General features: G+C 38.4%; 5 protein-coding genes, 1 non-coding gene and 1 pseudogene across 23 annotated transcripts; 2 read left to right on the top strand and 5 right to left on the bottom strand.

Annotated features, from left to right (window-relative positions):
* Nucleotides 1–15,679: 15,679 nt before the first annotated feature.
* LOC118144577 (U6 spliceosomal RNA) lies at nt 15,680–15,786 on the bottom strand. The gene has a single exon (XR_004729345.1). It is a non-coding gene; the product is annotated as a U6 spliceosomal RNA (small nuclear RNA).
* Nucleotides 15,787–65,040: 49,254 nt separating this feature from the next.
* IRAG2 (inositol 1,4,5-triphosphate receptor associated 2) lies at nt 65,041–122,920 on the top strand. 8 transcript variants are annotated; one of them, XM_054238261.2, is made up of 22 exons: nt 65,041–65,518; nt 74,174–74,235; nt 76,876–76,956; nt 77,738–77,834; nt 80,601–80,748; nt 83,562–83,643; nt 92,447–92,493; nt 92,601–92,665; nt 92,821–92,916; nt 95,920–95,990; nt 100,465–100,519; nt 102,494–102,557; nt 102,643–102,670; nt 103,205–103,345; nt 110,143–110,277; nt 115,310–115,457; nt 116,654–116,697; nt 118,276–118,338; nt 118,445–118,494; nt 118,782–118,883; nt 121,187–121,294; nt 122,410–122,920. In XM_054238261.2, the coding sequence occupies exons 5-22, from the start codon at nt 80,699–80,701 to the stop codon at nt 122,651–122,653; spliced, it is 1,593 nt and encodes a 530-aa protein (XP_054094236.2). In that variant the 5' UTR covers nt 65,041–65,518; nt 74,174–74,235; nt 76,876–76,956; nt 77,738–77,834; nt 80,601–80,698; the 3' UTR covers nt 122,654–122,920. The 8 variants fall into 8 exon arrangements, with proteins under 8 accessions (XP_054094236.2, XP_054094239.2, XP_054094238.2 ...); XM_054238262.2 differs by having other exon boundaries at nt 65,486–65,518; nt 77,741–77,834; XM_054238264.2 differs by lacking the exon at nt 74,174–74,235.
* LOC118144422 (centromere protein U pseudogene) lies at nt 105,873–109,725 on the bottom strand (annotated as a pseudogene).
* Nucleotides 122,921–123,000: 80 nt separating the features above from the next.
* On the bottom strand, nt 123,001–206,110 carry DNAI7 (dynein axonemal intermediate chain 7). Its single transcript, XM_035256047.3, is given in 16 exon segments — nt 123,001–123,401; nt 124,419–124,532; nt 126,031–126,198; nt 128,799–129,013; nt 133,633–133,789; nt 135,935–136,095; nt 137,263–137,338; nt 158,174–158,486; nt 160,500–160,603; nt 163,443–163,589; nt 167,741–167,878; nt 168,710–168,811; nt 171,734–171,825; nt 173,372–173,456; nt 205,955–205,986; nt 205,989–206,110. Coding segments are annotated over 16 exon segments (2,238 nt in total). The 5' UTR covers nt 206,047–206,110; the 3' UTR covers nt 123,001–123,125.
* LOC144577814 (uncharacterized) lies at nt 203,603–211,713 on the bottom strand. Its single transcript, XM_078338155.1, has 3 exons — nt 211,673–211,713; nt 206,060–206,520; nt 203,603–203,733 (listed from the first exon to the last, which is right to left on the bottom strand). Exons 1-2 carry the CDS (start codon nt 211,711–211,713, stop codon nt 206,088–206,090), a joined length of 474 nt encoding a protein of 157 aa, XP_078194281.1. The 3' UTR covers nt 203,603–203,733; nt 206,060–206,087.
* Nucleotides 206,245–213,328, top strand: ETFRF1 (electron transfer flavoprotein regulatory factor 1). Of its 3 annotated transcripts, none has more exons than XM_035256062.3 (3): nt 206,245–206,320; nt 212,255–212,342; nt 212,426–213,328. In XM_035256062.3, exons 2-3 carry the CDS (start codon nt 212,292–212,294, stop codon nt 212,645–212,647), a joined length of 273 nt encoding a protein of 90 aa, XP_035111953.1. In that variant the 5' UTR covers nt 206,245–206,320; nt 212,255–212,291; the 3' UTR covers nt 212,648–213,328. The 3 variants fall into 3 exon arrangements, with proteins under 3 accessions (XP_035111953.1, XP_035111956.1, XP_035111954.1); XM_035256065.3 differs by having other exon boundaries at nt 206,245–206,324; XM_035256063.3 differs by having other exon boundaries at nt 206,245–206,378.
* A 234-nt stretch (nt 213,329–213,562) lies between these two features.
* Nucleotides 213,563–265,665, bottom strand: KRAS (KRAS proto-oncogene, GTPase). 9 transcript variants are annotated; one of them, XM_035256061.3, is made up of 7 exons: nt 263,108–263,273; nt 257,683–257,804; nt 236,205–236,383; nt 234,195–234,354; nt 224,322–224,437; nt 220,665; nt 213,569–218,174 (listed from the first exon to the last, which is right to left on the bottom strand). In XM_035256061.3, the coding sequence occupies exons 2-7, from the start codon at nt 257,791–257,793 to the stop codon at nt 218,058–218,060; spliced, it is 684 nt and encodes a 227-aa protein (XP_035111952.1). In that variant the 5' UTR covers nt 257,794–257,804; nt 263,108–263,273; the 3' UTR covers nt 213,569–218,057. The 9 variants fall into 9 exon arrangements, 8 of the variants coding, with proteins under 8 accessions (XP_078195207.1, XP_035111947.1, XP_078195208.1 ...); XM_035256059.3 differs by lacking the exons at nt 220,665; nt 263,108–263,273 and adding an exon at nt 265,539–265,665 and having other exon boundaries at nt 217,703–218,174; nt 224,314–224,437; XM_078339080.1 differs by lacking the exon at nt 220,665 and having other exon boundaries at nt 217,703–218,174; nt 224,314–224,437; nt 263,095–263,273.
* Between the last annotated feature and the right edge of the window lie 22,693 nt (nt 265,666–288,358).

Below are 288,358 nucleotides of genomic sequence, written 5' to 3'. Positions count from 1 at the left end.
CCTTTTTTAAAAAAGGGAGGCTGCAAAGAGTTTCAATTCCTGAAGGTGTGGGCAGGGTTAAGGGAAACAGCATGGGGTGGTGGGCACCCTCAGGTGCTGCCATCTGGCTTTAGGAAGCCATTACCCTCCCTGGCAAGAGGCAATGGAGGAAACACTTACAGAACCAAGTGAGCACAATCACTTTGGGAGAGGCCACCCGACAGGAGCTGAGGAAAAGCGTGAGCCACTGTCAGACGGAGGCCTGGCAGAGTGGGAGCCAGGAGAACAAATGCTGCAGGCCCTTCCTGCTCTTGGCCTTCCATCTGCTGGGGCCTCCCACTGGCCACATTCAGTGGGAAATCAGAGGGCAAAGGAGCCAGACTGACGCTGTCAGTAGAGGCTGGTCTCCTGGGACGCTGAAGAAAGATGGGTCGCTCTTGCTCTGCATCCATGGGGTAGATCTGGAAGGGCAACAGATTATTTCATTCAGTGTAATATGTATCTTGGTAATATATTCAGGACCTTGCTTCATTTCCATATTTCTCCAATAAATTATTACCAATTTTTCTTTCAAAGTAATTACTTCTGTGATACTCCTTTTTGGAATGGAATCTGTAGGTCACTGAAATTCCCAATCCCTTTCTTTCTGAGACAGCATCTTTATAAAATTGTCAAAGCATGATGTAGGCTGATAAAAAAAAAAAGAGAATAAAAGGCTTTCTGAAGACACTGAATTTACTCATTAAAGTCCAATTAAAAGGCCAGGTACGAGCACTTTGGGAGGCCAAGGTGGGCAGATCACTTGAGGCCAGAAGTTCGAGACTAGCCTGGGCAACATAGTAAAACCCTGTCTCTACTAAAAATACAAAAATTAGCTGGGCATGGTAGCGCACGCCTACCTGTTAGCGCATGGTAGCCTGTTGTCCCAGCTACTTGGGAAGCTGAGCCACAAGAATTGCCTGAACCAGGAAGGCAGAGGTTACAGTGAGCCAAGTTCACACCACTGCACTCCAGCCTGGGCGACAGAGCCAGAATCTGCCTCAAAAAAATAATAATTATGATTAAAAAATCCGTTAAAAAAGCAATAAAAAAAAAGACACCTAGAATATTAGCACATTAAATAGTATATTATGAGAAACAAATAGTGCGTTTTATATAGAATGGGTTTTGAAAAATAAAAGTTATGTTTGGCCATGCATATTCTGGATAAGGATTCTATTAACATTTTCTTCTTTTCTTTCCTTTTTTGTTTGTTTGTTTGTTGTTGTTGTTTTTGGGACAGGGTCTTGCTCTGTCACCTAGGCTGGAGTGCAGTGTTGCAATCTTGATTCACTGCAGTCTGGACTTCTCAGGCTCAAGCCGGATCCTCCCGCCTTAGACTGCCGAGCTGCTGGGACTACAGGCGTGTGCCACCATGCCTGACTAATTTATTTTTTACTATTGCATTGCATTGCATTGTATTTGAGAGGAGTTTTGCTCTTGTTACCCTGACTGGAGTGCAATGGCTCAGCTCACTGCAACCTCCGCCTCCCAGGTTCAAGCGATTCTGCTGCCTTGGCCTCCTGAGTAGCTGGGATTACAGGTGCGCACTACCACGCCTGGTTTATTTTGTATTTTTGGTGGAGATGGGGTTTCGCTATGTTGCCCAGATTGGTCTCAAACTCGTGGACTCAAGCGATCCGCCTGCCTGGACCTCTCAAAGTGCTGAAATTACAGGCATGAGCCACTGCACCTGGCCCCTTTCTTCTAATAGTGCCTCTCAACCATACTTCTAAACGTGCCTCCCACCTCATTTCTATTTGTTGACCTCCTCGGATCAACCAGAGATTAATCCCAGAACTCCAACACGTATTTAAAACTACTGGCTTGATAGCCTAACAACATTGTAGATTACCTAGAAAGAAGAGGATATGTTGTTTAAACGAATTTCTTGACCTATTTACAAGATACGATTTAATTTCCAAACGAATTTCTTGACCTATTTACAAGATACGATTTAATTTCCAAACGAATTTCTTGACCTATTTACAAGATACGATTTAATTTCCTTGAAACGCCATTTTGAACACTGGGACTGGCATCCCTTACAGGTTCTCTAATTAGTTGCTTTCCAATTATTTGGCAAGTAAACAGCTATGTTGTTATGAACCCTACCTACAGTGTATCCCGAACATGAATCTCCATCTTGGGTTTCTTTGTGTAAACTCTGCATTTGACCCCTTTGCACTCTTTTCCGTGTTCACTAAACATGCTCAGGGTTGGAAAAGCTGATTCAGTAGAGACGGCATATTTCCGGCAGCCTTCAGGGGCAGGTACGGGAGTTGCAGGCAACCGATGTACGCTGCCCAGCGTCTGCATGTTCCCTTGTTCGCTCCCAGTGGGCAGAAAACCCGGCATTGTGGGTACCTTATGAGAACCGCCAGAGGTAATATGACATAAATAATGAAATAACATGTTAACGCCATTCATTACAGATCCATTGTAATTTATCGTTCAGGTTATTCCTTTCACTGCTCTGAGAAACACCTTGTATAATAGACTCATCTGAAGCAGGAAGTAAGAGTACAATTTGTCAGGCGATATAGTCTAGTGGATTCAGAATTTGAATATTATTTCTGGCTCTGCTACTGGATTCCTTTATGACTAGGAGGGAAATGTCTCTGGGTGTTGCTAGTTTCGGTATCTGTGGATTGATAAGCACATCATGAGCATGAATGTTATAGTAGGTTATTTCATGGGAAATTAAACACAGCAAGTCTAATGAGAGGAACGGGTTAATTGGTCATTTCTTTCTACGTGCTATTTGATGCTTTAAGAGGACATCTGGAATTGGAATAAGTTAAAGGAATCTCAGAAAGTGCATCATAACACCTAACACTACGGAGAGCTCAGAATGTGCTACATGGTTCTGAAGGCTGTCCGTGTATTACCTCATTTAATCCCTGCAGCATGCCCAGGAGGTCATTGCATGATATTGATGCAATTTTACAGATGAAGAAACTGAGGCACATATAGTTAAATAATTTGTTCAAGGTCACAAAGCTAGTAAGCAGTAGAACTGGGATTTGAACTCAGGTTATTTAAATTCAGAGCCCCAGTTCTTATTCTCAGCATTTGACTCCTCTTCCCTCTCACCTGGTGATAGAAGTGATGATGACCAGGCTGGGCACAGTGGCTAACACCTGTAATCCCATCGCCTTGGGAGACTGAGGTACGTATATCGCTTGAGCTCAGGAGTTTGAGACCAGCCTGGGCAAGATGGCAAAACCCCATCTCTACGAAAAATGCAAGAATTAGCCCGCTGTGGTGGTGTACCCCGTCATCCCAGTTACTTGGGAGGCTGAGAGGGGGAAGTGGCTTGAGCCCAGTAGGCAGAGGTTGCAGTGAGCTGACATTGTGCCACTGCACTCCAGCCTGGGGAACAAAGCAAGACTCCATTTCAAAAAAAAAACTTATGAGATTTAATTTAAAAATAACTTTTCCTTCATCCGATTAGAGAGCGTTTACTCAGGGTAAGCTTTAATGTGTTGTTTTTTGTAAGACAGAGGTCTTACTGTGTTGCCCAGGCTGCTCTTGAACTCCTGGGCTCAAGTGATCCTCCCACCTCAGCCTCCCAAAGTGCTGGGATTACAGGTGAGAGACACTGGGCCCAGACTTTATTTCTGTTATTGCTATGGTGGGATGCACACCAAAATGGTGCCTGTCAGCCTCATTCTTCCTACACATCTCTTTCCCAGCACTGCTGCTGTGATTAGTATCTTAATTCCAACCTAGGCAGGTGCAGTGCATCAGTGGCTCCCTGCTCCAGCTTCTTTTACCTCAGCCCAAGCCACTCTATAAAAATGGGCTCCACCCACATCATCTGACTCGCAGATCTCCGCGCTTTCTTCCCAGAGCTCAGACGGTTCTTGGAGTGCTGGTAAAGTCAAGCAAAAATAAGGCGGTGAGTTTTTCCCAAACTAAATAATTAAACTTTGGCTGATGCTGGCCTTTAGTCATCTAAGGCCAAGAAAGTACTGCCTAACCAGGGAAAAGCAGTATCAGATAAGCTGTTCTGCTGTCCCTCAACCTCAACATGCTTGTAGCAAAAGGGATAAACCTCCAGTCAGTCTTTATTAGAGGTTCAACAGAGTTCATTGAAAACCTGAAACAAATCTAGAAAAGAAAAACACAAAAGATGGGTAGGTGAGAGTGATAAAATGAGATTCCCCAGATATGTTGCTGTCACCACAGGCAAATCTCAAATTGTTTTCAATGGAGTTTTTGGAAATTTAACGCTAACCGTCATGTGCAGGCTTGGTCGTTTGGAATGTGTGCTAGAGAAAAGTGGTAATGTAGTTTTGTAGACCATAAGAACTTGAAGGCAGCAGTTGAATTCTTGACGTTAGAGATTTATTGTAGGTCTTCTCCTGTTCTCTGAGAAGAAAACCAGATTTCATGTAATAAGAAGTGAGATAAAAGAACACAGTTTTCAGAAGCATGTGTCACTCTGCTATTTTAGGAATTGTTCCAATAAGAGATGTTTATAATAAGCTTGGTGTGACCTAGCCAAGAAGCTTAATATAACAAGGTTAACTGGTGGGAGGAAAGGTTCTAGTCTACACCAGCTTGCATTTATTAATAATCAGAAAGGTTGCACACGGCAGACTTGCTGAGCATTTACTAAATCTGGTACTTGTGGTTTGCAAATGATTTTGACTAACAGCTGCTATCATCTATCCTAGAAGGGGCAGGAAAAGTGTTATTATTTTATCATATAAAATAGTAGTCACAAAGAGAGTGAAAACAGTTTAATCTGGCAGATAGGAAATTCACTGGTTAGGCAGAAAACCATACTCTGCCTTCCTACTGAGCTTGCTAAAGATAGATTTGGGAAACATCTCGTTGAACAGATGTTTCTTCTTAGGCTTTGATGAAGAGTTTAGTGGCATCTAATCATTAGTGAAGGGTTGTTTTGGCAAAAGGAATCTCTTGTCTATCTACATACATACTTAATTTTTTTTGCATATATTAAGGGTTTTGCATTAATTAACTACCAACGGGATCTCACGTAGATGAGTCATGAACTCTTGACCAGCTTTCATAATCAAGTTTTGAATGATTTTGAAAATCAGCCTGCCTTAACCAGGCACGGTGGCTCACGCCTATAATCCCAGCACTTTGGAAGGCTGAGGCGGGTGGATCACGAGATCAAGAGATGGAGACCATCCTGGTCAACATGGTGAAACCCTGTCTCTACTAAAAATACAAAAAAATTAGCTGGGCATGGTGATGCGCACCTGTAGTCCCAGCTACTCAGGAGGCTGAGGCAGGAGAATTGCTTGAACCCAGGAGGCAGAGGTTGCGGTGAGCTGAGATCGCGCCATTGCACTCCAGCCTGGGTAACAAGAGAGAAACTCCGTCTCAAGAAAAAAGATTTACTCTAACTCACTGAAGTCAGAACAAATGTAGCTTTCCATAAGTCCCAAAGAGTATGATGTCTTAGAGGTTGATGTTGAAGACCGCAGTTACACCAGTGGTGAAAATCAAATATATAACGAGTAACTTTAGGTAAGAACCAAATCAGACTTGTTTTACAGATGATGCCACGTGTTAGAGGATTTTACTTGTTTTATAGTTTTGGATCAGGCAGATGGTTGAAAAGTGTTGATTCAAGAGCTTTGACTGTATAGAACAAGGAAATTGAGGCAATCACAATAATGGGGCTCAGAATCTATAAGCCAGAGTAATGAAGCATAGTTCAATCAATAGGAGGAATAAAAAAGATTAGCAACGTAAGCGGTATGGATAATCTCTAACATCATTTTACATTACATTTAGCTCACATGAATCCAAGTGGAAATTCCTATAACAGATTTATAGTCCCACTTCTTAATTTTCTGTTTATAACCCTAGAAATAGCAAACAATATGTATAACATTCTGTGCAGTGCATAAAATAGCCGCATAATAGGTGTCCCTAAATTGTTTCCTAGCCTCACTCCCAAACTGGGATAATCTATTGTAGGTTCTCATGGCTCCTGACTATGTAATTATTTATTTGACATTGTTCAGGTTGTCAAATTTAGCTAAAAAAAAACTTCAAGAGACCCAGTGAAATTCAAATTTCAAATAAACAACACATAATTTCCCAGTATAACTATGTATTGTGCAACAGTTTAGGTCATACACTAAAAAATTAGTCATTATTTATCTGAGATTAAAATTTCACTGGGCTTCCTGGATTTAACCTGGCAGCTCTAGTGGCTTACTTGTTCATAGCTGTATCTTTCACAGACTACTAGTTTTCGGAGACGGGATACTGTTTTCCTCATCATTGTATCCCCAGTATTTGCACAGGGCTTAGCACTTAGCAGGAATTCAATAAATATTGGTTGGCTGCCTAAAGGGATGGATATTAAAACTACTTTAATGCACCAGATGTGTTGGCTCCTGCCAGTAATCCCAGCACTTTGGGAGGCTGGGGTGGGTGGATTACTTTAGCTCAGGAGTTCCAGACCATCCTGGACAACACGGTGAAATCCTGTCTCTACCAAAAATAAAAAAAGTTAGCTGAGTGTGGTGGCACGAGCTTGTGATCCTAGTTATTCAGGAAGCTGAGGTGGGATGATCAATTGAACCTAGGAGGTGGAGGTTGCAGTGAGCTGAGATTGTGCCACTGCATTCCAACCTGGGTGACAGGGAGACACCATCTAAAAAAATGTATTTTAATTAAAACTATACAAAGCCAGGTGTGGTAATCCCGGCTACTTCGGAGGTTGAGGCAGGAGGATCACTTGAACCTAGTTTGAGGCTGTGCTGTGCTGTGATCACACCTGTGAATAGCCATGGCACTACAGCCTGGGCAACAGAGACCCAGTCTCTAAAACATTAAAAAGAATTAAAAAAAAAAAAAAAAGCAAGCATGGAAAATGCAACTGAGGTTTGTAGAACTTGAAAGCAGAAGAAGCAGTTCTTGCTGTTGGAAAGTGTACCATCTTTATGTAGTAGATGATCACTAAGGGGTAAATTCCTTTTAAATGATAGACTCCAAGCAACTGACTCTCCTAGTACAATTCACTTTCAGTTCCTAATTTTCACTTAATGCCTTTTCAAAGGCAGGTACTTTACCAAGCAAGTTAGGCTTGTATTTTTAAGTTTTCTGGCAGATTGCAGCTAATCCTTTCTACCAGGATCTAAAATTTAAAAAAGAGGTTAAGAGGTTTAGACAGAAGAGATAGGAGATATTTCCAAGCTGCATATGGAGAAGATGACACAAACTTTGAAATCTTTATCATCCCATCTTACTTATTAAACTCCCACCCATGTTCTGCTCTATATTAGAAAAAGCAAAACAAGTTAATCTTGTGCAGCTTTGGTAGCTCATGAAGAGCCACTGTTTTAAGTGCACCCTTAATAGGGTTTAGCTTATCAACCCACCAAGCAGGGCTCACTTAGGCAAGTCAGGAGAGTTGAGAAAACAGTAGAAGAAAGCCTGGGCAATATGGTGAAAGCTTGTCTCCACTAAAAGTACAAAAAAATAGCTGGGCATGGTGGTGCATGCCTGTGGTCCCAGCTGCTCCAGAGGCTTAGGTAGGAGGACTGCTTGAGCCTGGGGAGTTGGAGGTTGCAGTGAGGCATGATTGTGCCACTGCACTCCAACCTGGGTGACAGACCAAGACCCAAAAATAATGAAAACAGATGGTAAAAGTAGAAAAACTGCCTTGGAAATGCAAGTGGAAACGTGTCTTATATGCTAGGAACATTAATCTAGGTCGGTTACAAATGCTTACAAAGCGAGACTGTTGTGGCTTAGACAACATACCACATCGTTGTTCAGTGACATGAGTAGACAGGATTTGGGAGCCAGAGGTTCCAGTTCTGGGGCTTCTTTTAGCCTCATGCCCAACCTGTGCCTCAATTATCTGGCTCTAGAAGGAAGAAACAGTCAACTCACATTGAGAACACTGACAGATACTTAACTATTGTTTTGTTTTGTTTTGAGACAGAGTCTCACTCTGTCACCCAGGCTGGAGTGCAGTGGTAAAATCTTGGCTCACTACAACCTCCGCCTCCCAGGTTCAAGCGATTCTCCTGTCTCAGCCTCTTGAGTAGCTGGGATTACAGGTGTGCACCACCACAGCTGCCTAATTTTTTATTTTTAGTAGAGATAAGGTTTCACCATGTTGGTCAGGCTGGTCTTGAACTCCTGACCTCATGACCCACCTGCTTCGGCCTCACAAAGTGCTAGGATTGCAGATGTGAGCCACCAAGCCCTGCCTTAACTACTGTTTTATAAGGCTCTTTGCTTGACATAGGGAAGTGAGATGTGTTCCTGCGAAGTCAGTCAACTGTAGATTTGGAATGCTTTGTATTCAAGGGTGAAGTCTCTTCTCTCATTACTACTGCTGCACTTCTACCTTTCCCTGGAGCAATTGAGCAGCTCTTATATATTCAAGGCGGGAAGTTCTCCAGAAAAGCTAGTCCTGAAAGTAGTTGGGAGCCAACAATCACAGCAGCTGGGGGATAAGTCCATAAGCCCAGTAATTATATAAGTTATATATAATTGTAGATTATCAGTTGTGCCAACAATACTGTATTGAGTATCTGGAATACAGTATTGTTGGCACAACTGATAATCTACAATTATGGTTTTAAGTACAAGAATTAAAAAGTATTTTTGAGCAGAAAGCATGCACACACTTTGGAAACAATCCAAGAATAGAAGACAACATTTAATAAAACAACAAAATGTGTGTTACAGTTATAAATCCTAGGAGAGATCAGAAAGAATGGAGTCCCATGTTAAAAAACTAATTCTAGGCCAGCCGCGGTGGCTCACGCCCATAATCCCAGCACTTTGGGAGGCCGAGGTGGGTGGATCATGAGGTTAAGAGATCAAGACCATCCTGGTCAACAAGGTGAAACCCTGTCTCTACTAAAAATACAAAAATTAGCTGGGCACGGCGGTGCATGCCTGTAGTCTCAGCTACTTGGGAGGCTGAGGCAGGAGAATTGCTTGAACCCAGAAGGCAGATGTTGCAGTGAGCCAAGATCGTGCCATTGCACTCCAGTCTGGGTAACAACAGCAAAACTCCATCTCAAAAAAAAAAAAACCCGATTCTAGAATTTCAAGAGAAGAATGTGCTTTAGGCTTCACATTGTTGTTCTTCATCTTTTTTTTTTTTTTTTTTTTTTTTTGAGATGAAGTCTTGCTCTGTGGCCCAGGCTGGAGTGCCATGGCACGATCTCAGTGCACTGCCTCCCGGGTTCAAGCAATTCTCCTGCCTCAGCCTCCCGTGTAGCTGGGATTACAGGCACACATCACCACACCCGTCTAATTTTTGTATTTTTAGTAGAGACGGGGTTTCACCACGTTGGCCAGGCTGGTCTTGAACTTCTGACCTCAGGTGACCCACCCACCTTAGCCTCCCACAGTGCTGGGATTACCAGCTGAGCCATCATGCCTGACCAAGAGATCATTCTTGAATAGAGGAAAAGAAGGTTATTGTCAGGGAACAATGTAGGATTGAGAGCTGATCATTACCTTAAGTGGTAACGGATTCTGTTGGTGGAAACTACACTGGCTAGAACTGGTGGTCATCATATGAAGGAAGATCAAGTCAGATTCAGAGGATTTTGAGTATCATCTTCCTCCCAGTAATTCTAGATATCCTTTGCAATTATAGCACTTTTTAAATTGCTGTACTATTTTCTTTTCTTTTTTTTTTTTTTTTTGGTAATCAACGAGAGCTTGTTATGTTGCTCAGGTTGGCCTTGAACTCATAGCCTTGCCTCCTCAAGTGCCAGGACAACTGGCTGGAGCCACTGCGGCTCCCCGCCCCCCCTTTTTTTTGTTAATTAAATTGCTGTACTATTTTCATTTTTTATTTGGGGATTTTTTTAAAAAAGATTCCTGGAAATTTTTGTTAATGTCCTAAAAGATCATAGTTTTCTAAATCAGTAATTGCATAATTATTCAACTATTTTTTGTAACTGTTCAAACTATTTAACCTAGAGTATTTTAAAAATATCTCTCTAATCTATCTATCCATTCATCCATCCCTCTGTTGCCCACGTGGAGTGCATGTGGTGATACCTTCATGGCTCACTGCGGACTGGACCTCACCCAAGTGACCCTCCCACTCCCACCTCCTGAATAGCTGGAACTACAGATGTGCACCACCACACCCAGCCTAGATTATTTTAAATCTTAATAGTTTAGGCAACACTCTGCATGTTTTTCCAAATTTCTGAGTTACTATAATAAGTGAAATTATGCTTTTTTTTAAGGTCATATATCTATGCAATGAAACTACACCGGAGTCAGACGTTCTTTGACTCAAATCTTAGAGACGTCACTGTTAAAAGAAGGATATTTTCACACAACTGACAGGGTTTATATGAAGTTTAGACATAACACACTAAAACACCTAATATGGGCCATATTTAAGTTCTGAATAGAGGACAACCAGTACAGTACCAATGATAGGTACTCAAATGAGAGTTGTTAGTGTCATTGTCACCTGCTATATTATAAATAAAAAACAATATAGTTATCTAGCCTCTGGAGTTGGACTGCCTGGGTTAGAATCTGGGCTGTGGCACTTATTGGGGTGACTTGGGATGTGTTGCTTATTCTCTTTTTGCCAGAGAATGGAGAAAGTAGTAACGTTTATCTCAGAGTTGTTTTGAGGATGAAATGAGTTGATGGGTATGGAGAGCTTAGTATCAGTCCTGGCACTTAACAAATACTTTATATGTTAGCTGTTATTTTCCTGACGTCTGGGGGCCAAAGCTAGGTGCACAGAAAATTGCTTAGAGCAACTGAACATCTTGTCATGCTCCCTCCAAAGCTGATTTGGGAATAAATTGCCTATTACTAAATTATTGTTAGGAAAATCCTGACTTTTAAATATGTATCTACTTTTGCCTATATTTAGCTACTTTATCCGTATGCCTGGGGGAAGGTCAACAATGGCCTCCGCAAGGAAGGTAACTGAGAAGCGGCATAACCCAGTGGAAAGCATTTGTAGAAAGATCAGAGCTATCCACAAGAGAGAAGCGATTTCGAATCCAATTCAGCAGATTATCAAATACCAATCTAGCAGTTTTGATAGCCCACAGACCAACACCAAGAAAGATTTTGAAGAGATACTGAGGAAAATGACTGCTGCTTGTGTTCTTACGCCTGACTCTCATTTGTCAAGTTCTGAGGAAGTCGATGCCTTTATTTCATCTCCTCAAATAATGTCTCCAAAAACCCCATCCACTTCTCACCTCAGCTCTCCTGAGACTGCATACTCTGTTATTCTCACAAGTTCTGAAAACGCCTCAAAGCCGAAGTCACAGAGCAACAAGAATTGCACATCTTTGATGTCCCAGATCAGAAAAGGGGAGTTATTCTTTAACAAGGATTTAAATAACTATTGTAGGGAAAATAATTTCAGTACCTTAACACTTGACTTTAATTCCACCTTTGGTCAAAGCTCAGAGTGTTTTGATCCTGAGGATTCAGTGGTAAAAAAGTTATCTCTGAATGAAGATGGTAAATATTCATCTTTTAATGTTTGTCCTTCCAATAGAGCAGTAAGCATGTCTACTTTTAGAATACCTGAACTAAAAAATAAAATCCACATTATTAAAGTGTGGATGGAATCATCCATCTTTCCCTTTCTGTTTTATGTTTGTTTCCAGAACAAAATAGAATGTCATGATGGGAATACTTAGATATAGGGGAGTATTTCCCTATATGTAAGGGAGGGTGTTTATTATGATAGGTTTTCTTTGTTAAAATTAAACCAAAAAAGGAAAATTAATATTGCAGCACAGAAAGCATCAGAATTTACAAACTTTTTCTTCTGATAGAATGGAAACAAGGAGCTGATCATGGTAAAGAAGATGTAAGATACAGCATCAACAGGGCCTGTGAAGAAGAGGCACTCACAAGTATTTTTAATGCATGTGACAGAAAACAGAAAGGTAAGCTGAAAATTCTCTGTGCACTTGTTTGGTAGGACTCACCAAGTCATCTGAACTTTCTATTGTGAGAGAAAGGAAAATGATTTGTCTGTGGGGCTCACTGTCTGTGTCTACACATGTGATGGATGTCACCTAATTTGGGAATAAGGTTTGCTCTGTAAGGCTTGGTTATTTTCTTATAATTTCTCTATGCCCGTTTTGCATCAGCTTATTTTAACAGTGACTTGAATGGTTCTTTTTGAACTTATCAGCTGACTTACCATCTTTACTTATTGAAACTACTTACATGTCATAGGTGATGCCCCACAGGAAATATTCTTTTCAAATATGTAAAACTATACAAGTTTAACTCAAAATTTTTAGGTAATTTTGGACTTTCACTTCTGTTTTTCTTTAACTTTTGTTTTGGAGATGTGTTCTTTTTAAAATTTCCGAACCTGAAACTACAAAAACCCTAGGAAATACCATTCTGGACATTGGCCTTGGCAAATTATTTATTTATTTATTTTGATTTTTAATTTTTTTAATTGCATTTTAGGTTTTGGAGTACATGTGAAGAAAATGTAAGATTGTTGCATAGGTACACATGTGGCAGTGTGATTTGCTGCCTTCCTCCCCATCAGCTGTATCTGGCATTTCTCCCCATGCTATCCCTGCCCAACTCCCCACCCCCTGCTGTCCCTCCCTTATTTCCCCCCAACAGACCCCAGTGTGTAGTGCTCCCCTCCCCGTCTCCATGTGTTCTCATTGTTCAACCCCCGCCTATGAGTGAGAACATGCAGTGTTTGATTTTCTGTTCTTGTGTCAGTTTGCTGAGCATGGTGGTTTCCAGGTTCATCCATGTTCCTACAAAGGACACAAACTCATCATTTTTGATGGCTGCATAGTATTCCATGGTGTATATGTGCCACATTTTCCCTGTCCAGTCTATCATTGATGGGCATTTGGGCTGGTTCAAAGTCTTTGCTATTGTAAACAGTGCTGCAATGAACATTCGTGTACATGTGTCCTTATAGTAGAACGACTTACAGTCCTTTGGATATATACCCAGTGATGGGATTGCTGGGTCAAATGGAATTCTATTTCTAGGTCCTTGAGGAATTGCCACACTGTCTTCCACAATGGTTGAACTAATTTACACTCCCATCAACAGTGTAAAAGTGTTCCTATTTCTCCACATCCTCTCCAGCATAGCATCTTTTGTCTCCATATTTTTTTTTTTTTTTTGAGATGGAGTTTCGCTCTTGTTACCCAGGCTGGAGTGCAATGGCATGATCTCGGCTCACCGCAACCTCCGCCTCCTGGGTTCAAGCAATTCTCCCGCCTCAGCCTCCTGAGTAGCTGGAATTACTGGCATGTGCCACCATGCCCAGCTAATTTTTTGTGTTTTTAGTAGTGACGGGGTTTCACCATGTTGACCAGGATGGTCTTGATCTCTTGACCTCATGATCCACCTGCCTTAGCCTCCCAAAGTGCTGGGATTACAGGCTTGAGCCACCGTGCCCGGCCCATATTTTTTTTTATTGCATTTTAGGTCTTGGGGTACATGTGAAGAACATACAAGATAGTTGTATAAGTACAGACATGGCAGTGTGATTTGCTGCCTTCCTCCCCATCAGCTATATCTGGCATTTCTCCCCATGCTATCCCTCCCCAACTCCCTACCCCCTGCTGTCCCTCCCCTATTCCCTCCAACAGACCCCAGTGTGTAGTGCTCCCCTCCCTGTCTCCACGTGTTCTCATTGTTCAACCCCCGCCTATGAGTGAGAACATGTGGTATTTCATTTTCTGTTCTTGTGTTAGTTTGCTGAGCATGATGGTTTCCAGGTTCATCCATGTCCCTACCAAGGACACGAACTCATCATTTTTGATTGCTGTGTAATATTCCATGGTGTATATGTGCCACATTTTCCCTGTCCAGTCTATCATCAATGGGCATTTGGGTTGGTTCCAGGTCTTTGCTATTGTAAACAGTGCTGCAGTGAACATTCGTGTGCATGTGTCCTTATAGTAGAACGACTTACAGTCCTTTGGATATATACCCAGTAATGGGATTGCTGGGTCAAATGGAATTTCTGGTTCTAGGTCCTTGAGGAGTTGCCACACTGTCTTCCACAATGGTTGAACTAATTTACACTCCCACCAAGAGTGTAAAAGTGTTCCTATTTTTCCACATCCTCTCCAGCATCTATTGTCTCAAGATTTTTTAATGATCACCATTCTAACTGGCGTGAGATGGTATCTCAATGTAGTGTTTTTTTTTTTTGAGACAGAGTTTTGCTCTTGTTACCCAGGCTTGGAGTGCAACAGCGCAATCTTGGCTCACCACAACCTCCGCCTCCTGGGTTCAGGCAATTCTCCTGTCTCAGCCTCCTGAGTAGCTGGGATTACAGGCATGCGCCACCATGCCCAGCTAATTTTTTGTATTTTCAGTACAAAATGGAGATGGGATTTCACCATGTTGACCAGGATGGTCTCGATCTCTTGACCTCGTGATCCACCCCCCTCGGCTTCCCAAAGTGCTGGGATTACAGGCTTGAGCCACCTCACCCTGCCCTCAATGTAGTTTTGATTTGCATTTCTCTAATGACCAGTGATGATAAGCATTTTTTCATATGTTTGTTGGCCTCATATATGTCTTCTTTTATAAAGTGTCTGTTTGTCTCCTCCACTCACTTTAGAATGGGCTTGTTTTTTTCTTGTAAATCTGTTTTAGTTCTTTGTAAATTCTGGATATTAGCCCTTTGTCAGATGGGAAGATTGCAAAAATTTTTTCCCATTCTGTTGGTTGCTGATTCACTCTAATGACCGTTTCTGTTGCTGTGCAGAAGCTGTGGAGTTTGATTAGGTCCCGTTTGTCTATTTTCGCTTTTGTTGCCAATGCTTTTGGTGTTTTGGTCATGAAGTCCTTGCCTATGCCTATGTCCTGAATAGTTTTGCCTAGATTTTCTTCTAGGGTTTTTATGGTGTTAGGTCTTAATGTTTAAGTCTTTAATCCATCTGGAGTTAATTTTAGTGTAAGGTGTCAGGAAGGGGTGCAGTTTCTGCTTTCTGCACATGGCTAGCCAGTTTTCCCAACACCATTTATTAAACAGGGAATCCTTTCCCCATTGCTTGTTTTTGTCAGGTTTGTCAAAGATCAGATGGTTGTAGATCTGTGGCGTTGCCTCTGAGGCCACTGTTCTGTTCCATTGGTCTATATCTCTGTTTTGGTACCAGTTTTGGTACAGTTTTGATTACTGTAGCCTTGTAGTATAGTTTGAAGTCCAGTAGTGTGATGCCTCCTGCTTTGTTCTTTTTTGCTTAGAATTGACTTGGCTATGCAGGCTCTCTTTTGGTTGCATATGAAGTTTAAGGTGGTTTTTTCCAGTTTTGTGATGAAGGTCATTGGTAGCTTGATGGGGATAGCATTGAATCTGTAAATTACTTTGGGCAGTATGGCCATTTTTATGATATTGATTCTTCCTAACCATTAGCGTGGAATGTTTCTCCATCTGATTGTGTCCTCTCTTATTTCATTGAGCAATGGTTTGTAGTTCTCTTTGAAGAGGTCCTTTACATTCTTTGTTAGTTGTATTCCTAGGTATTTTATTCTCTTTGTAGCAATTGTGAATGGCAGTTTGCTCATGATTCGGCTCTCTGTTAGTCTGTTATTAGTGTATAGGAATGCTTGTGATTTTTGCACATTGATTTTGTATCCTGAGACTTTGCTGAAGTTGCTTATCAGTTTCAGGAGATTTAAAAATATGGAACGCTTGACAAATTTGCATGTCATCCTTGTGCAGGGACCATGCTAATCTTCTCTGTATTGTTCCAGTTTTAGTGTATGTGCTGCCAAAGCGAGCATGGCAAAGAATTTATTAATAAGTTCCCAAAAGCAATTGCAGCAAAACAAAAATTGACAAGTGGGACCTAATTAAAGAACTTCTGCACAGCAAAAGAAACTGTCAACAGAGTAAACAGACAATCTAAAGAGAGGGAAAAGATATTCACAAACCATTCTGACAAAAGTCTAACATCTAGACTCTATAAGAAACTTAAACAATTCAACAGAAAGAAAAACCCCGTTAAAAAGTGGGCAAAGGACATGAACAGACATTTCTCAATAGAAGACATACTGCAGCCAACAAATATATGAAAAAAATGCTCATCATTACTAATCATTAGTGAAATGCAAATCAAAACTGCATGAGATACTGTCTCACACCAGTCAAAATGGCTTCTCTTAAAAAGTCAAAAAACATGGCCAGGTGTGGTGGCTCACGCCTAAAATCCCAGCACTTTGGGAGGCTGAGGTGGGTGGATCATGAGATCAAGAGATCGAGACCATCCTGGTCAACAAGGTGATACCCAATCTCTACTAAAAATACAAAAATTAGCTGGGCATGGTGGTGCATGCCTGTAGTCCCAGCTACTTGGGAGGCTGGGGCAGGAGAATTGCTTAGACCCAGAAGGCAGAGGTTTCGGTGAGCCAAGGTCGCACCATTGCACTCCAGTCTGGGTAACAACAGCGAAACTCCGTCTGAAAAAAAAAAAAAAAAAAAGTCAAAAAACAGATGTCGGTGAGGTTATGGAGAAAAGAGAACACTTACACATTGCTGGTGGGAATATAAATTAGTTCAGCCACTGTGTACAGCAGTGTGGAGATTCCTCAAAGAATTTAGAGCTATCATCTGAGCCAGCGATCTGTCTACTAGATATGTACACAAAGGAATATAAATCATTCTACCTGAAAGACACATGCACTGGTATGTTCATTGCAGCACTATTCACAATAGAAAATGCCCATCAACAAAAGATTGGATAAATCACCCAAATGCCCATCAGCAAAAGACTGAGTAAATCAAATACGGTACCTACACACCATGAAATACTATGCAGCCAAAAAAAGAAACAAATCATGTCCTTGCAGCTGGAGGCTATTATCCTAAGCAAACTAATGCAGGAACAGGCATGTTATCCCTCCAAATACTGAATATTCTCAATTTTAAGTGGAAGCTAGACATCGTCTATACATGAAAACAAAGACAGGAACACCAGATCCTGGGGACTACTTGAGCAGGGAGACATGGGCTGAAAAACTACCAATCGGGTATTATGCTCAGTACCTGGATTATGGGATCATTTGTACATTAAACTTTGGCAACATGCAATTTACTCCTGTAGCAAACCTGCACATATACCCCTGAACCTAACAGTTGAGAGAAAAACATTTTCTACAAGTAATTTTAAGTATATACGTGATTCATGCTCATTGTAATAAAATTAGTAATATACTGACAAGCAGAAAGAAGGACAAAAATTAGTAATCCTGTTTCCCTGAGTAACCACTGTTAGTGATTTGTTGTATATCTTTCCACAATTCCTGTCAGTGTGGTTTTGTTTTATTTGAATTTAAAATTTTTTGTTGTAGAACATTTAAAACATATACAGAAGTAGGATAATATGAACCCTTTTATATATGTCATAACCAATTCTGTTTCATTTCTAACCCTGCTCATTTCCTCTCCTCTACTCCGGATGATTTTCAGGCAAATTCCAGAGATCACAGTATTTCATCCACAAGTATTTCAGTACATATTTCTAAAAGATAATTGACTAATTTTAAATACAACTACAATGCCATTAACATGATTTTAAAAGTAATATACTCGTGATCCACCCGCCTTGGCCTCCCAAAGTGCTGGGATTACAGGCTTGAGCCACCGCGCCCGGCCGAGTTTTACTTTTTAAAAAAAATATTGCATTTTAGGTTTTGGGGTACATGTGAAGAACATACAGGATTGTTGCATAGGTACATACATGGCAATGTGGTTTGCTGCCTTCCTCCCCATCACCTATATCTGGCATTTCTCCCCATGTTATCCCTCCTCAACTCCCGACCCCCCTCAAAAAAAGAAGTTTTACTGTTCAAGCCAATATCCAAGAAAAGTTTGTTAATTGAAGTTGATTGTCTTCCTTATCTCTGCGTTTCGCTTTCCGTCTGCTTTTTGCATTTTGTTACCTGTTAAAGAAACCCATTCTTTTATTTATTTATTTGCTTAGTTAGTTAGTTAGTTTTTTGAGACAGAGTTACCCAGGCCGGAGTGCAGTGGTGCGATCTTGGCTCTTGTTACCCAGGCTGGAGTGCAGTGGTACAATCTTGGCTCACTGCAACCTCCACCACCTGGGTTCAAGTGATTCTCCTGCCTCAGCCTCTCAAGTAGCTGGGATTACAGGCACCTGCCACCACACCCAGCTAATTTTTGTATTTTTAGTAGAGACAGAGTTTCATCATGTTGGCCAGCCGGTCTTGAACTCTGGCCTCAAGTGATCCACCCACCTCAGCCTCCCAAAATGTTGGAATTACAGGCGTGAGCCACTGCACCCAGCCTGTTCTTTTATTTCATAGTTTACAACAATCTGAAATTTGGTGATTGTGTATCTGTAGGAATGCAACCTGTTTCTCTGTCTCCTATATTTAGAAGTATAATCAGATAAAAGTCTGAGGGTTTTTGTTTGTTTCTTGGTTTTGAGGCAAGAATTCTATTAGGTTGGTACTAATGAGATTGCAGTGCAAAAACTGCAATTACTTTTGCATCAACCTAAATACATAGCTCGTGTTATGTGTTTTCAACAGAAGGCAGCTACTGATGATGAAGGCCTAGATTTGTGTTTTCATTAGATATTGAAAATGGTGATATTCCATCATTCCTTCCTAATGTATCACCTGAAATACATCTATAATGAGAAACTCTGCTTTATCAACTATTTTGCTATCCCGAGTCTTGTGTTCTAAAGGAGAGGCAGGATAAAAGCTTGATTGATTCTCTATCTACCAGTTTTCAAAATAATAAATTGGGACTGGGTGGGGTGTCTCATACCTATAATCCCAGCACTTTGGGAGGTAGAGGTTTCACTTGAGGCCAGTAGTTCGAGACCACCCTGGGAAACATGATGAAACCATGTCTCTACTAAAAATAGAAAAATTTAGGCTGGGTGTGGTGCTTCAAGCCTGTAATCCCAGCATTTTGGTAGGCCAAGGTAGGTGGATCACTTGAAGCCAGAAGTTTGAGACCAGCCTAGCCAACATGACAAAACCCCATCTCTGCTAAAAATACAAAAAATTAGCCAGGCATGATGGCACACACTTGTAATCCCAGCTACTAAGGAGGTTGAGGCACAAACAGTATTTGAACCTAAGAGGTAGAGGCTGCAGTGAGCCAAGATGCTACCACTGCATTCCAGCCTGGGAGACAAAGGGAGACTCCATCACAAAATAAAAGAAAAATTAGCCGAGCAACATAATTGCTAAAGATGGTTTAAGCTGTTTTCTTGGTCATCCTTTTTTTAAAAAATGATATACTAATGTATTCTCGAGTATGTGTAGAATATTTTCAAACTTGTTTTATAATCTGCTTTTCTTCATTTAATAATTTGAGTACCTCTCTACATCAAAAAATAATCTTCATATCCTATACCATTTTTTGATGTAACATGTTTAGCCAATCCATCTCAATTGCATATTATTTCTTTCTGTTATAAAAATTAAAATATACCAGGCATGAGAGTTCATGCCTGTAATCCCAGCAGTTTTGGAGGCCAAGGCAGGGAGATCACCTGAGGCCAGGAACTCAAGACCAGCCTGAACAAAATAGCAAGATCCTGTCTCTTAAAAAAAAAATTTTTTTTTTTAATTAGCTAGTCTTGGTGGCACATGCCTATAATCCCAGCTACTCAGGAGGCTGAGGTGGGAGGATGCCTTGAGCCTGGAAGACTGATGCTGCAGTGAGCCTTGACCATGCCACTGCATTTTAGCCTGGGCAACAGAGTGAGACCCTGTCTCAAAAAATCCCAAAACTGTAAGAAATATTTTACATATAAAAATACTGTGTTGAACACTTGTAGCAAAATATTTGCATGTACCCTAATTTATTTCCTTAGGATGAGTGGGGATTATTTGTTCCCGGAGAGCTTCTCTGCTTGGACAGGATTTAAGAAATTAATTCTCCGAAGAAAATAAGGGAGCTTCACTGAAGGGAAACGGATGTGTATTAGCCTGGGCTCTCTGGTGGGAAGATATATTTGTATCTATCTATTTAGCTAGCTAAAGGGACTTATTATAAGGAATTGGGTCATGTGATCATGGAGACGGGCAAGTCCCAAGATCTGCAGGGTGTCAGCAAGCCAGGGATTCAGGACATTTAACGGTTTAGTCCCATTTCAAGTCCACAGGCCTAAGAACCAGGAGAGCTGCCGATATAGTTTCCATCCAAAAGCCAGCAGGCTTGAGGGAAGGAAGAGCCAACATTTCAGTTCAAGTACGGAAGCAGAAAAAATAATCCATGATCCAGTTTGAAGGTAGGCAGGCAAGGGAAGTTCTCTGTTACCTGGGAGAAGGTCAGCCTTTTTATTTCTTTTAGGCCTTCAGCTGACTGGATGAGGCCCACTGGCATTAGGTGGACAATCTGCCTTATTCAGACTATAGATTTAAATGTTAATGTCATCCAAAAATAACCTCACAGACACACCCAAAATAATATTTGGTATAACTAAATATCTAGGTACCCCGTGGCTCAGGTTGACACATAAAATTAACCATCACAGGATGTCTTTCTAGTTTTTTTTTTTTTTTTTTTTTGAGTTGGAGTCTGTTCTGTCGCCTAGGCTGGAGTGCAGTGGCCCCATCTCAGTTTACTGCATCCTCTTCCTCCCATGTTGAAGCAATGCTCCTGCCTCAGCCAAGTAGCTGGGATTACAAGTGTACGCCAACTTACCTGGCTAATTTTTGTATTTTTAGTAAAGACGGGATTTCTCCATGTTGGTTAGGCTGGTCTCAAACTCCTGACCTCATGATCCACCTGCCTCAGCCTCCCAAAGTGCTGGGATTACAGGCATGAGCTACCAAGTCCATCCATCTTTCTAGTTTTTATATGATAGAGGCCTTAGCGTTTTAGTGGAGAAAAATGTGTTAAATGGATTCTTGCTGGCTTTCCAGCTTGCTTCCCAGTTCTTCTACGAATAAAAAATGGAATTCTCTGTTGGGCATAGTGGCTCACACCTGTAAATCTCAGCACTTTGGGAGACCTAGGCAGGTGGGTCCCTTAAGTCCAGGAGTTCAAGATCAGCCTGGGAAACATGGCAAAATCCCATCTATACAAAAATTACAAACATTAGCTGGGTGTGGTTGTGCATGCCTATAATCCCAGCCACTAGGGAGGCTGAAGTGGGCTTGAACCCGAGAGATTGAAGCTGCAGTGAGTCATGAGCATTCCAGCTGAGCAACCGAGCAAGACTCTGTCTCAAAAAAAAATACAATTCACTCTCTAAATAATTGTATTAGTCATTTTATTTCTCTTTCTATCACATCTAACGACTTGTTGAAGTTGAAATAACTTCAAAGTTATTAGTAACTTTGAAGTTGTTCAGTCTCCTTTATGAGTATCTCCTCCTTCTAATTGAGACTTTTTTTTTCTGATGTCATGGTCTATCTATATTTCCTTCAGGAAAGAACCTTCACTCTGGCATGTGCTCTGTCAAACTTCTACTTAATTTTTCCCTCTCTCTTGCAAGTAGCCAGCACAAGGCAGGTCTTAGATGGGAGCAAAAGAAAAGTCTTTTTTTTTTTTTTTTTTTTTGGAGACGGAATTTCGCTCTTGTTTCCCAGGCTGGCGTGCAATGGCACGATCTCGGCTCACCGCAACCTCCGCCTCCTGGGTTCAGGCAATTCTCCTGCCTCAGCCTCCTGAGTAGCTGGGATTACAGGCAGGCGCTACCATGCCCAGCTAATTTTTTGTATTTTTAGTAGAGACAGGGTTTCACCACGTTGACCAGGATGGTCTCGATATCTTGACCTCGTGATCCACCCGCCTCGGCCTCCCAAAGTGCTGGGATTACAGGCATGAGCCACCACGCCCGGCCAAGAAAAGTCTTATGTTTAAAAAAGATTGGTGTGTCAATTACGTAGTTTGGATGATTTTATTTTCTGAATGTGGTATTAGAGATGACTGTCTCAGAATGCCTCCTCCATCCCCCATAAGTAGAAATTTTCACTTGAGACTGAAATTTTAACTAAGGCAGAGAAAAAACTTCATTTAATGCTTTTTAAGGAAAAACTGAAAGAAAAAAATGTAATGTCATTTTGGTTACCTCCCATGAGAAATTATTGATTACATGTATTATCAGTATTTAAACCTCACAGTTCTGTGTGATAGGTATCATCATCCCCATCTCAGATAAAGGAACGGGTTCAGAGAGGTTAAGTAATATTGCCAAAGCTATATAGCTGGTAATCTTCAGAGCCAAGATTTGACACTAGGTACGTTAGAGTCTAGCCCAAGGCCAGTGTTCTTTATACCATGCCAGGGTTATATGGCATGTTTCTAGGATCCATGAGACAAATAAGAGAAAAGTACTTCACTTATTAAAATTATAACTTTCTCCATCTTTCAAATCTGACCTGCCCTTCTTTTTCCAAAGGCTCAGTAGGAGTGGCCAAAATAATCAATTTACTGAGACAAACAACTAGCCAAAATTCTGAAGACAGCAGCCTTGAGCAGTTGTGGAACATGCTTGATCCTGAGAAGAGAGACCCACATGTGGACCTGGAAACTTTCCAGGCCATAGTGAAAGAGTGGATGGCTTACTGTGGGAACAAATGGTAATCAGAGTCCTAGTGGGATGCGGTTTAACGTTCTATTTTAACAATTGATTATAATTATGCTAATCACTGTTTTCTGTGTTGATGGCAATACTGTCGTCTGGTGCTTTAGCATGCATTAGAATCACCTGAATGATGTTAAACCTGCTTGCTCAGGCCCCACCACCATGATTCAGTAGATCTGGGGTGAATCCTGATAATTTACATTGTAACAAGTTTCTGGTGATATGCTGAGCAGGGACTGGACATGCTTTGGAACCACTGCTGTCATTCATTTCTTGTGATTAGAGAGGAGCACATGTTATGTTCTCTCAGAGAACTGAACTGACATACAAGTCAGGTGAATTATTGATACTCTCAAATCTCCAAATATATTTAAATTTAATAATAGACTCCCTTTTAAGCCCAGAGGGGCTAGTCAGTGAATGTAACTTGGAATCCTAGAATATAGGGAGTCTAAAGGGAAAAAGAAAGAATAGTAGAAAAGAAAAAAGAAAAAGATAAAGAAGGAGAATGGCACCCACAGTCTTCTCAGGTGCCCTTGGCAGATGCTGGAGATGTGTGTCTTCTTCCACAGAAAGCCTAATTCCATTTTTTTTAAGATGGAGTTTCACTCTGTTGCCCAGTCTGGAGTGCAGTGGTGCAATCTCGGCTCACTACAACCACCACCTCTCAGGTTCAAGCGATTCTCCTGCCACAGCCTCCAAAGTAGCTGGAAACAGGTGTGTGCCACCATGCCTAGCTAATTTTTGTATTTGTAGTAAAGATGGGATTTCATCATGTTGGCCAGGCTTGTCAAGAACTCCTGACCTCAGCTGATCTGCCCATTTCAGCCTCCCAGAGCGCTGGGATTACAGGCGTGAGCCACCCACTACACCTGGCCAGGAAGCCTAATTCCTGTGCCTCCTATTCAGCCACCAGTCTTCAGCTAATGCATGCTAGGATTTGCTTAAAGAAAATATTGACTGGGCATGGTGGCTCACACCTGTAATCCCAGCATTTTGGGAGGCCAAGATGGGCCAGTCAGCTGAGGTTGGAGACCAGCTGGGCCGACATGGTGAAACCCCATCTCTACTAAAAATACAAAAATTAGCTGGGTGTGGTGGTACACACCTGTGATCCCAGTCACTTGGGAGGCTGAGGTGGAGAATTGCTTGAACGCAGGAGGTGGAGGTTGAAGTGAGCCTAGATCATGCCACACTCTTGCCTGGGCAACAGTGTGAGACTCAAAAAAAGAGAAAATGTCAAGAGCAAGAAATGGAAAAACTTACCAGATTTCTGGTAGTATTATGATGTATAGATGATTTAAGAAAATATAACTGAAATGTTACAGGTTAATCATGAAGGCAAGATAAATATATAGAAATAAGTAATGTTATGTATGTAATCAGGAACTGCAAATATAGATAATATACCATTTTACCCATTAGTTTAACAAAGATTTTAAAAAGTGACTCTATCCCATGTTGTGAGCTGGGGAAAGGGTGGAGAAATAAGCCCTCCCATCTACTATTGGTAGTAATGCAAGTTGGCATCGTTTTTTTTAAGAGCAATTTAGAAATGTGTATTAGGCCCTTCAAAATATGCAGTCTTGGCCAGGTGTAGTGGCTCATGCCTATAATCCCAGCACTTTGGAAGGCCAAGGCGGGAGGATCACCTGAGGTCAGGAGTTTGAGACCAGTCTGGGCAACTTAGCAAGATCCTGTCTCTACAAAAAATTAAAAAATTAGCCAGGTATGGTGGTATGTTCCTATAGTCCTGGCTACTTGGGAGGCTGAGGTGAGGGGATTGCTTGAGCCTGGGAGTTTGAGGCTGCAGTGGGTTGTGATAGAAGCACTACACTTCAGCCTGGGCAAGGGAACAAGGCCCTGTCTCCCAATAAAAAGCAGTCTCTTTGAGAAGTAATGTAACTTTAAGAAAGATAATTAATTATAAACACCAATATAGAAGGTAGAAGGTAGTTTATAACAGTGATAAATATAAGCAATTTCGATATCTAAAAAGAGACAGTTGGACAAATAAATGATATTACTTTCATACACTGTAATCCTAGTCATTCAAGGTAATAATATTTGATAAAAGAAATTCATATGTAATTATTTGCAATAAATAGGTCATAAATCTGTACATGTATAATCCCATTTTTGGAAAAAAAAATATGCATAGGAAAAAGTTGGAAAGAATTTATGCCAAAGTGATTATTTTTACATAATGCTTTTAATTTTTTGTTTTCTTATGAATTTAATATTTCTAAAACATGCAAGTTTGATTGTATAATAAAAATATTAATAATTATAAAACAGCATGAAGACAAAAGAAAAACATTTATAATACATATAAAGGAAAAAACGTGGGAGGTGGAAATACAGAAGATAAGAGCAGAAACTCAGAAATGGGGATGGGTATGAACACAGCAATAGTCAGGACGCTCTGAGTTTTTTTGTTCCCCCAACTTGTGACAGACATCTCACAATGACAGACAATGAGATGTAAACATATATTTGTGGAATCTTGTGGCTGCTCCAGAGAGAAACTTGAGTATTTGGTGCTTAGGTTAAGTAACCAAACTTAAATTATAAAGACTCTGAAAGGAAATGGTTGAAATGTCAATGTTTTTATTTTGCAGTTCAAGCTAGAGTGTGTGTGCTGCACAGCCTGTACACAGGGTTTCCCAGACTTCAGGAGTAAAATGCCCAAAGTAAAATTAGTCCAGGTGCTATTTGGTTCTCCACGAGAAAGGGAAAATACATATCTGTCAGCGTATCCCAAAGTATTCGTTGTTCCCGCATTTCCTTCATAATCCCTTAAGGCCCATGTACTTAGTCTCCACTTACCACTCCAACCTATGTCTACTTCCTAATCCAGCAAGACCCCACATCTGCTAATCATATGCTGCCTATGTGTTTTCTTTTTCATTTCAGGTAAAAGTTTATGGATGGCAGAGGTAATGCCTAATGTACCACCTACATCAGAAGCAGTTTCACTAGTAACACAAATTCTTTTCTAGCACTCTAAGTACCTAGTATTGCGCTCCAAATAGTTGTTGAATGAATATATATATATATTCTAACTCAGAGCATAAATCTAAAAAACAAAACAAACAAACGAAAAAACAAAACCAAAACTGTCATCTGGCAAAGAGTCCTAGTTCACTGGTTTTGCTTTTTTTGGCTACAGGAATGGAGTGAATCATAGATTAAGCGGCACCATTGATGATTCTGCTTTTGAACAGGATAGCATAATATCAGATGGAACAAGTATGTATGTGTTTCTTCAGGATTGTTCTGCCGCTTCCTTATGTATTGGAGAAAATGATTTTGTTTTTCATAAAACTCTTGTATGTATTTCAGTGAAGATGAGCACAGATGTAACAGATTCTACGTCGGGGAGTTTCGAGGCTTTCGGTGGAGATACATCTAGAGGAGTCTTGTAAGCCTTGTTTACTCTGTGATACTTTTGTATGTGTTTCAACTTCATTTTTCTTGTTTATTTCATAAATCTACATATTTCAGTTATGATAAAGTCACTTTGCTTTTTTATTGCAGTAGAGCTAACATAACTGATTTTAAATTCTTAACCTGATTCTAGTACTGCCTATATTAGAAACAGTTTCACTATGAACAGAAATTCTCGTATGACTAGTAAATCCAAAATCACTTGCTTTCTCGTGAAACGCTTTTCCTTCATTAACTTCATGTGTTTTCTGTAGGAAAAAAGTTCCTCTTGAAGTCTGGTTATGATATTGACCTTAAGCTCTTTTGGAGATTATTTTAAGGCACTTCTTTAGTAGAATCTTTTAGGTATAAATGAGAAAAGCTGTTTTCCATGACATGTGTAAGTTTTAGATATTAAGGAGAACGATTCTGCCTCTCCCTTATTTTATCTTTGCCACTTCAGGTTTATTCATGAAAAGTGGAGTGGGCTGGGCACGGTGGCTCATGCCTGTAATTCCAGCCCTTTGGGAGGCCGAGGTGGGTGGATCACTTGTAGCTGGTCCGGAGTTGAGACCAGCCTCACCTGCATAGCGAAACCCCATCTCTACTAAAAATACAAAAACTAGCTGGGCATGGTGGCACATGCCTGCAGGCTCAGCTACTCAGGAGGCTGAGGCATGAGAATGGCTTGAACCTGGAAAGTGGATGTTGCAGTGAGACGAGATGGCGCCATTGCACTGCAGCCTGGTGACAGAGCAAGACTCCATCTCCACAAAAAAAGAAAAGTGAAGTGGGAACTATGTTCTTGATCTGAGCTAGGCCCTGGGGTGAGATTGCAAAAAAGAAAAGGAGGCCTGGAACTCCGTGAAACACACAGTCCAGACTCTTAAATTAAGATTCATGAACTGATGTCATGGCAAATGATGCTCGTAAACACTGGCAAGCTATACATAACATTAGGAAAGATGAATACTGAATTATGAGCCACATACTACAATGATAAGACTCTAGGATTTGTTTCCAAGGTAACCCTGCTGAGATCCCTTCACTGAAAGAATATAGGCTGGGCATGATGGCTCATGCCTGTAATCCCAGCACTTTGGGAGGCTGAAGGAGGTAGATCACTTCAGGTCAGGCGTTCAAGACCAGCCTGGCCAACATGGTGGAACCCCACCTCTACTAAAAATACAAAAATTAGCCAGGTGTGGTGATACATGCCTGTAGTCCCAGCTACTCTGGAGGCTGAGGCAGGAGAGTTGCCTGAATCTGGAAGGCAGAGGATTGTGCCACTGCTCTCCAGCCTGGGCAACAGAGCGAGACTGTCTCAAAAAATGAAAAAAAAAATTGTGTCCATTTATTTCAGGATCTCTCATGTTCCAGGCAGAAATAGGAACTCTTCAGTTTAGAAGACAAATGTTGAGAGTGAAGTGGAAACGAATCAACAAAAACTGTAGAAGTTGATTTTACAACTGGCAAATGATGGCTACTTGGAAATTTTGGAAAACATCTTTGATGCTATTGTAATAAATATTTGAATAGCTATTTATTATATAAATATGTTTATGATGACAGATGAGGGTAAAGTAAAAAAAAAATTCCAGAATATTTAAGTCTGGTTTGTTTATCCTTATACCTTATTTTAATTAGAAGGAATTAGTGATGTGAAGGTTATTCTCATCTATTCTTTCACTTGCAGAGAGGTGTCTGATTTGATTGCCTATGCAGCAGACCTCCATTGCAACAAGCAAAAACTGGAAGAGGAAAATAATAACTTTAAATTGGCTTTAGAAACTTTGGAAGAAACAAACAGCCAGTTATCAGAGGACTGTACTGAACTGCGCCGTCAGGTTAAAAGGTGAGCCACGTGGGGTCCCATGTGCTGGGAACTTTCAGTTCTTTTTTCTTTTTTAAAAAAAAACCTCTTTAAAATTGAGATTCATATAGCATAAAATTCGTTCTCTTAAAGTATACAATACAGTGTTTTTAGAGTATATTCTCTGGCTGGGCATGGTGGCTCATGCCTATAATCTCAGCACTTTGGGAGACTGAGGCAAGTGGATCACCTGAGGTCAGGAGTTTGAGACCAGCCTGGCAAACATGGCGATACCCCATCTCTACTAAAAATACAAAAATTTGCTAAGCATGGTGGCACAAACCTATAATTCCAGCTACTCTGGAGTCTGAGACAAGAGAATCTCTTAAAGCCACGAGGTGGAGGTTGCGGTGAGCCAAGATCATGCCACTGCACTTCAGACAGCAAGACTCTGTCTCAGAAAAAAACAACAACAAAAAAATCCCAAAATAGAGAATATTCTCAAGGCTGTACAATCATCACCATTACCAATTCCAGGATATTTTCATCACTCCAAAAAGAAACTCCAGACTTCTCAGCAGTCACTCTCCATTTCCTCTCTCCTTAGCCTCTGGCAACCTCTATTCTACTTTCTGTCTCTACAGATTAACCTATTCTAGACATTACATATAAAGCGAATCATACAAAATGTGACCCTTTTTGTATGGCTTATTTCACTCAGCATAATGTTTTTAAGTTTCATCCATGTTGTAGCATGTATTGCTACCTCATTTCTTTTCATGGCTGAATAATATTCCATTGTATAGATATATCAGATTTTGTTTATCCGTTCTTCAGATGATGGACATTTGGGTTGTATCTACTTTTTGGCTATTAGAAATAATGCTGCTATGAAGATTTGTGCATGAGTTTTTGAGTGGATTTGTTTCTCTCTTTCTTTCTTCCTTTCTTCTTTCCTTTTTTTGAGACAGGGCCTCACTTTGTCATCCAGGCCGGAGTGCAGCAGCATGATCACCGCTCACTGCATGCAACCTCCGTCTCCTGGGCTCAAGTGATCTTCTGGCCTCACTGTCCCAAGTAGCTGGGACTACTGGAGCACGCCACCATGCCTGGCTAATTTTTGTGTTTTTCTAGGGCCAAGATCTCGCCATGTTTCCTAAGGTGGTATTGAACTCCTGGTCTCAAGTAATCTGCTCATGTCAGCCTCCCAAAGTGCTGGGATTACAGGAGTGAGCCCCTATGCCCAGCCATATGTTTCACTAAAGCATTCTCATCCTCAAAATCTTTGACCTTGTTCAGTCCAGTCTCTAATCTTTAAAAGAATTGTTTACCTCAAGTCCTTTTCATTTCACAGTTGGCTTATTATTTAACTGAAATACAAAAATTCAAAGTTTATTTAACAAAACTGCTTTGGATGAATATATTGGTCAGGATTTTTGGTTGCAAGCGCTGAAATCTAACTCTGGTTAAATGAGCAGTCATATCAGAAAGGAATTAAGTAACTCACATAATGGACAGAAGAGCTGAAGAATCCAGATGGGCAGTCAGAATGCCACTGTCAACAAAATTAAGCCACGTGTCTTTCTCTTTTCTCCTTCTCCTAATACTTTCTGAAGTCTCTGTTTCCTTTGGGTTCCTATACCTATTTTTGATATTGTACAGTTGTCCCATCATAGTGTAATTTGACTTCTGTATTAACTGTTGAGGAAGAAGAGTTCCCTTGAACCTCTCCTGGGACTTGCATTAGGGGTGTCTTGTTTCCTCAACTGCCATGCTCAAACCCCTGGCAGAAGGGAGAGCATGCAGGTAAGCAGGTGTAGGAGCTGTGTGAGTGCCTTTGGATGCCAGCAAGAGCAAACCCTATACCAGCCTGTGTCAGCATCTAGGAGTTGCCTACAACCTCTGGAGCCCCAGAGGGCATGTGTTAAAAGCAATGCTCTTTTAGCATCTGCCATCTGTGGATGGCTAAATGTTAAACCAGCTCAGTGGAGGGTCAGGGTGACAGACTTTTATACCCTGCCCTCTTGGTACCCGGGTTCTTGTCCAGACTCCAGGAAGAATCAGCTCACATGGACTTGAAGGATGGTGAATGTGGAGATTGTATCAAGTGGTGGAAGTGGCTCTCAGTGGGATGGGGAGCTGGAAAGGGATGGAGTAGAAAGATAATCTTCCCCAGGAGTTCAGCTGTCCCAGCCCTCCTCTCTGACATTAGTCTCTGAGGTCCAGCTGCCTCCTCTTCTCTTGATGTTCAGAGCATCTTCTCTGCCACACTGTTCTGCTCCTCTGCCAGTGGAGCTTGGGGTGTTTACAGGCACAGGATAGGGGACGCAGCAGGCCAAAAGGCAACATTCAGGTGGGAAAACGGGGATGTGAAGTTCTTATTTAGGGCTGTGGATCCAGGCTTGAGGGTGGAACCCTTGCCAGGGACCCTGCCCTCTTCTACCTAGTATTCCCCTGCCTCTTGTTCATATCACTGTGACCTCCTTGATGGGAGGAACTAGTCAAACACATCCTATTTCGCCTAAGGCTTAGTAGAATATCTACCATAGGACAGCACTACCTTCCTTCCAGTTGCCTAAAACCCAAAAACCCTTATCTCTTTTGATTCTTAGCATACTGTGTTGTCATTATGCTTGTCTATTTATCCCACTAGGCTATAAACTTCAGGTGAATACAGTTCTCTGGATTCAGTCATTTTTGCCTTCTTCAATGCCTAGCATAGTGCCTGGGGCAGGTTTAGTGCTCAACTAGTATTTATTGAATGATCAATGTAATTTCTTAGTAAGGAGAAAATTTTATCTGCTTTGAAGCCTTTGTTCCTAAGGGAACAGTCTATAATCTAATGGGAGCTACAGATAGTTAATTTCATGATATGGATTACCACACTTCATTTAATCAGTTCCCTATTGGTGGATGTTTAGGTTTTCTTCCAATGCTCTGTTATAATCAACTATGATAAACTTCTTTAAAGAATATGTCATATAGAGACTTGGTAATTATTTCTTTGTTTAGTTGTCATCTCCCTCGATAGTATGTAAGCTCTATAAAACCAAGGACCATGTCCCTTTTGTTCACCATTGTAACCTACATTGTAGAGAACCTAGAACATTAGGTATTATTCAATAAATACTTACGGAACTGCATTAACTAACATTACATCTTCTTAGTAGGGAGAAAGAACTAGGTGATTCAACCAGTGATGGATTTTTAAAGGGATACTCTAAATCTTAGCTTCAGGAATATATTTGTCTGTTTTCCCTCTAGTCTCCATTCCCCACTCCCCACTTGATCCAAATTCCTTCCTTTTCCAAGGACTGAAAGATCTTGGTTATATTTTTACTATTGCGGGCATCTGGTTTAAGCCTTCAGTGGTTTTCAACTTGAGTCCAATAATAGTCCTTGGCTGTTCTTAGTATCTTTGACGGTTATATTTGAGGTTTTGCTCATGGCCTTCTCCCCAACCTCCACAGTGCCCACCAGGCTATTATGAGAACAAATCTGTTAAAAGAAGAACTGGAGGAACTGAAACTTAGTATGAGTGCTTCAGAAGAGCAGAAGAGCATGATTGTAGCCCAGAGCAGACAATTAGTAAGTCATCTATTATAGTACTTTGACGTATGGTTTACATAACTGAAATCTGTGAGAGGACTTATCTTACGGCAAACATCAGAAGTCAATAGGCTGATGAATGAATTGGTAACACTTTAAAAAAGTAAAGGCAGGTAGGATTTTTTTAAAATCTGTGTTTTTCTTTTCTTTCTTTTCCTTTTCCTTTGTTTCTTTACCATTTTTTTTTTTTTTTTGACACAGGATCTTGCTCTGTTGCCCTGCAGTGGCAGGATCATGCCTTATTGCAGCCTTGACCTCCCAGGCTCAAGCAGTCCTCCCACTTCAGCCTCCCAAAGTGTTGGGATTATCGGCATGACCCACTGTGCTTGGCCTCCTTTTCAATCAAGATTTAAATTTTTTACGTTTCTCAGTCACTTTCACAATAGTTTGTGAAAATCCAGAAAATATCTGGAATGCCTCCTAAAGTTGATAGAATTCAAAAATATCTGATATTAAAACCACCTGAATTTTAAAAAATTATCTGTGAGACTTTCACCTTTTTTTGATTTTTCTTTTTTTTTGAGACAGAGTCTTGCTCTGTTGCCAGGCTGGAGTGCAGTGGCATGATCTTGGCTCACTGTAACTTCTGCCTCCCAGGTTCAAGTGATTCTCCTGCCTCACCCTCCCAAGTTGCTGGGACTACAGGCACACGCCATCATGCCCAGCTAATTTTTTTGTATTTTTAGTAGAGACAGGGTTTTACCATGTTGGCCAGGGTGGTCTCCATCTCTTGACCTCATGATCTGCCCACCTTGGCCTCCCAAAGTGCTGGGATTACATGCGTGAGCCATTGCGCCTAGCACCTTAACCTTTTCTCTTAGGTTAAAATAAAATCCATTCTCTCAGTACTTACAGGTTACAGAGAATCCCCATAAATCATTCCTTACACTAAATAATTTCAGAGTAAAAGAGTCATTTAGACTAAACTTTAACTCAGGTGCCAGAGAATTGATCATTTTTATTAAGAAGCTTCAACTGTTGTCTAGAGCATTAGTAATAATCTTCAAAATCCTGCTAGATTCCAGCAGTATTCTAGCATTGTTAACTATGGTAAGGAGTGGCTGAAAGTCATTCCGACTAAGTTGTTTCAGGAGTCTCTAAATCATGGAGAAACTTGGTTCCAGGCCTGTGCCAGTCCCTTATGACTTCCCACAAACAAAACAGCTTCGTTTAGCTTAGCTCTTGCCTCAGTAGTAGTAAAATGTGAAGACTAGACCATTGAATGCCAGGTCTTTTGTGACCCTGCAAGTCTCCATATATGCATTAGAGGAAAGACTCAATCTAGGACCACTGAGAGCTTCTAACTGAAGGCAATGGAGAGAACTGATCAAGAGCCCATGCTTGGGAGTCAGACTACCTGCTTTCAAGTTCTGGCTCCAAGGGCTGTGTGACTTTAGCCCTGCCACATAATCACTCTAACCCTCTGGGTCCTCCTAGATAAAATGCAGATAACAATACTACCCGCCCTAGGGTTGGGAGGGATAAATGTGCTAGCACATGTAAAGCATTCAATGTCCTTTTCTTTCCTCTTAGGGATTGGTAATGTTAAATTGCTATTGATTAAATTGCAGAATGTTGACCTGTACAGTGGCTCATGTATGCAATCCCAGCACTTCGGGAGGCTGAGGTAGGTGGGTCACTTGAGGTCAGGAGTTCGAGACCAGCCTGGCCAACTGGTGAAATCCCATCTCTACTAAAAATAAAACAATTAGTTGGGTGTGGTGGCACTCACTTGTAATCCCAGCTACTTGGGAGGCTGAGGTGGGAGGATTGCTTGAACCTAGGAGCCAGAGGCTGCAGTGAGCTGAGATTGTACCACTGCATTCCACCATGGGTGACAGTGAGACTTGGTCTCAAAAAAAAAAATAAAGAAAGAAAGAAAATAAAGTACAGAGTCCTAGACACAGAATCCTAATCATTTGCATTTTGTAGTGCTTTATAATTTCAAAAGATTTAGTTAATACTTCATCTCATAGGTAATAACAGAAAATCTGTAAGGTAGAAACAGAAGTTGCTGTATTTTTATAGGTTAAAACATGTAATAGAGCAATAAAGTTCAGAGAAAGTTTTTAATTGTTCAAAATCAAGTATCTAATAAATGATAGAGCTAAATTAACTTTTTATGGTGCATATGTACTTCAGAACATCATATTATACATGATAAAAGCATATGATGTTATTTATCTGTCAATTTTTAAAAACTGGTAGGGCCAGAATTGAACTCAGGTATTCTGATTTTAAGTACGTGGAGCGGGAGCAGGTGTTTCTTATTGCATCAATGAAATCCTAGTTTGAGATATCTTTTTCTTTCATTTTTATATTATAAAGGTAATGCCTATTTTTACTTTATAAGAATAAAGAAATGCATATTAACAAATAAAAAGTTTCACAAAATTCTTAACCTACCCATGAAATTTACTGTTAACATTTTGGCAAATATCCTGTCCTGAAACATATTAATTTTTTTCTGATGGTTCTGAATTTGAGGCTGTTAATTATAAAACAGTTTTGATGCTCATATGTTGTGATGATATTGAATCTGAGAATATCCACAGCTTCAAATAGAAAGCCAGAGCTCTGTGATTTCAAGGTGCTATTTAAATAGCTGAGTTTGCAACTACCTGTCATAAATGAAGTAGCAGGGAAAGAAGCCAGGTTGTTGCTTTTTTGGTTTTTGTCTTTTCCTCCCTAATAACTCTAGTGACACTGAGTCCAGGAGGAGAATGACTTAACTTAGATCCCCAAGAACCTGTAAGCCAAAGCCTAACCCCACACTGAAAATATGTTCAGAGTGGGCTCATTCGTGGTAAGTGAATGCCCCATTTAAAGTTGGTAAAGAGAAAGACTGTCAATAGCTTGGAGGTAAATATATGTGGTATTTTCATAAACCCCTTAAACATGTTTTAATTATTTTTCTCACAATGAATTAGGAGACAGAAAACCGGGCTCTGATTCTAAAGATTCGGATTCTGCAGGAAGAGGTATGTCAGAATCATTAAACACTGGCATAGACAAACATGCACATCATATCGTGGGTTATGGCTGTAGGTTAAATAAAAATCGTGGATAGTCAGGCTCCTTTGGCCAGAGAGCAGGTTGATCTGTCAGATTACAAGTGAGGAGGAGTGGATGGGATTTTCATGTATGAATAGAGGAATTGCTTTTGCAATTATTCTTGGAAGAAATGGGATTTAAGAAATTCAAATTTAAGATGAAATACAATGAACCCATCTAAAAAATACATAAATCAAGAAGGAAGCTATGGATGTTATCTAATAATTTTCCATTATAATTCCATTGAACAGAGTGACAAAATCTTGAGTATAAGATTCAGATCTTAAATTCACTGGAAAAATGACCTTGGAAAAACCCATTTATCTTTTCTGGGCTAACGGTATCTATTCCATGAAATTATTTTTGAGATTAAGATGATTCATGTGAAGCTGTTTGGTAAACCACAATGTACCTGATAAATAGTATAGTATAGTATAGTATAGGAAATAGTATAATCTCAAAGAAAAAGACTATAATTTTTTTAAAGCAACAAAATTGAAGCATTGAAAGAACAGAACAAGCTACTAGTAAGTTACTGTTTTGCAGGGAAAATTCTATCTTGTATAATAGATATCATTTTAATATCAAGTAGCATGCTAGTTTTTAAATTTTGCTTTTCTTTTCTTTTATTTTTATTAAAAAAAATTTTTTTTTTTTGAGACAGAATCTTGCTCTGTCACCAGGCACCAGGCTGGAGTGCAATGGCGCGATATCGGCTCACTGCAACCTCTGCCTCCCGGGTTCAAGCAATTCTCCTGCCTCAGCCTCCCGGGTAGCTGAGACTACAGGCATGCGCAACCATGGCCAGCTAATTTTTTTTTATATTTTTAGTAGAGACGGGGTTTCACCATGTTGGCCAGGATGGTCTCAATCTCTTGACCTTGTGATCCACCTGCCTCGACTTCCCAAAGTGCTGGGATTACAGGCTTGAGCCACCGTGCCCGGCCAAATTTTGCTTTTATATAAGGCTATCAGTATTTATGAAGCTGAGCTGCATGGTCTAGAGAGTTATTCAAAATGTGGGCCAAGTGGGTATTTTAAAATTTTATAGTGGATTGGAAAGGAACAATTAAAGATCGGAAAGAAAGCCTACATTAGATTCAGAGCTGTTATAGCCTCAAGGCCAGGCTTTTGTGAAACTAGTGCTTTAAAATTAAACTTCTAATGTAAAATATTTTTCTCCTCTTATTTAAATGACTGACAAGCATCAAAGAATTGTATCAACCCATTTCAGAATTGAGATAAAGGAAGATTTAAAGCTCTTCATCATGAAATAATGTTGCAATTATTGATGTACATTAGAAAAATGAATATAAGTGCTGCAACTAGCTAAGATTCCTTTGGGAGGGAAAAATCTGATGCATTGTGAAGAGTAACATCACAATGGTTTGGGTAGTGAATCACTTTTATTCCTTCATTCATTTTGTTCATTCAACACATACTCATTGGAAGACCTCAGAGCTATTCTAAGTGCTGAATATATGAGCTTAGCAAAATAGCTCGTGTGGAACTAATTTGTTAGATGGTAATAAGAGCTATGGAGAAAAGAAAAGCAGAACACAGAATTGAGGCAGAGAGGAGTGCAATTTAAACTAGGGTGGTTAGGAAAAGCAGCCTTATGAAGCAAATCCTTTGATTCAAAACGGGGAAAGGAGGTTTATCTATGAAAGAGCCTTCCAGGCACAAGAAATAGTAAGCTCAAACTTGTGAGGCTGCAGCCTGCCTGCTATTTTGAAGGGACAGTGAGGCCAGAGTGTCTGGAGCAAAGTGAACAAGTAGCAAGAGATGCAGGCCAAGAACTGGCAAGGCCAGACACCGGGGACTTACATAGGCATTTCGAGGTCTCTGGCTTTTTTTTTTTTTTTTTTTAAAAAAAAAAGAAGAATTGGGTGAGACAGGAGCCACTGAAGCGTTTTGAGCAAAGGAGTAATATGATCTCATTCTGTTTTAACAAGACTACTCTGGCTGCTAGGTTTAAAATTCATTGTAGCAGGGCAAGAGAAAAAACAGGAATATCTATTAGGAGGCGCTTGAAATTATCCAGTCAAAAGATGAGGGGGGCTTGGACTGAGCAGCTGCAGTGGAGATGGACAGAAGTGTTTGGATCAGGAAATGCTTTGTAATATATCCAAAGATATTTCTTATGCTTTCAGGTAAGAAGGACGTTTTCTTCTGGTTGTTTCTAGTGTCTCAGTGAAATACAAAGCAAAGTCATCAGCTAAGAGTGTGGATGTTGGCCGGGCGCGGTGGCTCAAGCCTGTAATCCCAGCACTTTGGGAGGCCGAGGCGGGTGGATCACGAGGTTAACAGATCGAGACCATCCTGGTCAACGTGGTGAAACCCCGTCTCTACTAAAAATACAAAAAATTAGCTGGGCATGGTGGCGCGTGCCTGTAATCCCAGCTACTCGGGAGGCTGAGGCAGGAGAGTTGCCTGAACCCAGGAGGCGGAGGTTGCGGTGAGCCGAGATCGCGCCATTGCACTCCAGCCTGGGTAACAAGCGTGAAACTCCGTCTCAAAAAAAAAAGAGTGTGGATGTTGAAGGAGGTATTGGAAATTTGAGGACAGAGAAGGAATCAAATGGGCTAGGAGTTGGAAAACTTTTTGTAAAGGGCCTGATTATAAATATTTTCAGGCTTTGCTAGCCACAAAAATTGCCTTTGTGTCAACTACTTACCTCTGCCTTTGTATTGTGAAAGCAGTCATAACCAGTATGTACCCAAATGGGCACAGCTTGCTCTGATAAAACCTTATTTACAAAAACAAGTTGTCAGCTAGATTTGACCTTTAGGGGTGGAGTGAGGGGGGTGGGCATCGTTTACCACATCCCCTGATTTAGGTAAAAGGCAGTATAGATATACCAGGATTATATGATATGATCACCAGTAAACACTGAGTATAAAGGTCATGAATTAAAGCATGAATGCCTGTTCATGCTTTCTTTGAGCATGTTCATCTGAAAGGGTGCTGGCGTAGAGTAGGCGGTAAGTTAATTTAAGTAAATGCTAAGAAGCAGGAGTTAGGCAGGGAATTGAGGCATTGGAAGGGAATGATTATAATGTTTGCCCATGGAAGAACTGAAGCTAAGTAAAGAGGGATCTGAGTTCATGGGAAGGTTGAAGGATAATGAAAAGGTGGTAGGATCAAAGGATTGTAGGTTCCAGGGGGAATTGAAGGTTAGTTGGTATAGAGGAAGTAATCTGGAAAGGCAAGAGGTGGTTGTTGAAGAGTGGGATGCTTGCAGTTAGGGCAATGGGGGGGCTGCAGTGACCGGAATAACAAGTTTAATTTACTACCGTGGGAGTGGTGGCTGAGGTTGACTGGAATATAAAAAGGCAATACTGAGAGTGATGAAATAACACCTCCTAAAAGAGAATTTGATTGTCATCATCTTTTATTTTTCTTGATGCTAAATCCAAGAATACTGTCTTTTACATTAGAATATCAAGAACATCGTGGACATAGACAGATTAGAAAAGAAGATTGAGGAGTTGTCTAAAACTGAGACAGAGCACCAAGTAAGCACTTCCCAAATACTGGCAAAATATATATATATTTTTGTCAAACCAATATTATTCTATGAAAATGTCTATGCCTCATTGACAAACTAATCTTTGGTTATAAATTCTGAAACTTGTAGTCTATAAAATATTTGAGTTATATAAAAGTCAGTTTCCTTTTCCTTTTTTTTTTTTTTTTTTTTGGCAACTGCTTTACCTTAAGTTTCATCAACTTAAAATATACAAGTCAGTATGTTTTAGTACATTCACAGAGTTGTGCAACCATCACCAGAATCAAATTGAAAACATTTTCATCACCCCAAAAGAAATCCCTTTAACAGGAACCACCTCCCATCTTCTCCCCAACCCTAAGCATCCTCTCCCCAAGCCTGAGCAACCACTAATCTATTGTCTGTCTCTATAGATGTGTCTATTCTGGACATTTCATTTAAATGAAGTCATATATGTGGCCTTTTGTGTGTGGCTGATTTCACTTAGCATAATGTTTTTAAGGTTCATTCATATTGTAGCGTGTATTACTACCTCTTTTTATGGCTGGAGAATGTTCTATATGGATATATCACATTTTGTTTGCCCACTCATCAGTTGATGAACGTTCAGGCTGTTTTCACTTTCTGGCTATTGTGAATCATCTGCTATGAACATTTGTGTACAAATTTCTTTGTGTACATATGTCTTGATTTCTCTTGTTTGTGGTATATACCCAGGAGTGAAATTACCAGGTCACTTGATGTTTCTATGTTTGTTTGTTTGTTTATTTATTGAGACAGACTTTTTCTCTTGTTGCCCAGGCTGGAGTGCAATGGTACAATCTCAGCTCACTGCAACCTCTGCCTGCTGGGTTCAAGGGATCCTCCTGCCTCAGCCTCCTGAGTAGCTGAGATTATAGGCATGCTGCACCATGCCCAGCTAATTTTTGTATTTTTGGTAGAGATGGGGTTTCACCATGTTGACCAGGCTGTTCTCAAACTCCTGACCTCAAGTGATCTGCCTGCCTTGGCCTCCCAAAGTGTTGGGATTGCAGGCGTGAGCCACCATGCCCAGCCTTGTTTCTGTGTTTAATCTTCTAAGGACCTGCCAGGCTGTCTTCAAAGTGGCTGCACCATCTTACATCCACCAGCAGTACACGAGGGCTCAAATGTCTCCACATTCCTGCCAAGATGTGTTATTATCTTTTTACATTATATGGCAATTTTTAATTTAATTGTATCTGATTTTATAAATTTCTAAATCAGGAAAGATTTCAAATATGTACCTTCTTTTTATTTTGTTTTTGTAGTTTTTCAACCTCAACCTGAGATATTGTACCTTCTTAATGCTAAAAATGAGGAGAGAGGGGCAAAATTTATCCCTGATTAAATTAAGACATTATACCTTACAAAAATATTGGTCTAGATAGTGTCTAATTTTGTCTTTATTTCCTATGTATTTTTGTTATCTGTCATACATTCTTATAAGGAAACAGATGACAATGACTAGTAAATTCATGAATTTGTGTCATGCTTATTGTTTTCTCTAATGGTTTATTTGAGAAATATTTTGATGTACACATCTGAAATGATGATATAGTTAAAATTCATAGTTATATGTAGAATTTTCCAGTTTCCTAGCAGAAACTAACATTTCACGTGTGTGTTTACATATTTATATAGAAAACAACAGCGGTTATAATTTAAACGTCAAAATTTTAAAAACTTAACTAATAAATAATTAATTTAAAGACAAGATCTCACTCTGTCGCCTGGGCTGTGGTGCAGTGGCGCGACCATAGTTCTTACTGCAGCCTTGAATTTCTAGGTTCAAGTCATCTTCCTAGCTCAAGCTTCCAAGTAGCTGGGAGTACAGATGCACACCACCATGCCCAGTTAATTTATTTTTAAATTTTCTGTATAGATGAAGTCTTGCTATGTTGCCCAGGCTGATCTTGAACTCCTTGCCACAATTGATTCTTCTACTTTGGCCTCCCAAAGCATTGGGATTGCAACTGTATTCCACTATGCCCAGTCTTCTTAAATAATTCCACACTAGGAGTGGCTGTCTTTGAAAAACGCAACCGTGATGAACTAGTGAAAAGAGCCAGAAGACACGGGTTCAGATCCTGTCTTTTCTACTTAAAAATTTATAACCTCAAGCAAGCTCTAAGTCTAAATTTTCACATTTAGTAAATGCCTGTGACGTTTCTACCTATTTCACAAGTTTGTTATAAACTCAGCTGATGATGTGATTACAGCCAGTATAAAAGATTATGATGATGATTCTGCTTCTGACCATGATGATTATTTTTCCAGGTTCTCAATTCAGTCGATATACATATTTATTCATTCTATAATATGTAGCAGCATATGCCAACAAGCTTGCTTTTGATTGAAATAAATGGATATATCCTTTATGTTCACTTAACTAAAAGAAATCTTAAGCATTTTAAAACTATTTTTTAAATTTAAATTTTAGTTGTAGAGATGAGAGTCTTACTCTGTCACCTGGGCTGTCACCATAGCTCACTGCACTTTTGTACTCTTGGGCTCAAACCATCCTCCAGCCCCAGCCTCCCGAGTGCCTGGGACTACAGGCATGTGCCACCACACCAGGCTAAACTATGTTTTTAAAAGAGGAAGAGTCTTCTATATGTCCTCATGGAATCTCTGTCTTCATATTCTACGTAGACTTTTTATTTTCACCAAAATGTGAAGATTTTGAACATACCCTTATGTTAAGTGTGGAATGGTGGGAAGGGTACTTGGCTGGAGCTGTAGACTTGCTTTCTAAGCTCATCTCTGCCATTGACAGTGTGTGACATTGGGTGAGTCTCTTTGGTTTCCTCACTGGTAAAGTGAGACCTATGACTTCTGCCTCTAGAATTGGATGGGAAAATTCTTTATAAAGTGAAAAATATATGCATGTTAAAGGTGCTTCAGAAACACCTTACTGGAATTATTGTATGGCACTGTCCCTTTACGAAAGCAATGTCCCAACAGCCTTCCCTAAATTCGTCTCTTTTTCAGATGCAGTTGCACACATATGAGAACATTTTGCTTAATAAAGATACAAGTTTGCAGAAGGTTGGTATTGTTCCGTCCCACAAAGGCCCGTGGAATTGGCTAACTCTCTCCAAAACATGAAGGAGGTGGCCATTTATTTGTTTAACTGCACCCTTACTAAAGGATCTGATTCTTTTTTTTTTTTTTTTTTTGGAGATGGAGTCTTGCATTGTTGCCCAGGCTGGAGTGCAGTGGTGTGATCTTGGCTCACTGCAACCTCCATCTTCTGGATTCAAGTGATTCTCCTGCCTCAGCCTCCTGAGTAGCTGGGATTACAGGCATTTTATCATCATGCCTAGCTAATTTTTGTATTTTTATTACAGACAGGGTTTCACCATGTTGGCCAGACTGGTCTCAAACTCCTGACCTCAGGTGATCCGCTCACCTTGGCCTCTCAAAATGCTGGGATTACCGGCATGAGCCACCATGCCCAGTCTAAAAGATGGGATTCTAATATGATGTCATGAGACTTTCCTTTATAGTACTTTATAAAAATAAGTTTGAACATATCTTCTCTAAATTCTGGTGGTGTTCATCCACATTATGTGACAAATATTAGTGTGCCAGCCTACCAGTCACTGGCTAGATACTGGTGACATTGTTTTAATTTCTAACAACATAAATGAGCCTGCAGCCATTCATTTTAGGGTGGAAGAAGAATATACACCCAAATTATTTGAAATCTAATTTAATTGATTGATTGGATAGAGACATAGATAGATAGTATTCTATTTATCCTTGTATCCTGCGATTGTAGGCAAGGATACTTGCTACAAAGGTGCTGGTTACAGTAGCTTTAGAAACACGGGAAGGAACACAGCCTAAGTCAATAATCTTCCACAGTCCATGACAGGGAAGTGAAGAAAGAATGATATTTGCCACTCTTCCTTTCCCTGAACATTTTGGAGTTTCAAAGGAAACATGCGTACCTTGTAGACTTTGCCTGGAATACTGACTATTGTCCTAACTGGATTTCTTCATTGCGGGTGTTCTCTATGTAATGATATTGTGATAATAGTGGCTACTCAGTTCCTCCATGACTCTGGTCTTCCCACCATTCTACACTCCTGCCCAGCATTCATCAGGTATTAATTGATCATCTGCCATGTGCCAGCCACCATGCTAGCCACAGGATAAAATTAGAGATCAGGTACTCGCTACGTGTATCTTTTGGTCTTGTAAAACAAAACAGTGATTTTGAAGAGGAATCATTAGAACTGGAAAAAATCGGATGTCTTAATTTCATGAGTCATTTGCAAGACTGACTTTTTCCTTAAACACATCATGGGCTGGGCGCGGTGGCTCATGCCTGTAACCCCAGCGCTTTGGGAGGCTGAAGTGAGTGGATCACCTGAGGTTGGGAGTTCAAGTCCAGCCTCACCAACATGGAGAAACCCCATCTCTACTAAAAATACAAAATTAGCTCGGTGTGGTGGCGCATGCCTGTAACTTGGGAGGCTGAGGCAGGAGAATTGCTTGAACCTGGGAGGCAGAGGTTGTGGTGAGCCGAGATTGTGTCACTGCACTCCAGCCTGGGCAACGAGTGAAACTCCATCTCAAAAAATAAAATAAAACAAAACACATCATGATGATAAATATAATTATGATTTGGGCTTAAGAATCACCTTTTAGAGTTTGATTCCACTGGATCAGATAAACACAGATTATACTGACACCAGTTACATATTGCTGCCTTTTTGTCCTTGTGTGTGATTTTTTTTTTTTTTTTAAAGACAGAGTTTTGCTCTTGTTGCTGACCCAAGAGTGCAATGGTGTGATCTTGGCTCACTGCAACCTCCACCTCCCAGGTTCAAGTGATTCTCCTGCCTCAGCCTCCCTAGTAGCTGGGATTATGGGCATGCACCACCACACCTGGCTAATTTTAGTAGAGATGGGGTTTCTCCATGTTGGTCAGACTTGTCTTGAACTCCCAATCTCAGGTGATCTGCCTGCCTCGGCCTCCCAAAGTGCTGGGATTATAGGTGTGAGCCACTGCGCCCAGCCATCTTTGTATGTTTTTAATCACAGACACTGACTGGTTCAGTTTTCTGATAGTGAGATTGGTAGAATTGCATGATGATTGGGCATTTACAGTTCTTTTGTGGCTCACATCAATAGTCTAATAAATATGATTTGGTGGACCCATTACTTTTTTGCTATTTCTCTCTTCTACTTTTCAGAAAGGCTTATATATAGAAGAACTTAAATCAACCATCATAGAATATGGACACATTATAGAGGTATACCTGTTATTATTAATAATGTCACAGCTTGCAAGGTGGGCTTGTTCAATGTGAATTCCCACTAGAGTAATATGTACAGCCTAATGTTGTGTGCGATTCCAGAATTTACGAGGAGATAAAAACAAACTGGCTCATGAGTTACAGCACTTGCAACAGGACCTCATCAGGTAGGTAGACAGCAACCCTTGCTAGCCTCCTCTCTTGTGCCTCTACCCTACATTATTGGCCAATAGAGCTTTGTATGTGCCATCTTATTTTCTTCTACACCTTTGTATATTTTCCCTATTTTTCTCTGTGAGAACTCCTTTATGAGTTTGCTATGACTCCCCCACCCACGCCTCCCTGATTGTCTTAGCTCAGACTGCTATGTCAAAATGCCATAGACTATGTGGCTTCAACACTACTCATCTATTTAGTACAGTTCTGGAGGCTGGAAGTCCAAGATCAGGGTGCCAACAAGGCTGAGCTCTAGTGAGGGCCCCCTATGAGGTTGCAGATTGCTGACTTACCTTTATACCAGCGTGGAGGAAAGGCAGCTAGCTAACTCTTTTGCTGCTTCTTCTAAGGACAGTAATCCCATCCATGAGGGCTCCACCCTCATAACTTAATTACCTTCCAAGGGTTCTATCTTCAAATACCATCACATTGAGGTTAGGATTTCAACATATGAATTTTTGGGGGGGGCACAAACATTCAGTCCATTGTGTTGACTTTCCCTTGCTTTTCCCTTACCCTGGAATAGGTAATCATTATTATTATTATTATCATCATTTGGAGATGGAGTCTTGCTCTGTCACCCAGACTGGAAGTGCAGCGGCGCGATCTTGGCTCACTGCAACCTCTGCCTCCTGAGTTTAAGTGATCCTCCTGCCTCAGCCTCCCAAGTAGCTGGGACTACAGGTGCATGCCACCATGCCTGGCTCATTTTTGTATTTTTAGGAAAGACAGGATTTCACCATGTTGGCCAGGCTGGTCTCGAACTCTTGACCTCATGATCCACCCGTCTCAGCCTCTCAAAGTGCTGGGATTAGAGGTGTGAGCCACCGCTCCCAGCCTAAGTAACCCTTTTGAATGTAAGCATGGCTCCTTGTTCTTGCCTCCTTCCTAACACACATCATCCTGTATGATAACCATTTGTTTCTGAATGTGAGTAATATGCTAGTACAGGATGCACAAGAGCCACCCGGATAACAAAAATGAGTGAAGTTAATGGAATAAGCACACACCTACATTATGCAAATGGCAAAGATGAAAAGTGCAGTACCCGTATAAAGGCAGAGGGGGCTACTCCGTTTAGCTCCAACTAATTGTGACATCAAAACTGTATGGGCCTAGTTTGGCCACATTTTCTGATTTTGGAAGGAAAGCCAGAAATCGAGATTTTTAAGTGACATTTTCTGATTTTTAACTATTGGCTTCAATTCTTTTTAAAAATGTGACTGGTTTGTGACTTCCTAGACTCACTAGTCTGTGCAGCTCCTGGCAGACAGACTATTTCTAACCTCTATCTATGTTCCCAAGCATATTGCATAATCCTTGGCTCACATGGGTGCTGACTGATAGTTGGTGATAAATGAACCCTATATTCTAGAGACTTAAAACGTAATGTTGGAGGTACACCTAACTAGACCCTTGTTTTTATTTTTTCAAGATATGGGATCCAGTTGAATGTTAGTGGAGAGCGTAATCGTATCATCTCTGAAGGAGACAAGTCTTTACATTATGAACTCACTCTTGCTCAGTCTGCAGAGGTAGGTCATTATAATAAGATGGAAAGCTTTAAAAAATAACTACCTCATGTGATAGTTTATTATTAAATGAAGGTTTACAGCTTGCTGAAAACTACCAGGGACACTAAGAGAATGTACCGATAGTACATTCTCTTAGTTTCTTAGCTTGGGGAGAAAGGACCGATTTCAAGTTACGGCCAAAAGCTACAGCAAGGTTGAAGTTTGTGGAAGTATGCATTCAGGGACTTTGAGACTTTAGAAATCTTTGTTTTCCTGACAGGACAGACTCCCTGTCCTAATCCCCAGCCTGGGGTCCCAAAGGTAGAAGTAGAGATTCATGAGTTACTTTTTAGAATTTTTCAAACCCTCAAAGTAAATACATTTATCGAAAATAAAGATGCCCATAAACAATACCAAATGTATTTGCTTTAGATTATAATTGTATCCACCAAAATTAATTGATTTTTACATTCTAAACAAAAACTAACATTTTCTTACATGTGTTTGGTTAAAGTGGCAAGATGAATTGATTAAACAATTTCCATTTGTTTGATAGACCCAGTACTTCATAACATGGGAAGAAAGTTTAAAAACTTTCTCTGAGATAAAGACATTCTGACTCCCCTATGCTATATTTTCATTCTTTTGTGTTTTCCAGTTTTGTGCTTAAGTTCAGAAATGCTTTATTTAGCAAATTGCTTTCTTTTCACCATTTGATGGTCTCCCTATCTGTGGACAATGGATATGTCAGAATGTTCTCCTGTTGACAGCTGTGATGCGACCTTGAAAGGAGAGAAAGAATGCCTTTGGGCAAATGCTGTTTAAATGCTTCTGCCAAGGATGCAGGGACAACATATGCTGCCTTCATCTGAAGCCGTCTCCGGCAGCCCTGGACATTCTGCTGAGGGCTGTGCTTTCCTAACATTCTGTTTCCAATACTCATCATTTCTCTGTGTTTTTGAAACCAAGCCAAACTGCCAGACTGAATGAAACTGTGGCAAATCTGCCACAGCAGTGTGTTTTTATCCTCAGTCCTCTGAGATAATAATGATGTCAAGATGCCAGCCCAGAAAGTTCTATAGTTCTAAAGAGGGGGTTATCCACCGGCTAAGTTCTGGCTCTGAGGTTTACCCACTGATGAGTTAGAAAGTTTGTCTTCTAACTAGAATCTTGAAATAAGAGTCCTGTGATCTTTTCAACAGACAGCAAAAAGAAGGCTTGGGTCATATATTTAAAATATGACAGGAGACAAACTTTGAGAGAAGTATAGGGAATGTACTTTGTGAAACAGCATATGGTCTTTTATGAACTGAAGGGAGACAAAAGAAGCCAACCTGTTTTTAGTGGGATTGATTGAGCAACCCTCATCCAGCAGTTTCTTCACCCTGGGTATTTCGTTACCTATTTTTATGTTAAAGTTAGAGGTGTAACAGTTTATATCTTCCGCATGTAAATGTTATCTATTGATAAGTGAGTTTTCCTTAAGACAGAATAAATGTTGACTTGAAGCCATCCTAGAGAGAAAATGTCAACAGTATTTTAGGATGTAGGAGAGTTCCACAAGACTCTTTAGAACCAAATGACGATGACAATTACCTTGACTCATGAGCATCATTTTTGTTAAGTAAAAATAATAAATGTTCTTTATTCAGATGGCAATTGTGGGCATTTCTATAACTGTTTCAGAACAATGAAACTGAAAGGCAGCACAGTGTAGTCAACTTGTCATCTCTGGATGCCATGGTGGATCAAGAAATGCTGCTGTTACTAAGAGAGCCTGAGCAAAAGGGAGTGGAATTCACAGCCACGCTTCGAAAGCTGGTATCGTATAACACACCTGTATCATGGTGTTCCACTTTGCCTGGGAATGTCTGCAGATAACTGACCTGCAGCCTGTTTGCCGAGTCCAAATGTACCTGTGTGCTGGTGAGACCCAAATTAATATACTCTGAAAAGTGAAGGTTTTTCTCAACCTTTCAGAAGCTGGCCTTTTAGTTCTGGGCCAATCAGGGCTAACAGATGGACCATTAGATATGGATTTTTTGAGTTTACTTTTTCCTGTGGGCTAATCTTTAGTATCAAAGGGCTGAAGACATGGTATGCATTGAACGGTTTCCTCCTTTCACTTTTCTTCTGGTTAATGGCTGGTAGTTCTTCCTCCATTTTGATTTCTCACTGGAAATGCTAGATGACTGGAGAAATCAGAGAACAGCATTTTTGTACCAGTATTGCCAGTCCCTTTCATAGTGCATAGCATATAGCAGGTAGCATTTAGTTTGGTGAATGGCAAACCAAGTGAAAATGGTTGGTTCTTCTATTTAAAAAGATAGATTTCGTTCAGGAAAATGATTCTCTCTGTATATATTCAACATGTTTAGAGCACCTGATGATATATACTCATGGCAACATCCTGGAATAAAAGAAAGTCACTGGAGGCATTAGATGCACAGGAATGTACTCTGGTCTTTTCCTGAGTCACCTGTATAGTAGTACTTTGGTCTCAATGGATTCCGATTATATAATAGCATATGACTTTCATCTAAATTCCTAGTTGAAGATGTGGAACTCTTTTTTCAGCATGAAGAAATTTCTAAAATTGCAACCCTCATTGAAAGCTCTCAACGGTGGGTAACTAATCCAGAAATTACTGTGAACGAAAAGTGGGAGGAACAGCTTACTGTAAGTGTTCTGTATTTTGTGATTTTCCTGGTTTTTCTTCTACTTTGTTAAGCCAGGTAATAGTATATACAGTGCCCTTTCTAATACTTTATTGTGGTCTTCTGTCTTAGTCTGATGAGTGTAGAGTATGTGCGTGACTGTGTATGAGTGTGAGGGTGAGGAAGGAATGTGAGGGAGAGTGAGTGCAGATATGTGAGATGTAATGGAGAGACAAATAATACATCAGATGATTTAATGAAAAAATGCATTTATATCCTTGTGAGAATTGGCTAGTCTAAGCTTAGATTTCTCCTTAGCCTGTTAAAATTGCCTAACTTTGAAAGAATAATTATTGTACAAAAGAATCTTCATCCTGCGACTTGGACAGTTTTATTGTCTCAGAAACTTGCAGAACATTGGAAAAACAGGAACTTCTTAGGTAGCTATTCCCAGCTTTATTAGAAAGGAAGCATATGAGAAGGTAGATATCTCTTTCATCTGCCCATCACCTATTTTACCTCTACTTCTTGACTGCCAGCTACTTTCCAGCATCTATCAACCCCTTAAGATAAAAAAAAGTAAACTCTGGAATATGATTTCAACCCCATTGCCAATCTAATTTCTTTTTTAAGATGGAGTCTCACTGTTGCCCAGGCTGGAATGCAATGGTGTGATCTTGGCTCTCTGCAACCTCTGCCTCCTGGGATCCAGTGATTCTCTTGCCTGAGACTCCCAAGTAGCTGGGATTACAGGCATGTGCCACCACACCTGGCTAATTTTTGTATTTTTAGTAGAAATGGGGTTTCACCATGTTGGCCAGACTGATCTCGAATTCCTGACATCAGGTGATCCATCCACCTTGGTCTCCCAAAGTGCTGGGATTATAGTCAATCTAATTTTTTAAGGATTGCATGTGAATATGATAATCAACAAAGATGGATATTATTGCATTATCTTGTCTCATCCTGTTCTAAAGCAGTTGTGATGACAGCTGAAGTTATCAGGGACTAACTTAAGAAAAAGAAAGTGAAGCTCAGTTTTAGGGACACAATAGACACTTTTTACATACTTGTCATGTTGACATAATCAACCATTAGGATAGTCAGTCTCTGGGCAATTGAGAATTGGTATTCATTGACATACAAGTGAGAATGGATATTAATTGACGTACAATTTTGACACCCAGTATGCCATTGAGATGGAATGTCTGCAACATTTTAGATTGACTCTGTCATTTGTCGGTGTTTAACAATGGAGTACCGGGGTTTGTTCTGTGACTTTTCTTGTAGAAATTCAAGCATATCATGGAAGAGAAACTAAATCTTTGTATTTTAATGCTGAACATCTTGGGAAACCATAAAGAGTCTCTTGATAAAGAATTTGACAAGTTAATAGAGATTTTGAAGAGATTCGGGCATGAATATTTTTATTTCAGAAAAGAATTTCTTGCCAGGTGATGATCATTTATATATAAGAAATCCATGCTTAATATACACGACATGTCTGTGATTGTGCCACTGCATTGTTTACTTTCTGAAAGTTGTATACATTGATTTCAGATGATACTTTTTTCAGAGAAGACATTCTGTTTGACAATTCTGAATTGTAAAATAGTATGAAATTGACTTACATGTTCGAAATTGCAAATAACAAACTAGAAAATTTGTGGAAACTGGCCGGGCACAGTGGCTCACGCCTATAATCTCAGCACTTTGGGAGGCCAAGGCAGGTGAATCACCTGAGGTCAGGAGTTCGAAATCAGCCTGGCCAACATGGTGAAACCCCCCATCTCTTCTAAAAATACAAAAATTAGCCAGGTGTGGTGTGTATGCCTGTAATCCCAGCTTCTCAGGAGGCTGAGGCAGGAGAATTGCTTGAACCCCGGAGGCAGAAGTTGCAGTAAGCTGAGATCACACCACTGCACTCCAGCCTAGGCAACAGAGTAAGACTCCATCTCAGGAAAAAAAAAAAAATTGGTGAAAACCAGTATAATGACTTATTTTTTTCCTAGAGAAAGAATTTGGAATTATAAAATATAGTCTTTTATCAGAAGCAGCCTTAGAGATCCTCTAGTAATCTCATAATTTTACAGAGGACTAAGGCATGAGGAGATAAAGTTGAATTGACTAAGGCCTGAGAGTGATTAATCAAAGCTCTGGAACTTGAAGCCAGGTCTGTTGGCTCCTCCCCACTGGGTTTTATATTTGACCTCAGTAAATGCTGTATCACATTGGGCACTGGGCAACTAAATGTCGGTTAAATGAGTCATAGGGAATAGATAATAACAAATATAAAATAAGTTACCTTCTTTTCCTTCCTTTACCCTCAATTCTTATCATAATGGGGAAATACTTGTAATTTTTACACTTTAGAGACCATAAGCACAGTGATTTTATCTTTTGTTAACCACCATTTATATAACTGCTAGGACCATACTTAGCACTCACTTAAGGGATGCTTTTTGAGCGAATGAGCAAATGAACTTGGGTATATATTGCACTTGAACAAAATTTTAAAATGTAGTTAGAGACTGAGGTGAGCTTGAAGAAAATAGCCAGAAGAAACTATTTTATTCCTCCCAAATATAAGGAAACTAGATACCAGAGAGAGGTAATACCAGAAGGAACTGTCAAGAAAATGATCTTCTGCTTTCCCTAAGAAGCAGAGAACCCACACTTCCCTGTAGTGGTGAAAGACGTGGGCTGAGCGGACAAGCAGCTTCCTTATGCAGATACCATCTCCATGAAAGGGAGCGTCAACATTCTTCTATTTATCAACAAAGAACTATTTGGAGAGAGGTCTGCACTAATGTCATCTCGAAATGAGTGAATCTTCTATATTATCCTACTTAGACCCACAAGCAGCCCAGTTAAATAACAGTAGGTGTTATTTGTCTAGAAGCTACTGTGTCAGATGTAGTGCTAAGAATTTGACATATATTTATCTCCAGAGAGGTTCCCTAATTTGCTGAAGGACACTCAGCTGGGATTAAGTGATAGCTGGGATTCAGACTTAGTTCTGTCTGACTTCAAAGCCTGTATTCTTTAGATGGTTAATCCCCCACCATCAACTTGTTAAATCTGATACAGGATGCTTTAAAAATATTCTGGAAACCTAGCATTGCACAAAATACTCCTTGCCAGCATAAGATGGTTATAACCTCTGGCTTCTGGACACAATTTAAAACTGACAAAGCCACATAAAGGCTACACACAAAATAATTTGACTGGAGATTTTAACGATGAATAAGTAAATAGCTGGGTGCCCTGGCTCATGCCTATAATCCCAGTACTTTGGGAAAACAAGGCAGTAAGATTGCTTGAGCCTGGGAGTTTGAGACCAGTCTGGGCAATATAGCAAGACCCTGTATCAAAAAAAAATTTTTTTTAATGAGCTGGACATGGTGATGCATGCCTGCAGGCTCAACTACTTGGAAGGCTGAGGTGGGAGGATTGCTTGAGCCCAGGAGTTTGAGGCTACAGTGAGCTATAATTGTGCCACTGTGCTCTAGCAGCCTAGGAGACAGAGAAAGACGCTGCCTCTTTAGAAAAAAGAGAAGAAAATGAATGGAGTGTTTTGCAGGGATGAGAGAGAATTCTGTTTACATAAGGTAGGAAATGTTTATTAAAGGTACATTTTGGGGGGCTGTTTGCTGAGGAAGAGAAGGCTCCCATTCTGCTGTGGGGTAAATAGGCTCTAGTGCTAAAGAATGGAAAGAATTGAATGGTCCAAATAGAGGCATGGACAGAAAGGAGTGCTCTCAGAAGGCTTGGCAAGGAAAGCAAGACTTGATTTATACAATATCCATCTTTGTCTGCTCTTTGCTGGGCTTCCACCCCTTCCTCAACCCCAGGTGCTGAAGAATCACAGGAAACAAGACAGGAATCTCTGCCTCTATTAAACGAACATCTAAAAAGGATGCAAACAACAAATAGATAGACATATAACGTCAGGGAGTGGTATGGAGAACATTAAAGCAGGTTAAGAAGACAGAGAGTGACAGGGAACAGGAGAACCTAAATTTGGAGAGAATAGCCAGGAAAGTCCTGCCTGAGGAGTGATGAATTGAATGGAGAGCTGAGTGCGGCAAGAGAGTGAGCTATGTGACAATCCTGCTGTGTTCCAGGCAGAGGAAGTAGCTGGTGCAAAGACCCTGAGGTTGTAGTAAGCTTGGTGTTTTTGAGCAGCAGCAAGAAACCGGCATGGCTGGGGCAGGACAGGGGCTGGGTAGTGGTAGGATGTGGGGCCAGAGGGATAGGAGGGGCCAGGCCACACACAGCTTTTGCAGTTCATGTTTAGGAGTTAAGATCTTGTTGAGTGTGGTGAGAAGCCATTAGAGGATTTTGAGCAGAGAAGAAATGTGATTTGTGTTTTGCTTTTGTTTTTCTTTGTGTGTGTGTGTGTGTGTGTGTGTGTGTGTGTGTGATTTGTGTTTTGAAACATCTGCTGATGAAGAAGTATTTATAGAAGGCAAAAGTGAAAGCAGTGAAACCAGTGAGAAGAGTTTTTCTTTTCTTTTTTTTTCAAGACAGAGTCTCACTCCATCACCCAGGCTGGAGTACAGTGGCGTGATCTCAGCTCACTGCAACCTCTACCTCCCGGGTTCAATCTTCACCTCCTGGGTTCAAGCAATTCTCCTGCCTCAGATTCCCAAGTAGCTATGTGCCACTATGCTCAGCTAATTTTTGTATTTTTTTTTTTAGTAGAGAGGAGTTTTGCCGTGTTGGCCAGGCTGATCTCAAACTCCTCACCTCAAGTGATCTGCTCACCTAGGCCTCCCAAAGTGCTGGTATTATAGGCATATGAGCCACTGCACCCAGCTAGAGAAGAGTTTTTCAACAAAAGATAACCATTTAGAGATTCTAATATCAATTTACTGGCTCATGACCCATTTTTAAAAACTAAATGAGATATAAAATAATAGAGTGCATTACATATAGTACAAATACGTAGTGCTGAATTGAATTTTTGTTTCAGCCACAAGTGTGTATGTGTGTTTGTTTGTGTGTATACTGAGTTGAAATATAAAATATTTCATGATCAAAAAGCTGTAGAGTTAGGAGCTACTATAGTAGTCCTGGTGAGGGATGTACTGTGGGCCAGGGTAATAGTCATGGAAGTGATAAGAAATGATTAAATTCAAAGTGGATTTTTGAGGGTGGATCGGATCAAACATGCTGGCAAGTTGTATGTGTGAGTGCAAGAAAGAGAGGAGTCATCCTTGACTTAGAGGCTTTTGATCTGAAAACCAGGTAAACGATGTGCTATTTCGATAGCAAAGTCTGAGAAAGACTTATCATTAGAATGTGTTGGCAGGGAGAATTGTTGGATTTAAACACACACACAAGCTAATATATACCTGTTTACATGATAATAAAATTTCTATGGGAGAAAAATCTTCAAAGGTTCATCATCTGTTGAATATCTTTAACAGATGGTACCATCTAATATTTTAAAAAACTTGTTTCTAAGACTTATGATTGATAAAGTTCATAAAACATATTCTACTGGTAAAAATACATATAAGCAAAAGTATTAGTATTAATAAATATGAATTTATGATGGTCCTTAAAGTCCTTTTGCTTTCTCTTGGAAAATAATGGACACTCTTGAGAATATAGATTATTCCTGGAAGAGAGAAAGGTAGATAAAAGTGATATCTTTAAAATAAAAAAATAAAAAAGAGGAGTGATTCCAGCAAGATGGTGGAATAGGAAGCTCTGGAGCCTCTTCTCCAGGAGCGCACAAATTCAACAATACATGAACAAATTTCTATTGCAAGAAACCCAGAAACTAGTTGAGAGGCTCCAGAATCCTCAGTGAGCATGAAACCAGCTTCATCAAGGCTGGAAAATTTGAAGCTTTCTCATCATAATCCTATCCCCAGCTCAGTGCCATGTCAATGGAAAGAAAACTCCAGCTCTTAGTTTCTCCCTAGTGTGGTTGGGTGGGGAGGAGAATAAGATACTAGCTTCTGTTTCACTTGTCTTGTAGTGCTAACGGGGCCATGGCATACTCTAGATGCCTGGATACAACTGAAAACAAAGAAGGTAGTTTGAACTAATATGCATGTACTTGCTGGAGTCCCTACTCCCAGTTGAATGAAAAGCAAGCAGATGAAAAACCTAGGTCTCAGCTTCTCTCCATGGGTAAAAGGATGGAAGAGCTGGACTAGGCTTCTGATGTTTCAATTTTTCTGGCTGCCACCCAAAGAATTCACTTCTGTCTTACCTGTCTCAGAGTACTGTGAGACCCAGCATGCTCTAGATGCCTGAGGGTTGCTAGAAACAGAAATGGTGGTTTAGATTAGTGTGAATGTTTGAGAGACAACCCCACCCCTGGCCCCCAGAATCTCTTCCTGAATTGATAAAAGGTTTTCTCCTGTATGAGACCAGTATGTGAAGACTGGGAGAACTGGCTAATTTTTCTAATGCATGGTTAAAAAGAGTCAAGGAAAATAAAGAAGTAGGAAAATATGTTGCAAACAAAGGAACAAAATAAATCTCCGGAAACTGACCCTAATGAAACAGATAAATGACTTACCTAATAGAGACTCCCATAAAAATGCTCAACGAGGTCAGAAGAACAATGCCTGTGCAAAGTTAGAATTTTAACAAAAAGAAAATACAAACACAGAATGCTGTAACACTGTCATCGCTGTGGGTAAATCACTTTTCTTATATAAAAGTTAAAAGTATTATAAGTAAAAATAACTCTAAAAATGTTTATGATATATAACTGAAAATATGTACATTAGGATATGAATAACACAGTCTTTGAAGGTAAGAAGTAAAAGGTTAGAGTTTTTATATGTGATGAAATTTAGGTTGTTAGTTTAAAATAGACCATTATAATTACAAGATGCTTTATGTAAGCTCCGTGGTAACCCCAAAGAACATACCTACAGCGCAGATACACATACCAAGAAAGGAATCAAAGAATGTCAATACAGAGAAGCCAACAAAACTCAAAGGAAAACAGGCAGAAAGGAAAAGAGGGACAAAAAAACTACAAGGCAGAAAAATAACAAAATGGCAATAGTAAGTTCTTCCCTAACAATAATTACTTCAAATATAAGTGGATTAAACTTACCAGTTGAAAGACATATGGGGCTGAACATATTAAATTTTAAGAAGTCAATATTCAACTATCTGCTGTCTTAAGAGACTCACTTTAGATTTAAGTACACGCATAGGCTGAAGGTGAAGAGATAGAAAAACATATTTTAGGCAAATGGTAGCCAAAAGAGAGTATGGATAACTATATCAGACAAAATAGACTTTAAGTCAAAACTGTTATAAGAGACAAGGATATTATATAATAAAAGGATCAGCTTACCAGGAAAATACACTATTTACACACCCAACATTAGAGCACCTAAATATATAAAGCGAATGCTGAAAGAACTAAAGGGGGAAATAGACAGCAATACAATAATAAGAGTCTTTAGCATTTCACTTTCAATACTGGATATAACATCTAGACAGAAAATCAATAAGGAAATAGCAGGCTTGAGTAGCACTAGAGAGTAAGTGGACCTAACAGATACAGAACATTCCCCCCGACTGCAGTAGAATATATATCCTCTCACATGCACATGGAACATTCTCCAGGATAGATCACACATTAGGTTACAAAACCAATATTAACACATGTAAGATGGTTGAAATCATACTAATTATCTTTTTCTTACCACAATGGAATGAAACTAGAAATCTATAGCAGAAGGAAAATGGAAATATTCACAAATACGTGAGAATTAAACAACAGACTCCTGAGCAACAAATAGGTCAATGAAGAAATAAAGAAAATTTGACTTGAGACAAATGAAAACAAAAGCACATACCAAAATCTATGGGATGTAGAAAAAGCAGTACCAAGAGGGAATTCTATAGTGATAAACACTTACATTACAAAAGAAGATATATTTTCAAATAAACTTAACATTTTACACTGCAATGAACTAGAAAAAGAACAATGTAAGCCCAAAGTTTCTTCCCAGAAGAAAGGAAATAATAAAAATTAGAGCAAAAAGTTCTTAAAAATAGAAAAGCAATTAAAAAGCAGCAAAACTAAGAAACGAATTTTTGAAAAGATAAACAAGACAGACAAACCTTTATCTAGACTAAGAAGAAAAGAAGACTCAAAATCAGAAGTGGAGCAGGGGATATTACAACTAGAACTGCGAAACACAAAGGATCGTAAAAAGCAAGTATAAACACTTATATGCCAACAAATTAGATAACCTAGAAGAAATGGAGAAATTCCCAGAAACATACACTCCATCATATTTCTTTGTGAATCATGAAAAAATGGAAAATCTGAAAAGATCTACAAACAATAAGGAGATTATCTCGGTAATCAAACATCTCCCAATACCTCCCATCCCAGGATGAGATGGCTTCATTGGTGAATTCTACCAAATATTTAAAGAACATTAATGCCAGTCCTTCTAAAACTCTTCACAAACAAAAGAAAAGGAAAGTACACTTCCAAATTCATTTCCTGAGGCCAGCATTACCCTGATACCAAAGCCAGGCCAGTATCCCTGATGTTGCAAAATCCTCAAGAAAATATAAGCCAGTCAAATTCAAAGCACATTAAAAGGCTTATACACCATGACTAAGTGGGATTTATTTCCGGGATGCAAGGATGGTTCAGTATATGCAAATTGATTGTGATATGCCACATTAACAGAATGAAGGATAAGAATTGTGTGATCACCTCTATAGGTACAGAAAAAGCATTTGATAAAATTTAACAGTATTTTGTATGAAAACTTAAGAAACTAGGAATAGAAAAAAATTATCTCAATATAATAAAAGTAGTATATAAAAAACTCACAGTGAACATCACACAATGGTAAAAGACAAAGTTTTTCCTTTAAGATCAGGAACAAAGCAAGGATGCCCACTCTCACACTTCTGTTCAGTTCAAGAAAAATAAATAAAAGGCATATAAATAAAAAAGGAAGAAGTAAAATGATCCCTGCAAATAACATGATCTTATTTATAGAAAACCCTAATGATTTCACACAAAAAAACCTGTTAGAATAAAACTTTGTAAAGTTGCATGACACAAAATCAACATATAATAAATTTCATTTATATATGAGCAATAATAAACTATCTGAAAAAGAATTAACCATCTCATTTACAAAGCATCAAAAAGAATAGGAATAAATTTAAAGAAGTAAAAAACATATAAAAATTACAAAATATTGATGACAGAAATTAAAGAAGACAAGAGGAAGTGAAAAGGCATCCTGTGTTCATAGATTGGAACCAGAGTTAATATTGTTAAAATGCCCATACTACCCAAAGTAATTTATAGATTCAATGCAATACCTAACAAAAACTTCAATGGCATTTTTTTTTACAGAAATAGAAAAAAAACCCAAAAATTTCTTATGGAACCATGAACAACCCTGAGTAGCTGAATTCGGTCTTGAGAAGGAAGAACAAAGATGGAGACATTACTCTTCCTGATTTCAAAATATATTACAAACCTACAGTAACTAAACCAGTATGGTACTACTGGTTTAAAAACAGACATATAGACCAATGAAACAGAATAGAAAGCCTAGAAATAAACCAATGCATAGATGATCAATTAACCTTCAACATATGTAATAAGAATACATAATAGGGAAAGGATAATCTTTTCAACAAATGGTGCTGGGATAACTGGATATCCACAGACAGTGAAACTGGACTCTTATACCATAAACCAAAATCAATTAAAAATGGATTAAAGATGTAAATTTAAGATCTGAAACTGAAAATGCCTAGAAGAAAACATGGGGGAAAGCTTCGTGACATTGGTCTTGGCAATATTTCTTGGACATGACACCAAAAACACGGGTAACAAAAGCAAAATAGACGAGTGGACTATCAGTCTGAAAAGCTTCAAAGAATGCAATGCAATGAAAAGACAACCTATGGAATGGGAGAATATATTTTGTAAACTATACAACTGATAAGGGGTTAATTTTTTGTTTTTGTTTTTTTCTTTACTACAGGGTATGTGTGCAGAATGTGCAGGTTTGTTACATAGGTAAATGTGTGCCACAGTGATTTGCTGCACAAATAAACTCATCACCTGGGTATTAAGCTCAGCATCCATTTGCTATTCTTCCTGAGGCTCTCCCTCCCACCTGCTTGGCAGGCTCCAATGTGTGTTGTTCCCCCCACCGTATGTCCATGTGTTCTCATCATTCAGTTCCCACTTATAAGTGAGAACATGTGGTTGGTTTTCTGTTCCTGTGTTAGTTTGCTGAGGATAACAGCTTCCAGCTCCATCCATGTCCCTACAAAGGACATGATCTCATTCCTTTTTTTTTTTTGAGACAGAGTTTTGCTCTTGTTACCCAGGCTGGAGTGCAACGGCGCGATCTCGGCTCACCACAACCTCCGCCTCCTGGGTTCAGGCAATTCTCCTGCCTCAGCCTCCTGCGTAGCTGGGATTACAGGCATGCACCACCATGCCCAGCTAATTTTTGTATTTTTAGTAGAGATGGGGTTTCATCATGTTGACCAGGATGGTCTCGATCTCTTGACCTCGTGATCCACCCACCTCGGTCTCCCAAAGTACTGGGATTACAGTGTGAGCCACCATGCCCAGCCAATCTCATTCCTTTTTATGGCTGTGTAGTATTCCATGGTATGTATGTGTATCATATTTTCTTTTTATCCAGTCTATTACTGAAGGGCATTTTGGTTGATTCCATGTCTTTGCTATTATGAACAGTGCTTCAATGAACATATGCATGCATGTATATTTATAATAGAATGATTTATATTCCTTGCTATATCTGGAATTTGTGTTAATTCCCCAAAGATCTAGACAGAGGCAGAAATACCATTTGACCCAGCTGAGGTTGCTTCAGGTTGCCTATGTCCTGAAGACATTAACACACTGTCTTCCACAATGGATGAATTAATTCATACTCCCACCAATAGTGTAAAAGCATTTCTTTTTCTCTGCAACCTCACTAGCATCTGTTGTTTCGGGGTAGTTTTAATAATTGCCATTCTGACTGGCATGAGTTGGTATCTTATTGTGGTTTTGATTTACATTTCTCTAATGATCAGTGATGTTGAGATTTTTTTCATGTTTGTTGGCCACATGAATGTCCTCTTTTGATAAGTGTCTGTTCGTGTCCTTTGCCCACTTTTAATTTTTAATTTATTTATTCATTTGAGACAGAGTCTCACTCTGTTGCTCAGACTAGAGTGCAGTGCTGTGGTCTCAATCTCGGCTCACTGCAACCTCTGCCTCCCAGGCTTAAGCGATTCTTCTGCCTCAGCCCCCCGAGTAGCTGGGACTACAGGTTTGTGCCACCATACCTGGCTAATTTTTGTATTTTTAGTACAGACAGGCTTTTACCATGTTGGCTAGGCTGGTCTTGAACTTCTGACCTCAAGTGATCTTCCCACCTCAGCCTCCTAAAATGCTGAAATTACAGGTATGAGCCACCATGCCCAACTTGCCCACTCTTTAATAGGGTTGTTTTCTTTTTGTAAATGTGTTGAAGTTCCTCACAGATTCTGAATATTGGACCTTTGTCCAATGGATAGATTGCAAAAATGTTCTCCCATTCTCTAGGTTGTCTGTTCACTCTGATGATAGTTTCTTTTGCTGTGCAGAAACTCTTTAGTTTAATTAGATCCTGTTTTTTAATTTTGCTTTTGTTGCAATTGCTTCTGCTGTTTTTGTCATGAAATCCTTTCCCGTGCCTATGTCCTGAATTGGATTGCCTGGATTTTCTTCCAGGGTTTTTATAGTTTTGGGTTTTACACTTAAGCTATCTTGAGTTAATTTTTGTATAAGGTCTGAGGAAGGGACCCAGTTTCAGTTTTCGGCATGTGGCTAGCCAGTTCTCCCAGCACCATTTCTTAAATAGGGAATCCTTTTCGCATTGCTTGTTTTTGTCAAGTTTATCAAAGATCAGATGGTTGTTGGTGTACAGCCTTATTTCTGAGTTCTCTATTCTGTTCCATTGGTCTATGTATCTGTTTTTGTACCAGTACCATGCTATTTGGTTATTGTAGCCTTGTAGTATAAAGGCAGGTAGCGTGATGCCTTCAGCTGTGTTATTTTTTTCTTAGGATTGTCTTGACTATTCAGGTTCCTATGAATTTTTAAATAGTTTATTCCAGTTCTGTGAAGAATGCCAATGGTAGGTTAATGACAATAGCATTGAATCTATAAATTACTTTGGACAGTATGGCTATCTTCATGATATTGATTCTTCCTGTCCATAAGCATGGAATGTTTTCCCATTTGTTTGTGTCCTCTCTGAATTCTCTTGAGCAGAGGTTTGTAGTCCTCCTTGAAGAGGTCCTTCACTTAAGGGGTTACTCTTTAGAAAATATAAGGAACCCCTACAACTCAAAAACAAAAAATCCACAAATAACTAGATTTAAAAATAGGCAAGAGACTGATATTTGTCAAAAGAAGACAATCAATGGCCAACAGGTGTACAAACAGATGCTCAACATCACTCATCATCAGGAAAATGCAAGTTGCGACTATAATTAGATATTGTCTCATACCTGTTAGGATGGCTGTTATTTCTAAAAGATGAGTGTTGGCGAAGATGTAGAGATATTGGAGCCTTAGTGCACAGTTGGGGGAATGCAAAGTGATGCCGTAACTATAGAAAATGTTACCGAGTTTTCTCAAAATATTAAAAATTAAGCTACCATCTGATCTAGGAATCCCACTTCTGGGTATTTATCCAACAGAATTAAAGTCAGGATCCAGAGAAGCTATTTGCATTCCTATATTCATTGCAGCATTATTCTCAATGGCCAAGATTTGGAAACAATCTCAGTGTCCACAGATGATTAAAGAAAATTTGGGAGATCGATCCAAGATGGCCGACCATTAACAGCTCGGGATTGTAGCTCCCAGTGAAAGCTCAGAGAACGAGAGGACGCCACATCTTTAGACGAATTTTTGTCACTCACCGATCAGCCGATTCCCAGTGAAGGAGCCCCACGGGTCGCCAGCGCGACTCTTGTGGCCGCCGCAGCGGTTTTGCCGGCGTCTCGGCGCAGCAGCTCTTCATGCAGAGCCAACGGGACTGTTTCCCCTACTGACCGGAGTTTGGAGCTCCGGGAAGTCAGAGCCGCTTGTTGCGGACTCAAGAGGGAAGCCAGACCAGAGATTCCCGGGCAGAAGAGCACCATCAGTCTTATCGCTGCTATTTAGGCCGCCACAGTGGGTTGCTCGGATCCCAGCACTGGGAATCAATAAGTCAAGACGTCGACTCAGAAACCTAATTAGAAAGGCGGTTCATCTACAATGAAGGGAAAAAAACAGCCTAAGAAGGCCGAGTATACCCAAAATCAGAACCCATCAGCAACGGAACAAACCCTGATGGAAAAGGACTCATCAGCAACCGAACAAGCCCTGATGGAAAAGGACTGTGTTCCATTATCTGAAGTAGGCTTTAAATGGTGGATGATAAGAAACTTCTGGGAGTTAAAGGAACTTGTTCTAACCCAATGTAAAGAAACTAAGAACTTGGAAAAAAGGTTAGATGAAATGTTGAAAAGAACAGACAATATAGAGAGGAATACAAGTGAACTTATGGAGTTGAAAAATACAACACGAGAACTTAGTGAAATATGTACAAGCTTAAACAGCCGAATGGATCAAGCAGAAGAAAGGATATCAGAGGTCGAAGACCAACTTAATGAAACAAAACAACAAGACAAGAATAGAGAGAAAAGGATAAAAAGGAATGATCAAAGTCTCCAAGCAATATGGGACTATGTGAAAAGACCTAATATACGCTTGATTGGTGTACCTGAATGTGACGGAGTGAATGAATTCAAGCTGGAAAATACTCTCCAGGACATTATCCAGGAAAATTTTCCTAATTTAGCAAAGCAGGACAGTATTCAACCCCAGGCAATACAGAGAACACCACAAAGATATTCCTCAAGAAGACCAACCCCAAGGCACATAATCGTTAGATTCACCAAGATCGAAACAAAGGAGAAAATATTAAGGGCAGCCAGAGAGAAAGATCAAGTTACCCATAAAGGTAAGCCTATTAGGCTTACAGCAGATCTCTCAACGGAAACCCTACAAGCTAGAAGAGAGTGGGGGCCAATATTCAATATACTTAATCAACAGAACTTTCAGCCCAGAATTTCATATTCTGCCAATTTAAGCTTTACATTTGAAGGAAAAATAAAATCTTTTAGGAACAAGCAAGTACTCAGAGATTTTATTACCACCAGGCCTGCTTTACAAGAACTTCTAAAAGAAGCATTATACACAGAAAGGAACAACCAGTATGACCCTTTCTAAAAATACACCAAAAAGTAAAGAGCATTAACATAAAGAAGAATTTTCATCAACGAAAGGACAAAATAGCCAGTTAATATCAAATGGCAGCAACCCTAAATTTAAATCGACCAAATCTCCCAATCAAAAGATACAGACAAAATCTAACGGTATATCCAAAGATATACATAGACTCAAAATAAAAGGTTGGAAAAAAAAAACGTACCAACCAAATGGAGAGCAAAAATAAATAAATAAAAAGCAGGAGTTGCAATTTTCACATTTGACAAAATAGATTTCAAAGCTACAAGGATACAAGGGTAAAAGGATTAATGTAATAATAAGAGATCTTAACACCCAGGTACATAAGACCCATAATGAGATTTAGATTCAACGAGACAGAAAATTGATAACGATATCCGGGACTGGAACTAAGATCCAGAACAAATAAACTCAATAGAGCTCTCCATTTTAAACACACAAAATATACATTATCCACAAAATCTAACGATATATCTAAAGATATACAAAGACTCAAAACAAGGGGATGGGAAAAAAACTCACCAACCAAATGGAGAGCAAAAATAAATAAATAAAAAGCAGGAGTTGCAATTCTCACACTTAATAAAATAGATTTCAAAGCTACAAGGATGCAAGGGTAAAAGGATTAATGTAACAATAAGAGATCTTAACACCCAGATACATAAGACACATAATGAGATTTAGATTCAACGAGACAAAAAAATTGATAACGATATCCAGGACTTGAACTCAGAGCCAGAATAAATAAACACAATAGAGGTCTCCATTTTAAACACATAAAATATGCATTAACCACTTTAAACATTCAAAATATTGATCGGCCATTATTGAAACCCATTTCAGGAATGAAGTAATATTTCTTTTTCCCTCTTTTTCTTCTTTTCCCTTCTTTTTCTCTTTTTCCCTCTAAAAAAAAAAATAAATAAAAATAAAAAAGAATTTAAAAAAAAGAAAATTTGGTATATAAATATAAGGGAATATTATTCAGCCTTTAAAAAGAAGGAAATTCTACCACATATGACAACATGGATAAACCTGGAGGATGCTATTCCAAGTAAAATAAGCGAGTCACAAAAGAGCAAATACTGCATGATCCCACTTATTTGAGGTATCTAAAATGGTTAGACTCAGAAGTAGAGAGAAGAATGGTGGTTGCCAGAGGCTAGCAGGAGGGGGAAATGGGGAGCTGCTACTCAATAGGTATAAAGTTTCAGTTATGCAAGATGAAGATGTTCTAGAGATCAGCTGTACAACATTATGTCTATGGTTAATAATACTGTACTGTACACTTAAAAATTTAAGTGGGTAAATCTCCTGTTAAATGTTCCCACCACCATAAAAAAAAAAAAAAGACAACTATAAGGTATCGAAGGATGCTCAGTGGAATGTGTGGTGATGTAGGCAGTGCTTATTTTTGCTTAGGATTTTGTTTGCTCGTTTACCAGCATGGTAAGCATTCTGTGAGAGCATTCTTGCCTCCCATGTGGTCCTTCTTGGAAACGGGTCTGAATTTGTGCCAGTGTGCAGTGGGATTCTGACTAAATGTTAACATTTGAGAGGCATTCACAAGGCCTGGAGCTGACAGTGTCTTCCTTGTTGTCTTGCAGCTCCCAACATGTATCACCACTTTTAGAGTTAGGGTCTGTATTCAAGTCCAACATGTATCACCACTTTGAGTTAGGGTCCGTATTCAAGTCAAATTGTTTCCAGGTAATCATTGATGTGCTGACATGTAACACAAGTTAAATAATCTCATCTGCTAACAGAGAGTAAGTGCATTTTTATATGTTTTGGAGATTAGAATTGGATCCAACTGAGGTGTAAGGTAATGACACTGTGAGATCTGTGGTGGGGAAGCATGGTGGGGAGAAGAGCTTCAGCAAAAAGAGGACTAAAGTAGAAGTATCAACCGCCAGTTTGCATCTGTGCCTGGGGGCGGTCCTTCCTGTGCTCGTGGCACATGTGTATACTATGATTGTGTGTTTTTCCTTAAGGAGAAAGGCTAAGGTCGCTAAACAAAGCTCTTTTCTTTTCTTTCTTTCTTTTTTTATTATACTTTAAGTTCTGGGGTACATGTGCAGAATGTGCAGGTTTCTTACATGGGTATACACATGGCATGGTGGTTTGCTGTACCCATTGACCCATCATCTACATTAGGTGTTTCTCCTAATGCTATCCCTCCCCTAGCCCCCAACTCCCTGACAGGCCCTGGTGTGTGATGTTCCCCTCCCTGTGTCTATGTGTTCTCATCGTTCAACTCCCACTAATGAGTGAGAACATGCGGTGTTTGGTTTTCTCTTCCTGTGTTAGTTTGCTGAGAATGATGGTTTCCAGCTTCATCCATCTCTCTTTCCTTTCCTTTTCCCTCCCCACACCTTTTCCACATTCCTTTCTTTTTACGTAAAGGCTAGCTGTGATATGTACATATTGCACCTGTCACCCTGACCTCATTGTAGAGCCACCTTCTGAACAACTGGCAACTGATGCTAAGTGCTATGAATGCAGCTTGTGGGAACTGAGCACACCAGTATAAAAGGTGAAACTAGACGTCCTTATCTGTAAAGTGAGGGTGGCAGGCTAAGCGACCAATATGCTTTGCTTGAGATTTTATATTTCTGATGCATTTATATGTAAATGCTTTCACTTTTTCCTCTGATCTCTAAGGAAGTGGTATTAAGTTTAAATTTGTCGCAATTTCACAGGGTGACTCTTGGTTGAAATGTCACTGACAACTTGTGGTTTGGACTTTTTTTTTTTTTTTTAACTCCAGTCAGAAACAACTAGAAGCCATTAAACAACTGCAAGAAGATGCTGTCAACCAGGAAGGCATCCTTAGAAAGAGGCTCCAAGAAGCCAGCCAACAGCTGGAGGATGCGGTGGAGCAGGTAGGGTGGCTCATGGCTACGTTCGATTCAGGGGACGTCTCCTCAGATGTCCTGAAAACCATGAAATGAAAACGCAGGAGGAAGAACAGCCACAAACAAACAATAAAAAAGCAAAGAGGAACTGCAAGTTCAGTCCCTAGCGACTAGCAGTGAGCAGAGGAAGTAAGGGGGGAGTTGTAAGAGAGGCGGTGTCAACAGCCTGCTGATGAAAGAGGCGACTCTGCAGAAAGAGGCAACTTGACATATCAGGACTTTAACTGCTGTAGAAATAGCTCAGGCATACTAAGCCCATGCAAACACAGAATTGCAGAAGTTCAGGAGAGGCTTATCACTTCCCTGAGAAGAAAAACACATTTTCAGTTTTGCCTGCATCATAAGAGTGAGCACTCAATTGCTTTCTTTCCTGGCCACACTGCTAGAATCCAGTATTAACTATCCATATCCAGGTTAAGGATCGAGATCGAGAAGCCCACTCTGCCAGTGAACAAGCTACGTCTTTACGGCATAAATTAGAGGAAGCAATTTGGGAACAACGGAACCTTCAAACTATAAATACTGAGTTATCGAACACTTGCCAGGCACTTCAGCAGAAGACAAGGAAATTGAAAAGTGAGTAGCAAATATTCATTTATGCCCCAGTTTTTGTCCACCCTGAGGTGGGGCATAGGACTACAGACATTTTTCTAGATTACAGCTAGGATATTATTCATGAATTTATGGCAATGAAATGATTAGGGAAGGCAGTATTGTGGGGCTTTAAGAGAGGTTTGCTGAGTAGCTAGGTACATGCATGGGTTTAACCATTAACTTCCCTTTTGCTTTTTTATTACAAGCTGGTTTTGTCTATGGCTGTTTTTTCTTTTAAAATTAAACTCCATATTTCTAAAGGTAAACAAGGAGAAAAATCAAGTACGCATGTTATATTTGAACTTTCAAGTTGTTATACAGTATACTCTGATTTTATTAGCTCATTTTTTTCTCTCATATGGTAGAAAGGCCTTGCTCCTCTATTTTCTTTGATAATTTTAGGGGATTAGGCAAAATGATTATGAATTCAATGTATATCAAAGTACTGAACATGTGTGAAGATTCTTTTAAAATTTTAATGCGTTCTCTACATATTTTGCATTTTAAAAATTGGAATATTTGTCATTTTTCTGTATTACCCAAAAGTGTATAAGCATTTACCAGGGATTTATGTGAGAAGACAATTGCCACATTACAGATGTCAGATTAGCTATAAAATTGTTTCATTCTAGAAACATAGTATGGTAAAAATAAACCTTACTTATTTTAGCCATTTATCAGACAATTGCTTTTGTTCGGCCGGTTTCTTGTTCCAGCAGGATAAATGTTCTTTTTATAGAAAGTTATTTGGTTTGAGTAATAACAACTAAATATAAGCTTAAGGTAGGCTAGAGATTAAAAATTTCACACTTGTATTTCTTTTGGATTTATTATCTGAGAAAGCTATTTAGGAATTTAAGAAATAGTCTAGTTTTAAAATAGCAATGGTTTGCCAGGCACAATGCTTAACCCCTATAATCCTAGCATTTTGAGAGGCCGAGGTGGGCAGATTGCTTGAGCTCAGGAGTTTGAGACTAGCCTGGTCAACATGACAAAACCCCATCTCTACAAAAAATACAAATAAATAATAAATAAAGTGTTAGAATAGCAATGGTTATTGAACATATTATTGTTATAATTTTTAAACCTTTTGAATTTGCCAGTTTTAATAATTCTAAATATTTATTTTGATTCACTCTTTATGCTAGTAAGGCAGTCTTTAAATTACATAGTCTGTGTGTTATTTTACTGCTGCTCAGAGGGCACTGGAGGGTGTTGCCTGGTGATTAGAACTATGCATGTCAAGACACGAATTACAAGGCATTCAAAAGTTGGTTTAAGGTGTGTCTGCTTTAGACACTGTGCTCAGGACTATTCTTTTGCTCCAGTTTTGCCTTTTGATTAAATCAATATTATACCTAAGTTTTATAAACTACTAGGAATTTGTTCCCTTCCTCACTATGATTTTCTTGCAGTATTTTCTTAGAAGAGTCAACTTTTATAATGTATCCCAAAGTGTACATTCTTGATATTATGAACTTGCTATTGTTGTCTTCCCAGTTTATCTTAGGGCATAATAGGTCCAAATATACTTAAAAGCAGAATTATGAAAGCTGCCCTGAGTTGATACATGTGTTTTTTTTCTGCCTGGATGAAGTAGAGTGGATGCTTCCTTTCTGTCTTGAGTTATTCGTAACCTGTCCAGATTCATGAAATCCTTTATTTGTTACTTGTATCTTTTGCTGCACAAAGGACCCATACAAATCAGGATTTTGCTCCTATGACCATTTACGTATGATCTTTCTAACAGTGCCCTTTAAATTCAGCCGTTGAGAGAAGAGGGAAATTTAGATAGCACATATTTTCAAAATGTTCTATATAGCAGATGTTCCAGATACTCTGTGAACAAATGTCAATGAGGTAGCAGTTATCACACAAACACATCCACGCACATCCCACCATGACCACTGCCACCCCATGCTGTTTGAGTTCTGAGTCAGACGTCTGAATTCTGAGTCAGAAAACAAAACATATTTAGATCTATTTAGTTTTTTTGAAACTCTCTGGCTAGTTTAATAGATTCACAAAGTAGTTCAGACAGTTGCCTTCTGATCCATCTAAGTTGCGTCAGCACATTGTGTGGGGAGGCAGTTGCTTTGTCCCAATGTTCAGATCAATGTGCGTAATGTTCACAGACCAGAACTGGAAATTTATACATGACATTTGATCGGAAATCCTGAACTTTATCTTGAATAAATAATATTGTTCAAGTTCCAATTGTCATCAGGACTGGGCTTGTTTATGAGACAATTCATGTGCATGATATCCTTCAAAAAATGTGCCATGAAAACTGTTCAATTGCTTGAAAGGTTACTTATATATTTTCTTTCTTCTGCTTCTAAACTTTGTTTATATGTAAGTATGTTGCTAATATATGCATGACTGGATTATAATTGGTGTTTAAAAAGGAACATTTTACAAGCTTATAGGATGAATATATAACATATTAGGGTAAATCTTATGTACAGAAATCATGGACTAATTGATATAATCCAAAACTATCACCCCTTTACTATTCACCGTCTCCTGTTCCCATCTGACATGAAATCACGGAGTCAGTCTTCTAATAGACAAGAAGAGAACTACCTTTAAGAATCATAAATTTTTCCATGAAAAGAGATCCCGGGAAGTTCCTATATAGCATAATTTCTTATTGGAACATAGTATCTGCACATTAGCTTCATAGTTTAGAGAAGACTTTCACCTAGGTGCTATCACTGCACACACTCTTCTAGCTTGCTATTCTTAGCAGGGAGGGCGCGAGGTTTGGGAGAGGTAAACGCTTTAGGGCTTGGAGCATGGATGCGAGATGAAAGCCTTCTGTCCTAAGCAGTCAGTAAACAGGAGGGAAATGATCCAAAGAAAGTAGGGCAGGGATCCAGGTGACTGAGATACTTAAAGATAGAAGGTTTTGGGGTGACAGCCAAGGAGAAAACCAAAGCCAAATATAGCTTGCTCAACAACTCTGATGGAGTGGTGACCCAAGTTTTCCCAAATGAAAAATGCAGATATGGAGAAGTTATCTAGGAAGTATAGGATAATGATTAAGAACATGGGATTTGACATTAACAAACCTGTGTTCTCACGCAAAGTCTACAAGAGTGGCTGGGTAAAGTTGAGCAAATCACATTGCCTCTCTGAGCTTCTGTATCCTCTTCTGTTAAATGCAATTGTTGTGAATTATTAAATAACATAATAAATGAAAAATAGTAGCTAATGCTTGGCCATAGTTGATGTTTGTGTTCTGCTAGAACATGTTTCTATAACATCAATCATCTCATTTGTGATTTGTAAATGGGAAATGTTGTGGTTATATAGTATAGAAGTTATATTATTTTACTCACGATTTTCTTGGGACTTGGATCTGGATTGGTAGGAATGGAACTCTCACCTCCCTCAGGAAAGAAAAAATCCTTAGCTTGGCTGCTGAACAGGCAGCAGGAACCCTTTCAGCTTCGTTTCGAGAAAATTAAAAATAAGTGTCTGTACCTGGGTCTCCCTCCCCAGAGCCACTCAACCCCAGCCTTATAGAGCCCTGGTCTGTGTCGGATCATACTCCCTCCTGTGTTCACCTTGTTCGCCTCGCTGTCTCCATCTATTGCTGTCTCCATCTGCATTTGTCTTTCACCCACCAACACTGTTTCATTAAAGCATCACCAGCATTTCTACTTTCTTGCTTTTGTGTATTTCTGATATCCTGTGAGGCATTTAAAGATGCAGGTCTGAGGGATGCATGTGATCTTCTTAGTACTAATAATTTAATAATTGTGTTTGTGTGTACTCTGGTTACAATGTTGCACATACAGACAGGTAGGTAGGTAGGTAGGTAGGTAGGTAGGTAGGTAGGTAGGTAGGTAGATAGTTTTGTGTTTTTTTTTAAGACAGGATCTAACTCTGTCACCCATGCTGGATTATAGTGGTGGGATCATGGTTCACTGTAGACTCAACCTCCTGGGCTCAAGCAGTCCTCCTACCTCAGACTCCTGAGTAGCTAGGACTATAGGCGAGCACCACCAGGTCCAGCTAATTTTTTTGTATTTTAGTAGCGACGGGGTTTCACCATGTTGCCCAGGCTGGTCTCGAACTCCTGAGCTTAGACAATCTGCCCACCTCGGCCTCCCAAAATACTAGAATTACAGGTGTAAGCCACTGCACCTGGCCTGCCTGGCTAATTTTTTAATTTTTTGTAGAGATAGGATCTCACTATGTTTCTTAGACTGGTCTCAAATTCCTGGGCTCAAGCAATCGTCCCTCCTCAGCCTCCTCAAGTTTTGGGATTACAGGCTTGAGCCACTCTGCCCAGTGCATGCATTTTTTTAGTGGTTTCTTCCTAACCCTATTTCTCTCATAATCCCTGCATTGTTTTTGTGCTTGTAATTTTAACTTCTTTTTTATTAATGTATTTAGCATGACATGAAATGTTCAGGTCTCAAGTGTACTATTCAACCAGGTAGATAGATTCACATCAAAATGCAGAACTTCCCTTGTGTAACTTCCCAGTCAATGCCCGCCCCACCTCTAGCACCATCAGGAACAACCCCTGTTCTGTTAGGTTAGCTTAGCCTGTTCTGGAACTCAGTTACACAGTATGTACAGCACGGGTCTGTCTTCTTTCTGTCAGCATAATGGGATTATGTTGTGTTTATCAGAAGTATTTTTAATTGTTGAGTTGTGTTTCCTTGTATGAGTATTCCACAATTTGATTGGTTTTTCTGCTCTTATTGGATATCTGCAGTATATGCAGTTTGGGATTACAATGGACAAAGCTTCTATGAACATCTGTGTACAGGTCTTTGTGTACACATAAGTTTTTATTTCACCTAGAATAAATATCTAGGAGTGGAATGGTTAGGTCATACCACAGCTGTGACTCTCACTTTTTAAAAAACCATCAAACAGTTTTCGATAGTGTTTATAATATTTCAAGTCCCACCAGCAGTGTGGGGGGTTCTAGGTATTCCATATCGTCAGTATTTGGTAGTGTCAATCTTTGTCATTTTAGCCGCTCTACTAAATGGGTATTTCATTGTGATTTTAATATATATTTTCAGATGACTAATGATGTCGAGCCCTTTTTCGTGTGCTGATTGGCCATTGTATATCTTCTTTGTGAGGTGTCTAAGTCTTTGGCCCATTTTAAAATTAGGTTGTCTGTCCTTTTATTATTGGATGTAAGTCCTTTGACAGATATATGCAAGTTGATCTTAGTTTGGGGTTCTTTAATGAACCTTGCTATTTTTAATATACAATTTTACAGAACATAAGGTTTTTACAGCAACATGTAGATAGTATTATACAAGTCCCATACTCTATAAATGTCAACCATCATTGATAACTAACATGATTACAGCTCTAATAATATTAAAATTTTCATTCTCAACAGCCAATTAATTGTGGGTCTTTTGCCTGGAACCTCATTGCATAGTCATTTAGAAAGCTGCTTTACCTCAGCTTTCCTCAGAGGCAGTGTACCCATGACACCTGGTCCCTTCCTGCATGGCAGATGGCAACAGCAGGAGATACAGTGGCCATTGTTTTACTTCCTTCTATATGAAGCAGAAATTTGTTCTAGAGACAGAACAGGTCCAACTCAAACATGTAAAGCAGAATGCAAAGGTGAATGCAAATTGTGGTCATCAGCCAGCTTGTTTGGCCATGTGGAAATATGGAAATAGTTGCTACACATTGCACAAAACATCTGTTGAAATAAGGCTTTCGATTTGAATGCTTCAAGATACACTGTTTCTAAAACCCAAGATTGCCTGGTGAGCAAGCAGATGGGCAATTTAGACAATCTTATACTAACTCATCATTGCTTGTGAAATACAGTTTCATTGGCAAGTCTAAAACAGTATTCTGAATTGGTATTGTGGTGATACACGACCTTCAGAAACATGATGGGCACTTCTTATAGCTTTGGTTGCTATTGTTTAGATGTAGGTCAGAGGGAAGCTAGGGCCTTCTTTCTTAATACAGTTAAGAGAGAATGTTTTTAAAAACTTCATCTTTATCAGAGTCCTAAGTATTAATAAGAAATAAATTTTTAATTACTTTAATAGGTTAGAAATACTTCCTTCCCCTGCCCCAGACAGAGTCTTGCTCTGTCAATTCAGAGCTAAAGTGCAGTGGTGCAATCTCAGCTCATTACACCTCCACCTCCCAAGTTTAAGCAATTCTCCTGCCTCAGCCTCCAGAGTAGCTGGGATTGTAGGCGTACACTACCATGCCTGGCTAACTTTTTTGTATTTTTAGTAGAGACGGGGTTTTACCCTGTTGGCCAGACTGGTCTTGAACTACTGACCTCATGATCCACCTGCCTCGGCCTCCCAAAGTGCTGGGATTAGAAGTGAGCCACCATGCCCAGCCTAAACATACTTATTTAAAAATAAGTTTTTCTTCCTACGTGAGGGAGATATTTAAAAACAAACATCTGTTTTGCTTTTACTTGGCCTAGTAACACTATGTCAAGCTTGATTGAGAAATAAGTTAGTTTACCAAAAAGAGTCCTATAAAATAAAAAATTTACATAGGTAATTTTCTATATAATTGAGGCTTTTAGAGCCTTTTATCCTGAAAATTTTTTAAAAATTAGATTATGTACTTCTTTTCATTAGCATTATGCTCATGACTCAGAATTTCTTCAGGCTATCTAGATATAAAGCGGTTGGTTTATAAAATAAGAAGCACCAGATTTCTATGTGTTTTGGATACCAGAATATCTGCTGTTAATAATTTTCCTGGCTGTTAGTGATTAAAAAAATAGCGGTAGCTATTAATATGCTTCCATCTAGCAGAGATCCTTATCCTCGTTTAAGTTTTGCTTTTAATCTTCTGTGGGCTGAGAAAACATCAAACTGGTGAGAATTATGTATATATCCAGAGCCCACTGCCTGAGTTGAAGTGTGAGATTTGCCATGTGAATACAGGGCATGAATATCAGTATCTATTCTAGTTGTCCAAAAGATTTGGGTTTATTTTTTGGTTTTGGTTATGTTTCAGAGAGTAGGATTTGTCAATAAATAATAATAATATGCTATATGTACATCAAAGAGCTAGTTAAATATTAGGTACTTTCCCCCACTTCCATTATTCCAGGGATGAGACCTTTAGAAGTTACTAGGAAGCAGATTTTACTTAAGCAGAAAAATAAATATTTTTAGTTTCACAGAATGATACCCTGGATTAAGCTCCGTTCCGTGAGTCTAATCTCAGCTCCATGACTTACCTTTTCAATCCTCTGCACGTCAGTGTTCTCGTGATCTGAGATCTACTTGTAGAATTCTGGGATCCTCAGGCTGTAATTTGAGGGCTCAAGCAGAGGCTTAATAGAGAGAGGATTTCTTTTTAAATTATTTTTTATTGTACTTTAGGTTCTGGGGAGCATATGCAGATCATACAGGATTGTTGCATAGGTATATATATGGCAAGGTGGTTTGCTGCCTCCATCTCCCCATCACCTATACCTGGCATTTCTCCCCACATTATCTCTCCCCACCCCCCCAACCCCAGCTTTCCCACCCCCCAGCCTCCCCAACAGACCCCAGTGTGTGATGCTCCCCTCCCTGTGTCCACATATTCTCATTGTTCAACACCCGCCTGTGAGTGAGAACATGTGGAGAGAGGATTTCTTTGTCAATAGGAGGTCAGACTGAATGACCTCTAAGATGTATTCTTTCTGTTTGTTTTTGAAAGTGAATCTCACTGTGTTGCCTAGGCTGCAGTGCAATGGCACAATCTTGGCTCACTGCAACCTCCACCTCCCAGGTTCAAGTGATTGTCTTGCCTCAACCTCCTCAGTAGCTGGGATTACAGGTGCATACCCCCACGCCCAGCTAATTTTCATATATATATATATATATATGTGTGTGTGTGTGTGTGCTTTTTTTTTTTTTTTTTTAGTAGAGATGGGGTTTTGCTATGTTGGCCAGGCTAGTCTCAAACTACTGACCTGAGATGATTGGCCCACCTCGGCCTCTCAAAGAGCTGGGATTACAGGCATGAGCCGCTGCACCCGGCCTAAGGTGTATTCTTATTTTAAGATTAGATGACTCTGTGACTCATTTCTAGAAGACAATTCACTTGTATCCATCAAAGTAAAATTTAAATACCCAAGGGAGATAATGGCTTATCTGTTCTAGCCGGCTTTTCCATTTTTCCCAAGTTATAAGTCCAGAGTGCCGTTCTTGGAAGTCATTATTTTCCCTTTCCTTTTCCCCAGGCCCCAAATTTAAAGCCATTACAAGTTTATGAAGCAATGAAATGAATTAAGGAACACAAGTTTAAATATGATCATATTGGGTGTGGTGGCTCATGCCTGTAATCCCAGCACTGGGAGGCTGGGGCTGGTGGATCAACTGAACTCAGGAGTTTGAGATCAGTCTGAACAACATGGTGAAAGCTGCCTCTACAAAAAGTACCAAAATTAGCTTGGTGTGGTGGTGTGTGCCTGTAATCGTAGCTGCTTGGGAGGCCAAGGCAGGAAGATGGCTTCAGCCTAGGAGGCGGAGGTTGCAGGGAGGTGAGATCATGCCACTGCACTCTCGTCTGGACAACAGAGCCAGACCCTGTCTCAAAAAAAAAAAAAAAAAAGAATTACAAAAATGGTCATATTGAGCTGGTTATAAATTCTCTTTGTAGCAAGAGTTGAGTCACTTCGAAGGAAGTTAATTGAAGGGGAACACCATGGCTTGCTGTTTCAGGTAAAATGTCTGTGATACGTGTTCACTTACTGTGGAGGAAATTGTTCAGTTCATGTAAGGTTTTGAAGCTAATGTGTAATATACAATGACTTCAATCATTAAGTTAAATCACCCATTTAGAAGAAAATGTTTTGGTGGACTTTGTTCTCTTATGTGCTTAAAGCATTTAGCAGAACAGGAAAGGAGACCTTACATTAGAGTGGTACTGAAAATCCCTTCTAAAGAGGAAGTATTTCAGAATTTTCTTTGCCCACCACTATATATCTCTATTAGTAAAGAGCCAGGTACTGAAAATCCCTTCTAAGGAGGAAGTATTTCAGAATTTTCTTTGCCCACCACTATATATCTCTATTAGTAAAGAGCCAGGTACTGAAAATCCCTTCTAAAGAGGAAGTTTTTCAGAATTTTCTTTGCCCACCACTATATATCTCTATTAGTAAAGAGCCAGGTACTGAAAATCCCTTCTAAAGAGGAAGTATTTCAGAATTTTCTTTGCCCACCACTATATATCTCTATTAGTAAAGAGCCAGGTACTGAAAATCCCTTCTAAAGAGGAAGTATTTCAGAATTTTCTTTGCCCACCACTATATATCTCTATTAGTAAAGAGCCAGGTACTGAAAATCCCTTCTAAAGAGGAAGTATTTCAGAATTTTCTTTGCCCACCACTATATATCTCTATTAGTAAACAGCCAGGTACTGAAAATCCCTTCTAAAGAGGAAGTATTTCAGAATTTTCTTTGCCCACCACTATATATCTCTATTAGTAAAGAGCCAGGTACTGAAAATCCCTTCTAAAGAGGAAGTATTTCAGAATTTTCTTTGCCCACCACTATATATCTCTATTAGTAAACAGCCAGGTACTGAAAATCCCTTCTAAAGAGGAAGTATTTCAGAATTTTCTTTGCCCACCACTATATATCTCTATTAGTAAAGAGCCAGGTACTGAAAATCCCTTCTAAAGAGGAAGTATTTCAGAATTTTCTTTGCCCACCACTATATATCTCTATTAGTAAAGAGCCAGGTACTGAAAATCCCTTCTAAAGAGGAAGTATTTCAGAATTTTCTTTGCCCACCACTATATATCTCTATTAGTAAAGAGCCAGGTACTGAAAATCCCTTCTAAAGAGGAAGTATTTCAGAATTTTCTTTGCCCACCACTATATATCTCTATTAGTAAAGAGCCAGGTACTGAAAATCCCTTCTAAAGAGGAAGTATTTCAGAATTTTCTTTGCCCACCACTATATATCTCTATTAGTAAAGAGCCAGGTACTGAAAATCCCTTCTAAAGAGGAAGTATTTCAGAATTTTCTTTGCCCACCACTATATATCTCTATTAGTAAAGAGCCAGGTACTGAAAATCCCTTCTAAAGAGGAAGTATTTCAGAATTTTCTTTGCCCACCACTATATATCTCTATTAGTAAAGAGCCAGGTACTGAAAATCCCTTCTAAAGAGGAAGTATTTCAGAATTTTCTTTGCCCACCACTATATATCTCTATTAGTAAACAGCCAGGTACTGAAAATCCCTTCTAAAGAGGAAGTATTTCAGAATTTTCTTTGCCCACCACTATATATCTCTATTAGTAAACAGCCAGGTACTGAAAATCCCTTCTAAAGAGGAAGTATTTCAGAATTTTCTTTGCCCACCACTATATATCTCTATTAGTAAAGAGCCAGGTACTGAAAATCCCTTCTAAAGAGGAAGTATTTCAGAATTTTCTTTGCCCACCACTATATATCTCTATTAGTAAAGAGCCAGTTTTTTTCAGTCTTGGGCACCTCCTTTTTGATAGTAAGAGCATATTATTCAATTTATAATATGTTGAAATTTTGAGTATTCTTGAATAGGTCTGATGGTTACTATCTCTTTTTTCTTTCTCATATTTGAAGTAAACTTTCTGTTTCTCTCTGTACGGGTCATCTCAAGATATCTCTGGTAGAGTTAAGGGTATTTCTTTCCCTTATGATACTTGGTGAACCTACTTTTTGTTCAGAAATGAAGAACATAAGGGAACAGCAAGGTTGGCACTAGAGGAAGATGATGGAGGGGGAAAAAAAGAAGGGTGGTATTTGCATGTATCTGTTTCCAGGACATCATGCAGACACATCTGTTAAAGCAGGAAGAAAAAGTCATGTGGAAGATTAAGCTAGGCAGAATGCCTAAAAAGCCCTCTGCAATAAGTTGAGCTAGAAAAACCTCCATATCCAAAGATGCTTTAATCATCTCAAGAACACCAACAACATTTTCTATTACAATATAACTATGATAGATGCGAATCTACCTCTTGGATTAAGGCCATAATTTTATAGCTGTAAAATGTTCACAGACATCATTTTCATTACTGAGTTACCTCTCTAACAAGCTTCTTTAGCCTCTGCCTAAAGGTATCAATGACAAAGCCATTCAGTTTCTTGTTCCTGATCTTCAGATTTCATTCCTAGATCAAGTAATGGGGAAAATACAATGGGAGGTTTACAATTACAAAGGTGTTCTCTTGTAGTAGAATACAAGATAAAGAAGCCATCAGTTTCACCCTCTTTAGGCCATGTCATATCTTCTGTTAAGTCTAATGTATTTGGGATCTTTGACCTTTTCATCATTGTGTCTTTGAATATACTCTACCATTTTCTCTTGACAGAGCTTTTTAGATGAGGAATTTCCTCACTATGATTCCCTCTCCTGCAAAAATGCAATTCAACAGCCTCTTCAAGAAAAATTGGTAATTGCAAGCTTTTTGAAATTATTTAGGTAATAATTGTGAATCAATAACTATCCTGTACTAAAAAGCTAAGTCCGGTATGTATTAGGAACCTTCAAACTGTAAACTATATTGCTTTTATCAAGAGATTATCAAATGAAGCAACAGAAAACTATTTTTGTAAATGTACACATACACATACACAAACCTGGTTGGTCCTTTGTTGCCCAGGCTGGAGTGCAGTGGTGCGATCTCAACTCACTGCAACCTCTGCCTCCTGGGTTCAAGAGATTCTCTTGCCTCAGCCTCCCAAGTAGCTGGGATTAGTCAGGTGCCGCCATACCTGGCTAATTTTTGTATTTTTAGTAGATATGGGGTTTCCCCATGTAGGCCAGGCTGGTGACCTCAAGTGGTCCATTCACCTTGGCCTCTGAAAGTGCTGGAATTATAGGCGTGAGCCACCGGGCCTGGCCTGTTCTAGTTTTTTAACTTGCAGTATCACAAAGAATTATGTAACAAAGTTTATTTCTCTATACCTCTTTCCTCAAAACCTTTGTTAGCATTCTGCTAGATTATTACATTGTGATTTTAAAATAGAAATAATAATTTACTCATATGTATACGTTTTGATCAAACATTTGAAAGCTTTTTTACTTGACATTTATTTTCTTCTTGATCTCTCTCACAGGCTCATTTGAGATTAGTGATTTTCTTTCTACCTTTAAAAATGGAGGTAGTAGATTGTGAAATATAGTATGTTACATTCCTTTAGGTGGCTAATAATACTTGGTTTTCTGTTCAGAAGCAGTGTTGCCACAAACTGTATGGTGGTCAAGAAGCAAGAATACATCAGACACCCCTGACCTTGAAACATACATGCTGGTACACACCACTGCTGGGTAAGCCCCTCTCCAATACCTGCTCACACACAAGTAGGGGTAGAGTTTTTTTTGAAAGGGAAAATAAGTAGTTTTTATTCCATTTGTATAGGAAGAATTGTTGAATACTTGGATATTTATCCCTGAATTCAGTTAATCAATATGAATTTGAGTACCTACTCTGTGCAAGGCACCACATTACGCATGAAAAAGAGTAAGTCCTGGCCAGGTACCGTGGCTCACGCCTGTAATCCAAGCACCTTGGGAGGTCACAGCGGGCGGATCACTTGAGCCCAGGAGTTTGAGACCAGTCTGGGCAACATAGTTAGACCTCATCTCAAAAAAAAAAAAAAAAAAAAAAAAGTCCTAAAGTAGCTCACAGACTAGTAAGGAGACAAGACCTGGGCTCAGAGAAGTCAAAGATGATTCCATAGAAGAGGTTCAAGTTGAACTGGCCTTGAAAGATTAGTTGCCTTTAGAAAAGTGAAAAGCATCGAAAACGTATTCTAATGGGTGAGAGTAACATGAGCAAACAACACAAAAAATGAGAAGTAAGAATGCAGAAGCCTTAAGTGTTTGAAAAAGAGCCGAAGGTAGACAAGTCATTTTGAAAACAGAAGGATTCAGGTTGAGATGCAGTAGAATAGACATTTGTAGAAGGAAGAGTGGTCTGTGGGTCGAATTTGTGGATTCTTACTCAATGCCAAGAGAAAGAGCTTTATTCTAGGAAATGGTCAGAGTAGTGACATCTCTCAGCACAACATGAATGCAGTTAAAAGCCAAAATTAATGTCTAGTTCTGAAATGACAAAATAAATACTTATCAAAGTAAATTTAAGAAGGAATGAAGAGAAAGGTAGAGTGATTTGTGGATCATTTAAATTTGAGAAGGAAAAACTCCTACTGTTACTAATGGAGCATCTATTTTGTGTTAGGCAATATAGATTAGTGCTTTATTTATTTATTTATTTATTGAGACAGAGTTTCGCTCTTGTTACCCAGGCTGGAGTGCAATGGCGTGTTTTCGGCTCACCACAACCTCCGCCTCCTGGGTTCAGGCAATTCTCCTGCCTCAGCCTCCTGAGTAACTGGGATTACAGGCACGTGCCACCATGCCCAGCTTATTTTTTTTGTACTTTTGGTAGAGACGGGGTTTCACCATGTTGACCAGGATAGTCTCGATCTCTTGACCTCGTGATCCACCCTCCTCAGCCTCCCAAAGTGCTGGGATTACAGGCTTGAGCCACCGGGCCTAGAGATTACTCAGTAACTCATTAACCACCACCAAGAGTGGGAGTACTTAAAGAGTGCTTGCTGGCCAGGTGTGGTGGTTCACACCTGTAATTCTAGCACTTTGGGAAGCCAAGGTGGGCAGATCACTTGAGGTCAGGAGTTCGAGACCAGCCTGGCCAATATGATGACCCTGTCCCTACTAAAAATACAAAAATTAGCCGGGCATGGTGGCACGTACCTATAGTCCCAGCTACTTGGGAAGCTGAGGCAGGAGAATTGCTTGGCACCAGGAATTGGAGGTTGCAGTGAGCCATGACTGTACATTCCAGCCTGGATGTTGCAGCAAGACTCCATCTCAAAAAGAAAAAAAAAAGAAAGAAAGAAAGAGTGCTTGCTATGTGCCAAACACAGTTCTGTGCTCTTAACATATCTATTAACTCATTTAATCCTTTCCACATCCCTATGAGGTAGATGTTAATGTAATTACCATTCAAGAGATAAGGAAACAGAGGAACATTGAGTTAATAATTTGCATAAGGTCATCTGTCACTTTATACATAAGCAACTTGAGGCTCAGAGTGGCTTAGTTACTTATTCAAGGTCACACAACCGGTATGTGGCAGAACCAGGATCTGAACCAAAAATTTGATTGACTTTTAAAGCCTGTGTTTTTTCCTTTAAACTCTGCTGCTTTCTATACTCAGAAGCACACATGGGTTCTAATTATGATGTCTAATGCTTTTCTCTTCTGGAGGCTGCACAGTTGTTCTGTAAAAGACCAGATAGTAAATATTTTAGTTTCTGCTGTAAACTTGACTGTTGTATCACACAAACAGCCATGGGCAGCATATGAACAAATGGGTGCGGCCGTATTCCAGTAAAACTTGACTTTTTAATTGTTTGAGATAGAGTCTCACCTTGTCACTTAGCGGTACAAACAGCTCACTGCAGCCTCAAACCTCTCAGGCTCAAGTGATTCTCCTGCCTATATCCCCAAGTAGCTGGGACTACAGGCACATGCCACCACATCCAGCTAATTTTTGTATTTTTTATAGAGATGGGGTCTTGCCATGTTGCCCAGGCTGGTCTGAAACTCCTGAGCTCAAGGGATCCACCTGCCTCAGCCTCCCAAAGTGCTGGGATTACAAGCATGAGTCACCACAGCTGGCCACAGTGAAACTTTACAGAATCAGGCAGTTGGTTGGATTTTTGTCTCTGGCTATAGATTGTTAATCCCTCTAGTTGCTTGGTGGCAGAGATTTTCTGGCCTCTCCTATACTTAAAAACATTTTGAAATTAGTATTTTTAATATTATTAGAACTAAAATTATATATATATTACTATCATTCCCAAACACTTTGTTGAAATTAAGCATTTGACATTTTCACCCCCTGTGACTAGGCATCAAGGGAGTTTATGTTAAAATGTTAATAGAAGTGGGTTAACTTACTTTTTCAGAATGGTTCAGTCTCTCAAGAGGGAAAGACTTTACGCTTCAATATAGTTTGAACCAGAAATTGGTCTCTATTTTGATTTTTTTTCTGTTCTACTGCAGATGCCTTATCTCTGGATAGTTTTACAGCAGTTCCAGCCCTGGAATCAACACCCTTCTCAGGTGTAGCCAACCGAATCCACGCTTTGTGTGAAAGGCCCATGTATGGAGAAGTAAAGGATGGTGCTTTGGATGTAACAAGACATCATAAGTAGGTTGAGAGCAAAATTTACTTACTCTACTCCTCATGGGTGAGCTATTCGCATTGTCTTACATTTTAATTGGTTGGATTTTTATAACTTGAGATCACATCTTTATTGTGGAATCTCTCTAACTTCCTGAAAATTTACAATTTCTTTTTTTTTTTTTTTTTTGACGTGGAATCTTGCTCCCTTGACCAGACCAGAGTGCAGTGATGCAATCTCAGCTCACTGCAAACTTTGCCTCCCAAGTTCAAGCAATTCTCATGCCTCAGCCTTCCAAGTAGCTAGGACTACAGATGCATACCATCATGCCCAACTAATTTTTGTATTTTTAGTAGACATGGGGTTTCACCATGTTGGCCAGGCTGGCCTGTAACTCATGGCTTCAAGTAATCCACCCTCCTTGGCCTCCCAAAGTGCTGGAATTACAGGCATGAGCCACCACACCCAGCTGAAAATTTACAATTTTAAGATAAAGTTATTGATGTAGTTTTCTTGGAGTGTAGTTTTCTTGCTTTTCTTGAATTTCATAATATCCATTCTAATGCTTAAAAGACAAATTAGACTACCTAAGATGTTTCTGATTTTTAGGAATATACCATAGACTGCTAAGTTAAGATAGGTAGGTTTTGATCATCATTCTCTTTCTTTCACACTCAAGGTTAACACATCTTTGGGAACCTCTCCTCCCTCCACACTACCCTCTTCCTCTTTAAGTACATAGACTAATCTTCCAATCTAAAGGAAAAACACACTCACCAATGGAGTGTTTTTTCCTACTGTAGTCTCAACGCCACCCTTCCGATACCAGATGTGGGTTTTTTTTCCCACACTCCAAGCAATTTTCCACACACCAGTCACTTCTCCAGCAGACAGGAAGTGGGTGTCCAGTAATTCAGTTCAATTCCCACATTGTCTACCTAGAAACAGCATCAGATTCCACATCTTAAGGGCTCAGTCCCACAAGTTGGCCCCTACTTCAGAGGCCACTTGCAAGTTCCAGACTGTGACCTGTGCTTCTGACCAACTCTCTACAAATTTGGGGTTCCCATGACCCCCTTCTTGGGTTCAAATAATTTGCTACAGTAGCTCACAGAACTCAGGGAAACACTGTACTTACCTTTACCCACTTACCACAAGGTCTATTTTATTTATTCTTTTGGAGGCAGGGCCTCACTCTGTCACCCAGACTAGAGTACAGTAGTGATTTGGGCTCACTACAACCTCGACTTCCTGGGCTCAGGTGATTCTCTCACCTCAGCCTTTTGAGTAGCTGAGACCACAGGTGCCCACCACCACACCCAGCTAATTTTGCTGCTGCTGCTGTTGTTGTTGTTGTTTTGTTTTGAGACAGAGTCTCACTCAGGTACCCAGGCTAGATTCGCAGTGGTGCGATCTCAGCTCACTTCCGCTTCCCGGGTTCAAGTGGTTCTTCTATCCCAGTCTCCCGAGTAGCTGGGATTACAGGTACATGCCACCCCACCAGGCTGATCTTTGTATTTTTAATACAGACATGGTTTTGCCATGTTTGACAGGCCGATCTTGAACTCCTGACCTCAGGTGATCTGCCCACTTTGGCCTTCCAAAGTGCTGGGGTTACAGGTGTGAGCCACCGCACCTAGCCTTGTATTTTTTTAGAGCCAAGGTTTCTCCATGTTGCCCAGGCTGGTCTTGAACTCCTGGACTTAAGTGATCCTCCCATCTCAGCCTCCCAACATGCTGAGATTACAGGTATGAGCCACTGTGCCAGGTGACAAAGTCTATTTTAAAGGATACAAATGAACAGCCAGATGAAGAGGTATGTCAGAAAGGTTTGAAAATGTCTCAAGGACAGGAGGGTCTGTCTTTGTGAGTTGGGGTGTGTCATCCTCCCCGCACATGGCTATGTTTTGATTCACCAAATCAGAAGCTTTCCAAGTGTTGTCCTTTAGGGTTTTTATGGAGGTTTTACTAGACACAATTAATTAAATCATTGGCAATTGGTGATGGGCACCCTCCCAGGAGTTTGGCGGGGTGACTTTGAAAGTTTCAGTCCTCAAACCACAGATTGGTTTCCCTGGCAACCAGCCCCTCATCCTAAGGCTATCCAGAAGCCCACCAAGAGATACCTCTTTAGAACAGAAGATGCTCCTACTACCTAGGAAATTTCAGGAGACTCAGGAGCTCTGCGTCAAACACACCTATCACTCAGGAATTTACAAAGGTCTTAGGCACTGTGTATCAGAAACCATGGTCAGAGACAAAAATATTAGAATAGAGTCCCCTAGCACCTCTGTCTACAAGGATTTTAGGAGTTCTGTCTCAGGAACTGGGGGCATAGAACAAAATATCAATGACATCCTGCTAAGTTAACTTAGGCAGATTTTGATCCTATTTCTGTTTCTTTCCCATTCAAGGTTAACAAGCCTTTGGGAACCTGTATCTGTCCCTGCCCTATCCTCCTTTGGTGCTCATTTGCACCTGCCTTATTAAGTATACAGACTCATCTTCCTTAGGAAACATTCAGAAATGCCAGTGCATTTTGTGAGGACCTAATCTACCTCAATAAAATTTCCCTTGTATATTTAGGATGAGGAAGGATGGCTTTGAATTGCAAATGCTTCATTTTCATTTTTGGCTGGATTCTCTGTTATTTGTAACCTCTCTCTGATGGAGGTGGAAACTCTCTTTCATTATGCCTTAATTTAAACCACGAACTTAACTAGAAATTTGATGAAATTGGGACTGGGTGTAGGGAAGTGGGAACTGTATTACTGTTTAGTATCTGCTAAAATTTGCAGTTCTTTCGCCTGTAGTAAATAACTCTCCTTTCTACTGCCAGGTGCCCAGTCCCCACAAGTGGCCCCAACCAAGGAACAAATCTTTCAGGCTGCATCAGGATGAATGATGAGCCAAGTATGGAAGTGAGTGTTGGACTGGATTTGAGTTTCATTTTCAGTATTTTATGTCTTGCTTTTCCTCTATTGGTATTCTTTTTTGCTTTCTTTTTTTTATGTTTTAAGTATTATAGATATTCTTGTAGCAAGTTTGAGTCTGCTATCCCAAAATTCAGATGTATAAGAAATAGCAACCTTTGATTGAAGTCAAGAAATGAAAAATTATTTAATCTGATGGTTTCTACCCTGTGTTTTGTATATACTGTGGGTTATATAACCAAAAGGAGATTTCGATGAAGTGGGCTCAATTTTTATTTGAGAGGCAGGCTGGTTTGGGACTTAAATTCGCTAATGACTATAAGAAGCCTCAGATCCTGTCGATTCTCCAAGTATTGGGATCAAGTCTGGATAATCTTTGAGGAGCTGGTACCCTTTGTCAAAAAGACCACGAAGCTGGGCCATGCCCATGACTAGTTATGTACTAATTGGCAAATTTAGGTGTTAATGCCACTTTTCTACCCAAGAAGACCTAAATAACCTGAGAAGGTCACTTAGGTCATCATTGAGATGTGGTTGGAATGCCTGTCTCAGTCTGCAGCTTGAGCCTGGTGATCTTCTCTAAGTGTGTGTATGGCAGTTTTTTTTTTTGTTGTTGTTGTTCATAAATACAGGTCTGGTTGAGTAGCTAAGGAAAAGAAAGAAAAAGGAAATAAATCCATTTTGCTCTTAGCTAGAGGCCAAGGTGGGTGGATCCCTTGAGTTCAACAGTTCAAGACCAGCCTGGACAACATGGTGAAACCCCATCTCTACTAAAAATACAAAAATTAGCTAGGTGTGGTGGTGGGCACCTATAATTCCAGCTACTTGGGAGGCTGAGACAGGAGAATTGCTTGAGCCCAGGAGATGGAGGTTGCAGTGAGCTGAGATTGTGCCACTGTACTCCAGCCTGGGTGACAGAGCAAGATCTCATCTATAAAAATAAAAATAAATATAAATTCAAAAATGTAAAAAATATATTTTGCTCTTACCTAGCAGTTTTTATAAAGTTTTGTAAAGGAAGTTGAACTTGGAAGCTTACAGGATGTTTGGTTATTAGTAATTTCCCTTTTATCTGGCACTGATATTACTAAGAAGAAGGAAGAAACAAATATCAGTTATGTGCCAGGAACTTTGTACAAAACCATTTCCACATGCCATGTGATTAATCTTCTCCACAATTCTCTGCTTTTTACAAAGGAGGCAGCTGAAGTTGAGAGAGTTAAATAACTTGCCCATAATCACTCAATTAGTAAGTAGCAAACCTGAGATTAAAATTCAGATTTGTCTTGCTTCAAAGGATGCCTTTTTCATGACCACTCTTATTACACTTAATTTAGACATTTTAATCATAATCACTTAGTGTTACCTTGAAAGTGGTTTTTTGGCTAAGAAATGTACTGCCTTTTATATGTAAAAGGACCTCCAAATTGACTCTGATTAGGATATGTGACTGAGTGGTTGTGTCTATGGTCTTAAGACTCATTAAGAAATAGGAACTGGGCCCGGCACTGTAGCTCACGCCTGTATCCCAGCACTTTGGGAGGCTGAGGTGGGTGGATCACCTGAGGTCAGGAGTTTGAGACCACCCTGGCCAATATAGTGAAACCCCATCTCTACTAAAAATACAAAAATTAGCCAGGCATGGTGGCAGGCACCAGTAATCCCAGCTCCTTGAGAGGCTGAGGTAGGAGAATCGCTTGAACCCGGGAGGCGGAGGTTGCAGTGAGCAGAGATTGTGTCATTGCACTCCAGCCTGGGTGACAAGAGCAAAATTCCATCTAAAAAAAAAAAAAAAAAAAATAGGAGCTAACATCACAATCAAGCCTCCAATCACATGCTCCTGTAGGTTCCCTGAAGGTTTTCTTGCTGTATTCTGTGCTGTTTCTTCTGTAGTTTGCAACAGCCCTGGAATTAGTCTGTTGGCTGTACCTTGTGACTGATACCACCAGTTCTCAACCTTCCCATTCGCAGTTTCTGCTCCACTGGAGAATTTCAACAGCCTGGTAACTGTATGCTCTGCCTCTGCCCCTTGTCTTTTGAGAAACACCCCTCCTACCATCATTTTATGCTCACATCATCTTGAAAGCTCTCCTTAGGAAACACTTTTCTAAGCATTCTCATTGGCAAAAAGTACAGGGAATTAGAGTAAATATAAGATATAAATTGTTTTAAAAACATAATATGTGTTTATCATCCCAGTGGACCCCCCAAATGATGGGTGTTTTCTGAATTCCTCAGCTCTAAATGATGGATTTTGTCAATCTCTACAGCCTTATTACAGCTTCACCTGGTATTTGAGTCCCTCTGTAAACTGGTTGCAATGTATCTTTTTAAGCTTTATTTTCCCATCATTGCATATGGTTGTGCCTGTTCCTTAGCCAACTCAGGTAGCTCGTATTGTCAGAATATGTCACACAAACCTGTTTGTGCAGTTTTCTTTGCCTAGAACAATATACACTTTTCCATTTATCAAAATTCTATTCCGCTGTCAAGGTCCATTTCAGAATCCTATAAACACTTTTTTGTGGTAGCATAAGATGTTGACATGCAAGCATATCCAGTCCTCCTTGAGGTGGAAATCATAATGAATTAAGAGTGGGGAGATGAGGGTTTTCTGTGGCTTGGCCTCTGTGTGCCTCTGGAAAAGTCATGTTTTCAGGCCTGTTTCCTTGTTTCTACTTAGAAAAAAACTAAGCAGATTCCTGTCTTTGAGACCCTCGTAACTCTCTGCACCCCCCATTTCTTGTCACCTGTATGCTGGTTTGCATTGTAGGTATTACTTTCTTACATTTCTTTGTGTATTAGGTGATAAGATGGCTGGACAGTGCCCTTATTTGGCCAGCACATATAGCACCTGCATAGGATTGCATACAGTAGCTGCTGTTGATATCTGTTGAATGCCTATTTATTTAGGTTGTACTCACTCCAAGGTCTGTTTAAAACACTGAGAGTGAGCACTCAACTAGCTTACTGCTTTCTGACTCATTTCTTTAGACTGGTGCTCCTAAGAATTTGAGATTTACTTTCTGTTCCTTCCCTATAATCACAGAGGAAGCTATCTTCTAATATCTTTCCCAGAAGGCACAATGCAAGATAAAAGTGAACATCATTATTCATAAGCAAGTTTTTGAGAGAGCAGAGAATGGTAACAAGATTAATGTCTCAAAAAGAATATCTCATAGTAAAATAATTTGGAGCCCTGTTTGGGACATTCTTGAGGAAAAAAGAACTTCTTTATTGACGCAATAAATTAGTTTATTTGGGATATTTGGGTGTAGTTAGGAAAGAAGGAAACAAAGTTATTTTCAGTCCTTATCTTTTGGAGATTCATTGTGAAATACTTATGGGCAAGAATGTTATGATGTCTGGCATTTGCTTCAAAACAAGGCAGGTGTAGGTTTAGAGGGTGAGAGTTTGAAACAAGATTGGCCATAGGTTGGTAATTGTTGAATCTGCATGATGGATATACCAGGATTTATTAGATACTTAATTCTGTCTACTTTTGTATTTATCTGGAATTTTTCTTAGTAATGGCCTAGAATCTTTACCCACATAGCATAGGCTGTAGAACGAAGCATGCCTAGATTCAAGACTGACTTCATTACTTAGCTGTGTGAACTCGGACACATGGCCTAATCTGTCTGAATTTGCTGTGTCCCCTGTGAAAGAAAGACATTGATTTTCATAGTTCTTTTGAGGATTCAAATAACACACACAAATATATTACTTATATACATATATTTCCATAGATCTATATCACTGATTCTGACCTAACCAGTCCATGGAAAACACCAAGTAGGTCAGTCATATTTAGAGGCCAGACACTGCCTCTCAGTGCCTTGTTTCCCCACTTCCTGATGACTAGAAGGCCTTTCTTTTCAAGGAATTGCTTCCTGACATTTCCAGTAATCGCCAGAGGTGCATACTGAATATATCCCTGTGTTCTTCAGTCCGCACTGACTAGTGGCTTCCAAGCAGACTTTTAACCTCTCAAGAAAACGTGGGGCAAAGAAGCTGGTTTCACCACTCACATCTCTGCAGTTCTTTTGGTTTGTTGTCCACACTGTGCTATGACAACAAAAGTGATTCTTCCTTCTACTGTACTTCAGTCTCAGCTCTGACTCCACCAAGATACTCTGTAATGTATGCAAAATACCTGGATCATAGTAAACACTCAAAAAGAAAACTAGCTGCTCATATCACCCAGAATCAGAATTAGCAGCAGCATGAAGGCAGAGGGTATCTTAAACAAGCCAGTGATCTGGAGATGAGTTTCTCTGTTTTTCTTTTGGCTGTTAAAAAAAAATTACATATACCAATATTAAGTGTCTTGCCTCTCTTTGAGTTATCCTTCATGTTACTACATGTTTTTGTCTAAGATACACTATCACTGGGAGGAGGTGATTTATTAAGGCCAAGAACAGGATCAATTTAAAAATATCTTAGATGTTCTGGCCATGGTCTATCCTGTTCTTTCAAGTTGTGTGTTTGGGTGCAGCATTAATAACCTTGGAGAATAAATAACATTGCCAGCTGCAAAATTGGAACATGTAGAAGTTGACTGATAACTGTATTATAAATGAACCTGAAAGTGGTGGGTGTGTCCTGTAGATCTGAAGGTGTGGTATACTTTAGCTAGAACTAAAGAAAAAAAAAAAAAAAAAAAAGGCAAACCTATAAGCAAATTTAGCTTTGTTTAGGTTCCAGTAGTTCTAGTTGTTTAAAATTCAACTTAACATTCTTCCTCTTTTTGGGACATTTAAACAGACACTAAGTCAAATCAGAAGTAAGTCCATATAGACTCTTTTTGTTACGTTTTTATTCTCAGAAAATCACATTAATTTATTTAACTATCATCAGTTGCCTAAAATGGATCAAATAGTGAACATTACATTGAAACCATAAATGTTTATTAGTAGAAGGTTTCTGATCACAGAATCTGTAGTTTAGTATTTCATATAAAAGAGCAAAAATAAAGTAATTCTGGGAGATTAGGTCAATTAATCATAAAAGTTATTTTTTATTGTTGTTCCTCTATCTAAATATTGAAATAATATTGCCGTGTGTGTGTGTGTGTGTGTGTGTGTCCTGTGTTTGCTGACCCAACCCATGGGAGAATCTGTTTCATTTTTTCCATGAGTACCTTTGCTACCCCACCCTACATTAGATTCTTGCTGTCAAAAGCAAATGGGCTGGACCATGGATTTTTCATGTAAATGTCATGCAGGTTAATATTTGAATGGCTTGAACAGAAAGAGCATTCTCCCTGCTCTCTGCTGTTGGCATGTGTTAAATTCACTGACTTGAGCCAATCTTCTACATGTAAGTAAATCTATCATCTGAACGTTCTTATTTTTGATTTTCGTTGGTTTTAAATTATATCTAGTAGATTATCTTTCTCATGATCTGTCCAGGTGTCACAGGTGGTGTGTGCTGGTTTAAATAGAGGTGACTTTAGAAGCTGGAAGAAAAGAGCCCAGTTGTGGAAAGTTTTTGCCCCAACTCTTTGAAGGCTTCATCTTCAGTTTTCATAAACTGTCATCCTAAATTTGAAACCAGATTTTTTTAAAAAAATCTTCTTTACTTTGGTTTTTGTGTAAGAAGAAGAAAAAAGATATCATTAGACCAAACTTAGGAAAACTCAGGATTGGGATATGTTGTATATTGGGTTGCTTTCTGATCACTGAGTTTTATAAAGATGAGTGATTTGAGAATAATATCCAATTGCTTACCTTGCTACTGTTTCAGAACAATGTAGTAACATATGGCTACTAAACATTTGGCAGTTTCTCCAAAATCACATGATTAGTTATGTAATCAATAAATATGTTGTATTTATTGAAAGACTTCTAACTACAGTGTTTCACATCTAAGGCATAGGGCATAACACAGAGCATTAGAGCAAACGTGGCTGATATGTAACATCATGGGGGCAAACTGTATTTTTACAGTATTTATTACTTTGACTTTACATCATAATTAGACTTGTTTTTGAAAAGGTTTGCAGAAATGATGTGCTCCCGTTTCCCCAAATTGGAAACTGGTATAATGGAATAGAAAATAAGAACTTCATTCCTTTTTTCTCTTTCATATTTCTTAAATATGAATATCCATGATCTTGACAGATACAAAATGAAGGCTTTTCTGACAACAGTGTTTTTTAGTTATAGTAATAATAATAATAAATGTTATAGTAATAATTATTATATATAGTAATAATAAATAATAAATGTTATTTCATACCACACATAGTAACAATGTTTTTATGTGTTAGAATATTATACTTTATTATTACTAAGAAATCAATTCTTATTGATTTTTATGAAATGTTACACTCAATAAAACTGAAGGATATTTAGTTTTCTCCAATTTTTGTAACTTCCTTTCTTTTGTTTTCTTTCTTTTTATTTTTTGTAAAGCAAGGTCTTGCTCTGTCACCCAGGCTGGGGTGCAGTGGTAAGATCACAGCTCACTGCAAACTCAACCACCTGGGCTCAAGCAATCCTCCTATCTCACCCTCCCAAGTAACTGGGATCACAGCTGTGTGCCACTGTGCCCTGCTATTTTTTTTTTAGTAGAGATGGGCTACTGCCATGTTGATCAGGTTGTTCTCAAACTCCTGGCCTCAAACAGTCCTTCCACCTTAGCCTCCCACAATGTTGAGATTATAGGCATGTGCCACCATGCCTGGCTCATTACACATATACCAGTATAGTTAAATAAACATATAAAAATTACTAATACAATTTATTTAAATATTTTAAAAATAGGGCACTTACAATTTAAGGTACATTTTCTCTTTAAAATTTAATTCAGGCTGGGCATGGTGGCTCATGCCTATAAATCCCAACACTTTGGGAGGCTGAGGCAGGCGAATCAGGAGGGCAGGATATCGAGGCCATCCTGGACAACATGGTGAAACCCTGTCTCTACTAAAACATTAGCTGGGCATGGTGGTGTGCACCTGTAGTCCCGGCTGCTTGGGAGGCTGAGGTAGGGGAATTGCTTGAACTCAGGCAGAGGTTGCAGTGAGCCAAGATTGCGCCACTGCACTCCAGCCTGGCCACAGAGCAAGAATCTGTCTCAAAAAAAAAAAAGATTAATTCAAATATCCCCACTCTGTTAATTCTGCTCTGTGCATATTACTTTCTTCTGTGGCATGCTGCTTGTAAGTTATAGAGTAGTGTTTGTATTATATACTTCTCTCCCTGCCTGGCCTACATGCTTCTTCAGGATAAGAACGGTGGTTTTGTATATAAGCTTTAGCCCTTGTCACTGTTCCTAGCACAAAGTGGGATTTGGATGAAGGTTTGTTGAATTAAATTAAACTGATGTCATGAGGAGCTTCAGTCATGTATGATCTGACCCAAAGTCATTTAAGGCAGAGACAAAATGAAATAAAAAGATTGACCAACATCACTGATACAGGAGTATTAGTAATAAATTCTTGCTTTGCAAGTTTATTGTGGATTTTTCTAAACATGTGAGGTGAACATCTTACAAGTTTATAGTAAAATCATCGAAAGTCTTTTCCTCTCCAATAGCCTGGGTTAGGGTATGCCCAAGTTGGTTTTGTTTACAGTGGAGAGGACACAGTATTTAGTTCGATATGTGTTTGAAAGCTGGCTCCACCATGCTGACTGGTCTCGGGAAATTATTTTATTTACTGGCCTTCACTTCATTACCTGCAATAAGTAAATCTTTTCTTGCTAAAACCTACTACTAATGTTGTTGGGAGAATTAAATGAGATGATACATAAAAGTGCTTTTATAAATTTTAATGGGCTAAACCTATATAAGTTGCTCTCATTGTACTGGATAAATACAAATTCAGCAAACCCTTAGTAAACGTGTACTGTCTGTGACTATGGGAGATACGTTCTTGGATTGATTCTAAATACCGTGTGTGATATACAATATTTCCCCAGGGGAATCGATTGTTGGTTGTGACAGTTAGTAAGTTCTGCTTGATTATGGAATATCTAAATGCCTTCTTTATACTTTGAGCAGGCTTTCGATATGTCTGAATGATTTCAGTTTTAATTTATTAAATTTCAATTTATTTTCTGGACTAAATCAAATAATTAAAATAATATACTAGAAAAGATTGTTATTAGAAAGGAAACTATGTTCTCACTGTACTTTTTGAAAAAGAAAGTTGTACAACCTTAATGCCCTAAAGTTACCCCCAAAATAGGAATTCCTTGTAGAAATTAAAAGGTTTATGTGAAACTTTGAAACACTTGCCCTGGCAGGCTGGGGCTATAATTTTCATAAGCTCTTTTGGGCATCAAGTAATAGGTGCTGACTTAGATGTAATCCTTCAGATCTTTGAGATACAGATTAAGTTTGAAATGCATGATCTTTCTAACTAGAAAACTGAGAGCAGTTTTAAAATCACCAGGTCAAAAATTTTAGGTTGAGTAATATTCGCACACATAGAAATGTTTTATATCCTTGTAAAATTTTCTGTTTAAAGAAAACTTAAGTTTATGAAATAAACCCTATCTGCCCTTTGAGTTTAGAATTTGTTTTGCCCAAAATTTTTATCAGGTTTTCTTTAAATATCAGACTTGTAAATATACTTACTATTGGATTTTTGGGTAAATACAGCTTTGAGGAAGTGTGTATTTCCATCTGCCATATACTGTCCCATTCCCATATCATTTCCAAGAGAGCAGAGTAAATATGGGTTCATTTAGAATTGTATGAAAATGTTTGCTTAAAACAACCTCTTTGGAATGGAAAATGTCAAATTGTTGAACTTACGTCTCCTTTCTTTTTCCTTAAGGAGAATGATGTTGAACGCGTGTGTTCTGAGAGCCTGCTGCAGTCCAGGTTTGCTTGTTTGTGTTGTGTGTGTGAATTTGTATACATATTTTATTGGTTTTAAGAGAATTATTTGGACCTGACACTCCAAAATATTTTTGTTATCTTTTTGGCAGGAAACATTCCTCACTACCATTACCCAGACCCACTTCATCGACAGACAGTACTATAACTTCAAGTGGTAAGTGGGTTTGGAAGTAGTATTAAAACAGAGTGTTAGGATTATAGTTTTCAGCCTGATGTCCTGTGGCCTGCTGGGTGTGTGCAGATGAGAAGAACGTAGGCAAATACTCTTTTTGCATAGTATTCACACCATTTGTTTCTTCCTGTTGACAGATTCTGGATTAGAAATTCTGAATATGGCTACTTGTGACCTTGACAGTAAGAAAGAAGAGGACACAAGATCAGCTTCTCCAATGATAGAGGTCCAAGGTAAAATGTTGACAGGTGTAAGCATGATTTTCATTCTAAAACACTAACCAAGTCTATAAGCTAGTGAAGCAGCTATCCACACTAGCTCAATGATACTAATATTAATTTTTTGTAAAATAATTCTATGAAATAATTTTGAACATGTAGCCTGCAGAAAAGAAGTCTAAGTGGTAACTAACCATGGGCTTCACATACAAGGATGGTCCCATTTTTTCTTTCAATTTTGTAGGCAGAACAAAAATTATCATATATTGTAACAGGACAAATATTTCCTATGGCAAAGATTGACTAGAATTTACTGGTTTTCACCTGTGGCACAGAAGAAACATCACCTGCTTAGGAAATTCTTGGAATCCTAGTTCAAATTTATCAGGTTAGAAGGATGGAGCAATTAGCCACGGTCCACCCAGAGGCAAAAGAACTAACCAGGTGGTTTGTTAGGTCCTTTTCTGCTACTTGACTCTGAAAACAGAGTAGTTATTCTCGACCATTCTCAGTGAGACACCACCTTACTGGACATTAATAGGCTCTAATTCCCACTTAAAAAAAAAGTTAATCAAAGAAAATTCATTGTTTTGTTTAAAGTCAACATTTAAGTTTGAGATATAGGTGCTAAACTAGAATAGTCACAAAATTGCAGAAATGGGATCCATTTCATGGGTTAATTACAGAATGTCTCTATATTCCACCTCACATAGAATAAGTAAATCTTTTAAGTGAAGATGCACCAAGATTCCATTTTTCACCTATCATATAGACAAAGATGCACAAGTTTGATTACACTCTGTTGGTAAAGTTGTAAGGGCAAAAGAAAAGTGCCGTAAGAAATATAACTTTTTGTAACTATAGCAGTCCCCTTTTATTCATTGGGGCTACATTCCAAGAACCCCAGTGGCTTCCCAAAACTAATGATAGTGCCAAACCCTCTATACACTATGGTTTTGCCTATATAGATATACCTACAATAAGTTTAATTTTTAAATTAGATATTAACCACAATAACTAGTAATAGAACAATTTTGACAATATATTGTAATAAAAGTTAGGTGAATGTGGTCTCTCTCTCTCTCTCAAAATATATTATTGTAGGTAATATTTTCAGACCGTGGTTGACAGTAGGTCACTGAAACTATGGCAAGTGAACCCTTGGATGAGGGAGGACTACTGTAATATGAAGAAAAATGTTCCAATAGCAATCAAAATGTTAAAAGTATATGTCTATTGATACAACTATTCATTTTCTAGGAATTTATCCTATAGATAATACATACGTACACATATCCCAAATGACATATGCAAAAGCTTATATATTGCAGCATTGTCTGTAATGACAAAATGTTAGAAACAAGTTAGACTTTCTACCAATAGAAGATTATATTTTGGCATATCTATGAAATCGAATAATAATTTGCAGGCATAAAAAATATGAATAAGGAGATTTTTTCTTACAATAACATAAAAGGACTACTGTTCCTTGGAAAAAGTACAGAATGTTATGTATAGTGTACAAAATTTTGTTTAAAAAGGATAGAAAAAGTTGGGTTTTGGTGTAGGTGGGGATGGCCTTACTCTGCTGCCAGGCAGGAGTGCAGTGTACAGTCATAGCTCACTGCAGCCTCAAAGTCCTGGGCTCAAGCCATTATCCTGTCCCAGTTTCCTCAGTAGTTGGGATTACGGGTGCTAGCCATCACATACCACTAATTAAAAAAATGTGAAGATGGGGTCCCACTGTGTTTCCTAGGCTGGTCTCAAAGAAAAAGTTTTTATGTATGCATAAAATACCCCTGGAAAACTAGACAAAAATTAATAACATTGTGTCTAGGGAGATAAACTGGATTTCTGGAAGTCATGGATGGGAAGGAAAATTTTCACTGTAAAACATTTTTACACTCTTTGATTTATGAACTGTATGACTCTATTTGCCCTAAAATTTTTTTAAAATTAAAATAAAGGCTGGTCACATGGCTCATGCCTATAATCTCAGAAATTTGGGAGGCTGAGGCAGCAGGACTTCTTGAACTCAGGAGTTCAAGACCAGCCTGGGCAACATGGTGAAACCCCATCTCTGTAAAAAACACAAAAATTAGCTGGGCATGGTGGTGCACGGCTGCAGTCCCAGCTACTTGGGAGGCTGAGGTGGTAGGATCGCTTGAGCTTGGGAAGCAGAGGTCACAGTGAGCTGAGATCAAGTCATTGCACTCCAGTCTGGGTAGCAGAGTGAGACCCTCTGGAAAAAAAAAAAAAAAAAAAGACCTAGAATAAAATTTCCATAGGGAAAAAAATTGTATAGCTGTGAAGAAACTGCTTACCATTTTATTCTTATTTCCATATAAATTTTACAAATATAATACATGCTTTAAATACTAAAACATATTTGTATCTGCTGACCTTTGTGCCTGCAGTGAACTAAATGTAGGACAATAGATTGAGGAAACAGGAGAATAATTATCCGGTACATATCAGTACAAATAAAGTACATCAAAATGAACAGAAATTACCAAAAGGAATGGCACAAGTTAAAAGTACATCTTTTCTTCTTAGTTTCATGACATTTTATTTAGAAAGGTACCATGTTTTAGAAGGATATCCTACTTTTTGTTATCAGCCTTGCATATATAATTCTGAAAGAAGACTTGTAAAGCTATTAAAAAAGCTACTAAGTTACTAATTTTTCATCTTTCTGCAACCCATTTTTTATTATGCCTGTAATGTGTCCCATTAAAAAGCACAGCATCAGCCTAAAAAAGGATTTTTTAAAAAATCCTACTCTTTGAAAGCCATTTATACAGACGTTCATTACTTTTAAGATGTCTTCTCTGGCTGTAGCTGCTTCATCCCAATTCTGAGTCAATGGGCATGTATACATTTTTTGTAGTTCACAATTTGTCTCATATGTTGAGACCTTTGTCAGTTACTGGTCAGTCCATATTGCCGCCCTCACTATTTTCTCCTCTTTACTTGTTCCTCCCCACAACTGTTTTGTGTATTTCCTGTTTCTCATAGGCACAAGTCCAGCTCATGATATTACTGCATTCCAAGACTCTATGAGTAAGGATAAAACCATATTAAATCTGGTAAGGAAATACGCATATCTTACAATGGTAGAACTATCCCTTTAAGTTTGCAAACTACTCTTAAAAGTCTTATTTATCATTTCAAAATATTATGAAATTCATATAATTTAATATTTTATAGGTGAAGTAGTTGAGGCCAAAGTGTTTTTGTGACTTGTCCATGGTCACACAACAGAGTCAGAGCTAGGACCTCCAAGCTCCAACTTGATTTATCATTCATTCATTCACTCACTCATTTATTTATCAAAAGTCAACTGGAAACAAGCTAACTATTTGTCTGTGGAGGACTGCTTAAATAAATTAATGCATTAATAAATGAAGTTGAATAAAACAGTGATATCTATCCTAATGGTATGTTCTACTCAGGTGAAGAAACAGATAATTACTCAATAATTAAAGTGTGTTTTGTGATTTGAAAGGAAAAATGCTTGAGATTGCAGGCCAGAAAACATGTCATGGAGGAGGTACCGTGTGAGTGGCATTGAATGTTCTACAGTTGCATTACCTCTATAGGTAAAGCTCTATAAAACATAAGGATAGCTGGAAATTATTAGACGAATTAAATTCTTTCCTTAAAGAAAAATCTCATTAGGGCCAGAGTGGTGGCTCATGCCTATAATCCCAGCACTTTGGGAGACTGAGGCAGAAGGATTGCTTGAGCCTAAGAGTTTAAGACCAGCCTGGGTAACATAGGGAGACCCTGTTTCTACAAAATATAAAAACAAAACTTCCAGGTATGGTGGTACATGGCTGTTGTCCCAGCTATTTGGGAGGTCAAGGCAGATGGATCACTTGAGCCCAGGAGGTTTAGGCTACAGTGAGCCATGGTCGCACCACTGTACTCCAGCCTGAGCAACAGAGCAAAACTCTGTCTCAAAAAAGAGAAAAAAAGAGAGAGAGAGAAGACTTCTTTCTACTTCTATGAATTAATAATCATTTATGAGTAGCTACAGATCCAATTCCATGATTCTTCAAGGGTCTTGTTTATATCTTGGTCTCTCTGTTGTATGTGTGGAGGGGTGTGTGTGTGTGTGTGTGTGTGTGTGTGTGTGTATCGTTAATTTCTTCTCAACACACAAGCATCGTTCTAGCTATGCATTTGGTTGTGAAAAACAGAGACCCATACAAGATAACTCAAGTTAAGAGGAGGCCATGGCACAGACTTGAAGCAGGAAAGTAAATGAGAATTTTTCAGCATTTCATTCTGAAGCTAGTTAAATGATTGGATATGTGATCTGGAACAATGACATGATGTCATCTGTGTCCTTCGTAATCCACAGGGGACTGATTCCAAGACTGTCTCAGATACCAAAGTCAGAGAATGCCCAAGTCCCTTATATAAAATTGCATAGTATTTGCATATAACCTAATGAAATGGGAGGTTTCCTGATTCTCCTTGCAGGACGTGCAACAGTGGTGTGGCCACCTGCCTGGTCACCCCACAGCTCAAACCCTTAGGAGGAGCATGCAGACTGGCAGGTATAGAGGCCAGGGTGAGGGCTTTTGGGCTGTGGCCCCCAGGTAGCGTCTAGGGGTGAGTGTCTGATTTCCCAAGTCCAAGTGGGTGTGTGTTACAAAGCTCTTTCAGATTTGCCATCTGCAGACAGTTTGTGTGTTAATTAGCTCAATGGACCCTCAGCCTTATTACAAGGACAGAGGGCAAATGTGACAGCTTTATGCATCCTGAGCTCTTGCCCAGTGTCCCAAAAGAATTAGATTACACACCACCTGGAAGGATGAGTGCAAGATTTATTGAGTAGTGGAAGTGGCTCTCAGTGAGATGGATGGGGAGCTGGAAGAGGGGATGGAGTGGGAAGGTGCTATTCCCCTGGAATTGGGCTTCCCAGAGGCCAGACTCTTCCCTGACTGTCCCAGGCTGAACTCCCCTCAGTGTACAGACATCCCTCCTCTTCTCTTTTTCTCTGCCATGTCGTTCCACCATTGCCAGTCTGCCAGTCTCCTGGTCTGCTGTTGTGTGCCCACCAAGGTCTCAGGTTTAGGTTGTCACAGGATGAGGGGTGTGGTGAGCCAGAGTGGTCTTCAAAAATGCAACATGAAGGCACAAAAACAGGATTGTTTGTTCTCATTTAGGTCTGTGGGCATAGGCCTGAGGGTGGAACGCTCACCAGGGACCCTGCCTTTCTCTATCCAGCACTTCCCTGCCCACATCTTGTATTACTAACACATCCTCTTATATACTTCACATCATCTCTAGATTACTTATGATACCTAATACAGTGTAAATGCTATGTAAATAGTTATAATGACAAGAAAAGAAATCTCTGTGTTCGGTACAGATACAACCATTGTTGACCTAACTACATATTTTTAAAATCCATGATGCAAACCCACACATCCAGAGGGCCAGCTGTATAGGCAGGAGCAGGATATAGTGTTGGCTAGTACATATGCTGAAAATGGTTGTCCCTAGGAAAAAATGAGCAGAGGAAAATTCAAGTCCTTTAGTCTTTCATAGTAGACTCTTCTGAGAAAATTCCTTCTCATCTCAAAAAAATACAGACATAAAGACACTTTTAAAAATAATGGATCAATTTCCCATTGGAGATGGTGGGACTGGTTAGAATACTATGGCAATAATTTAGATGAGATGAAGGTAGTATGAATTTAGTGAAGGTGCAGAAGAGGAGATACATTTGAGAACTATGAAGGGGTAGAATTCACACAGGATGATGTCATGTCAGGGGTATAGGAAAAGGTAGATACCCAGACTGATGGCTCAACTTACAGAATGAATAGAATAACATGACAGTAGAGAAGGAGGAGGAAGAGTAGAATTTGTGGCGTAAAATAAGATCAGTTTCAGACAGGTCAAATTTCAGACTGATTTGGGATATCAATAGTCTGTAAGGAGATTTTATATGTGGCTACACACCCATTTTCATAAACTCACCTGTATAACTTTTGAAAGCAGACACATATTTGTGAGTTACCAGCAAAAACCCAAGTGTGTGGATGAGATTTCCTGGGGACTGTGCCAGGAAGGAAGGGAGAAGATAATGGAATCTTGGCTAACAATAGCTACTGGCGAAGGCAGAGGAGACTGAGAAGGGGCTGTTGTAGTGATGTGGGGCTGAGGCGTCATAAGAGAGAAATCGAGGGAAAAAACCCTTCAAGAAGGGATGTATAGATCATTTTAGATGCCATAGTAAAGTAAGATCAAGAGTGAAAATTATCCATTGGATTTGGCAATAGGGAGTTCAGATAGCTGGTGAGAACACTTTCCTTGGAGTGTTGTGTAAAATGGAGTAGGTAATTGATCATGAATGGGAGAGGAAGAACTGGAAACAGCCATACACAACTCCTTATGTGACCTTAAAACACGTCTATATGCAGTAAAAGCCTAACATAATACTGTCTTAGCAGCCAACTTTGTCACAATTTCTCCAAAAACCTATCTAGCAAGCCACATGTGACACCTCTGTATCACCTACACCTTACCTCTTTAGCCATCCAGTCCTACCTCTTCATCAATCTGTGGCATGTTCCTTGTCTGCAGACATTCCATGCTACTCAAGTCATGGTGTCATGGTGCCACTCTCCTTCCTTTTTTTTTTTTTTTTTTGAGATGGAATCTCACACTGTTGCCCAGGCTGGAGTGCAGTGGCATGATTCTCAGCTCACTGCAACCTCTGCCTCCCGAGTTCAAGCGATTCTCCTGCCTCAGCTTCCGAGTAGCTGGGATTATAGGCCCACACCACCACACCTTGCTAATTTTGTATTTTTAGTAGAGACAGGGTTTCGCCATATTGGCCACGCTAGTCTTGAACTCGTGACCTCAGGTGAACCACCCAAGTGCTGGGATTACAGGCTTGAGCCACCACGCCTGGCCATCTCCTTCCTATTCAGAGCACTTGTTTATTTATCTCATTTATTTGGCAATGGATCCTGGTTTGCATTGTTGTAATTTGTGTCATGTTTGCATCTTTTCATGTTTTTGCTTCAGCTAGATTGGAAGCCAATTTTATTTCCTTCTTAACAGCTTTAAATACTATAGAGCAGGGGTCTCCAACCCCTGAGCCAGGGATCAGAACCCATCTGTGGCCTGTTAGGACTTGCTCACAACAGGAGGTGAGAGCAGGCCAGGGAGCAGGACCACCGGAGCTCTGCCTCCTGTCAAATCAGTGGCATTAGATTCTCATAGGAGCACAAACCCTATTGTGAACTGCGCAAGCAAGGCATCTAGATTTTATGATCCTTACGAGAATCTAACACCTGATGATCTGAGGTGGAACAGTTTCATCCTGAAACTATTTCCCCCCACCCCACTGCCACTCCATCCCCGTGGAAAAATTATCTTCCAGGAAACTGGTCCCTGGTACCAAAAAGATTGGGGAGTGCTGTTGTAGACTGCTTTTGTCAGAATAGGCTTAGGAGATGACAGGAAGTAGGAAAATGACTGGTTATGAAAGATTTCCACTCTATGTACAGCAATAAAATCTCCTTATGATTTTAGGAAGCCAAAGAGAAACCAGAAACAATAGAACATGAAAAAGAACGTGCTTCAGGAGGTAAGGAATATTTCTCTCAATCCCCATGTGAACTTTTGTTCTCTGCTGCTATTTTTGTGGGTGAAATCTGTCTGAGGAAAGGTATGTCACCTACAATTTCTGCATCTCTAGATAAGGTCAGCAAGTAGGACCAATTATTGATTCCATTGGTATAATTTTTAAAAAGCCACGTTGACTGTTTGATCCCAGAAAACTTGTCATAACTCGTGCTCTACTGTGAACTAAGGACCAAGCCAATGCTGGTAGCAAATGCTGTGCTCTCCTTTGAGTTCTTTTTTAGTATCCCATCTAAAAGTAAAGCCACTATTTACGGAATAAGTGCTAGTATGCTTTCCTCCTTAGCCTACCTCCATTAGGATGGAATAGTGAATCAAGTTCAGGCTTTGGAGTCATATAGATTCTACATGGGGATCAATCTCTGACTAACTTGGAAAGTTATTTAACCTCAAGTCTCAATTTTCTCATTTGCAAGAGGAAAATGAAGAGAAGAAAAGTACACTGAATTGAGAATATATTCTACGCTAAGAACTAGGCTAACTTCATGTGCCTAGTTTTATTTAGTCCTCCAAATACTATGTGAAGTGGTAAACTGTGATTCAGTTACGTAGCCTGTAAAATGTGAACAATAAAATATCTTCCACAGAAGGTTCGCTGTGAGGATTGATTAAATTAATATGTATGAAGCACTTAGAAAATTGGCTGGCATAGGCCAGGTGCGGTGGCTCACGCCTGTAATCCCAGCACTTTGGGAGACTGGGGCAGGCATATCACAAGGTCAGGCATTCAAGACCAGCCTGGCCAACGTGACAAAACCCCATCTCTACTAAAAATACAAAAATTAGCTGAGTGTGGTGGCACATGCTTGTAATCTCAGCTACTCAGGAGGCTGAGGCAGGAGAATCACTTGAACCCGGGAGGTGGAAGTTGCAGTGAGCTGAGATTGTGCCACTGCACTCCAGCCAGGGCAACAGAGTTAAAAAGAAAAAAAGAAAAGTGCCTGGCACAAAAGTTCTCATAAAAGTTAGCTACTATTATAAAAATATTATCAATCTTATCTTGTAGATGGCTTAATAAGTTTGTGACTTGTTAAGATCACATAACTGCAAGAATCAAAGCTTGGATTTAAATCAAGTTTGCTCGACTTTAAATCCAGTGCTCTTAATAACTAATGCATTGTCCTTGGTAAAGTTGTCATAAAATCATATGTGTAAAGTGCTTTGCTCTGGCCCTGGCAGTATAATAAAGCCATGGTTGATGCCATGTTTATTGTCACCAGTATTATTACTTACTACTATTCCTGCTCCTGCTAATAAAGCCTTGATCCAAAGAAGAACCAGGATACCAGTAGGAGGTTTAGGCTTTTGCCATGGGATCAAGTATAACAAACATGCAGGCCAGGCATGGTGGCTCACGCCTGTAATCCCAGCACTTTGGGAGGCCACGGTGGGCAGATTGCCTGGGGTCAGGAGTTCGAGACCAGCCTGGCCAACATGCTGAAACCCCATCTCTACTAAAAATACAAAACTTAGCCAGGTGTGGTGGTGGGTGCCTGTAATCCCAGCTACTCAGGAGGCTGAGGTGGGAGAATCGCTTGAACCCGGGAGGCAGAGGTTGCAGTGAGCCAAGATTGTGCCATTGTACTCCAACCTGGACAGTGAGAGTGAGACTTCATCTCAAAAAAACAAAAAACAAAAAACATGCAAATGCAAAGAGAACAAATTGGGCTGTTGCTTGATTCTGACACATCTTTAAGTCTGAAAGACTATTCACATGCTGAGGTATAAACCAATGATTTTAATGTCATTTTGATCCCAGTAGCATAACATAATTCAAGTGCACACATTACTAACTGGCTATCATCTCAGACACATTTAAATGAAACACCTTTGTTTAGGAGAGAGATAACATTAGATCAGACATGCTTTTACATGTTAAGCCTTTTTACCCAAGTAATATTTTATTGTCTTTTAATAGACTCTGCAGTTTCCCCTCTTCCTGTAACCACTGTGAAATCAGTTAACTTTAGACAAAGTGACAAGTAAGTGCTTCTTCTTGTACCATGTTAACATGTTTTATTTTTCTGTTGGATTATGTTTGAATATGTTTTTTATCTTATCCTACAGCACGTCTGCTAACGAGAAGGAGGTTGAGGTGAGTTTAAAGCAAATTTTTTTTCCTTTTAAAAAGTGTTCTAGGTTGGGTGCAGTGGCTCACACCTGTAATCCCAGCACTTTGGGAGGCCAAGGCAGGCGGATCATGAGGTCAGGACAAGACCATCCTGGCCAACATGATGAAACCCCGTCTCTACTAAAAATACAAAAAAAATAGCTGGCTGTGGTGGTGCATGCCTGTAGTCCCAGCTACTCGGGAGGCTGAGGCAGAATTGCTTGAACCTGGAGGCAGAGGTTGCAGGGAGCTGAGATCATGCCATTGCACTCCAGCCTGGCGACAGAATGAGATTTCATCTCAAAAAAAAAAAAAAGTTCCAGACTCACCTGCTATAGTCACTTCATGCTATTGCACAAGCTGTCTTATGGTCAGTGGCTGTTTGGCTTGGCAGTGACTCAGTACAGGTGAAGCCTATGCATGTCAGCATTATGTTGCCTCTGTATAAAACAGCATTAAACTGAAACATCTGACCACATCCATTTTTCTCTCCTCACCCTCATGTTGTTTTGACAACAGGCAGAATTTCTCAGATTATCTTTGGGATTTAAGTGTGACTGGTTTACCTTGGAGAAGAGAGTGAAGCTTGAAGAGAGATCCCGTGACTTGGCAGAAGAAAATTTGAAGAAAGAAATCACTAACTGTTTAAAACTATTAGAGGTGAGAATCAGAACATTTGGAGTGTAGACATTTGGTCTAGCCAGGCACAGTGGCTCATACCTATAATCGCAGCACTTTGGGAGGCTGAGGCAAGAGGATGACTTGAGGCCAGGAGTTCAAGATCAGCCTGGGCAATATAGTGGGACCCCATCTCTACCAAAATAAAACAAAAAAATCAGCCAGGTGTGGTGGTGCATGCCTGTAGTCCCAGCTACTTAGGAGGCTGAGGCTGGAAGATTATTTGAGCCCAGAAGTTGGAGGCCGCAGGGAACTATGGTCACAGCACTGCACATCAGATTGGGTGACAGAGCGAGACCCTGTCTCAAAAACAAAACAAAAAACACCCACAGAAGACATTTGGTCACATTTTTAGTAACATTTTCATAATTACATATGAAATTACTTGTATGACCCAAACCAGCACCAGGTATGAAGCTCTGCCTGAGCCAAATGTGAATAGAAAGTAAGAATTCAGGGTCAGGCTGAAATACAAGTTTCACTAATAGGAGAGCATCAGCAATAAAATGAAAAATGTCTTTTTAAAGTAGGTGCATGAGTCATCTGCCTTTTCTCTGGATTTTCAAATTTCAGGCAGAAGAGGAATCATGCAGAAAACTGGGCAATAGGAAATATTATCAATTTTAAGTTTCAAAAAAGAGAATCAAGGCTATTTCCATTTATGATTAACTGAGGAAAGAAAATAGTAACTGATTCAGTCTTCCAGATGGTGAGCAAGCCTGCTGTAGGGTACTGAGAGCAGAATGGCGGTGCACAGGAGTATAACAACTGCTATTCTTCCACATGGTGCAGTTACCATACATTTAGAGATGAGCTGGAAGTTTAGTAGGCTTAATTTTGGATGAAGGATATTAAAATTGAGAAGCCATGGGAAAGAATCATGTTATTTTTTACTGTGATAAAATATATAACATAAAATTTACCATCTTGAACATTTTCAAGTGCACAGTTGAATAGTGTAAGTTTATTTATATTGTTGCGAAACAGATCTTGAAATTCTATACCTGTTAATTTCCCTTTTCCGCCTTACCCCATCCGCTGGTAACCATTATCCTACTGATTCTATGAATTTGACTTTAGGGACTTTGCATAAGTAGATTTATACAGTATTTGTCTTTTGTAACTGGCTTATTTCACTTAGTATAATGTCTTCAAGGCTTATCCATAATATAGGATATGAGTGGATTTCCTTCCCTTTTAAGGATCAAAAATATTCTCATGTATCGATCAAATTTTGCTTATCTATTCATCCAACAGTGGACATTTGGGTTACATCCACTTCCTGACTATTGTGAATAGTGCTGTTTGAAACACAGTGTACAAATATCTCTTGGAGACTCTGCTTACAGTTCTTTTGAGTATATCTGAACTCAGGAGTGGCCTCCTGGATCATACAGTTCTATTTTTAATTTTTAGAACCCACTGTACTGTTTTTCATAGTAGCCATATCATTTTACATTATTACCAACAGGGCACAAGGTTCCAGTTTCTCCAGATCTTCACCAACACTTGTTATTCTGTTTGATTTTATGGTCGTCACCCTAATAGTGTAAGGTGGTATCTTTTTGTGGTTTGGTTTGTATTTCGCTGATTAATGACATTGTGCATCTTTTCTATGCTTGTTGACCATTTGTATATCATCTTCAGAAAAAGTCTACTAAAGTCCTTTTCCTATTTTCTTTGCAAAAAAAAAAATTTATTTATAAAAATAGTTTCAGGGCTGGGCGCAGTGGCTCACTCCTGTCATCTCAGCACTTCAGGAAGCTGAGGTGGGCAGATCACCTGAGGTCAGGAGCTCGAGATCAGCCTGGCCAACATGGTGAAGCCCCTTCTCTTTATAAATACAAAAATTAACTGTGGCCAGGCACGACGGCTCACACCTGTAATCCCAGCACTTTGGGAGGCCAAGTTGGGCAGATCACCTGAGGTCAGGAGTTTGAGACCAGCCTGGTCAACATGGTGAAACCCCATCTCTACAAAAAATACAAAAATTAGCCAGGCATGGTGGCGGGTGCCTGTAGTTCTAGCTACTTGGGACCCTAAAGCAGGAGAATCACTTGAACTCAGGAGGTGAAGGTTACAGGGAGCTGAGATAGTGCCACTCCAACTCCAGCCTGGGCAGTAGAGAGAGACTCCATCTCAAAAACAAACCAAAAAACTGGGTATGGTAGCATGCACCTGTAATCCCAGCTACTCGGGAAGCTGAAACAGGAGAATCGCTTGAACCTTGGAAGTGGAGGTTGCCCTGAGATCGTGCCATTGCACTCCAGCTTGGGTGACAGCAAGACTCTATCTCAAAAAAAAAAAAAAAAAAAAAAGAAAGAAAGAAAAAAGAAAAGAAAAGAAATTACAGTTTCAGAAGGTAACATCATAGCATGAGACTAATCTTTCTATAGGCACATTTTGGTAGACTGGTCTCTTACCTGGTAGCTTCTCTCATTGATGGCTGATATTTTACAGATGGGTTTCAGCTCCCAAAAGTGTTCTTGCTTTAAATAACAGACCTGGGAGGTTGGATGAATGATGTTTCCTTTACATTTGGTTCTTTCTCCTGAACATCTGAATACTTCAGATAAAGCTGTTTTAAATTAGATAAGAAATAGCTGCATTCCTAAGGGAAGGCTTTTCTCCCCTTAAGTTCTTAATATTTTGTTTGTAGATGTTTCAGTTGTGGCTCTAACCAAAGCAGTTCATCCTGGCCGTTGGTCAAACACTGTCTTTTCTTTTTGTTTGTTTTTTTTTGAGACGGAGTTTTGCTCTCGTTACCCAGGCTGGAGTGCAATGGCGCGATCTCGGCCATCTCAGCATTATTCCTTTCTAGATTTGTCAGTATCTGGACTTCCTTAAGCATTTTTATGAGTTCTTCTTTAATATTAAAATGAAATTTATTCATGGCTTTCTTACAAATTTTAGATTCTATTCTGTGTTTATATTGGACGAGGGTTTTCTCAAATGCAGGCAAAACAATATTCAGTTCCATGATGTCATTGATTTTCTTTCCTTCTAGACACCAAATATGCACGACGTTGGAAATATCTAAGCCTATGGCTTCACTTCTTGATTTCTTCCTTTTGCCACAAGATGTATTTCCTTTTTTCTGAGTTTTTGCTTGACCTTCTCTTGTCAGTGTGTCTTTTTCAACAGAAGGCTGGGCACTAATCGGTCCTGTCTTCTAGAAGTGACTGAGTCAGCTGGTTTCTCTGAAAGGTCTGAAGATGCTGTGGTTAGAATAGGCTTGTGGTGTTGGGTCCTTATTTTCTCCAGATTTAATTTTTCTCACTTCACTTTCTTCAGTGCTTTCAGACTCATTGCTAATGGGTTTGAGTTTTCTCCCTGGCTTTTCTGCACTCATTTTTACAGATTTGTTTTCACCTCCTTCCATTTTTAGAAGTGCTCGAGCCTCTTTTTGCTTCTTTTCCTGGAGGAGTTGAAGGGATAGATAATCCATAATATTTGGAGAATTCTTCATTGGCATACATAGATGGGCTGTGTAAAGGAGGATCAAAGGTTTCATAAGGTTCTTCATCTTTCTTATTTTCACCAAGACACAGGATGTCTTTCCATTTATTTGTATCTTCTTGAGACAGCAGAATTAGTAGGAACATCAAACACATTGGTAGGCTTGCAGTTTTGATCACCTTTATCTTTCACAGAATGTGTTCTTCATAAAATGTTCTTTTGATTATCATGGACCTGCATGCCTGGGAGGCTGCACTCTATGTGGCAGGGCTATCAGGTCACTCTGTTTTCATTTTTAAATTGAGTTATTTGGATTTTTAATTGTTGAGTTGCAGGAGTTCTTTATATATTGTGGATATTAACCCCTTATCAGTTGTATAGTTTGAAAATATTGTCTCCCATTCTATAAGTTAGTTTTTGTTGTAACTTACAGAATGTGTTGACTGGGTCTTTCAATGCATAAAGACTTTTAAATTTCATGTAGTTCCATTTGTCTATTTTCACTTTTGTTGTCTGTGCTTTTGGTGTCATATTCAAGAAATCATTGCCAAATCCAGTGTCTTGAAGCTTTTTGTTTTCTTCTATGAGTTTTCTAGTTTGGGGTCTCATTTTTAGGTATTTAATCCATTTTGTGTTAATTTTTATATATGATGTAAGATAAGGGTCCAACATCATTCTTTTGCATGTGGATATCAAGTTTTCTCAGCAACATCATGTTAAAGAGACCACCCTTTTCTCATTGTGCATTCTTGGCAGCTGGTTGAAGATCATTTGTTAATATACACTTATTTCTGGGCTTTTAATTCTATTCCATTACTCTATATGTCTGTTTTTATGCCAGTACCACACTGTTTTAACTATTGTAGCATTGTAATATGTTTTAAAATTAGGAAGTGTGAGTCCTACTTTTTCTTTCTCAAAAGCATTTTGGTTATCAGGGTCCCTTTAGATTCCATATTAATTTGGAAATACATTTTTCTATTTCTGCAAAAAATGCCATTGGGATTTTGAGAGAGACTGCCTTGAATCTGTAGATCACTTTTGGTAACATAGATAACAAAATTAAACCCATGAACACAGGATGTCTTTCCATTTATTTGTGTCTTCTTTAATTTCTTTCAGCTATGTTTTTCAGTTTTCAGCATACAATTCTTTTATCTCCTTAGGTTTATTCCTAAGTATTTTACTCATTTTGATGCTATTGTAAAGGGAATTGATTTCTTAATTTCCTTTTTGGAAATTGTTAGTGTGTAGAAAGACAACTAATTTTTTTTGTATTAATTTTGTACCCTACAATTTTGTTGAATGTGTGTATTAGTTCTAACAGGTTTTTGGTGGAAACTTTTAGTGCTTACTAAGAGATCATGTCATCTACAAACAGAAAATAATTTAACTTCTTCCTTTCAGATTTGGATAAATTTTCATTATTTACCTTGCCTAACTGTTCTGGCTAGAACTTCCAGGACTATGTTGAATAACAGTGGTAAGAGTGAGATCTTTGCCTTGTTCCTGACCTTAGAGGAATAAGCTTTCAGTCTTTCACCATTGAGTATGATTGTAAGTAGGGTTTTCATATATAACTTTTATTATTTTAAGGTAATTTTCTTCTATTTCTAGTTTTTTTAATTGGCACTTCAGTGACACAGTAAAAATAATCTTGGTGGTTTTTATGCATTTTTTGTTAGTATTTCTAGTTTTTGTGTTTTTAATCATAAGTGTTCAATCTTACCACATGCTTTTTCTACATCAGTTGAAATGACCATATGGTTTTTGTCCTCCTTTTTGTTAATGTGGTAAGTTATATTGATTGATTTTCACGTTAATCCACCCTTACATTAGAGAAACAAATCCTACTTGTACATGATGTATAATCCTTTTAATGTGCTGTTGATTTCAGTCTACTAGTATTTTGTTGAGAATGTTTACATTAATATCTATCAGAGACATTGGTCTGTAGTTTTTTTTTTTTTTCTTGTAATGTCTTTTTCTGGCTTTGGTATTAAAGTAATGTGGACCTCATAGAATGAGCTTGGAAGTATTCCTCTTCTTCAATTGTTGGGAAGAGTTTTATGAAGATTGGCATTAATTCTTTAAATGTTTGCTAGAATTCCTCAGTGAAGACATTCAGTCATGGATTTTTCTTTGTTGGGTGATTTTTGATATTCTATCTTCTTACTAGTTATGGGTTTGTTCAGATTCTCTTATTTCTTCATGGCTTAATCCTGGTTGACCATACTCTGTTTGCTAACAATTAACATCTGTTCTTTCCTTCCCAACTGGAGATGGTGGTTTAAACCACCGTAAGAAACTGCATGTCTGACAATTGCCATTTTAGTTGGTTAGAAACTCTCTAGCTACAATTCACACATATCTGTCTATTTCAAAAGTGGTTGTCTTTCATTGAGCACAAATGTGCGACAAGCAGTTGGCATCTTTTACCTCTCATATGACAGTATTCCTGGAGAGGATATGTGATTGTCTCCATCCGACAGATGAGGAAACAGCAAATCAGAAAGGTTGATTTTTTTTTTAACATTTTAAAAATTATGATGCAATTTACAGTCAATGGTGCCTAATGGTTTTATTGACAACTTTTTCTTTCTTAATGATATACAAAATCATGGTAACTTTTATAATACATCTTGTTTTAGATTTGGAAAAGTTTTAGACATTTGCTTACAATCACAAAGGCTATGAACAGTGTCTTGTCTGCTTCCAAATCTGTTATTCACTTAATCCTGTCTGTACTCTCGTGAGAAAGATGTTAATCAGGAAGAGGGTCATCTTGAATAAAGGGCACAGGATTGAGAAGAAAATTCATAAGGCAATGAAAGTATACTCACCTACCTGGCCCAATCATGCCTTATCATCTGTGGAAGAACAAGCATAGTTGTCAGAGACATTTTTAATTCCAATATGTTTGGTTACATTTCTCAAAATTTCAACCTATGCTCCTCATATGATACATTCACCTCATTTATAAGCATAATCCCTTTACCATTACCAATTAATTGCAGCCCTTCCTATTAGCTGTAGAAGAAAGATGTGAATGCATATAAGGAAGTGGCAAATTTGGGAAGTAAAGAAGAAATCAAGAATAGACATAAAAGATTTGTGATCACCTGCATATATCTACCTAGTAGCCAGCAAAGATAACAATATATCAGTATCATTCATTATTGGTCTTTGCTGCTTCATTTCATCCTCCACCAAAATAATTGAGATTAGAATGTTGTTGACATTTGCGACTTAGGCAGTGTTAGACTCCCTTGCTGAACACTCGTGTTGGATACCTTTTAATATGCTTGTTTTCTGTACAGTCTTTAACACCTCTGTGTGAAGATGACAACCAGGCACAGGAAATCATTAAGAAGCTGGAGAAGAGTATAAAGTTTCTTAGCCAGTGCACAGCTCGAGTGGCCAGTAGGGCTGAGATGTTGGGAGCCATCAATCAGGTAACCTGTCTTCACTTCTCTAATTAGAATGAAATTACAAAAAGATTCATTTTTCCTGAGACTATTGATTTTTCATTTCTAGGAATAAGTTTTAAAAAATACTTTTGTTGTATAACACATGTTAAATATAGAGAAAAATGGAATATACAAATAAAAATGTAAAAAACTCTACTAACACAAACCAGTGTTTATCATAAAAATTGTGATATTCTTCAAGATACATAGTATTATAATATAGTATTTATAATCCCTTATTTAGTGTTATAATCTGTGTTTTTATTCATATAACATAGGCAACTTTCTGTGTGATATAAATATATACACACATATCACCATTTTATGGTATTCTACTGGTTGAGTGGTTATAAATTATTTAACCAGTTCCTTATATTTAATCATTTCATGATGTTCTTGACATTTTTCTGTTATTAACAATGCTACAGTAAGTATCCTTGTATATGTATCTGTGTGTACTTGTCCTTAGAGAAGCAGAATTCCAAAAGTTCCTTGTGGACAAACCTGGTGAGATATGATTTTTTTTAAATCTATACCTAAGCAGATTTGTTAAAATGTATTTTCTTAAGAAGGAGACATTTAATTGTGGTGGTAATTTTAGTTTGATAATTTGTTATACATTTTTACTCCTTAGTTCCTTTTTAACCCCTCCCTAGAGAATACTGTTATTTTTTCATTTTTACGAAAATGGTATATGCACAGAGGTTTTTTAAAAGGTCAATCAGCTCTATAAGCCTAATTTCCCATGATCTAGAGAAACAACTTTCAATTCTTTTGTCTTGTTTGTTTTGTATTTGCATTCACATTTTTAAATAATATGCTCATGCTATCATTTAGTGATTTATTTTCAGTTTTAGGTATTATCTGTTGCTCTCCCACTATGCAGATGAATATTTAGTTCTTTTATCAATCTCTGCCCATGCCCCTCCCACACACCTTTTCACTGTCCCTCACACTAGTTGGCCACCCTGCTTTCCTGGCCAAGCTTATGCTCCAGGGTTAAACATAGTTTTCACTACCTTGCATGACCCCTCAACACTTTTCCTTTACTTGTTTTGTCTTACTCATGGGCTAGTCTGCAAGTGAATCTGCTTCTCCACCTCTCATGCCCGCATAGCTGGAAAATGCCACATTCCCATACTGACCTGTTTCTCTTTAAATTCATTATCACAAACCTTAAGCGGGTCCTTGGGGCTTCCCTTCACTCACCCTCCTCTTTTAAATATCAATTTCACACCCTTTCCTTTCTCCTCAAACCACTGTCATGTCCTTCCCCATATTCTCTCTCAAACACAGGTAATGACTTTGCTTCCTACCTCACTGAGGAAACTGGGACAATCAAAGGAAACTGCCACAAGCCCTGAGCCTCCCGGTGTGTGAACCCTTACACACTGCCTTGCTCCCGTTCCTAAAGATGCATTGTCTCTAACCCTATCCAAGGCCAGCCTTCCCTCCGAAGATGGGAGCCTTCCCCACTAATTTACTCAGGGGCATGGAACCAAATTCTCCTGACTTTTCTCCATTTCTGTTTTCTCCACTCTACTGAACCATTTCTATCAGCACACAAATATGTTGTTTTCTAGATGGGAATAATAACACAAAACAAACACAAACAAAATAACCTTTCATCCTTTGCTTCCTGGCCACCACCCAGTTTCTCTGCTCCCATTTACAGCAAACCTCGACAGAATGGTACTCACTGTGCTCAGTCTCTCTCCTCCCAAGTTCCCTCAAACCCACTCTAATCAACCTTTTGCTTCCACAAAGCAGATTTTGCCAAGGTCACCAGTGACCTCCACATTACCAACTTCAGTTTCTCGGTTCTCATCTGTCATGGCTGATGTCTTTCTCTTCCTGGAAATGCTTTCCTCATTTAGCTTCCAGCTACCACATCCCCTGGCCTTTCTCTACATCACGGGCTGCTCCTTCCAGGCTTCCTGTAGTTCTACACCTTCTCCTGGACCTCCGAATATCGAAGAGCCCCGGGGCTCCATTTGTGCACATTTGACCTCCATGTGCACGCAGTCCCCCTGTGATCCCAGGCAGTCACCTGAGGACTCTCAAATTCGTATGTTTAGCCTAACCCACTCCCCTGAGCTCCAGACCAGATTATGCTACTGCTGACTCAACAATTTCAATTGGATGTTTGATAAACTCAAACCTAACATTCAAAACCGAACTGTTCATGGTCCTCCACCAAACCTACTCCATGTGTAGTCTCCTTACTTCACTTGAGGGCAGCTCTGTCCTTTCAGTTGCTCAGGCCAAAATGGGGACAGAGGCAGCTGGAGTCATTATCAACACCTCTCTCTCTCACTTCACATTAAATCCTACAGAAAATCCTGTTGGCTGAACTGTCAGAATACATTCAAAATTCAACCACATATTTCCCTTTCTACTGCTACCATCTTGATCTCAGCCTCCATTCTGTTTTGTCCAGATTAATGAAACAGGTTTCTATATGGTTTCCTTGCTTCCATCCAATCCCAGACCCTCCCCCAAACATAGTCTGTTCTTAATAAAGCAGCCAAAATACTTTGTTTAAAATAAAACTTTAGAAAATGCTGATTAGAAAATTTTAAGTCTACTTAAAATATATTAACTCACTCATTACATTTTTAAAATGTAGATTGTTACTTTTTGGTTCAATGTCCTAAAGCTCCTCACTTAGAGTAAAAACCAATGTCTTCTGTGGTTTGAAAGGATGTGCAGCTGGGCGCAGTGGCTCACGCCTGTAATCCTAGCACTTTGGGAGCTGAGGCAGGTGGATCACGAGGTCAGGAGTTTGAGACCAGCCTGGCCAACAAGGTGAAACCCCATCACTCTAGTGGCACTCGCCTGTAATTCCAGCTACTCGGGAGGCTGAGGCAGGAGAACTGCTTGAACCTGGGAGGCGGAGGTTGCAGTGAGCTGAGATCACGCCACTGCACTCCAGCCTGGGACAGAGCAAGACTCTGTCTCTAAGAAAGGATGTGCACAATTCCCCTGCCCTCTGCCCTGTGGGTCTCTATCTCCTATGAATGTCCTCCTGGATTATCACATTACAAACCACACTTGTCTCCTTGCTGTTCATCAGATAGGCCAGGCATACTGCCACGTTAGCCACCCAGCCCTAGCTGTTCCCTCTGCCTAGAATCCTCCTTCTCCAGGTATCTATCTACATGTCCTGGCCCTCATCCTATTCATGTCCTGTTCAAATGTCAACTTATAGAATAGCCTACCCTGACTCCCATGACATTCTATGTAAAATTTCAATCTCTCTCTACCCCAGAGCTTCTCATGCCTTTTCCCGTGTTTTGATTTTCATAGCGCTGATCACCTTCTAACATACTATGTGTTCTGACATCTTTATTGTCTGTCTCCTCCTGTTAGAATATAAGCTCCATGAAGGCAGGAGTATTTGTTGGTTCACTGCTGTATTTCTCATGCCTAAAATGTACCTAATGCATCACAGGTGGTCAATAAATATTTGTTAAATTGAGTATGTGAAAGCAAAAGCAACAACAAAAATAGACTTCATCAAAATTAAGAACTTTTGTGCCTCAACGGACAGTATCAAGAAAGTGAAAAGACAATCTCAGAATGGGAGACAACACTTGGAAATCATATATCTGATAAGAAGCTAGTATCAGAATACATAAAGTACTCTTACAGCAGAAAGATAACTGAATTTAAAAAATGGGCAAAAGGCTTCAATAGACATTTCTTCAAATAAGATACACAAATGAACAATAATCAGGTGAAAAGATGTTAAACATCCTTATATATATTAGGGAAATGCAAATCAAAACCACAATGAAGCCGGCACAGTGGCTCACACCTGTAATTCCAGCACTCTGGGAGGCCGAGGTGGGTGGATCACAAGGTCAAGGAATCAAGACCAGCCTGGCCAACATGTTCAAACCTCCATCTCTACTAAAAATACCAAAATTAGCTGGGCATGGTGGTGTGCACCTGTAGTCCCAGCTACTCGGGAGGCTGAGGCAGGAGAATTGCTTGAACCCAGAAGGCAGAGATTGCAGCGAGGCAAGATCGTGCCATTGCACTCCAGCCTGGGCGATGAGCAAGACTCTGTCTCAAAAAAAAAAAAAAAAAAAAAAGAAAAACCACAATGAGATGCCACTTCACACCCATTAGGATGATTATTGTAAAAGAATAAAGGAAGGAAGGAAGGTGGGAAGGAAGAAGGGAGGGAGGGAGGGAGGGAGGAAACAAAGAAGGAATAGTATTGGTGAGGACATGGGGAGAACGCAAACACTACATTGCTGGGAGATGTGAAATGGTTCAGCCACTGTGGAACAGTTTGGTGGATCCTTAAAAGTTAAACATAGAATTACCGTATGACTTAGCAATTCCATTCCTAGATATATACCCAAAAGAATTGAAAACAGGCACTCAGATACTTGTACACAAATATTCATAGCACTATGAACATTCCAAATGTTTCACTGGGGGTACTCCTAATGTCAGCAGTTACAGGACTTTTATCTTAGTTAGAATCACCAGAGAAAAACCTTCCAGCTGCCTGCCTTGAGGGTGTAACTCTGGCTGCCAGTGTTTGGAAGCTGGAAGGAGGAGGAATAAGACTGGATCTTCACATGCAGTGGAGGGAAAATGGCTCTGCTGGCCAGAGTAAGCAGGGGGATCTCTGGATCTAATGTTTGTTTTTTTTTTTTTAACATAGACTTTCAACCATTTCTTTTGTTCACATACCCACCTTCAACCTTTACTGAGGTGCAACCTAGGTAGCTTCTAGGCTTTTCTTACTACCTTTTTTAGGGTTCAGCTTTTCTACCTCTTAGTCATTTGTGGCTGGTCCTTCTATCCAGCTTTCAAAGTCTTGTTGTCCTATTTTCTTCTGTTTGCCCTTGTAGATGCATGTCTTTATTAAAGCATTTATTGCCATTGTAGTGGGATTTAGGAATGGAATGAAGGTAAATGTGCCTGATCACCATCTTTTAATTGAGAATTGAGAATAGTATTTTCAATGTAAATGTGCTCATTTTTCTCTTGCTAGGAAAGCCGGGTTAGTAAGGCAGTTGAAGTGATGATTCAGCACGTAGAAAACTTGAAGAGGATGTATGCCAAAGAGCATGCTGAATTAGAAGAACTGAAACAGGTCCTTCTGCAGAATGAACGGTCTTTCAATCCTCTTGAAGATAACGGTAATAAGAGTTTAAGATAATAGTATTAGTTCTGTTTTTTACATTCTCCTCTTTTTTGTTCTCTTATTATGACTTTAGTACAATAAGACTCTTAGGTTAAGGATATATTAGAAAAATAATGAATTCCTGTTATTTATATAGCCAAAAATAATGTGTCAGAAAACAGGTTGGGAGACATGAAGGGTTCTTTGGTAATGACACCAAAATGTATTAATTTAGATTACTGAGATGACAGAATATGTTTAATCCAACTCATGAAGTTGACCTTAGTGTTCCCCTACTGAGGATACATTAGAATTTCTATACATTAGAAACAACTAATAATACATTAGTTATTTCTCCCCTTTAAGGAGAAGGAACTTAAATGGGAGCTCTCATCAGCAATGGTTGATGCCTCAAGGAAGGAAGGACCCTGGCTCAGTAAGCTGATAGATAAACTGGAAAATAGAGAAACATATGCGGCTATGGGGAATAACGTATTGTTTCTATAAATCGTACAACAGTTTTATTTAAAATAAGTATGAACTTTGCTGAGAATTCTTATTTCGAGAATCTATTCCCTGTTCTAGAACAGTAACCATATTTGATACTCTCCTGAACGGCACTTTAGATTCCTTTCTCCAGCAGACACTCATGTAGTGCCTACCCTGTGCTAGCTAGGCACTGTGGACACCACAGAGACACGGAGGACTGTATTCCATTAGTTAAGATGGTAATTGTTGGGGCTGGGCATGGTGGCTCACGCTTGTAATCCCAGCACTTTGGGAGGCCGAGGCGGGTGGATCACGAGGTCAAGAGATTGAGACCATCCTGGTCAACATGGTGAAACCCCGTCTCTATTAAAAATACAAAAAATTAGCTGGGCATGGTGGTGCCTGCCTGTAATCCCAGCTACTCAGGAGGCTGAGGCCGGAGAATTGCCTGAACCCAGGAGGCGGAGGTTGCGGTGAGCCGAGATCGCGCCATTGCACTCCAGCCTGGGTAACAAGAGCGAAACTCCGTCTCAAAAAAAAAAAGATGGTAATTGTTACAAAAGATGAAATGAATGATAAACAGATACTTATATTGCTCAGTAGTCTCTAAAGTCTTAATAAATCTTTTCTGAATTTTGCTTTACCTTTAAAGAATTAAGACATTGCTTAAACATAAATTGCATGTGCAATAGCTAAAATGTGTAAATGTGTTTTTCCTTTCAGATGACTGCCAAATTAAAAAACGGTCAGCTTCTTTAAACTCCAAGGTAATTACTAATTCACATAACAAATGTCTATCAAATACTTACAAGATGGTTTTAAAATGTTCTTTGAAGCTCCAGGCCTTTATAGGTAAATAATAAAACAGTGATTTAAATTCACATAGATGTCTTTGTTTATCTAAGTATGCTTTTATGCTTTCTGCTGTATTTGTGTATTAATTCAGTGTGCCCGGCAGCATGAATAAAGTCAGTATAATGGTTTCTCTCTGTTGTATAAAACTAGAGTTGGAAACAGGTAACCCAACAATGGCACAGCAGCAATCCTGAGGGACCAGCCTCCTTTCTTGCTGCCTCACTACCCTCAGCCCTTGGCTTCTGTCTCAGGGTCTAAGATGTCTACTTCAGATCCAGGCACCACGCCCTCATCATCTCATTCCAAGAAAAAGGGAGAATCAACAAGTGTTCCGTCTCCCTGTAAAGACACTCCCTAGAAGTCCAAAATAACATTTCTCTTTCCATTCTTGGTTGCATATGAGTCTGGAAAGTACAGTTTCTATTTAGGAGGCTGTATGCCTAGCTAAAAATCAGGAGGCTTATTACTAAGAAGGAAGAATGTGACGCTGAAGCTCAGCCAGCGGTTTTTGCTGCTGTGTAAAAATCAGGATTACACAGATACATAGAATTTTTGAATAAGTGACTTTAAAATCATTCCATACAAATCCCTCTTTTTCACAGAGGAGGGAAGAGAAACAAAGAAGTGATGTGATCAGTTATGATCAGGTATTGGTAGTAGCATGATTAGAAACCACGTTTCCTGGGCCACAGTTTCATACTCTTGCTGCTCAACTAATCTATGAAATTAAAGTAGGGATGATGTGGCTTAAGAAAATGATTCACATGGAACCCCTTAAATTAGTTTATCACATTTTAAAAAATTTTGTATTCTGATGATGTACTTAAAGAACCACACAAAATTATATAACGTTTTTCTGTACAAATCTCAAGAAACTCATTCATTCATTAAAGCATGGCAATCCTTAAATGTGTTAAATGAAAAAAATAAAACCATGAACAAAAAAGCTATACATGTAGGTGCATATTTGCATATTTATCCCCTCTTGAGTTGGGAGAATCTTTTTAAGCATAGAAGCAATGGTAGCAAAAGAGATGAATAGATTTGGCTGGATTAACAATAAAAAGTTTTCTGCCAGAAATATGAAAATTCAATATAGACCAAATACAAATAAACAATAATTAATATAGAACAAAGGTGGTAAACATAAATGGATGGTTCTCAGAGAAGATATATACATGATTATTTCACATAAAAAAGCAATGTTCAAGAGTACTAGAACAAATAATTGCAAACCCAAACAAGAAATCTTATATTTGTTTTATTGGCATAAATTATAATAATCCAACATCGAGTTAGGTGGAATATAAATTGGTAAAATATTTCTTGAAAACAATTTGTCTACAAGAGGGTCCTTTTAAGTCATGTCTACTGTTGAACTCAGCAGTGGTCAAGTGCATGGATGTGCATGTACAAGGATATTTGTTGGTGTTGCATACAATGATAATTTTTGAGAGTTATCTAATTGTACGTTTTTCTCCTTCTGCTAGCCATCTTCTCTTCGAAGAGTGACTATTGCCTCTTTACCCAGAAATATTGGAACTACAGGAATGGTAAGACAATTCCTAAGTGTTGTTAGTCAAGGGGAAATTCATTTTCATATGACAGAAAATATAAACATGTATTTTATCATTTCTTTTAACACTTGAACTTCTAAAGGTGGCTGGGATGGAAAATAATGACCGATTCAGTAGGAGGTCAAGCAGTTGGTAAGTGTAATTTAAGGTTCTCTTTGGGAACCTTACTATTTTATACTTGGCTAAACTAAATGAGTACTCAAATTAAGTGATACAGTAACATTTGATTTGTACAAAGTGTAAACAGAATAATTATATAAATTGGTATATAATTATGAAGTTTTTTATTATGATCTGTGAATGTGCCAAGAAAAAAATTAGGACATATAATTTTGTATTTATTTAAGCAGTAGGAAATAAATTGATAATGGCTACAGATGTATTTCATTTGACAAGTGGCTATAATCATCTTTATTTAGGCGTATTTTGGGGTCAAAGCAGAGTGAACACCGTCCCTCATTACCTCGATTTATTAGCACCTATTCCTGGGCAGATGCTGAAGAAGAAAAATGTGAACTAAAGTAGGTGAAGCTCAGTGTGTTTATTAACCTGACATAAACTGGGGAATAAACAATGGGAATAACTTTTATTCCATGGAGATAAAATAACGTATCATTAAAAAGATAATTCACTGTAAAAAATTTTTATAAACTGTAAAGCACAATAATACATTCACTCTCATAGCTCTCAGAATGGCAGAGTTTGAGGACTCAAGTTAAAAAAGACCCTGGAATTTGCCATATTTGTGAAGGTAATTTTTTTCCTGTCCAGGTGTCTGTCCATAATGGGGAAAGGTCGATAAAGAGCCACAGAAGTAAAATGTGCATCTATCTTCCATTTATGTAAATGAAGGTAGAGGAAACATGAAATTCTGTATTGCTATCTCTGTATATAGTAAATGAAACAAATATACTTCTACAGAGAAAAGTAGAGGGCAAGAAGGAGGATATGCACAAATGCTGCCTCTGAGTCCTTGGGTGACATTGGAAAAACTGCCTAATCTTACTTGGTCTCGGTTTTTACATCTGTTAAAGTGACAGATCTTAAGGAAATGATTTTATTTTATACATTTTCATGAGTGCCTACCATGTGATGGACACTCTGCTCAATTCTAAGGAATATAAAGATAAGCTGAGCACAACATGGTGCAATCCTCAAAGAGTTTTTTTTTTTTTTTTTAAGTCCTGGGAGCCTATTGCATGTGTTACAAACTCTTTTCAGATTTAGAATTAACATAATGAATCTTTTTGAGCTGGTTGGAAAAAAAAAGTCGGTTCAAGAGTCTCCTTCAAAAGATTATCTAGTTTTTGCTTTGTGTTAGTATGGTATGATTTCTACTAAGGAAGTCTTTGTAAACAAAAGACTGAAACCTTGAGAATCTTAAAGAAATACAATTAATTCTGGCTTTTGGGCCTTGTTTTCTTTAAAAACTAATATCTATCCTATGTATTTCCTATAGATATTTGAATGAAGATAAACCTTTGAGACACATTTCTCTTTGACAATTCTCAGGGTATTAAGAGCTTGAGATTTCAAAGTTCAAATCCAAGTAGAAACTCATCAGCAAATATAGTGGAACAATTATGTTTTGTTTAGGTATAGGAACACCTCTTTAAATAATATGATTTGATTTAAAATACAGTCAATCCAATTGCTATTTCCCAGTTCACTGAATATTAATTTATTTTAACTAACCTTTCATTTTAACTAGTTTTACATTGAGAATATTTTCAAAAATACTTTTTAAATTAAGATTTTCAGAGAAAACAAATGAACTCTGATGATACTCCAAGTTAGCACTGATTAGAAATCGTACAGAGAAAGGAATAAAATCAATAATAATGAGAAAATATTTAAATAAAAATTTAAAAGAAATATGGTGTCCACATTTGTTATTATACACAAAACATAGGTATATATATGTATAACCTATATACATATTTATATAAACATATATTTGTTATAAAAATGTGTGTATTCTATATGTACATATAGTATATATTATAATCAAGTATATATATAAATATGTATACATATTTTATATATAAATATACATATATATAAATATGTGCATATATAGCGTATATTTTTTATATACTGCACTCCAGCCTAGGCAACAAAGTCAGACTCTGTCTCTTAAAAAAGTATATATATATATATACACACACACACACACACACTTACATGTGTATACACATTAATATATGTTATATAAATATGATAATATATGTGTATATAATATATAAATATGGGTATGTAAAATATATACACATACATATAGTTTTCATTGACACAGATTCTGACTTTGTTGCTGAGGCTGGAGTGCAGTGGTGCAACCATAGCTCACTACAGCCTTCAACTCCAGGGCTCCAGCAATCCCTGGAGTCCTGAGAACCTTGGGAGGAGTCCCCCTCCTTGGCCTCTCAAAGTGCTGAGATTAAAGTGTTTAATAAAGTATGGTTAAACATGCACACCATATCTATATGCAGAGAAAGAAATCATAGTAATAACATTGGTTAATGATGAGTGGTGAGACTAACTTCTGTATGTTCTTTTTAAATTTCCCCCTTTCTATATATATTTGGCTATAACTTTCTACACAAACATTATTTTTCTAAATATAGGAAGCTATTTTTAAATTAAATTTCTATAAATGTTTTAATTATAAATTTGGCGATTTGACTTTTAGAGTTAGATATTTAGAGTTTCCCCAAAACAGAACAAATATTTGTGAGCCTCTTGAGTTACAGTAAGATTACCATATTTTATGAATAATTATAGCATATCCTTAGTTTCAAATATTAAAAACAATATTTACTTACAGAACTAGAGATGACTCAGAGCCACCTGGAGAAGAAATAGTAGAAAGGACAAGGAAGCCAAGTCTTTCTGAAAAGAAAAATCATCCATCAAGGCAGGATGTCTCTTCAGTGTAAGTTATCTACTTGAAAATGCTACCATTTTAGTAGAATGGGAAGGGATGAGGCAGGGCTGACAGTATTAATCTTAACCAAATTACTAAAAGACATGCCAAATCACATTTAAGATGAATAACACATTTAGTATGTCTACTTTTCCTTGAACCTATGTTACAAAGGCAGCAGGAGAGTTTCTAGAAACTTGACTCTGAAACCAGATAGCCTAGGTTCAAATTCCAGCCCTCTAACAAGCCAAGCCATGCCATGTAACCTGGGCAAGTTCATCCATTTTGTGTAACAATTTCTTTATAAAGATGCTAATAGTACCCATGTCATTGTGTTGGTGTTACAATGAAACAAATTAGCACATGTAAAATCTTAGTAGTATCTAGCACAGGGTTAACTATTTTTCAAAGACTTAAATGCAGTAATACCTATTATTGGTGGATGTTTTTAAAACAAATGGAGTTTAAATTTTAGTCCTCCTTTACCTGTGGTTTCACTTTTGCAATCCAAAAATAGGTGAATATAGTAAAATATTTTGAGAGACAGATGACATTCACATAACTTTACTGTAATATATTGTTATAAATTATTCTATGTTATTGTTCATCTTTACTGTGCCTAATTCACAAAATCAATTTTATTATAGGCATGTATCCACAGGAAAAAACAGTATATATAGGGTTTAGTACTATTTTCAGCTTCAAGCATCCACTGGAGGTCTTGGAGCATACCCACGAGAATAAAGGAGGAGTATTACACACACACACAAGTACATACACACACACTCCCCTCTGCCCAGCAAGTAACATTTTTGTTTCTACTGTAGAAATACGTTGCCTTACTTTACTGAAAGAATGAGATACTTGTATGTACTTGCTGGAAGATAATGCCTATATCACATAATTTTCAGATTCTCATTGTAGCATATCATTTCTTTAATCCTAATAATTCCAAAGAGTGGAAGGCAGATTGTTTCCAAAACCAAAATGATAAATCATAATATGTAGATTAAAAGGCAGTGTTAGGGGTATGAAGGACAGATCACTTGATTGGTGGTGTTAGCAAAAGGAATGCTTCTAATGACAAATTACTGATTACCAAATTCTGTTTGTTTTCCTTATAGTTATGACACAATAGCTTCCTGGGCAACACATCTCAAGTCCTCCACCAGAAAGGCTAATAAGGCCGTCTGGCTTTCTATTGCATTCATTGTACTGTTTGCAGCTTTGATGAGCTTCCTCACAGGCCCATTCTTCCAGAAGTCTGTGGATGCTGCTCCCACACAGGAAGAGGACTCGTGGAGGTCCCTAGAACATATCTTGTGGCCATTTACCAGACTCCGACACAATGGGCCACCACCAGTGTGACAGCAGGACATCCTAATACATGGATCTTGATTTTGAATTTTCAGTATCTGAACTTCGTAAATTAGTAACTTTTAGCTGGGAAAGTAAAGCATGAAACCAGAGGTTCTCAGAATGACTAAGAAAGCCGACATTTTCTCTTTTTGACTTTATCTCCCCAACTAAAATACAACATGGAAGAAGTCTATGATCTTTGAATGAGCTTTTTATGGAAGAAATACTATATATTGTTTGTTAAATTTTACTGAAATAAAGAATCATTTAAATCTTCATAGAGTGAAAGTTAAAATTCTCATCAGGCCAAGTTTTCAAAGGAAAAAAAAATACTTTAAAATAAAACAAGTAGAAAATGCTGATTAGAAAATTTTAATAGTCTATTTGAAATGTATTAACATACTCATTACATTCTGTTGCAGAAGTACCTGTCTTTGACCATGCTTGGTTCTTCATACTGAATACAGTTCGTAAGAGGCGGTTAGGAATAGCTGAGCAATCTGGTAGAGAGCAGCATGTGGCACACAGAGTTGACAAACTGACAGTTGGAACTCCTGACTTTTTCCATTGCTTCCTTAGAAGCGCAGTCCTTCAGCATGTGATATAAAGTAGAATGAAACTCAGTGTCTTCTTTAAGTGCTTCAGAAAATGCCTCACTCTCTTCCTTGATCTTAAGTCTTTGTGCCCTGTCACCGCTAAACATAAAAATGGCCCAATTAGGAGTCTCAATACATTCTTCAGTAAGGTGTTCCCTCACCTAAAAAAAAAAAAAAAGGATATTCAAGCAACTTGTTAATAATTCCTCTTCTATTCGATATTTTGGAAGGAGATTAATTGAAGGGTTCAATTTATCCCCCCCAGATTGCAAAGGTTAAAAGAAACAATCTAAGTGTCCATTATTGGGTATTGAAAAACCATGACACTGTTTATATTTTGGTGATTATGGAGCTTATCCACCTGTATGAATTCATGCAACAAATATTTAGTGCCTGTCATGTGTGAGGTACTGTTCTAAGTTCTGGGGATGTAACGGGTAAGAAAACACAGAAAAAATATAGACATACAGCATAAATAAATAAATAACAGCATGTAAAAAGCTCCTGCCCTCAAGGAGCTTTCAGTGGGGGAAACACAATAAACAAGAAAAACAAATATGGTTGCTTGTTTAGGCCGAAACATTCATCAGTCAGCTTTTGGAATTTGATAAGATATACTTACTACTACCTGGTAACAATAAGAAGGCATCAGAAAGTTAAGTTGGAGGACTAACCCTCTCATAGGCGAGGGCTTGTAAGTCACAGACATATTCATGTTAAAAGCTTCTATTTGTTCTTTTTTTTAGAGATGGGGGTCTCACTCTGTTGTTCAGGCTGGGGTACAGTTGGTAGGATCATAGCTCACTTCAGCCTCAAACTCCTGGGTTCAAGCGATCCTTCCACCTCAGTTTCCCAAGTGGCTGGGATTACAGGTGTGAGCCACTGCACCCAGCAAGGCTTCCATTTGTTCTTGAGTCAATTTGCAAAGAGATACAAAGACTCTGGCCTGGCTTGAAGACCATTACTGATATCATAATGGACAACAAAGGCATAAACTTTATATAGTTTGGATTTATATTTTTGACAAAGAAAACCTCAATTTTAAAACGCCACATCGAATGTTAATTTTTTTTTAACCTTTCTAAGAGGCGAAGCCATGGTCTACATTCATTTAGTCTTTGAGTACTTTATCTTCTTTTGGAGGATGAAGTAGTTTTTTGGGTTTTTACATATTATACCTTAAATACAACTTTTGTAGAATTACATAGTAGGTTCCACTTGCTCCAACCAAATGCAAAAGCTGAACTTAGTAGGGCCATCTGTCGATAAGCTTTCACTTCTACCAAAGGAACCTGTCAATATATAAACAAATAGAATTGATCTTTGAGCCACCCAAGTCTACCTCCATCTTTGGCCTCCTTCGGTCTATTCTCAACCCAGAAGGATCCACTTACAACTGTAAGTCAGAGTGCATGACTCCTCTCAGCACTGGGCAATGGCTTCCCCTTTCTCTGAGAATAGAATCCAAAGTTAACGACTTGCAAGGCCCTCTGACATCCCTACTCCTGACTTGACGTATGCCCCGTTACCTGCTGATCTCTTTTGCTTCTCCCTTTGTTCTCTCAGTTCCAGCCCCATGGATTCCGTGGTTTTCCTCCAATCCTCTAGCACACCAGGCCACTCCCTGAGGGCTCTTGCTCCAGTTGTTTCCCTGGAAGCTGCTTCCCCAGATACGCATGTGGCTAAAGTCCCCACCTGTGAGTTTCGCTCAAGTGTTCTCTCTCACAGAGCTGCCCTGACACCTATTTAATATGGGTGTCATATGGCCTCAACCCCACTATTCCTGATCTACCTTTTCTTTTCTCCATAGCCTTTTCACCTTAACATACTAATCATTTATTTTTTAATTTTTTTTCCTTTGACTCTGAAGGAAAACAAAGGTAAGGACCTTTGTTTCATTCATTGATGTCTAATCATCTAAAATAGTGCCTAGCATGTAGGTGTTCAGAAAAAAATATTTCCTTGCATAGAACATTCTGAAAGCATGAGCAGAACACTATGTTCAACATTGTAAAGTAACAGGCAATTTGAGTTACTAAAACCAAGGGTTTTTTCCTATGCGTATATGTACATACACTTATTATTTCTAAATGTTATATAAATATCTACTTATATTGTCATTTTCTGATACATTCATTAATCTTGAATATAGAACTCTTCTGCCTACAAATACACTTTTCATGATTAGAAGTTACTTTGTGTCTTTGTATATCACAAATGTTTACAAGCATCTACTATATTCTAGGACTATGCTAGATGCTAGAAGAATGAAAGTTGATTAAGAAATGACCCCCATCCTCAAGAAGCTCACAGTTTAACCTGGAAAGGTCTTACTGAACTGAAGCCTTATGAGGAACATAAAGTTCCAGTACATAGACATGGAGGCTCTGCCAAAAAACTAAAGGAAGTGGGTTTTGTACCTTAGTGGACCTAACTTACCATGTTTGGGAAAGTGCAGAGTTATTTACTCTTTTAAGAAATCTTACATAATATCCAGTAATGGAAAAAAAATATACAGAATGAGAATTGCTTAAACTACCTTTGCACTAAACTGATCACCTGTGGATATGTTCCATTTGTCAATATGAAGATCATACTACAGGCTTATTTGCTTAGGGAAAATTATTAAACTTAAGAGAACCCTAGATTTCTAATCTTTTCATCTATTTCTAAGTATACTGTATCAGTGAATATATAAAACACAGTTATATAATATTGAATTATATAACATTTAATACTTGCTAATATTTTAAATGTCTGCCACATTGAATTTGGAAGGTTCGTTCTTACCTTATTGTTTATAATAACATAAAAATGAGAGTGTCTAGTAGGAAAGATATTCAGTCCCGCTTCTTTCAAAGCAGTAATGAAAGGAATAGGAGTCATCCATTTCCCTTCCAAAACAGAGACATGTTTCTTGTCTCTTAGTTTGACTGAAGATAACATGCAGAGGTTTTCCTAGTTTAAGAAAAAAGAAGCTTTTATGTAAATTTAAAAAATCATTAATTCAGTCTTATTCCAGGTGCAGCCTTTAGATGCTTCATACATTTAAAAAAATCATCTATCATCCTTTATTAGAAGGAAGGAATGCAGGGCATTCTTAGGCCTCATCTGAATGCTCTGACACAAAGTCCCCATGTTATCTTAAGCAGTTTACTCTTTTTGGGCTTCATCAGAACAATCAAGGAAATGGACTAAAGTATCTCTCAAATTTCCTATTTTATAAGAATACGCATATGTTCACAATGAATTAAAATAGTTATTAGATAACAATTATGATTGAACTTTTAGGGATCATTCTTTTCACACTTGCAAAAGTTAACATAATGAGGCAGTTTTAAAGTCCGGCAAAGTGACAGTTTGAAGGTGTACAGAATTCACATCTCATTTTCTTTTTATGTTAATATATTTCATATAACCCAATATATCTAAAATATTTCAATATGTAATCAGCATAGAAATTATTAACGAGAGTTTACGTTCTTCATACCAAGTACTCAAAATTTGTGTTTATTTTACAGTTAGAGCATGTACTAATTTGGACTAGTCACATGCAGTAGCTACATATGGCTGGTAGTTGTCTAATGCAGTAGCATTAGACAGCACAGATCCACTAACCTGAAAACGCACACTGAGCAGTCTTGGGTGTTTCAATTGTCATGTTCATAAGTGAACACTGAAGGTGCTTGTATTTTTCCATGAGTCTAGAGGAAGAGTCTTTGCATGGGAGTCATCAGGGCTGCTGGAATGGTGCACAGAAGCCTGAAAGGAGGCTCCAGCAGTATAATCCCCTTACACAATCTCAAAGGTTACTTAACCTCCTAACCTCTATGGCCTAGTTTTTCTCTCTATAAAATGGGATAGACCAGAAGCATTTTAAGGGCACTTGCAGCACTGACTCTGAGGCTCTCTATCTCCCATCTCATCTAGTTTTAAAAGCAAAGTTTAATAATATTCTAGGCTTTCTGTATTCATGAGGAATTCCGACCTATCTCTCTTTCTAAAAACAACTTAAATTCACCTATTTCAAGTGTATAATTCAAAGATTTTAAGTAACTTTACAGAGTGGTACATCTATCACCATAAATCCCTTTCATCCTTCCCAATAAGATCCCTTATCTCATTTATAGTTAATCCCCATCTACCCTCAGCCCCAGGTAACCAATAATCTACTTTTGTCTCTAAATTTCAGCCTATGTAAATTCTTCTTCTTCTTCTTCTTTTTTTTTTTTTGTGAGACAGAGTTTTACTCTGTTGCCCAGGCTAGAGTACAGTGATGCGATCTCAGCTTGCTGCAACCTCCACCTCCTGGGTTCAAGTGATTCTCCTGCCTCAGCCTCCTGAGTAGCTGGGATTACCAGCATGTGCCACCATGCCCAGCTAATTTTTGTATTTTTAGTAGATGCAGGGTTTCACCATGTTGGCTAGGCTAGTCTCAAACTCCTAACCTCAGGTGATCCACCCGCCTTGGCCTCCTGAAGTGCTGGGATTGCAGGTGTGAGCCACCATGCCCGGCCCAGGCTATGTAATTTCTGACCAATGAGCAATAGAGGATTATTCAGAGAGAAACCAACCTCAAAAGAGATTTCAGCCTGGCGTGGTGGCTCAAGCCTGTAATCCCAGCACTTTGGGAGGCCGAGGTGAGTGGATCACGAGGTCAAGAGATCAAGATCATCCTGGTCAACATGGTGAAACCCTGTCTCTACTAAAAATACAAAAAATTAGCTGGGCATTGTGGCACGTGCCTGTAATCCCAGCTACTCAGGAGGCTGAGGTAGGAGAATTGCCTGAACCCAGGAGGTGGAGGTTGTGGTGATCCGAGATCGCGCCATTGCACTCCAGCCTGGGTAACCAGAGCGAAACTCCGTCTCAAAAAAAAATAAGAGATTTCAAATGGCTGGATGATAAAAATCAGGTAGCCACTTTAGGATGGATCAAAAACTCTAAAATTCGGCCAGGCACGGTGGCTCACACCTGTAATCCCAGCACTTTGGGAGGCCAAGGCAGGCCGATCATGAGGTCAAGAGATCGAGACCATCCTGGCCAACATGGTGAAACCCCGTCTCTACTAAAAATACAAAAATTAGCTGGGTGTGCTGGCGCACGCCTGCAGTCCCAGCTACTCGGGAGGCTGAGGCAGGAGAATTGCTTGAACCCAGGAGGTGGAGGTTGCAGTGAGCCGAGATCACGCCACTGTACTCCAGCCTGGCACCTGGCAATGGAGCGAGACTCTGTCTCAAAAAAAAAAAAAAACCCAAAATTCATACTGCAACCAAACTTGTCGGTTCAGTTGATCCATCCTTTGTAACTTTAGGGTACAAGTTTGAGTTTGAGCTTCGGACCCCCACACTTTGCTACTTACATGTTATTGCTTATTTAATTATTAAATATTTCATTTGGAAATATAGCTCAAGGTACATTTTCAATGTCATTATAAGACATTTATATTTCAATATATAAATCAGCAGCCATTGGTTGCTTTGAAAAATTAGTATTATATCCATCAAAATGGTTTACCTTTGATATGACATTACGTAACAGCTGTAACAGTTACTCACCTTAATTTGTATTTGAATCTCAGTAAACACTGTAGTCACAGTTAAAAGTACTTTATTTACATCAAGTGGTCTTAGTTCCCATGACTGGTATGGCATGTTAATATGAGCATCTTGAATCAAGGTAAGAGGGCCAAAGGTTTCCAGGCTGAATGTTACAAGTCTTTCTTTTGGTTTGTAGAATACATTGCTGATGCCATCAGTTCTCCAATATTTACCTTTATAATTAAGGAAGAAAGTGATACTAGTTTCATTTTTTTCCTATAAAAAAGATGAATCACCAAAAAAATTGCTTTACATATAAATTGATCTTTCATATTTAGAATAAGATCTCAAAAGAAGGCCAACTTTGCTGAGAGATTTCCCCTGCCTACAGGATCAAGTCCCACCTCCTCAGCATGGTAAGAACTTCAGAGAAGCTCTGACTCACTTTATTGGCTCCATTCCTTGCCACTTCTCAAGGAAAAAAGTTTTTCTGTTTTCAACCTAACTTTTTTCTTTCTCTAGCAACACTGCATGTGTACCTCTGGACCTCTGCTATACAGTTCTTTCCTCCTACAGTACTCTTCGCTAATCTTTCAGACACATTCTCTTCACCTTTTTTTTTTTTTTTTTTTTTTTGAGACAAAGTCTCGCTCTGTCACCAAGGCTAGAGTGCAATGGCACGATCTCAGCTCACTGAAACCTCCATCTCCAGGTTCAAGCGATTCTCCAGCATCAGCCTCCCAAGTAGCTGGGATTACAAGTGCCAGCTACTGTGCCCAGCTAATTTTTGTATTTTTAGTAGTGACAGTGTTTCACTACCTTGGCCAGGCTGGTCTTGAACTCCTGACCTCGTGATCCACCTGCCTTGGATTCCCAAAGTGCTGGGATTACAGGCAGATGAGCCACCACACCTGGCCTCATCTTTGCTTTAAAATGACTTCAAAATTCATGTGTTTTATGTATGTAATTCAATTATCTTTAGTCAATTTACCCAGTTGTGCAACCATCACCACAATCCAGTTTTAGAACATTTTTATCCCCACATTAAGATCCTAACGTTCATTTACAGTTAATTCCATTCCCACCTCCAGTCCAAGGCAATGATTAATATACTTCCTGTCTTTAAAGATGTGCCTTTTTCAGACTTTTCACACAGATCCAATAATCTTATACATGGTCTTTTGTGCCTCTTACAACTTAATAATAAAACACAACCTAATTTAATAGTGGGTAAATGATTTGAATAAACATTTCACCAAAGAAGAGATGAAAGGCTAATAAGTACTTAGATGAAAGATGATCAATATTATTAGTAATTAGGAAAATAAGTTAAAACCACAGTGGGATATTACTTCATAACCATTAGAATGGCTATAATCAAAAAGATAAATAACAAACGTGAACAAACAAGAAACCTCAGTTGTAAAAGGGTACAACTACCTTTTAAAACAATTTGGCAGTTTCTTTGAAAGTTAAATATAAACTCAGCACTCAACCCAGCAATTCTACTTCTAGGTGCATACCTAACATAACTGAAAACATGTCCACACAGAGACTTGCATGCAAATGTTCTCTTCGTCTTTGAAAGCCTTGTTCAATATTCATCCCGTGAGATGCCTTCCTTTATGCTAAAGATTGAGCCATCCCTGCCATGATCTAGGTAGCCCTTTACATCTATGTAGTACCCCACTACGATGTATTACAATACAGTGTTTTCCTGTCTGCTTCTCCTACAATTTTGAAACTCCCAGAGGAAGAAACTATGCCTCATTTACCTCTGTATTCCTTTATTTGGGGGGTGGTGTGGGGGTCATCTTTACAGGACAAATAAACGAACCATTTTTTTTCCAGACCCACTCTCCATTTCTACTTAGCTCTCTTTCCTGTTCTCAGCTGCAGTGTTCTGTGGACTAGTTTTTACTCTTAAATTTCATATAATAAATAAATTACATTCACAAACTTATTTTTAATTTATCTTTTCATATCTACATTAACAAATCATTTTAATTTGTAAGGTAAAAAGTTATTACCTATAAATAAATTCTCCAAATTTCTTGTATTTCTGGACAAAAATTTCCCATGGTTTAAAAATTACTAGAGTGGTAAATTACTGCTATCTAATTACTGATGTTACAGAGTAAAATTTTGCATGAGTTTACTTCCCTGAATTGTGTGGAATAATTTACCTTGTCTGATTTTAATTTTGTGGGAATTTTTTTTTTGTTTTTTTTTTTTTCAGATGGAGTTTCACTCTTGTCGCCCAGACTGGAGTGCAATGGCGCGATCTCAGCTCACTGCTACCTCTGCCCACTGGGTTCAAGCGATTTTCTTGCCTCAGCCTCTGGAGTAGCTAAGATTACAGACACGTGACACCACACCCAGCTAATTTGCTTTTAGTAGAGATGAGGTTTTGCCATTTTGGCCAGGTTGGTCTTGAACTCCTGACCTCAGGTGATCTGCCCTCCTCAGCTCCCAAAGTGCTGGGATTACAGATGTGAGCTACCACGCCTGGTCATGTGAATGATTTTTAATGTGACAAATATTTAGGAATATTGCCATTAAAGTGACACCTCTGAAACAATATCAAAAATGATATAATTATTCATTTTGATGTATCTTATAGTTTAATATGTTAGAATTTACTGGGTTTTTTAACTTATTTTTTATTTTTAGAGACAGGGTCTCACTCTGTCACCTGCACTGGAGTGCTGGGACAAGATCACAGCTCACTGCAACCTCAACCTCCTGGGCTCAAGTGATGCTCTCACCTCAGCCTCTGGGGTAGCTGGGACTGCAGGCATATGCCACCACACCTGACTAATTTTTGTATTTTTTGTGGAGATGGGGTTTCTCTATGTTGCCGAGGCTGGTTTTGAACTCCTGAGCTCAAGTAATCTACCCACCTCAGCCTCCCAAAGTGCTAGGATTACAGGCACGAGCCATTGTGACTGGCCTACTGTTCTTAATACACAGACTATTTCTAGAGTATAAATAATACCTCTTGTAAGCCTGTCTATACAAACAAAAATGTAGAGCACTGGGGCATTCATTAAAACATTTAAAATACCAAATTTTAAACTTCTTGGTATAAATTCCTAAATTCTCTGTTCATAAATTTTCCATAACTAAATAAGTAGATTATGTAAGAGCTCTGTGCCTTAGTGATCTTATCTGTTCTCAGGTATCACCAAGTATATAAATCCACTTCACCAATAGATGGATATAAAACAACCTTAAAAGCAAAGGCATTACTCTTTTCTTCTAGGATCCTTAAAACTGCATACATTAACTCACAAGACCAAGATCTTTCAAAATTCAGCAAGCCTACTCCAAAGGAGGTATTTGTTAATGATTAACAAATCATTAGCTTATATCACTGTAGATACTTTAAATTTTATTAATATTTAATTTTTGAATAACCAGTAATGTCCCATGGCTCAAAAATAAAATGTTATAAAAAGGTATACAGTGGCTAGTTTTCCTCTTTCTCAGGTTTCCCATTTGCCCATTTCTCATCCTCAATACTTGTGTGTGCAACTTATAAATGATTAACATTGAAATAATCAAATATTAATCATCCAAATATTAATCATCCAAGTCATCCAAATATTTGGTTATTTCAAAAGAGTAGACTTTTTATCTGTTTTTGATTGCTAAACTATTTTGATATTTTCTCCTTTTTGTTTTCCTCTTTTTTTTTTGAGACGGAGAGAGTCTCGCCCTGTTGTTGTAGTGCAGTGGTACAATCTCAGCTCACTGCAACCTCCACCTCCTGGATTCAAGCAATTCTCCTGCCTCAGCCACCCAAGTAGCTGGGACGACAGGCATGTGCCACTACACCCCATTAATTTTTTTTAGTAGAGACGGGGTTTTGCTATGTTAGCCAGGCTGGTCTCGAACTCCTGACCTCAGGTGTTCACTTGCCTGAGGCCCCCCAAAGTGCTGGGATCACAGGCGTGAGCCACAGAGCCCGGCCTTATTTTGAAATTTTCACTAATTTTTGTCTGTTTTGTTTTGTTTTGAGACAGAGTCTTGCTGTGTGGCCCAGGGTAGAGTGCAGTGGTGCCATCTTGGCTCACTGCAACCTCTGCCTCCCGGGATCAGCCTCAGCCTGCGGAGTAGCAGGGATTACAGGTGTGTACCACCGCACCTCGCTAGTTTTCTATTTTTTGTAGAGATGAAGTTTTACCATGTTAGCCAGGCTAACTCCTGACCTCAGGTGATCCACCAGCCTCGGCCTCCCAAAGTGCTAGGATTGCAGGCATAAGCCATCGTACCTGGCCTGGTTTTTTTGTTTGTTTGAGATAGACAGAGTCTCACTCTGTCACTCAGGATGGAGTGCAGTGGCACCATGTCAGTTCATGGCAACCTCCGCCTCCCAGGTTCAAGCAATTCTTATGCCTCAGATTTCTAAGCAGCTGCGATTATAGGCAGGCACCACCATGCCCAGCTAATTTTTACAATTTTTTAGTAGAGAGACAGGGTTTCACCATGTTGCCCAGGCTGATCTTGAAGTCCTGAGCTCAGGTGATCTACCCACCTCAGCCTCCCAGAGTGCTGGGATTTACAGGCGCGAGCGTGGCCAGACTTTCGCTCATTTTTAATAAACATAATGATACAGTCATAAAGTAATAGTTCATAGACACTGGCAAATACTTTAGGAATAGTTATAACACTCAGCTAATTTTAAACTCCAATTGCTCTTCATTTCCATCAAGAACAAACAAAATGAGACCCTAGAATTGACAGAGAAATATATAAGATAAGAAGCTCAGTTACTACACTACACTTTCTGTTTCAATTTAAGGGTTTTATTACCCATTTTTTGATTACATAATTATAAAAGCTGTACCTTCAGCATCCCACCTGGCAACCATAGGATCCTCAAAAAAGATTACATTCTCATGAACCTCAAGTGTGACCTCTATAGGTGGGAAAGCATTTTCTGTCTCCAAGTCTTCTGTAGTTTCCGGAGGATATGTGTATTTCTGTAATCCCTCTTTGAGTATCTTTTAAAAATGACCGAAACAACATCAAGTTAGTTGACTGGTAACAGTGAAAAATGTAAATAGTACTGAATAAGCTATATAGTTATTTTTAATAAGCACTGCAGTTTGATCCCATTTATATACAGATTAACAAAATGTCACAACAAAATTTAAAAGATAAATGATTGAGGAAAAAAGTTACTAAATATGAATGTACAGAATTTCCTATGGGCCAGATCGTGTGCTGGGGCTTCCTTATCATTTTATTCCTCCAAGCAATCCTAAATACCTATATTTAACAGAGATGATAACCAAGACTTGGAAAAATCAAGTAACTTGAGAAAGATTGCAAAATGACTTCAAAGGGGCACCAGAACTCAAAAACTGGTCTATGGGACCCTAAATCAAATGCTCTAATACCATGCTAAGGGTGTGTAGGAAAAGAAAGAAACATAGACCACCTACTGAGAAGTATGGAAATGAACAGATAAAAGTGAATTAAGCAGACAGCAGATTTTTCTGGGATAAGAAAGATTTGTGCATTATCTGAATGCAGCAGAGAAGTATCTAGGGAAGAAAGGAAAATTTAAAAATATTAGAAAATACAGGGAAAAATTGGATAGGGAAAGATTCTAGAGGAAAAGTTACTGAAAAAGCCTTGAAAACGAGAAAAGCCTCTCTGTTGCAGGAGAGAAAAATGGCTGTGAAGGAGGATTCTTTAGGTTCAAGAGGACAGTAGGAAGTGATCTTAGGACACTGTGGCAAATGTCAAGAACAGATCTTTAGATGGATTCTTGAAAACCCCAACTCAGGCTGGGAGTTTCCAATGGATAAAGAGTATATGAAAATTTTACTGGAGTGGGAGGTGATGAGGGCGATAACAGGGGGGAATAAAGGTTGGAAAACACTTCTCAAATACAAGAATGAACCAAGGTCCTTAATGGATTTGATTGCGATGACAAGTACTCAGTAATCTGTGTACATGTTGTGTTAGGGGAGACAGTGAGGGTGAGAAGAAAAGAGACAGACAGGAAGGGTGGGAGAGAGAAAGAGAGGAAGGAAGGAGCAGCCTATAACAACTTAACTGGATATATGTGGTAGCATTTTACAGGAAACAAGCCACCATGAGGTTAGGTTAAAAATAAAGCAAGTCAGTAACAGTACAAGTGTTACTACTTATAAATAGCGGCGAGAAACTCCCTGAAAGATGATCTAACAACTGTTATCATCAGTAACTTCACCACTCAAAGTGTGGTCCATGCATCAGCAGCATTGGCATCATGTGGACTGGTGATTTTCAAACTTCAGTGTGCATATGAATCACCTGGGGATCTTGTTCAACTGCAGATTCAGTAGCTCTAAGGTGCAGCCCAAAATTATGCATTTCTTGCATGTTCCCAGATGACACTAATGTTGCTGGTACAATGCTATTGATTTAGGACCCCATTTTGTATATTAAGGATTTAGACTAGTGATTTTCAAACTTTAGGGTGTGTTTTCCCAAAACACAGATTGTTAAGCCTTACCTCCGGGTTTCTCATTTAGTAAGTTTGAGGTGGGGCTCATTAATTTGCATTTCTAGCAAATTCCCAGATGATGCCAGAGGATGCTGATGCCTCTGCTTGAGGGAACACATATTGACAACCACTGATTCAGACTAGAGTCCACAAGCTATGGTCCCTGGGAAATCCCACCCACCACTGATTTTTGTAAATAAAGTTTTATTGGAACGTAGCTGTGCCCATTCGTTTACACACAGCAGTTTTAGTGATGCAATGGCAGAGTTGAGTGACTTCAACAGAGCTGGTAGGGATCTCGAAGCTGAAAATATTTACCATCGGGCTTGTTACAGAAAATGTTTGCCAACCTCTGATCTATCAAGACTATTAATATTAAGGCTAAACTGGCACTAAGAAAACATAATGATGTAACTTTACAATAAAGTTAATATATATAAATTTTAGTATAAACTTCATATTATTTTAGATTATTTTAGTATCTGATTCAAATTTTCAATACCAATACATTTAAGACAATTTAAAATTACGTTTTTTCCTTTTTGCTTGTTTAGTAGGGTAAAGCTCATTAGATGCTAGATAATATGAAATAAGGTAAAAGTGTGAGCAATTATTTTACTTATAAGTTTTGATTCAAGAATGAACCTACTTCCACAATCATCCATCCCTTCACTCGTTTACACTGTGAAGGAAGCTCTAAAATATCCAAGTGGTATATTCCACCCAGAGTTGTGAACTGGCATAAATCCACCGTGTTGTCTTCAAAGAATTCCGGCTTTTCAGACGAATTCTCTACCAGCAACAACTGTGCTAAAATTAATCAGATGAACAGTTTCCAAATAGATTACAACAGTTTTGTATGTTCTTAGGAAAGAAATTTTAAAATTTTAATACTGGTAAAGGAAGTGTCTATTCATGTAGCAACTAAAACTTATCAAAAAGTGGTTAACTCAAATGATTCATAGAGCTGACCTTGGAAGTGGAAATAAGGCATGTGTTCTGGTGGAGTGTAGGGGAGGACTTCATTTTTATTTCATCTACTAACCCATGCATACAATAAGCAAGTGTTATTATTAAAATGAAAACAGGCTGGGGTGGTGGTTCATGCCTGCAATTCCAGTACTTTGGAAGGCTGAGGTGGGTGAATTGCTTGAGCCTAGGAGTTTAAGACTAGCCTGGCCAACATAGCAAGACTCCATCTCTGCAAAAAATTTAAAAATTAGCCAGGCTGGTGGTGAATACCTATGGTCCCAGCTACTCAGGAGGCTGAGGTAGGAGAATTTTGGAGCCTGGACTGTTGAGGCTACAGTGAGTCATAATCTGCACCACTACTTTCCAGCCTGAGCAACAGAGCAAGACCTCAACTCGATTTAAAAAAAAAAGAGGAAGAAGAAAGAAAAAGTGAAGGAGAAAAGCCCTGGACATTTCTAAACTATATCCAACAGCTATTTGCCAGGACAAGACTAAATGCCAACACTTGTAAATACCCAGAAGTGTTGAGAGATTTTTCAGTTGTGGATGTATACTTGTGAAAGTTTATTACAACATTGTAATAATAAAAAATTAGAAAAAAACCTTACTGTCTGTGAATAAGGATTTAAATAATGTTCTATTACTGGATGGAATTATACAACTACTTTAAAAAGTGAGGTTACTAATGAATTCTTAGAATAATATTCATTTATATGAAATATATATTGTGTTCTATGTATGTAAGATACTGTTAGGTGGGGAAAAAAAGTAATTCTCAATAGAAACATTTGTATAATATAATCCCATGGTTTTATTAGAAATTAAGAGAAGGATAGATTGAACAAAAAAATCTGGTAACCCTGTTATCTCAGAAAAGGGTTATGAAGAATTTTCACTTTAAATATACTTTTGCAATGTCTGAATTTTCTTAACAATGATCCTGTATTTCTTTTGTAAGAAGAAAAGCTCAATAAAGTTAAATTCTTAAAATATAATTTAGAATACCTGCTAAAATGGTTTCACTTAATACTTTCATCTCTAGCTCACATTTTATGGCTTCAGATTCTTCCTCAGCAGAACTCTAAAAAAAAACCACAGACACATGGGTGTGATTGTCAGTGTCTACATAAGCACAGCCATCATCTTTCCATTCCAGTTCTAACTTCAGAGGCCTGGTACCTTAATTCCAGGGTCCAAAACCCCAAACTGACCTCAAAAGCAATACTTTAAAAAGCAATTAAAATAAGGGCGCATCTCCACAAAACTTCACAAGGGCAAGAGGCTACCCATTCAGATTCTCTGCTGAAAAGTCTCAAGTGTAAAAAATAGAGATTAGAAAGCAATGCAAGCTATAAAAAATATTATTTATATTTGCATTTTGGTTCTATCCAGGAGGTAGATTTTGCTTAAATTTGATAATCAGCTCTGATAGAGTCATCCCAAAGCCTGCTTTTGGGTAATTCTCTCAAGGAAATTAAAGATGTTGCACATCAAGTAATGTAGAAGATAGTACCTCACTGTACTCTAGTGCAGCAAAAAGAATCTAGACTTTATGTCTAAATCTGCCACTAACTTACCTTTCTGAGCGATATGACCTTGAGCCAATCATTTAACTATCTGAGCCTCAAATTCTTGATGTACAGTAACATATTTAGTATTTAACCATGTACCAGACAAATAAGACATTTTGCAAACAATCTGAAGAAGTAAGGAACCTGAAGCTGAGGGAGATAACTGTTTTAAGGGTAAAATAAGATAACAGAAGCAAAAGAATGTGAAGAACTAGATAAATGCAGTATTGCTAGTATAAAAATTGGGGGTAAGACTGGCAAGATGGCCAAATAAGAACAGCTCAAGTGCACAGCTCCCAGTGAGAGTGACACAGAAGGCGGGCAATCTCCGCATTTCCAACTGAGATACCTGGTTTACCTCACTGGGACTGGTAAGACAGTGGGTGCAGGCCAAGGAGGGCAAGCCAAAGCAGGGTGGGGCATCACCTAACCCAGGAAGCATAAGGAGCCAGGGAATTCCCCCTTCTAGCTAAAGGAAGACATTAGAGACTGTTCCCAGCACTCTGGCTCAGATGCTGCACTTTTCCCATGGTCTTCACAACCTGAAGACCAAGAGATTCCTTCCAGTGCCTCTAACACCAGTGTCCTGGGTTTCCAGCACAAAACTGGGTGGCTCTTTGGGAAGGCACCAAGCTAACTGCAGCAGTTTTTTTCCCTACCCCAGTGGTACCTGGAATGCCAGTGAGACAGAACCACTCACTTCCCTGAAAAAGGGGACTGAAGCCAGGGAGCCAAGTGGTCTGGCTTGGCAGTTCCCAACACAATGATCTTGTGTTGGCAGTTCCCAACACAAGATCCACTGGCTTGAAATTCTCACAACCAGCACAGGAGTCTGAACTCAATCTGGGACATTCAAGCTTGGTGGGAGGAGAAGTGTCCACCATTGCTGAGGCTCAGGTAGGCAATTTTAACCTTGCCTGTATAAACAAAGTAGCAAGTTTACACAGGAACTGGGCGGAGTCCACAGCAGCTCATCAAGGCCTCTGTAGGCAGACTGTGTCACCAGACACCCTTCTCGCTGGGCAGGGCATCTCTGAAAAAAGGCAGCAGACCATCAGGGACTTACAAATAAATCTCCCACCTTCCTGGGACAGAGCACCTGGAAAAGGGGGCGGTTGTGGATACAGCTTTAGCAGACTTAAACATGCCTGCCTAGGAGCTCTGAAGGGAGCAGCAGATCTCCCAGCACAGCATTCGAGCTCTGATAAGGGGTAGACAGACTCCTCAAGTGGCTCCCTGACTCCCATGTATCCTGACTGGGAAACACTTCCTAGCAGGGGCTGACAGACACCTCATACAGGAGAGGTTGGGCTGGCATCTGGCAGGTGCCCTTCTGGGAAGAAGCTACCAGAGGAAGAAACAGTCAATAATCTTTGCTGTTCTGCAGCCCCTGGTGGTTATTCCCAAGCAAGCTGGGTCTGGAGTGGACCTCCAGCAAACTCCAGCAGACTTGCAGCTGACAGGCCTGACTGTTAGAAAGAAAACTAACAAACAGAAATAGTTTCAACATCAACAGAAAGAACGTCCACTCAGAGACCCAATCCAAATGTCACAACTTCAAAGACCAAAGGTAGATAAACCCAAGAAGATGGGAAGAAACCAGTGCAAAAAGGCTGAAAACTCCAAAAACCAGAACGCTTCTTATCCTCCAAGGGATGACAACTCCTCACCAGCCAGGAAATAAAACTCGATCAAGTATTAGTTTGACAAATTGATAGAAGGAGGCTTCAAAAGGTGGGTAATAAAATTCTCTGAGGTAAAGTAGCATGTTCTAACCCAATGTAAGGAAGCTAAGAACCTTGAAAAAAAGTTATGCTAACTAGAATAACCAGCATAGAGAAGAACATAAATGACCTGATGGAGCTGAAAAACATAGCATGAGAACTTCATGAAATACACACAAGTTTCAATAGCTGACTCAATCAAGTGAAAGAAAGGAAATCAGAGATTGAAGATCAACTCAATGAAATGAAGCAAGAAGACAAGAATATAGAAAAAGAGTGAAAAGATATGAGCAAAGCCTCCAAGAAATATGGAATTATGTGAAAAGACCAAATCTACGTTTGATCAGTGTACCTGAAAGTGATGGGGAGAATGAAACCAAGTTGGAAAACACTCTTCAGGATATTATCCAGGAGAACTTCCCCAACTGAGCAAGGCAGGCCAACATTCAAATTCAGGAAATACAGAGAACACCACAAAGATACTCCTCAAGAAGAGCAACCCCAAAACACATAATCGTCAGATTTACCAGTGTTGAAATGAAACAAAAAATGCTAAGGGCAGCCAGAGAGAAAGGTCGAGTTATCCACAAAGGGAAGCCCATCAGACTAACAGCAGATCTCTCTGCAGAAACCCTATAAGCCATAAGAGAGTGGGGGCCAATATTCCACATCCTTAAAGAAAAGAATTTTCAACCCAGAATTTCATATCCAGCCAAACTAAGCTTCATAAGGGAAGGAGAAATAAAAACCCTTTACAGACGAACAAGTGCGGAGGTATTTTGTCACCACTAGGCCTGCCTTACAAGAGCTCCTGAAGGAAGCACTAAACATGGAAAGGAACAACCAGTACCAGGCACTGAAAAAACATACCAAATTGTAAAGACCATCGACACTATGAAGAAACTGCATCAACTAATGAGCAAAACAACCAGTTAGCATCAAAATGGCAGGATCACATTCACACATAACAATATTAACCTTAAATGTAAATGGGCTAAATGTCCCAATTAAAAGACACAGACTGGCAAATTGGATAGAGTCAAGACCCATCAGTGTGCTGTACTGAGCAGACTCATCTCACATGCAAAGATACACATAGGCTCAAAATGAAGGGATGGAGGAAGATTTACCAAGCAAATGGAGAGCAGAAAAAAGCCAGGGTTACAATCCTAGGCTCTGATAAAACAGAATTTAAACCAACAAAAATCAAAAGAGACAAAGAAGGGCATTACATAATGGTAAAGGGATCAATGCAACAAGAAGAACTAATGATCCTAAATATATATGCACCCAATACAAGAGCACCCAGACACATAAAGCAAGTTCTTAATGATCTACAAAGAGACTTAAACTCCCACACAATAATAGGGGGAGATTTTAACACCCCACTTTCAATATTAGACACATCAATGAGACAGAAAATTAACAAGGATATCCAGGACTTGAACTCAGATCTGGACCAAGCAGATCTAATAGACATCTACAGAACTCTCCACGCCAAATCCACAGAATATATATTCTTCTCAGTACCACATCACACTTATTCTAAAATTGACCACATAATTGGAAGTAAAACACTCCTCAGCAAATGCAAAAGAATGAAAATTATAACAAACAGTCTCTCAAGACCACAGGGCAATCAAATTAGAACTCAGGATTAAGACACTCACTCAAAACTGCACAACTGCATGGAAACTGAACAACCTACTCCTGAATGACTACTGCATAAATAACTAAATGAAGGCAGAAATAAAGAAGTTCTTTAAAACCAATGAGAACAAAGACACAGTGTACCAGAATCTTTGGGACACATTTAAAGCAGTGTCTAGAGGGAAATTTATAGCACCAAATGCCCACAAGAGAAACGAGGAAAGATCTAAAATCGACACCCTAATGTCATGATTAAAAGAACTAGAAGAGCAAGATCAAACAAATTCAAAAGCTAGCAAAGGTGCGTAGCAAAAGACAAGAAATAACTAAGATCAGAGCAAAACTACAGATGATAGAGACACGAAAAACCCTTCAAAAATTCAATTAATCCAGGAGCTGGTTTTTTGAAAAGATCAACAAAACAGACCACTAGCCAGACTAATAAAGAAGAAAAAGGAGAAGAATCAAATAGATGCAACAAAAAATGATAAAGGGGATATCACCATCGATTCCACAAAAATACAAACTACCATCAGAGAATTCTATAAACACCTCTATGCAAATAAACCAGTAAATCTAGAAGAAATGGATAAATTCCTGGACACTTACACCCTCCCAAGACTAAACTAGGAAGAAGTTGAATCCCTGAATAGACCAATAACAAGGTTTGAAATTGAGGCAGCAATTAATAGCCTACAAACCAAAAAAAGTCCAGGACCAGACGGGTTCGTAGCCAAATTCTACCAGACATACAAAGAGGAGCTGGTACCATTCCTTCTGAAACTATTCCAAACAATGGAAAAAGAGGAAATCTTCCCTAACTCATTTTATGAGACCAACATCAACCTGATACCAAACCTGGCAGAGACACAACTAAAAAAGAAAATTTCAGGCCAACATCCATTGACACAAAAATCCTCAATCAAATACTGGCAAATCAAATCCAACAGCACATCAAAAAGCTTATCCATCACAATCCAATTGGCTTCATCCCTGGGATTCAAGGCTGGTTCAACACACACAAATCAATAAATATGATCCATCACATAAACAGAACCAAAGACAAAAACCACCTGATTATCTCAAGAGATGTAGAGAAGGCCTTTGACAAAATTAAACAGCCCTCTATGCTAAAAACTCTCAATAAACTAGGTATTGATGGAACATACCTCAAAATAATAAGAGCTATTTATGACAAACCTACAGCCAACATCATACTAAATGGGCAAAAACTAGAAGCATTCCCTTTGAAAACCGGCCCAAGACAAGGATGCCCTCTCACCACTCCTATTCGACATAATATTGAAAGTTCTTGCCAGGACAATCAGGCAAAAAAACGACATAAAGCATATTCAATGAGGAAAGGAGGAAGTCAAATTGTCTCTATTTGCAGATGACATGACTGTATATTTAGAAGACCCCATCGTCTCAGCCCAAAGTCTCCTTAAGCTAATAAGCAACTTCAGCAAAGTCTCAGAATACAAAATCAATGTGCAGAAATCACAAGCATTCCTATACACCAATAACACACAAGCAGCCAAATCATGAGCAAACTCCCATTTATAACTGCTACAAAGACAATAAAATAGGAATACAACAAGGGATATGAATGACCTCTTCAAGGAGAACAAAAAATCACTGCTCAAGGAAATAAGATAGAACACAAACAGATGGAAAAGCATTCCATGCTCATGGTCAGGAAAAATCAATATCAAGAAAATGGCCACACTGCCCAAAGTAATTTATAAATTCAATGCTATTCCCATCAAGCTACCATTAACTTTTTCACAGAATTGGAAAAAAACCACCTTAAAATTTCATATGGAACCAAAAGAGAGCCTGCATAGCCAAGATAATCCTAAGCCAAAAAAGAAAAAAAAAAAAAAAAAACCAACCCAAGCTAGAGGCATCACGCTACCTGACTTCAAACTTTACTACAAGGCAACAGTAATCAAAACACATGACACTGGTACCAAAACAGATATATAGACAAATGGAACAGAACAGAGGCCTCAGAAGTAATGGCACACTTCTATAACCATCTGATCTTTGACAAACCTGACAAAAACAAGCAATGGGGAAAGGATTTCCTATTTAATAAATGGTGTTGAAGGGGAGAAGAAAAGCAAAGCACACTGCCATGTGTGTACCTACGCAACTGTCTCGCATGCTCTGCTCATGTACCCCAAAACCTATAATCCAATAAAAAATTAAAAAAAAAAAAAAAAAAGAATCAACAATGCCAAAGGAATGGAAGTAAGTGTTGTTTAATAAACTATTTTATAAATTGTTAAAAAAAAAAAAAAAATAAATGGTGTTGGGAAAACTGGCTAGCCATATGCAGAAAGCTGAAACTGGATCCCTTCCTTACACCTTATACAAAAAGTAACTCCATATGGATTAAAGATTTAAACATAAGACCTAACAGTATAAAAACCCTAGAAGAAAACCTAGGCAATACCATTCAGGATATAGGCACAGGCAAGGACTTCATGACTAAAACACCTAAAGCAATGGCAACAAAAGCCAAAATAGACAAATGGGATCTAATTAAATTAAAGAGCTTCTGCACAGCGAAATAAATTATTCATTAGAGTGAACCAGCAACCAACAGAATGGGAAAAAATTTTTGCAATCTACCCATCTGACCAAGAGCTAATATCCAGAATCTATGAAGAACTTAAACACATTTACAAGAATAAAGCAACCCCGTCAAAAAGTGGGTGAAGGATATGAATAGACACTTCTCAAAAGAAGACATTTATGCAGCCAAAAAACATATGAAAAAAAGTTCATCATCACTGGTCAGTAGAGAAATGCAAATCAAAACCATATTGAGATACCATCTCACGCCAGTTAGAATGGTGATCATTAAAAAATCAGGAGACAACAGACGCTGGAGAGGATGTGGAGAAACAGGAATGCTTTTACACTGTGGTTGGGAGTGTAAATTAGTTCAACCATTGTGGAAGACAGTGTAGCGATTCCTCAAGGATCTAGAACTAGAAATACCATTTGACCTGGCAATCCCATTACTAGATATATACCCAGAAGATTATAAATCATTCTCTTATAAAGACACATGCACATGTATGTTTATTGTAGCACTGTTCACAATAGCAAAGACTTGGAACCAACCCAAATGCCCATCAATGATAGACTGGATAAAGAAAATGTGGCATATATATGCCATGGAATACTATGCAGCCATAGAAAATGATGAGTTCATGTCCTTTGTAGGGACATGGATAAAGCTGGAAACCATCATTCTCAGCAAACAGACACAAGAACAGAAAACCAAACACCACATGTTCTCAATCATAAGTGGGTGTTCAACAATGAGAACACATGGAGGCAAGAAGGAGAACATCAAACACCGGGGCCTGTCAGCGGGTGGGGAGCTAGGGAAGAGATAGCAGGGGGTGGGGATATAGGAGAGGGATAGCATTAGGAGAAATACCTAATGTAGATGATGGGGTGATAGATGCAGTAAACCACCCATGTAACCAATCTGCACATTCTGCACACGTACCCCAGAACTTAAAGTATATTTTAAAACATGGGTGTGTGTGTGTGTGTGTGTGTGTGGGTGTGTGCGCGTGCTAATACTTGCAAAATGAATGATATCTAGCAAACTTCATTTGACTGCAGATAGTACCTGTACTTCTGCAACAACAGAATAACCTTATAGCAGAGCTCTAGTCAGAAATTTAAAGCTAGTTAATCCCCTCTCTCAACCATCATACGCAGACAAGTCCCCCTTAGTAAACTAGCCTTTCCCATCTTTCATCACCATAGTGCCCTATGTGTCTTCCTCTTGACCAGTTTTAACACTATTGCATTCTCTGCAAACCCTTTCCATCATGCCTCTGAACCTTCTCCCTTATTACTTCAAAAATAATTTCATAGAGCTCCTAAATTGTAGTGTCATTGCTAGACACTGGCAATAAAAGACAAGTCCCTGACTTAAGGAACTTCCAGTCTATTAGGAAAGCAAGTAAACAAATGGGTGTATTTTTGTGAGTGTTGTAGAAAGTAAGGGATCCACAATAGGAGTACAACAAAGAAGAGTTAATTGTGTGGGAAAATGGGTGGGTGAAACAGGCAACACCTCTCTTACCTAAAGATGATAAGTTTGAACTAAATTTTTTAAAAACTTTTATTTTGGTTCGGGGATACATGTGAAGGCTTGTTGTATAGGCAAACTCATGTCACAGGGGTTTGTTGTACAGATTAATTCATCATCTAGGTATTAAGCCTTGTACCCAATAGTTATTCTGTGCCTTGCTCTCCTCCTACCCTCCACTCTGAAGTAGACCCAGTGTCTGTTATTCTCTTGTGTTCATGAGGTCTCATCATTTAGCTCCCACTTAATAAGTTAGAACTTGTGGTATTTGGTTTTCTGTTCCTGCATTAGTTTGCTAAGGATAATAGCCTCCAGCTCCATCCATGTTCCTGCAAAAGACATGATCTCATACTTTCTCGTGGCTGCATAGTATTCCATGGAGTATATGTACACTTTCTTTATCCAATCTGTCACTGATTGGCGTTTAGGTTGATTCCATGTCTTTGCTATTGTGAACAGTGCTACAATGAATATTCACATGCATGTATCTTTATGGTAGAATGATTTATATTCCTCTGCGTATATACCCAGTAATGGGATTGCTGGGTGGAAGAGTAGTTCTGCTTTTAGGTCTTTAAGGAATCACCATACTGCTTTCCACAATGGTTGAACTATCTACACTCCCACCAACAGCATGTAAGTGTTCCCTTCTCTCTGCAACCTCACCAGCATGTTATTTTTTGACTTTTTAGTAATAGTCATTCTGACTGGCATGATATGGTATCTCATTGTGGTTCTGATTTACATTTCTCTAATGATCAGTGATATTAAGCTTCTTTTCATATGCTTCTTGGCCGCATATGTATCTTCTTTTGAAGTGTCTATTCATGTCCTTTGCCCACTTTTTAATGGGGTTGTTTTTCTCTTGTAAACTATAAGTTCCTTATAGATGCTGGATATTAGACCTTTGTCAGATGCATAGTTTGCAAGTATTTTCTACCATTCTTCAGGCTGTTTACTCTGTTCATAGTTCCTTTTGCTGTGCAGAAGCTCTTAAGTTTAATTAGATCCCACTTGTCAGTTTTTGCTTTTGTTACAATTTTATTTGGTGTATTTTTCATGAAATCTTGGCACATCCTATGTCCAGGATTGTATTGCCTGGGTTGTCTTCCAGGGTCTTTACAGTGTTAAGTTTTACATTTAAATCTTTTTTTTTTTTTTGTCTTGCTTTGTTGGCCAGGCTGGAGTGCAATGGTGCAATCTCTGCTCACTGCAGCCTCCACCTCCTGGGCTCAAATGATTCTCCTGCTTCAGCTTCCCAAGTATCTGGGATTATAGGCATGCACCACCACACCCAGCTAATCTTTTGTATTTTTAGTAAAGATGGGTTTTCATGGTCTTGGCCAGACTGGTCTCCAACTCCTGACCTCAGGTGATCAACCTGCCTTGGCCTCCCAAAGTGCTGGGATTACAGGCATTAGCCACCACACCTGGCTACATTTAAGTCTTTAATCCATATTGAGTTGATTTTTATAAACAGTATAAGAAAGGGGTCCAGGTTCAATCTTCTGCATATGGCTAGCCAGTTATCCCAGAACCACTTTTATTGAATAGGGAGTCTTTTCCCCATTGTTTGTTTTTGTCAACCTTGTTGAATATGAGATGTTTATAGGTGTGTGGTCTTATTTCTGGTCTCTCTTATGTGTTCCATTGGTCTATGTACCTGTTTCTGTACCAGTGCCATGCTGTTTTGGTTACTGGAGCCCTGTAATATAGTTTGAAGTCAGGTAAGGTGATGCTTCCAGGTTTGTTGAATTAAATATTGAAAGATAATTATTAATAGATCCTCCCCCCAAAATGATGGGAACAAATTCTAATATGAGTGAAAGGCATGAAGCAAAACGGGGTTCCAAGCACTCCAAGTGGTCAGGTATAGCTCGAGTGAGGCATGCGAGGAGGGTGTAAAGATATCGAGGCTGGAGAGATGCAGGGCCCAGATTGTGGAGACCTTTGAATACCACTCTACAGACTAGAATTTCTCCTACGGGTAAAGGAGAGCTCATAAAAGGCCTTCAGTAGGAATCTAATGTGAAGAAAGTTGCATTTGGAAAGAGTATTTTGGCAGCCAGCTGATGAATGGGCTGCTTAGCGAAGTGTTAGAAGTCCAGTGTAGAGAGGACCAGGACCTACCCAAGGCAGAAGTAGCCAGGGCCCCTAGAAGGAGCTTACAGGAGAGAAGATAAGGAAGTAAAAGCAACATAACTTGAAGAGGGACTGGATATAAAAGGAAAGCAAGAAAGAGGGTAAGGCTGACTTTCAGGTGTTGGGTTTAGGTAATTAAGGTGGAGAGTGAGAACAATTAGCCAAAAAAAAAAAAAAAAGAGAAAAGAAAAGGAGAAAGGACTGGACTGGTTTGGGGGAATGATAATGAATTTGATTGTGGAATGTTGAATTTGAGGTGCCTATGGGAAAGCCAGGTGGCCTTCAGATTTATTTATCTTTAAAAAACAAATTGCATTTATTTCTTACAGGGAGGATTATGATCAATAAAAATATCAAAGATATCAGACCAACAGGCAAGTCAGTCTGATTCATATCTTCAAAAAGTTGAGAATTCTTCAAAGAGTTTAGTCCAAACTGGCTTCTTATCTTGCAGGAACACTAGGAATTTAGACTTTCTCAACAGAACTTTTCCCTTGATAAACACAGCACTTCACCTCAGTATGCAACAACATGCATTTATCAGCTTCTATGTTACTACATCAGAAAGAGTATAATCTTGCATGTAACACACTGCCTTTACATAGTTCCATTTTTTAAAAGTTTGTACTACTCTTGAGCTTAACTGACTTTTTTGAAGTTAGACTTCCAGATGAAGGATGCAGTGAGTCAATGTACATTCTAGCACAAGCTCCGTAATCTTGATAACTACTCTAGAATGTTTTCATGTAATTGTAACAGTGTCATCAGAACATGCTCCTGCAAAAAAACTTCAAATCTCATTTGCTGACAATATTATATATAAGTTTTATATATTATAATAATAACCTCTTTGTGTTTGTTGGCAATGAAGTCAGAACTTACTTTATTCATATTTTCATCATGTTTTATATCTGGTAATGAAAAGCCCTCTTTCATCATAATTCTTTTACAAAACTGGGTGTTTTCCAAGTATTTTTTTTCTTCTCGATAAGCTTTAATAGTATTTTTTCAAGTCTCAAAAATTGAAAACTGGAAGTTTTACTTCAATTATATTAAATTTATAGATTTATAATAGATTTAGAGTAAATAACATTTTCCAAAAGATGTTTGCTTTGAAATGTTGAAAGAATATGAATCAGAGAAGGTAGCTAAAGTATAACTTTTCAATGCTATCTTAGCTCAATGTATGAAAGAACGGGCTTATAACATAAAAGAACTTCATAGGATACTAGCAAATAATTTTCATTGCAACTTGACAAATACACAGATCTTATAAAAATTTCTTTAGTATATGTGCAATTTGAATTTGATATAAAAACATAACCTATCATTAATAGGTGGATCAATAAAAACAGAATAGAGATTCCAAAAATAGATCATAGGATCCACTTGAAAATTCAGCATATGGCATGAATGGAAAAAGCCTAGGTTTAGATGGTGTGTGTTTTGAGACAGCTGGCTAAGATTTGCAATAAAATAAATTTAGAGTCATTCTTCTCACTTTACACTAAAATAAATTCCAGATGGATATAAGATTGAAATGTAAAAACGTAACTAAGCCAATCAAAAGCTACAAAATCATGAAAGTATTGGAAGAGAATATATGAAACCGATGCCAACAATTATTAATGAAGTAAATGATCTTGATAATATCTGCAAAATGTCAGCACTGAACACTTTACAAGTTTAACAGAATGTCTTGAATTTTATTATCCATCAATAGAAGATCTATGCAAAAGAAATTCATTGATCTGAAATATACGTTTTCACCAAAAGATAATTTAAATTTTACTATAACTCAAAATAAATTTTGAAGCAGATTCTTGATAAGGAATTGAAAATGAATTTTGAAAATAAAGCATTATTTAAGAATAATTATACTGAGTCTACTGGTCTCATTCATTCCAGTGGCTTTAAACACTATCTCTAGACCAATGGTCCCCAAATATAAGCTAGTGATGCTCTGTAGGCCCACAGACTGTGTGCTGCTTGACTCCAGAAGTTCAGAACATATCCTGCATAGGATCATGTTCGTGACAGCTGTGTCTGACTTTCCTCCGAACTTCAGGTTCACATTTCCCTACCTGTCATTTCCACTTGTGTCCCCCAAACTTACCATAACCCAAACAGAACTCGTTTCACAGCCACTCTCAACTGTTTCACTCTATTCTTGTTCATCTCTGTAAGCTGTACCACCATATGCCTCCTTTCTCAAAATAAAAACTCAGGAACATTTATTTTACCTCCGAAACATATCCCAAACATATTCATCTTTCTACAACTCTTACCGCAACCTCTGTGCGATCCACCATGACTTATTACTTACCAGTACTATTTAACTCGACACTGTGCTTTTATTCTGGCCCCTCACAATTTGTTCTCTATACAGTAGCCAGAATAACCTTTCAGAGCCGTATATCACATCATGTCATACTCCTTTCTACTTACCACCCTCTAATGGTTCCCCACTGCATTTACAATAAAAGCCTAAATTCTTACTCTGGCCTGCAACGCCTGACTTTATCTGGCTTCTGCCTCCCTCTCCAACTTTATTATATATCATTTTGCTTCTTGCCCATCAAACATCAGTCCACTGGCCTTCCTCCTCACTTCTATCGTATGACTTCTGCAGTAATTGTGCCTGAAGACTATTTTTACCTTCATCATTTTATAGCTGATTCCTTCTTGTCATCTGGGTCTCAGCTAAATAATATCCCAACAAACAGGCCCTCCCTAACTCCCCAATGTAAAGTCACTCCCTGTTTAATCCTGTTTAATTCTGTGCATGAATGATTACTGCATGTTAATTTCTACTTTTTAAATTTATTGTTGATTTCTCCTAACTTGTATGTAAATTATGGGAGAAGGAACCTTATTTATCCTTTGGCCATCCTCCCCTGAGGGCCAGAACCTCTATGTGGTAGGCACATGATAAATATTTGGTAAGTAAGGAAATGAGAACAACTCCCAGGGTATGGCCTGGAAATGAACTGAAACATACATTTGTGGCAAGTTAAAGGTTGTTGAATGTTAAGGAGCTCTGATGCTAGGTTTTTTATATAACCTATTTGCCTGGATTTTTAATTTATCTACAATGATCACAACTATTTCATGTCTCCATACTTTTCCCTCTGACCAGAATAACTTCCTTTCCTTCCTCCGTGCCACACCAAAAGATTCGGCTCATTACCTCATGAGAATAGACCTCCAATTTGTTCATTTGTTTTTATTTTGAGTTTATTTTGATCTCTTAATCCCCATGTAGAATCTCTCTCACTGCACATATTAGAATATATGGTAACTGTCAGTCTTCTACTCCACAACAAGATTGTTAGCTCATTAAAAACAAGATCATGTTGAATCCCTTGTCAACAGCAGGTATTTAGTAAATGTTTGACAAATAACATATATAAATATTACATATATAAAATATTTATGTTAAATCCTGTATATGTTTGTTTAAACTATTTTAAAGCCAGAGACTACTTTAACTTGAACTTTTAAAAGTTCAAAGACCCACATGCTATCATGCATGACCCTTAGATCACTAATGTAGGTAATTATCATTAAAAAAAAATTCTCATAAATGTGTGACACTTAAACTTTTCTAAAAAGTTTGCATGATATAGTAATTAGGAAGCTCTAATATTAGCATTACATATTTAAATGAACTAAAATATGGTATTAAGAGCCCTCTAGTGGCAAACTTCGTGCCACTCACGAGAAAGGAAACTGTCCATCTTCTAATGTAAGAGATTTAATTTTTAAATGAACAAAATACTAAATACTTGTTATTTCTGATTATCTAATGTATCAAACAAAATTCAAATATTGTGGGCCATATTTTTTGCTTTAGTATATCATATTTGCTTTGCATCAGTCTCTAAAGTCAATATAAAGACATAAAAAACGTAGGATTTATAATAAAATATGCCAACCTAAAATTATGAGGTAGGCAGTTTACCCCAACCAAAAAAAAAAAATTTGGAAAAATAAAGAATTTTTTTCTCTAAATCGGAAACATAGTTAAGTTTGCCCACTGATCTTGCATGTAGTCCCTAATTTACACACGTACACACAAATGTTGAAACCATGAATTTGTATGACAATTTAAAACATTTAGAATACATTTTGTCACACACACACATACACACATTGTGTTGTGAATGAAACCTAGGGTTATGTTAGTTCTCCCACAGCTGTGATTATTTATGGATACAAACTAACCACTGTCTGTAAATATTGCTTCAAACTCACACCGAGTTCCAACTGGAACGAGAGGAGCACACCTTTCCTGAGCCTGCAGCAGTGACAGCAACAGTCTTCCTATCACCACATACTATGCTGGATCACTAAAGGGGTGGAGAATCAGAACTGCAGAGGGGAGAGTCCCCAGAATCCCCAGGGACCAAAAGAAAAAAAAAGGGGGGGGGAAAGGAATCCCCAGTGACCAGCTTGCAGATTCCGTAAAGGTAGCAGAAATGATCTCCAGCACACCCAACTGTAATGAAGAGGATCTTAAGTATCTCTCAAAACAGGGAGGGGGACTGTGGTTGAATTCCCCAGTTTATGTAGGTTGCTAACAATATATCACACTCAAGTCCGGGCCTGCTTTTCATCATAACCATTCATTCATTCACTTTTGCCTTCATTTATTCAATAAACATTCAGTGAGACTTTATCATGAGCTCTATGCTCTCTGCTTAAATATGAAGTCTATCAAGAAATTCTTATCCTCAAGATCATAATTTAGTGTTTAAGGTAATAATTCTAATAAACAGAATGATAAGAGCATGGTGGACGGACAGCTAATTTAATGTGAGGAGACGGAGGATTCTGTGGAGGTAAAATTTAAGGTAAGTCTTGAATCAAGACAAGTAGAAGTTAGGTACAGGGATTAGTGTAATGGGAGGAAGGGAATCTCACCTCAGCACACAGATTTATCATGAAATTCCTCCTTTAAAGCCAAAATGGGAAATACATTGTCTCATTTCCTATGAGGAAAGTTATGTGTGTTAAATACTTATTATTAAAAATTCAAATAATACAGTAGTGTACAGAGAGTAAAAAATCACTAATAATATGTCATCATTCCATCCTTCTCATGTTCTTTCCCCCACCACCAATAGCCACTCTGGTGAAGAGGCTCCTAGATATTTTCCGTGCATTCACAAACACAGAATCATATCGATAAGAGAGTTCTAACTTTAAAAAACTTTTAACGACACATCCTAGGCATCTTTCTATAGAAAAGTATATAAAATCTGTGCCATTTAAAATGATAAAATATCCAAATACCTAAACAAACTAGTATTGTTTGAATATTTATTTTTTATTTTTTTTTCTGGGAGGAAGGCAGGAAGGGAGGGAAGGAAGGAGGGAGGAAGGAAGGGATGAAGGAAGGAAGAAAGGAAGGGAGGAGGGAGGGAGGGAGGGGGGAGAGGGGAAGGGAGGGAGGGAGGGAGAGAAGGGAAGGAAGGAAATAGAGCAATGAGAGAGAGACATTGCCGACCTGGATCTAGAGGTCTACAAGTTGATTTCTTTTTTTTCTTTTTTTGAGAGAAGGAAAGAAAAAAAAGGAGTGAAGGAGAAGAAGAAAGAGGAAGAAAAAGAGGGAGAGATAAAAGAAATGTTGCTTTATTCTAAAAAAATGGGTATTAATAATGGCCAATCAATGTTTCATTTAAACCTATGAGTAGGTGTGATGTGGTATTGACAAGAATGTATATTTTGTGTATTTGAAGTGGAGAGCTCTATGAATATTTATTAAGTTTACTTGTTCCAGATCTGAGTCCAAGTCCTTGATATCCTTATTAATTTTCTGTCTCATTGAATCTAAGTCTCTATGTATCTGGGTGTTAGGATCGTTAGCTCTTGTTCTTGCATTGATCCTTTTACCACTATATCTTTGTTGCTTTAAAATCTCTTTTATCCGATATGAGAATTGCAACTCCTGCTTTTTATTTATTTATTTATTTATTTATTTATTTATTTATTTATTTATTTATTTATTTTTGCTCTCCATTTGGTTGGTAAATCTTTCTCCATCCCTTTGTTTTGAGTCTGTGTATCCTTGCATGTGAAACAAGTCTGGATGTAACATGCCATTGGGTTTTGACTGTCTTTTGATTGGGGGATTTAGTCGATTTAAATTTAGGGTTACTGCTATTTGATGTTAACTGGCTGTTTTATCCATTCATTGATGTAAATTCTTCTTTATGTTGGTGCTCTTTACTTTTTGGTATATTTTTAGAAAGGCTAATACTGGTTGTTTCTTTCTGTGTGTAATGCTTCTTTCAGAAGCTCTTGTAAAGCAGGCCTGGTGGTAATAAAATCTCTGAGTACTTGCTTGTTCATAAAAGATTTTATTTTTCCTTCAATTGTGGAGCTTAGTTTGGCTGGATACGAAATTCTGGGCTGAAGGTTCTGTTCTTTGAGGATGTTGAATATTGGCCCCCACTCTCTTCTGGCTTGTAGAGTTTCTGCTGTGAGATCTGCTGTAAGTCTGATAGGCTTGCCTTTGTGGGTAACCTGACCTTTCTCTCTGGCTGCCCTTAGTATTTTCTCCTTCGTTTCAACCCTGGTGAATCTAACAATTATGTGCCTTGTGGTTGCTCTTCTTGAGGAATATCTTTGTGGTGTTCTCTGTATTTCCTGGGGTTGAATATTGTCCTGCTTTGCTAGTTTAGGAAAATTTTCCTGAATAATATCCTGAAGGGTATTTTCCTGCTTGGATTCATTCTCTCCGTCGCATTCAGGTACACCTATCAAACGTAAATTTGGTCTTTTCACATAGTCCCACATTTCTTGGAGACTTTGCTCATTCCTTTTTATCCTTTTTTCTCTAATCTCGTCTTCTTGTTTTATTTCATTAAGTTGGACTTTGACCTCTGATATCCTTTCTTCTGCTTGAACAATTCGAGTGTTTAAACCTGTGCATGCTTCTCAGAGTTCCCGTACTGTATTCTTCAGTTCCATTAATTCACTTATATTCCTCTCTAAGTTGTCTATTCTCAATAGGATTTCGTCAAACCTTTTTTCAAAGTTCTTAGTTTCTTTACATTGGGCTACAACACGTTCTTTTAACTCACAGAAGTTTCTTATTATCCATTCCCTGAAGCGTGATTCTGTCATTGGGATGCACTCGTTCTCCGTCAAGCCTTGTTCCATTGTTGATGTGGAATTGTGATCATCTTTAGAGGGAGAGGTGTTCTGATTTTGAGTATTCTCAGCCTTTTTACACTGGTTTCTTCCCATCATTGTAAATTTATCCTCCTGTTGTCTTTGAAATTACCTACTTTCAGATTAGGTCTCTTGAGTGGACGTCCAAGTTGTTAGTTCCCAGGGCCAGAACAGCGGCGTTAAGATTGATGGTGCTTTTCTGCCCAGGATTCTCCCGTCTGGCTTCCTTCCTGTGTCTATAATAGGCAACTCTGCCCTCCCGGGGCTCCAAACCTCGGTCAGAAGGGGAACCAGTCTCATTTACTCTGCACCGAGAGCTGCCGCGCCGAGGTGCCGTCACAACCACTGCGCCAGCCTCAGGAGTCGTGCTGGGGACCCGTATGGGTCCTCCAAACCTTGGTCAGAAGGGGAGCCAGCCCTGTTTACTCTGCTCTGAGAGCTGCCATGCTGAGGTGCTAGTGAAACCGCTGCGCTGGCCTCAGGAGTCATGCTGGAGACCTGTGTGGGTCCTACAAACCTCGGTCAGAAGGGGAGCCAGCCCTGTTTACTCTGCTCTGAGAGCTGCCACGCCGAGGTGCCGGCGAAACCACTGCGCCGGACACAAGAGTCGCGCTGGCGACCCGTGTGGCTCCTCCACTGGGAATCTTCTGCTCCGTGAGTGACCAGAATTTGTCTGAAAGTGTGGCATCCTCTAGTTCTCTGCACTTTCACTGAGAGCTGCAATCCCGAGATGTTAGCGATCAGCCATCTTGGATCATTCCCCCCTGAATATTTTATAATTTATAGTGTTGTTGGACTGTTTTTGCTACTATAAAGATACTTCAATGAACATCTTGGCATTTTTATTTATTTTGCTCTATTATTTTATTATAATAAATTACTATAAGTAAAATCACTAATCATAGGCATGTTGACATAGTGCCACATAAGGATTGTATAGATTTACACTTCTAACAACTGTAACTGAAGATAAGTGCCTGCTCAATCTGACAGGAAACCAAATGACTTTTTCTAATTTGATTACTTATGGTTTAGTATATTTTTATTGGCTAGTTCACATGGCAGGTGGGCGGAGTCCACAGCAGCTCAGCAAAGCTTCTGCAGGCAGACAGTGACTAGGCTGCCTCCTTGCTGGGCAGGGCAGCCCTGAAAAAAGGCAGCAGCACAACAGAATCTCATAAATAAAGCCCTAACTCCCTGGGACAGAGCACCTGGGAAAAAAAAGGGGGGTTTATGAGTTCTGCTGCAGCAGACGTACCTGCCCAGCAGCTCTGAATGAACAACAGAGCTCACAGCTCAGCACTTGAGCTCCTATAAAGGACAGACTGTCTCCTCAAGCAGCTCCCTGACCCCCATATATCCAAAGAGTCACCTCACAAAGGAGAGCTCAGATGGACATCAGGCAGGCATCATTCTAGGACAAAGATAGCAGAAGAAGAAACTGGTAGCAACCCTTGCTGTTCTGTAGCTGCTGCAGGTGATCCCCAGGCAAGCAGGGCCTGGAGTGGACCTCAGCAGTCCTACAGCAGAGGGGCCAGACTATTAGAAGGAAAAATAAGAAACAGAAAGAAATAACTACATCATCAACAAACTGGACATCCACTCAGAGACCCAATCTGAAAGTCAACAACTACAAAGACAACAGGTGGATAAATCCACAAAGATGGGAAGAAATCAGCACAAAAAGGATAAAAGCACCTGAAACCAGAATGCCTCTCCTACAAGGGATCACAACTCCTCACCAGCAAGGGAACAAGGCTGGATGGAGAATGAGTGTAATGAATTGACAGAATCAGGCTTCCGAAGGTGGGTAATAAGAAACTTCTGTGAGCTAAAAGAACATGTTCTAACCCAATGCAAAGAAACTAAGAACCTTGAAAATAGATTTGATGAAATGCTAACAAGAATAAACAACTTAGAGAGAAATATAAGTGAATTGATGGAGCTGAAAAACACAACACGAGAACTTCATGAAGCATACACAAGTTTCAACAGCCAAATTGACCAAGCAGAAGAAAGGATATCAGAGGTCAAAAATTAACTAAATGAAACAAAACGAGAAGGCAAGATTAGAGACAAAAGGGTAAAAAGGAATGAACAAAGTCTCCAAGAAATATGGGACTATGTGAAAAGACCTAATCTACATTTGATAGGTGTACCTGAATGTGACAAAGAGAATGAATCCAAGCTGGAAAATACTCTTCAGGATATTATCCAGGAAAACTTCCCCAACCTAGCTAGGCAGGCCAATATTCAAGTCCAGGAAATACAGAGAACATCACAAAGATACTCCTCAAGAAGAGCAACCCCAAGGCACATAATCGTCAGATTCACCAGGGTTGAAATGAAGGAGAAAATGCTAAGGGCAGCCAGAGAGAAAGTCGGGTCACCCACAAAGGGAAGCCCATCAGACTCACAGCAGATCTCTCAGCAGAAACCCTACAAGCCAGAAGAGAGTGGGGGCCAATATTCAACATCCTTAAAGGAAAGAACTTTCAACCCAGAATTTCATATCCAGCCAAACTAAGCTTCATAAGTGAAGGATAAATAAAGTCCTTTGCGAACAAGCAAGTACTTAGAGATTTCATCACCGCCAGGCCTGCTTTGCAAGAGCTCCTGAAAGAGGCACTACGCATAGAAAGGAACAACCAGTACCAGCAACTCCAAAAACATACCAAATGGTAAAGCATATCAACACAATGAAGAAACTGCATCAACTAATGGGCAAAACAGCCAGCTAGCATCAAAATGGCAGGATCAAATTCACACATAACAATCTTAACTCTAAATGTAAATGGGCTAAATGCCCCAATCCAATAAACCAATAGATTTCATGTCTTAAGCACTTGTCAGAAACCTTGAGATTTTTGGTCCCTCATAACATGCTAATAGACTATTAAACAAAAAATCTGCTTAGCTCTGAGAAAGTATTAGTAAATTCTTAAGAGATATTTTTTCCTAACATAAATAAATAGCTTGACAATCTTGTCAACAGAAAAAAGAGCAGAAGCTAACCAGAGGAATGATTATTGCTCAAATACTGTATCTAAAGATATCAAATTTTCAGAGAAGAGTGTAATATTTTAAGAAAATCAATTTTTACTTTATAAAATTCTTCCCTACAAAACCAAAGACTGAGGAAGTAACAGGGTAATATAAGATTATCCTTCAGTTTATGAAAGTATTTACTGTAAGTTTCCATTTAATGCCAAGTTCCCTTGAGTGAGTTTGAAATATAATATACAAAAATTAAATGGCATCAAAGCTGCCCAGTTGTGTACCTAATATAAAAATGAGCAATTCCTGTGCTGAGCTTTAGGATGTTGAAGCTAGTGGCTCAATTATTAACTGACTATTAATGGAAGGCAAGAAAAAGATACACATTAAAAATTCAGGCACTGACAAGAAAGTGACTCCCAGATGATTTCTAGTTGTTTAGGAAAAATCTTGAGACTACTTTAAAGGAATCTAATAACACATGTTACACGAAGAAAAAATGTGTATATTTAAATGTGCCCTACCATTTTCACTTCAATGTCACCTTGTTCCTCCTCAACTTTTATTTCTTCCTCCTGAATTAAGTGAGACCTTCTTTCTTGTTGTTTGGACTTTTCTTCAACCTCTTTGCTGACTGCTTTTTCTACATTGTCAACATCATCTTTGACTGGCTCAGTTACTGAGGAAGTGTCTTCTTTTGATGGTGTTGAAACAAGGTGCAGTGTAGACACATGATCATAGCGAGTATGCAGGAGTCGTAGAGCAATGTCACTGGTTGCTAATATCCTTGGAATCTCAAATCCAATTTGTGTTTCAGAGAATCTGACACTTCTGTACCTGTTAATAATTAATTATAACAAAAAAAAAAAAAATGAGACCCCAGGAAACTCTAGGTCTGTTTCAAATTTATATCTAAGCAGTATTCCTCTTCACTTTAATTTTGCTCCAATTTTGAGTCTGATCATATATGCTTTCTTTGCAACATTTGGACCCAGTTGCTGATGCTATCCTTCTAAAACAGTCTATTGGGATCCATAACCCCCCCCAGTCTCCTCCATCTCTGGCAGTTCTGTCTGTCTCTTTATGGCCTTCTTCCTAACCATCCCTTAAATGTTTATATAACTCAGTGCTCCATCCTAAGACCTCTTTCTTCTCTCCCTCAACACACGCTCTCTGGATATTATCACTTCCCTGGTTTCAATTACTATTCATACTATCAGAGGTTTTTAATGTGAGCTTTATTTTTCCTAGGGTTGGGTGGGGTATGAGGCATCTTTGAATGGACTTTAAGAAGTCCAAAAATGCCCTTCCACAAGTACGAGCGTATGTAATTATTTGACATTCAGAAGAATCCATGACTCCTGAAAAGTGAGGAACCATTGATGCCTTATGCTGATGACTCCCCAAAATATACTACACCTCAGATTTCTCCCAATGCCTTCAGCCAGATGCACTTTGATATCTTATGAGTACTTCAAACTCAACCAGTTCAGTACCAAACTCAACATCTTACAACCCCCACCCCAGTCATCATCCAATGAAACTTGTTCTGCCTGCATTATTCCTTATCTTGTAAAAGATACGACCTAATTCTCTTCTTAAACCTAGGTAGTGAGCACAGAGCTATTCATTTTATTTTTATACCTTTAAAACTATACAGACTAATTTCCTTTACTTTTCTGTACTTGACATAGTTTACAATGAAAAAAGTTACTATATTGTCTCTGATGAGATGTAAACCCAAGAGGTGTTTTTTCTTGTTTTTCATAGCAAAGGGAAGGAAAGTGGGAAATATTTTGTTCTTCCCTTTTACTAAATATCAAAAATAAAGTCCAGTTTTTTTTCAATGTCACATGGCTAGTCTTTTCAGAGGTAAGATCAGAACCTAGGCCTCCTAGTTTTTATTGTAGTAATTTTTCTCTAAAACTCACTGCTATACTAATGCAAGTAACTTAAAATGTTTTAAGATCAAGCCACAACCAAGTGATCATGAATTTGTCATCATCACTGTCATTCCTCAGAAAGATGTTTCTTTGTTGAAAACTATTGGGGGAACAGCACTTAAATGTCCAAGAAACACAAATATGAAAATTTATTATTTTTAACAGTTCACAAAGATACATTTTTTAAAACCAAAATTCCAGATTACCATGTAGAAAGTACCTACAGGCAGAGCATAGTGGCTCACGCCTGTAATCCCAGCACTTTGGGAGGCTGAGGCGGGTGAATCACTTGAGGTCAGGAGTTTGAGACCAGCCTGGCGAACATGGTGAAACCCCATCTCTACTAAAATACAAAAAAAAATTAGCCAGGTGTGGTGGTGCGTGCCTGTAATCCCAGCTACTCAGGAGGCTGAGGCAAAAAGAATCACTTGAACCCAGGAGGCAGAGGTTGTAGTGAACCAAGATCATGCCACTGCATTCCAGTCTGGGCAACAGAGTGAGACTCTGTCTCAAAAAAAAGAAAAAGAAAAAGAAAGTACTTACCACTTGTACCTTTTTGGAGGGCAGAGGGGTTAAGTAGGTAAAGAGAAGGGGAAAACCTGGTATTTGATGAGTGCATATTTGTAATAGATACTATGCTGTAACTTTTACCCGCACTAATGTTTAATCTTCAATCCAATCCTATTAAGTGGCATAATCATCATTTTACTGACGATATACTGAAGCTCAACAAAGTTAAGTAACTTGTGTAAGTAAATGGCAGGTTTGTGATTCAACCCTCAGTGGGCTAACTTCCTAAAATAGGCTTTTCCAAACACACCACGCTGCTATGCAATAGGCACCTGTCTGGCAATCATAATGTGGCTCAGTCTTTCCACCTATGGGGAAAATATTACCCACAGGGTACCTTGGATTCTTCTTGAGGTTTGCCCACACATATAGAGAAACATTTTCATCTTTAATGATTTTTTCCATATTTCCACTGTCCAGATCTGCCAAAGTACTAGCTTGCTATAAGAAGAAAAAGAAAACATTATAAAGGGCCACAGCCCTCACAAATTATACAACTTAGATAAGTTATTTTATCACTTATGTGTTGGATTCCCTTAATTAATTACTTAAAGGAGTAACTTGGGTAAAATAAGGTTCCATCAAAATGACAAAGAGTTGTTTTTTAAAAATTCTCTAAAGGATACAAGCATATTTACTTACTTAAATATGCATCTTCTTTTTCCATTCAGTTTCTCCTAAGGTGTCTAAGAATTAAAGTTGCCCTTAGGTTGGGTGAGGTGGCTCATATCTGTAATCTGAGCACTTTGGTAGGCCAAGTCAGGAGGAACACTTGAACCCAGGAATTCAAGAACAGCCTGAGCAACATAATGAGACCCGTCTCTAAAAATATTAGCTGGGTGTGGTGGCCTGTGCCTGTAGTCCCAGCTATTTGGGAGCTGGAAAAAACCTAGGTGGAAGGATTGCTTGAGTCTGGAAGGTTGAGGCTGGAGTGGGCCGTGATCGCACCATGCACTCTAGCCTGGGTGACAGAGTGAGACTCAGTCTCAGAAAAATAAAAAATAAAGTTACTTCTCTATTACGAGGTAGGATCTGTGGATTAATATTATGTTACCTTTCTCAATCATAACATCAGAATCATGACTTTTCATTTTAACTATACACATACTTTTTTATCTGTATCTTATTAAATTGTAGACTATTCTACTGCAAAAGTTAACCTAACTCAGAACACATCAAGTTTAGAAAGCAAAACAGGCCGGGAGCGGTGGCTCAAGCTTGTAATCCCAGCACTTTGGGAGGCCGAGGCAGGTGGATCACGAGGTCAAGAGATCGAGACCATCCTGGTCAACATGGTGAAACCCTGTCTCTACTAAAAAAAAATACAAAAAATTAGCTGGGCATAGTGGTGTGTGCCTGTAATCCCAGCTACTCTGGAGGTTGAGGCAGGAGAATTGCCTGAACCCAGGAAGCGGAGGTTGCGGTGAGCTGAGATTGCGCCATTGCACTCCAGCCTGGGTAACAAGAGCAAAACAAAACTCTGTCTCAAATAAAGCAAAATATCCAGCTTATAAAATCCAGATGAGTTTTCACTAGTCTAATACTTAATATTCAATTTTAACCGTAAAATTCAAGTATGCTCTTAAGAATTTTAAAATAAAAACTAACATAGTTTGATAGCTATTGCTCCAGAAATCAGCAGTCATAAAGGGTTTAAATAATGTGGTTGCTAGAATGTAAAAGTTTAAAATGTTGAAGATTACATTTATTATTAATTTTAAGTGTGATTATTCTGCTGCACACTTTTTGTTTTCTGTAACTTTAACTTTTTGAAGTGTTCAGGACAGCTGTCTTGCAGAACTGTCCCACACTGGATTTTCATGATTGTTTCCTCATGGCATTGTTTAACTTGCTCCTCCATCTTCTTTATTTTTGTACACTGGAAGGTATAGGGGTTTAACTGGATTCAGATGCACCATTTTCAGGAAGGAAGCATCATAGGTTATGCTGTATGATTCATACTGCACCCTATCAGAAGGCATATGATGTTCCACTATTAATTATATGAATTTGATCACTTGGTTAAGGTGCTGACCACTAAATCTCCCCATTGCAAAGTACATTTTCCCCAATCTGAGGTCAAATACTTTGGCACTAGGTGAACTATGTGTCCCTCAACAGCTTTTCACCTAATCATTTAGATAGCCATTGCAGATCCTTATTTGAAGTAGCTATTACACAGGGGATTGAAAAATGGTGATTTGCTAACTGGTCACTGCATCCACATTAGATAGATGGTATTCTTCTGTAAAGAACTGTTATTTCTTCACTCCATCTTCCCCCTTTGTTTCTGCAGTATCACTATAAACTCATAAATTTTTATTTATTCAATGTGTTATAATTGATTATAATCATTATTCTTTCTGATATTCATATTATTCCAAATTTGACCAATAGTACTTCCAAGATAGCCTCTTGGCTAATGGTATCCCTTTCCTACAAAGTCATTAGTCTGTGAGCATTTGCTTGCCTTCTAGCACAATAAGATAATCCAGCCTCATCTTTCACTTTTCCTCCCCAGAACTGAAATCCCAAATCCTATTCATGGAATAAAAAGCAATCTGGTTTATGCTGATATTTCCATTTCAAATATAACATTATAGAATTTTTTCTAATTTTCTTCTTTTTTTTTTGAGACACAGTCTGGCTCTGCTGCCTTGGCTGAAGTGCAGTGCTGTGATCATGGTTCGCTGTAGCCTTGACCTCCTGGGCTCAAGCAATGCTCCCACCTCAGGCTCCCAATTAGCTGGGACCACAGGCACACCATGCCTGGCTAATATATACATTAGGATGAGTTCTCCAATCCTATCTTTATATATTATTATCATAATAATAATATTATTATAACGTTGGTACAAAAGTAATTGCAGTTTTTGTCAGTACTTTTAATGGCAAATATAAATAATATTCTATTTCTTTAAAAATAAAATGTTTGGCAGAGAGCAGTGACTCACACCTGTAATCCCAGTACTTTGGGAGGCCAAGGAAAAAAGACTGCTTGAGTCCAGAAGTTTGAGACCAGCCTGGGTAACACAGGGAGGTCTCATCTTTACTGTCTCTAAAAAAAAACCAAACGAAAACAAAACAAAGAAGTTTAAAAATAAAATATTATCAGTTATTAAATCTGAATAAATACATGTACTTTATTCTACTAATTTTTCCATAATCTCTTGATTTTTCAATTTAAAAAATACTGGATTATTTTATTACATAACACAAAATGTTAATGCTTAAAAGTTTACTCTTACAAAAGTTAATATATAAGCAAAATATCACTTACTCTGAGAAGTATTTCTGTGGCCACATTGAATTTAAGGTGAAGGAGCTCCTGCAGTTGTAGAATTGATCCTTGGTACTGTATTATATTTTTATCTTGCAGATCACATGGTGAAATTTCCAATAAAATAAATTTTAATTTTTCAATTAACTGTAAAGTAAAAGAATATTTCAATTAATTCTCTGGGAAATAGTCAAGGACAAGTGAAAAAGGAAATGTTCTATCCCTTTTGAATTGAGGAACACATCCTTAAAGAAACAAATAGAAATCCTTTCCTGTATTTATTCTGTAACTTAAGATCATAAACAAAAAATTTCCTCTGAAACCCTCTTAAAATTAACTATAATACACTGAACAAATAAAAATCCATGAGTCTATAGTGACAGATATTCAGAAATGAAAGTGGAAGGTGGGGTGAAGAAAGAAGAATGCCATCTATCTAATGTGGATGCAGTGATCAGTTAGCAAATCACCATTTTTCAATCCCCACTGTAATAACCACTTCAGATAAAGATCCTCAAGGCTACCTAAATGATTAGGTGAAAAGCTGTTGAGGAACACATAATTCTTTCAGTGCCAAAGTATTTGGTCTCAGATTGGGGAAAATACTTTGCAGTGTGGAGATTTCATGGTCAACACCTTAACCATGTGATCAAATTCACTTCATTAAATTAATAATGGAACATTATTAATTATGGCTTCTGATAGGATACAGTATGAAGAGCACAACATAACCTATGATGCCTTCTTGTGGAAATGGTGGCTGTGAGTCTAATTAAACCCTCAGACCTACCAGTTAACTACGTGTAACAGAGCTTTCATTAGCAAGCTGATAAATGAGTGGCAACTTGTCATTACCTAAGACTGAGAAACAATAGGAAAAACAACAATATAACAACAATGAGGAGAAGGAGATGGAAGAGAACTACTAATATTTTTACTCAATGCTTACTATACACCAGGAACTGTTCTAAACACTGTATACATTTTAATTCCTTTAGTCTTCACTATAAGTCTATGAGGTAGATATTGTTATTGTGCATATTTTATAGATGAGGAGACTGAGGCACAGTGTGATGAAGGAACAACTGGTAAGTGGCAGAATATAATTTTGAACACTGACACAGATAATACACAGAAATTTTCTGAATCGAGACAGGTAGCATCATAGCATAGGGTAGTATGGACTCAAGCAGGAATGCTGGGCTTCAATCCTGGCCACCTCTCCACTCGCAGTGTGATCTTGGGAAAGTTATTTAACATCTCTGTGCCTCAACTTCCTCAACTGAAAAATGGGGTTTACAGTACCTATCTCATAGTGTTATTATGAGAACTCAAAAAGTTACTATTTCTATATGAGTTTATGAAATAAATTTGGAAATTGGTGATTACTACGGGGCCATTTCTGTCTGTTACTGCTATCCAACTCCACTTGCTTTGCTGGTTTCTGCTTTCATTTCCTATGTGTGATTACTCCCCTCTTCTGTCTCCTGTGTTACTGAAGTTATCCTTTTCTCGTCTTTTTTGCTATTTATTACTTCTATTCTGACTCTTCATTCTTGTAACAGGAAGACGTCCCTTGCAGCTCGTCACCGGTGAACTCTAGTGCTACTTCTCACTACCTCCCTGCTAACTGCAAAGTACCAGATTCCTAAGCTGACATCATGTCATGGAAGCCTCTCTGGTAGAGAGGATGTGTAGTATCAAGAACACTGGCATTTAAATAGCTCAGACTGTATGGGAGACTTTTTGGGCCTTTGAAAAGTCAGAGTAAGGTCCATCTAAAGTCTCATAGTGGACTGTAAGCAAATCACAATATATGTTTCTTTATTTGTTAAATGACTCTCATAACCTTGTTGTTCAGATTAAATCACGCGACGCATGGTATGAGCTTAAAAGAGTCTATAGTTATACCCTCTTATAAAACCATGAAGAAGTTAAACTAAAGCAGCAAAGACAGGAAGCATAAAACTGTGAGGAACTGGACCAAAAAAAGCATTAAAAGGTAATACCAAGAATAAGAGTAGTGAATTCCTTCTAGTTTCTATTATTATGTAAGTGTGTTTAAGTGTGAATTTATTTATCCTAACTTGATGTGACATAAAAAAAAATAAATATTTGGTCTCTGCCCCTTGTTCCTGGTGCAAGTGTCTTAGAATTTCTTGAGGGATAAGAATGAGAGAAACAGTTTTTGTTATTCATAATAAGCCCTTTTCAACCTTACCACAGTTTATGCTAATGTGATGAGTCTTAGAGGATGGGGACTCATGGCCAGGAGGAACCAACCAGGTGATTAGAGGATTGAAACTTTCAGCCCCATTCCCCAGCTTCCAGGATGGGGAGAAGAAATGAAGAAGAATTAATCACCAATGGCGAATAATTTAATCAATAATGCCTACATAATGAAGTTTCCATAAAAGCCCCAAATGATAAGGTTCAGAGAACTTTCTGGTTGGTGAACACACTGAGGCGCTGGAAGCGTGGTGTGCCGAAAGAGGGCATGGAAGCTCTACACTCCTCCCTGTGGACCTCACCCCTTGTACTTCTTTGTCTAGTTGTTCACTTGTACCCTTTGTAATATCCTTTATAATAAACCAGTAGAGACGAGTAAATGTTTGCCTGAGTTTTGTGAGCCATTATAGCAAATAACCCGATTTATAACAGGTTGATCAGAAGTGTAGGTGACAACCTGGGACTTGCGACTGGAAGTGGAGGAAGGGGCAGTTTTGTGGGACTGGGGTCTGCACTAGCTCTAGGTAGTCAGTACCAGCATTGGATCGAAGGACATTCAGCAGGTGTCTGGAGAGTTGGATAATTGGTTGGTGTGAGAAAACCACACACTCATTTGAAGTCAGAAGTGCTATAAGCATAAACACACTTTTTTTTTTAACTTAGAATTTTTTGAGCTACTTGAATCTGAGGTTTCACATCTTTCATCAATTCTGGAAAATTTTCAGCCATTTTCTGTGAATATCGTCTCTCTTCCATTCTCCCGTATCCCTTCTAGGGCTTCTTTCCATACATCTTTAGCCCTTCTTATTCTATCGTATATGCCTGTCAACTGCTCTTTCATATTTTCTCTTTGCCTCTGTGCTGTCTTCTGGTAAATTATTTCAATCCAACTTTTGATTCACTCATGATTAAAAATTCTCTGCCAGGTGCAATGGCTCATGCCTGTAATCCCAGCACTTTGGGAGGTAGGTGGATCACTTGAGGTCAGGAGCTTGAGACCATCCTGGCCAACACGGTGAAACTTCATCTCTACTAAAAATACAAAAATTAGCTAGGCATGATGGCATATGCTTGTAATCCCAGCTACTTGGGAGGCTGAGGCATGAGAACTGCTTGAACCCAGGAGGTGGAGGTTGCAATGAGCTGAGATCACACCAGTGTACTCCAGCGTGGGTGACAGAGGGAGACACTGTCTCAAAAAACAAATAAAAATAAATAAATAAAAATTCACAGTGCAGACATTTTTGTTTCTCATTCACTAAGCTAAATATAGCCAAACACATCTTATAATCTCCTTCTGCACAATGAATTTTTCCCTGCTATCCATAATATCTGTTGAGGCTCCCAGCCATACAGGAGTCTCTGATTCAACGTGCCACCTTGTATGTACTCTAGGCTTTGCCTCTTGATGGCCCTTTGAACCAATGCTAAGCCACTAGCAGTTAGCTAGTACTCTCTGGGAAGCCACTGGCTTCGGGACTTTCTTACTTTCTGGATTGTTTTATGGCCTCTAAGGTTTAACCTTACTTTTTGGTGATTGGGGCAATGAATTAAAATTTTTTTAAATAAATTAGTTTTTTTTCCCCGAGTATTTTTAAGTGCTTTGCAAAGTGTAAGCTTCTCAGGTTAGTCTAACCATCCTATTTGCGGGAACAAAAGTTAGAATATTCTTATTTTTGCACTCCCACTGAGTATAATACCTGGTACCCAGTAAACATTAAAAATCATGAGAATTAAATTACTGAATAGTGGATATTCCAACTGAGGATAAAATTACCCACTACTCCCACCCAAGTTATCTCCATGAATGCATGCAACTTGATTTTTTTCTTCTTGATTAGACAGACAAATAATCAATGATTTATGATATGCTGACCTTAGCTAACATGGCAAGAAACTCTTAGGACTTGTAAAAAGAAAATGAAAAGATTACCAATTACTTCTTTTGCTATAGCCAAGGATTCAGAAGCAGCAGTGTTATTATTTTGCAAATAATACATTAATTTATATTTTGGGTTAATATCAAACTATTTGTAACAGACAGTTTAGGAAAATACATAAACACCTACATTTAGCACTACTTTACTCTTCTCAATCAGTTCCTCAAAAGTCTCATTTGTTTTCTCTTTCCACAAGCTAATAAAAGTATTCATTTCTTGGGCTACTGAAGGATCAGGACTCCCATCGCATTGAATGTAGTGGTTCCACTGTGGAATAAAAATGTTTAAAGGTTCACATTGATGAAGATTCAACCAAAGATTAAATGACTTCTTTTTTGAAGTATAATTTCTTACAACCTGGTTTAATCAATTTAGATAAAAACGTGATGTCTTTAACTAATAACTTGAGAGAGCTCTAAAATAACCAAATTCTTCTTCATCCAGTACTTTCTAATCCTTAATATTTAGATAAATAGAAGTACTAACTACTTTCATATATTTAATTTTACAGTATTATTTATAAGTAGTTTTTGTTTTGCTTGGTTTTCCTCTCTAATTATAGAACTGCTTATTTGCAAAGGCCAACACCTGGGCTAATTTCTACTTCCCAAATTATTACTAATTACTAGTTGTCGCTGGCATTTTAGTACAAGTCCTTCCATTCATTTTGTATGTAGTTTATACGAATTTCACATTTGTAATCATACTGTGCTGTACTTAGAATTTTTCACTTAAGATATACCACAGTCTTTAGCCATATTATAATAGTTTTTCATTTTTCTCCTGATATTCACCTATATTATTTCCCAAGTTACGCTGTTTTGAGCAAGACTAGATTGCCTTAAGCTCAAAGCTTTTATGTTTTAATTTAGCATAATTTCCCTAGTATACATTCCCAACAATTGAGTCAAAGAATATAAACATTTCAAGGACATTATAACTGACAAATAGCTTTCTACAAAGTTATGTTACTTTACTTTGTCACATGAGAGGGTTTTTTTTAAATAGATAAATTTAGTTTCTTGGCATCAAAATTAGACTACAACTCCCTCTTGTGGTGGCAAAAGTATTAGCTACAAAAAGAGAAATCAGTCTTACCTGAGAAAGCAATCTAGTCTCCTGTTTCAATTTCTCTGCTTCAGGAAAACACCCCTCTAATAAACAAAGTTCTTCAAGTTCTTCATTTCTCCTTTCTAGATCCTGTTGCACGGGGACAGATACATTTATCTGTTCTTTAATTGTAGCTTTATGTTTCACAAGTAACATCTAAAACTTAACGTAGTTAAACGTATAACTGCAGTTTCAAAATGAACACTAAAATTAGTTTGAATATAACTGATATTTCCAAAAGGTTTCATCTGAAACAGTGGCTTACAAAGTATGATCTATAGACTCTTGGTGGGCACCTAAAACCTGGGATCTGTGAGGTCAAATCTATTTCCATAATAATAATATTATTTGACTTTTTCATTGAGTACCTATTTGCACTGATTGTGCAAGATGGTGTAAAAGTGCTGATATCTTAGCACAAATCAGGCAATGACCGCAAACAGTACTCTTTCTAGGTGAAGACGTGAGGGGAAGGAGCCAGCTTCACAAAAGGGTGCAGGGGTAGGTAGGGTGGGGGCTCACACCTGTAATCTCAGCACTTTGGGAGGCTGAGGCAGGCAGATCACGAGGTCAGGAGTTGGAGACCATCTTGGCCAACATGGGGAAACCCCATCTCTATCTAAAATTCAAAAATTAGCTGAGCATGGTGGCATGTACCTGTAATCCCAGCTACTCAGGAGGCTGAGGCAGGAGAATGACTTGAACCCAGGAGGCAGAAGTTGTAGTGAGCTGAGATTGCATGACCGCACTCCCGCCTGGGCGACAGAGAGAGACTCGGTCTCAAAAAAAGAATGCCCAGATAAAGAGGTGAATATTATTAATTGTATTAAATCTTAACCCTAAGTACATATCTTTTTAATATCCTGTTGGATAAAACGGGAACTATGCATAAAGCTCTTCTGCATATGGAATGACCATACTGTCTTAAGGGAGGCGGGTGGATCACGAGGTCAAGAGACCATCCTGGTCAACATGGTGAAACCCCCTCTCTACTAAAAATACAAAAAATTAGCTGGGCATGGTGGCGCGTGCCTGTAATCCCAACTACTCAGGAGGCTGAGGTAGGAGAATTGCCTGAACTCAGGAGGCGGAGGTTGCGGCAAGCCGAGATCGTGCCATTGCACTCCAGCCTGGGTAATAAGAGCGAAACTCCATCTCAAAAAAAAAAAAGAAAGAAAAGAAATATCACTTGTGCAATTATTTGACTATTTTGGCAACATTCTCTCAAAAATGAATGAATGGAATGTGTCACTACAAGGAAAAAACTCAAAGTATTTGTCGCCAATGATAAAATTCAAGCTTTCAGGCAAAAATTCAAATTTTAGAAAACTTGTATCCATCACTGTAAACTTGACAGTATTCTGATCCTTAAAAACTTCTGATTTGATTGATGATTATACTAATGTATATGATTTTTGATAATGAATAATAAATTACATCAACACATGGAAGCAAATAATTTAGTGAACCAAAACTTTTCAAGTAAGCAACACATGATAATGCCAAATCATGTATGGAAACAAGATGTATTCAAAGGATAAGATAAATCAATGTTTCAAGATAACAGAGTATGAATAGTTCATTGATACGGTTTCATATTCCACATTAAGAAATTATGACTTGTAGAGTTTTGATCTAGTATCAAAGAAGAATATCCACAATTATCAGAAAGGCTATTAAAATATTCCTTTTTTTCTAACTCCATATCTGTATAAGTCCAGATTTTCTTTATATGCTTCATACAAAACAATACATTGCAACAGATGGAATACTGAAATAGATATGAGAATCCAGCTGTCTTCTGTTAAGTCAGATATCAAATAAATTTTTCAAATAAAACAATGCCATTCATTTCCTCAATTTAAAAAATAGTTTTTTCTTTAAAAGTGTTAATGTATTTACTAATGTTTAATAAAGCTTATTTTTAATGAACATGTAATGTCTATTAATGTAAGCATGTTAAAATTTGTTAGTTTTAATTTCCAATATGGTAAATACGGATAGATGTAATGCACATAAACATAAGCTCCTTGGGGTGGCGGCGGGGGGGGTCTTCAGTTTTTAACAGTAATGGAGTTTTTGTCCTGAGAACAAAATATTTCAGAATTATTGATCTAAAAGATTCTAGTGAAAAAGAAAAGTGAAACAAACAAAGGAGAGGTAGCATTTGAATATTTTGAAATTTTTTTTTGGTTCCTGTTAAATTGTCTATTAAGCAGATTCATGCATGCTTAAAGGTTACAAGCACAGGCTCTGCAGCAAGACTTGCTTAGATCTAAGTCTTGGCTCCGCCACTTATTAGATGCTTAATTTTCCATGCCTCAATTTCCTCATCTGTGAAATCTGGATAACTAAGTCATTTATCTTGGTTGGATTAAGTTCATGTAGACCTAAATATTACTGGTAGCTATGGACTGAGAAGGACATTAAATGACAATAGATCTCCCCTCCCTGTGGTCTGCTGGGGGGAACTAGGGGAGGGACAGCGTGGGGGTGGGGAGTTGGGGAGAGATAGCATGGGGAGTAATGCCAGATATAGGTGAAGGGGAGGAAGGCAGCAAATCACGCTGCTATGTGTGTACCTATGCAACAATCTTGCATGTTCTTCACATGTACCCCAAAACCTAAAATGCAATAAAAAAAAAGACAACAGATCTGATAAACATAGTTTAATTATTCATTAAGAACATTATTAGGCCGGGCACGGTGGCTCACGCCTGTAATCCCAGCACTTTGGGAGGCCGAGGCAGGTGGATCACAAGGTCAAGAGATCGAGACCATCCTGGTCAGCATGGTGAGACCCCGTCTCTACTAAAAATATAAAAAATTATCTGGGTATGGTGGCGCGTGCCTGTAATCCCAGCTACTCAGGAGGCTGAGGCAGGAGAATTGCCTGAACCCAGGAGGCGGAGGTTGCAGTGAGCCGAGATCGTGCCATTGCACTCCAGCCTGAGTAACAAGAGTGAAACTCTGTCTCAAAAAAAAAAAAGAACATTATTCATGTTTATTTACCTTTGCTTCAAGTTGATTCCATTTTTCTTTCTCAATTCGCTGTATTTCAAGCCTTTCCAGTTCTTCTTTCTCATGTTTCAAACGGGATTCTTCTAAAGAACCAAAAAAAAAAAATTGTTTCCCCTCAGTGAACAGATCACTGTATTTTTAAGCCCTTAAAATTACTTCCAATATTTTCAAGATGTAGTGGTGGAATCTTTTATAGAAGTCACAGTCTTTATTACACAGTAGAAATGAGAAAAGTGTCAGCTCTCCTTTCTTCAAGAAAGTAACATGACTCTCTGGATGCGGTGGCTTATGCCTATAATCCCAGTACTTTGGGAAGCCAAAGCAGGTGGATCATGAGGTCAGGAGTTGGAGACCAGCCTGGCCAACATGGTGAAACCCCATCTCTACTAAAGATAAAAAAAATTAGCCAGGCGTGGTGGCACATGCCTGTAATCCCAGCTACTCAGGAGGCTGAGGCAGGAGAATTGCTTAAACCTGGGAGGTGGAGAAAGAAAGAAAGAAAGAGAGAGAGAGAGAGAAAGAAAGAAAGAAAGAAAAAGGAAGGAAGGAAGGAAGGAAGGAAGGAAGGAAGGAAGGAAGGAAGGAGAAACAAAGTAACAACTTAAACTTTCTGGTTAAAAAAAAAAAAGGCCCCACATAACATTTTTCTTCTCCAAAAAGTTTATAGCAATCCAATAGTGATTTTAACCAACAAAATCTGGCAGACCTATCATGGCAATTAAGAGGAAGTCAAGTCTTCAGAAGAATTCCATAACCCTGTGACATCTACAACTTCAGATATAATTATCTTAAGCTTTTCTTGCTCTCACTATTAAAAACAAAATGTGAAACATATATTGAAGAGTCTAAGTTTAATCCAATATAAATAAAACATGCCCCAAGACATAGATCCTGATATTGTATTCTTATTGGGAGTCGCCTAAAGAAAGAGTATATAAGATTATACATAAAAAATCAACACGGAACCTGAGAACAGTCTTTTAAAAACCTGTATCTAAATACTCAGATTTAAAAAATCACTTTTTGGTAGTTTAATAAACACTTTTTATCAATGTTTAACTGATTTTTAACAAATGAAATTAGTATTTTAAATTTGGCAAATAAATATTATTAAAAAATTTAGGCTGCTTTGTGTATTTCTTGCCAATGTATATTTCCCACATTTAATGAATTTGAGTGTCAGAATTTTTACTGAAACAATCATCACCAATGCTCCTAATTTCATCAGTAAATATAAACACTTCAAGATAGGGTTAGCAGAATTAGCAAATTAAAACACAGGATGTTCAGTTGAATTTGAATTTTAGATAAACAATATATTTTTTTAAGTTAAGAATGTCCCAAGTATTGCATGGGGCAAATTATCCCAATTATTCATTTGATTATCTGAAAGTTAAATTTAACTACGCTCCTGTATTTTATCTGGCAACCCTACTTCAATATATATCTGGAAGAGACTGGCATGTACTAACATATTTCTGGATACTTTCTAAATGATAGCTGTCCATCATAAAACACATTAAATTTTAAAATTAAAAAACTTTGGGAAAATATTGACTGTGCTACAGAAGACCAACCTATCGTTACTATCGCCTGTATCTGTAAACGGTATCACTATTTATTTTGTACCTTCCTCTTTCAGTCGTCTCTCTTCCTCCTCTTGTAGCAGCTTCAACCGTTCAGCTTTGGTGATTTTCTTTTTCTTACTGCCAGACTTAACAAAGGCCACATCATCAAAAAGGCCATTAACATGCAAGTTACTTTAAGAACACGTCTTTTCAAATACTAATTATGAAAAACATTTTTTGCTTTCATAAAACCAGACTTTCACGCACTCATTCAACAAATAAGGCTGCCTGTTAGTGTAAAGCCTTGACTTGGTGTATTGAAGGACAAAGTCTGGAAACAGGAAAAATAATATAAATTAGTCAAAGGCAAGGGTGACAGTGACAACTATGTGCAATTTAAATAATTGTCATTCCCAGTTTCCATATCTTTAAAATGGTGCTAAAGAAAACCTCATCTTGTAGGAAATAAAGTGAAACGTATATAAAAGCAGTTTAAAACTGTACATTTATAAAATTGAAAAGTATTCTTATGACTAACAAGTATACAGAGAGTTATTTTGCAAGTTTGAAGGAACGAGAGATTACTTTCAACAGTGAGGAGCAAGTAAAATGTCTACAGAGGAGGTGATATTTAAATTTGTGCTCAAAGGATTTTTACCATTCAGAGGAAGATACTCCAAGAAGAGGGAGAAGCTGGTACAAGATAAGGTGTTGAAAGAGCACTGGATGGGCCAACAAGTTCAGTGGGCCTTGGAAAGACTCCAAGAAGAGGTGATGAAGGAAATGAGAATGTGAAAGAAGGCTAGAGCCTATGCTAAAGAGTTTGGACATTTTTCTAAGAGAAATGGAAAACTCCTAAAAGTTTTTGAGAAGGGCTGTGGCTATGAAGAATATAACTTTGAAAATTAACCCGGTATTGGAGAAAAAACATAAAGAGGATACCATTTTATTAACAAGACGCCATACTATTAACAGGACTCAATAAATTGAAGTCCCGGTAGAGTTTAGTGAGTAGATGGCATTTCAATTTGCGTCCAAAGGATTTTAACATTTAAGATAAGATATCCCAAAAAGAGAGAAATGAAGGTGCAAGATAGGGAGCTGAATGGGCACTGGATGGGCTAGCAAGGTCAACAGGCCCTGGAAATGCAGAGAGGATCCGATACATATTTTATAAGCTAACTTACTTACTAATGATTAAAATTAGAAGTAAAGAGAGGAGAGAGTCAGGAGACAGTCTGACAGAGGGAGAATGGCAATCCGGAACAGGTGAATTTGAATGAAGAATGATTAAACATAATTTACATGTAATTAATACAAAATGCTGGTAGATCATTCAGGCAATTCTTGCAGGCACTAGAACAATAGAACTGAGGTTGAGCAAAGAGGTCTGTGCTATGGAAGCAGATTTGAGAGCAATTTCAGTGATAACAACCTCTTCTCCATTTTCACATGGGAAAGCTGAAGAGAAGAGCACCATCTAAATTTAAGAAGAATCTATAGGAGTAGTAGTTAATTCTTGTGATGTATACTCTCAGATTTTCCCTTTTTGGTTCACCTTCTCCAAGATGCTCATAGACTCCACTGGTTCCACTGGAATCTCTAATCCATTGCCCCTACCACTTTTTCACTGTTCATCAACCTCCTCTACCCCTTCCTTTCCTCCTTTCCCAGGTTAGATTTCACAGTTCATCACCCTTATCACTATCTTACATACCTCCACTTTCTCTATTCTCCTCCTCCTCTAAAAAGCTCAGCTGGCTAAATCAGTGAAACTCAACTTTCCATTTATTTTGTGCTAGCAATATGAGCAGCTGAACCTTATCAGAGAAAACACACCTGGGCTCAAATTTATCAGCATAATTTTAAAATAGACTCTAGATTGTGAATTTTAGCTCCAGATTGACTGTAAGAACAAACCAGCAATCCCAAGAGGACCCACAGAACCCCCCCACCTCCCTCGCAAGGAAGGGGACTGCTCCTGTAGGACCTGGGAGACACCTCAAATACTGTGAGTGCCCCAATTGTGCAAGTGGGAAAGGAAGACACTCCTCTCATAAACACACACCCCCACTGGAGAAGCTGAAGGTCTATTTGCAGGAGAAGTTTCTGACTTTACCTGGAGCTTAGTCGAGTTAGAGAACTGAGCTAAATATAGGGGTAGTAGAAGCAGCAGAAAGGCCCTGGGAGCTCGCTGGCTCCCCAAGCAGCCCATTCCTGCACCACAGGGATCCACTGGGAGGGTGGCCAGAGAAGGAGGGGGTAAACTCCACAGGGAAAAGGAATTCTCTAGCAGGACTTTGTAACAATTTGAATGGGGCAAGAAGCCCCCTGGCCAGAACTTGGGGGAGGGCACAAATTGACAGTCTGACTCCCATCAGGAGTAAAATATCAGGGGTAAGGTGATCCAGCGCACCGTAGAGCCTGGAGCTCTACATAAGCTTATGTTCTTAATTTGGGAGGAATGCCCTTGGATTCCTGATCAAGGAACCTTAGATTGAAAGTTAATCTACCTGGGAACAGGTAGGTCACTGCCTGGAAAGAGGATACGAGCAAGGTCATTTTACTAATGTTACTATTTTGACCACCTAGGCGCTGGTATGTTCTGCATTGTATCCTCTTTATCTGCCAGAAGATGATGTCAAACCGCCCATCTTCTCCACCTGAAGGAAATTCAGGAGATTTAAAGGAGAAGAAAAAACAGGAACCAGAACAACAGGGAGAGATTTCTCTCCCCACTTCACTCCCTTCTATAAATAAGAAAGAGATTTTTTTCTAGTGATGGTAAAAATGGACCGGAGCCTTTTCTTCCACCCTTAAAGTGACCTGCATCTGTTGGCTCCATTCAGCCAACAGCACCTCCCATCCCCCTTGAGGAGACTGGAGGCAGCCCAAGGGACAGTTCTTGGATAAGACCCCAGTTCACTGAACTTCTATATGATTGGGTGGCCGCCTCTCCTTGACAAATTTCCCTGCTGGAGGGGTGCCTCCAGGAGGGAAGGAAATTCTCACTTCTTACTTCCAGCATTGGCCTTCTTGGCCTTGTCTTTTTTCTGTTTCTCTGGAGTGTAAGGGAAAGTTGCCGGCTGCCTCCTGGGTTTTATTCCAGAAAGCTTGGGCTTTCTTGCTGCCCACAGAGGCCTGGGGCAGGAGAGTTGCTAAGATGCTATGGAGTGCCCATTTAGTCACTGGCAGTCTAGGTAAGTTGCCCCTTTCTGGGTTTGTGGTGATGGAGGGGAGACCAAGAGGTACAGACCGAGTCCCTGGGTGGCTGCAGGCAGCTCCAGCCTGCAAAGGCTCCTGGTCCTCACCATAGTCAGGTACCTTAGTAACTGGCCAGTAAGTGGCCTGCTGCCTGCTGTGCTGCTGCTTTACCTACTTCTGCCCATCCCTGCCACCCTCGCATGTCTCAGCTGACGAGCAATTCCTTGTCTTCCCTGGCTCTCTAGGGAAAGGGCTCAGAAACAGTCTATGTGCACCCTAACCTTATTAGCCTAAGGTGGGCAGAGGAATACAGAGCAGCCTAGAGTAAAGAGTTCTGGGGGAGAAGCCCACTAATAAGGGGTGCTCTCCCATAGCCATATGTTAAATGCTAACTAGGCTGAGGTAGACAAGCTCTGCCAGCAGCTGTCATCTTCAGAAGATAGACACAGCAGTAAGGCATGTTTGTTTCACTTTCTTATAAAATGTTCAGAAGCATTGTGGCTGGGAAACTTCAAAGCAGACCCTATGCTGCATGTCTGCTCCTCCCCTGAGCCTCTCTGCTTAGGGGTGGTAAAAATACTAAAAAGCCCAGTATATTTTCAGTACCTTACCTAAGAGGGTTGGCTCCAAGCGTAGGTGGCCTGGAGGATGAGGGGAGTGGTTTTCTCCCAGCCTGTTACCATCTTGTCTCATGTCTCTGCACTTACACACGTACTTTACCGCCTGGTCATTCTCTGGCCTCTTGCTGCTACTTGTAGTATAAGGGCAGCAACAAGTGGCAGACTGTTAAAAAGAGAGGCTGCCTAAGGAGCCCGGAGCAGATGGGAAGAAACCGGCCACAGCCCTACTTTCCCAGGCTTACTTCTAAGACATTCCAGCTACAGGCTAGTGAAAGAAAATGGCCAACACCTAAAGATATTTTTTAATGTTTTGGGGTTTTTTTTTTCTTTTTTCTAATTTTTACACACTTAACCTAACTCAAGGCATGTTGCAGTCACATTCTAATGACTTTCAAGGGCCAGAATATGGCAACTTTAAACTTAAAATGGCCATCCCTTCCATGCCTTAGTTTAACAGGTTGGCTTTATCTTTAGCCATTTCTGTATTTTATGTGCTATTTACCTGTCTCATAATCCCTCTGAACATATGCAAAAGACCACAGATTTAATAGCTTCTCTTCTCATAAAGGAATGCGAACGTTGTGTCCAATTGTCAGGATATGACCCTGCTACTCTTTTCCCACTGTTAAGCAAGGAACAATGTCATACTCTCTTAGCTTGTGATCTTGATTGGCAAATAGCAATGACTGACTTTATTGGTAATGTCAGCTTTCATTTACCAGCCTTTAAGCTCCTAAACTTTTTGCAATCTGTGCCTGTTAAATTTGTATCTATTGTTGTCTCTGAGCTTTTACTTCACACCAGTACTGCCTTTACAGATGGCATAAAAAAAAACTAAAGGGACAGCTACCGTGTGGCAAGATGCCATGCAAAATTGGCAATACAAAATTCAGGAACATTAAAAAACTATGCAATAGGTGGAGATATGTGCCGTAATATTGGCCTTACCAATTTTTCCTCACCAAGACATAAATATAGTTAGTAATTCTGCTTATGTGGTGTACAGTATTACTCATTTAGATCTTGCACATGCAAAGAGCATTACTAAGGAATCTCTACTAGCTTGGTTTCTTGCAGTGCAAGAGCTCCTCTGTGTCCATCGTCACCATCTTTATATCACCCATATTCGCCCTCATTCTGGCCTACCTGGTCCCTTATCAGAAGGAATGCTTGAGTTGATGCTCTGATGGAACCACAAATGTGGTTTGTAGACTTCCCTGCCTTTTTGTGAGATCATGCTTTCTTCATCAGAATGCCCACAGTCTTAAACAACAGTTTTATTTCACACTTGCTCAAGCTTGCATGATTATTAAAACTTGTCCTGATAGCTAATGGCATTCTCTCTCTCCTTTTCCCTTAGGGCCAACCCATGAGGCCTGGTACCTAATGCTATCTGGCAAACTGATGTTACTTAGTATCCACCTATTGGACATTTTAAATTTCTCCACATTACCATGGACACTTATACAAGCTTGATACATGCTACCCTCCGGACTGGAGAAAAAATTAAAGATGCAATTGCTCATTTGTTTAAATCTGTTATAGACTGGAGAAAAAACTAAAGATGCAATTGCCCATTTGTTTAAACCTGTTATAACTTTAGGCCTTCCACAGATTTACAAAAACTGATATTACCTTAGTACTCAATTTACATATGCATTACAACTTCAACACATACAACACAAAACTGGCATTTTCTATAACTCAGCTGGTTAGGCCATTATTGAATAAACTCATTAAACTCTTAAAGTATATCTTAATAAACAAAAAAGGGGAATATGGGGCTCTCTCCTTGAGAACAGGAGACCACCAAACAACCCCCTACCAATGATGAAGGACTTGTCATTGGAGAATCAGCCAACAACGATGGTGATGACTTGAAAGGCATTTGACATTGCCTGAGGGCAGCTAAAGAGATGGGACCAACAAACAACTTTCGGGCTTGCCGCCATGGACGCCCCTGCAACTGCAGAGAACCCGTTTTTTATGTATCCCGCAGTAACTGGGGAAACGTCTGAGAAAGTAAGACAGGCACAGATGTTGGGGTGACTGGTAACTCTTGTCATTTGCCAAGTGTGATCAGCTCAAGAACATGTTTATTGGAGTGATGTTCTAAATTCCCATTTTTAATGTTACTACGTGGTGGGATGCTGACCTGCCTTTGTCTTCTAATGATATCTGTTGGACAGGAGGTCAGTAGATGCTCCTGTCCTACCCCTTAACTGAAAATCTGAGGTGGATTAAACTTAATGATTCCTTGACTTTATTGTCTAGTAATCCCCCTCCTTGTTTTTCCACAACAGCACATGATAAGGGTGTTACTCTCATTGCTCAGGAATATCTTTACTATCAGCCCAAAAGGGGTGTTAAGCTTGCAAATTTGACCTTTATTTCTGCTGTTACCACTCATCTTACTGAGGTCTCTAATGAAGCTACACAAGTGCCTGATCTTCCTATATGACATCTGAGTAGAGACTGAAGATAGAAGTTTGAGGCCGTCCATTGGTCTCCATGCAGACAACCTATGCTGTGTGAAGGGCCTCTGTTTGATAGTGACACTTTACTTAATTGGGGCCCCCATGGATATTTTATGTCTGCAAATTAGACTATTGGATTTGGGAGTCTCTCTAATATTTCTATCACCTGGTCAGAGTATGGGCTTTCAGGACCAATATCACAACTAAAAGGGAAACAAGCTTTAAGCCTGTTTATAACCACATTTGGAGACTAGGTTTTCCTTTTTGAAAAGGGTTCTTTCACATGGTGAGTACATTACTAATGGTGGCAACTGTACCCTCTTTCTGCATAATAATGTTACTAATACAGTCATGATGTATACTATGCACTCTTATATACTTCTTCCGCTTGGGCAAGGTATTCCTAATACAGAGCAGAATCAGTCCTTTTATAGTATTTAAGTCTCTTCCAGTAGCTGATATGCTACATGCTTGTCTCATCAAAATATTACACAGTTAAATATAACATATGTCATGATCTTAAAGCATGCACAATAGTGGCTGCCTGTAAATATAACCCGGAATTGGAAAGGAGATTCCACCTTGCAGTAATTTAGAAAAGCACATCTGCAAGGGGCTTATCATGACCATTTGTCTTCTCAAATTTCCACTCTTGAGTGTGAATTAACCTGAAGAATGGTCACAGCAGTTACAAACAAGTACCCTTCACAAATTACAAGAAGGTTTTCCAATGGTTAAACCCAAATGCTTGGTTGTCTGGGTTAAACATACACATTTGGGTGATGGCCGCTATACTTATTCTATTTTGTATCTGTTTGCTAGGCATCTGCAGATGGCTCTATGCTGCCACCCAACGCATCTAAGACCAGAGAAGAATGATAGAAGCTTACCTTGTATTGGATGACCAGCATGCTCTAAGAATTAAACGAGGGAAATGTAGGAGGCCCATGGCAACATATTCAAGCTTATGTACATGGCATTTGAGGTCAGGGCATGGAAAAATACTGAGGCACTGTATATGTTATTTGTGCATGGGAATGAAACTCCTTGACCCTGAAAACTGGACAGGGAGTGGAGTGTGTGGTGTGATAAGGAACGCTGAAAACAGCCTCCTGACAATGCAGTTTGAATGTGTAAAGGTCACAGGTACCTCAGTAACCCACCTCAAATGGCCATCTAATGGATGTCTGTAATTAATACAAGCCCTTTCAATAAATACTTGGATAGATGCTGGGGCAGACTCTCAGAAGAGCCATCCCCTAGCCCCGCTCAGCTAAAGTGTCTGAGTACTTCGTTCTTGGCATTCGCTGCAAGCTGTAAGCTCTGCAGAGGTGAGTGGATCACCTGAGGTCAGGAGGTTAGGACCAGCCTGTTCAACATGGTGAAACTCTGTCTCTAGTAAAAATACAAAAATTAGCTGGGTGTGGTGCCATGGACCTGTGATCCCAGCTTCTCAGGAGGCTGAGGCAAGAGAATCACTTGGACCTGGGAGGCGGAGGTTGCAGTGAGCTGAGATCACACCACTGCACTCCAGCCTAGGCAATAGAGCAAGACATCTAAAAAAAAAAAATTCAGAACCACAGAATGGATAAGAACTCACCAACCACCTGCTGCCTTCACTCCTGAAGAGTGAACTCACCAACCACTCTGCTGTCTTCACTCACCTAACATATAAGAACCCACATAAACTTAAAGTAAAAGGGTGGAAAAGCATTTCATGCAAATGGACACCAAAAGTGAGCAGGAGTAGCTATTCTTAGAACAGACAAAACAAACTTTAAAGCAATGGTGGTTAAAGGAGACAAAGAGGGATATCATATAATAGTTAAAAACCTTGTCCAGGATGGGCCCAGTGGCTCATGCCTGTAATCCCAAAACTTTGGGAGGCCGAGGCAGGTGGATTGCCTGAGGTCAGGAGGTTGAGACCAGCCTGTTCAACATGTTGAAACTCCCTCTCTACTAAAAATACAAAAATTAGCCAGATGTGGTGGCAGGCACCTGTAATCCCAGCTTCTCAGGAGGCTGAGACAGGAGAATCATTTGAACCCAGGAGGCGGAGCTTGCAGTGAGCCAAGACTGCGCCACTGCCCTCCAAACTAGGTGACAGAGCAAGACTCTGTCTCAAAAAAAACAAAAAAGACCTTGTCCAACAGTAAAACATCACAATTCTAAATACATATACACCTAATACTGGAGCTTCCAAATTTATAAAACAATTAATAGTAGACCTAAGAAATGAGACAAATAGTAACACAGTAATAGTGGGGGACTTCAATATTCCACTGACAGCACGAGACAGGTCATCAAGACAGTCAACAAACAATGGATTTAAACTATACCTTAAACAAATGGACTTAACAGATATATACAGAACATTCCATCCAACAACTGCATAATACACATTCTACTCAACAGCTCATGGAACTTTCTCCAAGAGGGACCATAAGATACACCATAAAATGAGCCTCAATACATTTAAGAAAATTGAAATAATATCGGGCACTCTCTTAGACCACAGTGGAATAAAACTGCAAATCAACTCCAAAAGGAATCTTCAAAACCATGTAAATACATAGAAATTAAATAACCTGCTCCTGAGTGAGCATTGGGTCAAAAATGAAATCAAGATGAAAATATAAAAATTTTTCAAACTGAATGACAATCATGACACTACCTATCAAAACCTCTGGGATACAGCAAAGAGGAAAGTTCATAGCCCTAAAGGCCTATATCAAAAAGTCTGAAAGAGCATAAACAGACAATCTAAGGTCACACCTCAAGGAACTAGAGAAACAAGAACAAACCAAACCCAAACCCAGCAGAAGAAAGGAAATAACCAAGGTCGCAACAGAACTGAATGAAATTGAATTTAAAAATGCAAAAGAGAAATGAAATAAAAAGCTGGTCCTTTGGAAAGATAAATAAAATTGATAGACCATTAGCAAGATTAAGAAAAGAAGAGACAAAATCCAGATAATCTCACTAAGAAATGAAATAGGAGATATTACAACTGACACCACTGAAATACAAAAAAATAATTCAAGGCTGCTATGAACACATTTACACACATAAACTAGAAAACCTAAAGGAGACGAATAAACTCCTGGAAAAATATATCCATCCTAGCTTAAATCAGGAAAAATTAGATACCCTGAACAGACCAATGACAAAAAGCAAGATTAAAATGGTAACTTAAAAATTACCAACAAAGAAAGTCCAGGACCAGATGAATTCACACCAGAATTCTACCAGACATTCAAAGAAGGGGTACCAATTCTACTGACACTATTCCACAAGATAGAGAAAGAGGTAGTCCTCCCTAAATCATTCTATGAAGCCAGTATCACCCTAATACCAAAACCAGGAAAGGACATAACCAAAAAAGAAAACTATATACCAGTATCCTTGATGAACACAGATGCTAAAATCCTTAACAAAACACTAGCTAACCCAATCCAGCAATATATCAAAAAGATAATTCACCATGATCAAGTGGGTCTCACACCAGGGATGCAGGGATGATTTAACATACACAAAGGTGATACACCACATAAACAGATTTAAAAACAAAAATCACATGATCATCTCAATAAATGCAGAAAAAGCATTTGACAAAATCCAGCATCACTTTATTATTAAAACTCTCAGCAAAATTGGCATAAAAGGGACATACCTTAATGTGACAAACCCACAGCCAACATAACACTGAATAGGGAAACGTTGAAAGCATTCTTTCTGAGAACTGGAACAAGACAGCAAAGCCCACTCTCACCACTCTTCTTCAACATAGTTTTGGAAGTGCCACCAGAGCAATCAGACAAAAGAAAGAAATAAAGGGCATCCAAATTGATAAATAGGAAGTCAAACTGTCACTGTTTTTGATGATGTAATCATTTACCTTGAAAATTTTAAGGACTCTTGTAGAAAGCCCCTAGAACTGAAGAAAGAATTCAGCAGTTTCCAGATACAAGATTAATGTATACAAATCAGTAGTTCTATATACCAACAGCAACCAAGTGGATAATCAAATAAAAAACTCAACTTCTTTTATAATAGCTGCAAAAAAAAAAAAAAAAAAAACACTTAGGAATATACCTAACCAGGGAGGTGACAGACGTCTATAAGGAAAACTACAAAACACTGCTGAAAGAAATCATAGACGACACAAACAAATGGAAACACATCTCATGCTCATGGATGGGTAGAATCAATATTGTGAAAATCATCGTACTGCCAAAAGCAATCTACGAATTCAACACAATCCCCATCAGAATACCACGATTCATTCTTCACAGCATTAGAAAATTCTAAAATTCATACAGAACCAAAAAAGAGTCTGCATAGCCAAAGCAAGACTAAGGAGAAAGAACAAATCTGGAGGTATCACACTACCTGATTTCACACTATACTATAAGGCTATAGTCACCAAAACAGTGTGGTACTTGTATAAAAATAGGCACATAGACCAACGGAACAGAATAGAGAATGCAGAAATAAACCCGAATACTTACAGTTAACAAAAACATGAAGCAGGGAAAGGACACCCTTTTCAACAAATGGTGCTGGGATAATTGGCTAGCCACATGGAGAATGAAACTGGATTCTCATCTCTCACCTTAAACAAAAATCATTGGAAGATGGATTGAAGACTTAAACCCAAGACCTAAAACTATAAAAATTCTAGAAGATAACATTGAAAAAACCCTTCTAGACACTGACTAAGGCGAAGATTTCATGACCAAGAACCCAAAAGCAAATGCAATAAAAACAAAGATAAATAGCCGGGACTTAAGAACTTTCACATGGCAAAAGGAACAGTCAGCAAAGTAAACAGACAACCCACAAAGTAGGAGAAGATCTTCTCAATCTACCCATCTGACAAAGGACTAATATCAGAATCTACAATGAACTCAAACACATCTGTAAGAAAAAAACAAACAATCCCATCAAAAAGTGGGCCTAAGGACATGAATACACAATTCTTAAAAGAAGATACACAAGGGAGGCCGAGGCGGGTGGATCACGAGGTCAAGAGATCGAGACCATCCTGGTCAACGAGGTGAAACCCCGTCTCTACTAAAAATACAAAAAATTAGCTGGGCATGGTGGCGCACGCCTGTAATCCCAGCTATTCGGGAGGCTGAGGCAGGAGAATTGCCTGAACCCAGGAGGCGCAGGTTGCAGTGAGCCGAGATCGTACCATTGCATTCCAGCCTGGGTAACAAGAGCGAAACTCCGTCTCAAAAAAAAAGAAAATACACAAATGGCCAACAAACACATGAAAAATGCTCAACATCACTAATGATCTGGGAAATGCAAATCAAAACCACAATGCGATACTTACTCCTGGAAGAATGGCCATAACCAAAAAATAAAAAAAACAGTAAATGTTGGCATGGATGCGGTGAACAGGGTAAATTTCCACACTGCTGGTGGTAATGCAAACTAGTACAGCCATTATGGAAAACAGTGTGGACATTCCTTGAAGACCTAGAAGAACTACCATTTGATCTACCAATCCCACTACTGGCAACTATCCAGAGGAAAGTAAGTCATTATTCTAAACAGACACCTGCACACACATGTTTATAGCAGCACAATTCACAACTGCAAAATCGTGGAACCAAGCCAAATGCCCATCAATCAACGAGTGGATAAAGAAATTATGAGATATATATATGTATATATGTATGTATGTATATATATATGTATGTGTGTATATATATACATACACTAAATATGTGTATGTGTGTGTATATACACATACACACACAATGGAATACTACACAGCCATAAAAAGAAATGAATTAATATACATATATATGTATGTATATATACACACACATATGCACACATGATGGAATACTATGCAGCCATAAAAAGGAATGAATTAACAGCATTTGCAATGACCTGGATGAGAATGGAGACTATCATTTCTAAGTGATGTAACTAAGGAATGGAAAACTAAAACGTTGTATGTTCTCACTGATAGGTCGGAACCAAGCTACGAGGATGCAAAGGCATAAGAATGATATGATAAACTTTGGGGACTGGGAGGAAGAGTGGAAGGGGATAAGGGATAGAAGCCTACAAATATGGTGCAGTGTATACTGCTCAGGTGATGAGTTCACCAAAAATCTCACAAATCACCATTAAAGAACTTACTCGTGTAACCAATACCACCTGTACCCCCGTAACTTATGGAAAAATAAAATTTTAAAAATATATACTCTAAGCACTGTCCAGAATTCCCACAACTATTTGATTCTCACTTCAAATCTCCAAAATCCTCTCTTCCCCTCTATTCATAGCTGCTGGCTTTACCTCTTATGTCACTGAAAAAAACAGAAACTTTCAGAAGAGAAAAACCTTTACACACCAAATCTTTGAGCCTATCTATATTTTCGACTGCCTTCCTTATCACAGTGGATGAACTATATGTTTCGCTTTTAAGTTTTTCTTCTTTTTAGACAAACTCTCACTCTGTCATGCCAGGCTGACACAATCTTGGCTCACTGCAACCTCTGCCTCCCAGGTTCAAGGGATTCTCCTGCCTCAGCCTCCCAAGTAGTTGGGATTACAGGTGCCCACCACCATGCCAGGCTAATTTTTTGGAGTTTTAGTAAAGGTGAGGTTTCACCATGTTGGTCAGGCGGGTCTCAAACTCCTGACCTCAAGTGATCCACCTGCCTCAGTCTCCCAAAGTGTTGGGATTACAGGAGTGAGCCACTGGGCCCAGCCTGGACAAGGTTTTTAACCATTATATGATATACCTCTTTGTCTTAAATGTCTTATATAATATCCTACTTTGTCCCAAAGTGCTGGGATTACAGGCATGAGCCACCACACCCGGCCCTATACATTTTTAAGATGTCACTGAAAACTTATTATCACAAGTTTAAATAGCTGCAAATATTGTCCTTTCCAGTATATGATCCTTAAAACAAAACTTTTATAGTACTCTTTGAAGTCTATCTATCACTGCTTAGGATATATCCAATAGAAGGCTGGGTGCAGTGGCACAAACCTATAATCCCAGCACTTTGGGAGGCCGAGGCAGGCAGATCCCTTGAGATCAGGGGTTCAAGACCAGCCTGGCCAACAAGGTGAAACCCCATCTCCACTAAAAATATAAAAAATTAGCCAAGCATGGTGGTGGGCCCCTGTAATCCCAGCTACTCTGGAGGCTGAGGCAGGAGAATCGCTTGAACTCCAGATGGAGGTTGCAGGGGGCCGAGATCATGCCACTGCACTCCAGCCTGGGCAATGGAGTGAGACTCCATCTCAAAAGAAAAAAAAAAGATATATCCAATAGACTCTATTATATACCATACAGATATAATGACCATTGTCACCAATTTAAAAATATAAAGCTTTTTAAAAATAAAAATGTTAATCTGCTTTCTATTTCAGTTCATATTTCCATGCTACTTCCCTCACAGAATCTTATCCTAATGTAATACACTTGAAAAACTTTTGTTGATCCCTTTTATATTTGTTACAAAAATATGAATATAAAATAAATTTTAAAATATGAAAAAAATTTAAATTAAAAAATTTATTTCCCTTGTCTCTAAGTATTAAAATCTCTGCTCTAGATTGAATAACTCATAAAATTATTTTCAGTACACAACTGAATAAAGTAACATATTATACTAAAAATTTTGATAACTAAATATTAAACATAAAAAGTAAAATTTTCCTGGATGTACATCTTTTGATGAAATGTTGGGTTTTTCTTTTTTCTGGTTAGCTCATAATCCATGAATAAATGCTAGCTATTGCTGAATAAAAGAGAAATTCAGATTAATTCTATTTTAATTTTTATAAATATACAAGAGAGAAAGCCACTTTATATTAAAAAGTCAATCAGAATAGGTTATAGTAATACCATGTAATTCTTTGAATTCCTTCACCTCCTAAGCCAAAAATTATATACTGATTTACCATAAAAATTATCCCTACAAATAATCACTGACATTTGTGATCATTTCCTTTTTCTTTATAGTTTTCTTTTTTTTTTTTTTGAGACGGAGTTTCGCTCTTGTTACACAGGCTGGAGTGCAATGGCGCGATCTCGGCTCATGGCAACCTCCGCCTCCTGGGTTCAGGCAATTCTCCTGCCTCAGCCTCCCGAGTAGCTGGGATTACAGGCACGCGCCACCATGCCCAGCTAATTTTTTTTGTATTTTTAGTAGAGACGGGGTTTCACCATGTTGACCAGGATGGTCTCGATCTCTTGACCTCGTGATCCACCCGCCTCGGCCTCCCAAAGTGCTGGCATTACAGGCGTGAGCCACCGCGCCCGGCCTTCTTTATAGTTTTCTTATGTCTATATCCAAAAATATAGATTTTTGAACTTGACATAAGTTTAATGATACTTTATATATATTACAGTTATTTGCTTTTTAAAAAAATTGTGGCAAAGTACACATAACATAAAATTTACCATTTTAAACCATTTCCTTTTTTTATTTTTTTGAGATGGAGTCTCACTCTGTTGCCCAGGTTGGAGTACAGGGGCATGATCTCGGCTCACTACGACCTCCACCTTTCAGGTTCAAACAACTGTCCTGCCTCAGCCTCCCAAGGTGCTGGGACTACAGGCACCTGCCACCCCACTTGGCTAATTTTTGTATTTTTAGTAGACATGGGGTTTCTCCATGTTGGCCAGGCTGGTGTTAAACTCTGGACCTCAAGTGATTCACCTGTCTTGGCCTCCCAAAGTGCTGGGACTACAGGCATGAGCAACCACACCCAGCTAACCATTTTCAAATGTGCAATTGAGTGGTTTTAAGCACAGGCACACTGATGTACAACTATCACCATAACCCACCTCCAGAGCTTTTTCAGCATCCCAAACTGATACCCTGAATACCATTAAACAGTAGCTTCCCATTGCCCCTACCCCTGTCACTCAACATTCTACTGTGTCTATATGAGTTTGACTTCTCTAGATATCTCCAATAAGTGGAAAAATACAGTATTTGTCCTTATTTGTGATTTAGTTCTTTAGATATACATTATGGTTTGTAAAATTCATTCGTGCTGATGGATATGGCTATGGCTGTATATTTTCACTGTTGAATAGTAATCCATTGATTTATTTATCATTTTTTCTATTGCTAGACATTGAATTGTTTCTAGTTTCTTACTATCATTAATGCTGCTATAAACCTTTGAATATATCTATCCTGGTATCCGTTTGTAAGGGGTTTTCTACTGTGTGTACCTAGGAATAAAACTGATGGGTACGTACATTTTCAACTTTACTGAAGATGAACTTCCCAAAGTAATTATTCCAATTTACATTCCCACAATCATTATTTCCAATTTATACTCCCACAGTTATTATCCAAGTCAATATTTGTTAATTTCAGCACTTTTGCTTATCTAAAAGGTGTTTAAAAATGTAGACATCTTTATCAGACTAAGAAAGTATCCTGTAACCTATCAAATGGTAAAGTACATTAAATGAATTTCTAACTCAATCTAATTGTATTTAGTTAATTTCTCATCTTAAACCAACTCTGCCTTTCTGGGATAAACTGAATTGTGGCATGATTTATTATCATCTTCCAGATTGAGGCTGGTAACATTTTGTTTAGGATGTTTTTATTTATGTTCATGAATGGGCTTTCATTTTCCTTTCTCATGATAGCTTCATGTTATTCAGGTAATTCAAAATGACTTAAGGAGTATTCCCACTTTTGTCATACTCTGGAAGAATCCGTGTTAATTATGAAATTATTTCTTTACCTCTGAATGAAAAACTAGAAAACGAGGACTTACGGACCTAAAATTTGGTTTCTGGGAATATTTATAACCACTGGTTTAATTTCTTAAATGATTATAGGACTATTCAGGTTTTCTACTTCTTCATGAAAACAGTTTAATATTTTTCTGACTATTTCTCTAATTCATTTATGTTTTCTCATTTATTGGCATATAAAGTTGTTCAAATAATGTCATTTATTGTTAGTCATTTCTCTCTTTCCATTCCTAATATTTATTATTTATGCCTTTTGTTCTTCTTGACATATCAGATAATTGTCAATTTTATCAGTTTTCAAAGAAATGTACTGTGGCTTGTTCATTTATTCAATTGTTTCAATAAATACTGGGAGGCTAACATGTGCTTCTTATTTGAGATATATCAGTAAGCAAAAATCCTTGAACTTATAAGCTTACATTCAAATGGAAAGAGAAAGGCAAAAATAATATACAAAAATTTAAAAGAAATGATAAAATATTTTAAGAAGTGATAAGGGATATGGAAGAAAGTAGGGGGACTCCAGACGGCTGGTATAGTTGTGGAAGGGATGAAATCACAATTTTAAATATAGTGGTTTCGACTAAGCTCATGGAGAAGGCAGCATTTTAGTGAAGACTTGAAGGATTAAGGTTACTGACCCACTCTATTCCTTGTTTTCTATTAATGCCTACATTTGTTCTTATTATTTCCTTTCTTTTCCTTACTTTGGGTTTTATTCTTTTTCTGACTTCTCGAGAAGGATACCTAGGATCATTAATTTTTAGCCTTTTTTCTTCTTCTAATGTAAGTATTTAGGGCTACATATTTTCCTCTAAATGTTGCTTTAGATACATTCCACAAATTTTTAAGTATTTTCCTTAACAGCAGGTTTAAAATATTTTATAATTTCCATTATACTACTTCTTGACCCACTTTAGAATGTTTTTAAAAATTCCAAGCATATTGTACTTTCCTGTTTACTACTGAATTATTTTTAGCTTCAATATAATATTCATTATGATACAGTCTCTGAATTGTTTTCATGCACTGAACTTCGAGACTAGTTTTATATAATAGTATACTAGCAATTTTGGGGGGAAAAGTATGTGCACTTAAAATAACCTACTTGTTTGGTGTGGTGTTCTAAATATGCTTTATTCATTAGATTTGTTTACCATGCTGTTCCAATCTTTTAAATAATTACTGATTTTTTAAACACTATTTCTATTAATTATTGAAAGAGAAAATCTTCCACTATGATTGTGGATTTGTCTATTTCTCCTTGTAGTTCTCGGAATTTGTACATTGTGTATTTCAAGCCTTTGTAATTAGGCATATACAAATTTAAAATTATATTTCCTTGGCTAATCAAGTCTTTATCATCATGCAAGTCTTTAACATTTGCAAATCAATAAATGTGATTTACCACATAAGCAGAACTGAAAACAAAAACCATATGACCATCCCAATAGACACAAAAAAACCTTTTGATAAAATTCAATATCCCATCATGATTGAAAAAAAACCCTCAAAAAACTAGGTATTAAGTGAACATAACTCAAAATAATAAGAACCATGTATGCATGACAAATCCACAGCCAACATCATATTTAATGGGCAAAAGCTGAAAGAATTCCCCCTAAGAACTGGAACATGAAAAGGGAGCCTACTCTCATCACTCCTATTCAACAGTATTGGAAATTCTAGCCAGAGCAATCAGTCAAGAGAAAGCAATAAAAGGCAGCCAAATAGGAAAAGAGAAAGTCAAATTATCTTTGTTCACTGACAACATGATCCTATGCCTAGAAAACCCTCAAGATTCCTCCAGAAGCCTCCTGGACCTGATAAATGACTTCAGTAAAGTTTTAGGATACAACATGCAAAAATAAGTAGCATTTCTACACACCAACAACATTCAAACTGAGAATGAAATAAAAAACCCAATCCCATTTACAATAGCCACACACACGAAAATAAAATATCTAGAAATAAATTTAACCAAGGAGGTGAAATCTCTGAACAAAGAGAACTATAAAACACTGTTGAAAGAAATCACGGATTGCACAAACAAATGGAAACACAGTCCATGCTCATGGGTTAGAAGAATTAGTATTGCTAAAATGATCATACTGCCCAAAGCAATCTACAGATTCAATGCAATTACTATCACATTACCAATGTCATTTTTCACAGAATTAGAAAAAACAATTCTAAAATATACATGAAACAAAAAAAGAGCCCACATAGCCAATGCAATCCTAAGCAAAAAGAAGAAAGCTGGCGGCATCAAATTACCAGACATCAAACTATACTACAGGCTGTAGCAACCAAAATAACATGGTACTAGTACAAAAATAGATCAATGGAACACAACAGAGAACCGACAAAGCCACACACCTACAACAAATTGATCAAATAAACAATAGAGAAAAGACACTGTGTTCAATAAATGATGCTGGGAAAACTGGCTAATGAAACTGGACTCCTAACTCTTACCATACATAAAAATTAACTCAAGATGGATTAAAGACTTAAATATAAGACCTCAAACTATAATTTTTTTTAAGAGATAAGGTCTTGCTCTGTCATTCGGGAAAGAATGGGAGTGCAGTGGTGTGATCATAGCTTACTGTAATCTCAAACTCCTGGGCTCACACAATTCTTCCTCCTCAGTCTCAGTAGTAGCTGAATTATAGATGCATGCCATCACATCGGGCTAATTTTTTATTTTTATTTTTTGTAGAGATGGGGTCTTGCTATGTTTCCCAGACTGGTCTTGAACTCCTGGCCTCAAGTGATCCTTCTGCCTCAGTTTCCCAAAGTGTTGGGATTACAGGTGTGAGCTACTGCATCCAGCTAAGACCTCAAACTATATAAACCCTAAAAGAAAACTATGGAAAACTCTTCTAGGCATGGGCCTAGGAAAATAATTTATAACTAAGACCTCAAAAGCAACTACAACAAAAACAAAAGTTGATGAATGGGGCTTAATTAAACGAAAGAACTGCATAGCAAAAGAAACAACTACAACACTTAACAGACAACACTTACAGAAACAACAGTTAATAGACAACAAACGAAATAGGAGAAAATATTTTCAAACTATGCCTGTGACAAAGGACAAATATTCAGAATTGATAAGCAACTTAATAAGAAAAAAAAGGCCCCATTGAAAAGTGGGCAAAGGACATGAACAAATACTTCTCGAAAGAAGACATACAAGTGGCAACAAACATGAAGAAATGTTCAAGATTACTAATTAGAGAAATGTAAATTAAAACCACAGTAAGATACCATCTCACACTAGTCAGACCGTCTACTATTAAAACATTAAAAAAAGGTGTTGGGCCGGGCGCGGTGGCTCAAGCCTGTAATCCCAGCACTTTGGGAGGCCGAGGCAGGTGGATCCCGAGGTCAACAGATGGAGACCATCCTGGTCAATATGGTGAAACCCCGTCTCTACTAAAAATACAAAAAATTAGCTGGGCATGGTGGCGCATGCCTGTAATCCCAGCTACTCAGGAGGCTGAGGCAGGAGAATTACCTGAACCCAGGAGGCGGAGGTTGCGGTGGGCCAAGATCGCACCATTGCACTCCAACCTGGGTAACAAGAGCGAAACTCCGTCTCAAAAAAAAAAAGGTGTTGGTGAGGATGCAGAAAAAAGGGAACTGTTGGTGGGAATGTAAATTAGTTCAGCCCCTATTGAAAACAGTATGAAGATTTATTGAAGAATTAAAAATCTACCATTCAACCCAGCAATCCCACTACTGGATATCTGTCGAAAAGTAAACAAGTTTTTTTTTCAAAAAGACACCTACACTCATATTTTATTATAGTACTAGTCACAATAAGGAAATCATGGAATCAACCTAATCAACAGTGGATTGGATAAAGAAAATGTAGGGTGTGGTAGCACACACCTATAGTCCCAGCTACTCAGGAGGCTGAGGTGGGAGGATTGCTTGAGCCTAGGCGGTCAGGGCTGCAGTAAACTATGATCATGCCACAGCACTGCAGCCTGGGTGACAGAATGAGACTGTCTACCAAAAAGGAAAAAAAAAAAAAAAAAGAAAGCCAGATGTGATGACTCTCATGCCTTTAATTCCAGCACTTTGGGAGGCCCAGGTGAGAGGATCAACTAACCCCCAGAGTTTGAGACCAACCTGAGTAACACAGAATGACCTCATCTCTGAATTTTCTTTTTTGCTTTTCGTTTTTCTTTTTTAACATGCTAGATGTGTGCTGGTGCACATCTGTGGTCCCTGCTATTTGAGAGGCTGAGGTGGGAGGATCGCCTGAGCCCAGGAAGTCAAGGCTACTGTAAGCTGAGATCATACCACTGCACTTCAGCCTGGGAAACAGAGTGAGACACTGTCTCAAAAGCAAAGAAAGAAGAGGAAGGAAGGGAAAGGGAAGGGGAGGGGAGGGGAGAGAGAAGAGGAGGCAAGAGAGAAGAGAAGAGGAGATAAGAAAAGGAAGGAAAGCAAGCAAGCAAGCAAGAAAGTGAGGTATGTATACAACAGTGCACACTATGCAGACATAAAAAGAATGAAATTATGTCCTTTGCAGCAACATGGATGCAGTTGGAGGCCATTACCCTAAGAGAATTAAAGCAGAAACAGAAAACTAAATACTGCATGTTCTCACTTGTAAGTGGAATTGAAAAATGGGTACACATGGACATAAAGGTGGAAAACAATAGACACTGGGGACACCAAAAGAGGGGAAGGAGCAGGGGCAAGGGTTGAAAAACTACATATTGGGACTAAGTTCACTATTTTTTTTTTTTTTTGAGACGGAGTTTCGCTCTTGTTACCCAGGCTGGAGTGCAATGGCGTGATCTCGGCTCACCGCAACCTCTGCCTCCTGGGTTCAGGTAATTCTCCTGCCTCAGCCTCCTGAGTAGCTGGGATTACAGGCACGCGCCACCATGCCCAGCTAATTTTTTGTACTTTTAGTAGAGACGGAGTTTCACCATGTTGACCAGGATGGTCTCAATCTCTTGACCTCGTGATCCAGCTGCCTCGGCCTCCCAAAGTGCTAGGATTACAGGCTTAAGCCACCACACCCTGCCTGGAATCTTTATTCTTAAAGTGGCTGTTTGTAAAAAGATTATTGTTAGATTTTACTCTTTATCCCATCTGACAATCTTTCTCTTTTAACAAAAGTAATAGATCCATTTATATTCCACGTATTTACTGATGCATTTGGGCTTAAATATACTATCTTATTTTTGGGTGTTATTCTTTTGGTATTCTTTCTTGGTAACCTTTCAACTGATTTTTAAAATTATTCCACTATGTTCTCTCTACCTGTTTGGAAGTTATACACTGCATAATTTTAATGGCTGCTGTAGAAAGTCAATATATCTACTATATCAACATCTGTATCCTCTTTCCCACCTTAACTCAGCTTAACCCAATCTATCCTTCCCCTATCAAATGATGCATTAGTATTTTCATGCATGTTTTAAATAATTTTATTGAGATATAATTCACATACCATGCAATTCACTCATATAAAATGTGCGATTTAATGGTTTCTAGTATATTCACAGAGTTGTGTAACCCTTACCACAATCCATTTTAGAACATTTTTCATCATCCCAAAATATAAATCTTATACTCATTAGTAGTTCTTCTCCACTTCTTCCCAACCCCTAGCTCATGGAAACTATTAATCTACTTTCTGTCTCCAGATTTGCCTCTTCTAGATAATTCATATAATTGGAATCAGGTAAAATGTGGTCTTTTGTGACTGTCTTCTTCCATTTAGCATGCTTTCAAGGTTCATCCATGCTGTTTCATGTATCAGTACTTCCTTCTTATGGCCAAATAATATTCCAGTGTATGGATATACCAAATTTTGTTTACTGATTAATCAACTGATGAACATCTGAGTTGTTTGCTGTCATGTATCTTAGCTTTTTTAAACTCATAGGCTTTTTATTATGATTACTGTTTTATACCTTACATGTATAATCTGTTTTGCAGGTAGCAAACTCAGTTTTTATTTGTGAAAAAATGTTTTTATTATTTTTTCTTATTTTAGCTGGTACAGAATTCTAAGTTGGCAGTTATTTCCTTTCAGCACACTGAAGATATCATTCCACAGTCTGGCTTTCATTTTTGCTATGAAGTCCAAAGCCCAAGTTCTGCCCAGCTCTGCAAATGCCCTCACGATAAAAACTGCTTTAGGCTGGGCATGGTGACTCATGCCCGAAATCCCAGCACTTTGGGAGGCCAAAACAGGAGAATTGCTTGAGCCCAGGAGTTTGAGACTGGCCTGGACAATACTTTAGGATCCCATCTCTAAGAAAAAAAAAAATTGCCAGGCATGGTGGCACATGGTTGTAGTACCAGCTACTCAGGAGGCTGAGGTAGGAGGATCACTTGAGCCTAGGAGGTCGAGGCTACAGTTAGCTGTGATTACACCACTGTACTCCAGCTTTTGTGACAGAGCAAGATCCTGTCTCTAAAATAAACAAAAAACAAAAACAGCCTGGGCATGGTGGCTCATGCCTGTAATCCCAGCATTTTGGGAGGCCGAGGCAGGTAGATCGTCTGAGCTCATGAGTTCAAGACCACCCAGTGCAACATGGTTAAACCTCATCTCTACCAAAAATACAAAAAATTAACCTGGTACGGTGGAAAGCACCTGTAGTCTCAGCTACCTGGAAGGCTGAGGCAGGAGATTCACTTGAGCCCCAGAGGCGAAGGCTGTAGTGAGCTGAGATCGAGCCACTGTACTCCAGCTTCAACTCGATAGTGAGACTACATCTCCAACAAACAAAAACACTTGTAGTGCTTCCATTACTTCTTCAGTTCATGTCTTCACTCAACGTTTTTTCCTGATAATTCCTTCCTATCTTAATCGGTTCTTAAATCTTTTAAGATAATAGCTTTGATCTACAGGTATGTATTATAGTGAGCATTATTTATTGTTTTTAGCAGAAAGGGTGGTCCAAAAAATCTTAAGCCTAATATAATGGAAATGGAAAGATCAAAATAATATTTTTCATAACTTTTTTATCTTAACACTTTCACCAAAATCTTAAAGCTGCAGATTTAGCTCATTTGAAGAATTAAAAATGTCTACTATTTACCTAATTGGCAAAACTGTTTTCACACTTAAAGAGCAGCATCAGACTTACTTTCTATCAGACAGTCTGACTTCATTTTTTTGGTACAAATAAATATGTTTATATGCACCCTCATGGCAATCCGTCTCATTTCTGATTATGAGCCAGGTATAAATTGATTTAATTCCCTCATACATTGTTTTAAAAAGATGCAATTTTAATGTCCTGAACTTTATAGCATTTATATTTTAGTGTCAGCACTGAATGTTCCCTAAAAACCGGGACTAATTCTTTGGCAACTGAAGCCTGTTTGTGAAGACAGTGTTCCTAAATGAAAATAGAATTTAAAGTACAGGTTATAGCAATAAGGACCTCCCTTTTGCCATTCATTACAGTCCCATTCCTGGGGGTAATTGAGCACCATTTTGATCAAATAAAATACAATCAATTCAAATAAAAGTATTAAAAGTTTTGTAAAATCTCTTCACAGTTGTATTTCCTTTTTGTTTGTTTTTTGAGACGGAGTCTCACTCTGTTGCCCAGGCTGGAGTCCAGTGGCGCAGTCTTGGCTCACTGCAGTCTCTGCCTCCCGAGTTCTGCCTGCCTCAGCCTCTGAGTAGCGGGGATTATAGGCACTCACCACCACGCTTGGCTAACTTTCGTATTTTTAGAAGAGACAGGGTTTTACCATCTTGGCCAATCTGGTTTTGAACTCCTGATCTTGTAATCAATCCACCTCAGCCTACCAAAGTGCTGTGATTACAGGCGTGAGCCACTGCACCCTGCCCATAGTTGTATTCCTAAGCACAAATTTGAATATCAAAATTGTATTAATAATGCCATTTTCTTGAGTGGAAGAAAGGCGTAAATTATCAACTGAGAATAACTGGAATCATCTAGGTATTCAACAATTTGTAAGGCAATTCCTCTCACAGTCTAATTAATCACTGTCTTCTGTATTTCATGTCATTTCTGATAAAAATATATTAATATAAATGCAGTAATGTGTGTTTTAACAGTACTTCAGGTACTGTAACCTTTTCTATAGTTTTACACAATTTTCTAGCTTTTGTGATGAACGGTACTAATTTAAATTACATGAAGTTTCAAAAGGCAACTTTAAAATCTGCACAAAAATATTACACTCACATTTTTAATGACACCCTAATCCTTTTTCACTAAAAAAATTAATATTATATTTGTGGTGTGATACCAAAACGTTGATTATTATCAAACAATAGTACCAAAAAAAATCTCTCACAATGTAACTTGATCAATTTTTTGGTACCATCATTTGATAGTAATCTAATGGGCAATGTAACTAAACAAAAATTATCACCACTTCACACTAAAATATGTAGAGATTCACAGTGTCTCAAAACTTCTAATGACACATTTCACCACTTCCAAAAGGACAGGTATGGCAGACAAAAACAGGAAGTCCTTGGTGGCTTGATTAAAGAAAGCTTTGCCAACATCAATGTTTTGAATTGTCTGATGGTATCACATCCCAGGCCCAAGGGTAATGAATCACACTAAGTATGAGAGTAGCGGTGGCTCACGCCTGTAATCCCAGCACTTTGGGAGGCTGAGGCGGGTGGATCACGAGGTCAAGAGATCGAGACCATCCTGGCCAACATGGTGAAACCCTGTCTCTACTAAAAATAGAAAAATTAGCTGGGTGTGGTGGTGTGCACCTGTAATCCCAGCTACTTGGGAGGCTGAGGCAGGGGAATCACTTGAACCCGGAAGGTGGAGGTTGCATGAGCCAAGATCTTGCCATTGCACTCCAGCCTGGCAACAGAGTGAGACTCCATCTCAAAAAAAAAAAAAAAAAAGAATGAGAATAGGTAACAGAGAAGCTTTGCTTTGTAAAGAAGGGTGATTGCAACAGAGGAGGATGCAATGGTAAAAAGGCAGGACCTTATGTCTACTTTTTTTCAGGAAAATGTAAATATGGAAGTCAATCTTCTGGAGATTGATTTCCATAAAACTGTGTCCTTGCATCCTTAGAAAATCTTTGTACACCTGTGAGAGTATGTTTTACTTCTCAGTTTGAAGACTTCTAACCTATACTGCTTTAATAGGTTCCTAAAGGGTATTTCTACTTTTACTCTTGTATCTCCTACAGTGAATTTTCCACATGCCAATCACACTGATCCTTTAAAAATGTAAATCAGATCATGTTACTCTTCCATTTACAACTTTCCCAGGCTGCCTATCACACTCACAATAAAACCCAAACACTTGGCCGGGTGCAGTGGCTCATGCCTGCAATTCCAGCACTTTGGGAGGCCAAGGAGGGCAGATCACCTAAGGTTGGGAGTTCAAGACCAGCCTGACCAACATGGAGAAACCCCATCTCTACTAAAAATACATAATTAGTTGGGCGTGCTGGCACATGCCTGTAATCCCAGCTACTCAGGAGGCTGAGGCAGGAGAATCGCTTGAACCTGGGAGGCTGAGGTTGCGGTGAGCCAAGATCGTGCCATGAGCCAAGATCGTGCCATTACACTCCAGCAGCCTGGGCAACAAGAGCGAAACTCCATCTTTAAAAAAAAAAAAAAAAAAAAAAAAAACCACTTTACCACGGCTTACTTGGCCATGAACTGCAAACCAGCTCCTGCTTAACTACTATCTGTCTCCATGCCATGTTTTTATCTTTCACTTTCTATCTCACACAGTCTGTTATAACCACACTGGCATTTCAACAAGGTCATTCTAAACTATGATTCTTTGCAACAGCTATTTCTCCTGTTTAGCCTACTCATTCCCCCAGGTAATTACTGACCTATTCCCTTGTTTCATCCAGGTATCTTCTTAAATTTTCCTTCCTTAATCACATTATGTAAAATAGCATTATCATTAGCCCCACCCCACATTTTTTTATGACCTCTTACTTGGTCACTATGTATTAAAAGCTATCTGAAATTACACTATTTATTTTCCTGTCTCACCTCCCACCCTCAAGTTGAATGTAAGCTTCATGAGGGCAGGAACTTCATCTTACTACTGTTCACTTAATGCCTTGAACACTGCTCAATCAATGAAATAAATATTCTTCCATGTTTGCAAGAACTTATATATAAAAATCTTCGTTGCTGCCTTGATTGTGATAGCAAAAAATAGGGCCAACATAAAAATCATGTTGCCTACTTTCAATGGAATATGATGCAGCCCTGAAAAAGAGTGAGGCAATTTCAATACACCAAAACAAAAAGTTCCCCAAGGTATACTCCACTGAACCTAAGATGGCATCAGATGTAAGATGTATTTATTAAAGCTAAAGAAGGAAATAACACCTAAGATGGGAGTTAAAGGCAACACCTGTATAAAACTGAATATAGGGAAAGACAATCCCACAACACAGTAATGCACAGCAAAAATAAATAAATAAATAAAACCTTGCATATCTCAACTCTGACACTGGTAGAAGGAAGAAAAAAATTTCCTGAGAATTTAAACCACAAGCCAGTTCATGTGGATTTGCAATCTAACTCATACCATTGGTGTGGGCTCAAACCCTCAGGCATAGAATTTAAAAGTAGTATAAGGCTGGGAATAAGCCCAAGTGACACAAGTAAACATCCTCTGTTAAAGAAAGGGATGTCAATCCAGGACTACAATGATTGTGAGATGCTATTATAAGACACATCTCAATTTCAGTAATGGTAAAATGTAAAGAGCCAAGTATCCTACAATTGATAAAATATTATTAAGGGAAAAATAGAAGGTGCAGAATGCTCCCATACATGGTGAGAAAAGGGGTCTGGGTGTGTCTGTGTGTGCACCCTTTAATGTTTAGAAAATTTATGAAAAGGTGTACGGTGGTTATAGGAGTGCAGATCAAATGTCTTGGGTAGAAGAAAAGTTTCAATTGCATAATGCTATTTTAATTTTGTATCATGTGTGCTTATTAATTTTCCCTTAAGAAGACTATAAAAAGGCAGAAAGTATAAAACATCCTTCAATGTTTTCCTGCTTATACAGTTAATTCCCTTTATAGATCACCTCACCTCCAAACTGCAATATTTAAAAATGAAATAATTAAAAAGTAAGCGATTTCTTCTCTTGAACTGAGAGGCGGAGGTTGCAGTAAACCAAGATTGCACCACTGCGCTCCAGCCTGGGCAACAGAGTGAAACTGTCACAAAAAAAAAGTAAGTGATTTCTTCCTTGGGTTTGTCATCAAATTTCTTTCAGAGAAACAATACTATAAGCATAATAATCCACCCATGTATATGATAAAGCACCAAAGTAATTTAGAACAATGAGTTTTCAGATTTAAAATGATGCCTCTAAGATTTCACAGTCAAAAGCAAGAAAATGAATGTCTACACAAATCAATGAATGACTGTAGACACACATAAGCCCTCCAGAATGCTCCCCCCAAAAGAATGCTTCCAGAGCCTTCACAAGTTTTGTTTAGTTATATCCACAGTTCCTAAAAGAATATCAGGTTGGTCATGGGTCCAAGTGACTGACAGAAGCAAACACAAAAGGCACTCAACAGTATTTTTTAAAGAAATGCTTAACTGTATAAATATTAAATACACTTTATATAAACATTTCCTTTAAGGAGCCCAAGTGTTTTTAAGGGTGGTAGATTAAATGGGGTTTCACATATTCACTCAACAAATACTGACTGAATTTCTACTATGTGCCAGGCACTGTGCTAAATATTATGGATGTAAAAATAAAAATGACATGCTCCTGACCTTGAAAAGCTCATCATTATAAATAATTACAATAAAATGATAGAAGGGTTATAACTGAGGTATGTATGAATGCAGGTGCTATGAAAACCTAAGAGTATAAGCCAGGCATGGGGGCTCACGCCTGTAATCCTAACATTCTGGGAGGCTGAGACGGGAGGATCACTTGAAGTCAGGAGTTTAAGACCAGCCTGGCCAACAAGGTGAAACCCTCTGTCTACCAAAACATACAGATATTAGCCAGGCATGGTGGCACGTGCCTGTAATCCCAGCTACTCAAGAGGCTGAGGTGGGAGAATTCCTTGAACCCAGGAGGCAGAGGTTGCAGTAAGTCAAGACCGCACCACAGCACTGCAGCCTGGGTGAAAGAGTGAGACTGTCTCGAAAAAACAAAATAAAAAACAAGAAAACAGAGTATAATTGATTCTGTAACAGAACACAATGGGAAAATTTACAGAGAAGTGACGTTTGAGATACGCCTTAAAGCAGGCATTCCAGACCCAAATTCCTGCTGGGACCAAGCAGGTAAATAAAGTAAGATATTTGGTTATGGTCCAGACTATCGCAAATTGAAGATTTCATGCATTCCTCAAAGGGATAGCTGTTATGCAGCCCAGCCACTTGTTGCTTTATAGGACTATTTAGGCCCAGTGTTTTTAATTTCAATAAAAAATGTTTCCAATTTTTTAAAGAATAGGTGGAAATCAGATTTTTGCATGAAAATCGGTTGGCAACTAATTTTTTTTTTTAACCACTTCTAAGGTCAAACAAAATACATCTGCAGGGTAAACGTGGCCTGCCAGCCAATAGATTATAATCTCCAATTTGACATATAAATCTACAAAGTAAAGGAGAGAGAAAAAGGCATTCTGGACATATAGAGCACTACATCGTTTATTGAACTCAAACTTCTAAACAGTACCAAAAAAACACCAAGTCTGTGTTATCATGCAACCCATTTAAAGTCATATTACCTTAGATTTCACTTTCAAGCCACAGCACATTTTATAATGAAAATTTTATGTATATGTCTGGTGTGAAGAAAAAGGGGTTCTTCAGCCAACATTTTCTAGAGCAGAAGTAGCAAAAAGTCTCAAATCTGGACATAAGTAAACATTAAAAGCTATTTTTAAAAGTATTTGTGAAATCAGAACTCTCTTATGTCAAATTTGAAATGTGTCCTATTGTTGTAAAGGATTATTCCATGATTTAAACAGCATTCATGTCTAAAAAGTAAGCTTAGTAAAGTCTATAAAACTATAAAAATATTTTATAATTCTGCAAATATTCTATTCATACACTGTAAATGATTACACAACTATCTATTTTGAAAAAATTTCTACATACCTTTTTCGGTTTGGGACCCTAAAAGTTGGAAAACAAAATAATTTATCAATATTAAAGAGAATTCTGATACTTTTAAAAAAACTATCATGATTATGTAAGGTGTTAAACTTAGAAGCAGCTTGGTAAAAGGCAGAAGGGAACTCTCTGTACCATTTGTAACTTTTCTTGCAAATCTAAAATTATCCCAAAACAGAAAGTTTTTTTAAAAAGAATTCAGACAAAACTACAAATAGTATAGGAAAACTAAGCTCACCTACTGAAGCATTTTTATATGTAGATTTTACACTATTTCTTAGGACAATCAATGATCCATGTTTAATAAAATGCCCTGTTACTTAACAGAGTACTAGTAAAGAAGGCACTGGTTTAAAGGTTCAAAGGACAATATATCATTGACCAATTACTGGCACTAATATCAAATTTGCATGTGTGGGAATGATCTCACAAAGAAATAACTTTTCTGTAAAGTTAGGCTGATGGTTTTTATAGAAAGGGAATCTGTTATTTTACGCACACAAAACGGCCTTAAAGGCAGTGGAGATAAAACAGTAGAGACTTTGCTGCCATATAATTTTTACAAATAGATTCTATTTCATCATATTTTCTATTAATTAATAGTTAACATATTTCTATTGTGAAATAAGTACTAAGCAGCTGAATATGTAAATAGCATTGCTCTGGTTCTCAAGTAGCCATATTTTAAAGATGGGCAAATTGTCACTTCTCACTTGTACTTTTAATATAAATTGGGTTTGGGGTAAGTACATATCCTCATTTCTCTTACATGTCATAAGGGCCACTATGTAGTGAAGTAGTTCTCAAAGTTCAAAGGGCATACGAATCATGTGCGAAGCTTGTTAGAAATGCGTATTTCTGGACTAAACGTGTATACACTCACTTCTCTTCCTATACTGTGGTTCAGAACATGTTATGGGTTGAATTGTATCCCTAAAAAAAATCATATGTTGTCTGGGCATGGTGGCTCACACCTGTAATCTCGGTACTTTGGGAAGCCGAGGCGGGTGGATCACCTGAGGTCAGAAGTTCAAGACTAGCCTGGCTAACTACTAAAAATATAAAAATTAGCTGTGTGTGGTGGCATGCACCTGTAACCCCAGCTACTCAGGAGGATGAGCCAGGAGAATCACTTGAACCCAGGAGGCAGAGGTCGCAGTGAGCCGAGATCGCGCCATTGTACTTCAGCCTGAGCAACAGAGCAAAACTCTGTCTCAAAAAGAAAAAGAAAAAGAAAAAAATCATATGTTGGCTGGGGGCACGGGCTTACTCCTATAATCCCAGCATTTTGGGTAGTCAAAGTGGGAGAATCATTTGAGCCCATGTGTTTGAGACCAGCCTGGGCAACAAAGCAAGACCCTGCCTCTAAAAAAATTTTTTTTAATTAGCTGGATGTGGTGGTATGTGCCTTGTACTCCCACTCTGTATTCAGGAGGCTGAATTCAGAAAATTGCTTGAACCAGGGAGGCTGAGGCTGCAGTAAGCCATGGTGGTACCACTGCACTCCAGCCTGGGTGACAAAGGGAGACAGTCTCAAAACAAAAAGAGAAATTCATATGTTGAAATCCTGATCCCCAGTACTTCAGAATTTGACCTAATTGGAGAGAGGGTCATTGTTGATTTTATTAAATTAAAATCAAGCCATGCTGAATAAATTAAGATGAGGCCATACTGAATAGGGTGGGTCCCTAATCCAATATGAATTTGTGTCCTTATATAATAATAATAAAGGAAACTTGGACATATATTCTCTGATGGAGAATGCCATGTGTTACCAATTTTGTGTTACCCCATTTTAGACACTTCAGTTTGTACAGTTGTAAAGCCATATTGTAAAGCCAAGGAACTACTAAAAGCCAGGAAAGAAGTCTGAACAGATCTCCCCCTAAGGCCTTCAGAGGTATCACAGACCTGCTGACACTATGATCTGGGACTTCCAATCTCCGTAAATGTGAGGCAATAAATTTCTTTTCCTTAAGCCACTCAGTTTGTGGCAATTCCTTACTTATGAAACTAACACAGATTTGGGAGTTGAGTGGATTTCTGGAATCTGCATTTTTAACAAGTACTGCGGGCCACACTTTGGGAAACATTGGGAGAAGGATCTAAGAAGAAACTTAGGCAACAAATTGGAAAGTAACAAATAGATGCTTACTGTTCTCCCAATTTATTAGCAATTGTAAATTCGCTTAAGGTCCATTTGCATTCTGCCAGGAATGCTCTCCACTCCCTATTTCTTCCCACCATTTGTGAAAACTCATATTTTTACTTTAGACAGGTTGAAAAGTACCACTCTTTCCTCCCCTTGTTTCCCTCACTGAAATTTTATCATTTCCAACTTTGTGTTACCCCATTTTAGACACTTCAGTTATTACAGTTGTAAAGCCATATTGTAATTAATTTGTTTTATCTGTATCCCATAAGCAGGGTTGTCATCATATTCTTGGTATCCTTGGCTTCTAGCCCAGTGCCAAGTACAAAGAATGCACTCCATATTTTCCCTTAATTAATGAATTTAATTAAGGAATTACATTCTCCACTTCTTCTGGTTTTAATAATAGAAAATATCTTGATGGAAACCACATTGAAAAAAAATCAGAGGTCGGGCGCGGTGGCTCACGCCTGTAATCCTAGCACTTTGGGAGGCCAAGGCAGGTGGATCACGAGGTCAGGAATTCAAGACCACCCTGGCCAAGATGGCGAAACCCCATCTTTACTAAAAATTACAAAAAAAAAAAAAAAAAATTAGCTGGGCATGGTGGCAGGTGCCTGTAAACTTAGCTACTCAGGAGGCTGAGGCAGAGAATTGCTTGAACCTGGGGGCCGGAGGTTGCAGTGAGTGGAGATTGCACCCTTGCACTCCAGCTTTGGCGAATGAGCGAGACTCCATAAAAACAAACAAATAACAAAGGAAAGAAAGAAAAGAAGAAAGAAAGAGAAAGAAAGAAAGAAAATCAGAACAGAGATACTCTCATAGCTATATATTGGCCTGTCTCCTTGGTGAAAATATGGCAGTTGAGGAGTCCAGAAAAACAAAATGAGAAGCTTTATCATATTTAACTAATGCAGGGTGAGTACTTGAATCACAAAGCAATTCATATTCCCACAAAAGACAACATAAAACATCTTTTCAAAGCAGAGTAAACTGCATCAGCTTTTAACTGCTAGAGAGGTACTAAAACATTTCCGCCAAGTTGCAATAAGAGAGAATTTAGTAGGAACGTCTATCCTTACTGGAAGTTACTAGCTTGGGACCCATTTTCAAGCTTAGCAACATTAGAGATCAGGATACCGTGTGACAGCTTTGACTACCTCCCGTTTGCAGAAACTGGTTTGGGACTCCTACCTGTCCGCCCGAGCCAGGTAAGGAAAGTCATTGCTGAGAAGAGGGCCAACCCACCCCGGGGTTTGAGTTCTTTCCCAAACCAACCCGCTCGGCTGTAATATATGACCGGCTCTTATTGCATCATTTAACACTGGTGAAGCAGAATCAATGGTCGCTCCTCCACCCGTCTGCTTCATTTGCTCTGCTCACCATTAGAAGTCAAGTTCCGCCGCCGTAGTCAGCAAAGCCTGAGCTCAGATTGTGTGGACGGAAGCTCCTGGGTTGTCCGGACGACAGGCCCCGCCCACTCGAGCTCTATCAAAAGTGCGCAGCTGCGCTGGGGCCCTTCCGGCCGGCGCCCCGCCCCCTTCGTTGCAGCTTGCCCCACCTCCCCCAACCCCGCCCCGCTTCGCAGTCGACGGACTGAGGGTCGAAGTCTTGGAGGCTGTAACTGCTCCGGCGTGCGGAAAAGTGCGTGAGTGCCGCCGCCGGGGAGTTTTGTTCGGTTCCCGGATTCTGGGGTCTGGAGGTGAAGTGTGCTCTGGGCGAGGACCACCGGGTGTGGGGAAGAGGGTTCTGAGCGTCTCTGACGTTGACAGATTATTTCCTGGAGTGTGTTGGTGGGCGATCTTTCAGTGAAGGTTTCGAGAAGGAAGGGAACCGGCTTGAGACTGGTTCAAGCAGCGGATACCCAGTGGGCTGCCTGGGCCACTGCGGTTTAGGCCAGCAGGGGGATGGGGCTCGTTTGACAATTTAAAGAGGGAAGTAAGTTGGCTCCAGGAAGGTTGATTATTTTAAGAATAATGATCTTCGGATTCCTCTCTGCTCTATTGTTTACTTTCTGTGCAGCCTAAGTGCCCTTTTTCCTAAGAGCGCCCTAAACAAGAATTGAATATGAAGTAATTCCTGGGTAAAGTATTCCTTAACATGAAGATCGCTGAGGCCCCAAAAACTCATTAGTTTCCCAAGGTCACAGACTAATTGTACTAACCAGTAGCACAACCTTCAGAATTTCAGTCTCCTCCCACATGAAGAAACGCTGGCACCTTCCACCAATAGGAAAACTAGAATTAAGTGAGGCTGTTTTCCTCAAGCCCGACTGAGTTCTCTATAATTTTAGGGCATACCTACACCCTGTTTTAGCATTATGAGACCTGAAATACTTCTAAATTACTGGCACCATTTCTCATCTCTGAATTCTAAGTTTAGAATGCTCGATCCCTTCCAACGTTACTGACTACATGCATTATTCATAAATAGTAGGACCAAGCTAGTCTTTGTGGGTTAAAGTGTTGTCATACCCATTATAACAAATCCAGGTTGTGTAATATTTATTAGTATTTCACATCCATATCCTGGTAGCAAGATAAAAAATTTTAATAGCGACTTTGTACAGAGTTCTTATTCAGTTTACCGTAGCTATTTGGTATGGAAGTTAAGATTTCCTTTTAAATTAGTTTCAGTAAAACTAATGTTTAATGATAAAACACCTCAGTCAACTCAAATTAGACTTGATGGGGGTAAGGAGATGGTACAGTCATTCCAAGGTACCTTAAAATAGTGGGGCTTTTAGAGGAGAGGCTTTACTGAAGCTCTCACTCTACCCCATGGGGAAGAATGATTAACAACCTTGGGCACCATCACCCCCAATAAGATGACAATTCTCCATTAGCTCAGAACTGGAACTGGTTAAGTCTTAACTCAGCGTAGAACTACTGGGGGGAAAAAGCTATCAATGGGCACTGCAGCCCCTCTCTTATCCAGCCAACACCTCCAAGTTCTCAAAATCATAGGTGGCTTCTTTTAGTCCTTAACTCACCTGGCTCTTAAAACAGTAACCTCAATGACTTCATGCACAGTTCAGGAGCAGCCCCAGGGCCAGGCTGAACTCAATTTGTTTATTCACAACTTTGTGAACCCAAGGAGACCTATTTCTCTTAATGGCTAAAATAAACCTAAATGCTTCAAGGTAAACTGCATTAATTCATATAAGTTAACGTATCAAAGAAGAACAAATGTACCTTAGCCACACTAGTTACATTTTTTCTAGGCAAGTCTTTTATAATACATAATTTGTAAAAAAGACCAACAACTAAAAAGGACAACTTAAGCCAGGTCCCTAAAAGCTTTCACAAATTACAAATTGTGAATTAAATGAAGCTGTGCTGTTCGTCAGGCATTAAACAGATTATAGTTTACAATTTGAAATTACATCTATGTAGATTTAATTTTAAATTATTTGAAAAGCACATGGTTCCTAAGAGGTGTTTGTTTGTTTGTTTGTTTTGAGATAAGAGTCTCAAAATGAATTTTGCCCAGGCAGGAGTGGTGGCACAATCATGGCTCACTATAGCCTCAACCTCCTGGGCTCAAGTGATCCTCCCACCTCAGCCTCCAAACGGCTGAGACTACAAGCACACACCACCATGCCTAATTTTTTTTTTTTTACTTTTAGTAGAGATGAGATTTCACTGTGTTGCCCAGGCTGGTCTCAAATTCCTAGGCTCAAGCCATCCTCCTACCCTGGCCTCCCAAAGTGCTAAGATTACAGGTAGAAGCCACCATACCCAGCATAAGAATCATTCTTCAATAAGATTATTTCACACTGGTAATGGCTGTATGCCAAAAGAAAAAAAAAGTTTAAAAAATGAAGTAGTTAATATAGTGGGTTAATACCCTCATCTGATTTTACTCCCTTCCAAAACTACTAAATCTATAGTAAAATAAAATTGGAAAAGTGGGGACAGGAGAAAACAGCAATAAAATGTTAGCAGCTGGAAAACAGGTGAATGAATGTGACTTAGCACACCAGAAAAACCCAATTTACTCTGCAAAATTCTCAAAAGGCACTGAAACGGAGGCCCCAAAATTGGAAATGAAGAATGAAATACATTAAAGCAGACTACATGAAAGCTATTTGAGAAACACCTCTAAGTAACTCTACTACCTTACTCCCGTAGAAGACTAGAGGTTTATTTCTGGACAAAGTATTACTAGACCCTGGACTGGGGCATCCTCAGGCATTCTAGAGTTCATAAAAAGCACACTGGAAACAAAATTAAGTGAATTTAGGTATATACAGTGCTGGATACAGGACTTGCATTCCTCTTTCATTTTGAATGTTTAATAGGCAAATCCTTAGAAGGCTGGAAGACTCTCCTCTAGGGAACTGACCAGCCCAGGAGGAGCAATCCAAGATACATGCCTGTAATCTCAGCACTTTGGGAGGCTGGGGCAGGTGGATCACGAGGTCAGGAGTTCAAGACCAGCCTAACCAACATTGTGAAACCCCATCTCTACTAAAAATACAAAAATTAGCTGGGCATGGTGGCACGTGCCTGTAACTCTAGCTACTCAGGAGGCTGAGGCAGGAGAATCACTTGGACCCAGGTGGCAGAGGTTGCAGTGAGCCGAGATCCCCACTGCACTCCAGCCTAGGCAATAGAGACTCCGTCTACAAAACAAAACAAAACAAAACAAAACAAGATACTGACATCAGAGGTTGCCCAGTAAAGACCCACTCAGAGCACCCTAAGTGAAGTTCAAAGTCCATAAGCTTCCCATATATACAGATCTAAAAAGCATTTCTGTCTTTTCAGTCATAAGACTAGACAGAAAAGAATGATCAGACTGGAAGAAAGCTCAGAAGTGATAGAGACGAAAGCAAGCAGAAAAGCAATTTGAAGTAATAGAACAGAAAATTTCAAGAAAGCAAGTATCAGTGAACTTGGAAAGAAAATAGGCCTACATAGTATGCTTGTTATGTGAATTAGCTCATAAATAGTAATAAATACAATTTTACAAGTATTAATGTAAAAGTAATGTTGGTTCTGGTGTGATTTTTTTTTCTCCCTTAAGAGGAGCCAGAAAAGCAGTAAATTTATGACCTTCAGCAAGAAAAGGTCTTGGCTTCACTGCTATGCTGGCAGCAACTGCCTTTCAGGTTTTTTCATTTATTCAAGTGCGTATTCCAAGGGTTCCCTCCCCAGAGAAGCATACCCCAAGTTCTGTGCAGCCATTGACTGGGGGCAGGTAGAGTCACCTATGCTACTCATGAATTGGTAGCCTTGGGGTTTAGATCAATTTCTACTTCCATGTGTTACCTCAGCATCTCTTAGCTCTGTTCTTAGACTTTTGCTGGCATTTCTATTACATTTTGCTGAAGTAGAATTGATAAGTGAATTACACTTATAAAGTATAATTTGATAAATTTGGTTCATATATATACACATCTATATATGCATATTTATAGATACATATGAACTATATAGTATATATACTGTATATAGTATACATGCAATTTTTGTTACCATGGCCAGAAATCAGTAGACTGGCACCTCTATTTGTAAATATATATATATTACAAATAGAGGGACCATTGCACTCCAGGCTGGGCAACAAGAGCAGAGCTCGCTCTCACAAAAAAATAAAAGTATATATATGTTGTGCGTGGGTGTGGTGTCTTACACCTGTAATTCTAGCATTTTGGGAGGCCGAGGTGGTGGCCAGATCACAAGGTCAGTAGATCAAGACCATCCGGGCCAACATGGTAAAACCCCATCTCTACTAAAATTTAAAAAAGAAAAAAAAAGCCAGGCATGGTGGCCAGCGCCTATAGTCCCAACTACTCAGGAGGCTCAGGCAGGAGAATCGCTTGAACCCAGGAGGTGGAGGTTGCAGTTAGCCAAGATCCTGCCACTGCACTCCTGCTGGGGTGACAGAGACTCTATCTCAAAAAAAAAAAAAATTGCTTCCTCCTGCCCCTTCAGAATAATTCGGTCCAAAAGCCATTATGTGGGGCTGAGCAAGGCAGGCATCTGGGGAAGGGGCATGTTGAGAGAAAGGCTGGCAAGGCAGTAGCCCAGCAGGGGGTACTGGAGCCCAAATGCAGTGAGTAGGGCCTCTGGAAGTAAGGGACTATACACAGCAGCAGCCCAGCAGGATGAGGAGGGTATCCTGTTAGGGTGAAGGACATGGTGGCACAGGTTTTTGGAATGGGAACAAAAGGTGAGCCTTATCCAGCAGCATAAGTTGCTTGAGCCCGAGTAGGCTAGGGGAAAGGAGTAATTAGAAGACAATGCATGTAGGATGGTGGCAGTGGCACTGACATTAGGTGGCAGAGCTCAGAGAGTAGTGTGTGTGCTGACTGGTGACAGCAACAGGAATTTGATTACATAGTGAGAGGAGTGATGATTATAAAAAGTAAATGTATTAAGGACAAGTGGGAACCAGACTTATTGTTGGACAAGAGTATTAAACCCATGTAAAGAGGGGAAATGAAAATAAACCCTGTAGTATTGGAATTGAATATTAGGTATCAGATTATATGGAGATTAACATAAAAAATACAACACAATACCAAAATCTGCATGTTTTATGCACTTGCAGCTTTGTCACTTAGAGGACCTGGGAACATACAGTCCCATGGTAATTAGCATTTCTAGCACCCAGAATTTGGTTTCTAAAACATTCCATCCAGATTATAGTTTCTAAATGCTATTCTCTATTAAAAGGACTAGGTTCCTTGGAGAAATAATTTTATAATGGACAACCTTAGCAAACACGACTTTAATCGGGTAATCAAAATTAACATCAATCACAATGGAACAAATTTCAATTGCATCCACCCGATGGGATGCAGTGTTAAACACTCACTATTTAATCCCCACAGCTCTGATGGGTAGTGGGAATTACTTTCTAGGTTTAGGCTTTACATGGTGCCTTTATGGAGCCTCCTCTCCTCAATAGCATTTACACATTACACAGAAAGAAGCATGATTTCTCTCACTAAATGTCACCTGTTCCTCAGGGACACCCTCTTACAGGTTGTTTCTGGCCTCTTCACCACCAATCTTACTGCCCATCTACGATTCCAACCTGCTTAACTCACTCAATTTCTGCTAGTTTTTAGCCTCCCTTTGGATAAGCACCTATCGAGAGTTGATCAGGCCTCTGCTCAATGCCCGTCCAATGGGTCTGGCCTTGCCTAGAGAGCAGGGTAAAGATAATCTCTTTTTTGATGATAAGCAAAACTCAGGTTCAGCAAAGTTAAATAATCTGTACATTATGCAGCTGGGATTTAAATCTAGTTCTAACTCACTCCACTGTGGCGAAAAAGGAGGTACACCTACCTATCTGTGACAATCCACTTTCTCTCTCATTTACTTCATATGACTTCTCACAATCATAACTGTCTTCTTTGCTTCTTATGTCTCCTGTAGGAAAAGTTAATTCTGTGACAGTAGGTTATTTTATCTGATGTGTTTATAACTATATCCCAGTAAATGGAACAAAAAAGTTCTCAAGAAATATTGAATGTAAAAAAAGTTAGTTTTCTAAATGTATATAACCTTTTTTCTTTCTAAGACTACAATGCAGCTAACTACAAATTTTCCTTTTCTTTAGGTATGGTATGCATAAAAGTGGATAATTTACAGGATAAATGAAAATGGCCAATTCTTTAAGAGGAGAAGTATTAAATCTTTATAAAAATGTAAGTAATTATGTTGCCAATTTTATAAAACTATTATTATATGACATGGATTGTTTAGAAATCTACAATCTTTCTTTTTGAAGCTGCTGTATCTTGGACGAGACTATCCAAAAGGAGCAGACTATTTTAAAAGGCGTTTGAAGAATGTTTTCCTTAAAAACAAAGATGTGAAGAATCCAGAGAAGATCAAAGAACTTATTGCACAGGGTGAATTTGTAATGAAAGAGCTAGAAGCCTTATACTTCCTTAGGAAATACAGAGCTATGAAGCAACGCTATTATTCAAATACCAACAAAACTACTTGATCATTACTACTTTAATTTAGCTGACAATCAGTGCCAGCTGTTTATGTATACCAGCTATTGTAAAATAATTCTAACGTAAAATGGGAAGATACACGTTGTGTAAAAAAATCCGTGAGCTGCCCTACTGAACTACGTAGGTTTCAGCTTCTGTTCATACTGAGAGTTTTATAACCAACTTTATGCTCAATTTTGATATGAAAATAGCAATTTAGCTATACCACCACTTATAATGAGCACCCAATTTTAAATGAAAATATACACTTAATTCTGTAACTTAATAGGACTTAGCCAATTATTTTTAGCTTATTTCTCCATTTTACTGATCAGAATGCCATTTACTGAACATTGAATAAGCAAAATAATTTACATACTTATTTCTCTTAATTTTTGAATGGATCCCTTATTTTTTCACCCAATTTGGTACATTAACTGCACATATTCAAGGTTCACTACAAAACAAAAAGTTCCTGGTAATGATTTAAGTGTAGTTATAGAAGTAATAATATGCATGGAGTCATTACTTCTGCCTTGAAATAGTCTGCTGGTGACAAGCATTACATACATAACTATTCAATTATTTCCATTATTAATGTTATTGCTGCTACCTTTGGGCCTAAAACCAATTACCTATTGTGTATCAATTACCTTCTTTGATAAAAGGAAATAAATAATGTTATTCTATTATTTTGTCATAAAAGCCAACTTGTTTTGCATCTACTTCTAAATACGGTTTTAAGTTTAAGCAAACACACCATGACAAAGTATCCACAACACGTTTTATAAATAAAGGATATTTCTAACTGACAAGCTGCATAAAAGATTAACTGGTATACTATAGTGTCTATGGCTTATAAAGTATTCCATATCCATTTCGGGGCAAACAGTTCAAATTCCATGAAGAAATAAACACTCATAGTCACTGTAACTATTTTTATTACATTACAATAATTAGGAGTAGTACAGTTCATGACAAAAATATTACAAATTTTAGATCACTTCACAGCACATACTCCTATAAACATTTAAAAGTTAATTTCAATTAAAAGAGTGGTCATTTTTAATGTTTGATATGACCAACATTCCTAGGTCAGCGCAACCAAATGATGGAAAACAACTGGATCACACTGCATATGTCCCACAAAAGAAAGCACAATGTACAAAATGTGCATGTTTCAGTTTACACTATACAAAAATAGTTAAAATACATTCCAGGTAAACATGTTACATTAAGAAATAGTACTAGTAAGAAATTGGCACTCAAAAGGAAAAATGCAAAAGTATTTTCAACATGAAAACACAAGACAGTGGAACTGGAAACTTTGGGATAAAACATTGTAACCCAGGTAGCTCTATGGGGGGGATGGGGAGAGATGGGCCCTCAACGTTTCTGCAGATAACTTTTTTTCCCCTAAATTCATCTAAATTAACTATCATTATCCCAAACAGGCTCTTCAAACTATTAAACTAAAACACAAATCTTAATCTAGTTATGACTATTCCTCAATAACTCATCTGAGTATCTTTAGAAAGAAATATTCATTTTCTGACAGCTATCAGTTGAATGCTATTCAATTGCTCAATGCAGAATTCATGCTTTTCAATATTAACACAGAAGTTATTAAATATAAATTCAGCTTTAGAGTAACTGCTGGGTTCTAAAAAACATTACTACATAATTATCAAAAACTCATTACTTTTTGACAAATGGAAATCTTCAGATAGTTTTTACTGTTTAAAAAAATCCCCTAAACTGTGTATATACTGTTTGAAGAAAACATGGTTAGAAGAAAAAAAAATCACTAGAATACAAATGAGATGAACTTGTGCAAACTGTAACTTAACATGCCCCACAGTTTATGTATATGTTAGGACAAAATTGTGCAACGGTGGCAACAGTTTTGATAACCTATAAAAGTTAGGTTCTAAGTTCCTATGCAGTGTGACTCAGTTAAAATAGAGCCTAGAATGCCTAATTGGGAATATTCACTCAAATGATACAGTATGTCTGCTATATTCTTCCACAAAATGTTAATGCCTAAGACTATGTAATTTAGCATTTTTTAAAAACTTCAACAGGAATTTTTATCTTTAAGGCTGTAATAATTAGATAACATTTATTTCTAGAATTCTCCCACCCCTTTAAAACTCTACAAAAACCTTTTGTTAAACCATTCAAAGTTCACATAATAAAAGGTAATTACCACTAACTTAAAAAAAATGCCCATCTACATCAAAAATTCAAGAGGCCTAAATGTCCCCTCATAAGCACTGCAGTTCCTGAAGTATGGCCATTTCTTTCTGTATAGAAACAAGAGGTACCTAAACAATGTCCCATAGATCTGTAGTTTAGCATAGCATTTCAGATACCATACTGATTTTTACATAGAGGTTTCCTTGTCTGTGAACTAGTTCAGCACCTGTTTATTTGTACCCAGATAAAAGTATTGATTTTTAAGTCTATTTTAATTATGCAGAGAAAACTGGAATATTACACATTTGGGAATTTTAATATGAGTATCTGACATACACCTTAATGTGTACAGTAATTGTTCCAATAGAATCACATAGTTATGCCAAATAAAAAACAATATCATCAAATTTATTTCTTTAAAAACAATGAAGTGATTTACATAAAGTAGCTCGATCAAAGAGTTGCAATGGTATCATAGCAAAACAATTACAGAACTGGCAGAACCTTAAAGAACAAACCCCTTCTTTGAAAAACTAAAATACACATTATGTTATCTCTGGGTCATATGCCAACGGCCTTACTAAGATATTACAGACCATGCTAGCACTACCTAAGGACCGGGATTATGTCTCTTGTTTGGGGATACCATATACCCAGTGCCTTGTGCAGTGACTGACAACTGGTAGGCACTCAATAAATATTTGCTCAATAAATGAGTTCTGCAAAACAGCTCTATGAGGCTGAGGCGGGAAAATCACTTGAGGTCAGGAGTTCAAAACCAGCCTGGCCAATAGGGTGAAACCCCATCTCTACTAAAAATACAAAAATTAGCCAAGCATGATGGCACACGCTTGTAATCCCAGCTACTTGGGAGGCCAAGGCAAGAGAATCACTTGAACCTAGGAAATGGGAGGTTGCAGTGAGCCAAGACAGTGCCACGGCATTCCAGCCTGGGTGACAGAGTGAGACTCTGTCTCAAAAAGCAAACAAAACAAAAGAAACTAAGCTTTATGAAATAAAGTATTTTTCATCGTAAGAAGATTTCTGGTTATTAAAACAATGGAATGTATTACTGTTGCCGGGGTAGTCCTAGTTATAGATTACCTAAGGAATTATTTCAGCACTATCTTTATTAAGTTATCCTTCTATGGGATGAGTCTGTCTATTCATACCAGGTTTGAAAATTCCTACTGTTGCTAATGGATTGGGCAGCAAAGAGATGTTCAAAGGATCAGCAACCACCTGAAAATAAGCTACTAGGTCAAATCCCATTATGGTATCTGTCAGATTCTTTTGAGCTCTGAGAAAATAAGATGTAGGGCTCAAAATTTTGATGTGACCATTATAATGGGAAACCTTCATGGAGATATCCACAACAGCAGTAACTCTTATGTTAGGGGAATTACAAGTATTAAAATTGCATCAAGTCATGGGGCATGTGGAAGGTAGGCAGGCAAAAGGACACTAATACAGAAGGAGAGTCCTAAAACAAGAATGGATATTCAAATATAAACTTCACCTCTTGCACAATTTTGCCCAAGATTGGCATTGCAGATGGTAACATAGGTTAAAAAGTTACAGATTGTGCTCAGCTTGACAAATAAGTGTATCCTTTGTAAACTGAATATAAATCACACAGTTGTAAAAAAGCTAAGAGTTTGAGATGACTTCTTTTAACATGAAGAAATGGATAGTGATTTCCTCAAAATCAGAGTCCTAAAAGACACCTATCTAGAACCTAAGTCACTTTCCTCCTAATCTAGTGATATTTTCACCTCACCACACCATCTCACTTCATATATTTTAAAATAAGTGACATTATAAATGTATTAAAAGGATTGTTTTATTCAGATTTATTTTTAAAGCATTATTCTTAAATATGGGTCAGATTTGAAAAGTGTTAATGGAATGTTAATTTAACCGGTGATAAGAGAACTAGCCAAACCTAGAGATTTTAAAACTTTTTCACTTCATTGTTTAAAACAAATTAATGTCTTGGCACACCATCACCCCAAAATCTCAACTTTTGAGTTGATACTTAAAAGTAATTTTTAAAAAAAGAGTTTGTTTTCTTAAAAACAAAAGTGATGCTCTTGATTTGTCAGCAGGATCACCTTCCAAACTGTCCTAATCTCTCCACATTTTGACCAACCACTGCATGACCGCGGGGACACAGTCCATGCTGTGACACTCTCTATGAAAGCTCAAAGGTTCACACGAGGCCTGGCCTTGCAACCTTCGTCTCTTCAATACCTACTAAGCTATAACTGGCCCAAATAATCTTCAGTATCACAAGCAGACTTAAAACTATCTTCAAAGACTGAAGTTGAAGAAAAGATTATACTATGAAAAAGCAATCTGACACAGGGAGACTAGATTTAATTCCTATACTTTTTAATACATGTTAAATTCTTTTCAATTATTATAAAAATTTAGTAGCGTGTAAATATAGCCCCAAAATGGTTGCTATACTCCCCATTTCATACTGGATCTGCCTTAACAGGAAAAGCTATTAGGAGTCTTTATAGTAATTTATCTAATGTGAAAAGGAAATGGCCTTATAATAGTTTCCATTGCCTTGTAATTTTTTTTCCATTTTTTTCCTTTTTATAGAAAAAATATAATATTTTTGGGAGGGTGACCATGACTAATAGCAGTGGAAAGGGAGACAAAACCTTTGTGAACAGTGTAACTTTACATTCATCAGGGATGACAAACTATAGGACATGATGCCTAGAAGAATCAGCAGGAAGCCCATAAATTTGTGTTCCCTCAATGTTTGAGTAAAACCAGTTATAAAGCGTCAAATGAAATTATAATTAGTAACTAATCCATTTATGTGACTAGATAAGACACAGAATAGGGATGATTCAAAAGCTTCATTAATTTGTTTCACACCAACGTTCACAATTGGTAAGAAAAATAGGAAGTAATCAACTGCATGCACCAAAAACCCCAAGACAAAAATCTTAGGTATTCAGTTTCTTTTTCACAGGCATTGCTAGTTCAAAAACCAAAACTCTGGGAATACTGGCACTTAGAGGAAAAAAAAAGTTTCCACTGTCATTTTAAAATAAGCATTTAAGGTAAAAGCTAACAGTCTGCATGGAGCAGGAAAAAAAAATTAGGTAATGCTAAAACAAATGCTAATAATTTAGTATAATGTACAAAAATTACCACTTTTACTAGTATGCCTTAAGAAAAAGGTACAAATTGTATTTACATAATTACACACTTTGTCTTTGACTTCTTTTTCTTCTTTTTACCATCTTTGCTCATCTTTTCTTTATGTTTTCGAATTTCTCGAACTAATGTATAGAAGGCATCATCAACACCCTGAAATACATAAAAAGTATTAAAATGTGAATATATATGATGGCTTCATGTGTACAAGTAACAGATTTCCATTTATTAATGGAAACAATATTGAGAAATGATTCTTTATGTTTCTCTTCAGGCAACTGAATATATATTACGTATATTAGACTTTAGGATTCTTAAACGTAATTTGCAGAGAAATGTTGTCAATATTATAAACAGGAACACTAACTTTCACAATAGGCAAGGATAATCAACAGCATAGAATTTTAAATAAAGTAATGACTTTTTCACAGGAGATTTTAATTTGCTACTATTTTTTTCCACATTGGCAAACCTCAGTCACCAAAATCCAAATGCATTTGTGTTTGTGTGTGTGTGTGTGTGTGTGTGTGTTTGTGTGTGTGTGTATACACTTAATTGTCCTTGTGTTTCTGGACTTTTGATATAAGCCATGCAGCTGCACACTATTTTCATAAATCTTCACATACAATAATGGTATTTGAACTATACTTACGTAAAATCCACTGGATTTAATATTTACCAAAAAGTAAACAGTATTCAAACATCCTATTCCAATAATTTATCAAGAAGTAAACAGTATCTTAACATATTATTTCAGTTGTCAAATAACATATATTAAGGGATTCGTTTCAATTCTTATATTTATCAATTAAAAAAAAAAGGTTTAAAGAGACCACAACACAGGAGAATAGCACTTTAAAAAACCTAATACCTCAGATTTGTGGAGAAATAGCTAAATCATTTGAAAGGTCTTGTAGTTTACCAATTTGGAGGAGATCCTTTATCCCATGAAGTTTTAATTTCTGTTTAATACATTAGGTATTCAAAAGCTTGCCATATAAGGCCAAATATCTTGTCTTCAAAGAGTTAAACAGTCATTGTGGTCACCATCTATTTACGATTAAAGCAAGGCTGTTTAAATTTAATGTCTAAAAAGGATTTTAAGCCATAAAAATTTTCAACCTAATAATCTACAGTGTGAAAAATGGCACTCTAAAAGTGGGAGAACAGTAGATTTTTAAACCTGCAATACTTAAGTTATGCAAGATCTGTACACAAGCCAATTCTTGTCATGTCTCACTTAAAAGTATAAATAAAAGCAAAACAAAATGAAGAAAAAATATAATTCTCTCTGTATTTTAAAGCCTGTTCAACTGAGTAGTAATTATAAAAAGAAAATTTGTTAACCTCACAATACTTCCAAACCTAGGCAGCAGAGGGAGTCTTAGAAACAAATACCCAACACATCAAGTTGTATAAATCAACCCACTTGAAGAAAACTGGGTTTTTACTTATTGTAACCATTTCTGTTGGATAATATAAATTATGTAAATAAATATAAAAATTATACTTGTAAAAATATTCAAGTTATATTATCTTGAAATTAACTGAAAATGTTAAGTGGCCTGGGTGCAGTGGCTCATGCCTATAATCTCAGCACTTTGGGAGGTCGAAGTGGGTGGATCATTTGAGGTCAGGAGTTTGAGACCAGCCTGGACCACATCGTGAAATTCCGTCTCTACTAAAAATACAAAAATTAGCTGGGCATGGTGGCAGGCGCCTGTAATCCCAGCTACTCACAAGACTGAAGCAGGAGAATTGCTTGAACCCAGGAGGCAGAGACTGTAGTGAGCTGAGATCACACCACTGCACTCAGAGTGAGACTCCATCTCAGAAAAAACCCCCAAAAATGTTGTGATATTTCTCCTTTAATGTACTAATAGGATTAGTATTCAAAATAATAAAATTTAGAACATGAACATTGAAAATTAGCTAGTTAATGAATTTTCATAATAGATCTGTAATTAAGGAAAGCATGACCAGTATTTTAAGAGGTAAACAGAATGGGAATGAGAGGCTTGTCCATATTAAGAAAACAGTAGGATAAAAACAGCATTAATTTATTTGAGCACTAGTGAATAAATGTCTTCAATAAAGTCCCCAAACTGCACTCACTGATGTTTCCCACTTTATAATATTACCGATACAACACAAACATATGCTTTTGTTTCTCCCAAAGGAGAAAGGAAAAGTGGTTAAGAAATAATTTATCAGCAACACAATACTATCATCAAGGCTTGATTATATATATGTATGTGTATGTATCCCTTTAGGCTAACCTCTTTAACGCATACAGAGGGGGAAATTTCCAATGATGTAACAAAAATTATCATGTAGCCTGCCAGCACTTGACAATTTAGAATTATAACCCTTAGAATGTCATGGTATCTTTTTTTTTTTTTTTTTTTAGATGGAGTTTCGCTCGTTACCCAGGCTGGAGTGCAATGGCGTGATCTTGGCTCACCGCAACCTCCGCCTCCTGGGATCAGGCAATTCTCCTGAGTAGCTGGGATTACAGGCACGCACCACCAGGCCCAGCTAATTTTTTGTATTTTTAGTAGAGACGGGGTTTCACCATGTTGACCAGGATGGTCTCAATCTCTTGACCTCGTGATCCACCCAGATCTAATCTAACTGCCTTACCCTGCATGAATTCATTCCCTTTGATCACATCCTTATGCAATCTATTCCATTTTGACTACTTTTTTAATGAAGAAAAATGCCAATGATAACAAAATGGTAAAGCCGAAAAAAAAATGAGCAACCATGTGATGGATACAGAGAAGACACATTTTATGGTGAAAACAGAATATGATAACATTACTTTCTAAGATTCTGACAAAGATTTTAGGCTCACATTGCACTGAACTCTGCTCTCTACATCATCTTATTAAAATTAAATAATTTTGACTGGGTGCATTGGCTAAGACCTACAGTCACAGCAATTTGGGAGGGTGAGGCAGGAGAACTGTTTGAGACCAGGAGTTTGAGACCAGCCTGGGCAACATAGTAAGACCTCATCTCTATTTTAAAAATAAAAAATAAGAAAAGTAATTTCAATGATGAGGGAAATTTCACAATTACACAGAGCAGTGAATTCTTTTTTCTCATATGAGAACTAATCATTCTCACATACACACAAAGACAAAAGTAGTATCCCAGTAATTATTTTGGTTAAACATGATCTTTTTCAGAACTAAGAAAAGCTCATTTATATATGTTTATCATTGTCAAATAAGTTTCATTCATTCATTCATTCATTGCTAGAGCTGGGGTCTCATTATGTTGTCCAGGCTGGTCTTGAACTCCTGGCCTCAAGCAATCCTCATACCTTGGACTCCTAAGTTCTGGGATTACAGGTGTGAGCCACTGTCCCTGGCCCAAAATTTTTTTATTTTTACTTTTTTTTTAAGAGATGGAGTCTCTCTTTGTTGCCTAGGCTACAGTGCCATGGCACCATCATAGCTCCCTTCAACTTCAAACTCCAGGCAGTCCTCCTGCCTCAGCCTCCCAAGCAGCTGATACTACAGGCACACACCACCACAGTCAGCTTGTCAAATAATTTTTTTTTTTTTTTTTTTTTGGGAGAGACAGAGTCTCACTCTGTCACCCAGGTGCAATCTTCCAATTCAGCTCACTGCAACCTCCACCTCCCATGTGCAAGCAATTCTCCTGCCTCAGCCTCCCAAGTAGCTGGGACTACAGGCACACACTGCCATGCTCAGCTAATTTCTTTTGTATTTTAGTAGAGACAGGGTTTCACTGTGTTGCCCAGGCTGGTCTCAAACTCCTGAGCTCAGGCAATCCACCTACCTCGGCATGAGCCACTGCACCCGGCCATAAATCTTTTTTAAAAAATTTGTATTTAACTTTAAATTTTTAATTACCAAGTATACTTCGTTTTTATATAAATTATTTCCATGTCTACTAAAAAAGCAAGGATTCATCACATCAAACAATTGTGACATTCACCTATAGTCATTATATAAAACACAATTTGGACAAATTAGAAATTTTAGAATAGTATATGCTTACACCTTTGTTTTATATATAAATTAAAGCATAACACCTATTTATTTTACTCTAAACAGTTCTGTTCTTAAAATAATCTAATGGTGAGACAATAGGAAGAGAAAATAAAAAATAAAAACCACCAGCTAAATCTGGTCATGGTACTATTATTTAAAATGTGTAACTTTTCAAACTGCATTGTTAAATTTGGAATATTTTAATTTAGAGACAGTGGTAAAATCCAACATGCAAAATTGCTTTAATTGCAAAATACTGCTTTACACAATGATTCAAAAAATATTGAGTTCATAAATTTCAATAAAAATTAATGCCAGTTATGCTTTGTTTCTGAGTTTAGTAGATTAGTACACCACATAACATCTTTTGGGATTGAGTCCACTATTCAGATATATATTTTATACTTTTGGAAAACACCTAAAATTCATATAAGAACACCAACTTATAGTAAGTATAATAAATGATAAGTTAGTACTCTCCTCCTCCTCCCCTTCCTCCTCCTCTCCCTCCTAAAAACAAAATGATATGCTAGTTTTTGAAAACAGCAATATTATTGCCTGTTCTCAAGAACATGATATATTACAAACAATATGCAACAAAGCTTAAGCTTTGCCATGAATTTTATGATACCTAGTGAAGTGAAGTATTTTCTCAGCAAGATAAAGGTTAATATGGGCTAGTTTAGAAACAAAAATGAGAATTCCACACAATAAATATTTACTGGGTAGTTACTATGTGCCAGGAACCTTACTAGGCAATGGGCGTGCAAAGATTAAAAATATGTAATTCTGGCTAAGATTTTGCTGTCAAATAATATAGGAATGAAACAGAAGAAGTTATTTCAACATAACATAGGAAACATAATAGTTAAGAATAATATCCTGGGAATATACAGGAAGGGTTGTATGCCTAGTTTAAGTGCTTAAAGAAAGATTTTTAGAGTGTAGGAGATTGGGGAATCATGAGAGTGTTAGCTAATTAGTAAGACTAGGAGGGATAAAAATACTGGCATCCCAAATGAGAGCCAAGACTCAAGGGAAGGTAGGAAATAACATGGTATTTATTTATAGAAAGACAAAAGACATTCAGGCAAGATGATGAAGTTTTTAGACAGAAGACCAAAAAAGAGACGGAGTGGTGGGAAGGTAGTAAGGACTATTTATGACATGCTGTACAACATGAGATTTTATTCTATAGCTAAGTTAGTAACTAGATTTAAAGATAAGAAAATTACATTTTTTTTTTGAGACAGAATTTCCCTCTTATTGCCCAAGCTGGAGTGCAGTGACACAATCTTGACTCACTGCAACCTCTGCCTCCCATGTTCAAGCGATTCTCCTGCCTCAGCCTCCTGAGTAGCTGGGATTACAGGCATGCACTACCACGCCTGGCTAATTTTTTGTATTTTTAGTAGAAACAGGGTTTCACTGTGTTAGCCAGGCCGGTCTTGAACTCCTGACCTCAGGTGATCTGCCCACTTCGGCCTCCCAAAATGCTGGGATTACAGGCGTGAGCCACTGTGCCCAGCCAAAAATGACATTACTTTAACGAATATCTCTCTGGTTGCACAATGTATCATGGCAGCAACTGGTAAATCAAATAGGAGGTTCTAACGGTCCAAAAAGAAATGACAGGGGCCTGAACTAATGATGGCATAAAAGACACAGAATGTAACATCACAGGAATTTGTGGATACTTCCAACTGGAGAACTGGAGGAAAGAGGGCAGTAGGAGTCATCCTAAAACTCCCAGGTTTCTCACTGGGATAAAAAAGTGCTGCTGATGCCACTGAGTTGGAGAACTTAGGCAGAAAAAATGGTTATTTGCTTATAAAATATCCAAAAGAAAAAAATATGTTTAAGAGTGGCTTTTTCCCACCTTCTGGGCTATGCAATATTATTGCTCTCCACTCATATTTTTTTCTCCCTACCTAAAAAGAACCCAAAAGTTGCTGATTATCTCAAAACTTGTGTATGACTTCCGTTAAAAATAAAGGTAAATATCAGTTCCCAAATATTTAGTTTACCTAAGACTCATTAAATCATTGGACTTTATGCCAAATATAGATTAGTGTACTACAGCCATCAAAACTGTCTCATAATTCCCATTAGATTAAATGTGCTAATAATGGAAACAAGTTTCTTATCTTTTAATATTTCAAGTTAGAATACTACACCTAAGTAGTTCTAAAGTGGTTGCCATTTTGTTACCTTTAAAAGTGATCTGCTTTCTGCCAAAATTAATGTGCTGAACTTAAACTTACCAGATTACATTATAATGCATTTTTTAATTTTCACACAGCCAGGAGTCTTTTCTTCTTTGCTGATTTTTTTCAATCTGTATTGTCGGATCTCTCTCACCAATGTATAAAAAGCATCCTCCACTCTCTGCATTGTAAAACACAACTTCTTTAAAGTCTGTTTTATTGGTAAGAGTAATTTATTGGGACAGCCATGTGCAAGAAGTTTGAGATTATGAGCTTGAGATTTGTTTTTTGTTTTTTTTTTTAAACAGACATCAGACTGTTTGAATAAAACTGAGGATGCAGTTTTAAAATATGGGCTAGAATCCTGGTTTGTTCTTAAAAGTCAGTTTTGTTTTCTAATGGAATTAAATTTTTAAATTAGGAATTAGGAGAAATTATGACAAGCATAAATACATGTATTAGCATCTTGTTTATCAATTAATGCAACCATTTTAGTGTGCTAACCTTGGAATTAAAGCCTAAACTGAAATTAGCTTTAAATCATTTCTTTGACTTAGGAAAAAAGTGATGGGTCTTTCGTACACGTGTAACTACGTTATTTAAATTAAAATCTTAAATGAAGGCTATTTGCCATAATATAAAAACATCATGAATTATTTAAAGGATACACACGAAATAGGAGCATTTTGTATCCTTACTACAAGTTTTGTTTATTTGGGTTTTTGTTTTAGAGACAGGGTCTCACTGTGTTGCCCACGATGAAGTGCAGTGGCAAGATCACAACTCTGCAGCCTTGACATCACAGGCTAGGTGATCCTCCTGTCTCAGCCTCTCAAATAGCTGGAACTACAGGCAACCACCACCACATCTGACTGATTTTTGTATTTTTTGTAGAGACAGGGTTTCACCATGTTGCTCAGGCTGGTCTCAAACTCTTGAGCTCAAGTGACCCACCTACCTTGGCTTCCAAAGGGCTGGAACTACAGGCATGAGCCACCAAACCTGGCCTTAATACAAGTCTTAAAAATAATTTTTAGAACAGTGTTCAGTCATACTGGCTTTATACCTTCTTTTCTAATGTAAACACTCTTAACAGGGTTCTTCTTGCTTAAGCCTATGATGAGAAAGCTATGACAACAGGCACAATAACATATTGGCCACATGGAGATAAAGTTCTTAATCTTTTCCAATCTAGAAATTAAACAGTTAATTAAGCACTTTGTGCTGCTAGTTTGTTCAGAAAAGCGTACCACCAAAGTAGGGGCACAGATAAATGCACAGAAATATTAATCTATATGTAGTGCAAATTAAAAGATGTAATACTGGGTTCATTCTTCTAAAAGAAAGGTGTAAACATTTTTTAAAGTTGGTATATTTTACTGGACGCTTAATTTTAAGGGAATTCTGTTCTTTTATCTTAAAATTGGAACTCAATTACCTAATTTGGGGATTGGCATATTTTAACTTGATTGGTAACATCAATGTTTCTATTGAACCAAATGTAACAAAACAGACCCAGCACCTAAAAAGATAATATATCAAAAGTACCATTTATAGTTTGTCATTATTGTTTTTAGAGTCTCGCTCTGTTGCCCAGGTGGAGTGCTGTGGAGTGATCTTGGCTCACCAGCCTCTACCTCCTGGGTTTAAGCAATTCTCCTGCCTTAGCCGCCCAAGTAGCTGGGACTACAAGTGTGCACTGCCACACCTGGCGAATTTTTGTTTTTAGTAGAGATGGGATTTCACTATGTTGGCCAGATGGTCTCAATCTCTTGACCTCGTGATCTGCCCCCCTTGGCCTCCCAAAGTACTAGGATTACAGGCATGAGCCACCACGGCCAGCCCCATTTGTAATTTTAAACTCAATCACACACAGAGAATTGGCAACTACGTATTAATTGAAGTAAACCAATGACTAGGGGCTTAACTTTTTGCATGCAGAAATCATCTGTACATCTATTGCCTACAGTAGTTAAGAAAAACAGACCTGAATTCTTTAGGGCACACTAATTTTTAGAAATCTCAGAAATATATTAAGAACTGTTTTAGTAACATACAGAAATTTACCTCTAAGGTCAAATTTTAATTTAAAATTCATGATGTTAAGTTTCAGTTCAAAAGCATGCATTTAAGTAATGTGATTGTATATTCAAACGCGTATCTCAAGTCACTAACGTATACTATCCAGTGATAGATTTCTATTTAACTAATAACAAAAATCATTACAGTCTAAGAACATTCTTATTTTTAATGGAATCAACTTAGTAAACTAGTTAGCTATGCCAACTAGAAATACAGTTTTCAACCACTTTTTGAAATAATTAAATATGTTGGCACTTTAAATTAGATACCCACTTACACCGAGGTACATAAAAGATTTTAAGGTCGGGTGTGGTAACTCATGGCTGTAGTACTAGCACTTTGATAGAGGCCAAGGCAAGAGATGCCAGGTGTTTGAGACCTCAAGTCTCCTGAAAATAAACTAAGCATGTTGGCATGAGCCTAAAGTCCCAGGTACTCAAAAGGCTGAGGCAGGAGGGTTGCTTGAGCCCAGGAGTTTAAGGCTTCAGTGAGCTATGACTGTACTACTGCACTTCAGTATGGGCAACAAAGCAAGACCCTGTCTCTAAAAAAAAATTTTTTTTAATGCTTTAAAGTTTAAATTTATCATTAATCCTCAAAAGGAAAGGGTTTATTATTTTTAGCTTTGTCCTTGAGAAAATTATGTATTCAAAATTTTCATTAATAAGCAACATAACTAACTTAAAGCATGAAAATAACTTTTGTATCATGTAAAATGTAAAGCATGAACTCTGTAAGATATTTTCACAAATGATTCTCTTTCAATTTGAAAATCAATGCAAGAAATTTAAATATATATATATGTATATATACATATACATATAACACATACAAACCAGGTAAAAGCTCATATTTTCATAAATTTTTTAAAAATGTAAACTTCTATTTCTGTTTAAAAAAAAATGTTATATGGTCAATGTAGAAGTACCAAAACATGCTATGAAGGAGAAAAACAGTATTGATACTCTACTAATTTAGGAGAAGCAAACTTTGATTGTAACTTATTTCTAAAATCAGTTCGAATGTGTCTACTTTTTCAGTGTGAGCATCCCCACCACCAATAGTGAAATATATGATTTTTGTTTCCAGCAATGCAGAGAGAGAATTGGAAGCCAATAATTAAAAAGAAAAGATTATTATCCACCACCAAGAATGCAGTGTCAGGACCTCAGTGGCTCAAAGAATAGCACAGAGTGACTTTTTCCATTTCTTATTTTTACTAGTAAGAAACTTAGGTTTTAGAGAATCAATTATTTACCACAGTTTTCCAGACTTAGTTATTTCTTGATAATATGCTTTAAAGTCATACTGACATCAAGAGAACATGAGAACATTATCTTTGTGTACACTGTAAAGCACTGGCACTCGCTCTTATTTTAAAAATGCATATAGTATATACCTATGAAACAAAACACTGGTTTTTCACATTCCAAAATTTGCAGATAATTTTTAAAGATGAATATAGCCAAAACAGATATTTAATACCCACTATGGCTACTCACTAAGCTCTTAACTGGCACAAAATCATTTATTTTTGAGAATATGGCTTGTTGCCACACATACTCATTTTCTTTCTTTACTTTTTCTTTTTTGAGGTGGAGTTTTGCTCTGTCGCCCAGGCTGAAGTGCAATGGCGCAATCTTGGCTCACTGCAACCTCTGCCTCCCAGGTTCAAGCGATTCTCCTGCCTCGGCCTTCTGAGTACCTGGGATTACAGGTGCTTGCCATCATGCCCAGCTAATTTTTATATTTTTAGTAGAGACGGGGTTTCACCATGTTAGCCAGGATGGTCTCGAACTCCTGACCTCATGATCTGCCTGCCTTGGCCTCCCAAAGTGTTAGGATTACAAGTGTGAGCCATCTGGCCTGCTTGTTTTTATACACATATACTTATTTTCAAACGTCGCTTATTGAACTTTGAGAACAATTGAAAATATGTAGGAATCAAAGTATACAAGTTTAAATATGTAAATTTTTTACAACCAAGAGATTGACAACGTTTTCAGCTCAACTATTATCTGAAAACATACTTGTGAGGCAATGGAAACGAAGCACTCCACATAGAAAAAAAACTGTTAACCAAAAATATCATTCTAATTCTTGCTGGACTATGCTTTTACTAAGAGATTTTAAGTAAGTTTTTGTTCCTGTTTAATCTGCAAATTCTGTCAAGGAAATAACATATTAAATGCCCTAACTGTATACAGATCCAAGACTACCAGCTTTCTTGCAGGGAAGGGCATGGAGCAAAAAGATGTATACCCAACCATGCATCCGTGACTTTCTCAAGAAACCTTGCTACCTACAGCCTATCTCACATACTACTGAAATGCAGAAAAACCACTACCTGGGAGACTACCATGATGCACAGCAAGTGCACAGTAACTGTTCTGTCAATTTTTAACTCATAAAAAGCTCAAGTCCAAAATATTGATCTCATGTATACAAACTCATCTACTATCAAACAGAGAGTCATAACACATAAGGAGGTTGTTTTACAAAGCATTCTTTAATGGAGTTCTTATAACAATTAATTTAACTATCTAGAAATTAACAACTAGGAAATTAATCACTCAACATTTTTAAGTTCCTAAAACTAATTTTCACATTATATTTAAACTGAGACTCCCAGAAAGCAAAACAGCTGAATGAGGAGTAACAGATACCCTGAGAACTCTGCTTCTGTCATTCACTTTACTGAACCTTCCCCACTTTTGATTTTAGCAGACTGGAAAACAAACAATTCTCATGGTGTCAATGTTTCAGTTTTGACAGCTTTTGCCAACATGGCCATGCACTGTCCAAAGGGAATAGAAAAATCTGTCATCAACCTGGATAAATGTAAACTAGGTAACAGTCATTATACGCTAGGAACATAAAGACCACATAATTTACTAGCAAAAAAAATAACTCTGCCTTTCAGATGTGGACTGAACTGAGTGTAAAGAATATGTAATGCATTATATTCTAGCTAGGTAATTAGCTTTCTAAAATTATAACTTATTAAGTTGGTAAAAACATAAATATTCTGATTCTTACCTTAAAAAATGTCCAGGAGTGGTGGCTCACGCCTGTAATCCCAGCACTTTGGGAGGCTGGGGGAGGCAGATTGTGAGGTCAAGAGATTGAAACCATCCTGGCCAACATAGTGAAACCTCGTCTCTACTAACAATACAAAAATTAGCTGGGCATGGTAGCAGGTGCCTGTAGTCCCAGCTACTCGGGAGGCTGAGGCAGGAGAACCGCTTAAACCCGGGAGGAGGCGGTTGCAGTGAGCTGAGATCACACGCCACTGCACTCCAGCCCAGCGACAGAGCAACACTCTGTCTCAAAAAAAAAAAATGAAATGAAAGTACTAGGGGCCAGGCACAATGGTTCATGCCTGTAATCCCAGCACATTGGGAGGCTCAGGTGGGAGGATCACTTGAGGCCAGGATTCAAGACTAGCTTGATCAACATGGCAAAACCCTGTCTCTACTAAAAATACAAAAATTAGCTGGGTGTGGTAGTGCACGCCTGTAACCTCAGCTATACAGGAAGCTTAGGCACAAGAATCGCTTGAACTCGGGAGGAGGAGGTTGCAGTGAGCCAAGATCCCACCACTGCATTCCAGCCTGGATGAGAGAGGGAGACTCTGCCTCAAAAAAAAAAGGACTAGGGTAAAATTTCTATTTCCTTTTCAAGAAATACGTAAGTTTCACTTTAAGATTAAGGTTAGCCTATAAAATTCAGGATAAAATTTGACCTAACTTCTAGTATCTAATCAAACACTAAAGTTGCCCAGAGAATTAGGAATCAGCATACTATAGCCCATAGGCCAAATCTAGTCACAGACTTTTTTTTTTTTTTTTTTTTGAGAGACAGTCTCACTGTGTCAACCAGGCTGGAGTGCAGTGGCGTGATCTTGGCTCACTGCAGCCTCTTGCCTCTCCGGTTCAAGCGATTCTCCTGCCTCAGCCTCCTAAGTGGCTGGGAATACAGGTGCTGGCCACTATGCCCAGCTAATTTTTGTATTTTTAGCAAAGATGGGCTTCACCACGTTGGCCAGACTGGTCTCAAACTCCTGACCACAGGAGTCTCAAAATCCGCCCACCTAGGCCTCCCAGCTGGGATTACAGGCATGAGCCATACTATGAACAAGCTAACAATGATTTTTGCATTTTAAAGGATTATCATTATGAAAAAAATATGGAACAGATACCACTTGTGGCCCTCAAAGCCTAAAACACTATCTGGCCCTTTACAGAAAATGTTTGCCAGCCTCTAATTTACATGCGTGAGAACTTCTAACTGAATGTTTTGTTCCTTTAACCTGAATATAATTCATTTTGGGTGTTTACATGTTTTAGGCTCATGATCAAGACCCCAAATTTTAGGGCATAAAACAACCTGCTGATAAAATACAAGGATATGCACATAAATTTGGTTTAAAAAACAAATAAGCTGAATAACAGATGAGTAACAAAATACTCTGCAGAAAGGAGGGCTTGACATTTTCACCAGTAGCTGGAGATGTAAAACTTATTAAAATTTACATATATCATTTTACAATCTCTACAGTCACTCAGAATAGCTCTTTAAAATCTTTCAGATGCATGCAAATATCAAATTAATTTCAACAGAGGAAGATTAATAGACTTCTGAAAGGCAAATTAATTTCTAGGCAAATCAACAAGTCCATTTAATAAAATAATATCAAAGAATAGAAATTAAATATCTAAGTTATAGTTTAGCAACATAAATTACATAAAGATATCAATGAAACAGGATTATATAAAAGAAAGGCTGAGTGCCAGGTTAAGAAGTACAAGCATTCTTTTACACTGTATCCCTCCGTATTTTAATTAGATGATCCACATAAAAATGTCTATAAAGTTCATCTACTTACATATTATATATCTTCAAAAAAACAAATCAAACCAAAAAACACAAAGCCACAAAACTGTAAAAAACCTAAAAATCTCTTATAAAAGGAAGCCAGAGAGTTTTCTGACCAAATATGAATGCTGTGTTATATTAAAGTATTAAGGTCAAATAGCAAGAATCAATTAGTACTTCTGAGGTAGTGATCATACAACCATCAAAAGGAGACACAGCTATTTTAGGATCTTATCAAATGAGAAGTAAGAGAGCAACATTGTGGGAATAACAAGACTCTTTTTATGTCCTCTACTGCTTTTCTACTCAACGTATATAGTCCAAGTACCAAGAAAAGTACCACCTGGGAGCTTGTTAGAAATGCAGACTCAGTCCCAACCTAAACCCTCTGAATTAGAATCTGTATTTTAATAAGCCCAGTTGATTTGTATGCCTAAGAAAATATAAGAAGCACTTCTTTACTGCAACCCTTTAAAACATTATGCAAAGTCTCTTAAATTTTTTCTTTGTGAAATGTAAGCTAAAATGTTCACTAGTATAAAAAACATCTTTTAAAATTTATAAGTATAATAAAATGATATTGGTAAAATCTAGGTAGATTTCCAAATGTTTCAAATAAAATTCAATTTTGTATTTGAAAATGTTTCGTAAGAAAATGTTGGAAGAAAAAGTAATCAATATTAGAATCATGTTTCCTCAGTACCTTCTCTCCTAAGAAAAATCAAGGAGACTGGTTATAGGAGACTAGTAAAAATAAAGACAAAAACCAAGCCTCTCCCTAGTCTTTGGATCCTGGAAATGGATTTAAGTGAAATCTTAATTCCTCTAAAGTAAAGTGATATGATATATATCAAGTTTAACCTATAAATCAGGTTTCAGTAAAATTGCCAGAGAAATTTGTATAATGGTCAAATAGAGAAATTCCATTTTTAATCCCCCAAAAACGACTTGAAGTAGAAATTATTGTTTCTTTACTATGTATCAAATTTGTATAACTCGGAAGAGGTACATATGCTCTCTCACTAGGGAAATATATATGTTAGCTAGATAATAATTTCCATTTACATTTTTGCACCTTTATGAAATCTGATTAACTTCTAGAATGCTTATTTTTATCATCAATTTATTTTAACTCCTAGCATTACAGAAGTTAAATTCTACAAAACTGGTTTTCTGGGTTCACAGGTAAATAAATGTAACCAGAAAAAGCCCTAGAGAAATTTATGGAATATAAATTGACCAATTTATTAGTACAGTCCTGTGCCACATAGTGACATTTTGGTTAACAGTAGACTGCATATGTGATAGTGGTCCCATAAGATTATAATGGAGTTTAAAAATTCCTATTGCCTAGTGATGTTATAGCCATCCTAACACTGTAGTACAACACATTACTCACGTGTTTGTGGTGATACTGGTGTAAACAAACTTACTGCACTGCCAGTTGTATAATGCTATAGCACCTACAATTATACAACGCACTTAATACTTGATAATGGTAATAAGTGACTATTACTGGTTTATGTATCTACTACACTATTTATTATTATTTTGTAGTGTACTCCTTCAATTTACTAGGAAAAAAACCAGTTAACTATAAACAGCCTTGGACAGGTCCTTCAGGAAGTATTTCAAAAGAAGGAGATGATAGCTCCATGTGTGTTACTGCCCCTGAAGACCTTCCAGTGGGACAAGACGTGGAAGTGGAGGACATTGATATTGATGGTCCTGACCCTGTGCAGGCCTAGGCTAATGTGTATGCATGTCTTAGTTTTTAACAAAATTTTTTAATAAGTAAAAACAAATAAAAATTTTTAACTATGGAAAAAAGCTTACAGAGTAAGGACATAAAGAAAAATTCTGTACAGCTGTTTAATGTGTTTGTGTTTTAAGGCTGTGTTATTACAAAAGTCAAAATGTTAGGAAGAATTAAAAAGCTTATAAAGTTAAAAAGTTCCAGTAAACTAAGGTTAATTTATTATTGAACAAGAAATTAAAAAAATATTAATTTAGGGGAGCCCAAGTGTACATTTAGACACACAAAACTTATCACTGTGTTAACAATTGCTTCCAGTCATTAGTACAGTTATATACTGTAGAGGTCTGTATCACTGGGGCAAGAGACTATACAATATAACCCAGGTGTATAGTAGGTTATACCACCAAGATTGTATAAAAATACTCTATGATGTTTGCACAAAGACAAAATCACCTAACAATGTATTTCTTAGAAAGTATCCCTGTCATTAAAGGACATATGACTCTATACGAAAATTATTTTTTCCTATCTTTATGTATTCATTTCATTTGTTCCTATATGTTAAACTCTTACTTCATACAAACAGGTTAAATAATATCAATTTAAATTGTTTTATTTTACCTAAAGAAAAAGTAATTTTTTAAAACAAAAATTTTTAAAACCAAATTCAGGTTCCCTCTGACATTAATTTTTGTCAAAAAAATGCATTAAATGAATAACAATTTCTTATTTGCTTTCTGGGTATTTTCTTTCTTTAATGAGAACTTTCTCCAAAAATCAACATATTCTCAAAAAAAATTCTGCCAAAGTAAAAATCTTCAAATACAACAAAATGTAACCTAGAAACATGACATAATGGTTTAAAAGTACTACTGAAACAGGAAACTCAAAAATATCTGTAGTGTGTGTGTGTGTGTGTGTGTGTGTGTATGTATGTAACAGTGAAAAACAAATCCCGACATCTCTTGAATTCTAAATGTTAAGATGTGCTCAGAATTGAACAGAAACTTTCAATGTAGAAATAAACTAAAGCCAAAAGCAGTATCACAGACACTGGATTAAGAAGCACTGCCCTCTCAAGAGAAGAAAACATTCACTAAGTAAACATTATTTTATTTCCTGTTACAGCATAATTGAAAAAAAACTGACATATCACATTAAACAACGTAACAGTTATTATTTTGCAGAAAACATCTGTATTTATTTCAGTATTACTTACCTGTCTTGTCTTTGCTGATGTTTCAATAAAAGGAATTCCGTAACTTCTTGCTAAGTCCTGAGCCTGTTTTGTGTCTACTGTTCTAGAAGGCAAATCACATTTATTTCCTACTAGGACCATAGGTACATCTTCCGAGTCCTTAACTCTTTTAATCTGTTCTCTGGGAAAGGAAAAAAAGTTACAGCAGAGGCATTAGTAACAAAATATGTTTCAAAACCTGCCCACAACTTTTGTCTTATAAAATTTGGCTGTAAGAAACAATGTAATTCCTAGTTTCCACTACACAAACTTTTCCTTCCTCCTTCTATCTTTTTCTCTACCTTTTTAAACAGAAACCTTGTATCTCTCTCAAAAGATCAGATACCAACAAGTATAGTAAAACTAAAACCTCATAGATTAATATGCAGGTAGATGGTGATAGTAAAGCAGAAACTACTGAAAAACTCTAGACCAAAAGTGATATAACAGACTATAATCTTAGAAACATATGTTAAATTTATAAAGATAAAAAAATATTTTTACAAATTCTGAACTAAAGCATTAAGATAACTTTCATATTACTTTCTCAAAATCAAAGTTGACAAGTAGAAAGATTTTGATTTTTAGGTGTTAAAAGTCTTTTTACATGTTAGTAATTTTCAATACAACAAGTCCATAAACTCTAAATTTGGGGTGAAATTATATTCCCTCACAATTTTAGGTGACTTTGAAAGATGCAGCACAAAAGGAGCACAGCAGATAACTGAGTCAGAAGTGGTTCAAATCCCCAGTTCCTCTATTATTAGCTGGGTAAACCTGGATAAGTTACCAAATTTCACCTGTTCACTACTCTATAAAAATACTACCACTAACACCCACCCAAATGTCTTTTACTCTACTAGTAGACTACACAGTGAACATGCTGAAATAATGTTCTTAAATAAAATGCTAAACCTCTTAACTAGGCTGACTCACTATTACATTACATAGCCAGAGAGTGATTTATTTGCTTAATATGTAGTTTTAGGAAAACTAAACCCTCAAAGAAACAGAATATAAAATAGTACAATAACGATTATTTTAATAGTTTTATGCAGCTCTATCAGATTTTTTTTTAAAAATGGTAATGCCCGAATTCTTGAATCTTTCAAAACTTTTGTTTTTTTAAATATATAATCCCGGCCAGACACGGTGGCTCGCACCTGTAATCCCAGCACTTTGGGAAGCTGAGGCTGGTGGATCACAAGATCGGGAGATCGAGACCATCCTGGCTAACACAGTGAAACCCCATCTCTACTAAAAATGCAAAACATTAGCCAGGCGTGGTAGCATGTGCCTGTAGTCCCAGCTACTCAGGAGGCTGAGGCAGGAGAATCGCTTGAACCCTGGAGACAGAGGTTGCAGTGAGCAGAGATCACGCCACTGCACTCCAGCCTGGGCGACAGAGCAAGACTCTGTCTCAAAAAAATACATCTATGTATATATACATATATATATGTATTTATAAAATATATAAATATATGTATTTTTACATTATAATATATTACTATATAACACATTAAAGTATTATATATTTATATATTATATATTTTATATATACAAAATCCCATTGTTTATCCAATCCAAGGAATTCTACACTATATACACGTAACAGCTTTTAAGACTGTTCAAGTAACACCATCTCAAATCACCTTTTCATATTCTTGTTCATGATTTTCCTCTTTGATAATGTATCCAGAAAGTTTAAAGTCTTGCTTTTCTAGTGTAGAACACTCAAGAGTACAGAAAGAAGGTTGTGGAGTCAAACAGCCCCAGGTTTCAATCCCAGAACCACCACTACCGAGGCAGTCTGGAACAAGTTACCCCACTGCTCTAATCCCCCAAGAACTCCATTTATAAAACAGAGATATTACCTACCTCACAAAAATTATTTCAAAATTTTAATTTGATAATATATGCATGGCATTAGCAAAGACTCAAAAACCATAATTTCCCCTTAATGTCAACTTATTATATTCAATTTAAACCCACCTATAATGGTGAATATCTTCAAATGATTTAGTATTATTTATGGCAAATACACAAAGAAAGCCCTCCCCAGTCCTCATGTACTGGTCCCTCATTGCACTGTACTCCTCTTGACCTGCTGTGTCGAGAATATCCAAGAGACAGGTTTCTCCATCAATTACTACTTGCTTCCTGTAGGAATCCTGAGAAGGGAGAAACATAGTCTGGATTATTACAGTGCACCTTTTACTTTAAAAAAGGTGTTATATACAACAACAACAAAAAAATCCAATTTAAAAATGGGCAAAGGATTTGAAAAGACATTGCTCCAAAGATGACAGTCAAATGGCCACCAAGCACCTGAAAAGATGCTCAACATCATCAATCATTAGGAAAATAAATCAAAACTATGAGATGCTACCATATACCCATTAAGATTGGCCATTTTTAAAGAATAAAACAAAAAAAACCCCTCATAAAATGGAAAATAAATGAAAAAATGGATAAGAGACCCTGGAATCCTTGTGCATTGCTGGTGGGAATGTAAAATAGTGACGCCACTGTGGAAAAGAGTGGTAGTTCCTCAAAAAGTTAAACACAGAATTACCATATGATCACCAATTTCATTCCTAGGTATATAACCAAAAGAACTGAAAACAGGGACTCAAACAGATACCTGTACACTGATGTTCGTAGCAGCACTCTTTATAATCCCCAAAATGTAAAAATAACTTGTGTCTGTTAACAGATGAATGGATAAACAAAATGTAGTATATACATACAGTGGAACATTATTCAGCCAAAAAAAAGAATAAAATTTGAATACAAGTTGAGCATTAATGAAGGTAAATCCAAAAATCTGAAATCTAAAATGTTCTAAAATCTTCTGTAACATTTAAAGCCTTGATGTGACAGTAAAACGAAATGCTCACTGGAGCATTTCTGACTTTGGATTTGTTTTTCTTCTTTCATCCTCTTTTTTTTTTTTTTTTTTTTGGTAGAGATAGGGTCTTATGTTGCTCAGGCTGGTGTCGAACTCCTGGGCTCAAGTAGATCAATCCTCCTGCCTTGGCCAACTCCTGGGCTCAAGTAGATCAATCCTCCTGCCTTGGCCACCCAAAGTGTTGGTATTACAAGCATGAGCCACTGGGTTCTACTTGATTTTGGATATTTTGATTAGGAATGCTAAACCAGTTAATATCTACAAATATTCCAAAATCCAAACCACTTCCAGTCACAAGCATTTTGGATAAGGGTTGCTTCAACCTGTATGTACATACTACTACCACACAGATGAACCTTAAAAACATTATGTTAAATAAGCCAGACGCAAAACGACAAATGCCACATAATTCCACTTATATGAGAAACCTAAAATAGGAAAATTCAAAAAGGCATAAAATAGAGTAGAAGTGACCAGAGCCTGGGGGAGGGAGGATTACTGGGGACTATTTAACAGGTACAGAATTCCGGTTTTGGATGATAAAAAACAGTTCTCAAAATAGATAGTGCTAATGGTTATACAACACTATGATGGTTGCACAACATTATGAACATACTTAAGGTCACTGAATTGCACACTTAAAAATAATGACCATGGGCCAGTTGCTGTGGCTCACACCTGTAATCCCAACACTTTGGGAAGCCTCACTGGGCAGATCAAGAGGTCAAGAGATGGAGACCATCCTGGCCAATATGGTGAAACCCTGTCTCTACTAAAATACAAAACAATTAGCCAGGTGTGGTGCTACACACCGGTAGTCCCAACTACTCGGGAGGCTGAGGCAGGGTAATTGCTGGAACCCAGGAGGTGGAGATTGCAGTGAGCAGAGATCGCACCACTGCACTCCAGCCTGGTGACAGAGTGAGATGCAGTCTCAAAAAGAGACTACCATGGTAAATTTTATATTATGTATATTTCACCACAAAATGATTTTTTAACGTATTATATGGAGAGTCAACAATGCAAGTGTATGTATCAGTAACAAAAAATTATCTACAAAAGAAAATAATTTAAAAATTGGGATAACTTTACCAACTCTATTATTCAAGACAATTTAAATGACAAGAAAAATCAATTAACTTATAAATAATTGTCATGCATCTAACTTTATAGTCAAAGGCACATATAAGGAAATGGTCAATACTCAAGATTCTAATGCCCTCATCCACTTCTGAAAACTGTGGAAAAAATAATCTAACAGCCAGATGAATAACTCTGAAGAGCACAATTATTTAATCTGCAAACCCTGAGAGACCTTGTTTTTCTTTTCTAAAAAGAAACAGAAAGAGATCCTAAAGAGACTGCAACTATAAGATTGAGTAAAGGACGGCAGTGGGTAACTTTAACAGAATCTTGAAATGAAAATCTGATTTTCTTCTGACTTTTGTGTAATACTTCTGCCTAAGATCTCACACATTCTGCCAAAACAGTTCTCCAAAAATAAGGTAAAGGGATGTTACAATGTGAAGCCATGAAATAAGAGGCAGAGCTGATGACAGGTATAAAACATAAATGTAAAGACAATTATTTTCTTAATGTTCCACATGTGGGATATAGTATTAAAGTATCTTTAGTTCATTAATTACTTTGTAGACCATTCTATCATTCAGAGGGAAAAACAGAGAAAGAATGGTCATTACAAATGTTTTTAGTAAAGTATTTCAAAGTGTTTACCGTATAAGGAGAATATAAAGATGTAAGTGCAGCATGATCCCAATAAAATGTGTTTATGTATTTATATAAATGTATTACGTATTTTAAAAACTGGTAATATACATCAACATGTTATAAAGGCTATATCTTTGATGGAGATAACTTAAAAGACATTTATCTCTTGCTTATCTCTTTTCTTTGTACTAGATGCTATATTAAATGTGTTTGTCTTTGGTTTTCAATTTTTTTAAGTGTGAACAGCATATTAGACTAAAATTTTTTGTTTACCTTTAAAGCATATGGTATTTTCCACACTGTCTATAATAAAAATTTCCCACCAGTCAGAGAAAAGGATGGACATTTATTTTCTTTTTTTTTTTTTTTTTTTTGAGACAGAGTCTCACTCTATCACCAGGTGCCAGGCTGGAGTGCAGTTGCACTACCTCAGCTCACTGCAACCTCCGCCTCCCGGGTTCAAGCAATTCTCCGGTCTCAGCCTCCCGAATAGCTGGGACTACAGGCGTGCACCACCACACCCAGCTAATTTTTTTGTATTTTTAGTAGAGATAGGATTTCACCATGTTGGCCAGGATGGTTTCAATCTCTCGACCTCGTGATCCGCCCGCCTTGGCCTCCCAAAGTGCTGGGATTACAGGAGTGAGCCACGGCGCCCAGCCTATTTTCTAATTAAGAGGTTCTTTAATAAAGATTTGAACATTCAGTTGACGTTTACTTATTTTAGCCTATTCTCTTAACTCCTTGAAAGAACTCCTATAGATTATAAATTAAAAACCATTCTAAAGAGTAATGAAAAAGCAGGAGGTGGGAGCAAAGTAAAGAGTCTTAGAGTCAACCCATTACCCAGGCATGGCTACAGAGCATGTAAAGCTGACGAAACACTTTTCCTTACCTATTGCTGTCACCTCACATTCTTTTTATTTATTTATTTTTTTTAAGACAGAGTCTCACTCTGTTGCCCAGGTTGGAGTGTGGTGGCGTGATCTCAGCTCACTGCAACCTCCACCTCCTGGGTCCAAGCCATTCTCCTGTCTCAGTCTCCCAAGTAGCTAAGATTACAGGCACGCACCACCATGCCCAACTAGGTTTTGTATTTTTAGTAAAGATGAGGTTTCGCCATGTTGGCCAAGCTGGTCTTGAATTCCTGACCTCAGGTGATCCACTGACGCCGGCCTCCCAAAAGTGCTGGGATTACAGGCGTGAACCGTTGCGCCTGGCCTGTCACCTCACATTCTTTACTTACCAATGTAGATTGAGTATCCCTACTATGAAAATCCAAAATTCAAAAACACTTCTCAGTCCTGAACATTTCAGATAAAGAGTACGCAACCTGTAATGTGGATATTAGTAGTTTGTGCACATATTTCATACGATGCTTCCATGGTGAATACACCATTGGGACCAACAAACTAGGAAAGCAGTCCCCTATTCACTAACATATGTCATTCCTATTATCTTTTCCCCACCTGACCCTAAAAATACTGATAGCAAAGTTCTGAGCCACATTTGGTTTCAAAGTAAATCACAACCTACTCATAAATGATACTGTTGAAAAGAAAAGATTTAGGTTAAAAATTCAGTATTTTCAGAGTTAATTTTAACTAGGGTCCTTATCCTTAGAAGTGCAATTGGTTACTGAGCTATTTTCAGTGCAACTTGGCAAAAACTAAAGAACAAAAAGCGTGAAATGATTAACTATGATCTAAAAAGAACTGATAAACATAAAGAGAAAACAAACGCAACAAAAATGATATATTAATAAATTCTGTTCCAACTTCAGGTCAGGCCATGAGAAATACAGTGATCCCTTGATATATACAGAGCATTGGTTCCAAGACCCGCCCCGATCTCCAGTCCTACAGTTGGCCCAGCAACATCCATGCATATGAAAAGTCAGCCCTCCATATCTGCATTTCGTTGGGGAAAAAAATGTGTATACAAGTGGACCGATGTCATGCAAGCCCATGTTGTTCAAGGGTCAACTGTACGTGGAGGTAGAAAAAAACTATGCATCAATGTAGACTCTTTCAACAAAATTAGAGACTAAATAAGGGTTCAGCAAGCTATTGCCCACAGGCCAGATCCTGCCCACTGTTTTTATATTGCCCATGAGCTAAGAATACTTAAATGGCTGTTTAAAAAAACAAAAACAAAAACCCAAGACTATGCGACAAAGACTCAAATGGCCCTTTACAGAAGAGTTTGCCAACTCCTGCTGTAAGTTAATAACCCTTCACATATTTGAAGTATTCTCAACACGTATTATTTATTCTCTTTAAATGTATATTTTTAAATTACCACTGGTTATGAAAACTCAGCTGATTTAAAAACATGAAGATTCTACAATGAAACTAGTCAATGGAGCAAGGAAAAGGATGAATATGTTATGTTTTTAATTAGTTATTACTTCTAGCCTTTCAAAAAAGTAAACTTTTAAATTAGGTATATAAGTTACCAAAGTTACTAATATGTACTTAGGAAACTAGGATAAAATAAACTAACTCGCAATACACTATTAAATGAAGGAAAGTTATTCCCCATATTCTCCTCACTCCCAGCTAAAGTACTATTTTCTACATCTATGTAAGTAGTAAAAACTTTTCTAAATGAAATGTACTACACTGTCAAGACTGAATTGTAGACAGAATTCAAACATTTCTGGGGATACAATAAACAGGCACAGTCTTTTTGGAAAGTAATTACAGTATCTAGAGCCATTGATATGCTCATAGCCTTTGACACAGTAATGCCACTATGGGAAATGATGCTAAGAAAATATGGTGTGTGTGTTTTTTTTAATGACAGTTATAAAGAGATACTTAACATGGCATCCTAAAATGTCTTACAAAGAAAAATTACCTAGGCATTTAAAACTGACCCACAATCATGCACCATTTACCTATCTTCAAAATGTACCCTTCATCCAACCACCTACCACCACCACCATCCTCCTAATCCACGTTAACTATTTTGTCTCAGGCAATCTGCAGCAATTGCTTCACAGCAGGTATCCCTGTTGTTAATCTTATAATATATTCTCTACACAGCAGCAAGTGATAATTTTTAAATGTAGGTTAGGGCCGTGCACCATGGGTCACACCTGTAATCCCAACACTCTGAGAGGCTGAGGCAGGTGGATCACCTGAGGTGGGAAGTTTGAGACCAGCCTGGCCGACCTGATGAAACCCCATCAAAAATTTAAAAAATTAGCCAGGTGTGGTGGTACATAACTGTAGTCCCAGCTACTCAGGGAGCTCAGATAGGAGGGTCGCTTAAGCCCAGGAGAAAATAAGTAAGTAGGTATATAATTGAATGAATGAATGAATGAATGAATGAAAGTTAGATCACGTCATTCATTTGCTCAAAGTCCTCCAATTGCACTCTTCAGTCTTAAAATAAAAAATGCAAAGCATTCCTCCTTCCCTGGCACTTCCTATGTTTCCTTCATAGAATGTATTATAGTTTGTAATTATGTATGTACTTGTGAAATTGTTTAAGTCTATATCCCCTACTAGGCTTTAAACTCCATGATGGTAGGGCTCATGTCTGTTTTATTCACCCCTACACACCATGTACCTAACAGACTTGAACACTATAGGTAATCGGTACTGCCTCTTAAATAAGTGAATAAATTATATGATGTAAATACAGGCAGATACTAAAAAATAAATGAAAGTCTGTATTACAATTAAACAGTTAACATAAACACAATTTAATAGATTTTTCAATAATACAAATCCTTCTCAAATATTCTAAAGATACTACATATTTGAAATGAAAATTTCACAGCAAACTCCCCCACTTTCAATGTAATAGTTTGCAAAGATAGATTTTTTTTTTTAATCTTTCTTTTTTTTCAATTTATTTTTTTATTTTTTTTAAGAGATGGGGGTCTCGCTATGTTGCCCAGGCTGGAGTGCAGTGGCTATTCACAGGCGCGATCCCAGTACTGATCAGCATGGGAGTTTTGACCTGCTCCGTTTCCGACCTGGGCCGGTTCACCCATCCTTAGGCAACCCGGTGGTCCCCTACTCCCAGCAGGTCACCATGTTGATGCTGAACTTAGTGCAGACACCCAATTGGCATAGCGCACTACAGCCCAGAACTCCTGGGCTCAAGCAATTCTCCCACCTCAGCCTCCCGAGTAGTTGGGACTACAGGCACCAATTTTTTAAATCTTTCAACAATTTGCTTTAAAATCTTTGTTTCAATTTTCTCTTATAAAACAGTCTTAGGAAAAGAAGCACAGTTTAAGATACGATAAATTTTATGAGGACAATGAAGCTGTTAATTTTTAAATTACAATACATATATTAATAAATCTTATCTTCAATTAAATTATATATAATATGGAAACTTTTATGGAAAAATACAATCAAAACAGTAGACAAGAGAATTTAATACATTTATGGGAGGGAAGAGACTAAGACTAGGGAAAATAATGCAGGAGTCTTCAACAGTATTAACTTTCCTGTCTTAAAAAAAAAAAACAGCTAAACCACATGTAGCTAAATGTTAAGATATGAAAGAGCTGGTTGGTACACACATGAGGTTCTTTATACTACTTTTCTATAAAACATTAAGAGTGTACCCATTTTATCATTACTTACAATAGTTTTCATATTTTTACTTTAAGTTTGTGTTGGTTTGATAAGCTACAAATTCTTATTGCTTTAATATCAATTTACTTAAGGAGTAATAATGTTATATAGGTTTTTTTTTCTTATCTTCGTATTTATTGCCAGGGTGTGTCCTTTGCCCATGTGGAATTTTAATCTTCTTTTACACTGACTTGCCTGATTTTTTAAATGAAGTGTTTCCTGGTTTATTAAATGCCTTTAGATGTTATTTTGATGTATAGAAACTTCTCTGTAGACCTATTTGGAGGAATTTAAAAGCAAACTCATTCAAGGTAAGATAACCTCATTAACCAGAACATCAGTCTGTCAGTTTTCCATTATAATTAATAACTAAATTATTCAGTGTGTTCAATTTCCAACGCAGGCAGTGACCCTGACACAGAAAGACATATTCCATGTATCAAAACAAAATAATATATATATTCCAAGTATATATTTTATTAAATTGTAGTATAGTTAACTAATAACTTTTGCTAAAGGTAACAGTATTACTATTAATAGTAATTCAGCAGTCAACATTTACTGAGCCCTTACTTATATCTCAGATACTGTCATAAGTATATTAAAACATCATCCCATTTAATCTCCACCTTCATGCTGCCAATTCCATGAGATGCTCTTCTCAATATGAACAGAACTGCTGAAAATGCCAATAATGCATTACTTGGGGATTTCCTTTTGAAACTGTAAGTTTTCTTAATGTATTAAGTATTCTAAGGACTTTTTACACACTGCTTAATAATATCTATAGGAAAAAATGAGAAACTTTTACTCAACTAATGCTCAAGTACTTTATGTTATTATTCCGAAAGATTATTTAAATTCATCACAGAATGAATGATGTGTTCCACACTATTAGTTTATAAGCCATCAAAGACTGTTGTGGACTGTCAGAATTATAACAGAGAAGAAACAGGGAATTTAAGGTATGTAAACAGAGGTTGATGAGTTCATTCCCATCTACCCACATCAGTTTCCCTTGTATCGTAGGAACACTTACTGAAAATCTAGGTGTCACATTCTGTGTCACACATTAGTTTCTGACCTCAAGCAACTAGAATGAATGGAAGAGACATGAATGTAAATAAATAATTAAATAAAATTAATGTAACACCATATGCAAGACGAAGTACAATGGTTGCACACAGGAGAGATCAACTTTGCATGAATTAAGACAGACTGGGGGGCGGGGGTTGCATTCCAGGCAGGAAGGAGGAAAGAGAATGCAAAAAACATGGAACAGCATGTTGGGTACACATAACCAAGGATATATAACTTTATTTATTTATATATATATATATATATATATATAACTTTAGCTTAGAACAGTGGTCCCCAACTTTTCTGGCACCAGGGACTGGTTTTGTGGAAGACAATTTTTCCATGGACAGAGTTAGGGGATGTTTTTAAGATGAAACTATTTCACCTCAGACCATCAGGCATTAGATACTCATACAGAGCATGCAACCTAGATCCTTGCACATGTAGTTCACAACAGGGTTCACGCTCCTATGAGAATCTAATGCTGTCACTGATCTGACAGGAGCTCAGGCAAGTAATGCTCACCTCCTGGCTGTGCAGCCCAATTCCTCACAGGCCACAGCAGGGTACCAGTCCGCAGCCCACGGTTTGGGGATCCCTGACTTAGAGGCCTTAGATATAAGCAGCAAGAAGTGAAACTGGACAATCAAGCAGATGCCAGCTTATAGAGGGTCATGTGTATCATATTAAGGAGTTTTAAACTTCACCCTATACAAAATCACTAAAAGGTTTTTAAAATAGGAAGGGAGGATCAGATTCACTATTAGCATTATTATGACAAATTATAGAAAGGGACAAAATTTTGGGGGCCTTTCCAGACACCGCCTCATCATAACCACTCAGATGCACCAGTAGCAGCCAACAGCACACCTCTGCAGGAATAAAGCCTCAGTGACAAGGGGCCCCTTCTCTGAGCTTCCAGTTCTAATAACCCCCAAATCGTCCCAGCATTCCCTGAATATCAGGAGTAGTGGCCATTCTTGATGTTATTGTGTTACTTTAGTGGTTTTTAGCCTTTCAGTCTTCTAACACCTAATTAGTTCTCCATGCTGAAATATCTACTGTGGCTCTATTTTCTGGACTAGACTTCTGACTTCTATAAATGTTAAAAATGGGTGAAAATAAGAGAGAGAGAAGAAGGGAGAGAGGGAGAGGAACAAAGAATGGGAGATGAGCTAAGAATTAATTACAAGAAATGACAAAACTGGTCATGTGTGGTGGCTCACGCCTGTAATCCCAGCACTTGGGGAGGCAAATCATGAGGTCGGGAGTTTGAGACCAGCCTGGCCAACATGGTGAAACCCCGTCCCTACTAAAAATACAGAAAATTAGCTGGGCGTGGTGCTGGATGCCTGTAATCCCCGCTACTTGGGAGGCTGAGGCAGAAGAATCGCTTGAACCCCAGAGGCAAAGGTTGCAGTAAGCTGAGATCACGCCACTGCACCCCAGCCCAGTGATTTTATAAGGACAACAGATTTTTTTTTTCCTATTACTCTAATAAATCTTTTAATTTTACTTTTCTGTTCTTATTCACATTTGTATATAACATTTACATAATTATAATCAACAATTAGTCACAATTTTTTCCACCTTATTTATCTGACATCTCACACTTTTTCCCATGTTGTTACATTTTTCCATATTGTAATTTTAACATTTGCATAATAACCCATTAAGGCATTATTTGATATACCATAATACCTATACCATATTATAATTTTAACATTTGCATAATATCCCATTAAGGCATTATTTGATATACCATAATGCCTATGGTAAATATTTATACCCTATGTTAAATATTTAAATCAGTTCCCATTTCTTCATATTATGAAATTTTTGTCACTTTACTGAAACTGAGACCTGGTTTTCTTCTAATCTATAGATCTAATATTATCCAGAAAACATATTTCTGGATATATTTCTGTATCAATTAAAAAACAAAAAAAAAGAAATGACAAAAGTTGAACTAAGGCAGCAACAACAGTATGGATCAAGGAAATTAAGTAAAATTGAGAAATTCTTAGGTAAAATAGTTAGTACTTGGGAGATCCTCAAAAAGTCAAAGACAGAGCTACCATATAACCCAGCAATTCCACCTTAGATATATACCCAAGAGAACTGAAAATACACGGTCACACAAAAATGTGTGCATAAATGGCATTATTCAAAATAACCAGTAAGAGAAAATCACTCAAATGCCCAACAACTGAACAGATAAACAAAATAAGGTATATCTATATAAGTATTACTCAACCAGAAAAAGGAATAAAGGGCTGATCAACAAAGCAGAAACACAGATGAACTCTGAAAACATAATCCTATGTGGAAGAAGCCAGACACAAAAGGCCATGTACTGTATGATTCTATTTATGTGAAATAATCAGAGTAGGCAATTCTACAGATACAGAAAGATCAGTGGTTTTTAGGGGCTGGTGGGAGAAGGGATTGAGGATTGATTGCTAATGAATGTGGACTTCTTTTTGGGGTGATAATAACATTCTAGAATTAGTAATGGCAGCACAACCCTTGTGAACGTACTAAAAACGACTGTACAATTGAAAAGGGAACATTGAATGCTATGTGAATACATTTCAATTTTTTTAAATAACAGAGCTTATATACAAAGGGGAGGAGTGAAGGAAAAGATGACTGATATTGAGCATGTTGAATTCCCTATGCTCATGGGTTGTCCTGGGGGGTATGACCTCCAGGCAGCTTGAATCACATGTCTGGTACTCAGGACAGAAGCCTAGGCTGGAGATCAGACTTGGGAGTCTTCAATCCATGGAGAGCCAAAGAACTTCACTTATTTGTGCTATGGGCTTGGGCAAACTCCTTAATTTGGAATGTTCTCTAAGCTATTGTTCCTTCAGCTGTAAAAGTAGGTAAATAATTGCATACAGGATTTTATACATAGATTAGTATTAAAGACCATGAAAATCTCTTTATACAATTAAAAGTGCTATAAAAAGTTAACTGCATTATGTAATATACTACACGCAGGCCAAAAAGTAGGGGCAGGCCACTGGCTACTAGGGACTGTTCGGAAACAGTATCTTGTCCTTATAAAAATCACTGGGCATCAATAATTTTGCAAAACTGGCCACCATATTTCAAAATAAATATAATGGAGCTGGACAAATCACAGGGAAGGAGAGCTAAAACTGAAGTTTACAAAGGATTTCTGTTTTGATTAGGGAGTGAGGATGCTAAAGAGCTTGTTTTCATGTCAGAATTTTCAATTAAAAACTAAGAATTCACTAAAAGTAAGGATAAAGAAAACAAAGACTTCTTTACCAAATGCTGGATACTTCAAATTAAAAGAATGGTGAGCATTAGCTTTATACTAGAGAGAATTAAATGTGTACTAATCCCAAGAGAAAAAACTAGTTCAAAAATCTGAATAAACTCATGGACAATTTTTACTTTTTTTTTTTTTTTTTTTTTTTTTTAAAGATGGGGTTTCACCATGATGACCAGGCTGGTCTTGAACTCCTGACCTCAGGAGATCCACCCACCTCGGCCTCCCAAAGTGCTAGGATTACAGGCGTGAGACACTGTGCCCGGCTCAAGGACAATTTATATGACAAATTTTGAAAATAAGGATGTAATGACCATAACCTCTTGAAGTCATGTGGCATTTATCTACAAGTGATCACTCGAAGTCCACAAAAGAATGAGAGGCTGGAATGACCATGGATCCAATCTTAATCATTACAGCTGCCAATATAATGTTCATATTTTGTATTATATACCTCTCAGTTATTCTTTATTAATTGCCTTAATAGTAATTTCCTTAATCTAAGACTACATCTGAATTACCCAACTTATTGAGGCTTTAAAAAGAAGCATTAAATAATCTAACGCTATCTGATATTTTAGTGCCCTTTTCTCTCTCCAAAATGAATAGTTACTTGCTCCCAGCCCCAATGGCATAAGCTTATTTTTAAAAACTAAAACACCACAAAGAATGAGGGAGTAATTAAGTTTGTTTTTAGATAAATGGAATAATACTCAACACAAGGTGCTGTGACCCAGCTTCACTTACATAATGCATATTTTTCAATGTCAGTATATCTAAATCTACCTAATCTTTCCAACAACTATATAATTTGTATGTATGGATGTACCATAACTTATTCACCCATTCTCTATTGGTAGACATGAAGATTGTTTCCATTTTTAAAAAATCATAAACAATGATGCAATAAACCTTGTATATACATCTTAAACATTTATCCAATTAAGTCCTTGCATAAATTACAAGAAGTTGAATTACCTGGTCAAAGGACATGTAGTTTACATTTTGAAACTATTTCCAGACTGACCTCCATGAAGTCTGAGGGTCTGTACTCCCACTACAGTACAAAGCATACATTTCTCCATATCCTTCCTGGCAGTTATTTTAACCTTAGCCAATATGAAACTACAAAAATGTTATTATTGTTTGAACTTGCATTATACTCATGAAGTAACTGTCTTTTTATATGTTTATGTTACTTATTTTTTTTTGTATACAAGCTGCCTATTTATATCTTTAGCACCCTCCACCCCTTTTTTTCTATTTGTGTTTGCTTTTTTCTAATTCATATATAAGATAGCTTTCTGTTACATGAACCAAATGGTTTTTTTAGGTTTTGTCTTGTATCTTTGTTAAAGACAGCTTGATTTTTATGCAGCCAAATAGCTCATTTTTTTCCCCAAATGTTTTCCTTAATGGTTTAAGGATACTCTGATAATAAGAAAGGATTCTAATTTTTCTCAAGGGAGACAAATATTTAATCCAAATTCCACAAATAAGGAAACTAACCTAAAGTTACCTCATTCGATAGATGTTACTTAGGATAATACTGCAAGATCCATAATTTAAGAATGACATTATCATTTTCATTTCACAAGTGTGCAGTTTAGCATATAAATGTATACAAGGAGAAACAGGGTAGAACCAGGGTTCTCACTCTGGAAGAAAGAAGGTGAAGAATAGTTAACTGCTGATTGTTAATAACATGCATTTCTGAGCTCTGTGCCTTGAAAAGGGTCTAGAAGCGGTGACACCCCATTGTCACTATATAAACACACCTAAGACCCAGATATTAGGGTCTAAACACCATTCTCCACTAAAAGAAACTAGAGCTCCTTAGACAAATGGCTGAATCCAGGGTGGGTACAGGAAAAGAACAAGGTGAAGCTGGAATACATAGTGCCAGAAAGTAAGGAAGAACTCAAACACTGAAAGAGACATGTTAAAAGGATACAGAGGCCAGCTTAAAAGGGATTCCATTGGCTTTATCAAAACAAATTTGAGCATGGAAATCAGTAATCATAGCAACAGACTTCAACACATTAAATTAAAAAGAATTCATGAGTCCATACTGATACAAATAAAATAAAATCAAACAAATAAATGAGGGAAAAAAAAAGAGAGAGCGTGTTTTAATGGCAGATGCCAATTAATTCATCTAGAAATGATGACAGACTTAGAAGAATACTACTTTGCAACCATTATGGTAGTAATTTATTTAAGCAAGAATTATGAATGGATGCTAAATTCTACTGGATGCAAATATATTGGAGCACAGGGCATTTTTAGTCTCCAAGTATCTCCCCACAGAGTGCTTATTAAAGTCATTAAAGACAACTTTGCAGACAGAAATCTAATAGATATCATCTTAACTAAAAAATCAATGTTACCAATAATGGGACAAACCAGCATCATGTGCCTCCTGTTGTGATCCAAGGTGAAGGACATGACATCACTTATGTAGCATTCCTGCCCAAACTGTTTAACCTAAATCTGATCATGAGGAAACAATCAGACAAACCCAAACTAGAGGACATACTACAAAACAATTGGCCTAAATTCTTTGTAGAGTGTCACTGTCATAAAAGACAAAAGCGGAGAAACAGTGGAGAAACAGTCTTAGATTAAAACAGACTGAGACAGGACAACTAATTTTTGATCCTGAATCAGAAAAAAAATATTGCTAAAAGGCCATTCTTAGAACAACTCACAAAATTTGAATATGGACTACATATGAGACAAAGGATATTACATCAATGTTGAATTTCCTAAATTTCACCATTATGTTGTAGATATATAAGGAAATATTGTAGTTACACAAGGAAATATTCTGTTGTTAGAAAAAGGTCAGAAACGTTTTCTATGAAGGTAAAAACTCTACAAAGATCTAAAGATAGTAAATATTTTAGGCTTTTAGTCATTTTGGTTGCCACTACTCAGCTGTGCCACTGCAGTGTGAAATCATCCACACACACTATATAAACACACAAGTATGGTTGTGCTCCAATAAAACTGTATTTAGAAAAACAGCAGCTAGGATTTGGCCAGAAAGCAGCCCACAGTTTGCAGACCCCGTCTTAAAAGTTAAGTTATACCAAGTTTAGAGGTGAAGGGTTGTAACATATGCAGCTTAATCTCAAATAGTTTGGTTTAGCCATTAAAGAATATACATTCACGTAAGTGTATACCTCGATACACAGATGAACAGATCTAGAGAAAGCAACTATGGCAAAACGCTAATTAGTGAATCTAGTTTAAGAGTAAGAACTACTCATTGTACTATTTTTTTAATACTTTTCTATAGGTTTGAAATTTTTTTTAAATAAAACATAGAAAAAAGTATCTAAGGTAGTTACTGTGTCCCTCTTTTATTCTTTCAAATATTTTATTTTCACTATTTCTACTAAGATTTTTTTGTTGATATTGTTGTTGTTTTTGAGATGGAGTCTTGCTCTGTCAACCAGGCTGGAGTGCACTGGCGTGATCTCAGCTCACTGCCATCTGTGACTCCCGGGTTCCAGCCATTCTCCTGCCTCAGTCTCCCAAGTGGCTGGGATTACAGGCATGCACCACCACGTCCAACTACTTTTGTTACCTGCAGGAGGTGCTGGAACCAATCACCAGTGGATACTAAGGGACAAGTGTACACCTAAAACTAATAAGCTCCACGAAGATAGGAATCTAGTCTGTTTTGCTCCCTAGTGTCTATCTCCAGCCCATAGGAAGACTGCACAGTACAAAGTGGGCAGTGAAGAACATTCTGGGATTAAGAAATTAGTTGTATTGTTAAAACCAGAATCTTTGGAGATTCCAAGACAAAAAGTCATTTTTTCCTTTTGCTTATTTCCACTACCAACTTCCACTTGTATGTTTTTAAAGCTCTGTATTTATAAAAACCCAAGGTAGAAAAAGACATGACCAGTTAAGTTTAACATTCAGGTCTAAGTAAATACTTATTAAATAAATCCTTATTCTTAATTTGACCTAAATACAGTGCCTGAGTTTTATGCTCACTTATTTTACAAATCAGGTGCTCCAGAACTATTCTACAGTTCTATAAAAATCTACAAAATGTGAACTTTCACAATTTGCCACTTCTGAATAGGACCCCTCATAACACCCCCTGCAACATAACACCAAGCTTTGACTCCATTAAGCAGCTCCTGAGTGCATGCAAAGAAACTCAGAGAGCCACGCTGCTGCTTTTTAGTCCCTACGACAAGGTAAGCTCAGTAAGTAACTCAGTAAGTGTTAACAACAAAACTACCCAATTTTCTCATACATCGCCTCGTTTCTTTTCTTAGTTCAGTATACTCACCTACTTATTTAGTTAGGCCTAACTAATCCACACAGCAATCTTTATATTAATATTAGCAGAGAGTAAAACTGATATTTTAAGTTTTAAATCAATCATGTAAAATAAAACTTTTAAATAAAACAGATACATTTATAAATTGATGATACCCACAGTTTAAACAGGGAAACTATACAAACAGGATTTCACTGTTATCTGTTACAAAAGCAAATAATCCGACCAGTAGAGGGCGCTCACAAAAGTGAGGAGAGCTTCACAGCCTTGAAGAGAAATGCATTTATAAAATTGCTGTGTGTCTCTGATTTTAAACAGAACGTTTTAATAGAACACTGGAGCAAGCTAACATATCATTAATTTACAAAAGGTAAAGTTTAAATCTATGTTATAGTTGAAAATCTAACATAAACCTAATGTCAGGGACATGAATTTGACAACTTAAAGGATGTTTAAAGATACAGGTTAACATATCAGGGTTTGGACCTTAGCACTATTGAAGTTTGAGGCCAGATAACTCTGTTGTGGGGGCTTTCCTATGCACTGCAGGAAGTTTAATATTAGGTTGGTGCAAAAGTAATTGCAGTTTTGCCATTAAAAGTAATAGCATCTACTGAATAGATATCAGTAACAGTCCTCTCTCCCCAAGTTGTGGCAACTAAAAATGTCTTCAGATGTTGCCAAATGTCCCCTAAAGAGCAGTCACCCAACCATCCCTCACTGATTACTACAAATATATGTGTATAAACTCAGAAGAATAACAGCATACAAATTACATAAGGCTTTTCTTATACCACTCTTATCAGTTTAATTTTACAAATATTCTCTCTATAATCTACATACTTTATTCGTAGGTAAAATGAATTCTATAATAAACATGGAAAAATACATTGAAAACTGATAAACCTTGGTAAATAAATACTCCACAATTCAGAACGCTAAAGATGAAACAAACCAATTCAATTATTAATATGGTCTTCCTTACTGAATAGGAAACTGTTCCATCAAAGAAGGGCATAATATTTGAACTGAATTATAGGTGCCACAATAAAAGCATGCAGATGTTAAACAATTAGAGTCAAGGAAAAAACACTTTTTGCTATATTTATTCTTACTAGCATATTATATACAGTAGATACTTAATATTTATTTGGTAAGTGATCAACTGATCATTCTGATCTCTGCAACTACCTATATTTTTTTTAAAACAAAACTTACTCTTCCACCACATTTTAGCTTAAAAATTTCAGGGTTTTGATAACAAGGGATCTCTAAACTATAAAAGCAGATATTTCTAGCCAAGTATTGTTTTTAGGGGCTATTTTGAGTTTTTAATAATCTTGCCCTACTAACAAGGTATTTCATCATCTCTTTAGTGGATTTTTTTTTTTTTTTTTGAGACGGAGTCTAGCTCTGTCGCCCAGGCTGGAGTGCAGTGATGCAATCTTGGCTCCCTGTAACCTCCACCTCCCGGGTTCAAGTAATTCTCCCAGTTCAGCCTCCCAAGTAGCTGGGACCACAGGCGCCCACCACACCCAGATAATTTCTGTATCTTTTGTATAGACGGGGTTTCACTGTGTTGGCCAGGCTGGTCTCAAACTCCTGATCTCGTGATCCGCCCACCTCAGCCTCCCATGGTGCTGGGATTACAAGCGTGAACCACCTCGCCAGGCATGGTGGACTTCACAAAAGATAATGATATATCCTTCACAATGCAAGGTGATTATGTGCACAGCCTCAAAATATAAACATATTCCATCTATGTGTCATGCCTGAATGATTTTATATCATATCTCTGCCACTAAGTTGCCATTAAATAGTAGGCTAATTTCAAATTTTGATATATTGACAAATCTGACTTAATTTTCATTAATAAGTATTTTCTTAACTTGAAAGAGAGCTAATTTTCAGTTTTAAAAAGGCCATATACAAGGCCTATACAAAGCCAGGTGCAGTGGCTAACACTTGTAATACCAGCACTTTGAGAGGCCGAGGCGGGCAGATCACGAGATCAAGAGATTGAGACCACCCTGGCCAACATGATGAAACCCTGTCTCTACTAAAAAATACAAAAATTAGCTGGGCATGGTGGCGCGTGCCCGTAGTCTCAGCTACTCAGGAAGCTGAGGCAGGAGAATCACTTGAACCAGGGAGGCGGAGGTTGCAGTAAGCTGAGATTGTGCCACCACACTCCAGCCTGGCAACAGAGCAAGACTCCATCTCAAAAATAAATAAATCAAAAGATACAGCCAAAACCCAACAGCATGTTACATCCAGACCCATTTCACTTGCAAGGATACACAAAGACTCAAAACAAAGGGATGGAGAAAGATTTACCAACCAAATGGAGAGCAAAAATAAATGAATAAATAAAAAGCAGGAGTTGCAATTCTTGTATCTCATAAAATAGATCTTAAAGCAACAAAGATATAGTGGTAAAAGGACAATGCAACAAGAAGAGCTAATGATCCTAACACCCAGATACATAATACCTATAAAGAGACTTAGACTCAACGAGACAGAAAATTAATAAGGATATCAAGGACTCGAACTCAGATCCAGAACAAGTAAACTTAATAAATATTTATAGAGCTCTCCACTTTAAATACACAAAATATACATTCTTGTCAATACCACATCACACCTACTCATAGGTTTAAATGAAACATTGATTGGCCATTATTAATACCCATTTTTTTTTAGAATAAAGCAACATTTCCCTTTTATCTCCCTCTTTTTCTTCCTCTTTCTTCTTCTCCTTCACTCCTTTTTTTAATTTCCTTCTCTCAAAAAAAGAAAAAAAAGAAATCAACTTGTAGACCTCTAGATCCAGGTCGGCAATGTCTCTCTCATTGCTCGATTTCCTTCCTTCCCTTCTCTCCCTCCCTTCCTCCCTCCCTCCCTTCCTCCTTTCCTCCTTTCCTAAAATAAATAAATAAATAAATAAATAAATAAATAAATAAATAAAAGATATACCAGAGTACAGTGGAAATTCTACTTAACTTGGACTCAGAAAATTTAAATTCAAATCCTACCACTTACTAGCTATGTATCCTTAGACGAGTTAGAACCTCTCAGAGTCATCTATAAAATGAAAGAAACAATGGCCACCTTCCTTATTTACCTTAGTGTAAATTTTGCAAAATTTAAATCATCAAAAAAATACAATATTACTTAAATTTTTTAAAAATTTAATTCCATTTTAAATATAGAAAAACTGCTATTAATTCCAAAATGTGCAGTCATAGCCTTTCTAATCTTCTCTGACCCATACTATTCACCAATCAAAACCTAACGGCAGTGAAACCTGCACAGCCTCCTAAATTTTTAACTTTTTACGATAACATGGAGTCAGCATTTCTGTTTAACCAACTATTTATTAAGTTAAACTACTAAATTCTCTTGCCTTTCTCACAGTTTACACCAAGAACCTAATGTAATGTGTCAGTTCTCTCAGAGACTCATTGTAACTTGGGAGATAAGAGATAATCTCAGATACCTTTTTCCAAGTGGCTAAACTACGTCAGGGACCATCAGTTTAAAAGTTCATAGGTAATCAATGCTACCCAGAGTCAAGTTTTCTGGTTTTGCAGATATCATAATCAAAGTTTTGGGCTTCAGTTTACAAACTTTTACAAACTTTTTCAACCTTCCCCCTCCCTGCCAAATAAAGGCTTGTTAGCTTTATTTCTTCAAGATTTATATTGCATTTTAACAATTATGAGCAAAAGACTTCCTAACCTACTTTATCATTCATGACGTCATGCTTTATGTACTCATATAGTATTCATGACCTCTGATTGGAAACAGAGTGTAATGGAATTTCTCAGATCTTCAGGGAAGACGGACTGCATTTCCAGTAAAACTACCTTTCAAAATCCCAGGAAAATGTTCATGCATAAAGTGAATTCTGTTAAAACTTCCTTTTACATCCGATTTAAACAGTAGTCTGCCAAGTAACCCTGGATTTGCAGTATAGATTGAAATGCGTGCACTATTCAAACCTCCTTGAAGAAACAAACAAAACTATAGTAGACATTGAATTAACCTGTCAAAAGTAAATATACAGAGACTATTGCACAGGCAGTCCACTTCAATTGGACTGTTTCCCTTTACTATTATAAATTCTTAATATTGGAAGCCAAATAAAGTCACTTCTATGTTTAACTCAAATCTTTGCAAATTAGCATTACTTATCTACTTTTTTATAGAACAAAAAATACATGACATTTCCTTATGAATTCAGTTATCTAATCAAACCTCCAAGTTCTAAACGGCATAAACACCTTCCCAAGGCCATCAATGTCCTCAGAACTCACCTCAGTGCAGTGTTTCTTTAAGACATTACACAGTACTGTACCTTAATAGGGCACTTTGACCTGTTCTAGATTTCACAGCTTGGGACTTAAAGAAAGTTCCTAGAAATTTTTCAGAACTGATTTTTTTAAATTAGTTCATTAGATGTAGAATAAATGCTAAAGGATTAGGACTGCTTAACCTGGGGTAAAGTAGCCTAAGAAATAATCTAACAGTATAGCGCTATTTCAAAGACAAGGTGATATGCTTATTTTCCATCTCCACTGATGTTAAATTTAATCTGAAGATTCAAATTATGTGTAAAATATGCTAATAAGTATGTTCTGAAAATGGGTTAACAAGGACAGGTGGGGAATGTCCCCTCCTGCAGGTCTTTGAGATCAAAAAATCCTCATCTGCTTGGGATGATTTGACTCTAATGCTGCCAGGAGGCCGAAGGAAATACTACTACCTGATCTCTCAAAGTCTCTTCCAGGCCTTTATTTATCATTCTACTGCTGACCTGTACTTTGATAAATTTTCATTAAACTAAAAAAAAATCTAAAAATAATCCTTAAAAACATAATAAAAATATATGTTTACTCAAGGAAATATTGTAAAAATCCTAATGTTTCCTTGAGTAAATTTTAAAATGAAAACAAAGCAAAGGTAAAGTTAATAATGGTACTTTTACATAAGTCACACCTTAGGCAAATAATTCATTTTTTAAAATTTCTCAGGTAGTTGTAGGTTCTCCACTACTTTAATGTTGAGAAGATAGGAAAATACTGCTAATGAAGTTTAAAAAAAAACAACCATCAAACAATTACATTTCACTAGTACAATTAAATCTAACCTTTACATATGACGTCACAATACCAAGAAACCCACAAAAATAAAAGTTACATTAAAAAGAATGTCTTTTAGGTACAGATAAGATACAAATTCACATTTTTTGCCTCTCACAAAACTCTGAAATACACTTCCAATCAAAATGCACAGAGAGTGAACATCATGGACCTTGACATCCTCCCAAGGGAAGTAAAGCTCCCATACTGATGGTTACATGTAACTTTAGTTAAAGCCTTGAAACCCAAGGTACATTTCAGATAATTTAAAATAACTTTCAGTATAATCATCTTGTAGTAAGTACTCACGAAAATGGTGAGAGAAATCTTTATTTGTAGCAAAGAAAGGTCCTGCACCAGTAATATGCATAATATTAAAACAAGATTTACCTCTATTGTTGGATCATATTCGTCCACAAAATGATTCTGAATTAGCTGTATCGTCAAGGCACTCTTGCCTACGCCACCAGCTCCAACTACCACAAGTTTATATTCAGTCATTTTCAGCAGGCCTTATAATAAAAATAATGAAAATGTAACTAAATTAGAACACGTCACACATGAAGTTAACACACTATCAAATACTCTTTCAGTACCTTTTAACACAAACTCACCTTTATGTGAAAAGGTATTTCAAAATACCTTACAAAATTCAATCATGAAAACTCCAGTTGAATACAGACGTATGTCATAATGAACTGTACTTCATTTACAAACCTCCATCGACGTTTAAGAAATATGCACAAATACTACATAGATAGTTCTTTTATCTTAAATTCAAGTTGCTCTATCTAAACACCCAGACTGCTGTTCTGTAGCAGCTAAAGGCTCTCAAAAGATCATGACTTCACTCATGCAAGTGTCTAGCACAGTGATCTACACCCTGTAGACACACCCTCAAAAAAAGTTGTTGACAGCAATCTCTACTCCTATTGTTACAGTTTTCCTAGTTGACCCTCACCTCTAAGAGTTAGAAGTCAATATGCAACAGCTTCAGAAAAACTTTTAAAGCATCAGGGCAGTAGTTCTCTTGGATAAATATTAACAGTAAAAATCAGATGGGGGGTGGGAGAATGTTAAACGAAGCTGGATTGTGTCACGGGGAAATAAAAATTTAAACACGGAGGCAGAGAGGAACAATATTTGATGACATTTTAATTTGTAAAATATCTCTGGAGAAAAAAGGATTAGGAGGTAGCAGTGAGCCGAGATGGTGCCACTGTACTCCAGCCTGGTGACAGAGCAAGACTGTCTGGAAAAAAAAAAAAATCTCTGGAAAAAATAAAGGTAAAAACTAATAGAACTCCGAATTAACTATTCAGCACAGGTAATGTGATCATCAATCACAATATGTAATCCTGTATCACTGCTGCACAAAAAAAGATAACTAAAGATTAGAAAGCCGGGCACAGTGGCTCACACTTGTAATCCCAGCACTTTGAGAGCCTGAGATGGGTGGATCACCTGAGGTCAGGAGTTCAACAGTTCAACATATGATGAAATCCCATCTCTACTAAAAATACAAAAATTAACCAGACGTGGTGGTGCTCGCCTGTAGACCCAACTACTCAGGAGGCTGAGGAAGGAGAATCGCTTGAACCCAGGAGGCGGAGGTTGCAGTTGCAGTGAGCCAAGATCGGGCCACTGCACTCTAGCTTGGGCAACACAGTGAGACTCCATTTCAAAACAAACAAGATTAGAGATAAACATTGTTTTTATTAAGAAAACAGTTGTTAAGAGATTTCAGTGAATATATCTCAGTAATCCATGTGACTGTTACTCTTTGATTTTCCTACAATGTCTCCCAACAGGTGCATGGACACCGACAACTTGTTTAACAAACATCACACAGAAAATAAATTTTTTAGTCAGTTAACAAAAACCACACAGAAAATGGTATTTTTTAGTCAGTTGTTTCAAATTTTTTAAAATAATATGAATGTTTAATTTCATCTCCTTTCCCTCATGTGACATTATTACAAATAAAGAGAAATGCAGAAAAAAATGGCAGTGAATGCACAATTATTTATTATGGATGAATAGTTCCAGATTAATGAATATACATATATTGTAGATAAACACTAAATACACACAGCATCCTATTTACTGAAGATCAAAAATAATAATTTGCTTTTCCAAATGATAACCTGCTAACCCTACTCCTAAGCCCTGCCTCAAAGAGCACCACAGGTTAGAAAACTTGTATCACACACAGTCACTCTGCTCTACCTAGACTTACTGGCTGCTTGTGTAGGGCGAAGTTAACAACCACTACAAACACATATCTTATCCCATTTGCCTCCACTCTTTATTTCAAATGTAGGCCAAAGCAATTAGGAAGAGATGAGGAGAATTACACTAAAATGTATCCTCTAGCTCCCTGCTTACCCCAACCTCCTCCCAACCAGTTTGGCTAGCCTAAAACCGTTCTCAAAATGTGGTTCAGGAAACCCTCAGGTCACTAAGAGTTTTCTGGTGTGCAAGTCACAACTGTTTTCAATAACACTAAGATGTCCTTTACCCTTTTCTCATTCCCATTCTTTCACAAGTTTTCCATATGTGTGATCACAATAGATTGAATGCAGATGCAGATATGAAAATCCATGTCTTTTTTATTTATTTATATTTATTATGTAGACAGAAGCAAAACCAAAAGATCTAAATTGACTTGCAGAGACCTGACTTAGAGTGGATTAACAGTCCTATTCTTTTCTTTTCTTTTTTGAGACGGAGTTTCACTCGCTGCCCAGGCTAAAGTGCAATGGCGCCATCTCCATTCTCTGCAACCTCAACCTCCCGCAACCTCAACCTCCCACAGCCTCAACCTCCAGGGTTAAAGCAATTCTCCTGCCTCAGCCTCCCAGGTAACTGGGATTACAGGCATGTGCTACTACACCCGACTAATTTTGTATTTTTAATAAAGACGGTGTTTCTCCATGTTGATCAGGCTGGTCTCAAACTCCTAACCTCAGGTGATCTGCCCACCTCGGCCTTCCAAAGTGCTGGGATTACAGGCACAAGCCACTGCACCCAGTGAGAATCCATGTCTTCTATTAAGCCACATCATTACAGAGATTTACTAAAATGTGAAATAATTCTTCTAATTTTTGGTTTTGTTTTGGAAAATAGTTTATTTTTCATAAAACATTTTATTCATATTACCAATGGGCTTATTATTGCCATTTTAAATGAATTAATACACTTTTAAAATTTGTTTTAAACAATTGCTTTAATTTCTAATATGGTAAATATCAATAAATCCCACACAAATCAAGTATTTTTTTAATCCTCAATAATTTTTTTCTTTATAACAGTCTTACTAGATTGAGCCTGCTGGTCTCGAACTCCTGGCCTCAAGCAACGCTCCTGCCTCAGCCTCCCAAAGTGCTGGGATTACAGGCAAGAGCCAACTTGCCTGGCCCCTTCAGTAATTTTTAAGAGTGTAGGCTACGCATGGTGGCTCACGCCTGTAATCCCAGCACTTTGGGAGGCACAGGCCGGTGGATCATCTGAGGTCAGTAGGTCGAGACCAGCGTGGCCAAAACGGTGCAACCCCAGATGTAAAAATACAAAAATTACCCTGGCATGGGGGTGGGAGCCTGTAATCCCAGCTACTTCTGAGGCTGAGGCAGATGAATCGCTTAAACCCATGAGGCGGAGGTTGCAGTGAGCCGAAATCGCATCACTGCACTCCAGCCTGGGTGAGAGAGTGAGACTCTCTCAAAAACAAAACAAAACAAAACAAAAAAACAGTGTAGAGGGGTCATTAAGACCAAAAAGTTTACTAGCCTAGGAAATACTATGGACAGACACTGTTTTAGAGTTTGTGTATATGTATGAATTCAGAGCCACATATACCTTCTGGTCTACTTATTTATGCAATGGTTGTTTCCAGAAAGAAAAAAAAAAATCCTTGAATTAGATTTTTGAAACCAAGTCACATTTAAATCCACTAGAAAGAACTGTGTTCCAAAGGAGTCTTATCAAATGAAGATCACCCAAAGTTAGAAAAGGTAGCAAGGAGTGGGCAGGTCTTGAATCCAACAATTTTTTTATGAAAGAAAATTCATTTTTATTTGTCATAAAACTGCATTACTATCTAACATCTCTTAAAAGCAGGTATACTGTTGATGGCTACAGTCTCAAACTACCGTTAGCAAGCATATTTGATATCTGTAGTCTATCACATGTAGGAGTCAGCATTTTGGACCTTAGTCACTTCAGAGTGACACCAGTTATATGGTTAATTCTGAGCTGATAATTACAAATAGACCTTTCCCCTTTATAACTTACTCTTTAAATGACTTGTCATAAACATAACAAATATATTGTACAACAATTAGAAAACCTTTCTGTTTTGATGGGTATCAAGATTTAAGAAGGCTAACTTAGGACTTCAGCTTAAGATGCACATGCCACTTTGGGAGGCCAAGGTGGGAAGAATCACAAGGTCAGGAGTTCAAGACCAGGCTGGCAAACATGGTGAAACCCCGTCGCTACTAAAAATACAAAAAATTAGCCGTGCATAGTGGCAGGCACCTGTAATCCCAGTTATTCAGGAGGGGAGGCTGAGGCAGGAGAATCGCCTGAACCCGGGAAATAAAGGTTGCAGTGAGCTGGGACCACGCCACTACACTTCAGCCTGGGCAACAGAGCGAGACTGTGTATCAAAAAAACAAAGATGCACATGCCCATTTTAGGCTTAGGTAGTGGATTGCTACAATTCCTCTGTAAGTTTAAAAAATCATGTAAGTGCTGTTTTGGAATACTGTAATAACTCTTGGGATGAAGAACACATCTGCAAAATGAGGGTAGTATAGAAGAGGGATGAGGGTAATACAGGAGAAATAGGAGAAAGGACAAGAACAGGTAAATTAAACTTCAAGTACTATTTTTGTTATTGCTGTCTACACTCAACTAGCTAGGAAAAAGCCTCGATTCTGCTCTGCGGGTTTTCTTCGTGTTTAATTTGACCAAGCAAAACTGACCTTCTGGGATTAACTTTTTCCTTTTCACTGTAGGTCACAGGCTCTACGTGTAGGGTGTTGGCCACCTGTTCTTCCACCATCTCTACCTCCACCTCCTTCTTTGTGGCCACAGCAATGTCACAGCCCATACATGGGGGAGGGGAGCAGTCTGGAACTCGGAGGCAGATGCATTTTTTTCCAAACACAATAACCTCAAACAGTGGTCTCTAAGCACTTTCCTATGCGCTTCCAAAACCTGACCTCCCCTTACTCATACATCCCCTACACACGGAAAAGGACCACCATCCGTCCAGCCTGCGCTCGAGGGAGAAGTTTATACCTTCGTCCTAGAGATGCCAAATGCAGCAGGGAAGGCTGGACCGAGGCAGCCGAGTGCTGGCAAGGGAGGCAAGAGGTGCAGGAGCGGGGAGAGGGGGAAGGGAGGCCGGGGCGCAGCGGGAGTAACCTCCACCGCACCCAACCGCCCCGAGGGGCAGCCAGCCCGGCCCGAGTTTCTCCCCAGCAGCCTCCAGCCGCGGCTCTCGGGGAGGAGGAAGGAAGGGGTTCCCCGTCCAGGAAGCAGCACAAGCGGCGACCGCCTCCTGCCTCACCCTCCTCAGCCCCGCACCGCCCATTCCTCACTCCCCGCGCTGCCGCGTCCGCGCGCCTCCCCGTGCAGACCCCCCTCACCCCGCCCGCCCGGGCCCCGCGCCCGCGCCCCCCGCCCGCCCCTCCCGGGACCCCTAATTCATTCACTCGACGCCGGCCCCACCCGGCGCCGGCAAAGAGGGTCAGAACCCAGGCAGGGGCCCAGGAGGGGTGGTCCGCTCCATACCTCTCTCCCGCACCTGGGAGCCGCTGAGCCTCTGGCCCCGCCGCCTCCTTCAGTGCCTGCGCCGCGCTCGTTCCCAGTCCGAAATGGCGGGGGCCGGGAGTACTGGCCGAGCCGCCGCCACCGTCGCCGCCGCCACTGCCGCCGCCGCTGCTGCCTCCGCCGCCGCGGCCGCCGCCTAGGAAAATCGAGCTCCGAGCACACCGATGAGTTCGGGGCCGGGCGGCAGCAGAGGGCAGAGCTATCGATGCGTTCTGCGCTCTATTTCTCTTCAGACTGGAGTGTGACAGGGAGCGGCTGAGGGCGGTGTGGGAATAGGCAAGAGAGGGCAGCCGCGAGCGCAGGCGGCGAGGAGGAGGGGGCCGGGCCGGGCCGGCGTAGGAGGAGCGGAGACCGGGCCGGCGGAGGCAGGGGTGCTGGGGCGGTCGAGGGTGGGGAGCAGGGCCGGCTGGAGAGCGAGTCTGGGCGGCGCCTCGGCGGGAGGAGGGACTGCCGGACCCACGCGGTGGCCCGCCCACTGCCTCGCCGCAAGGCCGTCCCAGCCGCGGCGGATTCTGACCCGGAGTGGGACCCGACCGCGGCGAGCTGAGCCACCAGGGAGACGCCGCGAGCGGCCCCGCAGCCGCGCCAACCGGTATCCACAGAGAAGCTGCGAAGAGCACCGCGCCACCCTCGGGGTCGGCCTGTGCTGGCGCGCATCCATTTACTCTCATTGACTGCACGTAAATAAACAAGCAGTCACCAAAAGTGGGAGGCGACTTCGGGGACTTAGGGAGACCCGGCGGGCGATTTCCCACCCGGGGTTTTCTGATGGCCGCCCCGATTATCATCAGCCTCTGCACTCCGGCTAGGAATTTAGCCCCAGGCCCAAACAAACGCGACAGACCCTTTCAACGCTAATCTTCTCGGGGTAGGAGGTCTACGGTATTTTGCTATCTTTCTTGATATTTTGAAGCCATCACAAGGTCTCTAAACAGGGACTTCGCATATACCCATTGTCCCTGAAATCACAAACAGAAGACAAACTGTTTTTAAGTAGAGTGCCCTTGGTAGTTTAGACCTGAGGAGTCGTTCAAACATTAATTAGAAGACCGAGATGAATCAGTTAATGTTCGTGGAGTTAAGACCTTAAACAATGGGGCAATTAAACAGGTTAGTATACCCGGAGTCTGTGTTGATAAAACTACCTAGAAAGGTGCTTTGGGAGAGTCTTGAGGATCGAGGGCTGCAAAACCAGCGCCTGTACCTGAGAGGATCGCCCCTCCTCCAAGACTCTACTTTCAGTTCCATTCCTCTAGTCCACATCATAAACCACCAATAAAACTGCCTTAAATCTCAGCTATTATGTCTGTTAAGCAAGGCTTTACGTCAACTGTTACTCTCTCCTTTCTAACACAGGCTGTCATCTGCAAGGTTTATTCCAGTCTCCCCCTCCTAGCGCCAGGTGGAAGGAGCCCAAGAGAGAAAGTGGAAGACAGAAGGGGAGAAAATGTGCCTACTCCATGTTGAGTACTAGCTCAATGTTTTGCATTTATCGTATCATCTGATTTAATCATCAGGACAACCTCATATGGTAAAATAGTTTTTACTGTTTTACAAATAAACAGATTTAGAGGTTAAAAGCTGGGCCCAAGTTAACATAGTTAAAAAGTGGAGTATCCTTCATGTCAGATCATGTTCACTCTGCTCCCAGATCATCAGTGGCCCCCATTCCACTTGACATAAAAGCAAAATTCTCAAAATCCTACATGACCTTAAATTATTTGATATCCCCTCCCCTCTTACCTCTTTGAACTCTCATCGTACTGTTCTCCCTTCCTGACTTCCATAGATATACATTGGTTACTGGCTGTTCCTTGAAAATGCCAGGCAGGCTTTTTTCTCCAGGAATATGCACTTACTACCCCTCTGTCTGGCACCTTATTTAAATCTTTGTTCTAAAGTGTTTTTAAAATGAGATCTTCCCTAAAAAGATCATGTTTGATACTGCAGTTTCCTCCTTGTCCTAAATCTATCGCTTTTCCTACTTTTTCTCCAGAGCTGTCATCACCTTCAATAATACACTATTTATTTTGTTTTCTTGTCTCTCTTTCTCCCACCAGAATGTAAGCTCCATGAGGGAATGGGTTTTGCTCTATTTACTACTAAATTTCCAGTGCCAAAAACAGTCTCTGACACATATAAGGCATTCAATAAATATTTGTGGAATGTTGAACGAGTGAATCACAGGATCCTCTGTGGAGTCTAAATCCTAATCCATGAACTCTGTGACTCTAAATCTTTACATAGACAGAGTGTCGCAAACCTTCTGTCAGTCTTGTCTTCATCTTACAAAATCTGCTTTGAAACTCACTCCAGTCACCTGATAAGCCACATTCTGCGCAGTCCAGAGACACCTCGTACATAATAGACATAAGGAATTCTTAAATGAATGAATTTGCACTTACGTGTATGTTACTCTGTGGTCACTCGAGCATAAATCACAGATTTATTTTGTGCAACATCAAGTACACGATAAGCTCGTTTTCTCTTACAGCTGTGAATATGATGTTCTTCTATAGTTGGTGTTCCATACATCTTAAAAGGACTATAATATAGAACAGGGAAAAGCTTTATATAGCACTTTTATGCTGATTATAAAAATTCTGGCATTAGCAGAAACCTAATCCATCCACATGGTCTCAGTTATCATCTAGGCTCATGATTCCCAAAGCAAATCTGCATCCAACCATTTGTTTCATGCACCCCCCACTCCAGCTTTACCTCAGACACTTTCTCCTTCCTTTACACTTCCAAAGCAATTTATACATATGCTACGTCAGGTCTTTCTGCCGTTCAGTGCTGGGTACTTTCTTAGAAGCCAGCACCACCTCCTTGCAACAGTCCCCTTCTTTCCTTAACATAGAGCTAGCCAGGTGCAGTGGCTCATGCCTGTAATCCCAGCACTTTGGGAGGCTGAAGTGGGCAGATCACCTGAGGTCAGGAGTTCGAGACCAGCCTCGCCAACATGGTGAAACCCCGTTTTTACTAAAAATACACAAATTAACCAGGTGTGGTGGTGGGATCCAGTAATCCCAGCTACTGAGGAGGCTGAGGCAAGAGAATCACTTGAATCCAGGACATGGAGGTTGCAGTGAGCTAAGATCAGGACATTACACTCTAGCCTGGGCAACAAGAGTGAAATTTTGTCTCAAAAAAACTGAAACAAAACAAAACATAGAGCTTACAGCAGTGGGTGAGTCTCAAGGGTAAATGCTTTAGGAATCACCGGCCATGTTTACCAAAAATGCAAGTTCCTAGGTCCCTCACCCAGTATTTTATTCAGTTGGTCTAAGGTAGACCAGTAATTTTCAGTTTTAACAAATCAAGTGATCCTAAACTGGTGCTTCACTCTGTGCACATTGAGAAACTCTGATGTAGATACTCAATTTCTTGGTACCTGTATTTTCTACTGTCTTCAGGGGTTCCTCTTTCTCAAGCCTGATGGCTCTCTTGAACAGTCTCCCCTGGCTCTCCTTTCCATTGCTCTCTCCAACAAGCACACAGAACCGGACTGTGATCCCAATGGGAAAACGGAGAGGAAATAAGGATAAACGTGGGGATTCCAGGCCTGCTCTAAGCTATAACTGAAGTTTCTGCCCTCTACTGTTAGACTGTCCTGGAAAGGCAACCACATACAAAGCTGCACATGTACACATACTTTTTATCTGCTGTATGAAGACCATACTGGCCTTCCCCCCCCCCCCACAATAAACCCTCTTCTGCAGATAGAATTAAAGCCAAAACAACAGGAGTACCCATATGTTACCTGGGCTCTTACAAAAGGTGTAAAATGCTAGGACATCAGAGTACTGTAAATGCTGAGGATTTACTTTAAGGCAATAAGAACACTTTAGAAAACCCTATCATCAGCCAGAGAGCTGCTGTTCAGTTCAGGAATCGACTACACTTGTGATCCAGCAACAGGCTGTGGGGCCCTACTCATCCCTTCATCAACAAGTATCGATTGCCTATAACTCTAGTAATTTTGCCATTTTCATAAATCACCATCTGTCCACTGCTTTTTCATGGAGTCTTAGCTTCCATTGCTATCTGTGCTTCTAGTGGTCACTCTGTGATTAACATTCAAAGCATTCCAAGAGCAAGGATCTGGCCATGCCTGTCATTCACTGTTTAATAGGAAGGACCTTTATGGGACATGATTTTCCTGATTGGTGGCTGACCTTCTTTATGTCTGGCTAAAAGACCATTGTGTTAACTGTTTGTGTGCCAACCCTTAGTCCAGACAGTTGTGACCAGAGTAGCAGGATACAGAGGAGGGGAACTTGAGCAGTAGGAGCCACCTACAGTGCTTTCATGGACTCTACTTCAGCACAACCTTTTGACTCTGGCAGGAATTTGAACAGATGAATGGATGCTAATTTCTTCACTTACTCAGCCCTTTGTCCTTACTGGACACTTATTTCATCATACTTTGTATACCTTTTTTGCAAATATGTGTTCCCATAACTGTTTAACTAGGTCGTAAATTCTTGCAGGCCCCTGTTTCTTTTAATTCTATGTTTTCTTGGTTCTTAGCATGTATGGGTCCTCTGTAAATACTGTTGAAGTCAATGAAATTATAACAAACTTCAATCTTCTCTCTTCAGAGGCACTTCATTCTCATCGAGCCAATTTCCTGGACCATTTATAAATGAATATTCTGTTATCATGGCAAATGCCTGTCCAAAGCTAATTTCTCCACCTTATTCCCTCTAACTGAGAGGGGATAAACTTCAATCTTCTCTCTTCAGAGGCACTTCATTCTCATCAAGCCAATTTCCTGGACCATTTCTAAATGAATATTCTGTTATCATGGCGAATGCCTGTCCAAAGGCAATTTCTCCACCTTATTCCCTCTAATTGAGAGAGAATTCCCGCTCTCAATTCTTCTGTCTTAACCTGAGTGACATCATGGTCCTATTCTCCCATCTCACTTGAGTGATGTCATGGTTCTCCAGAACATTTAGATTTGAAAACTTAAATTAATTTTTAACCCACTCCTTATTAAAATTGGTCACAGCTCCTTTTAGTTATACTTCCTAGCCAGGCATGGTCGCTCGAACCTATAATCCCGGCACCTTGGGAGGCTGAGGCAAGCTGATCACCTGAGGTCAGGAGTTGAAGACCAGCCTGACCAACATGGAGAAACCCCATCTCTACTAAAAATACAAAATTAGCCAGGCATGGTGTCACATGACTATAATCCACAGCTACTTGGGAGGCTGAGGCAGGAGAACCGCTTGAACCCAGGAGGTGGAGGTTGTGGAGAGCCAAGATGGCGCCATTGCACTCCAGCCTGGGCAACAAGAGCAAAATTCCATCTAAAAAATAAAATTATACTTTCTGAATATTTTCCCATATCTGCCTCTTCTGTATTCCTTCCTTCTCAGCTACATTTCTGTAACAACTTCTTCATTGACTTTCCTACCTCCTGGCTTTCTTTGTCTCAATTCAGTTCTATGATGTTGCCAAATTAATCTTCCTTCCACATGTCTTTTATCATCATCAAACATTTACTCTGTGTCTGCTCCATATAGGCTATTGGATACTGGGTATATATTTGAACAGTGGAAAGAGTTACAAGCTAAGTACCAAATGAGTACCTAAAGATGATAAGTACCTTAGAAATTATAGGGGAAAATGATCTCTAATCCCAGTTAAGTTTCCCCTTCCCGGGACTTTATCTTGCTTACAAGTCTGTAATAACTTCTTACATCCAGCTGAATCCAGTCCAAATCTTAGAACATTCATAGTCAGGTACCATCCTGACCCTATGACTTTGTTTCCAAACTTCTCAAAGCAGATAGATGCTCTCCTCATCTTAAGTGAATCCCCTCTATATACCACCAAAATTGGATATTTTATTTATGTCTCTGCTCCTTTTCTCACCCAGCACCTTTTTGCCTTTATCCTTGCTAAAATTCTCCCTCATTCAAGATGTAGAACAAGACCTATTTTCTCTATGAATGCTTTGTTAATTACGCTGCCTCGTTTTTTTTAATCTCCCCCTCTATTGTTTTAGGTGGGTCAATTATGTCTCTCCAAGTAGATTCTAAAATCCTAGAGGCAAGAGCTATATCTCAGGTGTGTGAACCCCACCCACCCGTAGAGCCTAGTTCATTGCAATTACTCAATAACCACATGAATACACATAATGTGCTTATCAGCAAGGTAAACATGATGAAAGCAATGTTTGAGGAAGATTAGAATGGCAGCTACATGCAGAAAAGATTGGAAGGAAAAAAGACCTCAGGTAAGATATTTTGTGGATAGCATGACAGTATGAAGTAGCGGTGGGTATGGTGCCCTGACTTAATTTACTAGTCCTGTGAGCTAGAACAAATCCATAAATCTCTTCATACTTCATGTTTAAGAATGGAGTAATGTAATAATCGCTACCATTTATAAAAATCCTCCTATGAGCCAGACAAGATTTATGCTATTTTTATTTTAATTTATTTTTTATTGTACTTTAACTTCTGGTGTACATGTGCAGATCTTGCAGGATTGTTGCATAGGTACAAACATGTCATGGTGGTTTGCTGTCTCCATCCCCCATCACCTACATCAGGCATTTCTCCCAATGTTATCCCTCCCCAGCCTCCCCACTTCCCCCACCTCCACTGTCCCTCTTGTAGCCAAAACAAGCAATGGGGAAAGGATTCCCTGTTTAATAATTGGCATTGGGAAAACTGGCTAGCCATGTACAGAAAGGTTAAACTGGACCCCTTCCTTATACCTTACACTAAAACTAACTCCAGATGGATTAAAGATTTAAACATAAGACCTAACACCATAAAAACATTAGAAGAAAACCTAGGCAATACCATTCAGGACATAGGCCCAGGCAAGGACTTCATGACTAAAACACCAAAGGCAATGGCAACAGAAGCCAAAATAGACAAATGGGATCTAATTAAACTTAGTTTCTGACCATTTGACAAAGGGCTAATATCCAGAAGGTACAAAGAACTAAAGCAGATTTACAAGAAAAAAACAAACCCATTCAAAGTGGGCAACAGACATGAACAGACACTTTTCAAAAAAAGACATTTATGAGGCCAACAAACATGAAAAAATGCTCATCATTACTGGTCATTAGAGAAATGCAAATGAAAATCACACTGAGATACCATCTCACACCAGTTAGAATGGCAATCATTAAAAAATCTGGAGACAACAGATGCTGGAGAGGATGTGGAGAAATAGGAACACTTTTACACTGTTGGTGGGAGTGTAAATTAGTTCAACCATGTGGAAGACAGTGTGGCGATTCCTCAAGGACCTAGAAATAAAAATTCCATTTGACCCAGCAATTCCATTACTGGGTATATACCCAAAGGATTATAAATTGTTCCATTATAAAGACCCACACACATGTATGTTCATTTTATTTATTTTTGAGGTGGAGTTTCACTCTTGTCACTTAGGCTGGAGTGCAGTGGCACAATCTTGGCTCACTGCAACCTCCACCTCCTGGGTTCAAGTTATTCTCCTACCTCAACCTCCTGAGTAGCTGGGATTACAGGCACGCGTCACCATGCTCAGCTAATTTTTGTATTTTTAGTAGAGACAGGGTTTCACCATGTTGGCCAGGCTGGTCTTGAACTCCTAACCTCAGGTGATCTGCCAGCCTCGGCCTCCCAAAGTGCTGGATTACAGGTGTGAGCCACCACATCCAAGCAGATTTACACTATTTTAAATAAATAAATCTATCCCACACGTGTCCACTTCTCAACTTCTTCCCTGCTCCCAGTATAGTCCAAGCCATTGCTGTCCCTCCCCTAGGCAGTCAGCAGCTAACAGGTCTCCTTGCTTCTGCTCTTGTTCCTCTATAATCTGTTCTCCACAGAGCAGCCAGACTGGTTCTTTTACAAATGCAAAATGGGTCATGTGACCAGGTCAAGCTCTCTAATGGCTTCTTGTTGCACTCAGAATAAAATTCACTCCTTCAGTCTATTTCATGATCTAGTTTTTGCCTACCTCTGATTGCACTGTTTGAGACTTATCTTCACTAGACTTCAACTTCAGCTGCCTTTTTCTTTCTGGTACACACTGAGCTCATTCCTTCCTTAGGCCTGTGACTGCTCTTTTCAGTCCAGCATGTTCCTGCCAGCCAGGCTTTCTGTCTTTCAGGTGTCTTTCACTGCTTCTGTGAAAGACTCCCCAATACCAGGTCTAAATCAGCACTCCTCACCTTATCCCCAACTTCTATCTTTCAATGAATCTCTCTTTCACATAGTGGCCTGTGTTATTCTTATATTTAGCGCTTATCATATATTAAATTATCTTGATCATTTGTTGATTGCTTGTCTGTTTCCTCTCCTGAAATATAAATTTCATGAGCCAGGGACCACTGAATCCTCAACGTCCAGAGAAATCCTGGCACATAGTAGTCACTTAATAAAGATTTGTTGATAAGTTGCTATAAAGAAAATAATAGGACTAATAATCCACTCTAAGTGAGGTCTCTGCAAGTCAATTTAGGTCTCTTCGTTTTGCTTCTATCTACATAATGCAAGAGTAATCATTTAGGCCAGGCATGGTGGCTCACACCTGTAATCCCAGCACTTTGGGAGGCCAAGGCAAGGGAATTGCTTGAGTCCAGGAGTTTGAGACCAGCCTGGCAAATGGCAACATGGCAAAACTCCATCTCTACAAAAAATACAGAAATTAACCAGGCGTGGTTGTGTGTGCCTGTGGTCCTGGCTTTAGGGAAGGGGGGATTGCTTGAGCCCAAGAGGTCAAAGCTAAAGTGAACTGCAATCACACTACTACTGCATTCCAGCCTGACTGATGAGCAAGACCCTGTTTTAAAAAAAAAAAAGATACTTCAGTTTGTTTTTAAGAATATCAGAAATCAGAAGTATTTTTAAAAATCATTTCCTTCTAATTTCCCAAGGATGTGCTAATTGTACTCCCTACTGATTACAAGCCTGATTTTTCTACTTTTATCTCTTCTCTCTAATCACAGTTATTAGATCTGTTGTCAGGTGCTTCTATTTCATTCATGGTAATATGTATTCAAATAGAGCTTTATTTGTGCACATCAGTTTAACATGGAGTCTAGGAGTGTTAACTCTTTGGAAACAGACATCTCATTTAGGATCCATATATCCTCAGTTTACGAAGCAAGTCACCTTTGAGCTAAATTCTTTTTGGAAGGTTGTTCTGCCTTGTGAAATGATTTTTTATATAAGGTGTCTATAAATGTAGAGAGGTGGTAAATGGAAATATAAATGACTATTTCACTTTACCCTGAATTATTTTCATAAATAATTCTAATGTCTGCATAAATTAATTCTGTTCTAATATAGGCAAACCTCAACAAACTCAAACACTGCCATTTGTTACAGGCCCTTTAGAAGCCAATATTAGCAGGCTAGGTATGGTGGCTCATGCCTGTAATCTCAGCACTTTGAAAGGCCAAGGCGGGCAGATCACTTGAGGTCAGGTGTTCAAGACCAGCCTGGCCAACATGGTGAAACCCCGTCTCTACTAAAAGAGACGTTTGTTAGACATCTCTAATAAAAATTAGCTGGGCATGGTGGTGGGCATTTGTAATCCCAGAGACTTGTGAGGCTGAGGCAGGAGAAACGCTTGAACCCAGGAGGTGGAAGTTGCTTTGAGCTGAGGTTGTGCCACTGCACTCCAGCCTGGGCAATAGAGCAAGACTGTCTTAAAAAAAAAAAAAAGCCAATATTAGCTAATCTAATATGTTAACAACATTTTATTCATTCAGTCAGTCAATAGGTTTTTTTTACTGAGCACTTACAATATGCCAGGTACCCTTTTTGATATTTGGGATGCACTGATATACCAAACAGACAAAGACCTCTGCTATCTAGGAACTCACATTCCAAGGCTGTACTCCTCAGACTTTGATGTTGGGATAATTTCCCATATTTAGAGGTTATTTATTTAAAATAACAATGATAAACCCATCACATATTAACATAAATAACATTATTATGAAAACAATTATATTTTTAAAAATATAGTGGAAGAGTGTCACTGTTTTAACATATTTATAAATCCTTAATGCCTTGTTTAATAGAAGAAGCTAGATTCTCAAATCTGCTCCTGTATTCTGTCTGTTTAGATATCACATATAATCTCTGGAAAACTCCACTGTATACTCATGAGAGAAATGAACATGAAAAAGGAAATTAATATCTCACATCTCAGTATGATTACGATTATAGATTTGACCTTCCAGACCTCCTGAAAATATCTTAGGACCCCCACCAAGGGTGCCTATACCACACTTTGAGAACTGCTATTTTAAAGAACTTTTTATGAATTTTTTTTTTTTTTGCTAATAAAATAGGGCCAAATTTAAGAAAGACTAATGCAATAATTAGCTTTCCTGAAACTATTGTTTTACTCCTCAGAACAGGTTATCTGATTCCGTATTAGACAGTATTTATTGATAATGGTAACCAGGAGAGATTATCATTAAGATAAAATTTAAAGTAAAATAGATGCCCCAAATAATCATTTCTTTGCAATAACTGAACATTCTTGTTTCTAAGTCAGTCTTGTGTTCTTGAGCATCTTGAAGTGCTTTACAAATGTTAATTAATTGAACATCCCAAGAGGCCAATAAAATGTTTCCAAATAAAATTTTTGTTCACTTTGTAAACAGTTTAACTAACAGGGTAGCAGAGCTTGTTTCCCTCTAGCTTGAAGGAAAGCTGTGAGGTAAACCAAAGAATTATTGTGTATTTATTGTGACTATAAACACACTATCTTGTCTCCAGACTTTTTTTTTTTCTTAGACAGTCTCACTTTGTTGCCCAGGCTGGAGTGCAATGGTGCAATCTCAGCTCACTGCAACCTCCACCGCCCAGGTCCAAGAGATTGTCCTGCCTTAGCCTCCCATGTAGCTAGGATTACAGGCACCTGCCACCATGCCCAGCTAATTTTTTCATGTTTAGGACAGATGGGGTTTTACACTGTTGGCCAAGCTGGTTCCGAACTCCTAGCCTCAGGTGATCTGGCCACCTCGCCCTCCTGAAGTGTTGGGATTACAGGCATGAGCCACCACATCTGGCCCAGACTGTTACAATATACCATGTTTGTCAGGAGAATGGACTACATTGTTTTAATGAAAGTTACTACTCGATATCCTTATTAATTTTCTGTCTCATTGAATCTAAGTCTCCTATCTGGGTGTTAGGATCGTTAGCTCTTGTTGTTGCATTGATCCTTTTACCACTATATCTTTGTTGCTTTAAAATCTATTTTATCCGATACAAGAATTGCAACTCCTGCTTTTTATTTATTTATTATTTATTTTTGCTCTCCATTTGGTTGGTAAATCTTTCTTCCCTTCCTTCCTGCCTTCCTCCCCCCCACCAAAAAAAAGAAAGTTACTACTCGCAATTGTCTTTACAATATTTGATTTCATTTTGTTTTTTACACCTTCTTTCCTTCCTGTCTTGTTCTATCCCTTCTTCCCTCCTTTCCACCCTCCTGTCTGCTTCCATCCTTCCTTCCTTAATTTTTTCAGGAAAATAAAAGCCAAAACTATGAAATTCCTCTAAACTTAATTTAATCATGAAATCTTAGCACACCTCCATGCCATGAAACATTCAGCTCTCTAGAAGTCGTCAGTTAAGTGACCTCAAACTCATTTTATCCCATCCACTGATTTTTAAGTCAGCCACAATAAAATCTTGTTACTCCCCAACTTCCCATCTCATTCAAAGTAGCTTCCCATCTCATTCAAAGGCAAAACCTTCAGATGACTTATAAAGGGCCTCTGACATTTCCAATTCCATGTCCTATTCCCTTCCCCCTTGTTTGAGCTTTTATTGTCACACTGACCTCCTCTTGTTCCCTGAATGTATCAGTAAGACACCCACCTCAGGGCCTTTTCACCTGCTGTTCTCCCTACCTGGAAGGCTTTTTCCCCAGATAACCCATGATCTGCTCCCTTACCTCCTTCAGCTCTGTGCTGAAATGCCACTTTCTCAGTGAGGTCTTCCCTGACCACCTTATTCTTAAAAAATGAAACTTCCATCCCAGAACTCTCTTTTCTTTATCTGCATATTTTCCCATATAACTTATCATCATCTGTCATACAATATGTTTCACTTATTTGTCTGTCTTTCCCCAACTAGAAAATGTACAAGAGCTGGAATTTGTGTCTGTTTTATTCACTGTGGATTTCCCATCACTAGAATACATAATAGATACTCAAAAAATATTTGTTAAATGAAAAAAAAATAAAGAAATTCCAAAATTCACTTTGACATGTTTCAGAATGAATAAGAATGTTGCCAACCAAGAAAACATGCTAAAATGTAATAAATAGGTATTTCCAGAAAATCATTCTGCCAGAGCTATTTCAGCAACAATCAAGGATAAGTGGATATTCCATTCAACATTTTCTGCTGGCTTCAGAATATTATACAGCTTATATTTTTGTTTGTATTTTTTTACGTGAATGGCAAGACTACCAAAATGAGTTCTGTTAATAGATAAATTTGTGAGCTGAGTGCAAATTCTCCTCTTGATTTTATATGAGAGAAGGCACTTGACTACCTTTAAACCTATCTTGTTTATTTCTTATTTTTTCTTTATGGTTTAAGAAAGGTATTGGCCTAAAATTAGTTTTATCAAAATAAACTCTCAATAACCAATCTAATTTTCTAAATGAAAATGTGTTATGAGTAAAGGTACTTATGTATTATAAAATCAAAGAGCACATACTAAGCAATTGTATATAATTTTTGATAAGAGTTTGAAAAGTCAAGGCCTTAAAAAGCAGGACCTTTAAGAAGTGATTAAGCCATGAGGCCTCTGCCCTCATGAATGGATTAATATAATTATCCAGGGAGTGGGTTTCTTATAAAAGAACAAATGTGGCTTCCTTTTGTTTCTTTCTCTTCGTCTCTCTTTGCCCTTCTCTCATGGCACGGTGCAGGAATAAGGCCCTTGCCGGAAGCCAGCCCCCAGTATTGGACTTCCCAGCCTCCACAGCCATGAGATAATAAATTTCTGTTTATTATAAATTACCCAGTTTCGCTGGGTGCAGTGCTCAAGCCTGTAACCCCAGCACTTTGGGAGGCTGAGGTAGGTAGATCACCTGAAGTCAGGAGTTTGAGATCAGCCTGGCCAACATGGTGAAACCTTGTCTTTGCTAAAAATACAAAAATTGGCCAAGTGTTGTGGCGGGTGCCTACAGTCCCAGCTACTCGGGAGCTGAGGCAGGAGAATCACTTGCACCTGGGAGGCAGAGGTTTCAGTGAGCTGACATTGTGCCACTGCACTCCAGCTGGGTGACAGAGCAAGACTCAATCTCAAAAAATAAATAACCAGTTCCATGTATTTTTTACAGCAGGACAAAATGGACCAAGACAGAGTCTAAGTCTAATTAATACTGGGAATGTGCACATGTGTGTGGATGGTGGGTGAGTATATTGTGCATGTAGACCTCACCAACCCTCAATAATGGCTGGCAGTGGTAGCATCAAGTCTAGCAGCTCTGAACTAGCAAACTGTTGAGATGTATCTGTGAGGATATCTACAAGTCATTTGTAACTAATGTTAAAGTACTTCACACTTCAGTTGGCTTTAAAATTTTTAATTCATGCTCAAGGTTACCCCTAGCACAATGCTTCTCAAGCTGGCTTGAATTATCATATGGCTTCCTTGAGTGGGAGTTGCAGTTAGTTCCCATGGGAGCATATTATTAATGTGATTATCCTTAATCATTTGTGTCTCAGAGAGAAAAGACTGAGAATTATTGGTCTGATTCATTTTCTAAGGAAAATTAGAAACCCTACAAAATAAAGAAGAAAGCAAACAAAGCTTTGATGTCATTATTAATAAGCTGGTGGGCCATCATTTTCAAGTAATTTGAGAGTGAAACACTTGAAAGCCATTCATCATGACCATGGTTTCAGGTGGTTAGAAGCAAGCTGCTGTAATGCATGTAGGTTCACAGGGTGAAATGGGAGTTTTAACATTTCCAAATGGTGCAATGTTATGCATTGACTCATTAACATATGAAACCCAACATCCAAAGGTAGATCACTTTTGGTTTTCTTTCAAATCTAAGATTTTTCAGAGCATCTGAGAAAAACAAAAAGTATTACTTTGTAAGAGAACCTGGGGCTGATTCGGCTTCCAGTAACATCTCTACACAAAATAGTAAACAATGTGTAGAGTAGTTATTATTTTTCCTTATGTGCTGTTAAAGAAACAGGCTGTTATGGAGCTGTATCTTGTATGTGATTCCATTGCTATAAATTAAAGAGGCCGAGTGCAGTGGCTCATGCCTGTAATCCCAGCACTTTGGGATGCTGAGGTGGGTGGATCATGAGGTCAGGAGATTGAGACCATCCTGGCCAACATGGTAAAACCTCATCTCTACTAAAAATACAAAAATTAGCTGGGCATAGTGGTGTGCATCTGTAATCCCAGCTACTTGGGAGGCTGAGGCAGGAGAATCACTTAACTTGGAAAGTGGAGATGTAGTGAGCCAAGATCGTGCCAGTGCACTCCAGCCTGGCGACAGAGCAAGATGAGTGAGAGAGAGAGAGAGAGAGAGAGAGAGAGAGAGAGAGAGAGAGAGAGAGAGAGAGAGAGAGAGATAAAGGAAGGAGGGAGGGAGGGAAGAAAGAAGGAAGGAAGGAGTGTAGTATTGCTATGACAGTAGCTTACCATAAAGAGCTGTAATAAATAAATCATGACGTGTATAAATGCAAGACACTGACACACATAATACTATCACTGAAATGTGTATATAGTTTTATAATGATAATGCACATAATTTCTCATCTAAGCTTTTGCACTGGGTTCCTAACTGGTCCCCTCAACTATAATTTTTCCTTCTTCAAATTCACTTCATACTATTTTCAGACTAATCTTCTTGAAGTGCACTGCTGACGTCCCTCCGTTGTTTAGAAATCATAAATGCCTACGACATTAATACCTATAGAATAAAGTTCAAACCTGAGTCTGCTGTTTCAACCATATTTGCCACTACTCTTTCCCTTAAGGTGCCTTACTTGAAACTAAACTTCTCCACTCGTGTAGTTGTCCTGCCACTATGATTTTTCTCCGCTGCTGGGAATTCTTGTTTCATATCAGAATCCTACATGATTTTTAAGAATTAGCAAAGCAGATTCTAATGGGGAGACAGTTCTAGACCCTTGTTATACCTATTCCTTGGATTTATGGGAAAGTGAAAAGTCTCCAAAAGTGCAAATATTTGCCTGCTATTTTTACAGTATTCTCTCTGATGTATTTTTATCATAGCCTCAGAAACTTTCGTGACAACATAATACATTCAAAACACTGTAAAAGTCCCATTTTTAGAGAATATGTCTGGGGGAAGCAATCCCCCCCTCACACGCAACTTGGCACCCTCTTCAAGGCTCTTCTCATATGACACTGTCATCATAAAGCCTCATATCTGATTTTCTCAGTAAGAAATGATTTTCTACTTCTTTGCAGAGTTGACAGGGAAAAAAAAAAAGAAATAATTTCCACTCCCTTTGACTCTCATTATACTTTATATCAATTTCTCCTATTCATTCAAACATCCGTGTGGCCTCTGAGTGTCTGGTGCTGAAACTGCAAGAGTAAGAAGCATCCTGCTGCTAAGCACTTAACTCTCTTATGTGTTAGTTGTGTTTGGAAGGGTTGTTCTAGTGTGCAAAAAACAGGTACACCCAGGCTACCTCCTAATCAATAGCAATATATTGTGAAGCTCTGCAGGAAAGTGAAAGAACAAGAAAGTGTCTCAATAGCCACATCAATTGAGAAAAGAACCTTTCCCAGGATACGGCCATGCTTGGGCCCCTCCAGGCTCAGAAGCACTAGCTGTCTGCCTCCTCTGGCCATCCTCATCCCTTCAACTCAAGCAACACATCATCAGTTACCCTTTGTTCTTTTCTGCTATCACCATGACTTAGCAGTCTTCCATCTCTGCTTCTCAACTCCAGCAACATTATCAACAAATTTATTCTCTCTGCATGTCTAATTCAAATTTCTGGAGGGTGAATTTGAACTAGCTAGCTAGTGAGTGACTTATGAGCATTAAACTCCTGTATTGGGCAGAGTTCATGCCCCAGACCAGCTCTAGAAATAGGTTGTCCATCTCAGATCCAATCTTCTAAGTATTAGGATGTATAATGTATATAAGAAATAATTCTAACTTAAAAAAAAATCTAGGTGAACTAAGTCATGTCCCCACAGCTTTTGCATTTTGCATGCCTGCAGAATTTGCACCACATGGATGCCACAAGGTTTATGGTTTGTACCTTCTACAGTGGCAGGTCGAGTTGCACTTGGAACCACTTGAGTCATGGCTGGGGTGACCAAGGAGCATTGCAACAGCAACCACAGAGACTCAGTGTGGCTCTGGGCAGTGGGTTCATGAAAACTGACCCAGGCCTGTTCCTTCAAACCATTGTGTCGTTCTAGAATCTGGGCCTGTGATAGGAGGGGCAGCCTCTAAGGGCTCTGAAATGCCTTTGCACATTCTCCCATTGTTTTGATGAATAGCACCTGGCACCCTTCTATCTGTATTAATCTCCTTCAAAAACAGTCACTTGGCCACACCCTCAACTTGTTCTTCTGAATACACCTTTTTATTCTCTACAGGGCCAGGCTTAAAACTTCCAAAATCTTTTCATTCTGCATCTCCTTTGATTATAAATTTTGTCTTTAAGTCATTTTTTTCCTTTTGCATCTTACTGTATATTGTTAAAAGTAGCCACACAGCTTCTTCAATATTTTGCTTAGAAATGTTTTTCCACCAGATATGGTAGCTCACTGCATTTAAATTCCAGTTTCCATAAAGCCCTAGAGTATGGACACAATCTGGTCAAGTTCTTTGCCAATTTATAACAAAAATGGCCTGTAGTCTAGTTTTCAATAAGTGATCTCTCGTTTCTATCTGAGACCTTATCAGAATGGAATGGCCTTTACTGTCCATATATCCACCGACATTTTGATCATGGCCACTTAAGTAATCTATAAGAAGTTCTACACTTTCCCTACAACTTTCCTTGTCTTTTGAACCCTCACCAAAATTGTCCTTAAGGCTCCACTCACAGCAATTTAGACTTTTTCTAGCCTGCTCATCCAAATTCTTCCTGCCTCTACCCATTAACCAGTTTCAAAACTGCTTCCACATTTTCAGTATTTCTTATAGCAACAGCCACACTTCACCTCACTTCTTGATACAATTTTTTTTTATCTTACTCCATTTTATGCTGCTATAATAGAATAACACAGGTTGGAAAATTTATAATAAAAAGCAATAAATTTTTCACAGTCCTGAAGGCTGGGAAGTCCATTATCACAGTGCCAGCATCTTTCAAGGGCCTTCTGGCTGTGTTATTCATTATGGAAGGCAGAAAGGCAAGAGAGCAAGAGAGAGCAAGAAAAGAAAGGGGTGAAATGCACACTTTTATTAAAACTGCACTCCTGAGATAATGGCATTAATCCATTCATGAGAGCAGAGCCCTTATGACCTAATCATATCTTAAAAATCCCACTTCCTAACATTGTTGCATTGGAGATTAAGTTTCTAACACACAAACTTTGACACAGTCAAACCATAGCAGATGGCTATCAATATATTAGACAGTCAGAGCATCGCTTGTCAGAGCAGACCTTTATTATAGCTGTATGTATTGTTTTATATCCCCTACGTGATTGTAAGTCCCTTAAAGACAGAATCATGTTCCATTGGTCTTTGCATCCTTCATAGAGAGTACCTAAGTACCCAGAACAGAGTATATGCTCAATAAAATATATTAACATGTATCCCAGATTATGCCCTTAATATAAACCCCATCCCTCCCAACAAAATACTGTGAAGTATAATCTCATATTGGTTACTCTTCATGGTGGTTATTTATTACCCCTGTTCTCAGTAACAGTCACATTAAAATAGAGTTTCCCTATTTCATATGTAATTCTAGCCAGAGGGTACAAAGCCTCAACTAAAGGTAGGAGTGGACGTGGGGGTAGTTTGTCATTTGCTTTTTTTTTTGAAACAGGGTTTCACTCTTGATGCCCAGGCTGGAGTGCAATGGTGTGATCTCGGCTCACTGCAACCTCCACCTCCTGGGTTCAAGTGATTCTCCTGCCTCAGCACTGCCCCACCCCCCAATATCTGGGATTACAGGTGCCACGACCACATCCAGCTAATTTTTTGCATTTTTAGTAGAGATGGGGTTTTACCATGTTGGCCAGGCTGGTCTTGAACTCCTGACCTCAGGTGATCTTCCTGCGGCCTCCCAAAGTGCTGGGATTACAGGTGTGAGCCACCATGCCCAGCCATCCTTTGCTTTTGTATCCACTATGAAATATATTATTAACAGTTTTATAAGATTTCATCAGAGCCTAGTGCCCCTGCACACATAAAAAATGCTGAAGTAATTACCAAGTAATATTTTAAATGTAGTAAAAAACAATTTCAGGGGTGGAGCAAGAATGTGAAACAAAGTTTCATCTTAGGTGTCTCAAGCACATTTCTAGTCTAACTCTGAGTTGGCAGCCATCTAGAGGGTCCACATTAAGACCTAGATGACATCTTTAAAAACAGAGATAAACTAATGTATCTTCTGTTTTATGATTTTCTCTTTCAGTAATTTGTTGTTTCCTCTTTTTTATGTCTTCTGGATTGTATTTCTAGGTAGCAATCCTATACAAAACATTTTTATTTTTATTGTCTTTAATATTATTCTCCTGGAACATTTTTATCATTAGGTTCTTTCTCATATTCTTCTTGTATTAAGTTCTGAGTTTATACTCTGCAAGATTTCTTTATTTCTCTAACACAAATTATTCATAACTGTATTTTGTCATACATATTTTTATATGTGCATATTTCTTTTAGTAATGATTCCTGAAAAGAATACCAATAAACATAAGTCCATAAAAAATGTAAAATGTTTATGTAAAATCTCATTTTACTTTCAAAACACTTATCAAATATGAATGCTTTCACCCCAAAGAAAATGATTTATTTGCTTTTCTTGCATGATTACCTCAGTATGTGAAAAGAGAAACACAAAATCATTTTGTTAGACATTTAGTTTGAAAATTTTTCATTAGAAACATTGCTGCTTGAACTGAAAGAATGAGAAGAATGAGCATAACATTCCCAGTAAGAAATTTTTTATGGATATTTGCAACAGCACTAACTTATGTTTCAATTAGAATAATTCTAGCCTAAAACATTAACAAATTAAAATTAAATGAATGAATATTTTCCCTTTCTACTGGAAAAATAAATCAGGATGAATTATTCAGTCAGCTCTATTTCAGTATACCAGCCATCAATTTTAACCTCTTCTGTTGACTTGAGAAATTATATACATAGTTTCCATATGAAATGTTTTGTTACCCAAGTAATTCAGGTTCCTATAACATAGCTCTCCAATATTATGCATAATGTATCACCACCACTAGCCTTGATTTCTATTCAGCAAGTCTTTGTCACAAAGCATCCATGTAGTTAACAGAGATAAACATATTTACCCAAAGCTTTATGTACTACCTGAATTTTCCACAATGAAAATATTAATAGCCCAAATGGCATTCTATTTTATCACTAAATGTTCTTGCTGTTTATTATTTGTCGATTAAGCAATGCTGATCATGTACATCAACTAATACCATCCACATACAGAGAGGCCTTTGCAAATCTCAGTATCACACACCATCTGTGCACTGCTCCCACAGGATTCCGTAGGAGCTAACAATATGTTTTAGAGTAAGAGCTACCCTGTGGTTGAAAATTTCTCTTAAAAAAATCATTTTCTGTGTTTATTTGGGAACAAGGACTTGCGATGTTCGACAGCATCATTTGCTTTCATTTTAGGAGATAATTTTCTTTCCTAATTTTTTTTTTTTTTTTTAAGATAGAGGCTCACTCTGTTGCCCAGGCTGGAGTCCAGTGGTACAATCTCGACTCACTGCAACTTCACCTCCCACATTCAAGCAATTCTTCTGCCTCAGTCTCTGGAGTAGCTGGGACTACAGGCACATGCCACCATGCCCAGCTCATTTTTGAATTTTTAGTAGAGACAGGGTTTCACCATGTTACCCAGGCCAGTCTCAAACTCCTGACCTCAAGTCAAAGTGCTGGGATTACAGTCGGGAGCCACTGTGGCTGAGCAAAAGATAACCTTTTTTCTTTTCAGGCCCCAAGCCAAGTGACTTTAAAGGTAGATACAAGTTATTTTATAACAGCCTAAAGTAGAAGCACAGTCGTAATTTGAGCCAGGCCCTCAACTTTCTCATTCATATTTATAGTAGAAAGGCGTAGTGAAAGAATTGGACAATCTTTCTTTTACTTTCTAGTTTGTTCTCTTAAGGGAAAGTTTCCCTTTAAGTACTCAGCGCAGTTTTCAGAAATTAGTTCCCCCTAGTAACTTAGGAACCCACAGACTTCCTACCTCTGGTTTTGTTGTCCTTAAGGATCCACACTGCTTTTTTTTTTCTTTTCTTCTTCTCTGCCTCACTGTACTGTTCAACCAGAAAGGATAATGTGTACATCCATGATAAAAAGGAAGGTTAACGCTAAAATTATTTGTAGAAATTTGTATTTGGAAGCCAGGCACGGTGGCTCACGCCTGTAATTCTAGCACTTTGGGAGGCTGAGGCAGGTGGATCATGAGGTTAGGAGTTCAAGACCAGCCTGACCAACATGGCAAAAGCCCGTCTTTACTAAAAATACAAAATTATCCGGGCACGGTGGTGCACACCTGTAATCCCAGCTACTCGGTAGGCTGAGGCAGGAGAATGCTTGACCCTGGGAGGTGGAAGTTGCAGTGAGCCCAGATTGTGCCATTGTACTACAGCCTGAGCAACAAGAGAGAAACTCTACCTCAAAAAAAGAAAGAAAGAAAGAAATTTGCATTTGGACTCCATGATAGCTATTAAAATGGAAATAGACATATTAAGGGCCAGTCATGAAGAAAAAACTAAGGTCAAAGATATATACTAGCAGCAAACAGAAACAAAATTTGATGCAGCTCAACACATTTGGCTAGGAGGTAGAACCCTTTGATTTATACTTTATTATCCTCCCAGTCTTACTACAATCTCTGGCAAACTGGGGAAACCAAATTTTGCAGTCCTGAGCCCTCTCTGACCACCTCAAGCCTGGATCTGGTACCTTTGCTGCCATTTTGCTTATCCCTATGGGAGCACTGCCTTTGTTTCTAGTTTACCAGATTGTACACTTCTTTAGGACAAGAGTTATATCTTGTTCATTCATTCATTTATAAAATATGAACTGAATGTCTACTATGTACCAGTCACTGTATCAGGTATTGGGAGTATAACAGCAAACACACACACACAGGTCCCTGCCTTCATGCAGCTTAAGAGGCTCAGTGCTGGCTGGGTGCTCATGCCTGTAATCCCAGCACTTTGAGAGGTTGAGGCAGACAGATCACCTAAGGTCGGGAGTTCAAGACCAGCCTGACCTACATGAATAAACCCCATCTCTACTAAAAATACAAAATTAGCTGGGTGTTGTGGCACATGACTGTAATCCCAGCTACTTGAGAGGCTGACACAAGAGTATTGCTTGAACCCGGGAGGCGGAGGTTGTGGTGAGCTGCTATTATGCTATTACACTCCAGCCTGAGAAACAAGAATGAAACTCTGCCTTAAAAAATAAAAAAAAAAGAGGTTCAGTGTTTTGTTCCCTTTCTCAGACCTTCTCCAACAGATGTTTTCCTTGCTTTGATGTCTCTTGTGCCCTCAAGGTTTTTACTCCCTGACCCTGTTCCAGTCCAGTCTTACTTAGTGCCTGGTGTTCAATAACTATGTGTTGAATAACTGTTTCTCTGCATTCAATGGAGATATGACCTATGACATTCCTAAAGTTAGAAAGACACCAATACAGTGTTGTGGAGCCCATCCAAAGGTAATGTGGAACCTGAAAAGAGAGAATGATTTTTAGGGGTGACTTAGGTGTGGCAAGCAGAAGGAGTGGCATAGGGTCATGGTGACATGGCCAGTGCCTGTCCAAGATGGGCTCAAGATCTTCACTGAGCAGAGATGGGGTTGGTGGCATAGAAGAAGAATTTGAGAGGTACCAGGAAACTCTCTTTCACTGCCTGTCTTAGTCCATTCGATGTTGCTGGAAAGGATGACCTAAAGTTGGATAATTTATCAAGAAAAGAGGTTTATTGAGCTCATGGTTCCGCAGTCTGTAAAAGAACTTGGCACCAGCTTGTTTAAGGCATCTGCTTGGCTTCTGTTGAGGGCTTTTGTGTTGGCTCAAATCATAACAGAGAAGGTAAAAAAAAGAATTGAGCATGTGTCAGTGGGACCAAACCCAAGAAGTGTCTTGGCTTTACAGCAACCCATTCTTGCAGAATGAATCTATTCCCTAGAGAACCAGTTCAATCTCAAGAGAGTGACCACTCACTCCCTACCCTAAGAACCAAGCAGCCATTCATGAGGGGTCCACCGCATGATCCAAACACCTCCCACTAAGCTCTACTTCCCAACATTGCCACCTTGGGGACCATATTTTAATATGAGATACCACAGGAGCAAACAAGCCACATCCAAAGCATAGCACTGCCTAAATGTGTAAGCTGAAAAGAGGTAGGCAGAAGCCAATGAGCAGGTTGTAAATAGGTAGGCCACTCTAAGAGATGCAAATGTTTGTCTTAAAATAATGGAAAATCTCCAATCCTGCCAGGATTACATCTTCTGGCTGGGAATGGAGGTAAAAAGAAGAAGGTAGCAAACCTGAGCGATAGATCATGAGGCTCTCCTAAAATATAAGGGGTAGAGAAGCCGGGTGTGGTGGCTCATGCCTGTAATCCCAGCACTCTAGGAGGCCGAAGTGGGCGAATTGCCTGAGTTCAAGAGCTCGAGACCAGCCTGGGCAACATGGTGAAACCCCATCTCTACTAAAATACAAAAAATTAGCCAGTCTTAGCAGCATGCACCTGCAGTCCCAGCTACTTATGAGGCTGAGGCAGGAGAATTGCCAAGAACCCAGGAGGCGGAGGTTGCAGTGAGCTGATATCGCACCACTGTACTCCAGCCTGGGTGACAGAGTAAAACTCCATCTCAAAACAAACAAACAAAAAAAAAATGGTAGGGAACTATTCTAAAGCTAAATAAAACACGGATTGGGGTGAGGGAACTCTGCAATGGGGAAGAAGGCTATGACTAAGGTAAGAAATGGCTTTTAGGCCCTTGGAGGATCCATGTGTAGGGCCTCGGGTCTGTAGGCTCTGAGAGTTACCAGTTCCAGCATCTACTTTCAAACTCTCTGTACTCTTATTCTCTCCTGTTAAATTCAGCTGTCAGTAAGGCTGGGTGTGGTGGCTTATGCCTTTAATCTGCACTTTGGGAGGTCAACTCGGGTAGATCACCTAAGGTCAGGAGTTCGAGACCAGCTTGGACAACATGGTGAAACTCCCTCTCTACTAAAAAAAACAAAAATTAGATGGCTTGGTGGTGCACACCTGTAGTCCTGGCTGCTTGGGAGGCTGAGGCAGGAGGAGAATCGGTTGAGCCCAGGAGGCTGAGGTTGCAGTGAGCTGACATTGTGCCATTGCACTCCAGCCTGGGTGACAGAGTGAGACTCTGTCTCAGAAAAAAAAAAAAAAAAAAATTGAGTGTCAGTAAAGCCTTGTTGAGTGTTCAAAAACAAGCAAGATACATATTTAACATAGTTGTACTGCAAAAAAGAATGGACATTAGGGATTTTTAGTATCAAATATAGCATACAGCTGTCTAAGAATGCCATATGACCACTGAGAATTGTGATATAAAAGTATGTTTATTATTTTCAGTATATTGTTAAGTGAAAATAATAGATTATAAAATTGTATGATCCTATTTTTGTAATGAGAAATATTTACACATATGTGTGGAAAAAGTTTAGAAGGCTATTTATTAAACTAGTAATGGTGAATATGGTGGGCAGTGAAATGAAAATTTTTTATTTACTTTAAAATTTTAATGACAAGTTTGTTACTTCTAAAATAATAAAACAATGCATGGCTTGTAAAAGTGGAAATAAAAAGCAAAAGAAATGAGAAATAATTGCTCTTCCAAAGGGCTTTGTAATCTTTACAGCAGCCAATTTAGGGGGTTCCCTTACATGTATCCATTTCTTTTTTTCCCAAAGTGATTAGGAATGAAATCCTTAACACAAAATATGGCTTACTTAGTCAAGCTACGCATATTTACTGAGCACCTACTTAGTGCAGGTACCATGTTAAATGCTCAGGGCACACAAATACCTCCTCTTACTGAATTGGGAGCCTAAGAGTAGAACCATCAAACAGTTTGCCACTTTCTGTCCCATAATGGAGGAGAATATGGCCTGGCTTTGGAATCAGCCAGAAGTGGGTATAGCCACTTTGCCTAGGAAGCTACTAAGTGAAGAACTCAGTTACTGTGGTTCAGGCCTTGTGACATCCACTGACCTACTTTCTAGTATAATATCCCTTGGCTTTTCTTGTCTGGGCCCCAGGAGGTTTTTGGTTTTTGTTTGTTTTTTTAGCTGCCACTAATTCCTTAATTTAAGTAAGCCTAACTATCTAGTAGGAGACTCTCTCCTTATTACCTTCTTTAAATGAGCATCTATTCACTGAGAGCAGTTTTTAAAGTGATGCAAGTTAGATGGTATGGGTAGTGAATGGGAGAATTTTAATGTGTGTATGTGGTGAGGGGGTGAGATGCAGGGGTTCACGCTCAGCCTTCCTCAGATGACTCACCCATCATGAGGTCAGTCCTGCCCCTAGAGCAGTAAACCTCTGTACTATGTGCTCATTGAAGACCTTTATGAAGACAGTGCCTGGCAGTACATTTGAGTAATTAGTGTTACCTACCATTCTCTTTCCCAGAGACCTCCAAGAAGAAAGAGGCATATACTTATTATTCAGTACACATTTATGGTGTACTCTTTTATGGTAGGTGTTGGGTTGAGTGGCAAAGATAGAACAGTGAACAAAACAGGCAACACCCCAGTCTCACAAAGTATGCAACCTACCAGCAAAATAAAAGACCCCATCTGTTTTTGTCTTTTTAGAAATCTCATTATACCCACTAGGAAGGCAGCAAAGCATAGGCTCTTTGCATTAAGATTAAGACAGAACTGGGGGCTGGACACAGTAGCTTATGCTTATAATTCCAACATTTCTGGAGGCTGAAGCAGGAGGATCACTTGAGCCCAAGAGTTTGAGGCCAGCCTGGGTAGCAC

Source organism: Callithrix jacchus, chromosome 9 (assembly GCF_049354715.1).
Source record: "Callithrix jacchus isolate 240 chromosome 9, calJac240_pri, whole genome shotgun sequence".
Classification (NCBI taxonomy): domain Eukaryota; kingdom Metazoa; phylum Chordata; class Mammalia; order Primates; family Cebidae; genus Callithrix; species Callithrix jacchus.
Note: the sequence above shows the minus strand (reverse complement) of the source record. Positions and strands in the feature narration are given on the sequence as shown.

Excerpts from the sequence above, each read along its gene's own strand:
- IRAG2 (XM_054238263.2), top strand. The coding sequence starts at position 80,699 with ATGTATGGAGAAGTAAAGGATGGTGCTTTGGATGTAACAAGACATCAT. Across the intron at positions 102,671-103,204 it reads CTAACGAGAAGGAGGTTGAG|GCAGAATTTCTCAGATTATC; the intron begins GTGAGTTTAAAG and ends TTTTGACAACAG. Across the intron at positions 121,295-122,409 it reads AGGCAGGATGTCTCTTCAGT|TTATGACACAATAGCTTCCT; the intron begins GTAAGTTATCTA and ends TTTTCCTTATAG.
- LOC144577814 (XM_078338155.1), bottom strand. The coding sequence starts at position 211,713 with ATGGGCAGTAAGATTGGTGGTGAAGAGGCCAGAAACAACCT. Across the intron at positions 206,521-211,672 it reads GAAGAGGCCAGAAACAACCT|TCTCAAGCCGGTTCCCTTCC; the intron begins GTAAGAGGGTGT and ends TGCTTGAACCAG.
- ETFRF1 (XM_035256062.3), top strand. The coding sequence starts at position 212,292 with ATGAAAATGGCCAATTCTTTAAGAGGAGAAGTATTAAATCTTTATAAA. Across the intron at positions 212,343-212,425 it reads TATTAAATCTTTATAAAAAT|CTGCTGTATCTTGGACGAGA; the intron begins GTAAGTAATTAT and ends TTCTTTTTGAAG.
- KRAS (XM_035256061.3), bottom strand. The coding sequence starts at position 257,793 with ATGACTGAATATAAACTTGTGGTAGTTGGAGCTGGTGGCGTAGGCAAG. Across the intron at positions 236,384-257,682 it reads AATATGATCCAACAATAGAG|GATTCCTACAGGAAGCAAGT; the intron begins GTAAATCTTGTT and ends CTCCCTTCTCAG. Across the intron at positions 224,438-234,194 it reads CATCAGCAAAGACAAGACAG|AGAGTGGAGGATGCTTTTTA; the intron begins GTAAGTAATACT and ends TTTACAATGCAG.